This window comes from Urocitellus parryii, chromosome 3, assembly GCF_045843805.1.
Source record: "Urocitellus parryii isolate mUroPar1 chromosome 3, mUroPar1.hap1, whole genome shotgun sequence".
Lineage (NCBI taxonomy): Eukaryota > Metazoa > Chordata > Mammalia > Rodentia > Sciuridae > Urocitellus > Urocitellus parryii.
In genome coordinates this window covers 114608657-114856720 of record NC_135533.1, presented here as the reverse complement: position 1 = coordinate 114856720, position 248064 = coordinate 114608657, and the positions used below count along the sequence as shown (strand labels likewise).

Below are 248064 nucleotides of genomic sequence, written 5' to 3'. Positions count from 1 at the left end.
TCCTGGAGCACTCCTCCTGAGGGCGCTGCTCTCCCCAGATCAGGCACCCCAGGGCCTGCTGTCTTGGAAGTTTTGAGAGTGTAGATGAATTCCTAGATATTTGGTCCTTCCCACACTGGGACAAAAGTCAGCCCAGGTTTTCTCATTACTTTAGAAATTTAGATATCTATAGTTGCAATGTTTCGAACATTGTCAAGGAGAACAATCGAGGTTGCTATTATTTTTATAAAATTATGCTATAATAAGCCTCGATTTCATATTTCAAAAAAGAATCAGTAGCAAAGGCTAAAAATAACAGGTTGCTTTGAGCTGCTATGTAACACGTACAGAATAAATTAGAAACTTTTGCTATTCCAAGTTTATTCTTAACTTACCACATTCACGGGTACATGTGTCCCCTCACGTCCTTGTGGCTCACTGTGTTTCCTTCTCGATTGTGTTTAAGGAAGATTTTTCAGCAAAACTTCTTGAAATTGGTTTCTGTTTCCCCATGAATAGAAAGTATGTAGTCCCCTGTCAGTTCATCAACACTAGAGTTTCAAATTCTGTGCATTCAAAGAAGGGGCCAGGCAGGCACTGTGCCCACGCCTGTCATCCCAGCTGCTCAGGAGGCCGAGGCAGGAGGATTGTGAGTTCAAGGACAGCCTCAGCAACTTAGTGAGGGCCTAACAACTCAGCGAGACCCTGTCTCTAAATAAAAAAATTCAAAGGGCTGGGGATGGGGCTCAGTGGTAAAGCTCCCCTGGGTTCAATCCCTGGCACCAAAAAAAAGAAGGGGGCCCTGGGCAGGACGAGGCTCTCCCAGGAAGGAAGCACCCGGCTCAGGCAGGCCGCAAACAAGGCCTGTGGCCAGTTACCCAGAGTGAGCTTGGTGTGCAGTCTGACAGATGCCACGTGGCTGTTGGAAGCAATTGTGCTGAGGCCACCCGGCCATGAAACATGTTGTTGATCAGTAGCTGACCCTGCTACCAAAGAGCAAAGTGGGGTGCCCCCATTCAGATTTTTTTGTCTCAGAATCCGTAGCCGGGCCAGTTCAATACAACATTTGACACTTCTCAGTGGGGTAGATTTTTCAAATAATTATTTCAAAATGTTAACATGATGGAAAAGAAAACACAATTCTCTGAGCGTGGGCCTTTTGCCGTGATGTAAATCTACAAAAATGCTCTGAGACGTGGTGGTGTCCGTCAGCCTCGTAGGGTTTACTCCTAGGAATCCTTGGCTCAGTCACGTTCAGGGAAGCGTCTGTGTCCCTCCCAGACGCAGGATGAATTCAGTCGTCCTCGGGGCCTGTGGCAGGAGGATTCTGTGGGGAGGAGGCCACAGAGGGAGGTGGGCCACCGACACCACGGAGCACCAAGCGGGTGCCAGGTGGGTCCTCATACAGAACACAACGGTCACTTCGTTTCCGAGGCTGGAGCTGCTAACTGCAGCATGAGGCCACTTGCTGCCCAGCGAGACTTTCCGAGGACACCCACTTGCTGTCCTTGGCCCCAGACCCCGAGCAACACCAGCCGTCTCTGTCACCCCAACATTCCATGTGCAGTTTGCAACCCTGGGCAGTGGGGACGTGGTGTCCCCCTCACCGTGACTGCATTGGTCAGTTGGGGACATCATTACAGATCCAGTGACGTTCTGGTCAACCCGGGGACCGTTGGTGCCACACTCATTTCCCTATAAAGGGATCTTTAGTAGTTTAAGTTTTCCTGGAGATGGAGCGTGACTACCCCTTCTCACGGAAGGCCCACTTGCCAGCGCCATGGCTTACATTCATGTTATGGTGAATTTTCTTAATCCAGACCCCATATTTAAAAAAAAAAAAAAAAAAAAAGATTTGCTCTAGAAAGAGTGAAAGTGAGACTTTAAAATGGGACTCCCGGCTTCCCTCAGGTCCTGATGCACTTCAGATTTTCTTTGTCCTCAAAGACCTCTTCTTTTACAGTGACGGGGACGTCCCCTCCTTTGGGATCGTGCAGGCTCTAGAAGGAGGAGCTGTGTTCCTGACCCAGCTGTGGAATTGATAAAATCTTTAACATTAAATTACTATTATTATTATTACCAACAAACAGAAATCTACAGAAAGGGGTTAAAAGCATGTGCACCCATCAGGAATACACAGGGGGAAATCCTTCTTTTCCAAGGTAACTCAAGTTCATAGAGTAGAGCTGCCGCTCCACCATCCAACAGTCTCAAGGTCATCTCTGAAAACTGTCAACTCCGTCTCCATCTGTTTTGTTTGTTTGTTTGGGCACCAGGGATTGAACTCAGGGGCCCTCAACCTCTGAGCCCCATCCCCAGCCCTATTTTGTGTTTTATTTAGAGACAGGGCCTCACTGAGTTGCTCAGGGCCTCGCTGTGGCTGAGGCTGGCTTTGAACTCAAGATCGTCCTGCCTCAGCCTCCTGAGCTGCTGGGATGACAGGCGTGGGCCACCGTGCCAGGCTGCCTCCATCTTTAATTTTGTCCTAAATATAAAAGGTCTTTGACATCAGGGTAAAGAATAGCAAAATACTTCCAGTTGTGTATTCACAGGACAAAGGACCTGAGATTTCATTTCTCTTCTCTTCACTGACTATATTCTATGGTATGTCTATTATGTGGTTTATAGCTAAACACGGGGCATTTTTTAGTTGTATTGTTAAATTGTATTTTTCTATGTTTTAGCTAATTATAATTGGTTCAGCTTCTACTGGGTTAACAGTTCACTGAACTCCAAATATATATGAAACAAGAGTTCTATTGTAGCACAAGAGAATTTTATGTTATTTATTGAATCTATTAGTTTGTGTTCATCCATATCACTTCTTCCCTTTTTATCTGTATAGTTTGCTATTTAAAGAAATGGTGGTCTTTTCTGTTTTAATAAAAATCAAACCCATGCAAATAGCACCCTGGGTGGGCATCTCTTCAGAAGGCGTCTGCGTGTTCTTCTGGACTGACTGGTCCTACCATCAAGAACTGCAGCAGGAACAGGCATTGTCGAGGGCCCTGGTGAGCTGGGGTCCACCCTCCTTCCCCAGCTGCAGGAGCCGAGATGTGACCTTGGCCTTCCTCCCCCAGGTCCCCCCCCCCCCCGCCGCCACTCACTGACCTTGCCTGGGCATCAGGTTCTGCATCTGGGAGGCCAACTTCCATGGACAGTTCTTTGCTCTTCTAGATGCACAGCAAGTTGTGTTTTAAGAACTGTTTTTAGGGGAGGCAGATCTGAATGGGACTTATTCCCTCCTCATTGTTCAGAACAAGGTGGAAAACAGGATCCTAAAAGCAAATGTCCCCTTGTAGGATTAAAAGTTTGCAGGAGCCGGACATGGTGACACATGCTTATCACCCTAGTGGCTCAGGAGGCTGAGGCAGGAGGATCATGAGTTCAAGGCCAGCCTCAGCAATTTAGCAAGGACCTAAGCGATTTGACGAGACATTGTCTCTAAATAAAATGTGGAAAAAAGGCTGGGGATGTGGCTCAGTGGTTCAGCACCCCTGGGTTCAATCCCCAGGACCAAAAAGAAAAAAAAAACAGGATCTATGTGAAACAGAGTGAAGCACTGTCCCCATGAGAAAGGGTTCCTCCTTGTTCTTGGACGCTTCCCTCTGCCTGTGTTTATGACCCTGTGGCCATCAACGGAGTGACAGGTTGTCTGTGCTCTTGCCCTTGGAGAAATGAGCCTGTTTCCTATTGCCCTTGGCTACACCAAGTGGAGCTGGAGAACCAGATGGGCACTGTGAGTCTAGACACGGCACCTGGACCATGGCTCTCAAATCTCTTTTCATCTTACTGTGACAGTGAGACGGTGCTCCAGGTCCACGGTCACCTGTGCTGGGCGCAGACGCCCCCCACCTCCATGGTCAGGGTCGCCGTCTTTCAGTTATTCTGGAGCAGCCAGGTGGGTTTTCCGTGTTGGCAAGTGGCTCACGGGAATCTCAGCCAAAGGCCCTGTCTGCAGAAGTCGACTCCAATGTGCTGTCTCCCCACAAAGACCCCAGTGCTTCCCCAGCTGCCAGACGTCAGGCCGCTCACTGTCAGGAGCGCCGACTGGGGGCAGTTCACGCCAAGGATTTTGTTCTATCAAAAAAGGAAGGGGCAGCCCCCACCTTTGCGCTGATTGTGTGGATTTTCAGGGCACAGCCAGTTTCCCACAAGTGGCCCGAGCCCCTGTCACCAGCACCACAAGGACAGGGTTGGGGAAGCCCCGGAGGAAACTCGGGAGGTCTCCCTGGTCTCCAGTCTGTGAGGGGCCATGCCCTCTTCCAGCCGCTGCCAGGGCGACCTCAGATTTCCTCCTGGAAGACACAGCTGCTCCTCACACCCTGTCCCCGCTCCCCAGAGACGTGCTGAGAGACCCCACGGTGCCTATCGCGTTAAGTCAGAAGCCCAGAGGGGTGGTCCCCAAGCCACAGCCACCAGGACAACACTGCCTGCCTGTGGTCCCCAGGTGAGGGGTGGGCTGGGGACTTCCTCTCCTTGAGCCGGATAGGAAATGTCCCTGTCTCTTGCTAGATTGGGAAGGAGAAAGTCCCAATTGGCTCACGTAGCTGTCGAGTTTCCCTGGAGCATATTTGAGCTCGTGATTTGAAAACTCTTTAGCAGAAGAGCTGAGGAGACCCAGCTGTGGGGAGAGGCCAGCCTCGTGGGCAGAAGTGGCTGCTGACTCGAAGCCCTTGTCCTGACGAGTCTGCAGTCCAGAGCTTGAGGGCGGCGGAAATCCAGCCACCTCCTGGTTATGCAGAGGGAGGGAAATGGCACTGAGCACCAAGTCCCCGCAGGGTCCCTTTGGACAACCTCTGTGGTCCTCAGTCTTCTGATCCCTGGGTGAAGAGAGCTGACTTAGATGATCTTGAAGGATCCTTCTAGGCAAGAAGGAATGGGGGGTGCGGCCCTGCACCTTGGCCATCAGGGTGCAGTCACTGAGGAGGGATAACTGAAGTGGCCTCAAGGTTTAGGTGGATGCCAGTCAACCTGAGCCACGCCTGCCCTGGGGGCTGCCGGTTCAAACAGCCTCACCCTCTGGTTTCTGATGCAGATGGCGATCTCTGAGGACGCTGCTGTCCCATGGTCTCTCTTCTTGGGGGAGAAGCAGTGCAGTTGGTCACCTCTTTGTTTGCCCCCAGGTCTAATTCCTGAAGTCCCTCCGCCGTCTCTGCAGGGGTCCCCTGTCACACTCCTAGTGTTTTGAGCTCACTCCGGGCCAAGCCCAGAGGGGAGGTGAAGGCAGGACCTGGTGATGGCCCCTTCCTGCTCTCTCCCCTCCTTTCCTTCTGGTGCGGGGGTTGGGATCCAGGACCTTGCACAAGCTAAGCACTCGACCCCTGGACTCACACCCAGCCCCTAACTGCCTCCTTCGAGGTTCAACACAGAGGCCAAAACAGAAGGCTTAGCTCTTGGCCTCTCCACCCAAGATCAACACGGCAGGGAGCCCCAGGAGGGACGTGAGTTACAGTGTGGTGACCTGAACACGAGGACACGTTTCCAGATGCGTCTGGGTAAGGCTGCCTTGTATCTCTTTTCAAAATGTCAACCAAGTAAAATGTGGATCCATTTTAGACTTGAAGCTAAAATTGCATGTTGAAAATTCTAGGGCAACCACTGAAAGAACAAAAATATAACTTCCAAACTACTCGAAGTTAAAAAAAAAAAGATACTAGAGAAATGGAAAATTAGGCAAATGCTCAGTTCCCAAAAAGGGAAGGAAAGAGTAAAAACATTTAACTTTAGTTCAGTAGAAAATACACAGGGGTGGGGTGTAGCTCTGTGGCAGAACGCTTGCCTGGTAGGTATGAGGTCATGGGTTCAAGCCCCAGCACCAAACAAAGCAAGCCAGGCACAGTGGCCCACGCCTGTCATCCCAGGGGCTCGGGAGGCTGAGGCAGGAGGATCGCAGGTTCAAAGACAGCCTCAGCCACAGCGAGGCCCTAAGCAACTCAGGGAGACCCTGTCTCTAAATAAAATCCAAAATAGGGCTGGGGACGGGGCTCAGTGGTTGAGTGCCCCTGAGTTCAATCCCCAGTATCCCCCAAAATAATAAAAATAAAACAAAACAAAACTGAAAGGGAAGCCATGAACTTGGGGGAAGATGTTTGCAATATGAATGACCAAAGGAGTAGTAGATATAACATGTAAAGAACTCCTAGAAATCAATAAGAAGACAGATCAAGTAATAACAAATCAACAAGAAGACAGAAAGTAGACCAAAGGCACCTAGGAAACGTAGGTCCCCTAGAAACACAGAAAGACAAATGACGTTGTTAACCAGGGAACTGCAAGGTACTAGTTTCAATTTCAGAAAGACAAAATTTTGAATTAATATTCTGATAACGTTCAAGTGCTGCTGAAAACGAGGTTCTCTGTGCTCGAAGCTGCGCACGTGGCCACTGTCCTTGGACCGCAAGTAGATATTTTTCTAGAAAACCTGCACACACGCATGCCCCGTGGCCTGTGAGTTCCACGCCGGGTCGTGTGTGTTCTGCTAGAGGAGCTCTGACAGGGCACTCCAGGACGGGGCACGAGAACATTCCAACAAAGACCGCGAGCCAAGGGCAGGCCCATCCGCCGAAGGATGGACAGATGCAGGTCAGTCACAGACAGCATAATGGACAGCAGAGCAAGTCACGGAAATGTAGGGGTGGTGAGATGACATTCACGGGAAGTCCACTGAGGCGGACCGGCCAGAGGTCCTTGAGGGCCACTGGGTGGACACACCTCAAAGAAAAGGATGAGTTCCTTCAGGGGGAGGGAAGGCGCTGGGAAGGCACCGTCCTGTGTCTCTCGTCACCCCCACATGACTCCATGTGTGTGTCCCCGTGTGTCTGGGTGGCACATTGGACATCTTTATTTTCACTATGCAAGAAGTCAAATGTACTATTTTGAGCATGTTTTTAGCAGGTTATTTTAAGACACGTCACATAATCCTGGGCCAGGAATACGGGTGTGGAAGGATGTTCACAAGATGTCACTAAGGGGAGCGTGCCCACGGCCACAGGATCCCATTTTTGAAAAGTGTGTCTCTGGGTTGAAAAGCGTTTCTGGAAGGTGAGGTCATTGGCAGCAGTGGCTGCCCAGGGCCAGTGACCGTGGGTCGTCTCCTTTAGCTTGTCCGCAGTGGACGTGGGCTAGGCTTGCCACAGGTCCATCCCCGGGGCCTGGCCCCCGGCCCCCTTGGTGCCCGACTTGGGGCTAGGTTCAGAAGCCAGAGGCACCTCAGGGAACCAGAGGACAGCAGGGGACCTGAGGCTGGAGCACCACTCTTAGGTCCTCCCACTGGGTCACCTCGGGCCTGCAGGCCCCCAGCTACCAGTCACTGCACCCCGTGGGACCCCATGGGACACCACTGGGCGCCCTCCTCCTTCTCCCTTTAGGCTCCTGCTGTGAGGGAGCCCTGGGTCTCCACACTGCCCTGGTTTAGATGGCAGAAGTGACCAGTGTGCTGGGGACAGAGTCGGGTCAGCGACTCCTCAGGGGGTGAAGGCCGGGGCTGGGTTTGGTGACCAGGGCTCTAAGTCCTGGGAGAGACCTACTGTGTGGCTGCTGTGGCCCAGAGCCTTGTCACACCAGGAAGTGCACTTGTCACTGTGGGAGGTCCCACGAGCCCCGCCCCAGCCCCAGAAGACAGGGTGGCCCCCCCCGTGCCCCGGGCCACTCTCACACCTGCTTCACCGCCATCTTGACGTTGGTGCGTCTGGATGGCCCACCAGACCCACGGTGGGGTCGGGGACAGGAAGTGCCATCCCCACAAGCTTCCTGTTCAGCTTGAGGGTGACTTTGCCCACAGCCTTGGCAGGGCCATCGGACACCAGATGTGGCCACCAAGCCACAGTCTGCAGGGGCCATCCTCCGCCTCAGGGCAGCGTGACAGAGCAGACCGGGGACACATCGAGTCCCCCACCTGCCAGAATCCTCCCAGGTGACCTTGGTGGGGAGTCCCTCATGGTGTCTGGATCCTCTTTCCTGGAAGGACTTGGCGCAGTCACGGGTGGCGCTGTCGTCAGATAGCGCAGGTGTCCCCCCCAGGATGCCTCTGCACAGAGCCTCCTCCCAGTGCCTCGCCCTCCCCAGGCCCCTCCTGCAGTGGGGGTGATGAGGGTCCATAGGCCAGGCCCTGTTGTCACAGCTGGAACAACCTGGTCCAGAGGTTGGGTGGGGTGGCTCCAGGTGGTCCCTGGCTTGTCCCCAGGGCCGCCATCGCCGTTTGCCCAATCCTGAACCTTCCCATTTGTCACTAGATGTGGGTCCCCAGGGCACCCCAGTCGGTGACGCTGTTCACTGAGTCCCACCTCAGAGTCACCTCTCCTGGAACCCGACCTGCAGCTATGCCACCAGGAGCGGTCAGAGAAGATGCAGCATGGGGCTGGCTCCCCCTGGCCGGGCATGGTCACCGTGGGGAAATGTGCTGGGGGAGGGATGAACCGCTGCTGGTCACGGGGGTGTCCACACGTTCCGGACGGGGTGGAGCGGGAGGGAGTGCAGTGGCCGGAGGGTCAGGTGAGCATTTGAGAAAAATGGGGGGACTGTAAATGTGGGGCAGGGGGATCCGGAGTCGCTTGGCCCAGCTCCCTCGGCGCTTCAGGAAACACTCAGAAGCAGAGGGGGACGGTGGCCGGCCGAACCCTCTGTGAAGGCCAGAGGACCTCCTGGAGCGGGTGACGCCCAGTAGGGGACAAAGAGCTCCAAGGGCCAGAGCAGGACCTCATGGTCAGGTCAGATGGACCACAGGGACCGAGGGGCCCCCATCCAGGGCCAGTTTGCAGTGGGAGAGATGGAGACCTTGTCACAGGAGGTGGCACATCAGCGCTGAGATCTCGGAGCACCGTGGCTCTCCAGAGTCCTGAGAACCTTCCGGGGCCGTGGCCGTGGCCTCTCCTTCCAGTGGAGAGCAGCCCCGCCTCCGAGGCAGACGCAGTGGCCACTTGGCCCCTCGGGATCTGCCCCAGCCCACGCCTGCCCGGTGCCCAGGCCCGTAGCTCAGGTGAAGTGACACACAGCACAGCAGGCGGCTGGGCCTGATCAAGGAGGATGGGACCAAGACGGCCACCAAGACGCCAGGTGGCGCAGCAGGGACCTGCGGCCGGCCTGAGAGAGCGCAGGCCGAGTGCTGGGCGGCTGGAGCGGGACGCAGGCTGGATAAGGGAGGGCTGAACTTGGGGTGGTCTCGAGCCACGAGGCTTTACCCCAGCAAGGACACCAGGAAATGCCACGCGCCTCAGGCCGACCCCAGCAGCATGGAAAGCCTGCGCTCAGGGAGGCTGAGATGTGGGAAGGCCTCAGTAGACGGGAAAGCCAGGACCAAAGAGCTCAGGGTCCCGGGCACGCTGGAGGGCCCTGTCACCTCACACCCTCCAGGGCTGTCAGGTGAGAGGGCCCCTCGCTGCTAAGAGCTCAGTGGTGGCTCTCCCTCGCAGAAAGCGCCAGTGACGGGGGAGGCTTTTACAGACCTACCTTGGTGTCATTCAGTCTTTCAACAAACACCCATGGAGCATCTACCCCGGGTCGTGTGGACTCAAAGAGTCCGAGGGGTAAGGATCCCATTTTAGAGGGAACTGGGAGGCCCAGCCAGGCAAATCCACTTCCCCAAGTGCACACAGCAAAAAAGTGGCCAGGTCTGGGTCAAAACCCGACCCTTTCCCCACGCCCCAGCTCTGTGCAGGCCTGCAGGCCTCCTGGGTAGAGGACGGGCCTTCTGGGGGCTTCTGTGAAGATGCCTCTACCTCCACTCTCCGGGTCATGGGCTTTTATTCACCCCAAATTCCATGAGCGTCTACTTAGCGCTGGGAGGGAACCAAGAGACCGCCAAATGGCAGAGGAGGGACAGGTAGACAGACTGGTAGACAGACAGACATCTAGAAAAAGCCTGATGTGGGTCAGGTTCTCAGATACCTGCTCCAGCCTGGCTTCCATGCATTTGGTTTCATCCCATAAGCATTTATTGAGCACTTACTGTGTACCAGCCACCTGAGGAGACAGACTCAGACACGCAGCACCCTGTATGGCCGAAGGAGTGGCGCACCCGGGCCGGTGCAGGCCGTGGTCACGTGGGGGGTTCTGGCGACTGTGCATAGGCCGACACCCTGACGACAAGCGCAGGCGCACACGCTTACCCACGCCCAGCTCTCTGACCACAGCGGGAATGACGGACTCCAAGATGACAGGCAGATGGGGGCCGCATCCTAGGGAGTGGCGAGAGGGGCGGGGCTTGCAGGAGCGTGGAAATGACGAACAGAAGGTAGCACCCCAAGGAGCAGACACGGGCCACCAAGAGTCCCTCTGTGTGTCCCATCAGAAAGCATGAGGATGACCAGGAGACTGAGGTCAGTTGTCCCAGTGAAATGCCACAGTCCTTTGGCCATTCTGGGGACCTTGAACTCACCACTGAAAAGGTCGAGTGTCCAGGGCAAGCGCCAGGAGCCCCACAGCAGGTGGGCGACGGCCAGGTGATTGCCCAGAGGGACGCATGGCCACCTGCACTGTCCAGAGGCCCCCAAATAGCACCGTGAGCCCCTCTCTTGGTGACCCCCTGCTGATGGGACTGATGGGCCCTAGTGGCCAGTTCTCCCGAGGCCCTGGTGAGAAGCTGTCACTTTCTCTTCCTCTGCTCCTTCCTGGGGACAAAGCCTGGAGAAGGGAAGGGAAATGCTTAGTTGGAGAAGTGTCACCCCTTTCTCCACAGAAAGCCTACCTGGGCCTCTCCAGAAATCTTCACCATGGCTGACTAGGACTCTCAGCCAACGGGTCTCTGCAATGTAGATAAACTTCCTATTTTCGTGTCGCCCTGTTTTACTTGGCCACTGGCCGGGAAGATATCAGCACTCCAGGTGCTGGACACCCCCTTATCAGTTCTTTATAAACGTATTCAGTATAGTAATTTGTAGAAATGAGCAAACCAGGCCTCTGGCCTTGAGCTGGGCTTCACAGAGGTGTCTACATTTTTAAGATAAGTGACCAATTGGGCTCCATGGTCACAGCTGGCAGGGGGAGGGAAGAAAGGGGAGAAGAAGCTCTCCCCTTCTCAGGTGTTGTCCTTGAAGAGTTAACTTGCCCAGAGCAGTGAAAGAAAAAGCTGCTGTTATGTGAACTTTTGCAGACTGTGAACTTCTGAGCCCCTCCCCTTACATGCTGGGGATAAAACTCTGAAACTCCCTGAACTCGGGGTTCAGGGGATTGGTTGATTACAGCAAAAGCTGTGCCCTCTGAACTTGGCTGCAGCCAAATAAAACTGTTTCCTGCTGTCTTGGGTGCCTTGCCTTGTCTGTCCCTACAACACTGGGTGACATCTTGCATGCAAGGGCCACCCTAAATCACAGCATGGCCCACGTATGTCATTCCTGGCTGTGCTGGGGGACAAAAACCCACCCACTTCTGGTACCAGGAGAAAAAACTCGAGACACGCCACGGGACTCCCTCAGAACAGATGGTTCCCTCCGGGTGAGCAGAACCCACCGGAGGTCACGGCTCACGGGGACCCACCCCTGGGCCCCAGAATCGTCTCTGAATGTCAGCTCCCCCAGTTCAGACCAACAGCCAGGAAAGAAGCAAGGACAGAGAAGCCCCAGGGGACGATGTTGCATGGCATGGGTGGCGTTCCAATGTCTGGAGAAAATGCCAGGGACCTGTTGTCTCCAATGTCCCTGGAGCAGCCTAAGATGCCCCATGTCACTGTCCCCTGGGGCCCAGGACCCTTCTGCCATCCCTTGGGCACTGCATGGAGGGCCATTTCCAGACACTTCTCCTAGGGTTTCATTGAACTTCCAACTCTGGAGAGCACACACCTGGGAAATTATTGCTCGATTGCTTTATCTATTGACATCCCCTGCGGGGCATAGTGGCCATGACTGTCATCCCATGGCTCGGGAGGCTGAGGCAGGAGGATGGCAAGTTCAAAGCCAGCCTCAGCCACAGCGAGGCCCTAAGCAGCTCAGGGAGACCCTGTCTCTAAATAAAACACAGAATAGGGCTGGGGACGGGGCTCATTGGTTGAGTGCAATCCCGTACCCAACCCAAAAAATAGAGAGGAAGAATCCCTGCCTCTCTCCCTCCAGGCAGCGGGTGAAGCCCTTCTGGTTTCAAGTGCTGGGGCTTGAGCACAGAACCAGGCTTCTGCTGAGCTCTGGTTCTACCCCTGAGCTTCTCCTCCAGCCCCAGGGCAAAGCACGTCTCATAGCACCTAATGTTCAGGGTCAGCACAGCCTTCGTGCCTCAGTTTCCCCACCTATAACATGGGGGCCGTTGTCTGGAATAGGCCTGCCACCTGGGGAGCTCTCCCTACCCACAGACATGTTTTCCTGCTTTGGCTGCATACCAGGGGGTGCCAGCATTCCCTCCAGAAACTTCCTTCCAGCCTCTGGTCGGAATGTGGAGCTGCTTCCTCCCTCACCCCTTCTGCAGCTCTGGTTCTCCCCAAGGGCAGGGGCAGGAGCAGGTGGGTGTGGCCCGTCCTGGGACACACATGACGGCTGGGAATGTGCTTGCGTCCCCAGCTGTCCCCTCCCTGCTCCATGCCACCATATATGTCCATGCTCTCTGCGGCCTGGTCAACGGCCACCCCTGGCCAGACCTGGAGCTCATGGGCTAATTTTAGAAATGACTTGGGAGCCGAGGCGCCGGGGGAGGGCAGCGTGTGAGGAGCCAGCGGGCTGCTCCTGACCCTTCTCCTGCCCTGCTCCCTGTGCCTGGGCCCTGGGCGGCAGCTACCTGGGGAGACCTCGTGCGGAGCGGTGCCTGCGTCCCATCCCGTGGTGGCTACAAGGTACTGAGGGGCTGGGTTTGGTGCTGGGGCCTTTTAAGTTTCTGGAATGTGCTTGGGGGCCGCCTTGGGAGGCCTGGTCCTTTTGCTCTATTTGAGGCCTTTCTGCTGTCGGCATCCTGAGGTCTTTGTTCCTTGGTTGGTGACCTCTGTCACTCACTTCCAAGACAAGACTATTCAATGGAAGAACTGTACGGCCCACGCTGGGCCGAGGGGACACTCTTTAAGTGGATCGTGGAAACCTGGTTATTTCAAAATCCTTTTAAAGAATGTGCTCAGTGTCCCCAGTGAGCAGCCTCCGCTGCGGAACCCCAGCCAGCTGAGGTCAGCATCTCTGTCCGCCTCAGCTGCTGGTGACTCGGGCTCCACCGATTGTCCATGTGTGGTCAGAGAGCCGCGCTCTGGCCCTTCACGCTTCCAACCCTGCTGAGTGTCCGTTTTAATTTTAATCTTAATGGTTTTTAATTTCAAATTTCAGATGTGTACATGGTGGGGGAGGGGCTGGTGGTTCATAGCCAGAGTTTTAAGGTCACTTGTGCTTCCCTGAGAGGGGCTGTTGGATGTGGCCCACCCGATTCCAAGCTCTTCTATGAAAGAAGAAGATCCGCAGGTCTCAGTGGCCTGGGTGGTGGCATGGGTGTGGGGCGGGGGGGGGGGGCTGTGCTTCAGGGTAAAGCTGCCTCTCAAGAGTCTGAAGGTTCTCAGCTGCAGGCCTCGGGCTGCTGCCTCCGTACCACTGCCCCATGGAGAAGGCTGAGGGCCAGACCACTTGGCCCTCCGTGGGCTCCAGGCTGCCCAGCCTGGCCATGACCCACAGGTGCAGGGCCTGGGCTCCCACCCTGCCGAGTCTGGAAAGCTAGGGGGTTACTTTCAGTTTGTGGCCATCCAAGAAGAGGCCTGACCTGCTCAGTGCCCCAGTTTACAAAGCTGAGTGTCCCCTCAGGCCTCTGTGCCCAACAGGGATGGCGGTTCCTGGGGATGCTAACGGAAAGGTGTTCTCCTGTCCCAGGTGATGAGCCCTGAGTGTTGGGGGAGCAGGCGAGGGCTGTGTGGCTTCAGTGTGGGGGAATCCCAAGAAGGAGCAGAGGCCGGGGGAGAGAGGGAGAGAGAAAGAGAGGAGGGGGAGGAGGGGAGGGGGAGGGGGAGGAGAGGGAGGGGGAGGAGGAGGGAGAGGGGAGGGGGAAGAGGAGGGAGAGGAGGAGGAAGAGGAGGATGAGGGAGAGGAGGAGGGAGAGGAGGGGGGAGGGGAGGGGGGAGGGGAGGGAGAGGAGGGGGAGGGGAAGGAGAGGAAGAGGGAGAGGAGGAGGGGGAGGGGAGGGGGAAGAGGAGGGAGAGGAGGAGGAAGAGGAGGATGAGGGAGAGGAGGAGGGAGAGGAGGGGGAGGGGAGGGGGGAGGGGAGGGAGAGGAGGGGGAGGGGAAGGAGAGGAAAAGAGGGAGAGGAGGAGGGGGAGGAGGAGGGAGAGAAGGAGGAAGAGAAGGACAACAGAGAAGAGAAGGGAGAGGAGGAGAAGAGGAGGAGGGAAAGGAGGACGAGGGAGAGAAGAGGGGGAGGGAGATGGGGAGGGAGACTAGTAGGGAGAGGAGGAAGGAGAAGAGGAGGAGGGAGAGGAGGGGGAGGGGAGGAAGGAGAGGAGGACAAGGGATTGAAGGAGGGGGAAGGGGAAGGGGAGGGGGAGGGAGACTAGAAGGGAGAGGGGGAAGGAGAAGAGGAGGAGGGAGAGGAGGGGGATGGGGAGGGAGAGGAGGAGGTAGAGGAGGAAGGAGAAGAGGAGGAGGGAGAGGAGGGGGGATGGGGAGGGAGAGGAGGATGAGGGAGAGGAGGAATGAGAGGAGGGGGAGAGGAGGAGGGAGAGGAGAGGGGAAGGGAGGGGGAGGGGAGGGAGAGGAGGAGGGGGAGGAGGAGGAGAAGAGGGGGGAGAGGAGGGGGAGAGGAAGGGGGAGAGGAGGGGGGAGCGGAAGGGGGAGAGGAGGGGGGAGAGGAGGGGGGAGAGGAGGGGGGAGAGGAGGGGGGAAGAGGAGGGGGGAGAGGGGAGGGAGTGGGGGGAGGGGACACTCCTGGAAGATGAGGACAAGGAAGGGGAGGAGTGGGGTCTCCTGGTCCCCTGCTTTGGAGGGACCCTGTGTCACTAATTACCAGATGTGAAGTCCACTCCCACACAGGTCTGGTCACCTTGAGTAGCAGGGCTTGGGCTTCGCTGACCGTGACCTTGGGCACATCCCTGGCCTCTTCAGAGCTTGGTTTCCCTCCCAGCCCCCGCCAGGGAAGTGCAAACCCGCGTGGGCCGTCCACTCCCACACTGGACGCACCTGGGGGGCCCACATCCCCGGGCTCCTGGCTCCTCCCCCCCACTGACTGATCGTGGGGAGCGGGCCCAGGTGCCCAGCTCCCCTGGTGTGAGGCCACTCGCTGCCTGGTACGTGGCACGTGGCTCATCAAGTTTGTCACGAGTGGGGGACACATTACCAGGGTGGGGTCCTTCAAGGATCTGATTAGGCCACTGGCACTTTCCCGCATCGTCTAAGGTGAGAGCAGAGGTCTCCAAGCCAGAGAGACCCCCCTCCCCCTGCCCCCAGCTGCCGCAAGCCAGGCCTCTGGCTGTCTCTGCGCGGCCATTACAAGACAGCCCTCTGGGTGCTGGGGGGCCTGGCCCTCGGTGGAGGGGAACAGGACATGGCCCACCTTAAGCGGATGGCTAGCTGCGGTGGTGATGACGTGTCTCATATTTAGAAATAGTGGCATCGAATGCTTTGAAAGATGGTGGAAGGTTTTAGACAAGCCCAGGGCTTCCTGAGTGCTGCCCAATTTAACCCCCTCTGTTTACCCATGGTTCATTCAAAACATAGAGAGGGAAGGCAACTTGCTCAAGGACACACAGCTTTGTAGTAACCGCTTAGACCAGTCCCTGCCTTGGAGACTGGCATTCAGGGAGCAGCCTGGGGCTCCCCAAGGTAGAGCTAATGACCCAATCTCCATCCCCAAAAGCTTTTCCAAGCTCCGAGACTTGAAAGGAAGGATTCGATCTCAGTTCTTGTTTGAACAGATGCAATAAAAATGAATCATAGGACACAAGCACAGACCTTGGACCTCAGGGCAGGTCTCACTCTCAGGAGTTTATCCCCACCCATGACGCCCGAGCGCTCTCAGCTGCTCCTGGGGTGCTGATGGGGCTGAGGGTCCTCGCCATGGCGGACAGCCAGCCGGGCCAGCTGCTGAGACGGACACACGTGCTCCGCCGTGGATCCTTAGTCCCATTTTACAGATCAGGACGTGGGATTTGGAGGCTTCAGGAACCCGAGTTTGTGTGGAAAGAAATGAAAGTGGGACTCAGAGGTGTCTGCTGGGACGGAACTTTCCATCCGCTTAGGAGTGGCGCAGGCGAGGGTAAGGAGGGACAGTGTCGCTGCGGAGGAGGAGAGCAGAGCTGGTCACGCTGTGCACTGGTCATGGAGAAGGGGGTCCTGCCCCTGCTGTACGGGGCAGGAAGAGGATCAGAGGGGGCTACGGCTTGCTTTTCCTCTTTTCTGTTCACAGTGACTCGCTTTTTCTCACGTCTTTCTATGTCACACTCATTTGTCACTCAAAGCAAAGATGATGTTGTCCCCTTTCCCATAATGCTCCCCTGCCCTGGACAAGACCACTCTAGAGCACCTTGGCACCAGAGGGATTTGGGGCTGGATGCGTTCTCTGGGGCCGTGTCTGTGTACAGGGTGTTCAGAGGCATCCTGGGTCTTGACCCATGAGGGGCCAAACACTTCTGTCCACTTGGGACAACCAGGAATGTCTCTGGGGACTGCCAGATGTCCACTGGCACAATCCACTTGGTGAAAACCACTGGTCCAGTCCAGTTCTGCCCAATAGCATTTTCTAGAAACCTCTGTGCCTGTGCTAACACGGTATCCACTCATCCTAATTGGCTATTGGAAACTTGAAATGTGGCTCACACAGCAGAGAAGCTGATTCTTGAATCTAATTTAAATTAATATAAACATAACTAGTCTCTCATGGGCTAGTGGCTACCATGTCAGTACAAATGAAAACATCAGATCTTCCCTGGAAACCCAAATCCTAAAAGCAGCCAGGGCAGCCTTCCAGCCAAAGTCCGACCAGCTTCTCACTTCCTTGTGGCGGGAGAAACACCAGCCTGGAAATAGCAGACACTGCGCACAGGTGCCCCCTGACCATTGCCACGCCCAGGGCAGACATCACTAGTCGATCACAGCACGCTTCCCTGCTGGATCCAGACATAGCTTAGGATCCTCTCTGATACTGCAGACAGCTCCGACTACCAGTCAGTCAAGCTGGTGTGCATGGGAAGCCCTAGTGGCCATCAGCACCATCCAGCAAGGAGCATGAGGCCATCCGAGGTCAGCAACTACAGATAAGGAGAGGCGAGAGCCAACGTGCTGGGGGAGGCTGTTTTCTGTGTGATTTTCTTAAGAAACATCTACTCTACAATTTTGGATTGGGAGCTATCGGCTTTGCCACAGGTGTACAAAGCATTTGGAAGTTTAATCAACCTGGGACCTAATCAACCTGCTGCCAAAGGACACTCTAATGAAGTCCTAATGGCCCCAGGCCTGAGGAGCGCCAGCCCTCAGGCCACCTGGTGAAGTGCTCACAGACCCTTTTCGTCATGCTCTGGCTCTTTGGCCATCAGGCCAGGCCTGAGTGAGCTGGGTGGAGTCACTTTGTCCACGTGACTGGAGCGTGGCAAACAGGCCTTGCGCCTCCCCCCCAGGCCCGCCCAGGGCAGACGCTGACAATCAGCCCCAGCTCTCTACCGCCATGGGGTGGGACAAGGGCTTAGAGTGGGTCCCAAAGTACCCTGCAGGTGCCACTGCGCGTCTACCCGTGCTGATGTGGGACTTGAGGTCTCCTTGCCCCTGGCTGTGTCCAGCTGGGTCCTCCCAGAAAACAGCACCTTCAGTGCGATGGGAGCCAGTGTCATGGGAGCTCCTGGGGACGCGTGTTGGGAAGAGAACAGCAGAGCCCCTTGGGCGCCCAGAGGCTGGCGGTGGTGGGAAGGAAGAGAGGGACCTCATGGAGAGACCTCAGGGGCCTCGCGGTGGGGGATGGAGGAGCACAGCTTGGCTCAGACTGGAGCCCACGGGGAGGGAGCGGGTGGAGGTGGCGCCTCTCCTGGCCTCCTCCTCCTGGGCGCGGGGCTCCTGCAGGGTGCAGAGGGATCGCTCCAGTGGGGTGTCGGAGGAGCGCACAGGAGGGCATCTAGTGGTATCCACGTGGAAGCAGGCTGTGATGTAGCCATTGAGGCCAGGGCCAGCAAGGGACAGCCCGCCGGCCCATGCCACTCTCCCCCTGGTGTAAAAGGTTGGGCCCGTTCACAAGCCCGCTCATTCCCACACCCTGCAGAGCTGCTCTTGAGCTACCAGGGCCGACAGAGCACTTGTGGCCCACGCGCTCCCAGCCCTCGGTGCTCCAGAGGGCCACCATCTGGCTCTTTGCACAAAAAAATTGCTGAGCCTCCCTTAAGGGACAGGGCAGCACCCTGGGGTCCTACTAGGAGGAGCTGCTGGGAGGGACGGGGAGGGGGGAGGGCTGCCCGGAGTGGCCTTTGGTAGAGGGGGCTGTCCACCCGTGGCCGCCTGCCAGGGGAGAGCTGGGCTACGTCCCTGTGGTCCCCTGTGATGCAGGGTTCCATTAGTTGAACCAGTCAGGGGACAGCCAGGATGGTGCAGGGAGGACCCACGTGGGCCAACCCTGCAGGCGCAGGGCAGGACGGGAGGACGGACAGTGCATCCCGCAAAGCGAAGGGCCAGGGGCTCAGGGGGGCGCCTGCAAGCCCCCGGCATCCTCTCTGCTCGGCGTGCCTGGCCTAGTCCCATGGGACCTCCAGAGAGAGCAGGGCTCAGGCAGCTCCCTCATCTGGGTGGAGCATCTCCCCCTGTGCCCGAGGCCCCCGTGGGCAGGACGGGATTCCAAGCCGAGATGGAAAGGACAGAGGATGCACAGTGACCTCCCCTAAGTGTCTGACAGTGGCGTGCAGGGACCTGGGCAGATGGTGGAGGAGGGTGGTGTGGGCTGCTGCGTGCAGGGACAAGTGGAAGGTGAGCCGGGAGACCAGCCTGCTGCGGTGGCCTAGGCGCAGCCTCTGAAGTCAGACCATCTGTGTCCCAGAAGTAGCCCACCTTCTCCTGGTTATGTCCCCTCCCTCTACCTGAGTGTCCTGGGATGGGGTAACTTGCAACATCATCCCCTCCTGTTCCCAGCACACAGAATGCCTGGGGGCCACTGTGATCCCTGGCTCTTCTTTCCTTACCTCCTCCCTTTCACGTGTTGGGGGGGACAAGGACCTCAGAGTGGTGGCCAAGGAACAGGGATTGAAGCTTCTGGGTCCTCTCCCCTCCTCCTTGTGGCCTTGAGTGAGTTGACCTCACTGATCCCCAGTCAACCCACCTGCAGTACCAGTGCGGCCCTCAAAAACCAAACAGGTGCAAAGTAAGTGCCCACAGTGCCTCCCGGCATCCCGCCCCCTCCATGCGTTACCCCCTTGAGCCACCTCTCAGCATCCCACTTCTTGCCACTGGATAGAGGGCTCCTGTGAGCCCTCAGCTGGCCCCACCAGCTTGGTGGTCTCTTAGATGGCTGATGTGGAGCTGTGACAGGGACTTGGCCTCCACCCAGGGAGTCAGATGCATCTGGAGGCAGCTCTCTCCTCAACCTTCTTGCTGGGTGACCCAGGCAAGGGCCTTAGCCTCTCTGAGCTGCTGTGTGCTCTAAGGGAATAATGCCGACCTTGTGGCACCGTGGTGAGGATAAATGGCCAAGAGAGCTGCATACAGTTAGATTCTAGGTTCAGTGGGAACTTCAGGGTTCTGGGGCGGGTTAGGGGTCAGGAGGTATCTTGGTTCTCCCTACGTGTCAGAGAGTCCCCGGGTGCTGGGGCCTGGGCTGGGGTCTCTGGGTCACATTCATCCTAAGTGGAAATGAAAAGATGATGGAGAGAAGTTACCAGGGACTCCTGCTTCAAATGTGTGTGTCCCCATTTCACAGCTGAACAAACCAAGGCTCCAAGACTTCCCAGGGTCTCCCAGGAGGTAAACCAGGGCCATGATCCTGTGTCCTCTGTGTGAACTCAGCACTGCGGGATGTCAGAAACCCCTCCCAGCATGGCCCTAGTCATTCATTCATCCACTCACTCATCCATTTAACAAGTATTTTATCAAGTAAAAAAAGTGAAGACAGAAATTCTGACTCTGAAGGGGAGAGGAGTGGGATGGGAGGCTATGCTCCAATTTAAATGGAGGGTTATAGGTTTATGAGATGTGCAGAATGAAAAGCATTTAAGGCAGAAGAAACAGCGTATGCAAAGGCCCTGAGGTGCAAATCTACCTGGAAGGGTGTACTCAGAGGGTTCCATCCTGGAGGATGGAAGAGGATGGTTGTTTGGACAGGGGGGTTTCTTTTTCCTTTGGGAGGGGTTGTACTGGGGATTGAGCTCAGGGGTACTCCACCACTGAGCCACACCCCCAGCCCTATTTTGTATTTTATTAGAGTCAGGGTCTCACTGAGTTGCTTATCTCCTCACTTTTGTTGAGGCTGGCTTTGAACTCACCATCCTCCTACCTCAGCCTCCTGAGCAGCTGGGATGACAGGTGTTTGCCACCCTGCCAGGCAGAACAGGTGGTCTTAAGGGGCCCTATGGGTCACCACAAAGACTTGGGTACTTATTTATGGGACAGGTGCAGACAGTGGCCTTGTCGGGCTGGAGTTGGGGGCACCAGGTCTGCCTGGAGGGCCGCCCAGAGGTTCAGATCGGCATGGACACATGGAGAATGGTCTCCAGCCATCTCTAGCCTCGGGGCAGTGCCAGCCTCCCTCACCCCCACGGGAGGCTGAGACCTTCAGTGAGAATTCCACGTCCCCGGCCTCCTCCTGGCCTTGAGACGGCAGCTGGTGAGGCCGGCGGGGGCTGCAGGCTGGAAGGGCCCGTGGTGATAAGGCCACTTGCTTAAATTACAGCTGGGCGAAGCCTGTGCGCGCTGGCTCCGGGCCCCGGGTCAGTGGGGCTGGCGTGGAGCCGGGGGCGGCCCAGGGAGCCTGGTGCCCTATGGGAACCGGCTTAGTGACCCGTGCAGGGGCGGCCGCAGCCTCCACCAGGGCAGGACTCCCCCTGGAGCCTCCCCTGGGGGTGACTCTTGGCGGCCTGTGGGCCTGGCAGCCGGGGAGGGGACGGAGCCAGCACAGCCACGTCACCCACACGTCAGGCCTATTCATAACCTGGCTCCGGCTGGCGGTGGCCTGTGAGTCACTGGGGGCTTCTCCAGTGTCCCCGGAGGGACGGGGGGGGGGGGGGGGACACGCCTTTTGCCTCCTCCTCCCACCCTGCGGCCTCATCCTGCATCTTCCCACTGGGGGCTCGGCTGTGTCCCCTGAGCTGTCTGCGCTCCGACGTGTCCGGGTCTCGCCCTCGGGCATGGCCCTGGTCACCGCTGAGATGTCCCCGCGAGGCGGAGGCCGGCTGGACTCTGCCAGGGACGGGGGCTGGCGGCTCGTGGGCAGCCGCTCCTCGGGGTCAAAGCCCCGTTTTGTGAGAGGTGCCAACTTCACGGGTGTCAACTGCTCCCGTGAGCGACGTCGAGCTACCAAAGGGCACCGCTGACCTCAGGGCCAGAGAGAGCCGCTGGGAGCTCTCGCGAGAGGACGCGGCGCTCGCGGGGCAGCTGGGCGGGGCCCCGGGCTCCGCCCCCACCTGCTGCAGCCCCTGAGCTGTCAGTCAGCGCTGCCTGGGAGAGGTGGGTCAGTGTGGCTGTGACCGCTGGGGACGGCAGGGCATCTTCCAGGAGGAGCAGCGAGGGGTCCAAGGGGACTCAAGGCACCGCCACGAAGACCGTGGGGCACTTCTTCCGGCTGATCTTCTCTGTGGAGGGCTTGGTTATTTGCCCATTGTGGACGGTTTTTTGTTTTTTGGTACCAGGGACTGAAACTAGGGGGGCTTTTCCACTGAGCCACACCCCCAGCCCCCTTTAAAACAAACAAACAAACAAAAATTTTGAGAAAGGGTCCTGCTCCGTTGCTTAGGGCCTCTGTAAGTTGCTGAGGCTGGCTTTAAACTTGAGATCCTCCTGCCTCAGCCTCCCAAGCCGCTGGGATGACAGGCGTGAGCCACTGTGTCCTGCCATTTTGGACAGTTTTCATGTACATAATGTTATACTCTGATATTGCAGTCCATTTTTCATTACTATAATTTAAAAAATCTGAGGCTGGTTAACGTAGGAAGGAAAGAGGCTTATTTAGTCAAAGTTTGGGATGCTCCAGGGCATGAGGCTGGCACTAGCTTGACTCTGCTGTCGACCACCTGGTGAATGGTATCACATGTGGGAGGGGAGCCAGAGAAAGGGGAGAGGCCAGGCTTGCAATCAACCCTCTGGCAAGAACTACCCAGGTCCTAGGAGAACTACCTGATCCTTTCCAAGGGCACGCCTCCCATGACCCAACCACCTCCCTCCAAGCTCCGCCTCTTAAAGGTCCCCTCTCTCAATACAGTCAGGACCCAAACACAGGAACCCGTGGGGGACACACTTAAACCTACCCAACCAGGGCATCTGCCTTCTTCACTGTACCAGCTAAGGTGAGCACCCCTCACTGTGACACCACAAAGCTTCCCCCCCACACACACGGGGAGGTCAGTAGGAAACCAGATACCACTTTGGAAAAGAGCTCGAGGACAACTTGGAAAAAATCGATCACAAATTCGCCATGGAATTCATGGAATTCCACTCCTAGGAATCTCCAAGAGAAATGAAAACACACGTGTGGAACTGTTGGTCGCGAGGTGATTTAAGACACCCCAAAGTGAAAACAGCCCAAATAAGTGCCCAGCAACTGGGGGTCGTCGCCTGAATGGAGCCGCCTCCCAGCAGAGAGGAAGGGAGCCCCGAGGGCAGGGTAAGGCAGGGTAAGGCGCGGGAGTTGGGAACTGCAAAGCCAGATGAGGGGGAGCCAGTGCTGTGTCCTTCCACTGAGGCAAATACAGGACACAAGGAGATGGAGGGTCGCCGGGGCTCCGTGTAAACAGCTAGTGACTGTAAGTGGGCATGAGCGTTGTTTATGGCGTGCTGAGAATGTTCTAGAGCTAGGTGGTGGTGAGAGCTGCAGAACCGTAGATTTATTACAGATCATCTAAATTCCCCGGGGACGTGGCTCAGTGGTAGAGCAAGTGCAGGGCCCAGGGTTCACCTCCACCCCACCTCCATCGCAATAAAGGGGGAAAAAAAAATCACTGAATTGTACATTGTGAATATGGCAGATAAAGTAAGTCTAATAAAGCTGCTTTAAATCCCATGTTATGTATAATCAGAATGAAGCAATTAATAAAATTGAAAAACACACGTCAAAAAGAACACCTGCTGGGTGTGGTGGCGCACACCTGTCATCCCAGCAGCTGGAGAGGCTGAGGCAGGAGCATCGCAATCATGAGGTCAAAGCCAGCCTCAGCAATGGTGAGGTGCTGAGCAACTCCGTGAGACCCTGTCTCTAAATAAAACACAAAACAGGGCTGGGACGTGGCTCAGTGGTTAAACGCCCCTGGTTCAATCAATCCCCAGTACAAAAAAAAAAAAAAATGGGGGATGTCCTTGATGGTATTTGACACCCTCTGGCTGCCACACTGTCATCTTTCTCAATGACGTAAACGTCACAGTGACGAACATTCCTGGTTTCAGATGACTTCCTCAAGTTCTTTGGAGAATAGAGCTTTTGGGGACCAAACAATGAATATTTTTAAGGGTCTCAATTGGATGATTAAATCCTTTCCCAAAGCCAGGGGCCAGCTGGGAGCTATGGATCCTGCCCTAATTGTGTGATCAAAGGACACAACCAGACACCCCTTCAAAAGAGAAGCCCCGTCCATGGTGCCAGGAGTTAGCCGCTCCCTTGAGGGACAGTGGGCGTGTGGAAGGGGCGGGCCCTCGTGGTGTTTTATTGTCTTTGGAAATTGAGATAATTTACATAGAAGATGTCCAGTCTGTGAGGAGTGTGTGTGGTGTGGTGTGTGTGTGGTGTGTGTGCGGTGTGTGTGGTGTGTGTGGTGTGTGTGTGGTGTGTGTGGTGTGTGTGTGGTGTGTGTGGTGTGTGTGTGGTGTGTGTGTGGTGTGTGGTGTGGTGTGTGTGGTGTGTGTGATGTGTGTGTGGTGTGTGTGGTGTGTGTGTGTGGTGTGTGGTGTGGTGTGTGTGGTGTGTGTGATATGTGGTGTATGTGTGGTGTGTGTGTGGTGTGTGTGGTGTGTGTGTGTGGTGTGTGGTGTGGTGTGTGTGGTGTGTGTGATGTGTGGTGTGTGTGTGGTGTGTGTGTGGTGTGATGTGTGGTGTGTGGTGTGTGTGATGTGTGGTGTATGTGTGGTGTGTGTGGTGTATGTGTGGTGTGTGTGTGGTGTGTGGTGTGTGTGTGGTGTGTGTGTGGTGTGTGTGTGGTGTGTGTGGTGTGTGTGTGGTGTGTGGTGTGATGTGTGGTGTGTGGTGTGTGTGTGGTGTGTGGTGTGTGTGTGATGTGTGGTGTGTGTGTGGTGTGTGTGTGGTGTGTGTGTGGTGTGTGTGGTGTGTGTGTGGTGTGTGTGTGGTGTGTGGTGTGTGTGTGGTGTGGTGTGTGTGATGTGTGGTGTGTGTGTGGTGTGTGGTGTGTGTGTGGTGTGTGTGTGGTGTGTGTGTGGTGTGTGTGGTGTGTGTGTGGTGTGTGTGTGGTGTGTGTGGTGTGTGTGTGGTGTGTGTGTGTGTGTGTGGTGTGTGTGTGGTGTGGTGTGTGTGATGTGTGGTGTGTGTGTGGTGTGTGGTGTGTGTGTGGTGTGTGTGTGATGTGTGGTGTGTGTGTGGTGTGTGTGTGGTGTGTGTGGTGTATGTGTGGCTGGGACCAGACCCAGGGCCTCACTCAGGTTAGGCAAGGGCTGTTCCACTGAGCCCAGTCCTCAGCCTACGGGGCCAATCTTGGTGGCAGGGTGACATGAGCTTCACCTATGAGGTGATTCAGAAATCATTACTCAGACTTCCAGCACCTGGAAAGTCCCCTGGAGCCCGGCTCCTGAAGTTTTATCAATAAAATTGTCCTTGGAAACATTCAGAGGGGACTCAGTCCTGCAGGTCTTCTCTCAAAAGCTGCTGAGATTCCTGTGGAGAATTGTGTATTTTTCCTGACTGTGTAAAGTTCAAGTGTGGAGCCGAGAGGAAGAGGGTGCGGGGTGCTGTGCACTCCATGGCCAGTGGCCTCCTTGCTGACAATACTCCTGGCAGGAGTGAAGGGCAGTAGCTGTCCCTGCTTGTCCCATCCCCATCTGGTCATGATTTATGGCATTGGTGGCAGTGGGATGGGACTGTGCCCAGGTCTAACCATCTCTCTCTTCTCTCCCGCTGTGTCTCTGTGCCAGGCCTGTGTCCACCCATCTCATGTGCTACGTGTGTCCCTAGAGCCTCATTCCGTGCTATCTGGCGGGAGCGCCATCTCGGCTCACCAGCTCATCGCCTCACCACCCCAGCAGGGCTGCCTCAGCATGGCCATCTCATCACGCCTCGCCTTGTGGGAGCAGAAGGAAAGTGGTGCCTGGGGCTGGGACTGGGGCTTCAGGGGCCAACTCTAGTCCTGGAGGACAAATCTGAGTGGCCCAAGCCAGCCCTTCCCTCCTCGGGTGGGGGGTCACATCCAGTTCTGCCTGTGACCTGTCATCCTGCTTCCCATCACCGCCCAGCCAGCTTGCTTAGCCAAGGCCTTCCTGACCCAGCGGGGCATTGGGCCCTGCCCTTGGCTCCTCCCACGGCTGCCTGTCCACCCTGTTCCTTGGGGGAGGCCGGGCAGCCAGGGTGACCAGCTGTCCACCTCACTCCCTTGTGTCCTGATGAGCCCTGGGGGAGGGGAGTGGAGGAGCGGGGTGTCGGGGGCAGAGACAGACCGTGGCCCCCGCCTCGTCACCATGGAGAACAGGACACGACCCCCTTCCAGTTGGTTCTTTCTTCCCTGTAGCTGCTTCCCAGGTCTCAGGAAGGGCCCTCCCGCGCTTGGGATCTGACCACTGGGGGCAGACGGCAGGTGGGGCAGAGGCTTCCTCTGGCTGCCTGCTGGCTGTCCCCTGCCCCACAGTCTGACCTGGGCATAGTTCTAGGAGCGAGTGGGGGACAGCAGAGGTGGACGCTAGGATTGGGCTCACCTCCGCGCATCAGTGGGTCCTGGTTGCATCCGGAGGGACAGAGAAGAGTGGGGTGGGTGGGACCCCAGCTTGTCTGCCCTCGTTCTGGGGTCACCACCACCGTGTCCCCAGGCTCTGCTTTGCCTCTTTGTCTCCTACCCCTTTGGATCCCCTTATCAGCTGGGCTGCAGAGCCCCGCGCCACCAGGCGGGCACAGAGGACCTCGATGACGAGTTTATTTTAGGCCAGCCTGTGGCTCTTCCGTAGAAAGCGCTGCTGATTTTTTCTTTCTTGTGGGAGTGACAGTGAAGAGGGTAAAGACACACCCCAGCTGGCCACAGCGAGTTCCAGGTCTCAGCCCCTAAGGTCACTGTGGCCAGTAGGGAATCTCAGCTACAAGCACGTCCAGCCGGCTCTGGTCTGGCTCCATTTCTAGGGCAAAATTGCTGGTGTCCAGGTGACCCATTTTAGGATCCAGTGCTGGGGAGTCCCTGGCTGCCTGGGTCCTGGTTTAAGGACCACCAAGCAGACAGAGAGGTCAGTGCAGAGGGCTGCAGCCACGGGGTTGGGTCCTGCACAGGGGCTCCTGAGAGTCCACAGGAACTAGGTACAGGACCCTTGCAGTCAACAAAGTCTGCAGATAATCCGGTCCCTTATATAAAAGGGTGTCATATTTGCAGATAACGTCCTGCATAGTTAATGCAGATGTTGTTATATTGCTGGGTGCAGCTGCCCACGCCTGTTATCCTACCGGTTGGGGAGGCTGAGGCAGGAGGATCTCAAGTTCAAGGCCAGCTTCAGCAATTTAGAAAAGCCCTAAACAACTCAGTAAGACTATCTCAAAATTAAAAATAAAAAGGGGCTGGGAATGTACTCAGTGATTATGCGCCTGAGTTCACTCCCTGGTACCCCACTCCCCCAGTAGCTGTTAAGTCGTTGGTGAGTCGTAGCCTGCAGGGGTTTACCCCATGGTTTTCCTTGAACACTTTCCACCCACGGTGGGTCCCGTCTAGGGATGGGATGCAGGATCCAAGGACACAGGGGCTGACTGTGTACACCCAGGCAGCCGGGCCTCCCCACGCTGCCCTGTTCCCAGCACACAGGGAGTGATTACTAAGTGAGCAAGTACTATATTAACTCCAAGCGGTGGGCAGGAGAGCCCGGGTGCATCCTTGGGACCCATCCCCTTGGAAATCCCTAGAAGCTCCTTTCTGCGTGGTCCTCCCAGGGAAGGGTCTGTCCCCAGCCAAGGAAGAGAACCTGAGGTCTGTGGCCCAGAGTCATGTCTCAGGGCCACGGGAGCCAGGAGGAGACCCACTGACTGGTTCTACTGCTCCGTGTCCCCCAGCTCCCGCGGAGTGCCACCTACTTTGCCCGTCCCCTCGCTCTTGCGCTTGGTGGCACTTCTCCTCCTCGCCGGCCCAGGCGCCCTGGCGACCTCAGCCTGCCGGTGGGCTCACTGGGTCTTCCTTCCCTGCTTCTGCCACACAGATCCGGGAAGAGGACAAGAGTCCTCCGCCGTCCTCGCCCCCTCCCCTCTTCTCCGTCATCCCGGGGGGCTTCATCAGGCAACTGGTCCGCGAGACGGAGAAAGAGTCCAAGGAAGCCAGGCGGAGGAAGCAGGCGGCGCTGGCCTCCCCAGAGCGAGAGGTAAGTGGCCTTGGGGGGCACAGAGGCCGTGCCTACACACCCACCCTCTGGTCGTCGGCTGAGTCACTTGCCCGTCTGCCTTTGCTCTGGCCGCCCCGCACTTTGAGGAACGTCTTTTCTTGAACTTGGTGGGTCGAGCTCCTCTGCAGCCTGCACAACCCATCTCAGTTGGTGCATCTGGACCTTCTATCGCCCTCCTTGCTCTGATTTCCACTGTTCCCTGTGTCTGGTTTATTATGGAAACCACGGCCATGGTGGGATCTGGTGACTTATCTGGAACATGTCTCCAAGCGATTATTCAACAAATGGTTGTTGAATGAATGAAGGAACGGATGAGTGGTCGGTTGATCTATGATGGGGGGGGGATTATTTTATTCTGACTTTTGCAAATAGGAGGAACTAGACACGGACTAAGATGCACAGTGGGTTTAGTGTCAGCAGAAAAGAGAATTCGGTTGGTGCTCGCAGGTCTGGCTGTGTGGGTGTTAAAATAGGGTAGCAAGTGCGCATGACCCCAAGGCCCGCAGTGTCCTGTGGCTGCCATCCTCCCCCAAGTTCCTGGAAATAGCCACCACCGAATAATTAAGGGGTCAGTGCGTGGCCACGTTAGGACTTAGGACCCTGCCCTGGCGGGCGTCCGTTGTTATCGGCTGCCGTCCGCTCAGTCCTTTAGTTGTTCTGAGCAGGTGCTGGGGTGAAGCCACCGTGGAACCCCGTGTAGCTCAAAGGCCCCCTTGGGGGCAGGGCGTCTCTCCAGCGCCCCCTTGAGGCCAAGGCGAATGCTGCGGTGATCAGGTCGGGCAGTCCCGGGCCATCGGGGCTCCGCCTCCCACTCTGCTCCAGCCTGTTTGGCTGACCAGGCCTGTCACTCACCGTGGCTTTGCGGTGTCAGAGACATCCTGAACAGCAGCAGCTGTGGAGACGCCCCCGTCAAGACTTTGTGGGGGAGCATAGCAGGGAGGAGAGGCTCTGTCCCCACCCCTGCCTGACATAAGGCAGGGCAGTTGCGAGATCATGATAAGAGTCACTGTGTGCTGTTTGTCATGAAATGAGGCTCACTTGGCTGCTCACGGGTGCAGCAGGGACCCCACGTAGCAGTGGGGTGGATGGGATCAGACCCATTTATCAGAGGTGGAGACTGAGGCCTGGGCAGTTCACGTCACTTGCAGGGCATGAGTCTGTGTTCTCTGCTCTCAGGAGCCATCTGGGGAAAGGCTGGCCTGGTGAAGGGGGTGGCTAGTGTGGGGCCCTGAAAGTCCACAGGCCCTGGTGACATTCCTGGTGGCGTCCCTGGGAGCAAGTAAAGGAACAGAACTGAGCTGAGACAGGGGATTAGTTGCCCCTGCTGGGCTGGTGGAGACTGAGAGCCAAGACAGGAGATGGACAGCCTCAGGCCAGGACAGGTGGTGGCACCACGGGCCAAGATGGCCAAGCAGGGGCCTTGAGAACAGGTCCCAGCGAGGCTGCAAGCCCTGGCTGGCTCTGGCCAGTTCGATTTTTTTTTTGCCCGACCCGTAAATGATCCGCATCTGCTCCCCCTGACCTGGCCCAGCGGTCCCCCTGCTCCTCACACAGTCCTGCAGGGAGTCGGTCATTGGAACCCATCCCCACTTTGCAGGAAGGGAAAACAAGGCTTGAAGAAGTGACCTGATCCCCTCCAGTCACCCACCAGCGAGGGGCAAAGACAGGCCAGGAATCCCTGGAACAATGACAGACCTCGGTGGCATGTCACGGAGACCTGGGTTCAGGCTCCTGCCCCTTCATGTCATAAAGTCCTGGCCAAAGTCCTCCCATCCTCTGGCCTCGGTTTCCTCGTCTATAAAATAGATGTGTTGTGATGTTCCCCCTGGCCAGCAACGGCAGAGGTGCTGTTTCCTTCAAATGCTAAGTGGGGTGCAGGGGACTCGGAGCTTTCGTGACTATAAAATCCTAAGGAGGAGAATTCCCATGTGTGTGTGTGTGTGCAGGGGGCACAGCCAGGGCTGGCTCTCCCGTTTGGCACATCTCCATGTCCCTGTCCATGGTCACCCGTAGCAGCTGGTTAAGAATAAGGCAATGATTCACTTTTCAAAAACAGTGCAGACAGTGGTGTGGCCTGCCAAGTGCAGCCAGCCCCCATTCGGAGCTGATGTCCTGCTGGCCCCGGAAGGTCAGGCGGAGCCACTCCGTACCAGAGATATGGCCCTTGGCTCTGGTTACACATTGGGATCATCCTGGGAGCCAAAACCCTCACAGGCAACCTTGGGGTTTGTGGGCTTGGGGACAAATCATGTGCATTTCCTAAAGCTCCCAAGGAGATTCCCAAGAGCCTTAGAACAAAACAAGGAAGGTAATGTGTGTGTGGAGTTGGAGTCTGGAGACCTGGGTTTATAATGCCACTCTGCATCTGGGGCCACTGGATATCTTCATGTCTGCATCTTTGTCTGTATAATGGGGCAAAGTGCAGAACCTGTCAGTGGGTCCTTATGGGGATTCAGTAGGACATTGGGTCATGGCGATGGAGGGCCTGTGATGAAAGGGCTGCACATGCTGCTCCTAATCCTGTTATTATCACCACACAAAGATGGAGTCTGTGCTTTGGCAGCATGGACCTCGAAAACAGGAAAGACACATGGATAAACTAAAATGGGGTGCAGAACGTGGGCACTACTGTGACAGGCTCTGGGACTTTGTGGATGTGTGAGACAACTTCGAGTTGAGGGCTTCAGGCAATAGATTTCCCCAGGGGTGACATTTGAGCTGGGTATAAAAGCTCAAGGCTGGGGCCACGGTGGAGAGGAGCAGAGCTGCGGGGCCTGAGTGCAGCATGGGCACATGTGGAGGCAGGGAAGCCACTGGGTTGGTTAGAGGTGCCCAGAGCAGCCAAAGCTTGGACAGGGACAGTTGGGGGCATCTCACCGAGGATCATTGGATGTCTGATCACGGTTTGGACGATTCTCCTGTAGGCTGTGGGCAGCTGTCAAAATCTTTTGATCAGGTTTAAAATGATTGGTGGCCAATAGAAGAGAGCTCAGATCAGAGGCTGGGCAGTGGCCCATGAGAGAGACTGGGCCTGGGGAAGGAGACCCAGGGGAGGCTCTGAGGTGGGGTCAGCAGGATCCCAGCACGTGTGCAGGCCAGGGGAGGGTGACAGCCCCCGTGCCCAGGCTCAGGCATCTGCAAGACTGTGGTATAGACACAAGGGTGGAGCAGCCCCCAGGTCTCCGTGTGCAGAGGCAGGGCTCAGTGAGAACCCATGGTGCCATCTGTGGTCACCCAGCAGGAGAATATTGGAGCCAGGAATGAGAACAGATCCTTAATGACAGGACCCGAGTCCTTTCCCTGACCCCTTCTGGCCCAGCAGGAAGCACCAAGGCATAAATAACAATACCAATAACAATAGCCGCAGAGGTGCCTGCTATAGTCACTGAAGACATACTATGTGCTGGGCTCAGTTTCTGTGTGTTATCACAAATTGTCCCACCTGCCCTGCAAGGCAGGCCTTTAAGATCCTTGGTTTGTTGAAAAGTCAACAAGTTCAGAGAAGGGAAGCAATTTACCCAAGGCTTCATAGCTAGGGAGAGGCAGAGCCTGGGGCTGAACTTGGTTCTGTTGGGATCCTCTCTCCTCCCACTCTGTCTCTTGGCCTTGAGGCTGTGGGCCAAGCCTCACTGCCTGTCATGGTGCCCCTTGGGCCTTGGAGGTGCATGAGAAGCTCAGGGGGGATGAGTGGGTGGATGAAGGTGTAAAGGACAGACAAACTTTGGGAAGGGTGGGAGTCGGGAAGCACCCAGAGGAGGGTCAGTGAGCAGCTAAGCATGGTGGTGGTCTCTTCCTAGACCCCAGAAGTTTCCAGCAGTCCACCAAACAGCAAGACCAACAGGGGCACGAAATCTGGAAGCCAACAGATTCCCCAGGACAGCCAGTCTGCCCCTCCCCAGGGCACAAGCATTCCGGGCAAGGAGAGCCAGGGGGCCTGCGGCACTGCCCCTGCACTGATGACCAGCATCAATGGCGAGAAGCCCCAGGAGCCGGGCCCCACGGCGACCCCGGCCAAGAAGAGCCTGCCCTTCAGGAGGGGTGTGCTGGGGGGCGACGTGCTGCTGATGGTGGCCAGGCTGGACCCGGGAGCGGCCCAGCCAGAGCAGAGGACCCAGCCCCGTGATCCCCCCGCTTGCAAGACACCACCCGCAGTCACAGACCCCGGGGGCGAAAAGCCAGGGGAGACCCCAGGGAGTCCCTCTGGGTCCCAGGTCCCCACTGAGGACTTGGCTTTGAAGCCTGAGAAGATCCGGACTGGGGGTCTTGGGGACCCAGGCCAAGGATCAGAAGGCGAGAAGGGGGGCAGGGGACCCCAGACCAAAGGGCTGAAAGGGGGTGAGCCCCAGGGCAAAGAGGAGCAGAGGACCAGGCCCCAAACCCAAGGGGCAGGTGATGGGGGGCAGCCAGGGGCGGTGGAGAAGGAGGGAGGGGATCCCCCAAGCAAGAACGAGAAGGGGGGTCTGCCCACGGACGTGGAGACTGAAGGGAAGCCCTCTGGGCCTCGAGTCCAAGTGAGAAAATGGGGCGGTTCCCTGGGCAGAAAGAGTAAGTGGGGTGGTCCCCAGAGCAAGAAGGACAAAGGAGGTGACCTCAGGGCCGGCAGTGAGGAGCCGGAAGGAGGCACAGCGCAGGGCAGCCTGCGGCCGCCAGGGGGTGCCCCCGTGGAGCCGGAGGCGGCAGGCGCACCTGGGCGGACAAGTGAGCCCTGCGCCAGGCCGGAGGAGGCCCGGGGGGCAGGCGGAGCCCCAGAGGAGGTGGCTGCAGCGGGGCCGTCGCTGGCGGCAGCCGGAAAGGAGGTCGCACCGCAAGGCAGAGCGCAGGAGCCCTGCGCCACAGGAGCCCAGGACGAGGACAGGCCTGGGCTGCGGCAGCTGGACGGGCCTGCGGAGACCCCGGGGGTCGGGCAGACACAGCCTGAGGAGGGAACAGCCCTGCAGGAGGACAGCAGAGGAGGCCAGAGCGCAGACTCAGACCAGGTGCTGGGGCGCACCCCGGGTGGGAGGCGGCGGGAAGAAGCTGCCCTGGGGGAGTGCGGAGGTGGACAGGGGACAGCACAGGGAACCGGGGAGGGTGGGAGTCCTGGGGCACCCAGAGGAGGGGTGGCACTTCTTGGCTGGCAAGGGTCTTGAGGTTCCCCGGGCTGGAATTCTGCGCTGGGAGAGAAGGTTCTCAATCTGCAAATCTCCCTCCCTCCGGGCAGGGCTGGGTTTACTCACCTGTCACCCAGCAAGTCTGACAGCGTCTTGGGGGTTCCCGTTGTTCAAAAGGCCAAGGCCAGGGCCCCGGCGTCTGCATGGTGATTCTGATTCCCTTCATGGTCTCAGACCACACTGTGGGCAACTGTCCCTGACGGGTGTCTAGGCTTCGGAGGCAGGACTGCTGTCACTTTGTGGATTTAACTGGTGTGATCTTTTGCTCCCAGGCTCCTGAGGACAGATGGTACCAAGCAGAGAAAGTCTGGCTGGTTCAGAAGGACGGATTTACTCTTGGTAATGAGGGGTGTCGGTGCGGGGGGCGGGGGGAGGGGGCTCTAGTCCTCTCTTCTTGTGCCCTTTGCTGCTGGTGGTTGTCACTGTGGAGGCCCTGGTTATCCTTAGGGTGCAGCAGAGGCTGGCAAGGGCACACATGGCCTTTGAGGCAGTGGGAATAGCCGATGGTCACCTCACCCTGGGGAGCTGGCCTGCTGAGTGCTGTTATCAAAGACATCGGAGCCTTGATAATTAATTAATGGGTTTAATGCCACAAATCGGGCTGGTTCCTATGGTGTCCCACAGGAACTGAGGGTCTAGGAGCAGCTGGCAGAGATGAGCTGTGGCCCATGATGGTGCTCTACTAAGAAGTGGTTCCGAGTTGCTGTCAGGACGGGCCGGGGACAGTGATTGATTAGCAATGTCTGCCAGGGAACCCCCAGGGGAAGTTCCGGTCTCTGCCATCCCAGGTCTAGGGGTGAGATGTCCAGTTCACCCAACCCTCGGGGTGCCTGCTCTGTTCCTGGCACTGCTGCAAGTCAGCCTCAGCCCCTGTCTTTAGAGGGCTTGGGGTCACAGTTCAGTGCCCTCCATGCGGACAGACCCGAGGGGAGAGCAGGTCGCCCTTCCTGGCCTGGCCTGGCTCACGCATGCTCTCCTCCCCTCCCTCCCCCTCGTGTCCTCCCCTTCCTGTCCCTCCTGTCCTCCCTCTGGGCTCTCCACCAGCCACGGTGCTAAAGCCAGACGAGGGAACAGCCGACCTGCCCGCGGGAAGGGTACGACTTTGCCTCGACGCTGACCAAACCGTCACGGAGGTGGATGAGGAGCATGTGCACAGGGTGAGTCTCCTGTCCCCTCCTGGCCTGCTCTGCACCCTCACCCCCGTCCCTGCAGCAGATGTCCTTGTAGACGCCACTTTGGCTTGAGTCCCTGAGAAAGCTGTAGGATGGCCCCTACGGAACACACTGGTCTGCTGCTGGGACTAGAGCGCACGGGGTGAGTGACTCTGTCCCCTGGTGTCCCCTTTATGAGAAAACTTCAAGAAGCACCTCTGTCAGGCCTTGGCACTGAGAGTTCTGACTGACCCAAGAAACAGGTTGCTTTTCATTTTATGGACGTGGCAAGCCATGCTGCAGAGCCTCTTTCCTTTTGCACTCTGGCTGCCAGGGAGCTCAGTTAAATTTGAACTGTAGCCTAGGTTCCTTGGCCTATCTATATTGGGCATCAATATTTCTTCTAGGGATGTGGGTGTATCTGCAAGGGATCAAGGAACCATGGCCTATCAGGTAAAGGAGGTGTTTGGCCATGGATCTCCTTCCCTGGGCGCCACAGAGACACCCAGAGGTGTCCAGTAAGATCTAGAAAAGGAGGAAAGAGCAGTAGCCGCTCTGGACACCAAATGTGCTCTGAGCTTTGCGGGGTCTCTGGGAGCATCTGCTCTCCCAGAGCAGAGTGTGGGAAAGACAGACCTTGTATGACTCTATGTGTCCTGTAGCAGGGGTGGCCCTATTGTGCCACTGTCTCTCCATCATCCTCGTGTCCTGAGTTCTGGTCAGGCCTTGGCACGTGGCTCCCAAGGACAGGCCCACTGTGTGTGTGTGTGTGTGTGCGCGCGCGTGTGTGTGGGTGCTGCTGTGGCCGGGTCCCCGGAGGCCCAGGAGACCAGCCCTCGTGCCGGCTTGCAGGCTAACCCCCCCGAGCTGGACCAGGCCGAGGACCTGGCCTCTCTGGTCAGCGTCAACGAGTCCAGCGTCCTGAACACGCTTCTGCACCGCTACCGGGCCCAGCTGCCACACACCTGCTCTGGGCCTGATCTGATCGTCCTTCAGCCCCAGGGTCCCTGGGCGCCCCCTGCAGCCAAGGTGAGCGGGGACGGGGAGGGGCAGGGGACGAGGTGAGGGAGGAGGGGAGGACCCTTTGTGGCTGAGAGGAGAGCAGGACCAGGACCCCAGGACACCCTTCATTCCTGCCAAAGACAGTACTGGGGCATGGTCCCCTGCTCCTGGCGAAGAGAGCTGAGTCACGGGGGAGCCTCAGGGCCACTAGAGATGATGTCCAGCTGGCCAGACTCGGGCCTGGCCTGTGGAGTCCCACCTGCCCAGGAAGGCAGGTGTCCCCAGCCCGTCTTACAGATGAGAAGCTGGGGGTCAGAGGGGAGCAGGCTGCTGACCCTCAGGTTGAACCTGCAGAGGGGCCTGGATAAGACCCAGGCCGTAGGCTCACCCCTGGGTGCCACCGCACTGGGCTGGGATCCAGAAAGGGCAGCCTCAGGCCACCCTTATCCATCAGGCGGGGATCTGGCCAATGGAACCAAAGGCACAGGAGAGCTCTGGGCGCCACCTTGTGGGGGGATCTGGAACCACAGTGGCATCCCCCTCACTCGTTCCCACCTGAGCTGCTGTGGGTCCTGGAGATTCTTAGTGGGACAGGGGGACAGGGGTGAAGGGGTCCCCTGGGCTGTGGTGGAGACGTGGAAAGGGACAAAGTGGAGAGGAGGGGACAGAAGGCCAAGGCTCCCTCCTGGCGCTGTTCTGAGACCTTGGGGCAGGCACGGTTCCCTGGAACACCCGGGGCCTGGGAACGACCACGATGCTTCTCTGGCCTCAGTTTCTCCATCTGTCAACTGGGGTGAAAAGCCACATCTTGACCTCTGGATCCCCGTGTGACAAACCCATTCCTGATCCCTGCTTGAGGCCAGGTCCACACAGAGGAGATAGTGGCCCTGCACCCTTCCCAATATCTCCTTCTCTAGGGTGACTCACCTGTGCCCTCCAATGACTCCCAGGCCCCTCTGGGTGTGGGTGTCCATGGGCAGGGGCCTGGGAGGGCCTCAGGAGCCGAGGGGGCTAAGCTTGGCAGGTGCCTGTCCCCTCCCTGCTGTGAATGCTTGTGCCTCAGTTAATGCATCCCAGGTCTCTGAGCTCTCTGAATCCTTGAGCAACTCCTTCAGCTCTTTGGCCACCCTGGGAGGGGACGGTTTTATAGTCTGGACAGCGGGCTAGGTCCACATAGCTGTCCTGGATTTGGGGCATCAGAGCTTGCACAAAAGTGCCTAAGAGTACAGGCCCTGGGGTATCCCCTGATGGTGGCATTTGGGTGTCATGGTCCCCCAGACTCCTTCCCGGGGCTTCCCACATCCTTCCCTGAAGTCTCCGGGCCTCTGCAGCCAAACCACAGCCCCCCACTCTCCTGGGCCGGGTCCAGCTCTGTTTCTCCAAATGGCCACCAGGTGGCAGCACAGACCTGCAGTGATGCTGGGGCTGCCTGGGGCCACCCCAAGTTGGGCTGGGTGACTCTGGGGGACAGCTGCGGGAGTCGTGGTCCCCAGGAGCTGGGAGCTGGGAAACAGAGTCCCTGTGGGCGTCAGCATGCGTGGGACCAGGGCACCGTGGGGCACGGCTCTGTGCGCGGGCCTCCACCCCTTCGATGCCTATGCCTGTGTGGCGGGGTCCCCGTGCACAGACACGCCCTGGGTGCCACCGAGGGTCGAATCTGCGGAAACCCCTCCCCCCAGACCAGAGTCCCAGCATCCCACGAGTGGGCTGGCTTGTCCCTGGAACTCCAGAGCGAGGCTGGCCCGAGGGCTGACCTTGTGCCCTTCGGCCTGCCTGTGTCCCAGGCTGTGTCCAGCAGGGTGGGTGGTGTCCCTCCTGGGCTTTGTCCCCTGGTCCCACCAAGGCATGGGGCGGGGGCTTGCTGTGGTCACGACTTGGTGTCTGGGGCCTTGGACATTGTCCTCCATTGTCCTCCATGTCCCCTGGCCTCCAGGGCCAGGGCTCCGCGTCCCCACCTCCCCTGCGTCCTTGGTGACCCTGCGCAGGCTGTGCCGTGGGATGGCTCTGTCTCTTCCTCCGTGGGGCGGGAGGGCTGGTCACCAAGGTCAGGTTCACGTAGCTCTCAGGGGGTCCCCCGCCTCGGCCTGCGGTCAGGGGGCTTCGGACACAGCCTCAGAGGCCTCTGCAGCCAGCTCCAGGACAGTCCTTGTCACTCCAAAAGACCTGGGGGCCCCTCTGGGGTGCAGCCCACCCCGAGCCCCACCCCGGCAGCTGCGGATTTCATTTTCCTCCAAGACTTTCATGTTTTCCAAAAAGTCCCCGCCGGGCTAGCCCATCACGTCCTAGGACAGCTCTGACGTCGGCAGGTCCCATCCCGGGGCTCGTCCACGCACCTGCCATCGAGTCCTTGTGCTCTCTGCGGGTCTCCTTGTCTGTTTGTGGCGTGACCAGCTGGCCCGGTGCCCTCACCGGGACCTGCAGGGCACAGCTCGGTGGCTGCTCGCCTTGGCTCACTGGTTGAAGGACATCTGGGCTGTTCCCAGGTCTTGTGGCTTTGTCCAGGTGGTCACTGTGACCAGCGATGTGACTTCTGTGGACACACATTTTCATTTTGCTGGAATAACATCTGGACGGGTGTCGTGGGGCTGGGTGGGCAGCGTGTGTGTCACCAAGGAGGAAACCGCCACACTGCTCCAGGGTGACGCTGTCCTGTCCTGTCCCCGCCCCTCCCGTGCAGCCTGAGACTCCTTGCTCTGCAGATGCACTGGCACTTGACAGTGACTATTAAAAAAAAAAAAATCTTTTAGCCCTTCTAATAAATCATGCAAAGTCTCCTCCCTCGGGCGTCAGGGTTTAATGTGGTGCTGTGTCCCCGGTGCCCAGGACAGGGCCTCCCACACACAGGCGCCCTGTGGGTCTCCTTCCCGAGGGCAGAAGGGATGGATGGTGGAGGGATGGGGTTTGGGGTTTCTCCTAGGTCTGCCGTGGGGGACAGCACCAGCATCCTTCCCCACCTGACAGTCCCCTTGCCATGGCAGACATCACTAATCGATCATGCTATTTGATCCATGGCAGACATTACTAATCGATTGGACCATTTACTTTGGGGATCTCATGGCAGGCACCTCCTAGGTGTGCTCCGAGCCACGAGGGTGACGATGCCCGGGGCTCAGGCGACTCCGGGCGAAACCTCTGATAGCTGAAGGGCAGACTCGGACCCTTGTGGGTCTGGGTGGCCCAGGGTCTCACAGAGAGCCACTGGAAGGACTGGACTCACAGGCTGGGCCCTTCTCAGCCAGGTGCCAGGACCCCTTGTCAAGGTTGGAGAGGGACAGGAAGTGGCGCCGAGGACCGTCCCCATTATGAGCCCACTTTTCAGATGAGAAGGGCTGGGCAGGGCCCAGAGGTGCTGCTCGACTCTCAGGTTGAGCTGGGAGGAAACCCAGGCCGCGGGCTCCTCGGGGCTCCTGCCAGGGACACGGAGGGACACTCGCCGGGGTGGGTGCTGTCCCACAGTGCCCCGGGCAGGGGCCGAGGGAAAGGCTGACACCTGTCATCTCTGCAGGTGCCCAGGGGCCGCCGGGACGGCTTGCCTGCCCATGTCTGCTCCCTGGCCCAGCGGGCCTACTGGGAGCTGCTGAGCCAGCGGAGGGACCACAGCATCGTGGCCCTGGGCCGGAGTGGCGCGGGGAAGACCACCTGCTGCGAGCAGGTCCTGGAGCACCTGGTGGCCATGGCAGGCAGTGTGGACGGCAGGGTGTCAGGTACGGCGGGCTCCAGGCGACATGGCGGAGGTGGAGACAGGAAGGGGAGGGTCGGAGCAGGAGTGTGCGGGGCTTCCCTCCTCATAGCCATCCGACTAGATGTGCTGGCTCCTGGGGGCCCCCTCCGGACTGTTGGACACCATTGTGTGGCTTAGATAAAGATATTTGTTCCTCAAGATATCAATGGCCATTTGCAGAACGGCCTTCAACAGTGGGCATTGTTAGAACCAGACACTGGACTGCCTTCTGCTGGGAAGCCATCCTAATAGGTCTAAGAATCTGTGATGACATAATGTGAACGGTGTGGGCCTCAGAGGCCGTGCTGTTGTGCAGTGTACAACCTGCTGAACCTCACAGAGTGCCCCCCGAGTGGAGACAGGAAGGCAGAGCTGAGACCTGAGGGGAAATGCACCTGTGCCTATGGACACAGGCAAATGTCCAGCAAAAGGGCTGGCAGAGCTGGTCAGGCCCCTGGAGCACACAGGAGGGGCACCAGGAAGGTCCTGGAGGCAGTGAGATTTGAGCTGAGCCTTAAAGAAAGAGTGCCAATGAGTAATAATGATGATTACAATTTAATGACGATCAGAGTGCATGTGTGCCAGGGATGTGTGTGCCAGCCTTATTCCATGAATACGAACTTACGTATAATTCACAACAGGCCTGTGGTGGGCCATATGGTAGATGTGACTGTTTGAATTTTATAGGTGAAGGCCTTGAGAGTCAGAGAAGTCAAGTATTTTGCCCAAAGCCACACAGCCCATCTGTCCTGGAGCCGAATGCAAAACCAGGCAGCCTGGCTCCTGACCCCAACCTCCCGGCCAGGGTCTCAGGCTTTCCTTGTTGTCCCCAGGAGCTTAAGACACTTCCCCTCTGTCGTCTACCCTACAGTGGACATTTAGTACCACAGGGGAACCGTGTACCCACGTGTGGGAGCGTCTATCTGTGCTCTGTGATAAAAAGAGCAATTTTTTTTTTTTTTCTGGGAGCCGGGCACGGTGGTCCACGCCTGTCATCCCAGCAGCTGGGGAGGCTGAGGCAGGAGGATCACGAGTTCAAAGCCAGCCTCAGCCACAGCGAGGCCCTAAGCAGCTCAGTGAGACCCTGTCTCTAAATAAAATGCAAAACACGGCTGGGGGTGGGGCTCAGGGGTCGAGGGCCCCTGGGTTCAATCCCCAGCACCAAAAAAAGAGATTTTTTTTTTTTTTGCCACTTTCAGGAACCAGTTTCCGCCCCCATTGAGGGTGGTTTCTGTCCTCCTCACTGAGCCCACGCGACCCTGCTTTTCTATAGTGTAATATCAACTAAGAATGTTATATTATGTGTGACACTAACAATAAACTGCTTTTCTATAATATAATAACAACATCACCCCTTCAGGAACTTTTAAGTGCTTTGCATTATTAAATCATCCTGTCCTCATGACAACCGCGTGAGGTGGGTATGTCACTGCCCTCAGGTTGCCACCCGAGGCTCGGGACAGAGGGCTCCTTACTTCCCTCAGTCAGGTGGCCAGCCACGGCAGAGCCCACAGCTGAGCTGTCTTGGCCACTGTGCCCTGCTCCCTCCCCAGGGATGTTCCAGTGCTGCCCTGGGTCTCTACTCTGCACCAGGCCCCTGTTAGGAGCAGGGGATGTGGCAGAGGCACAGTCCCTGTCCTCCCATGGTGTAGCTCTGCTGGGAGTGTGTGTGTGTTTGAAGGTGGGAGTCAGGATGGGCTGTATCTAGGTGCCTAGAGGAGTGAGGGATGCATCTTGGGTACTCAGCGGACAGTTGTGGAGAGATGGCAGGACTTTCAGGCCTGCTGCTGGGCCTTCGGTTCTGCATTCAGGTGGGGGAATGTTTTGCCCTGGTCCTAGTTCCAGGAGGCCCTGGGCCAGCCGCCATTGGGGAGTTGTCCTGGCAGTTGGCTCCCCCTGGTGGACTGGGCCTTGCCTGTGCCCTGCTCCTGCTCAGGGCCTTGCAGGCGGTGCTCAGCGGGAGGGCGTGGTCTAGAGCTGAACGGGGGAGGCGGGGAGCCGCGGGGCGGGGCCAGCAAGGGGAGGGCGGTCCTGGGGGAGGCGTGATTGACAGCCTGCCCTGCACCCCACAGTGGAGAAGATCCGAGCCGCCTTTATGGTCCTCAGGGCCTTTGGCTCTGTGTCCACCAGCCACAGCCGCAGCGCCACCCGATTTAGCATGGTGATGTCACTGGACTTCAACGCCATGGGCCGCATCACAGCCGCTCAGCTCCAGGTGAGCCTCGGGGTGCACCCAGGCTGCTGTGTCTCCAGCTGCCCTCTAATGACTCTACCCTCCAGCTGGGACCTCAGTGGCCACGTTCAACGGCGCCCCTCTTGCTGGGTGCCCCAAGTGTTCCCTCCAGCGCCTGGCCATCTGCTCTGGGGACCATCACAGGGGGAAATCTCCAGGACCAAGTGGGTGGCCAGGCGCTTTTTAGCTGGGGCTTAAAACCAGAAGCTGAAGCTAAACAGCCGCGCAGCCGCACTGGGCCACCCATGGGTGACCACACATGGCCTGTCTGTCCCCATCTCCAAAATCACCCGCCCCCCTCCCCGCCCCCCTCAGACATGCTGTTTGCATAGAAAATGGGATCACAGCCCTGGTGGGGGGCAGGGAGTCCCCTGGGTGCCTGCTAGAAGGGACGTCGCTGTCCCGGCCTGGCCCCCACATGAGCACCATGGCCTTGGGGCTGTAGAGGCTCCTGTCCCTGGGACGGTGTCTGAGGTGGCCCTGCTGGGGACTTCCCTGAGGCTCACTGTAGCCGCTGTGTGCGGGGTGCCCTTCCCGGAGGACTCTGAACCCGAGACACTTGGACCAGGAGATGTGGCCTCAGGGGTGGGTGGGTGGCAGTGGGCAGACGGCCCCACAGTGACAGGGCCCACCTTTGCCCCACAGACGATGCTTTTGGAGAAGAGCCGCGTAGCTCGGCAGCCGGACGGGGAGGGCAACTTCAAGGTCTTCTCCCAGATGCTGGCTGGGCTGGACCTGGATCTCAGGTGAGTGCTGGGATGGGTGGGTGGGACAAGGGACCGCTGTCCCCAGAGCCCGGTCCAGCTTCTGCCTGGAGCTGAGAGGCCACGGACCCAGTTGTGAAGAAGGGCCCCTGACTTCAGTCCCCGAGGGACGCGGTGCTGGTGGGCTGGGGACCTTGCTCAGAGCCCATCCACTCGGAACCTCAGTTTCTTCCTCTGTAAGGTGGAGACGATGTCTTGAAGAGACCTCACTTGATTCCCATTCGGAGCTGGAGGGGCAGGGCTGTCCGCTGGGACGGTGACAAGTGGGTCCAGGGCCTGAGCGTGGGGGAAGAGACCCCATGTCTTCCAGAAGTCATGACCTTTGTGGCTGCCTTGAGTGCACATGGCCAGGTGCCCAGGTGGGGCGCCTTGGGACAGAGGGCGAGCTGGCAGGGCAGGGAGCAGGAGTCGGCCTGGCCTCCTCTGGAGGGCTTCCTGCAGGAGGGGGCCCGGGGTCCCCTCTCCCTCCTGGCTCTCTAGGGCTTCCTCAGGCTCTCTCTCTCTCTCTCTCTCTCTCTCTCTCTCTCTCTCTCTCTGGGCCGCAGTTTCTCATCTGGCAGACAGATCAGGAAGTTCTAGTGGACCCCCGGGTCTTTCCCCAGGTACATTAGCAGAAGGGCCCTGTGCCCCTCTCCGTCCTCCCTTGGAAGGACAAGCTCAGTCTGTCCTGAGCCTCTAGCTGAGGCCGGAGGGGAAACCATGCCCTGCAGAGAGTGGGCAGATGAGAGAAAGAACTCGGGGATTCCAGAACAGGGTACCTGAGCAGTAAGGAAACTTCTGGAAAGCCTAAAGGACCCACAGAAGAACTAGGCAGAGGGCAACACAGCATCGTGGCTAAGACCAGAGACTCTGGGCCAGGCTTCGTGGATTTGTATCTTGGCTCCCCCACTTGCTGGCTGTGTGACCTTTGACTAGTGATGCACCTCTCTGAACCCTACTTTCCTCATCTGTAAAATGAGTGTGACGATGGCTACCTCAGGATGCTATTGTGAGGGCCAAAGAGTGAACACAGTGAGAGCTTTGTGCTTGCTGGGATTTGGGGAGGATTTTTACTGGCCTGCAACCCTTCCCGCCCTGACCGGGTATGTGCTGGAAAGGGCTGGCTTTGGAGTCAGAGGATGGGTGTCTGCTCCTGGCTTGGCCCCAGGTGGGCCTTCCTGAACCTCGGTTTCTTCTTCTGTAGAATGGGCACTTACTAGGGTGTGGGTAATTAAACCATATCCTGTGGGCGGGCAGCGGTGTGTGGTGCCTAGGAAGGACGTACCAGGGCAGGGTGAAGAGGTGATTCCGACAGGGAGTTTCCAGTCCCCCATTCCAGCCCGCGGCCTCGGGAGAGGCTGTACCGTCTGTGTCTCCATTTCCTCATCTCTTGTAGCCCTGAAATACATGCACGGCTCCCCTCTTCCCTGGGGCCCTGCACTGGGTCTCCCCTGAGCCCCTGGAACTTCCAAAGGACGCAGCGCAGCTCCCCCTTCTGCAGACCTCACCTGTGGGAGACTCCTCCATCCTTCAAAACCCTTCTCCCCGTCTCCTTTAGGAGGGCGCTGCCTGGTCCCGCTCCTCACTCTCACTCCATTCCTTTCTGGGTCCGCCATGTGCTCTGGCTCCTCACCTGCGGTGCTGAGGGGTACAGGGCTCCCCTTCTCACAGAACCGACTGGGGTGTTGGGGTCGGGGGCTGCTTACTCCTTCTGCCTCCCCGTGCCCAGCAGAGGAGCTGAAACCCTTGAGGTGGATCCTTAATGATCGGTCAAACTGAGTTTCCATGGATTGGGGGAGGGTGTGAGGATCCACGGAGCAGGGCCCTGGAGATGTGTCCTTTAATCCGGAGTCAAGGGCACTGCGCCCATCACACAGATGAGGAAAAGTGAGGCTGGAAGAGAAAGGCCTGTCTGTCGGTGGGAGGCAGGAGCACAGGGAGGGGGCCGTGAACCAGTCTGAGCCGGCTATGCCTGAGGGCTGGCACCGTCCTGTGTGGGGGAGGCCGCCCTGCTGACCCCCAGAACCGCTCCATGGCCCTCTCTGCCTGGTTCCCTGGCTCTTAGGAGGGCCAAGGAAGGGCAGGCAGTGAGGAATCCTCGGGGCCAGGGGATGCCCTGGGCAACCTGGTGGGACCAAGGCCTGCAGGAGCCCCTGGGCCCTACCTGAGGGACCTTGCCCTCCACATCGGGCCACGCCCCCACACGACCACGCCCCTCACGGCCACGCCCCGCACGGCCACGCCCTCCACATATGGCCACGCCCCCCAAATCTGCCCTCTGTTCTTCCAGGACGGAGCTGAACCTGCACCAGACGGCAGAAAGCAGCACCTTTGGCATGGGCGTGTGGTCCAAGGTAAGGGGTTGTTTTTTGGGGGGAGGGTGAGTCCGTGGCCTGGAAGGGGGTGTGGAGTGGTCCCTGAGCCACATGTCTCCTTTGGCACTGCGGTCTCCATCCGGCTGTCGTGTGGGGGAGGCCTTCCAGGAGTCTGGGCTGACTGGGGACTTGGACATGCGGAGGAGGTAGTGTATGCAGGGTGAGAGCAGAGGGCCCGGGACCGTGTGGGCTGCACTTACCTCTGGTTCCAACACCAGATATGTGGCATCGGGCGTGGAATGCAACCTCTCTGAACGTCTGTATCTTCTTCTGTAAATTAATGATGGGACTAGTCTGCCTGATGGGTTGCTGCGAGGAGGAAGGGAAAGAACCCACAGGAGCGCTTAGCCCCGGGCATGACCTGCCCCAGTCCTTGGGGGACTCTGCCAGTACTGATGGTGCCCAAGGAGGGTAGGCGCCCCCCAGGCGTTTCCAGGGGGCCTTGAGGGAGGGTTACTTGATTGCCTAAGAAAATCCAATGTCCCCCTTGTTGTCCATTTTACTCCTTGGTTTGCATCTTGACAACTATATTCTCAGTCCCGCCTCCCTCTACACACCTCCCCCACTCGGTAGAAGTGCCGAGAAGATGCTAAATGAATTTTCACTGTAGCAGGAGAGACAGGTGTGGAAATTAGGGCAATCAGGTGAGATCACCTGAGATAAGGGTATGGGAGAGGGAGCATGAGATGCTGCTGACACGGGAGGAGGGTCGAAGGAGCTACTCAGCCTCACTCAGAAAAGACTTCTTAACCAAGGGGACATTTGAGCTGTGTTTTTAAGGATGAGTAGGAGTTCACCAGGTGAAGGGGAATAGATGGTTTCTTCTCCAAAGTCCCTTCCAATTGAACATGTCTGCAAATAAGCTGTCCTGGCATAATTGGATATCCCCATTGCAAAAAAGAAAAAAAAATTCGTTTCAAACTCTATGTATAAATTGACCAAAAATGGTCCATGAACCTAAATTTAAAACTTAAAACCATAAGATTTCTAGAAGAAAACAGGAGAAAAATGTCCATAACCTTAGGTTGAACAAAGACCAAATTCATGTAATGCCAAAGTCGCCGTTCCTAAGAGAGCAATCAACTCCATCAAAAGTAAGAACTTCTGCTTCTTGCGCCTAATGTACAAATTGAACTTTACCGCTGGTGTGTATGTGTAGGGAGACAAAGACATGGAATGTAGGGAAGGGGACCATCTGCGGTGGTCCCCATGTCGGGGACGGCAGATTGTGTTCTCCACGCAAAAAAGGCGGGGACTGTAGTGTCCACGTTTAGCAGACTGAACGTTTTAAAGATGAACTTTTATCTTGTATCAAATTCCCCTTAATAAAGCTGCGGCAGGCGCGCACACACACACACACACACACACACACACACACACACGGACATTGATGGGTTGGTCCTCAGGCATCCAGTTCAGCTCCGGGCAGGACTGGGAACCTCCACTCACCTCACCAGGGCCCAAAGGCTGCTGGTCCGGGGATCACACTTTGAGAACCACAGGGAGAGTCTCCCGCAGTGGCTGAGGCCACGGCTCTAGCTCTGAAGCCCAGGGCTCATCCTCTCCTGTCCTCTGCCCGCGTGACTGAGGGCCACCAGGAACCCAGACTCTGACCCTGAAGGCAGAACTGGAGAAGCTCAGCTGTTGCAGGGGCTTCGCATCTAGCTCACGAGTTCTGGCCCAGCCTCTCGCTCCATCCACACAGGCTGGTGGTTTTCCTATGGTTTCTGGGGAGAAAAAGGGTCCAGGCCAGGCCCCGGGAGCCCTCCTATCCGACGTGTCTGTTCAGAGGCTGCTGAAAGGACCCGTCCCGGCGGGAGGGAGTCCAGGCGTGTTGGAAGTACTTTCCTGTTCTCTTCCCCCTCCTGTGTGTTCTATGGGGTGTTTTTTAGACCAGTTGAATTGTGGGAAGTGCTGGGCGTTTCCCTGTCCTCTCCGGCTGCCCAGCAGGTATGGAGAGAAGGCTCCCTGTGTTCTCTGGAACAAGAACCAACTCTGAAGCTCCGCGGGGCTTTCAGACAAGCTTCAGCTGGTTACCGGAGTCGGCCGTTCAGGGACTGTGTCTTTAAGGGAATCTGAGGGTCAGCAAATGCCCCCCAAGAAGAGGACTTACTAGGCCTGAGTCCCCAAGGTGATTGGGTTAGCAGATATTGTAGGGAGACCTTCTTCATGCTAAGAAAACACCCCTTGAAGTTTAGCCAACACCTTGCATTCATTGTCTTCCTTTGTCCTTCTGACCACTCCCTTCCCCGCCAACTGGGATGGATTCTCTTGTGTTTCAACTGTAGCCGGGATTCCATCTTCCCCTGAGAATTCACAGACCACCGTGGAGCGTAGGGACAGCCGGGCTCACATCTGGGACCAGCACTTGATCAGGGTGGCCTTCACCAGGAGACTTACCTCCCTAGGCCTCAACTTCCTCATTCGTAAGGTGGGGCTTGTAACAGCCCCCCTTGAACCCAGGTTAAAGGAGATACAGCCCACAGCCCTGGGACGGTGCCTGGCCCTGAACCAAGGGCACCCTTAAGATTATTCAGTATTTTGGGTATGGTGGCGTGTGCCTGTAATCCCAGAGATTAGGGAGGCTGAGGCAGGAGGATCAAAAGTTAGAGGCCAGCCTTAGCCGCTTAGCAAGGACTTAAGCAACTTAGTAAGACCCTGTTTCAAAATAAAAAATAAACAGGGCTGGGGTGTGGCTCGGTGGTTAAGAGCCCCTGGGTTCAGTCCCTGGAACCAATTAAAAAAAAAAAAAGGTCATTCAGACCCTCATGGGTGGCACTGGAGCCGTGGCAGGGCAGGGCCTCCGGGGACCATTCCCTCCTCCTGGGCACACCGTTCCCAGCATGTCGGTTGGTGGCGTGGGCCATGTTTTCTCTCTTACTGGCTCTATCTCTGTTCCCCCCACTTTGTATTTTAATGAAATATCTGCTTCCAAGAGTTAGTTGATGACACACACCCTGTAGGACCATCAGGGCCAAGGGTCCCCAAAGACACTCTCACGCAAACCAGAGGGAAATCCAGAAACTTAGGCGTCACCTGGGAAAACCTAGCGGTGGTGTTTCTTGACTGTCTTCTAGTGTTTTTCTTGTGAATATCTGGCGTAGTTCGCGACATGCCATATGTCACCGGAGCTTTCACAAACAGTGTTTTGGTGGCCAGGCCTCATGGTGGAGCCGACTCCTGGGCTTTCCCTTCCTGTGTCCATGTGCAGCCACTGAAACCTTTTGTCTGTTGGCAGTGACGAGGCCCCAGGGGCCCAGTAGGGCAGTATCCCCTGTCTGGAGGCCACAGTGCCCTGGCTCTGGCTCTGGTCCTCTAAGGAGATGCCCCGTGTCACTGTCCGCCTGTCATCTCCCTGGTGACACTGGGTCACACTGTTGGCTGGATCCCCTGGCCCTAAGTGCCCAGACAGCGGGTGTCTTGAGCATCCCATCACTGCCCAGTGCCCCAGGCCTCACCCTCAACCAGGTAGACAGCGAGGGCAAAGTAAATGTTTGTTGAGTGAATAAAGGAACGGGCAATGTGCCACTCCTCTGCCGCGGTGCTTGGCAGGGAACTTGAATTCCACCTGTCTTCTTCCTGTATCCAGGGACCTCCTGGGGACCCACGACCTGGGGCCTGGGAGCTGTGGTCGTGGCTGGGAGCACAGGTGGGGCGAGGAGTTGAGGTGCTGAGCCCCCCAGTATGGTGCGGGCCGGCTCTTGGGGGCCCCCTCTGCTCACTGACGGCCAGCTCTGTCCCCTGGTCCTCGGCCTGCGCTGGCGCTGGGGGCCACATTTCAACTTTTAAATGAACCCCCTTTGCGGTGCGCTAGGCGCAGGCGGTCTGCGAGCACACAGCTTTCTTCCTGTTTTCTTCAGCCGTCAGCTGTGGAGGGCAGCTTTCCTGACCCTAGGACAGGGCGTCCGTTGCTCGTGCCAGAGGCTCTGCTGGGGCCTTCTCTAGCCTGATCCTCCCCAGGGCTCTCTGAGGCAAGGGATGATCCAGATCAGGTCAGATCCCTCTTTCAGGAGGAGCAGCCGGGCTCAGAGAGGCGCACTGACCTGCCAAGGGCACACAGCTTTCCGTGGCAGAGGCAGGACTGGGACTCGGGGGCCTGACCCCCATCCTGGCCCTCTTGCTCTTCCCATTCTGTCATCCCAGCCCCAGTCCTGACTGAAGGCCATGCTCTCTGGGGTCCGACCTACCGTGTGTCCTCGGGTCACTTCATCTTTCCCAGCCTCCGTGTTTCCACCTTTAAGAGTGGACGACATTGAACCCTGGGGCGGCTCCAAGAATCGGGAGCTCCCGGTGTCTGACTTATATTGACTCCGCCCTCTGCCCTCTGGGCCGCCTTGGAAGGTGCTTTCACCTCTGGGCCTCTGTTTCCTCCTGTGTCCGTGGGAGAGACCCACGCCTGCCTCCCTAGTGGAACACAGTAGGTGCTCAACGAACACCCTCTCTCATATCCACTCACTGAACTCCCGTGTGGACAGAAGGAGTGGGTTGATGGGACGTTGAGAGAGGGTCCCTGCTCCGTGCTTCTGTCTCTGGATCGGTACCTGCCCTACCATCCTCCAGGGCTCCCTGAGGCTCACGAATCTGTGCAGGCCCCAGGTGATGCTTCTCTTCAAATGAGTTGAGTCAGTGGTCTGCATTTCCTCTCAGAGCTGGCTCCCAAGCCCAGGAGACAGAGGGGTGGGGCCAGGCGGCAGAAGGGTGGGGCTAGGAGGCAGAAGGGTGGGGCTAGGAGGCAGGGGGTGGGGTCAGGTGGCAGGGGGTGGGGTCAGGAGGCAAAGGGGTGGGGCTGGGAGGTAGAAGAGTGGGCAGGGAGGCAGAGGGGTGGGGCCAGGAGGTAGGGGTGGAGCCAGGAGTCAGAGCAGCAAGGCTAGGAATCAGAGGGGTGGACCCAGAATGCAGAGGGGTGTGGCAAGGAGAAAGAGGGGGTGGGGCCAGGTGGCAGATGGGTGGGTCTAAGAGGCACAAGGGTGGAGCCAGGAGGCAGCAGGGTGGGGCTAGGAGGTCTGGGATGGGGCCAGGAGTCCGGGCAGAAGGGCTAGGAGTCAAAGGGGTGGATCCAGAAAGCACAGGGGTCGAACCAGGCAGAGGGGTGGGGCCAGGAGATAGGGATGGGGTTAGGAGACAGGGGCTGGGCAAGCAGGCAAAAGCATAGAGTCAGGGGATGGGGCTAGGTGAGAGAGGGGCGGGGCTAGGAGACAGAGGGGTGGGGCCAGGAGTCAGGGGGTGGGGCCAGGAGATAGGGATGTGGTTAGGAGACAAAGGGGCTGGGCCAGCAGGCAGAGGCGTGGTGTCAGAGGGTGGGGCCAGGAGGTAAGGGGTGGGGCCAGGAACCAGAGGGGCTGGGCCAGCAGGCAGAGGTGGGGCCAGGAGGTAGGGGGTGGGTCCAGGAGCCAGAGGGGCTGGGCCAGCAGGCAGAGCGTGGCGTCAGAGGGTGGGGCTAGGTGGAGAGGGGCGGGACCAGGAGGCGGAGGGCCGGGGTACCCTGGCTGGTAAGGTGTAGAGGTATAGGGGAGTCCACCTGGCCTGGAGGACAGGCATATCCATGAATCGCTCAGACTCAGGTGTGCCCGAGGATCCCGCCTTGCTTATGACCAGGTCCTGGTCACCTCAGCCAGGGACTTCATCAGAGAGCATCTCCCTGCTGCAAACAGTGGTGCCCACTACCCGTGGCCCTGCCAGAGCAGCCTGTACCACCCAAGGTGGGCCCAGAGTTCTCAGCGCCCAAGCCCACCTTTCTCTGCAGCCCCCTGACCTTGCGAGGGACACCCTCCTGCTTCCAGCACCCACCCTCCTCCCTCATGCCCTTTTCCCTTCGTGACTGGCTTCAGGTACCACTCCTTTCCGGAAGCCTGCCTTCACCCCATGCCGTCTTCCAGTCCTGGGCACACACTGTGTCCCATCTGCTGGCACATCTGTGTCCCTCCGTGGACGGGGAGTCCCTCGAGGGCAGGGTGGTGCTGGTGTGAACTTGGGTGGCAGTGGGGAAAGGCGTCACACAGATGCGTGGAGGCAGGGAAACAGAACTGGGTATAGACCACCATTTATTGAGCACCACTGGATGCCACCCCCTGTGCTGGGTGCTTTCTGACCCATTTGGTCCTGGTCGCAGCCCTAAGAGGAAGGTTGAATGTCATGTCCATTTTAAAGAAGCAGAAACCGAGTCTCCAAGCAAGGATGAGAGACCTGGGCACAGCTACCCTTTGGGAGGGCAGAATGGAGAGTGTGTCCGTTCTGTGTGTGACCCAGCCCCGTGCCTGCCTTGCAGGAGCCCCTGGGTCTGCAGACCTGCTCAATCTAAACAGAGGGCATTTGGATTTTATCTCCCCCCTAAATTACTTGCATTCTTGAGGGCTTCAATCGCATCAGACAAACCCTGAGTTTCTTGTGACTTGACTTTTTTCCTTGCACTGACTTTTAAAAAGTTGAATTAAACACATAAACTATGCTAATATTAAGTAAACGGCTCAATGATGTTTATATCTTTAAACACACCACAACCACCCTGCCAAACAGGACTTTGAACACCCCTCACTCATCCGAAGGCTCCTTAGAGCCCCCTCCCAGGCATTTTATTTAGAGACAGAGTCTCACTGAGTTGCTTAGGGCTTCACCATTGCAGAGGCTGGCCTTGAATTGTGATCCTCCTGCCTCAGCCTCCCGAGCCGCTGGGATGACAGGAATGTACCTGACAGTCTGCCCATTCTTGAACTTCACATAAATAGAAGCATGCAGGATGTGGTTGCTTTGGTTTGAATGTGTCACCCCAAGGCCTGTGTGTTGGACACTTAACCCCCAAATTCCTATGATGGATGGTAGTTGAGGTAATTAGGTAATTTAGGAGGTAATTAGAATTGGATGAGGCCATGACAGCAGGGGCCCCCGTGATGACATTAGTGGCATTTTAAGAAGAGACCAAGAGACCTGAGCTAGCACACTTGTTTTATCCCGCCATGGAACTCCCTCCACCATGTTGTGATGTAGCAAGAAGGCCCTCACCAGATGCAGCACCATGCTCTTGGATTTCCAGAGCTGAGAGTCCCCAGTCTCACCTATTTCCTTATAGGTGAAAAAAAGAGACAAAGACAGTGACCTTCTGGGTCTGACTTCTTTGGCACAACACTGGGTCTGTGGGGTTCACACTGGGTCTCTGTTTGCCTGTGTGGCTTCTTCTTTTTCATTGCTGCGTAGTTCTCTGTGGCTGTTGTCTGTGCCTAGGGTACTGCCTTGGCTTATCTCTTCTCCTCCTGATAAACATGTGAGTCAACTCTTTACCCTCTCTTGACTAGTATCTATTTTCGTGATTTTGATCCAAGGAGGGGCTTTGGTCAGGGCATTAAGTAGAAATGTGTAAAGAGCTAAGAAACTCTAGCCATCCTCCTGGTCCTAATCATTTGGGATCAGAAACAGATGTTTGTTGAGCTCGGTTTTCTGTTTCAAAGGGACCTGGGGGTGGGAGAGAGCGAAGCCAACGGGGTTCAGTGGAAGTTTCCCTCCTGTTCTCTTCCCCCGAGCTCCGCGGAGGATGATGGAGTCCCTGTGTAATTTAAAGTCAAAAGCTCAGGGCTGGCCGTGGGAGCATAATGAATGTGTTGTCGCTGTCCTCCCGATGTCCTTTCTCGGCTACTTTGAAATCTCATAAATAACCGGGAGCCGGGTGAGTCTTTCCTTCCCTCCCCACGCTCCCGCGGAGCAGCTGCGGTTGCTAGGCTGCGCTCCTGGTTGCTAGGGCTTCTGTGGTCCTGTGGCGGCCCAGACATATGACAGATCGGCGGAACATGCCTCTGCTATTCATTGAAACGTTGCCACAGCGAATCTCTCAATGTCACCGCACGCTTTGACGTCGTCCCCCTTGCCCGGTGATCCTTTGCAGGTTCCCAGTTAGACCAAGTGGCTTCAATGGAAGGGACTAGTGGCTTGGGTTGGAGTCAGGAAAGCCGGCCTCTTGTCTCAGATCTGATGTTAATTTTCTGTGGAAGATGGGGCAAGTGTCGTCCCCTCTCTGGGCAGGGGGACACTACGAGATTCAAAGACCTGTCAGCCTGAGTGGCCAACCCTCCATCACCGCGGTCTCTGAGGGGACCCGGTGCCCATCAGTTCCTCGTTATCTGCTGGTGGCTTCTTGACAAAAGGTTCCTCTTCCCGGCGGGCGGCGTCTGTTCCCCACCCAGCAGGCTCCTGGGCTGAGTCTCCGTGGCCAGATGGTGCGGGCACGAGGGTTTCAGACAGATTCTAATATTCAATCAGACATAATTGGGATCATAAATCAGAAAACAAAACACAACGGAACCAAACCCCTGCACCCCCCGACATCTCACGGTGCCCTTGTCTCTTGTGTCCTGCTCACACGTCCTCTGGCAGCCCCCGTGCTGGGCTGGGGGTGGCACTCCGGCTTTGGTGTAGTGGCTGCGGTAGCTGATGGTTGGAAGGGGTGATGTCCAGAAAGTGATCGGGGCCCCCCAGGGACGGTGATGGATTAGTGATGTCTGCCCTGGGCCTGGGCTGTGGGTGGGGGCTCGTCCAGCCCTTGCCCATGGTGGCTGGACCTGAAAGCGCCTGCTCTTTGATGTTGTGCCCGAGGCCTTCTGGCAGCCTGCTGGTGGCTCCCCAGGCTGGGTCCTCTCCCCTTCTCTCTGACCCACCTCCAAAAATAACCACTCTGTGTCCACGTTCAGTTGGGTCCCTGTGGTCTCCAACCATCTCCTTCCTTTGCTTATGTGGGTCCCTGTGCCTGTCCCTGTGACTCTCCCTGTGCCTGTCTGAGATGGCCTCCAAGGCCAGGCCAGGGCTTTGCCCATCTCCACGCCCCAGACCTGACAGAGCTCAGCACAAGGCGGACAGAAGCCGGCCTGCCTCCCAAAGCCAGAGAGGAACGTGCTTTTCTGGCTGTCCCAGCTGCCCGGGTTGGCTGTCACACTCCTTGGCTTCATCGTGATGACTTACTGACCGCACAGTCCCGGGACTGACCTTGGCTTGGGCTGTGAGTTGGCCCTTCCTGTTTGCGCTCACGGCCCCTCCCCCTCTCTCTTTGCCTGCAGCCTGAAGACAAGCAGAAGGCCGGGGCGGCCTTTGCCCAGCTCCGGGGTGCCATGGAGACGCTGGGCATCTCGGAGAGCGAGCAGCGGGCCATTTGGCGGGTGCTGGCGGCCATCTACCACCTCGGCGTGGCCGGGGCCTGCAAAGGTAGGTCCCTTCTGCGGCGCTCACCTGGGCACCTGGCCGTCCCCTTGGGCAGGTGTCCCACCAGGCCCTTCCCTAGGGGAGGTGGGGACAGCGTCGATCTGTCACCTTCCACGTGTCTGGGGCTGCCTGCGGATCCGCAGAGCAAGAAGGAAACAGGCTGGGATTTTCAAGGAACCTTCTGGAACAGGGTGTCCCAAAGAGCCTTCTGCCTCCTGGAGACGTCTGTCTATGCCATCGGCCTCTGTGGCTGTAGGACACTTGGAATGGAGTCCGTGCGACCCAGGGGTTGCATGACTGATTTCTTCCGTGGAGTTGATTTAAACCTCGGAGCTGTTTGCAGCCATCAGGGACGGGGCGCAGCAGCCGTGGAACACAGCCGAGTCCGGGGCTGGGCGGTGCAGGCCCCTCTCTCCCTGCTGAACCCACCAGGCCATCTCTGTCCGCTCTGAATCATCTGCTGATGTGGCTCCTCCCCCGGGGTCTCTCTAGTGGGTCCAGCGTTCCCTCTTGCCCCTCCCACTCCTGTCTGGCCATGTGTTGTGCCCTCTAGATCCCTTCGACGAGGTGTTCGCCTTCTGTAGGAGTCTGGCCTGGATTGCCTCTCGCTGGTTCTCTCGCTTCTTTGGTCACCAGCTCCGGGCTGCTTTCTGGCACCTCGACCCAGGTGCTGGCTGAGAAGCCCCCGCAGCTCCCTCACCTGCCAGACCAAGCAGACGGCCCTGGGTGGTGTGGGCCGCTCGCCTCGCCATCCAGGCTCTTGTTGTGTTTCGCTGGCGCTGTGCAGGGTTCTGGGGAGACAGAGGGGGTCAGAAGCCATGCGGTCCCTCCTCACGGAGCCCGGGGTGCCTCGGATCTCCCGGTGTCCCTGCTCACTCTTTCCAGTAGGGAGTGGCTTCCTTTGGACCCCAGCGTAGAGGTGGGACTGTTGAATGGACACCCCCGTGAAGAGGGGCCTGTCGGGGGCTCGGCTGACCTCTGGGCTATTCCTGGGGGGGGTGGATTCCTCGAGAAGGTGCCCACACATCTGTGGGCCTCAGGTCCCCTTCTTTCCATCCACAGATCCACACCTATTAGTCCACTGATCTTGGAAATTTCTAGAACTAATGCTGAGTCAGGGACAAGCAGGGCGGGGCTTCCACAAGGACGTGAGCAGGGACGTGGCCAGGCAAATGTCAAAGAAGCAGACATCCGACGCCCTCCAGAAACAGCCCTGGGCTTCTCGGTGCCCTGACTGTTTGGTGGCACTACTGGTTTGATGAGGGCCGTGACGTCTCTAGCTCAATGTCCCCGGCACCGAGGCCAACCTGGGCCAGGTGCACCACAGCGTAGGAATCTTGTCCCATCTCCAACCTGGGGTGTGTCCCTCTGCCTGCAAAGCTCGGGTCACAGTCAGAACCGGCCTCTGCATCTGCCTCCTTCTACACCGGGGGTCACCAGCTGCGGCTCGTGGGCCAAATCAGCCTGTCACTTGCTGGGGTGCAAACTAGGAATAGTTGGTACATTTCGGTTGTACAAAAAAATATGTGCATAGATGTGTGTGTGTGTGTGTGTGTGTGTGAATAATACGTCATCTTATTTCAATAATATGTCCTAAATTTCATAATATGAAAATTATACGGTATTCAAGTCACAGAGTCCTTAATTAAAGTTTTCTCGGAGCCCGATACATCCCTTCAGTCACCTGTCTGTGGTGGCTCTCTCTCTGTGATGGCAGAGCTGATGAGCAGAGATGCAGATTTTCTACAAAGTAGAATGGAATTATTAGTTGGCCCTTTACAGAAAAAGCCGGCTGAGCACTAGTCCACAGCAGCCCGCGGGGAGCACAGCACCTGTAGGTCCATGTGCCTCCTACCTTCCTAACTGCTTGGTTTTGCCCTGGGAAGTTCCTCCCCTCTCCTGGGATCCAGCCAAATCAAGGAGAAGATGTTAGAAATCCAGCTCTTATATTAATGATGGTCACGTCTGCCTAACAACCTTGATTTAGTCAACATTCAATGTATATATGTACAGAAACATCAAACTGTACTCCATAATTGGGTACAATTATAAAATATCATTTTTTTAAGAGAGATTCAACTGAAACCTCAATTTGCTGGGTGACCTTCGGCAAACTAGCTGCATCTCTGGTTTCAGTTTGCTTCTCTGTGAAATGCTGGAGTTGTGTCCATCTTAGTTTATTTTCTGTTGCTATAACAAAATACCCAAGACCAGGTGATTTATGAAGAACAGAAGTTTATTTAACTTCTGGTTCTGGAGGCTGGGTACTAGCAACTGGTGAAGGCCTCCTCACTGCATCATAACATGGTGGAGGGCAACCTGTGGAGAGAGAGGAAGAGGAAATGTGCTAGAGAGAGCTCACCTTTATAGCAAAACCTCTCCCTCTGTAACCCTTTAAGTCATTAACCTCCCAATGCTATTGCAACACGGAACGATTTGTGGACCTATTGAAACCACAGTAACCGCATCAGAAGTTCTTTTTTGGAGGGGCTCCTGGGGATTGAACCCAGGGGCACTCTGCCACTGAGCCACCTCCTTAGCCCTGTTTTTTAAAAATTTTATTTAGAGACAGGTTCTCACTGAGTTGCTTAGCGCCTTGCCATTGCTGAGGCTGGTTTTGAGCTCATGATCCTCCTGCCTCAGCCTCCCGAGTCCCTGGGATGACAGGCGTGGGCCACCGCGCCTGGCAGAAGTTCTTAATCAGGGGTCCACAGCCTGCACCCCAAGTGAGGGTTGCCTGGTGGATTTCAGGCATGCAGCTTCCAGGGGCCGCAGTGATGAATGAGCACAGCCCCGGTGGCTTGAACCAACAGGGGTCCATTCTTGCACAGTTCTGGGGCAGCGACTCTCTAGGGGAGGCCCCCCTCCCCCACTCCTGGAGGCTCTGGGCAGTGTGTGGCCCCTCCCACGGCTTCCCTTTTCTTTGCCCCTGGGCTGGCGTCCTCTTCTGTCTCTTCTGAGGACACTAGCCACTGGCTTGGGGCCACTGACTGTGCCACCTTGAGATCCGTAGGACCCTCTTTCCCAATCAGGTCAGATCCACAAGCACTTGGGCTCAGGACCTGGCTTTGGGGGCCACCACGGAAGTCACTGCAGGGGCAGATCCTGGGACGGCCTGCCGGGTAGGGTGGGGCTGTGCCTTTGTCCACAGAGAGATGGGATCTAAAGCGAGCACCAACTGCAGACCCTTGGCCCTCAGGTGCAGGAACTACCAGAACCAGTGGTATCTGGAGACCGGTCTAGGTCTATCTGCCTGTAGTGATTCTCCTTTTCACATCGTTATAGCATTTTATAATCCAGAAGGGACCTCAGAGAAGGGTCAGGTGTTACCTAAGTAGTAGTCATAACATTTCCTTCAGTAGCAGTCTTATTCTGGTGCCGTTCTACCTCTTGTATGTGTTTACTCTAGAAATCCTCACAGCAAGCTGAGAGCCGGGTAGTGGTGTTATCTCATTTCTTAGGGAAGAAAAGTGAGCACAGAAAGGTTGGACAATTTGCCTGAGGCTGCACAGCAAGGGAATGGAAGAGCTGGGATTCGAACCCTAGACCCCCAGGCTCTAGCCTCTGAGCTGTTGCTGCTGCACAGTGAGCAGAGGGGGGCCACTTGAGAACCTCCCTTCCTTTTCCCGTCTCCTCCTTATCATGAGCCTGTGAACGCGTCAGGCCAGAAGGTCCCCTCAAACGCTCTCCGCTTCGGGGATCTTCACTTCCACGTGGGGAAGCACAGACAGGTTTGTGGCGCTGAGTCTGCGGCCCTTCCCGAGGTACCGGAACGGGCGTGTGATGGGTTCAGTTTGTGTCACGTGATCATCTCCTGGGTCCTGATAGGACGGGCTCCTTGACGGACAGCTCCACCCACCGCCCTTGACCTGGGCCCTTGAGGGCCTGATGGCGTGGCTCTGGACGGGCACAGGAGTGCTCCGCGCTGGGGTGGGACATCAGGGCTTGGGGACCCGTGGAAAGACGCAGGCCCACTGTCCAGATGGGAGCATTGAGGCCCCGAGCGGCTCGCTGCCCTGCGTGCACCCAGCTCTTCCCCTGGGTTAGAGCAGGGTCCACGGAGCTGGAACCAGGATGAAGGGGAAGTGGACCTAGAGGCCCAGCAGAGCAGGGTGGGGCTGATTGGAAGAGGATCCCTGCTGGCCCCGGAAGAGGGTGGGCCCCGGAGGGGCCAGGGAAGGGCGGGTCAGGGTGCGCTGGGGAGCCGCTCACCCCTGTGCCATGGGGCTGAGTCCAAGGGGCAGGGTCGCCTGGACATTTGTCCACCTCCTCCTGCTGATCGTGATTCAGGGGGACACCACGGAGCCCCCTCTGTGAGCAGAGCACGCACCCGCAGCCAGCAGAGGAGCATCTGCACTGGGAGTCCCGGGACACCAAGGGGGTGGCAACCCACGGTGATCAGGGTCACAGGGAGGCCACCCATGCCTATGACTTCTCAGTAGAGGTGGCACAAGGATGGGTGTTGCTGAGCCTGGGGGAGGTGACCTCCTAGGGGACACAGGTCTTTGTCATCCACATGGAGCAGAACTGCTCCCTTCTAGAACTTGTTCCCCAAGGCCTGGGAAAGGCCCGCCTCCAGATGGCCTCCCAATTCTCCCACCTGCACTTGAGCCCGCTCTGCCTCCCTGGGACAAAACAGAGGCCCAGGGAGTCCCTGCAAAACAGGCCCAGGGAGTCCCCTGGACTAGTGTTCTGTCCCCAGAGAGGCGAGGGAGCTCTGTCTCATTGCTTTCTCCCCGCAGGACAGGGCCATCGGCCCCTCTGCCTGGACCTGCCCCGTACATATAAACGCCTGTGATGATGAAGGAGGAAGTCACATTTATAAATATTTTATTAACACATGATTATGGCCGTAATTTCTCCCAGCCCCGCCCCCGCCCTCCCACCTTCTAAATTATTTTAAGAAGAGCTTCTGCTGCGCTGCAGGCCCATGGACACCCTGCCCGGTGATTTACTCACTCTCTCGAGTGCTTTGGAAGATTTCATAATAGGGTGTTCTGAAATCAGCTATTAAGAATTTCACAGTCGTATATAAATGTCTTTGCTTTGTGTCATAACAGATCATTTTGAAATATATTAAGAATCATTTCCATTAATCAAGGTTTGCTTTATATATATATATTAAAATAATCCTCTCCTCCCAGTGAGCTCGACTTCCTTAGCTTCTTTCAAAAGCCCTGATCCTACTTGTTAGAAGCCGTATCAGTCCCTGAGTGATTTGGGGCCTTGCAAGACCAGACTCAGGGTTTGGGGCTGGTAAAGCAAAAACAGCTACCCCGGGGGCTGGCTGAGCTTCCTCCTGTCCCAGGGGCTGTCAGTCCCCCCGTAGATGTGGCCGTGGCCCCAGGTGCCCAGGAAGGAGGGACATACGATAATACTGATGCCCGAGCCCTGCCCTCTGCTGGGACCCCCACCACCAGCAGCAAGGGCCATCCATCAAGGGACAGGAAGTGGCCACACTCTGCAGTGGGCAAGACCCCGAGCGCAGAAGGCCGGTGACGATTGCTATAATGATGCTCTTTCCATAGAACAATGACCCGGGCGTCCAAAGGCTTTGTGGCTTATTTTACTGTTTCTGTTGTTCTCAAGCAACTGTGTGACTCAGGCTTTGATGTTGTCTTATTTAAAAAAAATAGAAACAGTAGCCAGACATGGTCACACCCGTAATTCCAGAGACTGGGGAGGCCAAGGCAGGAGGATTGCATGTTTGAGGCCAGCCTGGGCAATGCAGTGAAACCCTGTCTTGGAAAGAAAAAAAAAAGTGGGGGGAGCTGAGGATGTGACTCGGGGATAGAGTGTTCCTGGGTGCAATCCCCAGTGTCTCACCAAAATGGAAACAGTGCCAACGAGTATAGAGTAAGAACAAGGAAGCTTCTTCTTGCACTCCTCATCCCGCTGTTAACAGTCTGGGGTCTGCTCTTCCTTCAGGCTTTAAAAAAAGTAATAGACTTTAAAATTTGGAGTGGTTTTAGTTTGTCGGAAAAGTTGACCAGAAAGTACAGCTCCCCTATCCCCCTCCCTGACCCGCCCCTCTTGTCATTGTGGAGACATTTGTTACAGCAGACGAACTGATACTGATACGTTGTGATTATCAGAAGCCCTCGGTTTGCGTGAGGCGTCCTTCTTGGTTCTGTGGCTTTGGAATCCACCACTACAGAACCTCAGCCCAGTTCCTCGGCTCTCACAGGCTGTTTTATATTTTCTTATTTTATTTTTGCGGTGCCAGGGAAGGAACCTGATTCTGGAGGGCGTCTCCCTTCCTTCCCACCCTGCACCCCACTTCCTGCTTCCCCTTAGTAAGGGGAGCTGCGCCTTGTAACCAGGTGTGCAGAGCCCAGAGTGGCTGCACCTCCTCGTGTTTCCTTCCAGAGCGCTGACCCTCTGGTGGGCCCAGCCTTGACCATGTCTTCAAGGGCTGCATTGAAGAACATCGGAGCTCGAGAGGCAGCAGGAGTAGGAGGGCTGGTACCCAGACTAGGGGGCTTCCCTGTATCGGGGGCCCTGAGGGGCAAGTAGAGTCTCCCAAAGCTTGGGCTGGTCTGGAGCTCTGTCCCCATGGTGACCTTCCAGGTCCCCCCAGGCAAGAGTCACTCCCTCTGAAAGTACTTCTGATGCAGAGGAGGCTCCAAGTGCTGGAAGGAGCCCCTGTGTACAGGGCAGGAACCCGGCCCAGAGAGGGGGAGAGGATTTCTTGGGGCCACACAGCAAAGCTATGGAGATGGGGGGAACTAGAGTCTTTGTCTGCGGATTCCTGAGCCAGATCTCTTCTTCTTGCTTTGACTGCTCCCCTGTCCCTCTCTACCAAGTGGGTCCCCAAGGGGTCCCCCCCTCCTCAAGGTGAACCTGGAAGACAGAAGAAATCAGGGAAGGTTCTCTGGGCGCAGGCAGAGTCAGCGGGGCTGCGGGGACAGAGCCCGCACAGCGGGGCAGGGACTCCTTTCTCACATAAAGCCGCGTCTGCAGGTGGCCACCTGGATGGTATCAACCTAGGGGCCGGCGCTGGTGCTGGGCCTGACCAGGGCTCCGCTGAGAGCATTCGAGCCTGTGGCCTGGCGTCCTGGGACCTCCTTGATCTGTCCTTGGACCCAGCACCCTAAGGGCTGTCCCCTAGGGCCCCAGCCCGCTCCAGTGCCTTGGCGGCAGGCCACGCCTCCTCTGCCCAGCCCCAGCTGGCGGCTTGGCGCTCTGCCTGACAGCTGGCACAGCCGTGCCTATTCTGGGCCACCGCGAGGATTTATTCTGATTTTCGGAGCATATTGGATTCATTCATTAGGCGGGAACGGCTGCTCTGGGATGTAAACAATTATAGTTTTTTTTACAAAATGAACTCCCCTAAGTGGCCGAGGCTGGAAAGGCAGAGCTCACAAGCAGCTCAGTGCCTTGGAGGGTGGTGGGGGGACAGTTGGGGGTCTTGGGGGCTCAGAGCAGCCGAGCCACTCCCTTGCTAGGTGCCCCCTGAATCCCTTGCCTTCTTTGGTCTCTGTTTTCCATAAATACCAGTGGGAGGTGGCTTCCCTTCTGTACCTCCCGTGTGCCAGGTGCTTTGCTTTGGCCATTTCAAAGTTGCTGTGGCGTAGGGACAGTTACCCGCTATAGAAGAAGAGACTGAGGTTCAGAGAAGAACCTGCCTCATGGGGTGAGTGGGTGCTCTCCAGGGTTCCCTTGCCATCTAGGTCATCAGAGTCTCCATTCGCCTGTCATTGGAGGAATGAGGACAGCTCAGGGACCAGGCGCAATGGTGCTAGTAATCACCATACTGACCAGGGAATCCCAACTGCCGACGTTTACCAAGAACTCATTCTCTGCAGGGCGCAATGGGCGCGTTGTGCACAGACCCTTCCACGTGACCCCCATAACCCTGCGTGGCAGCTAGTCCCCTGGCTCGGATGAGCAGATAGAGACCTGGAGAAGTCGAGGAAGCTGGCTAAGGTCTCGGGGAGGGACGGAGGCCGATCTGGGCCCAGGGCTTCTGTCTGTGAAATCCGCAGCCTGGCTCCTCACTCACGGATAAGTGAGTCAGCTCTGGGCCCCTCGGGCCGTGGGTCACCTTGGAGAGGCCACCAGCTTAGCTCAGTGGTGGCTGGTGACGCCCCGCTTTCCCTGTGCCACGGGTTCTGCCTCAGAGGAACCTCTGAGAGCTGATGGCCCCCACCCAGGTGCCTCAGTGAGGAGAGCTGGGATGGGGCCTGGCCGGGCTGGTCGAGTCCTGCCCCCCGCCTTGCTGGCCGTGCGCCCTCAGCTTGCCACTCCTGGACCTGCTGCCTGTCCCACCTGGTGCCTTGGATCCTGTAGTCACCCATGTGACACCTGCCCACCGGGGTCCTCTGAACCCATCTGCTCCTCAGCTTGTCATGGGCTTGGGGACTCTCCCAGGCAGCTTCACGTCCTTGTCCGTCTTGTTCCATCCCCAGAGTGACCCCCTGGGAGAGGAGCTGCCCCATTTTACAGATAAAGAGACTGAGGTTCAGAGAGGTGACACTTCCTGTTTGAGGGACCACAGCCAGACGGAAATTCTGTGGGGACCTCTAGTTGAGCCGTGGCCCCTGGCTTCTTGACCAAATCAGTCTGGGAGACACCCCACCCCACTCCCTTCCTGTAGCCATCCAGGGCACCTGGGTAGGTCAGGGTTCTGAGAAGTCCTGCAGGTGGGAGCCGGGCTGGGCCCTTCCTTGCAGGACTTCGCAGCCTCCAGTTGCACCACTGGACCTGCCCCTGCCCTGGAATCTTCTTTTCCCAGGACACTTGCTCAGAGTCCCCAGAACATTTTCTGAACCTTTGATCAGTGGACCCTGGAAGCCTCCTAGTGGGACCACATTAGCATTCTGCACACATGACCTCCAGGAGTCTCCAGATGCACTCCTTGGGGGCAGATTCTGTCCATTGTTAATCTGATTTTGCAGAAGAGGAGACTGAGGCTCCAGGTGGATCCCACTTCCCCAACATCACAGGGCTTTCAGCAGAGGAAGTAGGGTTTAAACTAAGCAGTCAGCTCCTGAGTGCTGCCTTTCCTTGAGGCAGCCACTGCCTCTGTGGCTTATCTCTTCCCCGCAGGTGGTCTCTGTCTTCACAGGCCTGGGAATTGGAAATCTCTGTGTGAGCAAATGCGAACCAGATGCACCAACATTATAAATAAGTCACACAATGTTGAGTGATTCAGGGCCGCCCAGCTATTGTTGGGAGGAGAGGTAACTTGGTTATTAATAAATGCAGGAGCCCACGGTAATTGATAGCGATTGAACTCCCAGTGCCCAGCTAAAACAGCCAGTGTCTCTCCCTCTGTCTGTCTCTCCCTCTGTCTCTCCCTCTGTCTCCCCCTCTCTCTGTCTCTGCATTGATCATAAAAGGAGAAAACCTGCTTTTTAGGTGGATTTGACATCAGAACCACAGCTCCATGCCTTCCTGTGTTCCCCCATTTCCTTCTCTCACTCGCACAACTTTCTCCTTTATTCTCTCTGTTCAAATCCCACTGGGGCTCTTGGTGACAAAAGGCTGTGGGCAGGTGACTCTGAGGCGGTTTCCCTGGGTTGCCTGGTAGGTGGGGCTCTCTCAGCTCGGGTTCAGCTAGGCCAGAGCTTCCCCTCCCTGGAGATCACAGGATATGTTTTCAAGGCTCTGAGAAGTCCTGCGGCGTTGAGACCCCGCCACCCATGCCCGTGACCAGTGGAGGTGATGCAGGGACCATTCATTGTCCCCTCCAGACACTGGGAACATTCTGGAGGATGACCACTGTGGCACACGTTTTAATCTCTGGCCCCCTTCTGGGTGGCCATCCTGTCCAGCTCCACGTCTCCGTTCCTACCCAGGGGCCATTGACCTGGTCCTGCTCTTGAGAGGTCGACCCCTGAGCCCCACCCCCAGACCCTCTGGGTATTTTATTTAGAGACGGGGTCTCCCCAAGTTGCTTAGGGCCTCGCTGTTGCTGAGGCTGGCTTTAACCCATGATCCTCCTGCCTCAGCCTCCGGAGTTGCTAGGATGACAGGTGTGTGCCACTGTGCCTGGCTCTCTTTTCCAAATCTTGGAGGAGCCTGGAAGGGAAGTGACCTGGGCCATCCTTGGTGACAGCCACCCATTCATCCACAGATCCCTTCATTTCATTGCTCACTTTACAGAGGTTTGTTGAGCCTTCCTGATGTCAGGTTGATCCAGGATCTGGGGAGGCAGCCGGGACTGTTCCGTGGGTTTGAGGTGATTAAGCAACACGGGTCCGAGAAAGAACCACCAATCAGGCGCCGACACAACTCCTGTCAATCAGCAGGGTCTCCTGGCCACTCCTGGACCTTAGCCAGCCCCCCACCATCCCCAGGGGGCCTGTCCCAACCCTCTCTTCCTGCCCTGAGCCCAATGAAAATTCCAGTCCAGTGGAGCCCCACCTTCTCCTGAGACCCTCCCCCCTGCTGGGCTGTGCTGGCAGGACACATCTCAGACACACCTGGGAGGGTCCCCCTCCCGTCTGCAGGGGTCAGAGCCCTCTCCCTTGCTGGTCTTCTTTTTAGAAATAGCAATCGCGGATCTCCGTCATGACATCCTTCAGCTCTCTGTGGCCAGGAAGGCCACTGCTGTGGGACGTTGGGGACCCTATTTTAGGGAGCAGCGGTGGAGGGTGAGGGGACAGGAATACCCTAGAAAGTTCCTTCCTATTCACTTTGCTTTCAGTCCCCAACTGGGGACAAGAACATCTTGTTCGGTGGTAATGACCTGGGAGGCCTCTGGCGTTACCTGCTAATCTCCCTGACAGAGAGAACGGAAGGACGGCAGGCGCAGGTGACAGATCTAATTAGAATCTAATGACATTTTGGTGCTTTCGTTGTATTTATTTCTACATTCTCTTGCGACAGGTGATAATGGATTCTCATTTAAGATATCACAGTAACATTTCATTTTACAACGTATTCATTTAAGTGAAGGAGATAAGTGAGTCCCTATTTTAAAAAAATGTCTGTTGGGTCATCAGCTTAGGGCACCCCGCTTCAAGATGGCATTTGAAGGACTGGTTTGGTTAAAGGAGGTTAGTGGCTGTCTGCTATTCTGGTGACATCTCTGAGTCAGTTTTCACACTCTAGGACTCTTGGGAAGATTTAATAGTAACAATGTGTCAAAATGCATCCTACTGTCAGAGTGACTAATGAGAGCAGATTTAAAAACTGGAAAAAAAATGAAAAAAGATCTAATAGTAATAATAACTAATTGTGGCTGACACATGTCCAGCTTTCCCATGTGCTGCTCAGGACACTCTAGCACACGCTCTGCAGCTCCAAACGGGAGCTAAGTGGAGAGGCCATGTTAAATAGGAGACATAGGAACATAGCTCCTTCTTGCCCCCATCACCACCACCACCACCATCACCACCACCACCACCATCACCACCACCATCACCATCATCACCACCATCACCACCATCACCACCATCATCACCATCACCACCACCACCACCATCACCACCACCATCACCACCACCACCATCACCACCACCACCATCACCACCACCACCACCACCATCACCACCATCACCACCACCACCACCATCACCATCACCACCATCACCACCACCATCACCAACACCATCATCACCATCACCACCATCACCACCATCATCACCATCACCACCACCATCACCACCACCATCACCACCATCACCACCATCACCACCACCGTCATCACCATCACCATCACCACCACCATCACCACCACCACCACCATCACCACCACCATCACCATCATCACCACCATCACCACCATCACCACCATCACCATCACCACCACCACCACCATCACCACCACCACCACCACCACCACCACCACCATCACCACCACCACCACCATCACCACCATCACCACCACCACCATCACCACCATCACCACCATCACCACCATCACCACCATCACCATCACCACCACCACCACCATCACCATCACCACCACCATCACCATCACCACCATCACCACCATCACCACCATCACCATCACCATCACCATCACCACCACCATCACCACCACCACCACCACCACCATCACCACCACCATCACCATCATCACCACCACCACCACCACCATCACCACCACCACCACCACCACCACTACCACCACCGCCGCCATCATCACCACCACCACCATCACCACCATCACCACCACCACCATCACCACCACCACCACCATCACCATCACCACCATCACCACCATCACCACCATCACCACCATCACCATCACCATCTTCACCACCATCACCACCACCATCAACACCATCTTCACCACCATCACCACCACCATCACCACCACCACCACTACCACCACCGCCGCCATCATCACCACCACCACCATCACCACCACCACCATCACCACCATCACCACCATCACCATCACCACCATCACCACCACCACCATCACCACCATCACCACCATCACCACCATCACCACCATCACCACCATCACCATCACCACCATCACCACCACCACCACCACCACCATCACCATCAACATCACCATCAACATCACCACTGTTGGGAGTCGCCCTGGCTCCAAAGACTAACTTCCCCATCCCCCAAGAAGAGTCGTCCAATGGTGAGCCCTGCTGGCTCACCTGATCCTTTCCCACCAATCAGAAAGCACCCCATGCCTACTGTCAGACCACCCCTGACTCTATAAATATGCAGAGCTGTTCCTCAATAAAGGGGCATTTTCTCCGACAGCAAGCCTTGATGGTTCTTTCATTGGTGCCGAAACCCAGGAGGGGGAATGCCTTGCTGCTCGAGGGCCCTCTCTCAAGGCTTGCCATCCTGGTCCACTCTTTCAAGCGCTGCTCACAACACTGGCTCTTCAGTAGGTGACTTCCCCTATCAGGTATCCAACTTCAGACGGGCTACGCAGGGGCTTTGACCGTGATCGTCCGACAGACCTCTGACACCCAATCTGGAGGAGAGAACGCACCCCACTCGACCTTCACGGTCACGGTGGACTCTCTGGAACCCGGCTCATGAGTGGGAGGTCCTGAGGGGTGGAAGAACAGGTACCCCCCCCCTCCACTGTTTAACCACCCTTGTCCCTCTCCTGGCCTAAATAAACTGAGAAGCCTGGGGCCAGGTGGTGTGTGACTTCTGGCTGTTCTGGGCCTGCCGGCTGGACTCTCGGGTGACAACTCGACCGTCCTCCCGGCCCCGACTCTCCTGAGTCCTATTGGTCAAGCTCTCCTTGTGGGGACGCCTGTGAGGAGGCTCATCCAATTCTGTTCCGTTCCGGACCCTTCCCACCTTCCCACTTCCTTCTTAGGGACCATTATGGGGGCCTCTTCTTCCCTCCCTGCAGACTCCCCCATAAAATGCCTCCTGGCTAGTCTGGATCGGCGATCCCTCACTCCTGATGGAAATCCCAAGGCTCTCACGAAATTCTGCACACAAGATTGGCCTTTGATAAGGCCAATCAGAATCAGACAAAGTCAGTGGCCACCAGGAGGACCCCTAGATCCCGCAGTTCTCAGCTCTGTTTAACTCCTGTGAGCGCTTGTTAAAATGGAGGGAGATCCCCCATGTTGAGGCCTTTTCTCTTCTTCCTTCTCCCTGACCTATGCTCTTACCTCAGTGACCCTACTGACCCTCCTGTTGATCCTGCAGATGAACCCCCTCCCTACCGACCTCCCCCGTCGGCTCCCCCTGGCACCTTTTGTCCCCCCCAAACTAGGTCCCTCTCCCTAGTCCCACAAACCATGGCCCCTTTAAGAAAGGCTGCTGGACCTGAGGGCATTATCCGGTACATGTCCCGTTCTCTATGAATGACCTCACGCAACTCGAGCGAAGGTTGGGCTCATTCACCACAGAAGACAGTTTCCATGGGTCCTCCAGGCTTGTAGCCTCACTCACCATGAGATATACATGTTATTGGCTAAATACTCTCCTTCTTGAGGAATGTACCAGAGTCTAGGAACTTGCCAGAGCCCATGCGGATGAAACTCACCCAGTTAATCCCAGTCACCCTCCGGGGCCACTTGCTGCCCCAGATCAAACTCCCGACTGGGATTATAACACACAAGCTGGCACACAGAGTAGGGACCGATTCTCCGCATGTATTATGGCTGGGCTCAAAAAGGCGGCATGTAAGGCTGTCAATTTCCAAAAATTATAAGAGAGTCTTCAAAACCGAGAGGAGACCCATCAGAATTTCTGGATCAGCTTACGAAAGCCCTTCAGCAGTATACTAACCCAGATCCCGAAACCCCAGATGGCTGTCATGTCCCTATGACGTATTTCCTCTAGCAGAGCTACCCCAACATCCAGGCAAAAAAAAAGCTCGAACAAGGCCCTGCCACCCCCAGACTGAGATCTTGGCAGGAGCCTTTAAGGGTTTTCACAACCGAGATGAGGAAATCGAGCGCCGCAAGCACAGGGCCGAACACAATAAATTTCAAATGTTCGCCCAGGTGCTGCAGGGTGCTTCCTCGGGTCGCCGCCCATCACTGAAAACCCCCCCGGGTGCCTGCTTCAAGTGTGGCAAGGAGGGACATTGGGCCAAGGCATGCCCCACACCACGCACTCCACATAACCCATGCCCTAAATGTCAACAACAAGGTCATTGGGGCTGTGACTGTCTGAGATCCCATCACCATCACCACCATCACCACCATCACCACCACCACCACCACCACCACCACCACCATCACCACCATCACCACCATCACCACCACCACATCATCACCATCACCACCATCACCACCATCACCACCACCACATCATCACCATCACCACCATCACCACCATCACCACCACCACCATCACCACCACCACCACCACCACCATCACCACCACCACCATCACAATCACTATCACCACCACCACCATCACCACCACCATCACCACCACCAACACCACCACCATCACCACCATCATCATCATCACCATCACCACATCATCACCACCACCACCACCACCACCACCATCACCACCACCACCACCATCAGCACCACCACCCCACTATCATCATCTTCTTCATCATTTTGAAGTGGCAAGACTTCTTGATTTGCCACATTTTCCCTCTGAGTGTGAGTATCATCTTCTATCTAGTGGAGCTTAACTCCAAAATAAGGATCATAAAAATGACCCTTTTGTGGTGACCAGTGCTGAGTGACTGGCATGCTGGAGGACCCCGGACTCCGTGTTATCTGGGACACCTTCAGTGACGGGTGGTGCTGAAGTCTTTGACGAGACCTTCCTTCTAGATCCCCAGTCCCCAGGCTGTCTCCTCAGGACGTCCTTCTGAAGAACAGGTCCTCGGTGAGCCCTGGGTTGGACAGGGACCCTCTATGGGCACCTGCTATTCTTATTTCAAGGAAGGAGACACATTTGGGAGCAGATAGGAGCTGGGAGAGCATTTTTAAAGGATGGCACTGATATTGATTTTAGTAAATCATTTAATTTTATTTTGATTACAGAATTAGTCCACAGCCTGTCTAACAAACCTGGAAACCCTGAATCTCCTTAGCCAGTTATGATTTAATATGTGGCCACATTTCCTTTTTTATTATTGTGGCAGCAGCTTAGGATGATGGATAGCAGCGGTTTGGAGTGATTAACTTTGCCATCATCCTCAGGTAGTTCTCTACTCTGCTTTTCACTTAACATTCAACAGTGGACATTATTCACATTGTCTGTTGCCGATTCTGGATGGCCTCATTACCCCGTAGCATGGCTCGCCACTGCTTCTTCAGCTCCATCTAGTTTCCCCCTCCCTTGATGTACTCTAGACACACTGGCTTTCCTGGTGTCTCCCCAACACCATGCTCATTTCTACCCCAGGGCCTTTGTACCACCTGCACTACCTATAAAGCACTTCCCTGGTTCTGTATGTGGCAGCTCCTTCTTACCATTCACAGCCCAGTTCCATATGTCTCCCTGTGGCCATCCCAAATGGATAATGACTCCCTCAGTCTCTCTCTCTCTCACCACCCGTTTAGTTTCTTCCTTGCAGGATGTGTGTGTGATAATTTTATCATCTGAGGTCATCCTATCCGTGTGTCTGTCTTGTTTATCTAATTGTCTCCCTGCTCCTTGTCCGTTCCCTCCACAGACTGTGTGCTCTGTGAGGATGTCCCTATCTATTGTGTCTGTCATTGATCTCCCTGTGGACAACATAGGTCTGTCACATAGTAGGAGCTCAATAAATAAGCACTGGAGAGATGGATGGCTGGATCCAGTATGGCTGGGTGGAGGGTGGCAGGGGGCTGAGGCTGGGTGCATGGGTGGATGATGAGTGTGTGGGGGAGGGGACACATCATTGTTTACCTACCACAACCCAATTCCACACTCACAGTGCCTCCCCTTGATTTGTTTTTTGGTGGGGTGGACTGGGGATCACAATCACACCCAGGGACCCTCGACCACTGGGCCACATCCCCAGCCCTGTTCTGTGTTTAAGAGACAGGGTCTCACCGAGTTGCTTAGGGTCTTAAATCACTGAGGCTGGCTTTGAACTCTCGGTCCTCCTGCCTCAGCCTCTGGAGCCTTGAGGAGGTGAACGGGGCAATGGGGAGGAAATAGGCCGCGCCTGCCTTTGGGGAGAGCTGACCCTGATCTGGAGACGACACCCGGGGGGCCAGGTGGGGCCCTTGTTTGGGGTCCTCCCAGTGGGTTCCCGGAGGTGGAGAGGTGGCAAGGCTCTCTGCGGGCTCTGAGGTGTCCAGCCTCCTCGTGCCTGGACTCGGGCCATGGTGTCCCTCTTGTCCCCGTGCAGTGGGCCGGAAGCAGTTCATGCGTTTCGAGTGGGCGAACCACGCAGCCGCGGCCCTGGGCTGTGAGTTCGAGGAGCTGAACACGGCCACCTTCAAGCACCACCTGCGGCAGATCATCGAGCAAGTGACGTCCAGGCCCAGGCCACGGGGACTCGAGGAGGAGGAGGCCAGCCCAGGTACCTCGCCGTCACCTCTGTGGGTGGCCAGGGTGTCCTCTGGCCCACCACGGGGCATGCACAGCCTTCTTCCATTGGCTCATCAAGAAATATCGAAGCCCCCCTCTGTGTCCCTGGGCCGGGAGCAGGAGTGGCAGGCTCCCACCCGGGCAGTGCCTAGCTCTGCCCAGCGACCATGAGGCTGCCACATCCTGGGAGCGGCCTGGGCTGGGGCGGGGACACTGGGGGCAGTGCCAAGGGGCCAGGCATTCCTCTGGAGGTCACAGGAGTTGAGCCCTTGCCGTGAAGGGGGAAGTGGCCTTTCTCTGTGGAACAGAGGCCAGGCTGGCACTGCTGGGCCTGGGGTAGAGGAGAGGGCCTGGGGGTAGAGATGGCGCTCAGGGGACCTGCTCCCTGTGGCCTGGGAACTGGGGCTTTACTCTCAGCCACCAGCAGCTCGGAGCGGCGGGCAGGGCCGGTGTGCCGACTCCCTCTGTACAAAGCTCAGCCCGGGGAAGGTTGGGGGTGTGTGGGACAAGGGAGCTGGTGACAGACACGGGGCGAGAGGGGACACATGGTGGAGAGGGGACACAGCGCGGAGGCTGAGGCCAGTTTACTAGCTGGGGTGACAGCAGGAACCCTACGGGAAAGGGAGGGACCGAGGACGCCTTCCGCAATGGCCAGGTGGGCCGGTGCTTTTCCCTGGTGCAGGGAGAAGCGGAGGACAGTGCTCTGCAGCTGCAGGGCTGGGGCCGCGGAGCCCGGGGTCTGCAGCTCTGCCCACCAGATGCCCTCCTGCAGTCGGGGAGCGAGGGTGGCCTCGGGCTCTCGGTCCAGGGGCCCCTGAGGGCCCTCTAGAGGCAGCTCTCCTCGGGACAGTGGCAGTGTCTGAGCTGTGGCTTCCTCAGAAGTCCCCTGGATCCTTGCACAGATGCACAGCCCATAAAGGCACCTGGATGTGCAACACACACACACACACACACACACACACACACACACACACATGCTGCTTGGCCAGCCTGAGCTGACCTCTCAGGCCGTCTCCAGGGTGGACGCGGAGCAGGTGGGGGGAGGGGGGGCTGCGGCTTTGGAGAGATGCTGGGAGGCTGTGGGTTGCCTAGCAACTGCCCAGGGAGAGGTGGAGGGGAGGAGGGCGGACAGCGCTGGGGGCTGCTGGACGAGCAGAGCGCCCCGCCCCCGGCACCCACAAATGCAGATGGGGAAGCCGTGGCTTGAATTCTGCGGCGGGTGTGAGCACTCCAGGGTCAGGGCATGTCGTCCCCACGCCCAGCTCTGCCCTCTTCCCCACTCTGACCCAGGTGGCCGTTTTACCTGCGTGCCCAGGTGTGTGGGTTGAAGGGCCATCGAGCCCTCCCTTCCTCCTGAGGGTCGCAGGAGGAGTCTTCCCCCCTCCACCCATGTGCCTCCACACCTAGCCCCAAGCCGGGCTGGGCCTGAGCCCACTTCGGGCCTCACAGAGTCTGCGGGCGCCTAAGGTGTCTCCAGAAAGTGAATCTCAGCAGCAGGGGGAAGGACCCGCGCACCAAGACATCTTTGTTTCTCAGAATGTATCATTAGGAGAAAAAAGCCCAGGAGTGAAATGACTAAGTCCCCCAGTATATAACAGGTGACAGTTACTGAAATAAAAATTGCCCAATTTCCCTCCAGAAAATAGCAGACATTCATCACGTTTCTACTACATAAAAGGTATGGAGGATTTAAAGGCCAGAAAAACTCAAGAGACAGTCCCTGACTTCAGGGCACTACCTTTGCTGGGGCACGAGGGGGTCCTCTCATGGGAGAGACACAGGTTTAAAATCACCACATGAGTAAAGACTATGCCATAGGTTGTGTAGTAAAAGCAGGACAGAGCTGGTGGCAGTCAAGGAAGGCTTCCTTGAGGAGGTGACTGGGTTAGTCAGTTTTCTGTTACTGTAGCAAAATACCTGAGCTAATGGAAGTAAAAAGAGGAAAGGTTTATTTTGGCTTACAGTTCTGAAGGGCTTGATTTGTGGTCCTTTGATCTCATTGCGTTTGGGCCTGTGATGGGGCAGCAGGTCCACTATCTCTTTCAAGGGTATGTTTCTTAGTAGGGTGTGGCAGCCCATGCCTCCATCTCAGCAACTTGGGAGGTTGAGACAGAAGGATCATAAATTTGAGGCCAGTCTGGGCAACTTAGGGAGGTCCGGTCTGAAGATAAAAATCAGGAAGGACTGGGGATGTGGCTCAGTGGTAGAGTAACCAAAGTGCAGCAGTAAATAAAGCAAAAAGAAATAAAAGTGAGGCCCCCAAGCGCATGGCCTAGTGACCTGGAGCCTCCCAGTAGGCCGCCCTGAGAGCCCCGCCCCAAAGGCCCCGCCCCCAAAGGCCCCGCCCCAAAGGCCCCGCCCCCAAAGGCCACGCCCCAAAGGCCACGCCCCCAAAGGCCACGCCCCCAAAGGCCCCTCCTTCCCCCACGGGCACCATGGCTGGGACCCCGCCCCCTCCCACCATGGCTGGGAACCCACCTGTCACAGGTGGCCCTGGGGTGGTTCTGGGTCCCGTCCCCAGCAGTGCCGCCCACGTGGAGCACTGGGGTCACCTGGGGCAGCTTGGAGAGCGGGAGGGCAGGCGGCGCGAGACCCTGGAGGGCTCATAAATCACCTGGACCTTGTCCCAGGAGCTGGCGCTATTTCAACAGTGGCGCTGGGGAGGGGTATTTTCCAAGTCAAGCGACCCCTGCTGTCCGGTGGCAATGTCCTCGGCCCTGAAAGGTGGTGACAGTGGCCTGCCACCCCGTCCTCTTTCTGACTCCAGGGCTCAAGATGACGGGCGTGGAGTGCGTGGAGGGCATGGCCGGCGGCCTGTACCAGGAGCTCTTTGCTGCTGTCGTCTCGCTCATCAACAGGTACGTGGCCTTTGCTGGGGCACCAGGAGCTCCTGCACGAGGTTCGCCGAGGGGCATTTCTGAGCTGGGTTCGCATTCCACAGAGGCCCCCTGCAGGCTGTGTGACTTTGGCCAGTCCCCTTCCCTCTCTGGCTTCCCTTTTCACATCTGTAAAATAGGTCTATTCCCCAGGGGCATCAGAGGATTAAGGGAAACCAACAAGGAATTTTAGTTGTTGGCTGTAAAAATTCCAATAAGAAAAGCACATTGGCTGGGGGCAGTGGTGCACACCTGTCATCCCAGCAGCTTGGGAGGCTGAGGCAGGAGGATCGAGAGTTCAAAGCCAGCCTCAGCCACAGTGAGGCCCTAAGCAACTCAGGGAGACCCTGTCTCTAAATAAAATACAGAACAGGGCTGGGATGGGGCTCAGGAGTCAATGGCCTACCACAAAAGAAAAAAAACGCATGTTGGCGGCAGTGGACGGTGGACAGGGCCCCCAGCCTGTCCAGCAGGGCTGAGGGACAGCAGGTGAGGGGAGGAGGCCCAGAGAGCCTCGGGAATCCTGGTGCAGGGACGAGGCTATGTGTGGCAACAGAGTTACGGGGACCTCCGGGTTGTCATAGCCATGGTACCAACTTCCCCAGGCGCTGCGGCAGTCACTGCCATCTGGACCCCAGGCTCCAGTGGCTCGAGGTGCTTAGAGGATGGGAGGGGAGGTGACCACGGGCAGGGAAAGGCCCCAGCCAGCCAGGGCGAGGCTTGGCCTGGTTCTGGAGCTCACTCACTGTGAGGTGGGTGTCCTGAGCCTGCCCGCGCCTGGGAGGGCCGTCCCCGTCTCCACCCACGTCCATGGTGGCTGCTCTCGCTGGCCCCGCCTTGCAGGTGGAGAACCTCAGCAGGGAGAAGGGAGAGCTGAGGCGCAGGGTCCCCCAAGCCCATCCTGCTAATGGTGATAATAGCAAATGGCCCCCACCGAGCTCGGCACCCTGCAAAGGCCAGCTCCCAACTGTGGACGGGTGATCACAGTCCTCCCCGCAGCCCTCTCCTCATGAACCCTGTCACAGAGGAGCGGCTGAGGCTCAGAGAGGTTGGGCACCTGTCCCAGGACACACAGCCCATCCTTGCAGAGCGAGGGTGGACACCCGCGTGATGGCTCCCGTCTCTTCCTCCTGCATTTTGACGTGAGCAAACCCCACTCTGTCCGCCCTGGCAGACACACCAGGAGGTCCAAGGGGACAGCTTGAAAGAACCCTCACTAATGCCCTCACGGGGTGAGTTCTTCTGTTTCGGTGTGCCCCTGGGGAAAGAGAGGGTCTTGATGTTGTCACCCATTTTCTGGGTGGCCTCCAGCCAGTTGATTCTGTACCCAGGGCTGGTGGAGAAGTAAGTCACAGTCCCTGGAAACTCACTGTCCCTGTGCACCACCAGTTTTTTTTTTTTTTTTTTTTTTTTTTAATTTTGGCACCAGGGACTGAACCCACAGGAGCCTGACCACTGAGCCACCTCCCAGCCCGTTTTATTTTTTATTTAGAAACAGGTCTTGCTAAGTTGCATAAGGTCTCGCGGAGTTGCCGAGGCTGGCCTTGAACTTGCGATATGGGATATGCTTTCTACTCTCTCCTTTCATCCTTGTGCTCAACCTCCCTCCTCCCACCTTTAATGGTTGACTCTTTAATGGTTGAAGAAACCCATGCTCAGAGAGGTTAAGCCGCTCCCCAAGGTCACACAGCCTAGAAGTGGTGAGCTTGGTTTTGAAACCAGGTCTGCTGGATCTCCAAACCTGCCGAGCCTGCTGCTGCAGCCTCAGTTTCTCCGTCTCTGCGATGGGGCAGCAGGAAGCTTGGACCAGCAGGTTCTCAGAATCTTTGTAGTCTCAGGGCCTCCCTCTCCTCTCTCTAGATCCTTCTCCTCCCACCACCTCTCCATGGCGTCCATCATGGTGGTGGACTCCCCGGGCTTTCAGAACCCCCGGCATCAGGGCAAGGACCGGGCGGCCACCTTTGAGGAGCTGTGTCATAATTACGCCCAGGAGCGCCTGCAGCTGCTCTTCCACCAGCGCACCTTCCAGTCCACGCTGGAGCGACTCCGAGAGGTGGGACTCGGCAGGGGAGGGGGGCGGCCCCTGCAGCGCCTGCAGCCCTGTCTGTCTGTGGGGCCGGCCAGCGCCACAGCCCTTCCTCCCAGCCTGGCCTCGGGGCCTCCGCTGCTCCCTGTCCTCCTCAGCCCGGTCTCCACCCGGAGCCTCCACCCTCCAGCCCCCGCACCAGGAACGTGGGCTGCGCAGGCCTCATTCCCAAAGTTCTCCCCCCGCCCCCTCCGCTCCCCCCGGTCCTCACGTGCTGGCTCTGGCGCACCCCCACGGGCCCTGTGCGCCACTCTGCGCCACTAGGTGACGATTCCCAGCCCAGTGGGCGGTGCCCGTGCCCGTGGGCCGGCAGCTCCCCTCCTGGGGACTTGGCTGAATGGCACAGGTGTTGCCGGGTCCCCCAAGTCCTGCCACCGTGAAGAAAAAGGAGTGGAGACATTTACCCGCGTCCCTGAGACTGGCTCTGAACAAGGGGCCTGCGGTCATCTCCTCGCCTTCCCGGGGCCTGGAAGTCCAAGGTCCAGGGCAGGCGAGTCTGACACTCTGGCTAGGGCTGCCCTAGGCCTCCGGTGGCCGTGAAGTCTGTAAGGAGGGACCCTGTCCCCACATGGCGGGAGGCAGAGGGCAGAGAGCCAGATGCAGGGGACACCCCTTTTATAAGGTTTAGGCCCCAAAGGAGCCCTGCTGGCCTCATCCCCTCATAGAGGCCCACCTGTGGTACTGTCACCGTGTCACATTGGCCACGGCGTTTCAACACCTGTATTTTGGAGGGGGCGCCTTCAACACAGAAAAGCCCAGAAGGACACAGCGTCCAGCCGTGAATTCTTCCAGATGCACATTTTCCTGGGCCCCTCCCCCAGGGGACAATAGGAACATTGCAGGACCCCCGATGGCCATCTCTACTCCTTCCTTCTCTGAGGGTGACCAGTTTGTCTCCGCTATGTGGCTCACGGCAGGATATTAGAAACACCCGTCCAATGCCCTCATGGGATAATAGCCTTGGGAAGGATGGCCCTGTCTGAGGCTGGAGCCCGCAGGGCCACAGGAGAGCAAGCAGGAGTTTGGAGAAGTCTCGATAAAGGGTATTAACGGGGTCTGGTGGTAATTCTGTCACTTATTGGCTGTGTGGCCTTAGAAAAGTCGCTCACCCTTTCTGGTCCTTAATTCCTTCACATGGAAAAGTGAGATGATAACACTCCTCTGCCGTGACCCTTTGCCACAATAAGAGGCATAAGAACTGCTGCTGATGGCAGCAGCCTTTGGAGACCCAGAGGTCTCTGAGTTGAGTGGCTCTTCTGCTCTTGACTGGGTTATTATCATTCTTTGTTTTGGTGCCAGGAACATAGGGTTAAGAATCCAGGGGTGCTTAACCCCTGAGCCCCATACTTGGCCCTTTTAAATATTTTTATTTAGAGACAGCGTCTCCTTGAGTAGCTTAGGGTCTTGCTGAGTGTTGAGGCTGACTCTGAACTCACGATCCTCCTGCCTCAGCCTCCTAAGCCGCTGGGATGACAGGCGGGTGCCATTGCTCCCAGCTTGGGTTGGCTGTGAGCTGTGATCAGATGTAGTTGGTGGGTGCCCCCCCGGACGGTCTTCCCTGAGCCCTCTTGTGTGTCTGGGGGACTGTTGGCCATGAACTGAGACCTGTCCCTGCTCCCTGATGGCCTCACCCCCAGCAGGCCCGCCCAGCGAGGTCATGGTGCTGGAGAGAGGTCCCCGCCTGTGAGCCCATGGGCACGGAGCCCCCGGAGGCCAGCTTGGAGCTGACTCCGTCCGGGTCACGACGGCTGTATTTGGTGGGTTACACGGAGTCTAAGGAAGAACCCTGTTTCCAGGAGGAGGGACATGGACTCCTCTGGAGAAGGAAGCTGCACATCAGTCTGCAGAGACCTTGAACCAGGCAGGGACCCAGAAATCAAAACACAAAAGGCAGACCACTGTGGCCGCACCCCTTCAGTGGCTGTTTGGAATATCTGTTGAAGCAGCGTGGAGAGGGCCGGTCCGTGTTAGGCTTTCCATGTGTGGTGACCATGAGACTTCCCACACTGCTTCACTTATTTCTCATTATCAAAATCGTGCATGTGCCTTATTTTAAAGAACCCTAGGAAATGCATAGATCCATAAAGAAACAAGAAATACAGTTTCCTTTAGCTTCTCCACCCAGAGGTGACCCTTTACCGTGGGCTGTCGTTGAGACTCATCAGAGTCTAAGTTTTTTATACAGTTTTCTCTGCAAATTTCTGACCCTCCTGTGTGTGTGATCTTGCTGTCCACCGTCTTTCCCACGGCATTGCATTCTATTTCCTCACCCCATTTACAGATTTTTAGTAAATGTGCTTTTCAGTGGTCACGTCTGTTTCTTTATTAACATTCCTTTGGACACCTGGGTGATTTCGAGGTGAGGATACAAACAACACTGTGTTGGACATTTGTGCCCAGCCCTGTCTGAGTGTCTAGTTACTGCTTTGGGGTTTTTTTGTTTGTTTTATTTTTTTTTTTTTGGTACGAGGGATTGAACCCCGGGGGCCCTCGACCACTGAGCCCTGTCCCCAGCCCTATTCTGCATTTTATTTAGAGACAGGGTCTCACTGAGCTGCTTAGGGCCTCACTGTGGTTGAGGCTGCTTTGAACTCTTGATCCTCCTGCCTCAGCCTCCTGAGCCGCTGGATCATGCACCACTGCACCCAACAATACAATTTTTTAAAATAATTGTTTATATAAGAAGCTGAAGCAACGTCCTCACTTCTTTTTCTGAGAGCTTTCTGCCCCTAACTTCTGCCTCCTGTGGCCTGTAGGAAGGTGTTCCTGTGAAGTTCGACCTCCCAGAGTCTTCCCCAGCGACCACGGTGGCCGTGGTGGATCAGAAGCCCTCCCAGGTAACAAGGGACCCCGCCACCAAGGCGGTCAGAGGTGACCAGCAGGTTGGAGCCTTCAGGCTGCTGGTCCTCCACACGGCCTGCACCTGGCACCCCCCCCCCCCGGGGTGCTGGGACACTGAGGCCTGGGAGCCGCCCCAGCGTCTGTGCTGATGGCCCGGGTGTGGTTCAGGTGACAGAGATGGAAAGGTGCTGTGGCCGGGGACCCTGCTCAGCTGTGTGTCTGACCCTGGCCTGGAGGGGCTCAGAGGGGGATCTCGGAGTCCCTCAGCTCTCTGTTCAGACAGAGGAGCTGGCCCTGCAGAGACTGGGCCCTGGGGAGTGAAGAGTGGGTGGAGCAGCCTTAGGACACCTGGGTGCTCCACCTGCCTCCTCCCATCCAACCCGCTGTGCTCCCTGATCTGTGTTGGCCCGCCCCGTCCCGGCTCAGACCCTTTGATTGACGCCTTTCTCCTTTACCTTTGCATGGGACCCGGCTCAGGCTCGGGAACCTTCCTGCCTGGGTCCTGACCTTGGTGACCTTGGGCACACCATGCACCTCTCTGAGCCTCTGTTTTCTCGTCTCCAGAATGAGAACGGTTCCTTCTGCGTGTCACTGAGATATGGCACTGGAAGCACCAGGCACGGGGGACGTGTTGGGGACGTCCTGCCCGTGGCCCCTCTCCTGCCAGGGACACTGCAGGCTGCCCTTTTCCCCATGCCTGATCCCCCAGGTCCAGGGTGGTTTCCAAGCTGTCCTCGTAGGCCCAGGCCGTGGCCACCATGCTGCGCTGCTCAGTCCCCTCCCCACCCAGCTGCCTCACCTCGCCCTCTCCTTAGAGGGGCTGGGCCCGGGAGACGACTCAACAGTGCAGGATGGGAAGGGCAGTGTGTCCCCTGGGGCCACGGGCTGTGACTTAGAGTGGCTGCCCTCTGAGGATGGGCCAGCTGTCCATTTCAACCCCAAAGAAGGTGGCCAAAGGCTGGTGGCACACACCTGTCATCCCAGCAGCTCTGGAGGCCGTGTCAGGAGGATCCCGAATTCTCGAGGCCCTGAGCAAATCAGCGAGACCCTGCCTCTAAATAAAATATAGAAAGGGCCGGGGACGGGGCTCAGTGGTTAACTACCCTGGGCTCCATCCAGGTACCGTCCTCCCCACCAAAAGAAGAGGAAGGGGCCCAGGTGAAGGCCCGGGATCCCCGGGGTCCAGCTGTAGCTGCCCCTGGGACTCCCCGTGTGATCCTGGGGTGTGGCTCTGAGGGCTGTGGGCCAGGGTTTCCCAGCCAGGTGGCGCCCGTCCTGCTGGGCCTGTGCGCACCGTGCTCCCCAGCCGTAGCCCTGACAGCTTTGCATCCTGGAAGCCCCTGGGTCCTGGGCCCTCGGGGTGGCTGGCCACTGTCCGCAGCCCACACCGTTTTGGGTCATGGCCTCTCCTGTGGGCCTCGGCTAAGCCCATGAAACCCCCCGGACCTCTGTTCCCCCTCAGCAAAATGGCAGAGTGGCCTGTGGCTGAAGCTGGGGCCAAGTTCTGTGTCTGCGCTTTTGAATCAAGTTCACCTTCTCCTCGGAGATGTTCTTTGAGGGCGTGTGTGTGCGTGTGTGTGCGTGTGTGTGCGTGTGTGTGTGCGTGTGTGTTTAATTTATTCCCCAAACTTTAGTTTGGAAAAACACAAAGAGGAAGTGGCGTGGGTGGGATCAATCCTTTCCTGCTTGGCTGTGTAAAATAGTCTAGCTGCCTCCTCTGTCTAGAAAGACGCTGTTTACAGAACACTCACCCTGGTAGTGCCTCACTGCAGCTCTCTGAGGAGGATATTTCTGGTCTCCATTTTTCACAGGAGAAAATGAGGCCCAGAGAGGTACAGAAAGTTGCCCAAGGGTGCACAGGAGGGAAAGGCAGATTCCTCCTTGCAGTGTAGAGGTGTTACTGTTTTGTGGCTCCAACACTGAACGTTTGGGGACCCTTGGGAGCACAGAACAAAACAGGCTGTCCCTCAGTGTCCCCTGGGTCTCCCATCAGGTCCACTTACCAGCTGGAGGAGGTGCCGAGGATGCCAGGGGCCTTCTCTGGGTCCTGGATGAGGAGGTCCGGGTCGAGGGCTCCAGTGACAGCGTGGTGCTCGAGCGTCTGCGGGTGGCCTTTGAGAAGGGAGCTGGAGGTGAGGGTAAGGAGCTGGCGGGGCAGGGTGCAGCACGGGCGTTGGAATCCGTCAGTCAGGAGAAGCCCTGGCAGGGTGGGGCACTGCCGTGCGGAAGTGCAGACACACGTGCCAGGGTGAGCTGTTGTGCCCCTGGTGCTCATCCACTGGTGCATGTGACAAGCTCATCAGCAGCCGCCCTGGGCTGGGCACTGTTGCCCACGGCAGTGAACCAGTCTGACGTGGCCTGTCATCCCAGGGGCTCAGAGGCTGAGGCAGGAGGATCGTGAGTTCAAAGCCAGCCTCAGCAAAAGCGAGGCCCTAAGCAACTCAGTGAGGCCCTGTCTCTAAGTAATATATAAAAAGAGCCAGGGAGGTGGCTCAGGGGTTAAGCACCCTGGGTTCAACCCCTGGGACACAATGCAGGGAAGGATGGCGATGTCACCTGGGTCACCTGGGCTCGGGCTGCAGAGGCTCCTGTGGACCCTGCACAGACCTTGGTTTTGACCTAGAGCCATGAGAGGCCCCAGGGTTTCTGGGCTGGGGGAGGTGTGGAGGGTCACGTCCGCAGGTCCAGGCAGGCTGCAGGGGAAGGCTGCCAACCTGGGGGTGGGTGGAACTGGGGGCATCGGCAGGTAAAGCCCACAGCGTTTGGTGGTGGGTTGGATTGGAGGGAAGTGAGAGGGCGATGGAGGCACCAGGTGGGACCCTGGGACCGGACAGCTGTCAGTCCCAAGTTCAAGTTCAGCTGTTCCTGCTTCCTCCATGTGATTCTGAGCAAAGCTCCCGGCGTGAGTGGAGATGCTGGTAAAACAGGGGGAGCTCCCAGCGCCTCGCTCCCCAGAATCTCCTCATCGTGACTGAGTGTGTGACGTGCCAGGGAGCCACACCACAGGGGCAGCACAGGCAGGGGTCCCAGGGGTACTGCGGTCCTCCCTGGAGGTGGTGCACTGAGGGCTCGGTTTTGCCATCTGGTGTCATCCGCCTGCCTTTGGGGACAGATAGTCTTGTCTCCAAGACAAGGGAGCAGGTCTCTGGAGAGGAGAGGCTGGCCCACGGTCACCCAGAAGAGGAGGCCGGGAGGCCCATTGGAAGCCAGGCGTGTCTGGTGGAAGCTCTTGGGACCCGGAGGCACCAGGGCAGACACATTCGGAGGCCTTCCTGGTCCCAGCCGGCGGTGGCCACTGGGACGTGGGCTCCTCCGCTCGCGGCACCTGCTAACGTGGAAGGCGCGTTCCTTGCTGGGAGAGCCCCTCCTCCCCGGGGCTGGTCCTGTGGCAGGCGGGGTGTGACCCCCGAACTCTGCTGGGAGGGGCTGGAGGACCAGGGTCAGCAGAGAAGGTGCCCGAGGACGAGCCTCGGGACATCCCAGCGTCAAGAGGTCCAGGCCAGCACCCGCCCAGGGGCAGCGGCTCCGAGGGAGCGAGGCAGGGAGGAGGAGAGGAGCCGGGGGAGTGTGACACACTGGATGTCACAGGAGGGAGGGACTTGCTGTGGTGAATGCAGGTGTCAGGTCACGTGAGGCGCAGGCTGAGCGAATGTCCATCCGCTGGGAAGAGCCCTGCGAGCCCCTGACCTGGTGCCAGGAGAAGTCCCCGTCCCATGTGACCATCTTATAATGACCAGCCTGCAGTGACTGTCCCCTGGTGACCGGCTTAAGATGACCAGCCTGTGGTGACCAGCTGAGGTGACCAGCCTGTGGTGACTGGTGGAGGCCCCTGTGTGGGACATTCATGGCAGAGTCCTGTGCCTGTCCAAGGAGGATGTTTTCTAGGTAGCCGCCGCCGCCGCCGCCGCCGCAGCTGACAGTTCCAACCTCAAGGTCGCTCGGGGGCCCAGACCCAGACTGCTCCCAGAGAGCCCGGCTCTGCCACGTCGGGGGCACAGTGCCTGGGGCCCAGGAAGGTCACACCGTGGTTTTGAACTGTTCCTGCAGCGGTCCTGCCACTGGCTGTGGCTGTGACAGGGACCGACTCCCCTGTCGGCAGGGTCTGGGCTCTGCGGAGCGTCTGTCCCCTGCCAGCCGGGGCAGGAGGGCGAAGGGGTGGGAGCAGCGTCTCTCTGTAGAGCCCTAGTGTGGGCCCCAGGTCACGGGCCTCGCTGCGCCTCACCTGGGTCCCAGGCCTAGCCAGAGGCGGGTGGTTCCCTGCACCCATAGGTGCCTCCCCCAGGGCCAGGTAGACCGCCCCGCCCCCCGCAGTGTGGAGTTGTCCCGTCTCCACGTTGGATGTGCCCAGGGAGACAGGTTCAGAATCACCTGTGGCTTGGCCCCTCTCATGCAGTAATGATCGCTAGGGCCTCAGTTTTTCTCCAAGGCCAGGCCCATCGGTGCCTCTGACCCTGTCTCTGGCCACCCACTGTGTGCCTGTGTCGAGGCCGAGGCTCGTTTATTCAGTCGATGACATTCAACACCATCTTAGGTGACACTCAGATAGATATTTTAAAAATACACCATGACTCTTTATTTCCCTGGATATTAGAAAATCAATTGCACATCAAACCTGCCACAGAACGTGTCTTTATAGAATGTAGAGACTTATAAAGATGGGAGTTGATTTAGAGAAAGCATTCAGTCACTCACAGCCTAGGTGACAGGGGGTACACGTGGCAGAACGTTTGAAGATGGTGTGTGTCATGATGTTTGAGTGGACATAGGATCCCGGGTTGAAGAAGGCAGAGAGAGCTGGGCATGGTGGCCCCCGCCTGTCATCCCAGCGGCTTGGGAGGCTGAGGCAGGAGGATAGCGAGTTCAAAGCCAGCCTCAGCAAAAGGGACGTGCTAAGCAGCTCAGTGAGACCCTGTCTCTAAATAAAATACAGAATACAGCTGGGGATGGGGCTCGGTGGTCAGGTGCACCTGAGTTCAATCCTCAGTACCAAAAAATAAAATTAAATTAAAAGAAAATAACTAAAAAAGCAGAGGAGAAAAATACCCATCGCAAATAAGGTGCATCAGTTCCCCCATGCAGAGGAAGCGAGGTGCCCTGAACCCTCAGCCTCAGCTCTCTGGAAGCCTGCCAACAGGGAAAAAGGGTGTGCTTGGGGACGCCAGCTGATTGCAAAGTGTCCCCACGGGACCCCAACATTCAGGCCGCCATGTCTGTCTGCAGGGGCCTCCGCCCTGAGGACCTGTGAGCAGCCCCTTCAGTGCGAGATCGCCCACCAGCTGGGGCAGGACCCCGTGCGCTACGACCTCACGGGCTGGCTCCACAAGGCCAAGCCCAACCTCTCGGCCCTGGACGCCCCCCAGGTCCTTCAGCACTCAAAGAGGTGAGCCACCCGGGCTGGGGACGGGCGGGGGCATTGGGGGTGCTGGGAATCCTTCCCCAGTGGGACAGCAGAGCCACGCCAGCCCCGCGAGCGAGGGCCAGTCTCCCAGAGTGGAGCGGTGGGCTGTGTCCCCAGGGCCAGAGCGACTCCAGCAGAGGAGAGCAGAGGCCTCCTGGGACGTGGAGCAGAAGCTAACAGGCGGTGACTTCTTAGTTTGGCTCTTTGCCTTTGGTTAAGTGTCTGGGCGATGATGTGACTGGAACAGCTTTTATGGACATCCTAGAACTCGGGGGTCATAAAACCAAAATGACACGTTTTGTAGCATTAAAATAAAGAAGAGCTCTCTTGTCCCCTGGCTGCTCGTCCCAGACGGGCTGGCACAGCGCCCGGGTGATCCCGCTGTCATTTTGGAGTTAATGGAAAGTGCTTGTTCTGTGTGTGTGCCCTGAACACCTCCCAAGTTCCGTGTCGCAGTCCTGCAGGAAGGAAGGAAGGGCTGGGGCCTCGGGTGGACGTAGCGGAGAGGAGGGAACCTGCCCCGACTGCCCCCTGGGCACCTGGCATCGGCACCTGTACGTAGTAAACCCCTCGTTAATCCTTATCGAATGCACCGTATCCTTAGCCCATTTTACAGATGAGCTCACTGAGCCCCAAGTGGTGAGATGAACTGCACTTGATCCCATGGCTAGTATAAATGGCCAAACGAGGTCTCAGCGGTCCTTAGAGGACGCCTGGGGATGTCATGGTCAGAGGGAATCGGAAACCCCAGGTCCAGCAGGGCTCACAGGCCTCCAGATCCTGAAGACAGACCAAGGCAGGGGATGGGGCAACAGTAAGGTCAGCAGGTCCACTGAGGCCTGGACAGAGAGCCAGGGGACCTGGTCAAGTCCCTTCCTGCCCCTGGTCACCCCTCCTTTCTCTTCTCTGGGCTGGTTTGGTTTCCTCTGCCATAAAATAGCGCTGGGCTCACCCGCTGAGGAGACTTGGCAGCTGAGGCAGAGCTTCAGAGGCAGGTGGATGTTCTGCTTCTGTCTTTGGAGCTGCGTGACGGGGTGGCTTGGTCAGCTGGGAGATGGGACCGAGGGTAGCCATCCTGATGGCGAGGTCAGGCCGTGGCTGAGCGGATGGCTTGGGGAGAGGTGGCGCTTCCGCCCGCCTCGGTGGGCTCTGCCTCTCCTTCCTGCGCTAAAATCCCGCTGCTCCATCGCAGTGAGCACTGAGCGGGGGAGGGCAGACCTGATGGACAGATGACCTTCCCCGTGGCGCCGGGGGCATGGGAAGGAGGAAGGGCACGTGGATGTCTCGGCCCTTGCATGAGGGTGACAGAACGCGCACATGGAGAGGGACCCTCTTAGAGGGCCTTGAACACGTCCTGGTGACCCTTCTGTGCACTGGTGATGGGGGGGGTTGTGGGGCAGGCCGCTCACAAGACACACCACGTCCCAGTTCTGTCCAGAGTGAAGAGTCTTTATTTAGCTGGCCGGCCACTGTCCCCACGGGCCCCATGACTGTCTCTGCAAGGAACAGCCCTGAGCCTGAGCATTTTAGAACTTTTTAAAAAATTTTAAAAAATTTTTTCATTGTAGATGGACACAATGCCTTTATTTTCTTTGTTTATTTTTTATATGGTGCCAAGGAGCGAACCCAGTGCCTCATGCATGCGAGGCAAGCACTCGACCACAGCCCCAGTCCGCATTTTAGGATATTTAAAGGCAAAAACCACATCTGGGTTGATGAAGCCGCAAGCAGGCAGGAGCAGAAGCTGGACGGGGCAGTCAGCGAGACAGTGCAATGGGGACGTTGGTATGTCCCAGGGACTTTCCAGGTTGGCATAGCAACAACCAAGCAGAAGGGAAGGGGGTCAAAATGACCCTAGTTGAGTACACGCTAAACATGGTTACTAACATCTAGGCAGTCGGTCTCTGACAAGGTACATCGCCCAAGAAAAATGGAAACCAAAGAGAACACTTTTCCATTGCATCAGGATTGCCACTGTGAGCTGCCAAGTCTGCTCTGCCAGGTCCCTGTTGATGGGTCCGGAGGCGGCTTTCCCTGGAGAAGTGTTTCTTCCGTGGTGTGGAGCCTCGGGGTAAAATGGCTCTGTCACTGCCCAGTAGCCTGGCCCACAACAGAGGGCAGAGGGGCTTTGTGTTTCAGAGTGTGACTGCGGCCACGTGCCCTGGACCCCCGGGACCACTGTTCCACATTCAGATTCCAGCCCCCTGCAGTCTCTAGGGGAGGTCCCCAGCTGCTGTGTGGCTGGAGAGCTTTCTAGAAGGCCCTTACACATGCTCAAGTTTCAAGACCATTGGTTTGATAAAAGTCTTCGATAGCTGGGGGGTTGAGGTCCCCTGGAAACAGGTGATGTGGCCAAGGCCACGTGACAAAACCCAGAGGTTCATTTCAGTCCTGTAGACAGAGGAATCCACGCGCCGAGGTCCGGGCTCCTGTCCCTCAGCCAGCGGTGGCCCTCGCGCCTGAGCCCACCTCTCCCCGGCAGGCTGCTGGCCCTGGGGCCCCCCTCCACGTCCTGGTCAGACTTTCCTCCGAGCGTGGGCATCTTTGTGCATCTGCCAGCATTTCCCCTGCGCCTGTCACCTTTGGTGTCCTGGGCCACACTCAGGCCCTAAACGGTTAGCACCATCTGAGTGGACGCGGGTCTTCAGGGCTGAGAGTGGGAGCCGGACTTTTGGGGAGCACTGGGGGGGTGCTGAATGCTTCCATCGGAGGAGGGTGGGGCACCAGCCCTCCTCTGGCTGCCAGTCCCCTCCTAAGGGACAGCAGGATCTGTCTAGCTCTGTTTGTCCTTTAATGCCCACACCGGAGGGCAGGTCAGTTCAGGATGACCCGAGCGACACTTAGAGGCAGCATCACGGCCATGGCTCTGGGGAGGCGTCGTGGCAGGGTTGCAGAGGAAGGGTCAGCTGCCTCTCAGGCGCGAGGCCGGGCACGCCACTCACCTCCTCTAGCAGCTCCAGAAACTGCCCGCTCAGCAGTGTACCCTCATTCATGCAGGAAGCATAGAGTAAGCACCTGCTGTGTACTAGACCTGTTCTGGGGAGGACGGAGATGGCATGCCCTCTAGGACAGAGGTGGCTTGGTGGCTTGCTGAGGTGTACAGGTGGCAGAGGACCTGCAGGAGGACTGCTCACAGGGAGGGAGGAGGGCGCGTTTGCTGGTGGCAGGGAGGCAAAGGCTCGGTGGCGAAGGGACCGTGCAGGTGCAAGGTGAGCCCTTCCTTTTGTCCCCACCTGGGACAGGCTTCCCCGAGAGCCCCCTGAAGCCCCCTGTGTCATCCTTCTGCCCACCAGGGAGGAGCTGCAGAGCCTGTTCCAGGCGCGGGCCAAGCTGCCCCCCGTGTGCCGGGCAGTGGCGGGCCTGGAGGGCACCTCGGAGCAGGCGTCGCTGCGGAGCCGCGTGGTGAGGAGGACCTTCGCCAGCAGCCTGGGCGCCGTGCGGAGGAGAGCCCCGTGCTCCCACGTCAAGCTGCAGATGGTGAGTGGCCTCCAGGGACCCGGGTCCCCACCTTCTGTGGGAGGTGGCATCTGCTGACAGCATCCCCCACCTCCCCACCAAGCCTGGGGGCAGCAGCACCTGTGCCCTGCAGGGAGGAAAGGGAGGCTCTACCACAAGGAGACCTGGCCGAGGCCACTCACCTGGGAGGGGCCAGATCACGGCCTCGCGGCTTGGCACAGAGGGAGGCCTGGGAGAATGTCCGGATCCTCGAATTCCCCCCCGGGAGGTGACCCATCAAGCCAGCTCCACCTGCCCTTCCTGCCAGGAGGCTGTGGGGACGCCAGCTCTGGGTGACCACATTTACCTGGGCCACCGTGTCAACCTATTAACCCACCAGAAGATTTGACTGGGCAGCAGCGTGGCTGAGCCAGTCCAGCTCTTCTGCTGCTGTGATCCCTGGGGCCACTCGCTGGCCCTCTCTGCCTCCGTTTCCCCCACGGATCTCAATGGTGGCTGCTACGAAGTCCTCTTATGTCTCCTAAGTACCAGTTGGGATGGTGGTATAGGACCCAGGGCCCCCAAAGATGCCCAGGCTGCTGACTGTAGGCTGGGGACATGTCGGGACCTGCTGTCCACCTCCCCCGAGACCAGGCGTCCCTGACCCCTCCTGTGGGCTTGTCCTAGGACGCTCTGGTCAACCTGGTGAAGCGGTCCCGGCTGCACTTCATCCACTGCCTGACGCCGACCCCGACAATGGAGAGCAGGGGCGGGCAGGGCTCTCCCACACCACCGCAGCCCGGTGGGGACCAACCCGCGGCAGACCAGCCCCTGTCCCTGGACATCCCGGCACTCAGGGTGCAGCTGGCGGGATCACACATCCTGGAGGCCCTGCGTCTGCACAGAACAGGTGAGCGGAGCCTCTTCCCTGGTCCCTGTGGCTCCCCTGTCGGGGACAGCGAGTGCCCTTCCAGGCTGAGTAGGTGTATGGTGGGAGAGATCCGCACAACCACAGGGGACATCTGGGATGGTCACCCAGGGGTGCCTGCAGGAGAGAGCTGGGTGTTCTCCCCGGGAGACCAGGGGCCTCCTGATGGGGTCTCCAACATCCAGAGCGGCTCAGAGTCCTGGAGGCGGGGACAGGGAGCATCAGGGAGAGAATGAGCACGTTCGAGGTGGGGGAGAAAGAGCGGTGCTTCAGGAGTGGGGTTCACAGTGGACGGGCCGCGGGAGGAGGCTGGCAGTCGGCTTTCCCTGGTCCTGCTGGGGAGAGGATGGGGGTCCCGGGCGAGGCAGGGGTTCAGTCAAAGGGACCGAGTCCTCAGTTGGCCATTTAGCAAGCACGCCCCGTGGTTCCACCCTGGCTGATCCTGTGAGCTGAGCTTGGTCTCTAACTGTCCTCTTCTCCTGGGCCACTCAGTCCCCAGCCTCCAGGTGGGTTCCCCCCCCCCTTCCCCAAGACAGGTGGACATGGGCTGGGTGTGGCCATTTCCACTGCAGAGGGGGGTTCCTGGGGCTGGCAGGGGTCTCAGGCGGGCCCCGTTTGTTGACCCGCAATGTGGTCACCCACAGCGGCTGGGAGTCCGCCAGCACATCCCCACCCCCGCATCCTTCAGGGAAGCCTGGGCAGGGGAGCTGGGAGCAACTGGAAGCCAAGGAGCCTCTCCCTCCCCTGAGCGCGCCAAGCGCCATTGACTTTCCCTCCCACAGTGTAGCTGGAGGCGGAGGGAGGCAGATGATGTCACAGGGCAAGAACCAGACGGTCACAGCCCAGGACTGGCAGGAAGCACCGGCCTCTGCGAGTGCCCTGGGTCGTCCTAGGACCATTAGACTCTGTGCGTGTGCGCCTGGGCCAGTGTCCCTTCCCTAGGCCTTGCTCCTGCTGTCACCATGGGTCTGTCCCCTCCATCAGCACAGCCCAACCCAGACGGGGTGAGCTTTCCAACCAAGTGAAGGGCAGGTGGCTCATGCCAGGGCTTAACAATGTCTGCTTCCCCCTCCCTCCCTCCCTCCCTCCCTTACCTCTTTCAAACCCACACGAGTGACATCTGCATAGCTGCAGAGATGCGTGCATTAGCTACGTCTAACTGTGCACCGGGCCTGCGTGACGTGGCCACAGCTGTCTCTACATGTGACGAGGCACATACATGCTACTTCCTGAGCACTTCCTGTGTGCGTGGGACTTGTTACACACATTGGATGAACTGGTTCCCGCAGAGCCTGGGCACGGTGCCTGGAGTGTACCTGGCCCTCTGTGTCTGTGGGTTTCCCCTCTCCAGGGATTTGACAGCCTCAGGTTGGAAGTATCTGGGAAAAGACTGCACCTGTACTGAACATGTACGGATTTTTTTTTTTTTCTTGTCATTATCCCCTGAACAACAGAGTCTAACAGTTATTTTGACAGCATTGACATTTGTTGGGGATTATGTCATCTAGAGATGATTTAAAATAGATGGGAGGAGGGACAAATATGACAGCATTTGACATCAGGGCTCGAGCTGCATGGAGTTTGGTGTCCAAGGAGGGTCCCTGCACCAATCTCACTGCAGATACCAAGGGGTGACTGTGTAGTAAGTGCTCATTAAACATCCCCTAAGGTCCAGCCTGGTGAGTCCAGCTCAGGCTCTAGCATCATGTGGCCTTGGCCTGGGCCGCTTCTGCTGCCACCTCTCGGCAGCCATGTGACCCCAGGCAAAATCTGTCGACAAACTTCTCGTTCCTCTCTCAAGAGACTTACCACAAGAGCTGGTGACTGGTGAGGGGGGAAACTGAGAGGGGCCGGATATGGGGGAGCAGTGACACATGTCAGCCACCAGCTGCACCCAGCACACTCCGTCCCCACAGTGACCGTGAAGCCGGGTCAAGCTGTTCTCAGGCATCAAGTTCAGAAATGGCATCTCCCAGAGGTGGCGTCCTTTTTCCCAGTCTTGAGGCTCATGAGGGCAGACATGAGACAGGAGTCCAGCTAAGTCTGACCTAAAAGAGAAATGCAGCTGGGTGCAGTGGCGCACACCTGTAATCCCAGCGGCTGGGGAGGCTGGGGCAGGAGGATCACAAGTTCGAGGCCAGCCTCAGCAACTTTGCGAGGCTCTGTCTCAAAATAAAAAATAAAAAGGGCTGGGGATGTGGTTCAGTGGTTAAAAAAAAGGGAGAAGCAGAAGAAGAAAGAAAACTTAAAAAAAGAAGAATGCAGGCTATAACCCCCAGTTCCTTCTTCATGTCTTCTGTGTCCTTCAAAGCCCCCCAAGGCCCCTCCTCCTCCCCCAGAAGGCCTCCTGGATTGGCCGTGGGTGCTGTCCCTCCTGGCCTGTGCCTTTGTGTTATCATGAAGCCTCAGACGTGGAGTGGACCTCCCCAGACCTCTCCAATGCAAACGCTTTCCGGATCTTTCTGAAGCACCCGAGGCTCCGTAGTGTCCCTGGTACTCAGGGAGGAAAGTGTAACCCTGGAGACCTCAGATGCGAGGCCCTGCCCTGCTTGTCCCTGGGTCCTCTCCCTGAATTGCTGTCACGCCCAGGTTACTGTTTTGAGGATCTGGGTGACTTTCTCTGGGCCTCGTCTCCCCACTGATCCAATGGGGGAAAGGATAGAGATCTAAGTGTCAGTGACACAGGAGGCAGCCCTCAGGCAAGGCGGCGGTGGCAGTGAGCGTGGGGCTTGGCCACTCTGCCCACGCTGGGTGTTGGTGCCACTTCCTGCTGCGGGGAACCTGCGTCCACTGCAGCCCTGGGAAGCCCGCGGCTCCTCCGCAGCCTGACTCTAGGCCATGTTCTCTCCCGGTCCCTCCCCGGTATCCAGCCTGTGTGACAGACTTCAAGAGCCGCTGGCTGCTGCTCGGTGCCGTGTCCCCTGCATAGTCCCTGGAGTGGGAAAAAAGGAGGGGTCCAAGAACTCTCTGTGGTCCACGGGGTTGGGGAAAACCAGGCACAGGGCCCCTCCCCACAGGAGCCCCCTGCCCTTTGGCCTGGTGCTGACAAGGATGGGGACCCTCCAAGAGGCCCAGAGTTCAGGATTTAATAGGGGTTTGTGTTCTGGAAAAGTCCTTGAAACGAGCTGCCGAGGTCCCCGCCTGTGAGTCCCCACAGGACGGAGCAGCCGGGCTGGGCCCAGGGTGCTGGGCCTTGTCATTGGTGTTCTGTGACCTGTCCTGCCCGTGTCCCCCTCTGCCCCAGGCTACGCCGACCACATGGGGCTTGCTCAGTTCTGCCGGCGGTTCCAGGCGCTGGACCCTGCGCTGCTGAAGAAGCTCCCGTCGGCCTCGGAGGGAATGGACGAGCGGAAGGTGGGTCCAGCTGGGGGCCCGGGGGCCTTGGCTGGGGTGGGAGGCGCCCCCGTTCCCCAGGACTGCCCTGGGCGCACCTGGAGCAGGTGGGAACCGGGAGTGGCCTCGGGGGCCGTGCGGTGGGTGGCCTGGGGTTTGGCTCAAACTCCTGTCCCAACAGTGTCACTGGAGCCTGTCCCCACCCTAGGACGTCCCTCCTGAGACCTTGCGTTAGGAAGTGCGGGAGGACTGGCGTGTCAGGCTGTCCAGCTGAATGGGTCCCGGTGCCATGACAAGCCGTCATTTCTAAGGGGCACTCCCACCCTGCACCCCCAGATGGCCCACAGAAAGAGGCTTCCAGGTCCAGAAGGCTCAGGAAGTGCTTTGCACCATCTCCCTGCAGTCCACCTCCAGGGTCCATCTTCCTGCCCCCGCTTCCTCGTCTGTCACGCAGGAATGGCAATGACAATGACGCCTGCCTGGCAGGCTGTAGTAGAGGTGACGAGCTCCACCCAGGGCCTGGCCTGTAGTAAGGGGTCAGCATAAATCACTGCCATCAACACCAACAGCTTCTCCCAGGGCCAGGGTGAGGGCCACCAAGCCACACACTCCATTCAAAGCCAAGTGGAACTGTCACCTCCCCGCGAGTGTGCCCACGTGGGTCTGAGGTAGCCCGGCCATCCTCGAACAGGAGCTGTAAGGCCAGAGGGCCCCAGGGCCACTGCTGCTCGCGTCTGCAGTGGGGACAGGTGGCCTCCAGCAGGCAGGACGGCGCCCTCTGCTGGGGGCTGGGGTGTGGTTCAGGGTCCCGCTCACTGGGAGAGGCCTCAGCAGACGCAGCCTTTGGGGGCAGGACTGTCCCCTCTCATTTTGGAAGCCAGGAAATGCCAGTTGGCTTAGTGCCACCAGCCACCCACTATCAGTGATCTCTCGGGGCTCTTTGTCCTTGGGCCTGCCCCTCAAAACTTTGTCACCAGGCAGAGGGTCCCGAAAGGGGCCAGTGAAAGGTCCTGGTCTCGGGGCCGTGGAAAACGGGGCAGGGGCGGGCGCGGGGAGTGTCCGTGGGCCGTGGTGCAGCATATGGGAGCGTTTCTATTCTAGACGACTCGGCAGGTTCCAGTCACAGCCAAGCCGGAGCCACCTCCGTAGTCACCAGAGTCCTCGGAGAGTGGAAAGTTCCAGGCGGGATGAGCATGGCGGGGGTGGGGGGGTTCGCTTTATATATATATATTTGCTCCCAGATTTCATTTCTGCAGCAGAGAATTTTGGTAGCAAAAAAGGAGACGCCATCAACTTATGAAAAGGGGGATAAGCACTCATTTGTCGGGTGACGTGACCCACCGTCCCTTGTGCCCAAACGAGCTCGGTCGGTGGGCAAACCAGCAGCCCCCGGTGCAGAGCAGCTGACCTCGGGTGGACACGTCTGGCCACAAGAAGAGGTCAAGGCTGGCGGTAGGCACGGGGCGGCAGCAGAGGAGCTTCCTGTCAGGGTGGACAAGGGGGACGTCCCCCTGGGCCTGGCACGTGGCATCTTCTCATGTCACCACCGTTTCCCAGAGGGTTTTGTTGTGTGGGTGCCCACTGGGGATTCTGTGTTCCCGAGGAGTGGCCCGAGCCTCTTACCCCCAATGCACACGCTCCATCGCCAAGTGTCACGCAGGAATGACAATGACAATGACGCCTACCTAGCAGGCTGTAGTAGAGGTGATGAGCTCGACACAGGGCCTGGCCGTAGGAAGGGATCAGCATAAATCACTGCCATCAACACCACAGCCTCTTTCAGGGCCAGGGTGGGGGCCACCAAGCCCTCACCAAGCTTCATCGCCAAGTGTCACACGGTGCGAAAGGGCACAGTCCCCCACCCGAGCCAGTCCTTGGAAGAGTGAACCTCTCCACTCAGGGAATGGTCCCATGTCACAGCAGAGACAGCTGAGGCTGGGGCAGCCAGCAGGGTGGTAAGTGAGCTGGGATGTGAACGTCGGCTCCCAGAGTCCTTCACCAGGGACCAGCTATTGATTACCACTGTGGTCACAACCACACAGCGCAAACTGACCAGAATGCAGAGTGGTGGAGTTGTGAGGGTTCCTACTGGTGGGTGACCGTCACCACCGTCCATCTCCAGAACAACTTCATCCTGTGACTGAAGCCCTGAACCTGTGGCACTTTCCACTCCTTCCTCTCCCAGCCCCTGCTGCCTGCCATCTTACTTTCCATCTCTGTGGATGGACTACTCCAGGTACCTCGTGGAATCGTACAATATGGACCCTTTGTGACTGCTTTATTTTACTTAGTTTAATGTCCTCAAGGCTCATCCCTGAAGGATGGATCAGGTCTTCCTTCCTTTTTTAGGGCTGAATAATATCTCACCATGTGTGTACACCTCGTTTAACAGCCCATTTGTCTGTCAATAGCCACACTGGTCGTTTCCTTGGGTTAGCGGTTGTGAATAATGAGGCTGTGAACTTGGATGTGACCAAGACCTCTTTTAGATCCTACTTGCAGTTTTTTCAGGTATGTCCCCAGAAGCAGGATTTCCTGCATCAGATGCTAATTCTATTTTTAAGTGTTCGAGGAAATTCTAGTTTCCCACAGTGGCTGTACCATTTTGCATTCCCACCGATACCACACAAGGATCCCATTTTCTCTTCATCTTTGCCTCTGCCTCTCTCCCCCTTCTTTTTTTCATTTTTCATATTAGTCATCCTAATAGGCACGAGGCAGCATCTCATTCTGGTTTTGATACACATTTCCCTAGTGATAAAAGATGCCAAGCAACATGTCCTGCCCTTTGAGGGAGGCAGAGGTTTGGACACAGTTATGGATGGCACGGGCTGACCGTCAACACTGATGTAAAGTAGTTACTGTTGATTTCATCCAACTTTAACCAAGTTCCTGCTTTTCGCCCAGCCCTGTGCTAGAGATCCAGGGGTGATCTGAACACAGCCCTGAGGAGAAGCTCTTTCCATACGGAGGGCGGGCTTGGGACAGCCCAGCGATCCACTGAAGCTTTTGACGCTTCCAATGGAGATGAACGGAGTCCTGGGGACGGTGCCTCAGAACAGCTGATGCTTCCATTGAGCCTTGTGGGGTGATTCGGAGGAATGGAGTCAGAGAAAGACTTGGGGACGTTCCCAGCTCAGGTGTCACAAGTGCAAAGACAGAGTCGTGGAGGGTATGGATGGTTAGTGCAGCTGGGGCATGAAGGTTGCCAGGTGCCCAGGGAGGGGCCAAGGAGGCCATTGGTAGCAGATCCTTCTCCCTGGAAGAGTGTGAGCTTTGATTGACAGCTCGCTGAAGCCGTTATCCTTACTACTTGGGCTTGCAATGGAAGTGAAGTCCACTCTGCCCATCCCATGGTCCTCTCCAGGAAGCAGGGTCTGCATGCTGACCTCTAGCTGTTCAGGACACCATTGGCTCTTTTTTTTGGGGGGGGTCAGTACTGGGGATTAAACTCAGGACCTCGACCACTGAGCCCCGTCCCCAGCCCTATTTTGTATTTTATTTAGAGACAGGGTCTCACCGAGTTGCTTAGCATCTCACTTTTGCTGAGGCTGGCTTTGAACTCACGATCCTCCTGCCTCAGCTTCTTGAGCTGCTGGGATGACAGGCGAGCGCCACCCTGCCTGGCACCCTTGACTCAACCCTTGACTCTTCTAGACACCTAGGAACACTCTTCTAGACACCCAGACCCTCCCTCTCCTCTCCCCCTGGCTCCCACTCCTCCCTCCCAGGTGGTCCAGCTTGGACCTTCACCAACACTGACCCCCACTCCCATGGTGCCGTCTCACACGTGCCAGTTAAGGACCTCTTTCAGCTCCCCTGGGCCACGCCCCAGATTCTGTCTCTTCCCTCTCTGCTGCCAAAGCAGGAATTGAAATCTCTGATTGATTGAAGCAAACCCTGGGGCTCCCTTTCCCTGCAGGGTATCTGTAGCGTTGATTGATTTTTAGCCAACAAATTCTCTCTCTCTGGGCACTCGATCTGAGAAATATAGGTGAGGACTTTCAATTCATCCTCTCAAAGGCGCCCACATTCCCTTTCTCAAACCCTGGTGGCTGCTCCCAGTGTCCTCTGAGTTCATCTCAAGAGCCCCTGTGCCAGGCAGAGTCCTCCAGGAGTCCCAGGCTGGGGAGGGAGCTGTCCGCCCTCAGGTGCTGAATGGCGAATCGGCGCCTGCACAGACTTGGGAGGGGTCATTGGGCAGCCTCTGCTTGCGGTGCCCTCTGGTTTGAGTCTTCAGTGCTAAAGATTTTAGATGTTTCTAGTCAATGGGAACTAACTGTGTGTGTGTGTGTCTTCTGCTTCTTCTATTTATAGTCCAAACATATGAAATATTCCCCACCCTTAGGGAATGATTCTGCCATGTGTGGGAGGTTCATTAGTTACAATATGGTTTAGGTGAGACGCACTTGGGTTCAAATTGTGTCTTTTTCCGTATCTCTTTCCATGAATGCATGCCATTGACACTTGGTATTTATTATGCCTGAACATAGGCCAATGGAATTGCCACAGCAAAGTGGCCAGCACATAGTAGGTGCTCAATGGAAGGCCACCATTGGGCTGTGGCATGGATTTCATGGAGGCAGGCAATGAATGGAGCAGCCCATTCTGTGGACTTGGATCCACCAAATCCCGAGCTCACAGAGGAGGCCGGTTTGGGAGGCCGTGTCAGGAGGCTGGGTTGGGAGGTGGATTGGGAGGCAGGGTCTGGGCCACATTTCCTGGCGTCTCTCACTGTGTGCCTGGAATATACAGCCAGATATAAGATGTCAGCCCATGTACCTGGTGAGTGCGTACCTCCTGAACAGCAGAGAGAAAGCTCTGCAAAATTCCAGGATGCGATCCTGCTAATTTTCCTACCAATTCCTGAGTGTCAAGTATTCAAGCCTCCAGTTATTAATTAATCAATTAATTGCTTTTGTACCACATATTGAATCCAGGGACTCTTAACCATGGAGCCACATCCCCAGCCTCCTTTTAAAAATAATTCATTTAAAGACAGGGTCTTGCTGAGATTTTTAGGGCCTCGCTAAATTACTGAGACTGGCTTCCAACTCATGATCCTCCTGCCTTGGCCTCCTGAGTCACAAGGATTACAGGTGTAGGCCACCATGCTTGACCAAATTTTGAATCCCCTATCTATCCTTTAATTCTATCAGCTTTCCCGTCACATGCCTGAGTTTCTTAGGACCTCACTAAATTTCTGAGGCTGGCTTTGAACTCATGATCCTCCTACCTCAGCCTCCCGAGCCACTGGAATGGCAGGCGTGGGCACCACATCTGGCTCCCTTCCTCATTTTGAATGAACTAGGTATTGTTCCAATGGACCCTTTCCTTATCTTCTTGTGGTTGTTCTAGGGAGGACAGTATGCAATACGTGAGTGTGATAAATTCAGATGAACGCTAACTTAATTCTGGGGAGGTCTGAAATCTTGGTTCTAAGGTAGCACCCTTTCTCCTGCCGCGTTGGTGGTATTCTTGTGGTATACATCACAGCCCACGAACCCAACCATACGGCAGTGTGGTTGTCTTTTATCTCACCTTAGATCTTCTAAATTATTTAATGGGGGAGAAGAGGAGAATATCTTCATGTCATATTTCATATTTCCTATATTTCTATATTTTCTGCTGCTCTTTATTTCTCTGAGGATCTGAGTGATCTCTACCATTTCTTCCGTCTTTTAATACAGGTGAGGAAGCCGTTCAAGTCTGATACCAAGAGGTTCTCTGGCGCCTTTGTTTGCCGGGGAAGGTCTTCATTTTGCCTTGGTTTGTGAAGGCTGGTCTTCGCAGGTGTGGAGTTCTTGGTGGGCTGACTTGGGTTTTCTCTCTGGTGTTTCAGTGAGCAGTCCCACTGCGTTCTGGGCCAGCCTTCACCTGGGGACATTTCCTTCTGCTCCGAGAGTTGCAGATCATCCCTTTAGGTGTGGCTTTCCGCCCTCTGACGTCCCTCTGGGTGGCTCTCTTCCTGCTGATCCTATTCTGAATCCACAGCCCATTCTGGAAGGTGCAGACTGTCTGGGGAGCCGACATCAGGTCCCGTGGTCTGAAGTCTCCTGTCTCCTGTGCCCTCTGTTCCTCGCTCCCTCCTTCTGGGGCTCCCCGTGTGTGGTGTGCTCGGTGCTGCCTGCCTGCCTGGCTCTGAAGCTTGGTCTCTTTGTTCCTGCGTCTTTCTGTTCTTCAGATTGGATGATTTCCATTGCTCTGTCTCCAAATTCACTGCCTCATCTGCTCCCTCAGATGAGATGAGCCCCTCTGGTGAATTTACGATTTCAGTTACTGTGCTTTCTGAATGAAGAGTTTCCACTTGTTTTTTTTTTTTTTTTTTTTTTTAGCAACTTCTATCTCTCTATGGATATTTTATATCTGGTGAGTCGTGATTTTTTTTTTTTTTTTTTTTTTTTTTTGCAGGGGAAGCCTTGGACTGAACCCAGGGCCTTACATGTGCCAGCAGGTGCTCTGAGCTAGGCCCCCAGTCTGTGCTGTCCTTAAATTCATTAAACATTTTAGCTCTTTGAACATATTTTTAATAGCAGGTTGGAAGCCTTTGTCTGTTGAGTCCAAATTCTGAGTCCACTCAGATAGTTTCTACTGGCTGCCTCCCTGTCCCCCAAGTAGAGATCATCCTCATTTCTAGGTGATTTTTAAATTTTTGCATGTTTTAAAATTTTTGCTGAGAATAGACATCATTTTTTGGGAGGATGGGTTGGAGGTCCTGGGGATAGAACCCAGGGGCACTGGACCACTGAGCCCGTCCCCAGCCCTATTTTGTGTTTTATTGACAGACAGGGTCTCCCTGAGTTGCTTAGTGCACCGCTGTGGCTGAGGCTGGCTTTGCACTCAGGATCCTCCTGCCTCAGCCTCCCGAGCTGCTGGGACGACAGTCATGTGCCACTGTATCAGGCGAAAATGGACATCTTAGGTGACACGCTATAGTAATTGTAGATTCACGTATTCTTAAATATTGAGTAATTTTTCTTGTATAGACTTAAGGAGTCTGCCTTCCCTTGGTGTGGGACCACTGGCATCTCTTGCCAGTTTGTGTGTGTGTGTGTGTGTGTATTTTTTAATTTAAAGCGGGGCTTCCCCGCAGTCGCCCCATGTCAGCATATCTCAATAGCCAACAGTTTTCCCTGTGAGACATCTTGCGTCTGTGCAGTCTGTCATTCTTCGATGGCCCTCTGTGTGGGCTGGGGAGTGTCCTGGCAGTTGACAACTGTGTTCTAGCTTTCCACATCCTGCTGTGCCCTTGCCTCTGCCTGTGCTCCTGTCTCCTGCCCAAAGAGGGGAGACCCAGGTAGCTGGGGCCCTTCCCCTGGTCTCTCTTGTTCTTCTTTATCCTTGAGCCACAAATGCAAGGGTGTGTCCAGCCCGCTGCGGCCGCCCCTTCCCTTGTCACCCGGCTGACTCCTGGCTGGCCCGTGCTCTGCGGCCACCCCAGGCTGAGTCATGACTCGGGCCGACCCACTTATTTTCTGCTGAGATAATGACAGTTTCTAACTTGGCCCCGAGTGGGGTTTTCTGGGCTCTGAACCCTCCAGACCAGACAAGGACAGCAGTGTGTGTGGGGGTCCTCGGTTTGGGTCCCTTGCCATCACTTCCTGTGTCCTGACCTTTGCCAAGTCATTCCATGGTACTGGGCCTCAGTTTCTCTCCCTGTGAAATGGGGATGAAAGGCTGTCTATTGCAGAGGTCTGGAAACAGACTCGATTATTAAATGCAAGCTTTTGAAGCCGTCCTCAGACTTAGAAACAGACTGAAAACTGTGCTTTCGTAGAGCAAAATGGCCAGTGTTTTTCTCATGAAAGTAGCACTGCACACCAAGAGGAGACTCCTCAACTCTGTGGGCAGTTCTGATCCTTGAAAGTGCTGTTTCTGGCCAAGCACAGTGGCACAAAACTGCCATCCCAGGGGCTGGGGAGGCTGAGACAGGAGGATCACGAGTTCCAAGCCAGCCTCAGCCACAGTGAGGCCCTAAGCAGCTCAGTGAGACCCTGTCTCTAAATAAAGTACAGAATCGGGCTGTGGTGGGGCTCAGTGGTAGAGGGCCCCTGAGTTCAATCCCCAAGACCAGTAAAATAAAATAAAATAGTTAAAACAATAAAACAAAAACAGGAAGAAAGTGCTGGTTCCATCAAGAGGCAGGAAGAAAGTCACCTCTGTTCGTCTCCGGGGTCCTTGCCATGTCTTTTTCTGCTGTCTGTCTGTTGGACAGTGATGGCCTTGTGTCAGGCTGAATAAACAATTGATATTTGGCCTAAACAGAGCAACTTCATCAGGTTTATCTAATTGTCGTATTAACGAGGCTCACAAGAGCAATTAACTGCAAAGTCATGTACAGAGTCCTTCTCGTATGTTCTCAGTTGATCCTCCCAGTGCCTGTGGCCCAGGTAGAGGTGCGTGATCACCGTGCAGGTGAGGAATGGGGTACCTGCACCATGAACGGCTGTGTTCACCTGCTCCCCACCTCCATTATGCCTGTGCCTTCTTACCTTTAAAACACAGTCAAAGGGCTGCATATTCTTGTTCTCAGCTGCACAGACATCCATAGGAATTTTTTTATTTTTATTTATTTTTTGGCACCAGGGATTGAACCCAGGGGTACTTAACCATTGAGCCACATCCATAGCCCCACCCCTTTAAAAATATTTTTAGTTGTAGATGGACACAGTACCTTTATTTTGTTTATTTTTTTTAAATGTGGTGCTAAGGATGGAACCCAGTGTCTCACACATGCTGAGCCTCAACCCCAGCCCTGCCCCAGCCCTTTTTAATATTTTATTATATTTTATTTAGAGACAGGATCTCACTGAGCTGCTTAAGGTCTCACTAAATTGTGAGGCTGCTTTGAACTTGCGATCCTCCTGCCTCAGCCTCCATTGCCACTGGGATTATAGGGGTGCCCAACACATCTAAAGGAATCTAGGAAAACAAGGAGGTGGACAAGATGTCCTGGTCATTGTGGAGGCTAAATGTGTTCTTTGGCGGTGTTTAGGTTGATCCAACAGGTGAAAGACTTCCATGTTCTGCAGAAACCCTACCAAGATTTGGCCCAAGCATGAGGCTCTGGGTTGGAGTGACTCCTAGCTTTCATTGAGAGCTTACTGTACGTCAGACACTATGTGACTCTTCCCACGGCACAGCCTCAGAATCTCCTCAGACAGTGGCCATTATTTTCCCCACTTTCCTGAAAGAAGTTTGAGCCTCCCAGGAAAGTGTGTGTCTGAGGTCAGTTTATGAACGATCGAACCAAGCCCTGAGTCCGGGTAGGCCGACTCCTGATCTCTTCCTCTCACATCGACTCTGGACTTGCCTGCCAAGACAGACTAGGGACACCCACCCTCACGGATCTCCCTCGCTTACCCACCCATTTTATTCTCAGTCTATGTCAGTGTACTTTTTCCTTGTGCAGAGAGAAAGGTCGTCATGCATTTCTGCTCTCTGTGGCTCCCTGGAAATCTTTTTTTTTTTTTGGCTCAAATGTAATAAGTGAAACCATTGAGTTTTGGAGGAGCTTCATGCAGTGTTCTTTCAGGGTGGAGACGAGGCTGCCGCCCTCATTGTGATCTGGGAATCTCAATAAGCAACTTGGGGGTCTGTCTACCTTAGGGGCCTTTCCGAGCCGTGCTCACCCACGGAGTCGAAGCTCATCTACTTCGCGGCCCCAGCCTCGCCCACCCTTTCCCCTCCTGAGTGTTACAATCACTGTTTTTTTTTTTTTTGGACCTTTTATTCTGAAAATAGACTGTGGTTTTCCATGAACAGCAGACCATTGCAGGGTGGCTCGAGGGTGGAGTGGGGGGAATGCAGCCACCGAGGAGGCGGGCACGACCTGCATCCGTGGAAGGGAGCAGATCTCCCGTGGGCTGGTTTCAAACCTGCAGGACCCTCTGAAAGGAGGGCCGTTCCATGAACTCGCTGGTGGCCGGTTCTGTGCCGCCTCCAGAAACGTCTTCGAGTGAATTCTTCCACATGGCACTGGCTCTCCTTTCCTCCTGATTTCTCTTACTTGTTCATCCTGTGAATGGAGCGCCTACTGTTTATACAGAACGGCACTGGAGTGCAGAGGAGAGAATGCGAGGTGAATTAGGCACAGATTCTCCTTGCCATGATCTAGGTCGGGCGGGCAAGGTCACGGTGAGTGAGGCAGTAGCTGACGTGCTCAGTGAAGGATGCACGGAGAGCTGGGGAGGCTGTTGGGGGGGACTTGGTGACACAGGGGGTGGGTTTCCTGGTGCCCTCAGATCCTCTGGAGCCATCTGAAACCCAGGGAGCCATTCCAAGCAGAGATGTTGCGATGAGCCAGACAGACCTCACTGGAACCCGGCTCTGCCCTGGGTCACCTTGTGGCCCTAGAGAAATGGTTCATCTAGGGTCTTAAGAAAATTGTGTGTGCATGTGTACACACAATAAAATGCCATAGGGTGGCATTTATAACATAGTGTGACGTCTGTCATGTGTCTGGTGACATGAAGTAAATTTATAACATGATGCAAAAAGCACTACCATCTGGGTCCATAACTCCCTCATGCAAAAACCGAAACTCTGACCCTTTCAATGCTAACTCATTCTCCGTTCCCCCAGCGCCTGGCAACCACCAGTCTACTTTCTGTCTCTATGAATATGCCTAAAGTCGGGGCCTTGTATAAGTGGAACCATACAGTATTTGTCCCTTTGTGACTGGCTTCCTTCACTGTGCATAATGGCCTCAAAGCTCATCCCTGGGGTAGCATGTGTCAGAATTTCTTTCTTTTTTAATGACTGAATAATATTCCATCACATGGATATACCGTATCTTGTTTATGAGCGTCTTGTTTATTCATTTGTCTCTCATGGACACTTGGGTGGTTTTTACCTTATAGCTCTTGTGAATAATACTGCTATGAACATTGGAGTAAAGGTACCTCTTGGGGGCTCCGTTTTCCATTCTCTTGGGTATATGTATGGAAGTGGGATAGCTAGACCACAGGGAAATCCTAGGTTGAATTTCTCGAGAGCTGCTGTGCTGTTGTCCACACTCTTCATTTCATCTGGTGCCTTGTTTTTCTCTTCTGTAAACTGGGCGTGGTCCTAGGGCAGCCCACCCAAGGCTGTCATGAGGATGAAGCAAATTGGGTGTCATTGAAGTTTTTAGTGGAGTGGCTGGTATACAGTAGGTGCTCAGTACATGTTGCTTTCTGCTCTCGCCTATGTGGCCCAGGGCTCTGAAGGCCAAAACCCATAGATGGTGGGCTCCCCTCCCCTCGGGGGTGTCTGCCACCGGAGCCTCACCTCCCAGCAGGGTCCTCTGCCTCCTCCCTCCTCCCTGACTTCTCTCCTCTTGTCCCCAGGCTGTGGAGCAGCTCCTGATGACCTTGGATCTGGAGAAGACGGCAGTGGCCCTGGGACACAGCCAAGTAAGTGAAGCGTCTTTCTGATGGCCTCCGCCCATCCCATGGGATGAACCCCACAGCCGTCTGACCTCCGTGACCCCTGACCGCATGATCTCTCTGGGTCTCCCTTTTTTCCCAAACTAAAAACGGGCAAGTCATTTTCTGCCCTGCCCCTCTCCCAGGGCCGTGAAGAAACAATGTCACAATGAGGGCAGAAACTGCGTTGGGAAATGTCATTTGTTAGAGGTCACAAGTCCAGGGACCTCAGTGGTCTGGAAGAGTTAGCATTCTGGCCCTCACATGACCTTCTGAGTCTCAGGGGGAAAAAAAAAAAAAAGAACTGCTATAAAATCTGCAAAGGAGCGCTCTGGTCACTCAGAACCTTCTAACTCGTACTTTGCCACCCTCTGTGGCCCCACTGCTGCCCTAGCTCAGGGAGGCAGTGAGCAGGGGCTCCAGGAGGAGCCTGTGGGTTTCAAGTTGAGGGAGCTTTTCCCAAACAGATGCAAACCCAAAGCTGACCCAGGGTGCGCCAGTGTGTGAGAGGCACGTGATTCCTCCCCAGCACGCGGCGTAGCGCACATTTTCAAGGCGGGAAACATCCTTTTACGGGTTTCCAAACTCTCTGACCGTGGAAACTGCCTCAGCCTTCTGCTCCTGTGGCGTATTCGGTTTCCTGGCTTCTGGAACCCTGTTCCATGGGCTGTCGTTTGGGAAGAGAGACACACAGATTTCAAACTCGAGGACCAGGTGGTGGCAGGGGAAGGGATCACTTTTAGAAATACAGGCTGGAGGGGGCACAGACGTAAGGGAAATTGACTGCATCCATCTCCCCGGCTAGTTACCTACCGACGGATTAACAGCCTCCTCTGAGCTGTTTTGGTGGATCCCAGCCCTGGGTGCTAGGGGAGCTGCTGGGGAAGGGCCCTCATAGCACAAGCCCACCCTGGGCCATCTCTGACCTCGTAGCCTGCCCCAGCACCATCCCTGAAAGTGACGCTTTCCTTGGAGAGCTCCCTGTCACTCACACTGATGGCTGCTCCTCAGCTTGTCCTAAGCACACAGGGATCTCCCTACTGGCCCTGGGGCCTGCTGAGGGGCATGGTCCAAGCTACTTGTCCACTATGGTCCATGCTGTTGGTCCACTTTGGTCCCAGCCTGAGGTCTCCTGCTGGGAGTCGCAGCATCTGGGTCTTTGCAACTATTTCCCATAGAATAATCTCCCCAGTCCCTGAGCCAGGTGGTCTACCAGGAAACTTCACGCTCTGACCTTGGTCCCTCCCAGTCTCTCGGGTGACAACAGCTCAGGCCTGTTTTACACACAAGTAGCCTCTATCTTTTGGAAATAATCAGTTTTCCAAGGACAAATAGGGAGAAGACCCTGCTCAGTCCAAATTCCAGGCCCTTCTCAAATGCCCGGGCGAATGGCCAGGGTCCTGTATGTAGTTTATTGATGAAGAGATTCCACCCCTTTGCTCTGCTCCTGAGTCAAGGGGTAGTGATTCAGTCCCATGACCTTCATTCTTGCAGACCAGCGGTTCTCAAAGTGTGGTCCAAGGACCGGCCACATCAGTACCACCTGAGAAGGTGGTCAAAATGCCAGCCCTCAGCCTCCACCCCAGACCTAGTGATTCGGAGACTGCAGTGGGCCCCGGCAGTCTGCAGCACCAAGGCCCCGAGGTGATCCTAAGGCATGCTCCAGCCTGAGAACCACTGGACTGGATAATTAGTCAGCTATTTCATGAAGACAGAAATCAGTTCCCACGATCCCAGAAGCTCCCGCAGAGCATGGAGGGAAATAAAAGTCATTACACACTTTTTTTTTTTTTTTGCAGTGGCAGAAGCCAGAAGTCTATAAACCTAAATGTCCCCATAATAAAATGTTATTACTATTGAACAATCCTATTGGTGTTCACTAAGAAACTGCCAAGAGCAACTCAAGGTCAATGTATCTGGACAATAGACTGAGCCCTTAGAGCAGGTGCAGTATTTTATACTTTGTGGGCTGGTCCTTCGTAGCTGGGAAGTCCCTGAAGCCCCATGAAAAAAAACCTTTTGGGGCCAGACCCGGCCCATACCCAGGCTCCACCACTTCCTAACTGTGAATCTTGAGTGAGTGACTAAACCTCTCTGAGCCCCCAAGGACCTCACCTGTAAAATGGGGCCACAACTTTCTGCATCCCACGTGGGGGAACCAGTAGGTGGTCACTTAACAAGTCAGCTGTCATTAATTACAGAAGGAGGCGAGGATTGCACAGGGCGACATTCTAACGCTTAAAGAATCAAACTCCTCTCATCTCTGTAAGGACTAAGCAGAGAGGAGCTCATTCCTCTGTGAACCAGAAATGGGGGCAATCACCATATCAAGATTTTTCTGAAAATCTCGACTTTCAGCATTTTCAGAGAAAAAAAACGTCATGGCAGCTGCCACCCCCACGGGTTCCTCACAGACTGGGGTGTCGGGTGTGGGCTCTGCTCGGGCCTCATCGGCAGCTGGACTCGTGAAATGTGGATAGTTCAGAGTCTTCTTTGTGACCTCTCAGCCTTCTCCAGGGTTGTGCCTGGGCCATGGTGTCTTCTGAGAGAGGCATGATTCCATTCTCGGTCGACCTCTAAAAGGAGCAAACCCCAAAGAAATAATACGATAAGATTCTGCCGTGATGATGACCGATTCCCATTCTGTGTGTGGTCGTTTCCAATTATCTCTGTAATGAAAGCATCATACTTAATCAATAGTGGTCCCCGCGGCCCCTGTCACCTATGGAGAGACACAAGCTCATGTTGTCATCATTTCCATCATTGATTTTTTTTTAATAGCAGCTTGTGGGACTCACCCACTTGTGAAATCATAGGGTCATCATTAAGGCCGTCTGACGGGCCATGAGCCACTCAGGTCTTTATTTCAGTGAGACTCATCTCCCGTGGCCCTGGCTGGCAGCAGGCATCTTTCCCGCAAAGCAAACCAGCAGTTGCCACAAGGGGTTCTCGCCGGTGGCGTGGACCGATTTTCATCTCTCCGTTGAGAAGTGTCTTTCAGTGATGGGCAGAGCCATCTCCTTCACTGGAAATAGGTTTGGGGTAATGGAGAATCGACTGAGGCTCTTGGTTCCCCGTGGAATCGAACTGCAGTCGAACTTCACATTGCAGATGTCTGTATCCTCACAGGCGAGGAAACGAAGCTCGAGGTCGACATGAGGAGTGGGTGTGAGGGATGCACCTGAGGTCCCGGGTTCGAGTTTTAGCTCGTTCCCTCACCTCCTGGGTGGACTCGAGTCTGTTACAAGACCCCTTCCTCCTGGGGCTGTGGGGAGGGCTGAGGGGCTTTGTTAATGCAGAAGCCATGCAGGAGTCAGTCACATTCAGTGACAACGGTGGCCTGATCTGGAGTAAGGGAAGGATATAAATCCTGGCATTTCCCCTCACTGGTGGAGGATCGTGGGGGGTGCCCTGAGCCTTGGTTCCCCTCTGTGACATTGCAGAATCCCTGTAGCTAAGGTGCAGGGGATCAGGCATGTGAAGTCCCCTCCCCCATTCTGCTGCATGAATGTCAGGCACTAATTGACGAAGTCACCAGTCAAGACAGGGCTTTCCAGAGCCTCCTGAGAAATGGGTACTTTGAGGATTTCACGCCTCATCTGACCAAGAAACCTACTCGACTGTTCTTAGAGATAAACAGCATAGTTCATCTGAAGAGGCACTTGTCCCCTGCCGCTGACCCACACCCCAGGTCCACGGCATCTTTCTTTTGCCTGTGGGGAGCTGAGGAACCGGGCGCCCCGACTCTCCTGCCGTGCTGTCTTGAGTAGGTCTGTCCCCAGAGTTTCAGGTTTTCTCAGAAAAACCTTCAGCCTGGCCCCCAGCCCTCTGGGCCTGCACCTCTGGCCAACAGGGAGCCTGCGTTTCTGGGCTGCTCCCTGCTGCCCATCAGAGGGCAGCTCTGGGGGGAGCGGAGAAGCCATGGATCCAGGTGCTGTGGAGGCCACCGTCCATCACTGATGAGGGGCCCGTGGGCAAGCGCTGAGCCGTTTCCACTGGAAGCCTGAGGCACCACCTCCCCTCAGCTCTGCCCCTCCGCAAGGCTGGGTTGAAGTCCTTCTGGGGCATGGCTTCTCTCAGGTCACCAGCCAGTGGCACCTATAGAAAGGCATATCCCCAGGGTGACTCCAGATCCACTGACTGATCCTTACCTGGTGAGGCCCTGGGTGAGCCTGGTGCACGGAGAAGATGAAGCACATCTGTCCCACAGTGGTTCCCAAACTAAGATGCATGTAACCCCTGGGTCAGGGTGCAGACTCAGACTAGCAGGGTCAGAGATTCGGCACTTCTATTTTTGGGGGGGATGGGGGGAATAGCTGGGATTCAACTCAGGGGCACTCGACCACGGAGCCACGTCCCAGCCCCATTTTGTATTTTATTTAGAGACAGGGTCTCACTGAGCTGCTTAGGGCCTCGCTTTGGTTAAGAGTGGCTTTGACCTTGGGATCCTCCTGCCTCAGCCTCCTGAGTCACTGGGATGACAGGCGTGTGCCACTGCACCCAGCAGGGATTCTGCACTTCTCACAAGCTTGCAAGCCCTGCCCAGGCTGCTGGGGCCTGGGCCACACTGCGGATCTGGGGGCTAGGAGAGGGGAAAGTGGAGCCATGGGGAGACAAATGGATGCTACCAGCAAATACTGGGGCAGGAAGTAGGAGAGCTGGGGTCTGAGTTCCCAGCACCTCTCAGCCCAATCACCGGGACTGAGTCCGGGAGTCACCGCAGCCTCTCTCTGCCAGGTCTTCCTCAAGGCAGGGGTGGTCTCCAGGCTGGAGAGGCAGCGGGAGAAGCTGGCGTCCCAGAGCATCGTCCTCTTCCAGGCCGCCTGCAAGGGCTTCCTGTCGCGCCAGGAGTTCAAGAAGCTGAAGGTACCTTGCAGGGCTGACCCCAGGTCTGGGATGGGCAGGAAGGGCACCTACCTCCCTGGACGGCGCTGATGCTGCTGCTGGTCCAAGGGCCACCAAGCAGTGCGATGACGTTTTGCCAGGGATGTTCTGCAGGACGCTGTGATTGTCCCTGGGACATGTTCTAAGTGATAGCCTTGATTAGGTGTCCATGAGCTCGGCCAGGCCCTCCTGAGCCTATTCACAATTTCAGCTGTCCCCTGTCTGGAGCAGATCACTGTCCAGGGTGAGCAGACAGGATAGGCAGGTACCAGCCAGAGGTCGTGGGGACCCAGGGTTGAGGATGCCACAGTCCTGAGCCATCCTGGGTCGCCATCTCCAGAGCTCTCTGGAGCCTGGATTTCCCCTTACCACCTGCACAACGGAGAGGAGACAACCGGCTGAACTTTGAGGACAAACAAGGCCTACGTTCAAATCCCACCTCTGACTCTTAGTAACTGGGAAAGGGACACACTTATTAAGGCACTTAGTAAGGAGGGCGGCACGTAGCAGCTGTGACCTTGGCGTGGTTATTATGAATGCTACTACCAGAATGCAGGGTCCCATGACACGCACCTCCAGTTTCTATGAACTTGTGGATTCAACTGTACGCACATGGCAAAGGCAGGAAGGGGTGAAAACATCAGCAACTGAGATACTGTGGACACCCCCGCTGGCCCACAGCACTTCCACTGTCGGGTGCCTTGGGAGGATTTGGAAACGAGATTCGGATTGGGCCCACGGCCTCCGTTGCCAGGGCCACCCTCCTCCTCCTCTCCTCTCAACTGTGCAGGGAGGGACCTCCTCACGTCCTGTCCTCTCCACCCCGTGCAGATTCGCCACCTGGCTGCCCAGTGCATCCAGAAGAACGTGGCCGCGTTCCTGGCCGTCAAGGACTGGCCGTGGTGGCAGCTGTTTGGTGCCCTCCGGCCACTCCTGAGTGCCACCATTGGGACCGAGCAGCTTCGAGCCAAAGAGGTGAGTCCACGTGGGCAGCCGAAGGGCAGCTGCTTCCTCCTGCCCCCGACTGGCACCTAAACCCGGGGGCTCAGCCCTGAGCACTCTTCCCTGGGGACACTCCGCCCAGCTGCCCCTAATGTCCCCTTCTGTTGCCTCCATGGACCAGACCATCCTCCAGCTGCACCCTGCTCCTCTGGCGGGGGGTGCTGACTAACCGTCACACCCGCTGGGACCCAGGGACACCCACTGTCCTCCCAGAGACACGCTGTGGGGTTCTTTATTTCCCTACTTTTCAGAAAACACCCTCCTCCCTGTCCCTTCCCCTGTGTCACCAGCCACGGCTCCGAATGGCTTCTGGTTTATGTCCCCTGTCGCTTCTCTGTGCAGACATCAGCAAATCCGTGTAGACGAGGTTCCTTCTTTCTTAAGTAAAAGGGACCGTTGAGCATCCGCACTCCCCAATCCTCACCTGGTACAATCCCCGCGAGGACGCCCAGACCCGAGAACCTCGGACCCCAGGCTCTCTGGCCCCACGGGTCTCAGAGAAGGACGCTCAGCCTACGTGCTCCCCGGCTCCTTGCATTGGACACTTAAAAATATATTCTGAGTCCTTCCTTGTCCTCTTCCCTCTTTACGGCTGCCCGGTTCCCTGTGTGGGGGTAGTTCACGTCCCCTCGCCCGCAGGGAGCCCATGAGCTGCTCCCCATGGCGGCATCCCGGGCTGGGGCGGAGGCACTGGGAGGCGAACGGCTGAGCACACGTCCTCAGCTCGCGTGTCCCATCTCAGGCTGAGCCATGGTCCCCTCCTAGGGATTGGCACATGGTCCCCAGACTGGGATGCTGTGGGCCAGACTCACACGAGCACAGATGTGGACATCTGGAAGTGGGGAGAACATTCAAAACCTACTCTTTTAGCAGTTTTGAAGCATGGGGAACCTTGTTGTTTCCTAGAGCACCATTCTGTGCAGGAGACGGCTGGGTCCCATCCCCCTGGATTAACTGAGACCTTGGGCCCTTGGACTCCTGTGAACACGAGTCAGGTGTGAGTCTCTGGCCTGGACTGGTTTCTGGCAAGGTGTGTGTTTTTGCAGGAGGAGCTCACAATGCTGAGACAGAAGCTGGAAAAGTCAATAAAGTCCAGGACTGAGCTCCGGCAGAACACAGACCGCCTGGAGAGCCAGGTACCTCCCTCCCTCCTCACAGGTCCCTGTACGGGGCTCCATGGGTGCCAGGTCAGCAGAGGGGACGAGTGGCTGTCTGCCTCATGCTCTCAGACTTGCTGCACACACCCTGGGAATGACACGGGAGGCACCGGCCATTGTTATGCCCATTTTGCAGAGAAGGAAACTGAGGCCCCAGGAAATCAGGTAGAACTCATGTGACACTGAGATTCACGCCCACATCCTCTGCTCCAAAGGAAGAATTTCTTAAAATGACACAAAAGCACAAATCGCAGGGGAAAATGGCACTCTGACTACATTAAAGTCACAAACTGCCATTGATCAAAGCCTACAGGGAAGACACGATATGTATTCGGAGTCCAAATTGGCAGCTCATAAACCTGTCAAAGAAAACCCACAATAGGAAAGAACTTCCTCAGATCATCTGGAACACTAAGTTTCCAACAGAAAAAAAAAAAATGGGTCAAAAATATGAAGAAGCATCTCCTGATGGTTGGGGGGAGGCTCTCATTTCAAGAGTTGGTGTGTTCCAGACGTCACGGGCCGATAAAGTGGCCAATAAACTCAAGATGCTCAACCTAACTAGCAAGCAGGAAATGCAGACGAACACGCACTAGGTGCCAGGTCACACTTCAGACTGGCAAGACCAAGACATCCCATGTCGCCAAATGTCCCCCAAAGTGCACAGCAGCGGGGACTCTGCACTTCCCAGGGGAGCGGCACCCTGTCTCGCTGCTCTTTACCAACCTGGCATCGTCTGCAGGAGCCGAGGCTGTCCGTGGCCGACGCCCCGCCATCCCACTCTAAGGATCCGTGCTAGGGAATGTCACCATGTGTCTGCGAAACACCAGGGAGTTCGCAGCAGGAGCATGTGCAGTGGAAGGAGTGTGAGTGCCCCGGTGGGAGCCTGTTCATAGGGGACTGCGGGGACACAGTTACTTACCTTAGAAACCGAGCCCCCCAAGGGGAGAGTGCGTGGAGAGAGTGCAGGATACGGCCCCCGCTCTAAGCCAGTTCATCTCCTGCTCTTTGCAGATGGTTTTATTGGAGCCCGTTCATTGATGTGTAGGATAAGGCCACCTTCCTGCAACCAGGATCAGGCTGAGTGGCTGCACCTGGAAGCCATGTGGTCTGCAAAAGCTAAATAGTTACTAGGTGGATCTTTTTCTTTCTTTTTTTTTTTTTTTACAGTACAGGGGTTTAAGCCCAGGGTGCTCAACCCCTGAACCACATCCCCAGCTCTTGTAGTATTTTATTTAGAGACAGGGTCTCGCTGAGTTGCTTAGGACCTTGCTAAGTTGCTGAGGCTGGCTTTGAACTCTCAATCCTCCTGCCTCAGCCTCCAGAGCCGCTGGTATGACAGGCATGTGCCACTATGCCCAACTTGATGGGACACCTAGGATGCAGCTAGGGACAAGGTTAAGTCTCCATCCTCACAAGCTCCAGGTTAACAGACGGAGACAGAACACAAGTCAGTTACCATCAGATCCTGAATTGCTATGGAGATGAAGCAAGAGAGGTGACCGTAACGGGAGGGCGAATGACAGGCTTGTATAACAGGAAGGCGCCCTGGAAGGGGATATTCCATTACAGAGCGGCACGATTCCACGTGCCATTTATGCTCAGGTGTGCAGACAGAATGGAAATGGCGACTCAAGGTCCTGGGGCATCCCGGGATAGGATTTATAGCTTAGTGCAAACTAGGTCTCTGACCCCCCATGAGTCCCTGTTATTATTAGTGATACGATGGCTCCGTGTGGATGAGGGACAGTGGCCCCTGGAACTGGTTTATGGTAAAGCCAACAGAACTCCCTCATGGACAGCATGTGGTGGATCTGGAGTTGTGGCGTGAAGTTTGGGATGTGGGGACACTTGGAGAAGGAGCGGAGGAAGCCCGGGGTCTGAGACCTGCACTGAGCAGTTGTGTGTTGGTGACTGCAGATGGCTCTGCCCAGTTCTCTGCACCTTGGTGCCACAGATGGTTGCAAAAAGATGTGTGGGGCTTTAAGAAGTCAGGTGAACTTTCAAAGCCAAAAAATACCCAAGGGTCATAGGAGTTGAAGAATATACAAAGCCAGGGAAAGAGACCTTAGAACCTGCCATCCGCCTCCGTTTCCCTGCTCACACTGTGACCTCTGCGTGAGCTGGCCCTGGGGAAGCCTTAGCGGGATTCTCATGGCGGATTATGGCCCTGCTCTGGACCACTACCTGGTTTCCATTCAGACCATTGCTTCCCCATGTTAGTGTCCCAGCTACATGGGGAGACCCCAAAGGCCAGGATGCCTCTTGTCCATCCAATGGAGCCCCCCACTTGGCAGATAATAGACACAGAATGGTTGGAAGGATCCACTAAATGTGGGCTGGCAGTCTAACACTGAGCTTCCTAGCAGCAAGAGCCAAGAGGCAAACTAGATGTTCCATAGACATGTTCTGCCTAGATTGGAAAATACAAAACCACCTACGGATTAAGATCACAGTAACTTTCTCCAGTTTATTCTCACTCTTATCTGCACAAAAATGTGTGCACTGGCTTGTGTCTGCTCTGTTCATTTGACCTTGTGTTTGTGACATTCACCCACAAATTTGTGGGTTGTTCTGGGCCAGTCATTCTCATTGCTGTATAAGTTTCCAATTGTGTGAACACACCACTGTTTATCCATTCTACATTCTACTCCAAGTAGACATTTGGTTGTTTCCAGATTTTTTTTACAGTTGCTTATTTAGTTATTCATTTTAAATATTGAACTTTTATAAATACACCTACTATAACCATTGTTGCACATGTGTTTTGGTGCATGTGTGGTACACTTCTGTTAGGAAGATACCTAGAAATGGAATTGCTGGGGGTAAGGCATTTGTAGGTTCAGTTTTAATAGATGCTGCCCAAGAGTTTGCTAAAGCAATGAGTAAGAGTTCCAGTTGCTCCACATTCTTGTCAGCACTTGGTGTTGTCTGTTGTTTCATTTAGCAATTTTCACAGGTGAGCAGTTGTACCACACTGCCATTTTAATGTGAGCTTTTCTGCATGCTTTGAGCTCTTTGGTTATCCTCTGGCAAAGTGGCCTTCCAAGTCTTTTGCCCACTCTCTATTTTTTTCCTTATTGTTTTGCAGCAACTCTTTATATATCCTGTATATAAGTTCTATTGTTATGTGGTGTGTGCTGTAGACATTTCCTTCCACTCTGTGGCCCTCCTGTTGGGCTACCGTAGTATTAAGTTGTGTTTTCTAAACCCTGGAGTTTCTTCAGGACTGATATTGAGGTCAGAGGTCTCCAGGACTCCCCAAAACAGGTTTAATTGCCAGAGCGTCTCACTCTTGATTCTACCAACTCTCAAGTGCACACTGTTTTCCCGTCCTGTTACGTTTCTGAAATCGGGTTGCATCTTTACCATCAGTGCGTCTGACATATCTTAGAATCTGACAGTGGGATCTGCAGAGATGTGATCTATGGGGCGGGTAGGGCTTTATTGGAAGAAGAGGGTTCTCATCTCCCCGCCTGTCCCTGCTGAGAGCCACAGCCATCTCCCTAAGAAAGTTACTGCTGGTCTCTGGGGGTTGCTCCTCCACCTTTAAGAGCAGGCATCCACCCAAGGGGCCATGAACCCTGTGGCCTCTGCAGTCTCCTCTCTGGATGGTTTGTTCTAGAAGACCCCAGAGGAGGACGCCAGGATCCTTCATTGCTGCTTGAACAAGTCCTGGGGGATCCGAATGCAGGGAAAGGGGTCCTGGTCCTTCAGAGCAGCTGACCGTGTCCTTGACTGAACCTCAGAGTCCTCTGTAGGATGTAGCAGAGGTTTCTAGACCCCACCCTTAGCCCCTCTGACTCTGTAAATGGGGGTGGGACTTGAGAATCTATTTCTGGCATGTTCTCAGGTGAGGGGAAGCTGCTTGTGTGTGGCCTCACGTTAGAAGCGCCAGGTAGAGCCCAGGGAGAAGCTGCCCCCTTCCCTTCCGTGTGCTCCTAGATTCCTAGAAGGGAACCCCTGCTGACAGCCGGGGCTCAGACCCCCTTCAGGGCCTGCATCAGGAAGACCCCTGCGGCCACCCAGGGCTCTGAGCGCCTGCCCAGCAGGGGAGGCTCACACAGAGGCCTTGCCGACACATGTTGTCTCCTCGTGGAAGCGCGTTTGACTAGGCTTATTAAAAAGACAACATTATTGCAAAATGATTTAAGTGCTTCATTTGCGAAGAAGCAGAGGAGGCGTCGGGGGGGCCGGGGCTATAAATATTCCCCAAGCATGCAACCCCCCTGGGTGGAAGTGGGGGGGTTTATCTTCAGAAGAAAGCAGCGCCCACCCTCCTTAGGAAGTTCCAGTGAGGGCTCCAGAGCACGGGAGGCGCCCCCGAGTGGTCACACTTCCTCCCCCCTCCCGCATGTTCTGGGTTGTCCCCAAGACCTTACGGAGGGCTGAAGACCCAGGTTTGTGCACTGCAGGCTTCGGGTCTCATCAGCTGGGCAGGTTGTGCTTTTGCTCAGGGACGTGGAGAGAATCTTCCAGGATGCGATGCACCTGGGGATTAGGTCGGAAAGCCCATCTCCTGAAGCGCTGATGTGGTTAGGAGTGTGAACGGAGGCTTGTCCCTAGGAGGGGAAAGGAAGTGACTTGCTGGGTCATCAACAGGGGATAGAGCCGGCTGGTAGAAGTCCCTGTGCGCAAGAGGGTGCCGGACAGTTCTGGGTGCAGTGGATGGGTTGTGAGAGCCTCCCCCTCAGCATGAATTCAGCCCCCTAGGGATCAACGGGGCGTGGCCAGAGGAGGCAGGTCCGGGGGGCGTGGCCGGAAGAGGGGGGCAGGGCGTGGCCGGAAGGGGGGGCTGGGCGTGGCCGGAAGAGGCGGCCTGGGCGTGGCTGGAAGGGGGCAGGGCGTGGCCTAGGGAGATGGGTCTGGAGGGTGTGGCTGCAGGAGGTGGGTCCCCGAGGGTGTCCCTTGGGGTTTATAGTTTGTCCCTGGCAAGGGGAGCTCTCTCTCTCTCTGATTCCCGGTGGCCCTGTCCTGAGCCACTGTCCTCGCCACACTCTCCCCCTGATGTTCTGCCTCACCTTGGGCCCAGTGCTATGGAGCTGGCCGTCCGTGGCCTGAGTCCTCCGAAACAGTGACACCCAAACACACTTGTCCCCCTCTCATTGTTCTTGCCGGGGATTTTGGCCCCAGCAGCCCCCAAGCTGACTCGAGCAGCAGCCCACACCCAGGTCTCCCGAACCTGACTCTGGCCCCCGACGGGTCGCCTCTGTCCTGCTGGGGCCAGGTGTGGGGACTCTAATTCCTGGGAGAATACATGGCCTGGTGTCCCATCTGACTCTGGAGATTAGGGTCTCTGGGGCCTTTCCTGCTGGCGTGTGTCCCTGGGTGGAGAGCTGGCTGCAAAGCACCGTGGCCGCCACGTGGATGACCACAGTGGGTTAGCTAGGAGGACGCCGCTCTTGCTTTTGGCCTGTGTGCCTCGTCCCCAGGCAAACCCTGGGGCCACAGTCTCAGCCCTGGTCACCACCCAGCCCAGATGAAGGTGCCGTGGCCTGCCCAAGGGAAGAAGGAGAACAAGAAATCTGATTTTGACACCTGGCGTGGAGGAGCGGAGTCGGGGGCTTGGGGCTCTGATGTCTGGTTTAGTGCCCCATTTCTGTGGCGTTGTGGACAAATCCTTCAGATCTCTGGGACTTAGTCTCATTGTCAGTAAATTGCAAATGATAATAGTCATTCTCTCGTCAGAAGGACACTGTGAGGACGTGCACTTAAAGTAGTCCCTGTACCTCCTTGGTGTGGCAGGCCGCATCTCTGCTGTTATCCAGATAAGCATGTTTTCAAGGGCTGCCCTTCCCAGGCAGGCTGCAGCCCTCAAAGAGAACGACACACCTCAGACCTTCATACTGCCTTCCATGTCTGGCACAGAAGCAGTCACCACAAATTCAAGGAACCCATGGAGTCGGCCGAATTTAATTACAAAAGCAACACTAAAAGAGGGATCCATCTGCCAGCTGCTCCCATGAGCTCCTTATCTGCATTATCTAGTTTTCCCTTTACATCAAACTGTGAGGAACTTGTATGTGTCCTTTGGTCATGGATGAGGAAAGTGGAGCCCAGAGAGGGAAAGTGATTGATCCAATGTCACACAGCAGAGCTAGGATTCGAACCCAGGTCTGGCTGGCTCTGAACCAGCTGTGATGGGAGAGGAGCACCTCTGCACACTGGGATGGGGTCTGGGAGGGCTGCTCAGGGAGGTGTGTTGAAGGAAGAGCAGGAGCTAGTCCGGTGACAAGGTGTCGGGGCATTCCAGGTGGAGGGCCCAGTGAGAGGGGAGGCGCCCAGTGGGGCTGGTTGGAATGTTGGGGTGGGGAATGGTGGTGGGGTGGCCATTGGGATATAAGAATCAGGCGAGAGCTGGGCGTGGTCATGCACCCTATGATCCAAGTGGCTCTGGAGGCTGAGGCAGGAGGATCGTGAGTTCAAAGTCAACCTCAGCAACTGAGCGAGGCCCTGTTTCAAAATAAACAAATAAAAAGGGCCAGGGATGTGGCTCAGTGATTAAGCAAGGGCGGTCCTAACCTCTAGCATAGTTTTTTTGGAGGTAGAGACTGCCCTTGTGGGAGAGTGCAGGACCAAAGGACATCACCAAGGTGGGGCACGCAGGTGACAGATCCAAGCACTGGTTTCCTCTTCCTGGTGAAGCACCTGGTGGACCCTCAAAGCCCCCCTCTAGAGCTCCTGAAGGACCCTCTTCCCTGGCAGCACCCTAAGCCTGGTGGGCAATGTGTCCCCACCACGTGGCCTGCTTGGAGGATGTCCCTGTCCCAGCCTCCTTGCCAAGTGGGCCCCTTCCTACTGATGGGAGTGGGACAGAGGCCGGGGGCCTTGGCTCCTTGGCTCTCTCACATCTGTGTCGATTTGCTTCACCCCGTCTGCGGTCCCTCGGAGGTGGCTGGCTTGGGGAGTGGTGAAGAGGGTGTCCTTGGGTAAACGATGTCCTTCCTGCCTCAGTTTCCTCATCTGAACTCACAGCAGCAGTGCCTCTCGGCACCGCTGAACTAGGCTCAGTGTTAGTGTCACTAACCTGCGCCTGGCGCCCGGTGAGCACTGTCCATCTGCTTCGAGACTTTGACTCCTCTTGCAGTGACCATCCCTCAGGGCTACTTGGTGATGGGCGGTGGGTCCCTCTGGGATCCCTCCCCTGGAGGCCAGCTGCACAGAGAGTGGCAGTCTTTCCTGGTGCCCTGTGCAACTTGGGGGAACCCCGAGGTCACCACTAAGCTGGGGGTTTGTTCTGAATGTCCTCTGGTGGGCGTGGCAGCGTGGGGACAGAGCCCCGGCTCCCTGCCTTGGTAGACGGCACAGGAGCCTGCCTGCCTGGGCTGCAGCGGCCCCTCGGCTGTGCGTCCCCCCCCCCCCTCTTCTTGCTGATCAGGGTGATGGGGGTGGGGGCGTCCCTGCCCCCAGTGCCGCGCAGCCCAGCCAGAGTGGATTGAGTCCGTCTTACAAGGCCCTCGGTGGGTGCCCTCTGTCTTTTTACCCAGACCTCTTGGGGCCGCTGATTCCTGGTCTGTTCCAGGAGGGTCACCGTTCCTGGCCTGCAGCGCCCAGATCGGGGCGGGGGGCGGGGCGGAGACAGAGTCAGACAGTGGGTGAGGCTCTGAGGGCAGAGGGTGGTCATGAGGCAGGGCTGGAAGTCAGGCAGCCGCTCCTGGGAAGGTACCGGGTGGTGTGAAAAGGAAGTAGCCTTTGCAAAGTGCCGAACACAAGCTCTTGGTCATGTGCGGGGTCATCAAGAGCCGCTTTCTGTGCCTGCAGAGAAGTGCAAGCCAAGAAGGAAGGGCCACTGTCCACCGCTGTCTGCAGGGGAGGTGGTGTGTGGGTCTGAGAATTCTCTTTTAAATTTCCAAAACCTGTATTTGAGTCCTAATAACTGTGCGTATGGATGGGGACGGTGGGACCTGTCAGTACAGGTGTGCAGTGTGTGATGACCAGATCCAAGCCCTCAGCACAGCTGTCACCTCCAATGTCTGTCATTTCTCTGTGGGAGGCATGTCCACGCTTCTCTCCATGACCTATTTTGAAGTATAGAGTTAATGGCTGTCAATCATAGTTACCTTATTGTCCTAGGGAACATTAGGGGCTACTCCTCCTATCCCTCTGCACCCCGGTACACGTTAGTCCTCTCTCTGTCCCCGTGTCCCCACCCCCTCCCAGGCTGCAGTGTGGTTCAGGAATTCTTGAATATAAGAGTTGAGGACAGAGTCAAGTCAAGAGGTGGTACCCTGTGGCTGGCTCACCTGTCTCCCCAGCTCAACCACGAGATCCCCGGCACACAGTAGCTGGCCGCAGAATGTCCACCAGATCCATGAGTGACCAGCAGCGGTGACAGCGTCGGGACGACATTTGTGTCAGCATTTAACCTCCAACAAATCCCACTCACTGCGGCCATTCCAGGTTGCAAAAGAGACCCCCGTGCAGGATGCCTTCGATTCTGTACAAAATGGACAGCAAATTCCTTCCTTCCTGTCCCCCTCTCGCTCACAGGCCCTTAGAATTCATGGTCCCTAAGCAGGAAGAAGCTCCGGATCAAGGGATGTTTGCACAATGACATCCAGTGAGTTGGTCTTTGAGGAATGAGCAAGGACACCTGTGGATTTGAAACCAGCCTCGCCCCTCGTTCACTTGTCCTCATTCTGCATTCCCCTAACAATCCTGGGCACGGTGCCCACCCTCACCTCCATGGACAAAGACCCTGGCCCCACAGCGCGTGGAGGAGGAGGGATCAGTGGGGACCTGGGCACCTCAGGGGCCACCTTTCTCTCTGAGAGCTGTTCTGTCACTTCCTCAATTCAAAAGGACTGATTGTCCTCGGGGCTCCAGACTCTGGGTTCTGTGAAACTCAGAATTAATGCAGGAAACGAATCATGTATTTCCCTGGCTCAGGCCAATTAGCACAGATCAAATTTCACACTAATTGGCTTAGGTGGGAAGAGGACGGTCCCTGTGTGGGAGAGGAGGCTGATTCAGGGACCAGGTGGTGGAGGTCAGGGGCGTGTGTGATCCGGGGCCTTCCTGGGTTGCACTGGCCTGATGGGCGGCCACGGCTAGGCGGGCTCCCCCCAAGACCAGGTGCTTTCCCCCGGCCATCAGCACATCCGACACTCAGAGCCCAGTGTGCGCCCAGGTTGGGTGGCAGTGACTCCTGAACTAGTTGTGCACAAGATCGCCCTGGAGCAGGGTGAAATGCAGGTCCCGGACTCTGCCCCAGAGGCCGACTGGGGGGAATCTGAGGGTCCTGGAATTTGCATTTCACAAACACCTCACGTAATTGCAACCCAAGGACTTCCCCAGTGCATTTTATTTATTTAATTTCTGGCTACCAGGCATTGAACCCAGGGGTGCTTTACCACAGAGCCACACACCCAGAGTGTTGTGTTTTGTTTTTTTGAGATAGGGTCTCACTGAGTTGCCCAGGACCTCCAGTTTTGAAAGGTGCTGAGGCTGGCTTTGAACTTGCCATCCTCCTGCCTCAGCCTCCCAAGTCACGGGGATGACAGGTGTGCGTCAGCTCACACTAGTGCATTTAAAAGACAGTGTAAGAAAGGTCAAAGGGTGCTCCATCTCCCAGGCACACACTGGAGAACCCTCCTTCCTGAGCTGCCTGGTGGTCCTGACTTGGATCTGAGAGGCCTGGGTTCAGGTCTCGCCTCCTGTTCTATGAGTTTGCAATTCTTCCCCCGAGCCTCGCCTTTTCTCTGTTTCTCTTGAAATCTGCGTTTTGACTGAGCAGCTGCTGAGGTGCTGAACCAGGTGGGGGGTGAGGGGATGAGGGGGATGGAGATCACGGGGTGAATAGAGCAGCCCCTGATTTGGTGGCACAACTATTTTTTCCTCTTTTTGAAAAATAGTGTGTTTTGTTTGCTGATTATGAAAGTGGCTAAAAAATTGACAACCCAGAAACATCACAAATAAGTTGGAGTCCCCTGTGAGCCCATCCCTGTAAGAAAAAAACATCCCCACGGACAGTCTGGGAGCGCTTTGTTCTGTGCAAAAACAAGCAAGCGCCGGATCACTTCAAACAGCCTTGGGTCCTTGATCTTGATCTTGGGGATTTTTTCCAGGCAGAATATTCAGATGTACACCTTCCTTTTTTTTTTTTTTTTTTTTTTTTGTACTGGGGATTGAACTCAGGGGTACTCAGCCACTGAGCCCCATCCCCAGCCCTATTTTGTGTCTTATTTAGAGACAGGGTCTCACTGAGCTGCTTAGGGCCTCCCTTTGGCTGAGGCTGGCTTTGAACTCTCCATCCTCCTGCCTCAGCCTCCCGAGCCGTTGGGATGACAGGCGTGCACCACTGTGCCTGGTTTACATCTTCCTTCTTTTGGGGCAGAAGACTGATTTTGAGCCTGCCTGGCAGGTGACAGTATCGACAGGGACCAGCTCAGAAGGCAGACTTGTTCCATGATGGGGGACCATTTGGCTTCTGTCTGAACACAGCCCCAGTCGCCCCTGAGGACCAGGCATGACACAGGGGCTGACGGGAGGGGGGAGCTGGGACATTGCACGGCCACCCTAGGTGCAGCTTCAGCGTGTCGGGGGACAGGAGACCTCACCTAACTCAGTGCATTTTGCGGTTCGGGTGACCCAAGCCCCAGAGGGGAGACTGTCCAAGGTCACACACCACAGTGATCATAGCAACTGGACTTGAACCCCGTACCCTGCCTCTTCCATATTCGCTCTCTGCCTCTCGACTGTGGTTTTCGTGGACTGTATCATTTGAGTTGTGACGGGCTGTGTTGGTGGATCTATACTGAGGTACAGGCACGTCGATTCCTAACGTCAAGCCAGTTAATAGACTTGTCATCTCCTATAGTGACGTTTCTCCTCCTTTGGTGGTAAGAGTACCCACATCTGCCTTCTAGGTCCACGAGCTGCCCCTGGACACAAGCAGCTGCCCCCGGGCTGCTCAACCTCCCCTCCCCTGCAGCGCCACTGCTGAGCTCCTTGGTCTTCACTCTGCACCAATGTGCTTTCAGGGCATAAACTTGAAGGCTGCATTTCAGAACAGGAAGACCACAGAAGCCCCGACCCATTGGGCATTTATAGTCGGTCAGTGTATTGGAAAATAAGAATGAAAATAAAAGCAAAAATCAAGTCAGTAGAACTGGGAATTCATTTAAGATTGTTTTTAAACTTCAGACGCATGCAGTTTCACGCCCTGGGTTACCTGGTGGGAGCGCCTCCTTTGCATATGAACTTCTGACTCGAGTTCTGCTCTTTTTTCTCGTTAATCCATACCCTTAATATCCAACCACACGATTCTCAGTCTTGACATTTTTTTTTCTTATTTTTTGATACTGAGACTTGAACCCAGGGGCACTTAACCCCTGAATGGCATCACCAGCCCTCTTTATTTTTTATTTTGAGGCAGGGTCTCTTTAATTGCTTAAGGTCTCACTGAGTTTCGAAGACTGGCCTTGAACTTGTGATCCTCCTGCCTCAGCCTTCCAAGTCACTGGGATTACTACAGATATGTGCCATTGTACCTGGCTCAGTTTAGACTTCTTCCAAGTCATGTGAATAGAAAAATTTATTTTACACGTCTAGTTTTTGCAACTACATGGATTTGATGGCTTTTTATTAATTCCTTCCAAAACAGTCAACCTAATTGTCATGGAAAGTCTTGCATAGCCGTATTCTCCAGGTTCCTGTGCTAGTTGATAGGTGTTACAGTAAAACTGCAACTTACAAAAGCAGGTTGGAAATGCACCCAGTTGGTACTAAGTGTGCATGGCTATCACCTGGCAGGGGCAAGTGGCCCCCAGGGACACACAGAGGCCTCTAGGCTGAGAGCATCCACAGGCCGGGGCGATCTGTCCATCTGTGTGTGGACTTTCAGCTTCTGAAACCTGTCTTGGAGGTGCCATGGATGAGGTGACCAACTTTAGCTTCTATCCATCTTTGGTTTGGTCCATGGATTAGTCCTTTTCTGTTACTAAAATGAAATAACAGAGGCAGGATTCTTTACAAAGAAAATAGGTTCATTTACCTCACAGGTTTTCCCCATCATCCCTGGGGAGCCTACGATCAGTCCTGCAAGGAGCCTGGATAAGAAGAGCTTCCATTAAAATGCTGTTTTGATTGAGCATTTATTATGTGCCAGGCACCGGGATAAGTTTCCCATGGATCATTTCACTGAATCCCAAAGCCATCTGGTATGTTACTGCCCTCCTTTTTAAAAGAAGAAGACTGAGAATCATTTAAGCATTCTGCTTGCCTTAAAGTCACGCTCAGGTAGTGAGTACTGGACCAAGAATCCTGGCACATCAAGGCCAGCGGTATCCTGACGTCTGTCCTCTCCACAATTGCGCTACATGGCTTCCCCCTGACAGCCCGTGATGGGGCCAAGGGGGTTGCCGTGGAGGGTGTCTGGGGTGAGACAAATCAGTGGTTCCAGTGAGTGACCCTGCCCTGCCTCCCCACCTGTCCCCAGATTGCTGACTTGACCACAGAGCTGGCAGACGAGCGCTTCAAAGGGGACGCGGCCTGCCAGGCGCTGGAGAGCGAGCGGGCAGAGCGGCTGCAGGCCTTCCGGGAGGCCCAGGAGCTCAAGGTAAGTGTTAGGGTGCTGAGCAGGGTGACAGGGCACGGCTGCCTGCCTCCCAGTGCTCAGCCCTGGGATCATAAGCCTAAGCAAGGTGCACAGGTGGACCAACTCCAGGCTCAAGGATCTTGGGGACAGTGGGTCTTCCTAAGGCACGGCCGTGGAAAGTCCTTGGCTGTGGAGGCCCAAGGGTGAGGATGGTGCAGCAGGTGGGCATTCCTGGTCTCAGAGGTGCCATGGATGAGGTGACTGACTTTGGCTTCCGTCCACCTTTAGTTTGGACCTGTATTAGTCCTTTTCTGTTACTATCACCAAATACCTGAGGCAGGAATCTTTATAGAGAAAATAGTTTTATTGAACACATTTAGAGGCTGAAAGTCCAAGTTTGGGCATCACTATTGGTTTGGAGTCTGATGAGGGTCCACCGGCAGATGGCATCATGGCCAGAGCTCATGCGGAAGGCAGCAAGAGGGCCCAGTGCTAAACAGAAAGCTGAGCCAGGGCTGGGGGTCCAGGCTTGCTCCTTACAACAACCCTCTCGCAAGAACAAACTTGCGGTCCCACCAAAACTGAATCCGTTCCAAGGGGACAAGTTCTCCATGAACTGAGGACCCCCACCAGGCCCTACCTCTTCACATGCCACCAGGAGGACCTGTCCCCCTACACATGAGCTCAGGTGGACAAACTCCAGCCATCTCCAAATCATGGCTCGCCTTGGTCTCTTTCTTCCAGAGCAAGTACGAGCAAGTCCAGAAGAAGTTGGGAGAAGTAGAGAAGCAGTTGGAGGAAGCCCAGCAGAAAATTCAGCTGAATGACGTGGAGAGGAGCCACGCGGCGGGAGGTGAGCCACCCGGGACCCCGGGGGGTGGGTGCTGGAGGACATGGCTGTCTTCTGACTTAACTGGTTCATTGGTGCATGCTAAGCACCTGCCATGTCCTGCACAGCCCCGCAGAGTCCCACACAACAGTGGACAGGCACCGTGTAATGCAAAACTATATTTCCCACTTTTGGTTGGGATCATTCTTTAGTCCTTTTCTGTTACCATGGTGAAATCTGAGGCAGGATTCTTTACAAGGAAAACAGGTTTATTTAACAGGTTCTCCCCATACTCCTGGAGGAGAATGATGATCCATCCTGCAAGGAGGCTGGCTAAGAGGGGCTTCCATGAAAATACTGTTTTTTATTGAGCATTTATTATGTGCTCCATCAAAATAATAAATATCCGTGTGACAGGCGCTGGATGATGCAAAGAATAAAAGATGGCGGCTCGATGAACGAGACCCTCTTATGTTCCCAGGGATATTTGAAGTATGAATTTTGAAAAAGGTGAAACCTCTGCAGTTGGATTCCTGGATTCTGATCTGGGTTCCGTCTTAGCGGGTGTGTGGCTTTCAGCTTAAAACAAAATCGCTGTGCCTCAGTTTCCCCATCTTCAAATGGCGAGAGTTATGATCAGTACCAATCGCGGCCCCCCTCTGTGAGGTGCGGACGCTGAACGGGTGTTTGCTGCTTTATCAACAGAAATCGTGGGTCACTGCCTTTCTTCATACCAACCAACTCCATAGAAGCACCCCGTCCCCTATTAGAGATGACAAAGCTGGCTGCCAGGAGCTGAGGGTCTCTCCCTTCTCCAGTGACAGATGGGTTCAGTAGTGCCAGGATTTCCTGGGCGTGCCCTTTTGACCCAGGCACCTGGGGACGTCTCGTGGTTGGTGGCATGGTGTCGTGGTTGTCAGCTTGCCCCTGCCTCCTGGTTCTCCCCAGCCTGATGGAGTCAGGTGAGGAGGAGAGCCACTGGGTCAGCATCTCTAAAATGCCAGGATCCTGCCTCCAGTGTCCCCAGAGAGTTTATGCCCTTGAAATGTCAGGGACACTCCCAGGAACAGAAGTCAGGGGTCCACCGGGGGAGACGGGCTGGGTGTCTCCTGTGCTCCTGCCCCGCACGCATCCTGGACCGCCTGGGCAGGCACTTCCCAGGAGGTCAGCACAGCAGAGTCTGGTGTGGGAGGCCCTGCGAGGCAGGGTTCCCGGGGACTCTCCACCCCAGCTGCATCTGACCCAGGTCTCAGTGAGGTTCCCAGTTGGTGTCCTCTGGAAAGACCAGGGAGTCCCGCGCTGAGCTCCAGGGCACAGCAGTCCCCCACTAAACAGGCTCCCAGCCCTGGATGCCCATTCCCGGAAATCAACCCACAAATATTTTGTGTTTCATTATGAAAGTCATACATACTCATTAGAGAGTATTTCTAAAAGGGAGGAAAGTTGAAAGAAGCAATCAGACACTTTAATCATGCCACCGCCGCAGCCCCCCACCCGCCTCTGCAGATCCAGCTGGAGTATTAATTATCAAAAACAGACTCCTTCTTTATGCGTGGCTGCACCGTGAAAGAGAGTCTTTGATGCTGTGCACCTAGAACTGAGCTGCACACTGCGGGGTTGCAGGAGGATTTTGGTTGGGACTTACTTTCGAGAAATTTGCAGTATCAATGTGGAGATCAGATAAACCCAGGGAAAGAGTGACTTGATAAGGAGGGACTGAACTAGACACCCTGACCCACAGGGACACCCTGGGCAGGGGAGGCACAGGACGGGGTGATTCTTGAAGGACGGAGCACCGTCTCCTCACCCGTCCCTGAGCACCTTGTAGAGGGAGCCCCGGGGCAGGAGCGCTGCAGAAATGTCATGCTGCTGGTTACCCTCAGAATTTGTCCTGGTAGGTGACAGGATTCCTTTCCCACCATGATATCATGTCTCTTGGTGGAAAACTGAATGAATTTTAATTCCTTAATATCACGTCCTCCTCCTTTAACTTAGTGATGTAGAGTTCTGTAGTGGGGTTACCTCTTCAAAGACCGAGATCCCACCATCCATTCATCCATCCACACACCTGTCCACCTGTCCTGCTATCCATTTATCTTTCCATTATTACACACTTATGTATCTATTTTTCTATCCACTTGCCTATCCATTTATCAATCTATCTATTCACTTATCCATCCATCCATCATGTATGCCAAGGACTCACAGCTTCTCCAACCTAAAGGATTATGGAATTTCTTTGGAAAAAGAAAATATGAGTCCACTTACAAAGGCAACCGAACAGTATAAGGCAGTGGATCTTAGAACAACGGGTCATTAAGTACTTTAGACAGCTGGAGGCGGTCAGAGCAGGCTGTCCAGAGGAAGTAGTTCATCAACTTGGCTAGCCAGCATAGCTTCCTAACCTGAAGCCCAAGATCGAGGTCCCGGGGCTCCATGGATACTGTGAAATCGCATCCAAAGAGCCAAGAAAGTGGCAGAGAGGCCACCCTGGCCTCCTCCTCACCTGGCCTCCCATCCCGGCCTCCCTGACTCTGTTAAACAGCAGATGAGTGGCAGATGCGCTTCGACTGTGCTCAGATGGAGAATGAGTTTCTCAGAAAGCGGCTCCAGCAGTGTGAGGAGAGGCTGGACTCAGAGCTGACATCCAGGAAAGAGCTGGAACAGAAGGTAAGAGGGGAGCGCATGGTCTGGCCACAGGTGTCAGGGAGTGGGCCGGTGAGTGACCCATGGTTGGGGACGGAGGAGGAGAGAAACCACCAGCCGCTTCATGGCTTTCCACCTGGGCAGCGGTTACAAATTCTGGTCCCTGTGGGACTTGGAAACCATCCTCTCCCCCCGTGGGTCCCGGTCTGAGCACGGAGCACTGTGTGGTGTTGGGAGCACACACGCCCACTCAGGATGGTCCAGGGCCTGTTTCCGCCTCTGCCGGTCCTCGTGAAAGCCACCTTACCTTCTGGGCCCGAGGTCTCCCTCTAAGATCCTCACAATATACTTCTAAAGCAGTCACATGGACCGCTCCCGTTGCCCCGTGCTGATGTCACCTCCATGTCCCACCTAGACCAGCGCAACCCCTGCTAACCAGTCCCCTCCCTCCAGCCTCTGGCCTCCCCACCACAGCCCAGCCCTTCAGGAGCGTCATGCTGTGCGACTCTCTGGGCGGGTTTTCTTGTGAATTTTGTGAATTTTGATCCTGAGCTCATCTCCAGCGCCTCCCTCTGCTGCCCCCACAGTCCCAGGTGCTCTGCGCTGTGGATTTTTTACATCTTCTCTCATGTGATGTCTGTGTCTCTTTATTGTGAGTTGATCTTCAGCAGATTTTTTTCTTAAACTTTTTATTGATTTTACTGGAGTCTTTGGTAGCGGGGGGTGGGAGTTTCCCACTACAGGAAACACTGTTGTGTGTTCTTCTGCAGTGACCCCTCAGATGACACTGGGTTGTCGGCCTCAGATATGAAAAAGTGTCCATCTGTAAACCCACATGAGGCCTAGACCAATAATATTTTGTTTTGTTTTGGTTTTTTTGGGGGGTACCAGGGATTGAACTCAGGGCCCTTGACCACTGAGCCCCATCCCAGCCCTGTTTTGTGTTTTATTTAGAGACAGGGTCTCCCTGAGCTGCTGAGGGCCTCGCTGTGGCTGAGGCTGGCTTTGAACTCACGATCCTCCTGCCTCAGCCTCCTGATCCTCCTGTGTGTCACTGAGCCCACAGTTTTGATTTCTAATGGAAGTACTTTCTTCCCCACCCAGAGCCGGAGCAGAAGCAAGCCTTGGTACCACCTGCCAGGCCAGTGGTTCTGTAGAACTTTTCTTGTGCCTTCCCCATGAGGCACAGCTCTTTGCAGGCCCTACTGGGCCAGGGTCTCCATGTTGAATCCCTCCCTCCCCATGGTCCACGGCCTTCCCTCTATTCCTGGACAAGCAGAACTCCCAGTCCTTGGAGAACATTCCCGCTGCCATAATATCATTATCTCCCATTATCATTCTGACTTTGTGCCTTCTGTATTTCCCATATCCGGAAATCTCCCTCTTGAACACCAAATAGACACCACAGATGTCATGGAGTCTCGCTCCTCTACGACACGGTGCTGTCTAGCCTTTCGGGGTGTGCCCAGGGACAGCTGGACGCCTGTGCCTGTCTCCCATCGCCACTGTCAAGTGGCCACTGTGACGTCACTGGGCGGGAGTCTGGAAGACACGTGCAGAACTGGCTCTCGTCCACACCGGCACACCCCGCCACGCCTCTCGCCACCTGTTCTTACAGAGCTCCGCGACAATGCCTCTCTTTGAAAGTCTTTCCCGATGGAGATGGGAAGTCCCTCCATGATTTCCCTGAATCTGCACTGAGGGGTCCATTCATTTCCCCGTCTCCACCACTGGACGGACGGCCAGGGGGGCGGAGATTAAATTAGGGGCCTGTCTTACTGCTCTGTCCCCCGTGTGAGAGAAAGACACCACCCATCACCCGGCAGAGGCGGGTGGGTGAGGTCACAGGATCCCACCAACCACAGAAGTGAGGCTCGGTGTGGCCCCTGGCAGTGGTGATGGTCACGGTCATTTCTGAGATGGACACAGCACTGTGATCCTCAAGAGAGAGCCTGACTGCGGCCACACGAGGGCCAGGGCGGGCGAGAGTCCAGCTCTTTAATAACAAATCATGAAGCCGGTCCGTTTCCCTAAGGAAGGGGGCAATATCCATGCTACATTAAAAAGTAATAAAGCCGCCACCTTTTCTGAGCCACAGAATATAAGAAAACATCCCATTTGCCTCCAAATACTGAATTGAGAATTACAGGCTTCATTAACTCAGAGTTCTGCTTATTTAAAGCAACTCTTTAATGAGGCCATTTCTTCAAAGCGTGTGTGCTGGGCTGTGGCCTCCCCCAGCCCCAACTAGGACAGTGGACGGTGCGTCCCGGGGGAGGGCACGTGGCTGGGCTCCCGTGTGTCAAAAGCCAGGCGCACTCTGCGTGACGCAGCCCGTCCACAGCGCCATCCACTGCTCCACTCTCTGACCTCCCCCTCGGGCTTCCCCAGGCAAGTTTTGGCAGCGTCATGGCTGATTCTGACAAATGTCTCCCAATGAGGCCAGGTGACGGGGACAGGGACTCCCCGATACTCAAGGGACATCAGGTGGAGGCAGGGTAGAAATTCTGTGGGTGTTTTGGTGGGAGGTTTATTGAGGAAAAATGAAAACAACCCTATTTTTCCCCTGAGAAAACTGAGATCCACCAGAGAAGCTTCCGGAAGGTGACCCAGAAAGTGGACAAGATCGACTAGTGGACACAGAAGTGTTTCCCCAGTGTTATGCTCACTCAGAAGCCGTGTCTCCCGGGAGTGTTCAGCGCCCAGAGGGCACGTGCTTCCTCTGTCCCCCCACAGCTCGCCCAGCTGCAGAGCGCTTACGAGGAGGCCAGGAAGACAGCCCACCAACTGAAGAGGAAGTGCCACCACCTGACCTGGGACCTGGAGGACACCCGAGTCCTGCTGGAGAACCAGCAGGGCCGAAACCACGAGCTGGAGAAGAAGCAGAAGAAGTGAGTTGTGTCCCAGCTGTCCCCTGGACCGTGGGGTGGGCTGCATTGGTGCTGGGGTCCTCTGGGACCTCTGGGTTCTCTTCTGAAGGACAGGTTAAGGCCCTGGTTTGGCCCCAATTTTCCTTCCCCTCCTTCTCACCCGTTATTCCTGTAGGTACTACCCAAAAAATCCAGCAACAAACAAACAGACAAAAAGATTCTCTTCTCTTACCCAGCCCAGTGACCCTATGGCCATGTGACCTTGGGGAATTTTCTTGGCTGCTCTGAGCCTCAATCTCTTCATTTGTCAAACCAAAGGTCTGTGGGAGGAGATCGAGTCAGTTTAGGAAGGTGGTCAGGAGCCCCGGTGCTGCCTAAAACCATCTGGTTCAAGCCCCAGCTTGCCATCGCTAGCCCTGTGACCCTGACCTGGGCCTTCAACCCTTCCCCACCTCCGACTCCATACCTGTAGGTTGGAGATGAGGCGCCCCCTTGTGGTGAGAACTCCGTGATGTGGTTGGTACCTCCAAATGGACTGAATTTGGGTTTCCATCCTCAGTGTTGACAAAAGGATAAAGAAAAAAGAAAAAAAGAGTTCCTTCCTTTCTCATTTAGGGCTTAGAGGCTCAGATCCTGGGAGCAATCTGGCAGGGACTGGAACTTGAACATCAACAAAATGTCAAGTTCTTAATGTGTGCACACCGGTTCCCATGTCGGCTTTCCTGTGAACCAAGTGCACAAGGTTTTGCAGACAGGCCAGGCTCCCGGGGTGCCTGGATGCTGTCCCCTCCAGGCCTGGAGAGGAGGGGTCGGTGGCCTGAGCTTCCTCATGCAAATCCTCCCCATCTGGAGGTCCCTCCCCTGCACAGCTGGGCTCCGTCCAAGTCCTCAGCTCTCTGAGGCTTTAGAGCCTGGGAATCTCTAGCAGACACTTCATAGACTGCAAATGGGTATAATGCAGCCTCTCTTTTAGGATATTCAGGATAAAACAGAAAAACGTTCCTATGTGGACCAGGAGCAGTTTTGCCGGGGGTGCATCTTTTCCAAGACACAGCAGGCAGAATTGTATTTCCACGAGAGTGTTAGAGATTTCAAAATCCATTTGCATTAAATAATTTTTTTTCATTTATCCTTGAACCTTCCAGAGCTGGCTTCTGCATCTGGAAAAAATAATGACCCTTGAACACGGTTGGCGTGCTCCCCAAATAAGAGAGGTTTATTCTCACCCCTCTCCGCTCCCTCTCCCAACTCCCTCTCGGCACTCTGGCTAAGTCTCCCTTGCACTGGAGAAAATGGCGCAAGTCCCCCTTGGCCACTTGCTGGGTGGCCTTGCCAAGTGACAGGTCTCGGGGCCAGTGAAGGACTAACCACATTTCAGAGGAATCCCTGGACGTCACAGGCCACTGAAGAACGTCCTGAGAGACCCCAGCCCTAAAATGAGAGGTGCGCCTCCACTGTCCCCAGCGTCCTCCCAGCTGGGACTCTGCTCTGGCCTTGCTCCTCTTCTGAGGGTCTCCGCTCTCTGACCATGGAGATCCAGGCAGCCTGACGGTTGTGAGGGGGACCCAGATGCCAGGCACCAGCACACTGTAGACGCAGCGGCCTGCCCGGCTTGCTGGCCCGGGACGCTGTGCTGAGACAGGCTCCCTGAGTCTCATCCCCACTCTGCCTTCCAAGTTCAGAGGGCCCTGGAATGGTCCCACAGGAGAGTTGGGTTCCGGTTGCCATGGTTACGCAGGGTCACAAAGCTCCGCCAAGGCTGATGGGACTCTTAGAGAAGCCTGTTGCTAGGCTGGTGACTGCCCCACCTGGACCTCAGGCCTGCCCCTGGTGGGGTGAAGGGGGTGTGCAAGTCTGTCTGGCCTCAGGGTGGGGGTTCTCAGTGGGTTCTAGAAGCTGGGGTCTAGAGGAGCCTTTTGTTGGCATTAAGTGGCCTGTTTGCTCATGGACTCCTCTGGAACATCAGTCACTGGCTCCCTCTGGCTTCCTTCACCTGTCCCAGGGCATGGACAGGTAGATGGGAGGGGGTAGTTAGACACCGGGGAGCTGCCTTCAGCTCACTTCCACTACTTTGGGATTCAAGACTAAATCACTCTCTGAACCTCAGACTCCTCCTCTGTGAATGGGTATCCTAACATACATCTTCCTGCATGTTGTCAGGACTCTGGGGGCCCCAATGCAGAGCCTGGCGAATGGCACTCATGGAGCCTTACTATCCTGTTGTCACCCTGTTTCCATTCAGGGGCAGCAAAGAGCACTTCTTGAATGATGTCACCAATAGCCCATCAGAAAGTTCCCGGGGTGGTCCAACAGGAGGGCTCCCTTATGTGATGTGATTGGCTTTCTCAGGAGTCTCAGATTTTGAAGGACAGCTGATGTCCTGGGACATGGGATAGTCTTATATCAGGGGCACCATCTTGTCTCCAAGGCCCAAATCCCAGGAGCCACATCCAGTTCTCTGGAGCATTGGGACTTTCTCTTTGTGATTCACTGAGGCCTGGCAAAGGGTCTTCTGCTGCTGTCCTCATCTGTGACGGGGACGGGCTGAGACCAGGAGGGGATGATGGGAAGTCCAGGAGGTTCTTCTTACCCGCTGGTTCCCCCTCCTGGAGGGACAGATGTGCCTCAGGAGAGCCCCAGCGGCTCTCGGGAGCACTGTCTCATCTTTGTGTCTTTTGCTGGAGGAACGAGGACAAGATGTCCAGCATCTCGTCAAAAATTAGCAGACTTTAATTTGGCTAACGAGTGCATCAGCCAGATGGCATGAGTGAGGCTCTCCCTGTTGGCATAGAGACAGGACATCGTGTGTGAGTGTGTGTACATAGGTTTGTTCCTGGGTCAGTGAATTTTAGATGCCAAACCCGGTAGAATTAATGGGTCTTTTTTCTTGATGTGCTTTGGCGGATCAGAGGCGTGCTCTCTCTCTCCATGTATACATCATCATTTACTGTATATATTAATTTCTCTTCTACATCAGTGTCTACCCTAATTTTATTTTGTCTATGTACTTTTATCAGGTTTTTAATAAGTATTCGGTGTTTTCCACAAACACTGTGTAGGTGCTAAGAAATTCCTCTGTAGCCTCTCAGCTTCCTGCCACACTCACAACTGTCCCCTGGAACCCTGAGCCAATCCTCCCCAGCTTGGCCTCCTCCTCTCCAGCTCCGCCCAACCCTCCCCTGCTCCATCACCTCCCCAGCTCCATCACCTCCCCACAGGCCACGCCCAACCCTCCCCAGCTCCACCTTCTCCTCTCCTGCCCGGCCCAGCCTTCCCTGGCTCCTCCTCCTCCCCTCAGGCCCCTCCCAACCCTCCCTGGCTCCTCCTCCTCCCCTCAGGCCCCTCCCAAACCTCCCTGCCTCCACCTCCTCCCTTCAGGCCCTGCCCAACCCTCCCTGGCTCCACCTCCTCCCTTCAGGCCCCGCCCACCCTCCCTGGCTCCACCTCCTCCCTTCAGGCCCCGCCCCCCCCTCCGCCTCCTCCTCTCCAGCCCCACTTAACCCGACTTTAGTTTCCCCACCCCGTGCAGTGACATGTGTTCTGCCTTGGGCAGGTTTGACATGCAGCTGGCTCAGGCCCTGGGGGAGTCGGTGTTTGAAAAGAGTATGCGTGAGAAAGTGTCGCAGGAGAACAACAGCGTTCGGTGGGAGCTGGGGCAGCTCCAGCAGCAAGTCAAGGTAGGCACTGGGGACATGGAGGTGGCCGGATCTCCTGAAACCCCACCACACACCTGTGCAGATGGAAGAGAGCCCGTGCAGATGCCTGGGTCTGCCCGGCGCTGGAGTCAGGTCCCCAGCGTGTCTCATAAAACAAACCGTGGTTGGCCCATTGACAATCAGACCTCCAGAGTGTGAGGTCGTGGTCTTGCTCCAGTTACCTGCACAGAGTCCAGGGGTCTGCCTGGGAGGGACAGCGGGCCCAGCAGAAAGTGAGCTATCTATCACCTTGTCCAGGAGCCAGGCCTGTCCCGGGCAGACGCTCATGCAGAGGGGTTTTATTAACATATGACTTGGGTGCCTCTCCAGGCGCTGCTGTATCCTTCTGTGGCTCCCTGTTGCCCCCAGGACCTCATGCCCTTGAGCCTGGAGTTCAGCTCCCTGGTGGCCTAGCCAAATGTCCTCAGGCTGGAGCTGACCTCCCTACTCAGAAGGGCCATTTGGACATGGCCGCCCCTTGCTCCGATGTCTCCTCCCAGCCACAGTCTCCTCCCAGCCCCAGTGGGCACAGAGAGCGGGTTCAGTTCCAGGTCTGAGCTTCCCTTTCAAATGGGGCAGGCGCTTCCTTTAAGATCTAACTCTAGGGGCAGTGGCTGTCCTACCCGGGTTCTGCCTCCCTCCCTCCCTCCCTCAATGCCACCTGAGCTGTCCCAAAGAGCAGCCCTTGCTGGTGGCCCACAGGGGCTTGGTGAGGGGCCGGGGCCTCCAGGGAGGGCCAGTGGAACACCCCAGCCAGCAGGTCACAGAGGCCTCCCCAGGGGAGGAGGGCCCAACTGGGGGACTCAGGACGCTGTCCCCTTTGTCTCCCAGCAAAAGGAGCAGGAAACCATGAAGCTGAGGCAGGAGGTGGAGACGCTGCAGACTCAGAAACAGGAGCTGCTGGAGTCATCCTCCGTGGGGAAAGATGGCGTCGCCGGCTTGAAGGAGCGGCTCTGGAAGCTGGAATCCAGCAAGCTGGAGCAAGAGAAGATCCAGAACCAGCAGGAAAATACCATCAAGCAGCTGGAGCAGGTGGGAGAGCCCTATGGGGGCAACATCCCGTCCCTTGCTGGCTGAAATGTGCAGTGCTTTCGGAGGGCATCTCCTCTGCTGCTCCTCATTCTTCCATGGCTCCCTATTACCCCAGAAAACATCTTAACTCATAAGCCTGAAGTTCAGAGCTTTCATGGTCTAGACCTCCTCTGTCATCCTGCAAGGTCAAGGTCGTCTAGGACCTCTGTGTGGGGATGTGAGTTCTGTCTCCATTCTACAGAGGTGGGAGCTGAGGTCCAGAGATACAGAGAATGTGGCAGGGTGGGATTCGGAAGTGGAGTCTTCAGACCCCAGAGAGCCTTGGCTACTGACTGTGGGCACAGCCTCCAGGGAGATTGGCATGCCCATCTTGGAAAAATAGAAACTCACCAAGAGATAAGGAGCCAGTCAGGATGTCCGCTACCGTAGCACAGAATCTCAAGGAAGCCGAAGAATCCATTTTATTTGCTTGCTTGTGTGAACGTCTACCTCATTCCAAGGAGCATAGGAGGCAGCTTCTAAGACAGATGCAAAACAACAATAAGATTCTAAGTAAAACAGTCTGGGCCAGAAAAGTACCAACTAAAATAGACACTAAAGAGAGGGTGGGGACAGCGAGCCAATATGTGATAGGAGAAACATATGTTCTTACATACGTCCCAGTTTTTGCTCTAAAATTCCTGGTGGCCAGAGGGAAAAAGGAAATGTGAGGCCTATGCTTTTTTTTTCTTATGCCCAAGACAAAAACCAGAATCAAAACAAAACCAAAAAGTCAGATTTTCAAGAAGTGGCTTCTGAGGCTCAGCGCTAAAGGAATTTGTCATGTAGGATTTTGCAAAATCCTACATGACAAATGTTTAAAAAGGCTGGGAGCCTCTTATGCAAGAAAATGGGACTGAGTGACATAAACGTGTAAAGCAGTTGAACTCTAAGCACCTCAGTGGAAGCCGTGGCGCCAGCCCTTGCTTCTCGCCCACTCTCGTTGCATCCGGCAGGATGGAGCCTCCTGAGTAGGCGTTTGGGGTCTGGAGAGTCTTGAACGCTCATTAAGGAGAGTGAAGAAAGCAGAGCTCATGTTCAGTCAGCCAGATGCAGGGAGTTCTTCTTCTTTGTCAGGCACCGTGTAGATCTGAGGATGCAGAGTCAGAAAGGGTCTCTGCTTTCCCAAACTTTACAGTTCTGCTGGGTATCACAGGAATGTGGAACTTGCAGAACTAGTCTTGGCAGAAGGGTTGGGGGAGAGGTCAAGAAGACACCCTGGAGGAAGTGACATTTCTTGAAGCCGAAAGCTGAGGGATGAGTCTGAATTGGTTGAATATGAGAGTTCTGTGCAGGGCAGAGCCTGTGCAAAGGCCCGGTGGCCAGAAAATCATGTGACATTTAACAAGTCCTAATGATGCCACATCCAGATGGAGACTTTGAGGCAGCTCAGTGTCTGTATGACCTTACAGAAGAAGGTGCTGTAATCCCAAGGCCCGAGTCCCCTCCCATGTGCAGTGAAATATGGAACAACCCCCTAACTGCCTCCAACCCCGCTCTGAACCTGTGACCATCCCTGCAGAATGTGGAATGTTGGGGGAGGTATTTAGGGGACATGCAGGATGTCCCTTAAATGCAGCATCCTGTAGCAACCTGGTGTTCTCCAAATGAGCAGGATCCTTACAGAGGCAGTAAGACAAGCACTTCTGGAAATCGCATGGGCTCTTGGTGACACCAGCAGGTCTCCCTTCAGCTCTGGGAGCAGGAAAGCCCCACCAGGACTCAGGAGAGTGGAAGTCAATGCCCCTTAGCTTCCTGCCCTGGGCCACCGGGGGAGGCTGACTCACGCCCTCATCCGTCTTCAGCTTCTCACGGCCCGTGTCCTTGGAGACCTCTTGTAGATATTTATTGATTACCAGACAGCACTTTTTTCCAGGGAATTTTATGTTAACTCATATAAGCCTGACATAAATGGTACTGCAGATGTCAGAAGTGTCCAAGGGGCGAGGAAAAATGAAAGGGAAATATTCTATTAACTTGCTTAGGCTCCTCATTTTGGATTATCTTCCCATAAACTCTGTCATTTTAAAGGCGGGAAGGAAGGAGCCCGACAGTTAACAGTGAGCCTGCTCTATGCTGGGGACGATGATGGGGCTCTGGTCCTTTTTACTCTTCGCCACAGTCCTACGTAGCGAGGAACATTCTCAACATTTTGAGAAGCTGAGATTGTATTTTCTCAACCTAATTTCCATGCTAAAGGCAGCGGTTGTGAAATTCTGGAGCAGGCCTGAGCTTGGGTTCATCTCAAGCGTGTTCAGAAGGATTCTGAGGCTGCATCTAACCTCGGTGGAGAATGTGCTGGGTTCCGGGTGTGTCTGTTGTAACCACAGAAGGGGAGGAAGCCTTTGGGCTGTTTATCTACCATTTCCAGGGTGCTGAGGGAGAGAATGTGATTCTCCTCTGTGCAGTAAGAATGGAAAAATGTGGCTGGGTACAGTGGTGCAGGTCTGTCATCCCAGCAGCTCAGGAGGCTGAGGCAGGAGGATCCCGAGTTCAAAGCCAGCCTCAGCCACAGCGAGGCCCTGAGCAGCTCCATGAGACCCTGTCTCTAAACAAAATGCAGAATAGGGCTGGGGTGGGGCTCAGTGGTCGGGGGCCCCCGAATTCAATCTCCAGTACCCCCCCCACCCTCAATAAAATAGGGGATGCTGAGGGAGTGGCCCTGGGCCGCCCTCATGCCCATCCTTGCTTGCTGTCCCCAGCTCCGCCAGCGGTTTGAACTGGAAATAGAGAGGATGAAGCAGATGCATCAGAAGGACCGGGAGGACCAAGAGGAGGAGCTGGAGGACATCCGTCAGTCCTGCCAGAAGCGGGTATGTGACCGCCCCTCAGCTGTGCCCAGGTCCTGGCCGGTCCCCGCCGGCTGCCTCAGCCCTGCAGTGAAGGAGGAGGCCGGGCCTGGGGCTGGGGACAAGGGCCTTCCTGCAGCCACCTAGACCTGGGATCCCTAAGGACTTTCAAGCGTGCAGGACCGGAGCACCTACCTTCAGTAGGAGCTGGAACTTCCAGAAGCCTCTGGACCTTCCAGCAGCATCAGCCCAAGGTCTCTGTCGGGAGCCCGCCAGGCCTCGAGACTCTTGGGGAAGGAGCTCTGAATCCCTCAGATGCTCCTCCGACTAGTCCCCTTGCTGCTCAGATCCTTTCTTGATTCTTCCCCCTCTGGTGCTGGGACGACCCAGGGCCTTGTGCCTGTGGTGAAAGCACGCCACCTACTGAGCTGCACCCCAGCCCTCAGATCATGTCTTACATTTGATCCACTCTCGGTAGACGTGGCAGCCAGTGCGTAAGAGAGCACAAGCCCTTGACAGGTTGCCCCTAGAAACCACCAGGATGGCTATTGTAAACACCTTTTCGTCTCTCCCCTCACACTGCATGTGCATGTACGGATTTGCACAGATATGATCTTTACTACATGGGGTCAAGGTCTTTTGGAGTCCACTATCTTCACTCAGTAGTGGATGCTGCCTCTTAAACCATGGGCTCTATTTTATTTAATGAATCCCTTAGCATTGGACACTTCAGTTGTTCCTGGTTTTCTGCTATTAGAACTAAGGCTGGGACAAGCATCCTTAAGGGTGTATTGAGATGCAGATGGAAGCTAAATCCCTCAAGGGAGGTGGCCTGAACTGGCTCCCACAGTCCCCCTCTCCCCTACTCCATCCCCATCACACCTGTGAATACCAGGTGGACATGTTTTACGGATTTTATTATTCTATAGAATAATGTATGGTATAGATTTATTATTTTATATATTGTTTCAAGAAGAGCTTTAGCTTTTCTAGTCTTCTGATCGGAGTGCAGTTGCTTCTGTTTCTTACTCTGAAAAGGAAGTGTTGGAATGAGCCTGCTCTCTGCAGAAATGGCCCTCACTCCGCCCTGTCCTTCCTCCTGAGACAGATGCCCTTAGTCTTGCTCACGTTACGTCAGGTGGAGGATGTGCAGATTTCTGGTTTGTTCCAAGAGTACGCTGTGTGCCCTGAACCCAGTCTCAGATGAGCTAGGATGCAACCCGGACCCTCCCGATGCTCTTCCTTGGACACATTTATGAAGGGAGAGCGTGAGGTCAGAGAAAGGGGATTTTCTCTTTACGACAGCCCCTGACATTGGCTCCGCAGCCTCCTGGCGGCTCTGTGCAGACTATCCCTCACTGTGGCAGGAAATCAACCGTGAGCAACCCTGGCACTGCTGTGGCTGTCTGGGGTGGCACAAAGATCTGGGGCCGTGAGACAGGACGCTAATTCCGACTTCAGAATATGCACTTTGGCTTCTCCCTGGGACTTAGTTCGCCCATCTGTGAAACAGGGCCAGGAAAGGAATGAATTAATACACGTGAGAGAGGCCGGTGGGGGCTTTGCAGCCTACAGCTACTGGGAGATATTCACTCTGTGATCAGTGCCTGTGTTGGGCTGCTAATAGCTGAGAAATCAGAGCCAAGTATAAATTAAATGAGTTGCTATTAGTTGAACGTCTCGTTGGAGCAGAGCGCCGTGGACAGGAGGCTTCGGTGGCAGGCTGCTCCATGGTATATTTAATAAAAATGTCGGCTCTCACTGTGTGTGGAGGCTGCCGAGACCTGAGAATACCCAGGCAGGGCGAGGCCGCAGGAGGGAGACCTGCGTTCTGTTAGAACTTCACAGTCAGTTGCCGGGGCTCCCCATCGTCACCCGGGGCTCCCAAGCGTTTAGTCTCCCGACCGCCCTGACAGATGGGGCCCCTGGGCCTCCCTCCTCCCGAGGGGCCTGGCGCTGGGGGATGGTCCGCCTGGGGCTCGCTCACCTCTGCCTGGTCTGCCCTTGTGCCTGCAGCTCCACCAGCTGGAGATGCAGCTGGAGCAGGAACACGAGGAGAAGCAGATGGTGCTCCACGAGAAGCAGGACCTGGAAGGCTTGATCGGGACCCTGTGTGACCAGGTGAGGGCCACGGTGCAAGGTGCTCTGTCAGGAGGGCGGGGGCGGGGGGAGCCAGGTGGAGGGCAGACAGCTCCCGGGCTTCAGGAGGGGCCGGGGTGGGGCCTTCTGGGTGGCCTCCCTGTGCCCTCTTGTCGGCCCATTCCCTCCTGCACATCCCCTCCGGTCTCCAGGGGTGACTGCAGGGCTCAACAGAACTCGGGGGAATCTGCAGAGCGGGTCAACCAGCAGCCATTGGGGGTCGGGGGTCGCGTTGCCTTCAGCATCTGTTGGACAAGACTGTAGAGGGCTCGTGTGGAAACCGGGAGAATCTGAGTGGCCGCTGCGCTCATGGCTGGCCACATGAGACGGGGTCTGTGTGTGTGTCCTGTGTGAGGGGGGAGGGGGCACTAGAGGTTGAACCCAAGGCCTGGCATGTGCTAGGCAAGTGCCCCATCATGGAGCCACATCCCAGCTGAGTTTTATTTTGAGACACAGGGTCTTGCTGAGCTACTGAGGCTGGCCTTGAACTTTTGATCCTCCAGCCTCAGCCTCCCAAGTAGCTGGGATCACAGGTGCGCACCACCAGGCCTGGCTGAGCTGAGCCTTTTGCTAGAAGCAGCCAGACCCAGAGTCAGGCCCATGTCGCTTTAAGCCCCAGCTGGGCTTTCTGTCTCCGTGGCCTGGGGTGAACCAGTTCCCCACTCTGAGCTTCTGGGAAAGCAAACCGTGCGGGGCTGCTGCCTTCGCCGTGCGCTGGGGTGCTCAGCTGCATGCTGTGGACGGATGGAGTGGGCTCCTTTTCTGCGGTGGGGTGACCTGTGCATTGTAGGAAGTCGAGCAGCCTCCTTGGAGATGCCAGTAGCACACTCCTCAGTTGTGACAACTGGAAATGTCCGGCAGGCAGTGCTGAGTGTCCTGAGAATGAGCATCGACCTCTGCCACCATAAGGAACCACTGCTGCACCCAACGTCGCTGGGGGGGCTTCCGGCCTCAGGACAGGGAGGGCTCGTTCCTCTGCCCCCAGAGCGCGCCTTCCCCGCTCACTGTGCTGGGTGGAGTCTCAGCACGGCAGAGCTCGCATGACTTCTTTTAAACCATCCCACGAGTGTATCTTAATACGGGTGCTCCGCGGGCGTACTGTCTGTGCATAAGCAGCGTTCAGCACCCTTCCTTCCCCAAGCTCACTGACTTTGTTCACCAAAGGCCTGATGTGTCGCTCAGATGGTCACCCAGGGCAGCCAGGCCTGGAACAAAACAAATGCTCACTTTGCATTTTAAAAACCAAACCAATTCAGTGAGTGGACTCTGGAACAGGGCGCCATGGTGGCAGGAGTCAGGTGACCGGCCAAGGGGATTGACAGGCAGTGGTAGATCATCCTTCTTCAGGGTGTCCAGTTGTCCAGCAGGGCAGCTGGGATCACTGAGCACAGAGTCCCTGGAGTCACAGGGCACGGGGCAGCCTAGGACCTGATTCTAGAAGGACACTCAGTTCTGTCCACTAGAAAACACAATGTTGCCAATCTTGCTGGCCCAGAAAGAGAGGTTTGGGGGCTGGGCGTGTTGCTGGGGGTAGAGCGCTCGCCTAGCTTGTGTGGGGCCCAGTGTTCCACCCCAGCACTGCAAGAGAGAGAAACAGACAGACAGACACTCTCTTGGTGTCCCTTTCTCATTCCATCCCCTCTCCCTAGTTCTCGAGTCTGTCTATCTGAGCTCTGACTCTGTATAGGGATATGGTTCCATACTGTCATTTCCCCACCTCCATCCTGGTTTCCAGATCAGTCTGCGTGGTGCACATAGCTCTTATCCATTCAACGGTGACCCAGTCCTCCTTTAAAAAAAAAAAAAATCCTGTTCTTACACTGACGGATGTTTGGGTTTCACCGTGAGACCTACAGCCACAGTGCTCGTTCCCATCTGCCTTGCTGTGCCCCGAGGTGGAGGTGTGTCCGGGCTGTGTGACTAGGAGAGCAGTCGCTGGCTGCTAGAAATGCACAATTTTGGAATTCATAACTGTCACCCAAATGGTCCCCTCAGGTGGCTGCAGCACTTTCCCCTGTCACCAGCCGTATCTGAGGCTTTGCTTTCTCCACACCCCCCAACACGTGGCCGAGTCAGGCTTTCCAGATTTCCCCCAGGCGTGGGGTATGGAGTGTACCGCGTGTCTCTTGTCACCCCTAGAATCACCTGTTCCGCACACAATTATTGTGGCTTTCTCTGATAGGAATGGCCTCTCCACGGGCTTTGTTTTGATTTTTTTCCTGTTATTCATTCATGATCTTTATGCAACGTGTTAATTCACTTTGGGAATTATCTTTGGTGAACATCTCCTGTTCTGTGGAGAATCATTTCCCCCTTAGATCCTTCACGTAATAAAAAGTGTTTTTAATGCAGACATATGAATTAATATTTTTGAAAAATATTTTTTGCATTGGTAATCCATATTTTTTAAAAAATAGTTTTTACACCATCTAAAATTTTGTTCTTGAAATCATTCAGTCTCTGAGCCATCTGGACTTTATTGTGTAGGGTGAGGCCGGTGTCTTTGGTTTTACACTTTCCATGTGTGGGTGGGTGTTTCTTGGGCTCCCAGTTCAAGTTCACTGGCTCATTGGTCTATTCCTTCTCCTGCACCATGTGGTGCATTTTTGTTTCTGGTTTGTCTTTGTGCTGGGGACCCGGCCCCGGACCTCGTGCATGCTGAGCCACTGGTCTGCCACTAAGTGACACCCTCAGCCTGCACCATGTGGCTGGGTTTGGAGAACTTCTAGAACAGCTTACCTTGCTTGCCTTTAAATTGCCTGTGTCCTTGCTCTTTTACTCTTCTTAAGAGTTTATGTTCTGGCAATGTGGCTCATGATGACATACACAACTAGTATACGCCATGCCCTAGGTTTCTTCCCCAGCTATGCAAAAAAAAAAAAAAAAAAAAAGAATTTAATAATTTAATTTCATTCCATAAAAAAACCCACTGTAATTTTTATTGATTTATGTTAGCTGGGAACATGGACGTTATTTTTGTTGTTAAGCCATTCTCCATTATATTAATGCTCATGCCGTCTTTCTCTATTTACTGATGCCAATCGTTAATATTTTGTTATTTTTCCCCTTCCACATCTTAAGTTTTCATGTTAGATTTATTTCCAGGAAAGGGTAGTTTCCATAGTTGCTGTGACCAGCATTTTTTTCTGTATTCTAACTTTGATTTAATGCTGGTGGCACAAGGGAAAACTAATAATTATGTTGATCATAGTGATCTGGAATCCAACAAACATGCTAAACTCATTTCACATATTTCATCAGTAGATTCTTTGGGATTTTCTTCAACAACAATCTTACCATTTGAAAATGATGATGATTTTGCCTCTTGACCAAAAATTGGGGCTACAGAAAGATCTCAACAATTTCAGAGACAAATGATATGCATTTTTTCTCTTTTCTTGACTTATTGCATTGGCGTGTGCCTGTGGTATTGTAAAACTGAGTGGTGGAGGTGCTTGGCATCACTTCCTCACTCCTGGCCTTAATCAGAACACTTCCGAAGTTCTGATGGACCTGTTTGCAGTGTGTGTGTTTTTTTTTTTTAAATATTTATTTTTTAGTTCTCGGCGGACACAACATCTTTGTTGGTATGTGGTGCTGAGGATCGAATCCGGGCCGCACGCATGCCAGGCGAGCGCGCTACCGCTTGAGCCACGTCCCCAGCCCTGCAGTGTGTTTTTGATCAGTCTTCTTTGTCCAGCATTTCTAGTTTTCTAATAATTAAAAATAAGTTTATTGAATATTCTCATATACTTTTAATTTGCACCTGTGATTCATTCTATGGCCAGCTTCTTTCATCTACTAACATAGCATATTATATTTTAGGTATTACAATGTAATCTGGTGTGTTTTCAAGATAAATTTTACTTACTCATAGGTTTTTCAATACAGTGCTCTATTGAATGGCTAACAATTTTTTCCAGGATTGCAAGTAAGATTAACTCGCAGTTTTCTTTTCTTAGACTGCCTTTGTCCGGCATTGAACTAACCTCATAAAATGAGTTCATAACTATTTTCAAAATAATTTTATAAAGTTTTAACATGTAGTTCTTGACAATTTGAAGTAATTTCCCTGTAACTCACTTGGATCCGGTTGTTTTCAGAGAGCAGAATAAATATGTAATTACTGTTTCAAATTTGTCTAAGCATAACTGAACAGAAATACAGAGTTTTTTCTCCCTTAGTGAGTGAATTTTGGTAGCTAATTTTTTCTAGACATTTATTCTTTCATCTGAATTTTGACCTAGGTTAAATAAAGATTGTTTTCATAGCACTTTTTTATGATTTTAAGAAAATTAGGTTATCATATAATTTCCATCTAAAATCATAGTAATGTTAACTTGTGAGGTTTTGTTGTGTTGACCCCACTTGCTAGATATGTGTCTGTTAGTTTTGTCAAAGGACCAGCTTTTCTATCATTACCTTATTTTATATTTATTAATTCCTGCCTTTATCTTTCCTTTGCCTTCTTACCATTAGTTTAGTCTTCTGTTCTATTTTCAGCTTCAGTGTTGAAAATTTTAACACTTTCAATATTTTACTCCATTAATTATTTTGAGAATCACACAGATTTTAAATTTTTAAACATGTTTTGGTTTATTTAAGATGTTTACCTTGATAGGATGCGTTACTGCCACCCTTAGGGTTTTTTCCTGTTTCTTGTGTTTTCCTCATTTAACCTGCAAATTATTCATGAATTAAGTTTCAAGTTTATTAACAGGATTATTTGCAGTTAATTCCAACTTTTCACTGTTAATTTTTAATGCCGTGCCGTTTGGGAAGATCACATGGTACCACACCCAGTGTTTTTTCTTTGAAATTGATGAGACCTCCTAGTTATCCTGGTTCATGCTCAAGTCTCACAGATTATCAAATGGAAGAGAATTTATAGGTATTCAGGAGACAAAGGGTCCCATACCTGGCAAATGGACCGGTTGATTTTGAAATTTTGATATCACATTCAAATATTAAAGCATAAATAAAAAGTTCAGAAAGATATGACCATATTTTTTTTGAAACACGTCTCCTGTAAACATTTCTTCATTGTCTGTTAATCCAGTTCTATTTTTTCCATACTCTTATTGGTGCATTACGATTGCCTAATGGTGGGATCCATTGTTACGTATCTGTGTAAGCACACGATGTGACGGTGTGACACGGCCACTGTCATGCTTCACTGTTTCCTCCTTCCCTCCTCTTCCCCCCTCCCCAGTCCTCTTCCTCTTCCCTACTGATCTGCTTGGGTTTTCATGAGACTCCCCCCTCCTTTCCTTCCGTTTTCCTCGTTAGCTCCCACATGACAGGAGACCCGTGACCCTTGACTTTCTGGGTTTGGCTGGTTCATGCAATATAATGTTCTCAAGTTCCATCATTTTACTGGCAATGACAATGGCATTCTTCACGGCTGAGTAGAACTCCATTGCGAGGAGCCTCTGTCCCGATTTCCATAGTGACTGTATTAACATATAGTCCCACCGAGAGGGGGATTATACAGTATATATACACATCTTCTCCCGTGTGTGTTATTGCTGATCTTCCTGGTGGCTGGGATCCTAACTGGGGTGAGATCGCATATGATGTCGTTTTGATTTGCATTCCCATGATAGGTAATGACGTTGAACGTGTCTCCATGCATTTGTTGCCCCTTTGTATTTCTTCTTTGGGGAAATGTCTGCTTAGTTTACTTGCCTGTGTATTAATTGGGCTATTTGTTGTTTTTTGAGTTATTTATATATTCTGGATTTTAACCTTCTGTCAGAAGAATAGCTAGAAAAGATTTTGTCCCATTCTGTATGTTTTTTTTTTTATCTTCCTTTTTTTTCTTTTTTTCTTTCTTTCTTTCTTCTTTTTTTTTTTTTTTTTTTTTTTTTTTTTTTTTTTTTTTTTGCTGTGCAGAAGCTTTTTGAATTGATGTCATCCCATTTATTAACTTTTAGCATTATTTCCAGAGCTTTAAACTCCTGATGAGGAAGTTTTGGTCTGTTGCTCAAGTGTTAACCCTACATTTTTTTCTAGGAGTTGCAGATTTTCTGGTCTAATTCTGAGATCTTTGATCAATTTTGAGTTGACTTTTGTGTAGAGTGAGAGATAAGACTCTAGTCTCATTATTCTGCATATGGGTGACCAGTTTTCCCAGATCATTTGTGAAAAGGGCTATCTTTTTTCCAATGCATATATTTTGCACCTTTGTCAAGGATCTGATGAGTGTATTTGTGGGGGTTTATCTCTGTGTAAAACAGTCATGTTACATTGCTATATGATTTTCTTTTCTAAGTTTTACTAATAATTGTATTATAACTTATCTTCATATATTTTGTGGCTTATGTTTAGGTAATTCAAGTTTCATATTGCTTTATTTCCTTGGGTGACTTTTTGATTATTGTATAATGTCGCTCACTTTTTGCTACGAATGATTTTGCTTTATTTCATTTTTCTTTATTTCTTTCAGTTGGTGTGCTGCAATATAATTTTTTGTTTCTTTATTTTCAATGTCTTCAAGTGTGTGTGTGTGTGTGTGTGTGTTTCCTTTAAACAGCTGGATAATTTTAATTTATATTTTAGTCTCTAATTTTCATAGGAGAATTTAATTCATTTACGTTTGTTGTAATGACGGATCTATTTGGAATTATTTGTATTCTCTTGTTTTTTTGTTTTGTACTTGTTGGTTTTTCATTCCTATTCATTGCTCTTCCTCAGTGTCTTTCCCACGTTTAGATTGATTGATAATGTTTTCTGTTTCCTGTTGTTTTATTGCTGGTTCAGAAGCTGTGAACTACATTTCTGTTGTTTTAGTGGCTACCCATAAGAACTTGGTCATAATTCTTTCTAGTATTCATTTTCACAACAATGCTGTGGGATATATATTATTATTTCCTTCAGATAAATGAAAATGAGGTTCAGAAAGACAAAGCAACTTGCCTGGGATTGTACAGGTCATCAATACCCCAGGTAGATTTGAAATGAGGTCTGTATTATTTGGCAGTATATAATTGTAAAAATTGAACACCATGCTGTGCTCAAAGCTGATAGAGCTGAGTTAACTAGATCCACCTTTTGTGGGCCACTTTCCCCCACAGTCTACGGGCAGCGCCCTCAGTTGCTCAGTTGCTGGGCACCCTTCTGCAACACACATATTCCTTTCTCCCATCCCCCATTTCCCCATCCTCAAAGTGGCTGGATTATCCTGACAGTCTTTCTAAATCCCATTTGAGCCGTGCTTGGAGAGTTCTTTTGACAACAGACATTTAACAACCGCCCTGAACATCTTCCTTTATGATAAACAGGGTAACGATTGAGGTTTGCCTGTAGCTTCCCACAACAACACGAAACATCATTTAGATTTATTGGTTAATTATTCACATCTTTATCCAAATTTGAATCTGTGTGCTGCAGAATGGAAACTCTCCGAGTGGCATTTATCTCCCATTAACCTAATGGGTTTCCGCTGTCCCCTCCTCTCCTGTAGTGCGACTCATTAGGAAGGAGAGGGTGGCTGGCTCTGAGGTTCTGTTGTGAATTTCGTCTCTCTGTGGGAGATGGTGCCGGCCTTTTCAAGGGCTTTCTGACATTGAAGGCTGTAGAATCTGAGCTGTCCCTACCACAGGGTCAGTGCCAGCCTTGGGCCATTGCTGATCGCAACTCGTTCCACAGAAGAACCAAAGGCACCATAGGGTGTGCCTGGAGTCAAAGCAGATACAAAAACAGGGAGGGTGCGGGACCTCCTGCGTGAATGCAATCACTCCACCCCACGGGCGCAGTCCCACGTAAAATCAGGACTCTAGAGGGAGTGAATCCGGGCTTGGAGCGTGGCAGACACTGTGGTGCAGTGGTTAGAGACTGATGCTGGAAGGCCTGGGTTTGAATCCCTGCACAGCCACTTAGGAGCAGCTTGGCCTTAGCAGCTCACGCACCCCATCTTTACCAGCTTTGCCAGCTCTGCCTTGTTTCCCCCAGGATGGTGCACACGTAAGAGTGATTCCTTCTGCTTTGTGACCTGCCCCCATGGTGCCATGCCACCCATCAAGACATGCAGATACCACATAGAGTCTCACCTCCATCTTGCTCATTCAGGGGCTTCTGCCTGCAGCCCCCTTGCCACACCCACCCTGGTTGGGAGGAGCCGGTGCCCACCTCCAGGCTCCATCGCGGCCTCTGCTCCCTGGGGCCTCCGTGCCTCCACGCCACTTTGTTATATAAATCAAAGAGCAAAACAGGGCTCTCTCCTGGTTCCTCTTGCTAAAATGACCTCTTTGCAAAAACCGGGTTTGTATCTCAACACTGCCTCATACTAACTGTGATCTTGGGCAGGTGACTTCTGTGACCCTCAGTTCGCCCTCTGTTCAGTGGGAGTCACGAGACCAATGCCCCCAGGTCCATCTCATGGCTGAAGGTTGAACACCCACCAAGTGCTTTGAATAGGGCCTGACGCGTAGAAGGCTCTCTATGAACCTAAGCTGTCACTCTTTTAATAAAGGCAATAATCATAATAATAATGTTGATTTTTTAAGTGACTGTTGTCACAGGATAACACCGTGTGACAGAGAGCCCGGTGCATGCCCAGCCCTCAGCTCAGCTCACGGGGGAGGTAGGTAGGTAGGTAGACGGATGATGGATAGATCTCCTGGGCCAGCATTTTAAATTCACCAGAGCAAGCATCCAAGGAAAAGGAGCTTACATTCTAAGAACCAACTCATTTTTCAAAGAATTCAAAACAGGTGGTAGAGAAATAGCCATGTCAAGTGCACAGGAGAGGAGCACTGGCTGGGTCACCGGGCGGGCCTCCTAATCCGCTGTTTGTAAGGTGCCTGGCGGGGAAGAGTGCTTTGCCATCCATTATCACACATGATCCTCGTCTTATCTCGACACGGAGGACAGGGATTTGTATTTTCACCTCTCTCCTTATAGATAAGGAAGCTCAGATTCAGAGAGATTGTGTGACTCTGTGGCTGAGGTTCCTGCCGTCAGAACACAGAGAGCAGGGGTTCAAAGCCCCGGCCTCCTGATTCTCAATCCCACGTTCTTTCTAGAACATTGTGGGGCATTCTGTGAGTCCTGGCAGATGGTCAGCATTTGGCACAGAGGCACAGTTTCCTGCTGGGTAGACCCCATTCCCAGTAGGAGGCACCTGCACCGTTTTCTTTAAACCTCCCTCTGAGGGGTGTCTCCTGTCCTCTGCTGTCGTCTCCTGTGGAGCCCAGTAAGGGGCCAGTTCTTCTCCCAGGGCCCTGACAGAGGGCTCTGCTTCCGGAGGAGACCGAGTCGTGGAATGTCAGGGTGCCTCCCCTGCCACTTGCCCCCGGGGTTAGATGTCAGACACGTCAGGTCACCTCCTGGAGCTCCGTCCAGGGTGTGGCCGCTGCCCCTGCATGTTGGGATTCTGGGGGAGGGATGTGCTGCCCTCTGTGCAGTTCCTTCTGCAGGAGGTGATGGCCCTGCCTGTCCTTGGACAGGAAAAGGGACATAGAAAAGCTGCGCTTTGATCCTCAAAAAGAACGCAGCTCTTCTTTGCCGAGGGTGACACCCATGGGGAGAAGCGGAGTACCCCCAGGCACAGCCTGCAGTGCGACAGGCACACAGAGGAGCGCGCCACCCCACGGGCACGGTCCCACTTGCCGGGTGGCACCCGGGGCCATGATGTTAGTCCTCCCTCGGGCCAGGCTCCTCTGTCCTGCTCAGGGCTGTCCTGACTGCGGTCAGCAGAGCCTGGCCAGCAGCGGAGGCCTCACCCACCAGGGGAGTCTCTCAGGAGCTGAGGTGAGGTCATAGGGAGAGCTTGGTGACCACGATGGCCCCAAGGACTTGGGAGCCCACAGGCTGTTTGGCAGATGAGGAAACGGAGGCTGAAGGAGCCGTGGGAACCGCCCGGGATCCACGGTGGGAGGGAGGGCCGGGCGCTCGGCTCCGCCCTGGCCACGTCTCCAGCCAGGCTCACGGCCCTCTCCCTGGGTTCCAGATCGGCCACCGGGATTTCGACGTGGAGAAGCGTCTTCGGAGGGACCTGAAGAGGACGCACGCCCTTCTATCAGACGTCCAGCTTCTTCTGGCCACCATGGAGGACAGCAAGACCTCTGTCAGCAAGGAGGAGCTGGAGAAGGTGCACAGCCAGGTGGGCGTCACGGTCCCCTCCAGAGTGAGGCAGGGGACGCTGCGGCTGCCAGGGGAGGGTGGCATGAGCGGGGTCAGGGCACCAACTTCCAGCCTCCACAGACCCGCAGGGATGTGGGGACGTCACGGGCTGGGGAAGTCGCGTGGCAGTGGTCAGTGGGTGGGGGGTGGCTTATGAGGAACTGAGGGGTCCTGTTCCCTTCTGTGCCTGCACTGAGATTATGGCCGTGTGTGTGTGAGTGTGAGTGTGTGAGTGTGGGTGTCTGTGTGTGTGAGTGTGGGTGGGTGTCTGTGTGTGTGTTCGTGAATGAAAACCAACCCGGTGACGTCAATCACGTTATCTGTGGGACTGCTGGCTGCCATCACCTGGAGCCACCCGGGTGCTAGGCCCTCTCTCCTTGTCTAGTGGTGTTCTCAGGACAGCTAACTGTGGTGAGGCTCTTCAAGTGAGGTGACGGGTGACCAAGAGGTGAGACGACTCGCCCACAGTTACATAGCTAGAGAGTGGCTGGGCCAGGATTCGAACCCAGATCTCCAGGCTCCTCTTGTTCCTGGCTGCCTCAGAGCTGTGGCATTAGACCTGAGGGTGGATGGGAGGTGAGGCCAAGGCAGGAGTTGGTGACCTCGGCAGCCATGATGAGTGTGGCCCAAGGCGGGTGGCTGATGCTGAGAGGTGAGCAGATCCTGCAATGGGGTGTGAGCTTTGAGGGGGTCTCAGAGCCTAATGGTGTAGCACGCAGGGACTCAGGGCTTGTCACCAGTCCCCAGGGGGAGCTTTAAACCAGCAAGGCTCCGAGCCTTGCTGGAAATGTGTTTGTCTCTTGGTGACATCCCAGGAGCTCCGAGTCTCCCTTGGATAAGCCATCTGGTGGAGCCCTGGTAGGTTCACCTCCTTCCTCTCCTCCTCCTCCTCTGGATTCTATCATCTGGCCTTATCTGTCCACATGGCCAAGACCTTCTTCATAGTCACACAATGTCCCTGAGAACTCTGCACCGACTCCCCCAAAAAACTGTAAGCTTCCTGAGGGGCAGGAACTTTGTTCATCATCTCTGATGGAACCTGCCCAGTCCTTTGCACATCAAAAATGGGCTTCTCTCGTGATCTGTTGGCTATTCTCCTTGTTTTGTGGATGAGGAAACTGAGGGTCAGAGCGGCCCAAGGTCACACAGCCAGTCAGAGGCAGAGCATGTCTGGAGCCCACACCTCCTGACTCCAGGCCTAATGCTCCTCTCTCCTCTTTCTGGAAAACAAGCTCATGACAGTCGCGGGTCCCCTGATGGCAGCAGATGGCATCAGGAGGAGCAGAGTCGAGCACCAGTGGTGGAAACCGAGGTCCCAGAGCTTCTCCTGCTCCTTCTGCCCCCGTCTCTGTTTCTCTGTAGAGTGGACCATTGGGGGCAGAGCTTAGTCACGGAACTAGAGCTTTAAAAAATCCCTATTCGGGCTCCACTCAGATCTCACCAGTTTCTCCATGAACACCCTTCTCCTGCCCCGGGACCCAGGCCAGGGCGCAGCACGGCATTCAGTGGTCACCCCTGACGGTTCTGCTCTGGGACCGCGTCCCGGCCTTGCCTCGGTCTTCCTGCCCTGGGCAGCGAGGGGCAGCACTGCCCGGGTTCTGCGGTCTGGCCTTGCGCTCTGCTTCCTCAGGCTGCGATGGCGTGTGTGCCTCTGGGGAAAGAACATTCCGGGTCCTTCCATCCCCAGAGTCTGCGTCTTAGCTGTCCCCTCCTCCAGTGCTTCTGTCCTGGTGACCCACTGTCCTGGCTGGTCCAGGACTTTCCTGGCTTCAGAGCTGAACGTCCCGTGTCCTGAGCCAGCCCCAGCCCCTGGCACACGGGGCATCTGGCCGTTTCTGTCACCTGGGCCAGCCGTGGCCCCTCAGTTAACTGCCATGAGACCCCCGGGAAAGGGGAGTTCGGATCGTGTCCATTTTACAGTCGGGAACACTTGCCCCGAGGTGGCAGTGGCTGTGGGCAGGGTAACGGCAGGAGGGGGCAGAGCTGGGGTCAGACCCAGCCCGTGACATGAGGAGCAGGACCTGGGGTGGCCCTGCCTCTCGCCATCTTCCGTACTCGACCGACCAAGGGAGCCCCCCGGGGAGGCAGAGATGCCACAGCGGGGTCCCCGCAGCCCCTGGGGGAGAGGGCCCTGTGCCCAGTGGACCTGCCATCCAAGTGCTCCCGTCGCCGTGGCAACCCGCCTCCCCTCCCCCACAGGTGGCCGCTCTCTCAGGGGAACAGGGCGGTTCTGTTTCTTTTCCTTTCTTCCCCCCTTTTAAACGTATTCATGAGGACCCTCCCTCTGCGGGGCTGAAATGTGTGTTCTTGGGAAATAGTGGATTTCACGAAGGCGCCTGGAGCCCAATCAAAGGGCTTCATTCTTCTGAAAGTTCTTCTCGCCGTCCCCCCGCATCCGCTCCCATCAAAGGAAGCCCAGGGCTCTGGCTCGCCGTCACCGTTGTCATGGAGATCGTCTGAAGGATGGGATCGCGTGGACCAGAGGTCAGCCCGCAGTCCCTCTGGCTCCCAGCACACGTGTCCCCGAGGCCGGAGTCAGAGCTAATCAAATAAAGCGGCGATGACATTGGGCGTCGCTGCTTCTCTGCCCTGACTGACGGCTGGCGATTGTCCTGTGCCTGAGGCTGCCCCACCAGGGAGGAGCGCAGACCACGGGGGAAGGGACAGGCCGAGAAATGCTCATATCCATCCACGGGGTGTCGACTGGCGCCCCCTGGGGGTCACCTGATAGCTGGGTACAGGTCAGGTGGGTCCCGAGGCAGCTGTGGTGTCCAGCTTCATGAATGGACGTCTGACCACAGACCCTCCAGCACGGGGCGGGGGGAATGCATGGGCCAGTCCTGCACCATTACTGGGTGAGACAGGAAATGCTCAAGGTCCTGGGGTACAGAAGGGCGGGGTCTCCTTTACCTCTGGGGGTGGGGTCAGCCCACCACCTGGGGAGGAAGAACAGGCAGGGCCTGGAAGGGTTTGGCTTTTAACCCCGGATTGATGGAGCAGAGTATGATGGAATCCCATCCATATTTTAGGGGCTCTCTCTTCTGGGTGCAGAATAGGTTTAAGGGGGGAGAGTGGTACTCTTAAGAGGCCAATGCTCCCTCCCAGGCCAGAGGAAATGGTCACCTGGTTCAGGGGACTTTGGTGACATGGCAAAAAAGGAGACACTCAGGACTCATTCAGGTTGATGGAATTCCCAGGTCGAGTTTGGCTGACCACCTTAAGCGTGTTAATTCAGATGGTCCTGGCCATAGCCCTGGGAGGTGGACACTCCTCTGTTTGACCCTTTTTACTCTCAAGGGGGGCAGGCTCAGTGAGGCTGAGGACTTTACCCAAGGACACACAGCCAGATATGTCTGCAAACTCTGAATGCAGCAGCTCTTATCCTTGCAATTTGGTCTGCCTGCCCTGGGTCCTGTTAGCATTTATTGAGTTCCTACTGAGTTCTGGGCTTTACCTTGGTGTCTCAGGGGCTCTCAGTCTTGGCCACACATCAGAGAACTAAAGCACTAATTTGAAAACCACCAATTTCTGGATCCAATTACCTAGATCCCCTTTTTTTGCATGAAGTCCAGGTTGGGACCCAGGATCTACATTATCCAACAACCGTATAGGGAGACTCTGGTGCTGTTCTTAGGATGAACATTTGGGCCTCACCAGCTTCCTGTATCCACAAAACGCCCTTTGAGTCCGGCAGCAATAGGTCCATTTTGCAGATGAGAAACTTACTAGCAAGGTTATGTCTGTGTGACAGATCTGAGTTGTACTCAGGTTAAAATTAAGCAAATTTTGAGACAAGAGAGCTGCATCTGGCACTTTCTAACTCTGTGACTTTTGCCAAGCTGAGCGTTGGTGCTGCTCAGTGTCCTGGGTGGCGGGCCTGGTGGGGAACGCGGCAGGGGCGGCAGAAGCCTGGGTGGTGCAGAACCAGGGGAAGTTCTTAACTTTGCTTTGGAGAGGAGCTAGTAACTCGGGCTGTGCCTACGGATGCACTGCTGTTAGGGAAGGTGCACAGTCCAGAAGGGGCCTTGGTGCAGAGGGTAGCAGGGAAGCCCATTCCATCCGGCACAGCATTGCCGGGGCAGGAAGTCCTCAGGAGGCGTGGGGACTACTGGTGTCAGAGGTTACAGCCAGATCATGGATGGCTTAGTGAGCTGGGTAAGGAACTTGAACTTCATCTCCAAAATATTAGGAAGCCATAGGAAAGTATTGATCAGAGGAGGAAATGACTGGACCAACTTTAAAACACAAAACAATAACAACAAAAACATAAGACAACAACAACAACACAAAGAAACCCAAATGGCAGGATTCCAGACTCCAGCCAGCACCAGTGCCTGAACATGCAGAAGATCAGGCTCTATCAGTGTCACTAGAAGTTCCTGGTACAGCATCTTCTCTCCTTATGGACAGGTGCCCCTGAGCTACCATCCCCACACCTAGCACCCTAAGAGAATCCCTCAGCTCTTTCCACCCCATGTTCCTCCTTGGAAACCTCCAACATATTCCTATGAAGCCTCAGAACCTCCTGGTGGAGCTCAGAGGACCCCAGAAGGTTTGGAGCACAGTGGCCGACCTCCTGGGTTCAGAGCCTGTCTCTGCTTTTATGAACTCTGCCACCTTGGCATTTTGAAGAGCCAATTCCTTACCTAATAAGGGGGCACGATACTCCCAGCAGAGTGGATTGGTGTCGAGGACAGGAGGCCATGGATTTGAAAGACTGAGGTAAATGGAAAATTCCACGACAGCACTTTACATGGGATCAGCCTTCACTGCCTGCCTGGGCTGCTTCCTGTGTAGGCTGTTGCAAGACGTCGATTTCTGGGCGCACGATTTGATGTGGCCTCCTGCAATCCGTAGGCAAGGTGCGTGTGGGGGGCTCCAACGGCACCTGTTCTCTCCAAGCCAATTATTAATCAATTCCCACGGAACGTTGCCACTGGAAACAAACTAATCTAGAGACAGAAACAATCCCAGCAACCCAGATATATAATTGAGATAATCGCTGCGCATAAATAACATCTGTGAGCAGCAGGTGCCGGCACCTGGCTCCAAGGGAAAGGGGAAAACAGGGCAGGGCGGTGGCTGGTGGCTTGGGTATTTTCCTGTTGTTTTGTTCCCATTGATTCATGACATTGACCTTTGTCTCTTCCCCAAGAGGAACGTGTTATTTCCTTTTTGTTAAGTGGAGAAAGGTCTCACTGCTCCTGCATTATTGACTCAGTGTTGGTGCTGGGGACTGTGTGTGTCCCTTCCTGCTGAGAGCGGAGTGGTGGCTGCCAGACCTCAGTCACCGCAGCCCCTGAAGTGTTCTGAAATCCATCCACCATGGTTCTCCTGTCCTCGTTAGAGGCCCCCTGTGTGTGTCTGTCTCTCACTTGGATTGCTCTCAAGTCCTGCTGGCCTGGGATCCTGTCTGAGCCATCTCTCTTCCATGGGATCTTTGGAGACAGAATAGATTTCTTTGTTTGCTTTTGGCACCCACCAGGCATTGAACCCAGAGCCTCCCGCATGCTAGACAAGCGCCCCACCATTCAGTTACCTTCCCAGACCAAGAATTTTAAAATCTAAATACAAACTTGGCTCTTTGTGTTCAAGAAACAGAAGTAACCTGGGGCACACCTATGATCCCAGAGGCTTGGGAGGCTGAGGCAGGAGGATCCCATGTTAGAGGCCAGCCTCAGCAACTTGGGGAGGTCCTTGGGAACTTACTGAGCCCCTGGATCAAAATTAAAAAGGACTGGGGATCTGGGGATGTGGCTCGGTATGCCTCTTCCCCCAAAAAAAGAAAAAAAGAAAAAAAGAGAAAAAGAAACATAAATGACTCTCCATTGACTTCCCCAAAAGTCCAGGTGTTTTAACTTGAGCCTGCCAAGATGTGCGGCTCAGCCCCTACCCTTCTGGCCCCCGTCACTGGCTTTCAGTGGCTTCCCCTCTCCAAGCTGCATCCTCCGGCTCAGGTCTCTGTCCCCCTCTGAAGTCCAGTCTGGGCATCTGGTCTCGGGACCACCTCCGACCCCCAGGGCTGGCTGGGGAATCTGCACTCTGCTGCCGCACCCCAGGTTGCTCCTCAGCGTCTCCCACCGTCACCACTCCAAAGGCAGGGCCTGGACCAGCACATAGGGACAGACTTCTCACAGGGCATAAGGGTGGGGCTGGGACTTGAACCCAGGAGTGACCACACTGTGGGAGAGGCACCCAGTGCCTCCAGGCGGCCCGCTGCCGTCCCTGGCCCTGCACCCCTCCCAGAAGCCCTGGGGCCCCGGGGGACCCTCCACTTGGGGGCTCCTTCGGGCCTGTGCGTCTCCCGGGCTGGGAATTCCTGGCTGAGATCAGCCCACAGTCTGAGGCCACCGCCCACTCAGTGCCCAGAAGACGGATCACCCTGGATCCATCCCTGGCTCCCTAATGGAGACATTTGTCACCGCCTGTCACCCAAGCTTCCATGAGGCAGGGGAAGTAATTAATAAGCTCTGAATGATGCCCCTGGTGACGTCTTTTGTGGGACTGGGCACCTGGGGACCGTGACCCCCCAGCCAGTCTCCTCAGAACAGGTGGCCCTGCTCCGGGTTTTGTTGGAAGAGACTTTGGTCTTTGTGTTGGATTTTGAAAGACGATGTTGGGGTGGATCGATTCGATAGTAACATGACCCCCTGCCACGGCCGATAAAGACCAGTCGTAATTGGTCAAAGCGCAGCGGTTATCGGGCCTCGTCCGCCCCACAAATATTGACACTTTCAAGGCCGGGATGGATGCAGTGTGAAGAAGAGCGTTTCATGAAAGGGAAAAACACGGGCGTCTCAGAAGGACCTGACCCTCAGCCACGGAGGACCAGGCCTGCAGAGCCAGACCAGCACTGAGGTCTGCGGGAGGGACGTCCCAGGACAGTGTCCCAGAGGGAGATGGCCCAAGGCTATGATGGGAGCTCCCTCCTGCGTCCTTGACCCAAGTTATTTGGGCGTAAATGAAATATTCCAGGACGCTCCCTCCATTCTGCAGGGGGACAGCCGTTCACCAAATCAATCAATCAATCAATCAATCATTGATATGTGAAGACATCGGGGCTGGGGGTGGGCAGGGGCTGGGGCAGGGGCAGGCCCGTGGGTCTCCATGGGAGGCTGTGAGTTTGAGGCCACCTTGAGGAGGAGGCTGAGCAGGACGTTCCTGTGTACCTGTGTGACACCACAGGGAGTGTCCATGTCCCCACACCCCAGGACAGGGTCCCAGTTAGAATCAGGTACTCCACGTGGGTGTGAATTGTCCCAACAGCCTCCACTGTCAGGGAGAGCTGAGCAGGAGAATCTAGAAATCTCTATAGAGAAGGGAACACTGGGCTGACTCGGGGCTCTGTGTGCACACGTGTGTATACGTCTGTGTGTATTCCTTATCGACTCAGCATCACACGTCCCATTCTGTGCTCTCCATCTTGTCACGCATCCTCTCCATAAAGCCCTGGGTGTGGAAATCCCCCCATTCGTGTGCAGGACCCCATCTGCGAGTCGAGCTGTCCCCGGTGGTTCTGGGCCTGGACCCAGCCCGGCCCTTTTCTTCTCAAGTCGGAGCACTCCGCGGTTCGTAGCATCTGGGTTCAGTTTGACAGACCAGCCCCGTCCTGCCCGCCCCTTCCTCCCTCCTCCACGCGGGCTCTGCCCCTCACCCTTCATCTCTGCATTCTGATGGGTACAAACCGGGGCCCTGCTGGGTGGGGGGTGGCTTCTCCTCCTCCTGCCTCAGTTTCTTAGGTATTCATCTCTGTTCTGTGTGTGTGTCTGGTGGTGACGACGGAACCCAGGGCCTCAGCCGTGCTGGGCGACCCGAGCCACACCCCCAGCCCCAGAGTCGCCCACTGGTCACATTTGGCCGTGTTGGCCTCATGGTGACGCCTCAACTGACAGCCCTGGATCTTGGAGACCAGTTAAAGGCTGGGCGCCCTTTGTCCTCATCCGATCAGAACATGTGACCTGAAGGCAGGTGTGGTTTCTGATCCCAAGGCTGGCAGACTGGGGACACGGACCAGACCCAGCCCCCACGCAACTGATTCTGCCTGTTTGGGGTTCTGTCCTATCCCGTGGAGGAAGAAGGTTGGTTTACATTTGTCAATGGTCACACTTAAGTCGGTTTATGAATATCTGCCTACAGCTCCTCCGTGGGCTCCTGGGTTGGCCAGGCCTAAAATAATCACTGTCCATCCTGCAGGAGATGCCTGCCGACTCCTGTGGTGTCCACTGACAGGCCACATCCCCAGCCGCCCCTCCTGGGTCCCTCGCGGTTCTCCAAAGCCAGAATCCAACCCAGGACACCAACACCAACTCTCAGAGATGTTTATTTTTAAATCCTTTATAGCTGTAGGGGGACCCGTGCCTTTATTTATTTTGTGTGGTGCTGAGGATCCCACCCAGGGCCTCGCACATGCCAGGCCAGCGCTCTGCCCCCGAGCCCCGGCCCGGCCCCGGCCCTCGGTGCAGTGGCCTCTCCACCTTCCCCTGCGTCTGCAGCTTCGGACCCGTGGGAGGGTGCAGGCCGGCGGGTGGTGGGAGGCTCCTCCAGGTGGGTGCACCAGAGCTCAGAGGCCAGCTTCCCGGATGTGCCCCCGTCCGGGGTTCCCTGGGCACGTGCCAAGCTTTTCACTGTAAAACAGAAAAAAAGGAAGAAGTGGGGTCAGTGGAACCCTGCTAGCACCCGCCGTGTCCCCCGCTCTAACCACTCTGAGGAACACCGACCCCCACCTGCCCCCCCCATCCTTGGGGAAGTCTCTTTCTCACAAGGGACCTGGGCACACAGGAGGCGGTGACCAACCAGATGCCAGTTTAAGAGCCTGGAGTCTTTGAAATAAGCCTTTCTTTGTCCCCTGTCCAGGCCGGGGTGTGGCTCAGGGGTAGCACTCTCTGGCTTGGGTGAGGCCTTGTGCCCTCTGGGGCACTTTGTCCCCTGCCCCCAGTGACCACTAGATGAGGTGTCATCGCCCGAGCTGGCCCTAGCTCCTGGTCTCACCGTCCCTCCACACCCGCGATGCGTGGAGGTGGGTCTCACTGTGCGAGGAGCTTGGTCCACCTGCGTCCTCAGGGAGCCAGCCCGTCCTTGTAGAAGTCGGTGGCCCTGTGGCTCGTGTGTGGAGTTTGGTTTTGTGTCACTAGACCTGCTGGGAACATTTCTGACATGTGCATTTCCGAGGGTTGGGGGCATCCTGTGTGCCTTTCTGTAGGATGTGTGAGCACTGGACACCAGTTTACCTGGCCTCCGCTGATCCTGCCCAGCAGTTTTCCAAGGTGCTGGGGACACACTCTGGCCCCTGGTCCCCAGGGTCCCCTGCCCAGGGAGGCGAGCTCCGTCTCTGTGGTTCAGCCCACTCAGAAGGCGGTGGTGTGTCGGGGTTCTGGTGTGTGGCTTAGACGTGAAGTGTGCCCCCAGACTCACAGGGGGACCGTGTGGACTGAGCCACTGACGTGGGCCAGCAGGTGGTGACCGTCGGCAGGTGGGCCGTGCTGCTGATGCTAAGGGAGGTCTCGTCCCTGGGGAGCAGCACGCTCTCTGCTGCCGGGCGGCTGGGTCCTGGCTGCGTCCCTCCCCACACCCTCCGCCATGGTGTCCGGCCTCAGCTGGGCCCAGAGCTCTGGCCCTGATGGCCACGGACGGAGCCTCTGAAATGGAGCCCGAATGAGCGTTTCCTCCTCTACGCGGCTCTGGTCTCTCAGCCACAGCCAAGAGAAGCTGGCGGAAGAGGGAGCTGGCTCTGTTGCCCACACTCTCCCCGCTGACGGCATTTTAATACCTCAGTGCATGGTGGTTCCCTTGCAGGGTGGAAGGAAAGTTCCAGATAGTTCATTTATACCCAAATAGTTGGGGACAGATGCAGGAGGAGCCCCATGACAGCCTTGGGGGACTCTCCTCGGGGACCACTGTCCTTGGGGTCCCTCCCGCAGGCCTCCCGGGGACCCCGGCTGGTGTTGAAGATGTTGTTTTTACCGCTGTTGTTCCATAGGGTCAGGGCTGCCTGTCACTCAAGCCCTGGGAGATGCCACCAGGGAGAACCTGAGTGCTGACTGTCGACTCTCGCGGCCACCGCGTAAGGTCTAGGCCCCTCTCTCTGCGGGAGGCCTTCCCTGGTGGCGTTTGCCATGTGGTATTTTTAAATCCCCTGAGCAGTTCAAAGAGACCAGAGACCCGGGTGGAAGGGCCCCCTCACCTCTGCTGGAGTCTGGCCTCCCCCGCTGCGGCCAGCCAGCCCCGGGCACGTTTCACCAGGTCTTCACGGTGGGCAGATGGCCTCGCGGAGGAGAAAGATGCTATTCATCAGTTTGTGGTTGGCGTCGATGTGACGAGAATTTCAATGCCGGTGCTGAATGGGAAGGAGGCGGGTGTGGGGAGACGGTGACTGGGACCAGCGGGGGCACAGAGGCCTGTGTCACCGGGCTGAGGGACGGCCTGGGAACCGCAGGGGTTTGGAGTCTCACTTTCTCGAATCAGGACTTGGTCAAATCACAACCTTCTTGCTTACAGTTTTGTTGTTTATAAAAAGATGAGGCTGATTTCTTCCTGGCAGGGCTGTTGGGGGCCACAGCGAACAGGAGTATCAAGAAGCCCAGTGGCTGCAGCAGTCCACGCCTGTAACTCGGGAGATTGGGGAGGCTGAGGCTGGAGGACCGCAAGTTTGAGGCCAGGCTCAGCAACTCAGCGAGGCCCTGTCTCAAAAATAAGAATAAAAAGGGCTGGGGTTTTATCTCAGGGGTACAGCACCCTTGGGGACCAAAACACAAAAAACAAATAAAAATCCCCAACACAGAGTCTGACACAGTGAGGGTTGAAATCTCTGTCCCTCTTCCCGCCATGTAGAAATCGGGGAACCGGGACCATTTACCCCGCTATGGATAGGGATCTGTTCACAGAATAGGTAAACCACAGATGATCGCTTCTCTATCACCAAGTTTCAGATGGAATACTTTGATCTAACGTTTTGGCAGAGCAGCATCAACAGACACTGTCACCAGAGGATCTGAGCCCTTGCGTCAGACAGGGTGCAGACATTCCCTCCGGGGTGGGGCTCACCTTCCTCTGCCTGGATCCTGGGTTCTAGCAACCTCGTTCAGACCGGCTTGACTAGAAAAGGGGAAGGTATCAGCAGAAATATCTGAAAAGCTCAGAGGCTGCGTTGCCTTCAGGCTTGGCTGGATCCAGCTGTTCCAATCATGTCGTCAAAAATGTGTCTCCGGCCACCTCTTGGCTCAATCCCTCAATGCCAGTTTGTATTTGGAGGCAGGCTTCTTTTTTTTTTTATTGGTGGCAAGGGGATCCAGGGACTCCCCAGCCTTCCCTCCTGCTTTAGAAAGAGAAGGCTTTGCTTCCCAAGTCCCAGCAAACCCCACTGTGTTGGCCATGATGCTACCCCAGTTCCCACCACTAGGGGCACTCTGATTGGCTGGGCCAGCTCACACGCCCTTCTCTAGGCGTGGCCTGGGGTCAGCAGGACAGAAACACGTGGGTGTCTGGGAGATGGACATTCCTCACCAGGAAGGTGGGGTGCTGTGTCAAAAGAGGGGGGCTGGGCATCCAGAGCCCCCCTGAAGGGCATCAGTGTGGCCCTAGAGTTTCAGAGGGAGTGTGGTGCAAAGGCTCAGAGGGGAGCCTGGTGGCCATGTTGCCTGGGGTCATATCCCAGTTCTGCATCTTATTTGGGTCCAGATTAGTGCCTGGTGCAAAGTTAGAGCTCTTCCTCACCATCTGTGTGCTTGGCCTCCCCTAACGTGTGCAGTGCACAACTGGTACACCTGTCCTTGGCAGTTCTGCTCAATGATTATAAACCGTTTTCTCATCCATTTTGTGGATGGGAAAAACCTAAGCTCAGAGAGGCTGAGAAACTGACTTAGATAGGCTCATCAGGAGAGGGCTAGGGCTGGAACAGATTCTGCATGATCTCTGGGTTGTTCCTAACCTTCATGAAAAGACATCCAAAGTCTTTGCTTATCCAGAGTCCCCTTCATGGTAGAGGAGGAGGCCATGTTGAAAGACGCAGTGCGACCTCCTCTTCTCCCTTCTTCTGGTGCCAGATGATGCTCCTCTCTTCTTGCCCTGGGACTTCTGGCTTCCCCGGGACCTTGGCCTCTTCCCAGGAGTCCGGACCTCACCAAGTGTCTCCTGCCCTCGCTGAGCAAGGCTCGATGGCTGCGAGAAGATGGGAAGAATGTCCCAATCGCCGTGGTGTAGGGAGGCCTGGGAACGGGCACTGCGCCCACTTTCAGGAGGACAGCATCAAACCTTGTCCCCACGGCTGCCTCGGGATTCAGAGAAGACCTGGGAGGGACTCGCTGGTCCCATTAGTGGCCCTACAAGGACCCGATCGGCAAGAGGGACGTTCCCAGCTGATTTGGTGCTTCCCAGCCACGTGCTGGGCCGCGGTCCTGCCAACTTCACAAACGCAAAATTGGGAAGAGAAGGACAAAGCTGTGGCCCGCAGGCAGTCACACCAGCTGTGCTGCTGGGGTCCCCTGGGTCCTGCCCCCCACCAGGTGTGGGACGTGCCAGTCCTGGGGTCTTCCTCACCTGAGCCTCTGCACCGTGTCATGACTTTCAGTGAAGCCGGGCGGCCTGGCGGCAGGTTGTGCTGGGGACTTGGAGCTGACAGGGACTGGCCAGCTGTCACCTTGTCCACATGCCAGGCTGGCGGCCAGGACAGAGGGAGGGGAAGGTGGCCCTTCCCCGAGCCCCTTGACCACGCCTGCCTCTGTTCCTCGGCCCCCCGATGGCTCCCGCAGGGGCCCCCCAGGACCGGGCTTCAATGTCCAGCCAGCGTTGTGGCCGCCGGGCTGATGGTGGCCCTCCTGACCAGCTGGCTGCCCGGCTCCGTAAACCACACCCACAGCCCGCAGGAGGGGAGTCTCACCCAGGGCTGCTCTGGCCCCGCCATGGGGGTGACAGGAGCCAAGCGGCTGGGCTTCTTCCTGCTCCTGAGGTGTGACAGATGGGAGCCCTGAGAGGTGGCGTGAAGGTGGCCTGAGCGGAGCCCGGGAGGCCCCGCTGGGGAAGCTGTGGCGCTGCCCACGGGGATGGCGTGAAGTCCAGACCCCCAGACGCGCTGTCTCAGGGTCAGCGACCCCCTCCACTCATCCCAGGTGGGCAGGGCTTAGGACCACCTCAAGGTGGTCACTGTCCCAGCCATGGGACCCCGGCGCTGCATTTCTTCATCTCTAAAATGTTACTGAGTCCCCTCCCTTCTCTGGGGACTCAGTAACAGTAATGGCAATAGCTGTCACCAGGGTCTTCTTTGGGGGGGGTACAGGGATTGGAACTCAGGGGCACTCACCACGGAGCCCCGTCCCCAGCCCTATTCTGTGTCTTACTTAGAGACAGGGTCTCGCTGAGTGGCCTTAGGGCTCCCTGTTGTGGAGGCTGCTGTGAACTCGCCATCCTCCTGCCTCAGCCTCCTGAGCTCATGTGACGTGCCGGGACCTGGCAGGTCGGGCTCCAGAGCCCAAGCTTTAGTGGCACGTGGGACGGAACAGGGCACCCATCATGGCCTGTCTGTGGTGGCCTTCTTTCTCTCTCCTCTGCAATGTACTTGTGCATGTCTGGAAGGTTCCGGAAAAGCTGCAGGAGCTGGGCGAGAGGGGGGATCCAGGTCCAGACCCCGCCCAGCCCTGCCGCTCACCTGGAAACGGGGTGTTTGCAGGGCGGCCCTCACAGACCCCCCGAGGGTGGAGAGCGGGCGAGTGAGGCCTGTAGCACTCAGTCCCCTTGACATCTGGTCACTGCTGGACAGTCAGGAAGGTCCCTTTGGTTGGAAGGAGGTGAACGTTTTCCCGGGGGGGCTCCTCTCAGGGAAGGCCCCTCTGGCTCAGCCAGGTGTCTTTGCACAGCCTCTGTTGTGACATTCCCTTGGGTAGTTAACAGGGGCCCTCACCCAGTGGCCGCAGGGAAAGAGATAAGCATGCCACCTCACCAGGACTCTCCATATGGTCTTGCCTTCTTAACACCATCAATCCCCTTGGAGATGGTGGCCTGGTGTGTTAAGGGTGCTGCTCTGGGAAACATTTGTCTTGTCTCTGTTCCTTAGAGCTGTGTGGCTTTGGGCCAAGCAATGGCCCTCTCTGAGCCCCAAGTGTTTTCCTTAGGTAGTTCTCTAAGATTGTTTTCTGTTCAGAGAACCTGGAGTTCAGGAGTCAAGGAGTCAGTTGCAGAGTGGACGTAGTGTTTGTGTGCAGATCTGGGTTTCTCCATGGGAACACACCTGACTCATACCTGTCTTGAAGAACCTGCTTTGCCGTTGGGCACAGGGATGAGGAAGAAAAGGGCAAGAAGGAATGTCCACTTAGCCGATGGCTCTGAGCCTTGGGGAATCTAGTGTGGGCTGTGAACCTGGGAGAGAGCTCTCGTGCAGAACATTTTGTTTTTAAAAAGAAATTCACAGCCAGGTGCAGTGGTGCACACCTGTCATCCCAGTGGCTCAGGAGGCTGAGGCAGGAGGATCATGAGTTCAAGGCCAGCCTCAGCAACAGTGAGGCCCTAAGAAGCTCAGTGAGACCCTGTCTCTAAACAAAATGCAGAACAGGGCTGGGGACGGGGCTTCATGGTCGAGGGTCCCTGAGTTCAATCCCCAGTACCTCCCACCCAAAAACGAACTTGACAGACCCCCTTTTAATCCTGAACCTGGTGAAGAAACTGTCCTGGGCAGGTTCCCGCTGACCGCCAGGGCACCTCCTCCAGGACACTTCCCAGTACCCCAGTACCCTCATTCCCAGGACCCCGTGCTCGCTCCCTGTGGTCCCCAGGGGGTGGCCACTGCCCATCCCTGCCTGTGTCCCCACGGGAGGGCAGGGGCCTGCTGGTCGCACTCCTGGCCCTGAGTGTGTGTGGCAGACCCCTGCTGGGTGGGACTGAGTCCCAGCTCCTGTCACTGCAGGGGTCACACAGCTCCTTTCTCGGGCAGCCAGTGACCTTCTGGCTGCCTGGGTGCAGATACGTGTGTCCCCAGCTGCGTGATGAATGGCGTGGAGACGGGAGAGTGAACGTGCCACTGTCCGGGGGCTGGGCTGCGGGGCTGGGGCAGGACCTTTGACGGGCTCCTCCCCCCCCCCCCCCCCCCCCCCCCCGGTGCAGCTGGAGCAGAGTGAGGCCAAGTGCGAGGACGCCCTGAAGACCCAGAAGGCGCTGACCACGGACCTGGAGAACATGCACAGCGAGCTGGAGAACATGACCCGGAGCAAGAGCCTGGTACCGTCCCCCTGCAGCCTGAGGACATAGGAGGGGCAGGGGCCCTAGAGTGTACCTATTGGGTGGCTCCTGGGAGGGACGGGCATTCATTGTAGACCTACTGGGTGCTCAGCTCTGTAAGAGGGGCAGGGGAACTTAGTGTAGACCTACAAGGTGCTCGGCACTTTGACTGCAGGCATCCTACCGTGCGCAGAGATTCATTACGGCTTAAGGGCAGGCATCTAGGGGGTCAACTGTGCACTCCACCTGCGAAGGTGCGCAGGGAGACACGTGGGCCTACTGTGTGCTCATACTGTGACGGTGCATCCAATATGAGCCTGTGGTTCGCTCAGCACCCTGAGTGCGAGCTTTTATCATGAGCCCATGGGGTGCTCAGCACTGTGGGTGGTTCTCAGGCATCTGCTGCAGTCATACTGTGTGCTTGCCACCATGAGAGAACTCGGTCCTTATGGTGTGCTATTTCATGTGTTCCCCAATAAAGTAGAGACCAGGACATCTTTTTACTACTGTGAAGAGAGCCCTTTATTGTGCACCTACTGTGTGCTCACCACTGAATGGGGAGAAGTGAGCACACACTGTGGGTCTAGTCTGCTGGGATGGGGTGTGCTTTTCCACATCCCTGTCTGCACAGGGAGTGTTTGGTTCATTTAAATTTATATTCGGGGTGTAAAAACCTCCTGTTTGTGCAGAGCTGGGGATTTATAGGCAGAAGCTTATCTCTTGGTCCTGTTGGCTCTTTCACCCTATATATGTATTTTTTGCACTAAATTAAGAAGAACTTGCCCACAAACACATGTACGTACACACAGGGATGTGCTTACACACACACACACACACATACACATAGTCACTAGACACACATCTCAAATCAATGCCCCCACGGGTAAAATACACAATCATACCTGTCCATCTACCTAATAGGCATTTATTGAGCACCTACTATGTACATGAGGCTTGGTGCTCAGTGCTGGAGATGCACCTGTGAACGGAACCAAGTCCCGGTCCTGAGGGAGATCACAGGTGGCACTTACACACACAGCAATCACCTGGAAATGTGCCTGTGTAGACTCTGGGGGAGGGGCTGTCACAGGCCTCAGTCTATTTATGATGCAGACGACACACAGTCACCTGAATGCCCAATGTGTGTGCACCCCTCCACACACACCCACAGAGTGGCAGCACCAAGCCTTGGCACCCACTGTCAAGGGAGTGACCCTCGTGCACACCACAGGCAGGCACCCTCTGCCCCCCAGCTCTGCCCCCTCACCGCCCTGCGTGCCCCTCAGGTGGACGAGCAGCTGCACCGGCTGCAGCTGGAGAAGGCGGGCCTCCTGAAGCGCATCGACGAGGACCAGGACGACCTGAATGCGCTCGTGCAGAAGCACAAGGACCTCATCGCTCAGGTGCCAGGGCTCCGTGGGCAGGGTGGGGTGGGACACGTGCTGGGGGGGCCACTTCCTGGTCCTAGGATCTGGCAGGACAGAGAGGATCTGTAAGTGCCGTGTGCCCTGCGGGAGGGGGACGTCCCCTCTGTGCAGTGCATGCACCCCTGGAGGACCTCCACCAGGAGGCGTTCCGCTGGGTCACATCTGCCCACTCCCCCACCCCTCTGTCCACCCATCCGTCATGCACCTGGCCACCCAGTATCCACCCATCTGTCCATTTTCCCGTCCACCCTGTTGTAGTCACTGCTGTGACTAAAAGTCCCGACCAGAACAATGTAGAGGAGGAAAGGTTCATCGAGGGCTCGTGGTTCAGAGGTCTCAGTCCAGAGACAGCAGGTTCCACTCCTCGGCTCGAGGTGAGGCAGGACATGGTGGAGGGAGAGGGTGGCCGAGGAGAGCAGCTCACGTGGGGACCGGGAGGCAGAGAGACTCCACCCTCCAGATTCCAAATTCATACCCGAGAGTCACACCCCGAATGCCACCCCCTCCAGCCACCCACCTCCTCCAGTTACCACTCGGCCATCCCCTCAGGGACGGTTCCCTGGGTCAAGACTCCACACCCAATCATGTCTCCTCTGACCTTCTGGCAGTGGCTCACGTGAACTTTGGAGGGACACCTCACATAACACACCCATTCTGTCATCCACCTACCCACCTGTCCCTCCATCTGCCCACCCAGGCACCCATCCCTCCACCTGCCTGATCATCCCTCCATCCCTCCATCCCTCCATCCACCCTTCCCTCCCTCCATCCATTCTTCCTCCCACTTGCCTGTTCACCTACCTGTCTAACTATCAGCTGTTGTCTGTCTCTCTGTCTATCTGTCTGTCCACCTGCCTATCTAATATTCACTGAGGACTGGTTCTGGGTCAGGCACCGTGAGGCACACCCTGTGTGGTTCCCAGTTTCGTGGGCTGGACAGACTGTACCATATAATCACCCAGGGCTGAGGGGAGACTTTTAAACCAAGCAGAGAATCTAGAAAGGAAGTAAACATGGTTCTATGAATCCTGACCTAGGTGGGGCTCAGGGGGTCACCCTGAGGAGGTGGCACTTGGATGATGAGATTGGGATGGGACAGTGGGGTGTGGGCAATGTTCTAGGCAGAGTGAATAACGCATGCAAAGGGCCTGTGGTGAGCATTTGAGGAGATGTCAGGTGGCCCGCGAGTTCTGGAACGTGGCCCAGGTAAGCTCCACAGGCCAGGAGGGGAGGGCCAGTGAGGGTCTCAGAGGTGTGGTGTTTGGGCTTTATTTGGGGGGTGATGAAGATCATTGGCAAACATTTTAGGGGCAAGTGCAGTTGGAGAGAACCTGATAGGGTGTCACCGCAACTGTCAGCTCCACGGGGACAGGGCTGTGCTCTGCCTTGTCCAGCCCTGTATCCAGCTGAGCTCAGAACAGTGCCTGGCAGGGAATAGGTTAAGTAAGTAGCCACTGAATGAGTGAAAGCTGCTGTCCAGGGGAGAGGCCACTGTGGCTTGTACCAGGCAAGTGGGGTGGCCGGGAGCACTGGACTCGGGAGCCACTCAGGAGACACAGCGGCAGCAGAGAGCAACACAGGAGCTTGGGGTGGAGGGGTGTGGGGAGGAATCCCCTGCAGATTCTGATCTGCGCAACTGAGGAACAGTTCCTCCCACAGCAGTGGGCATCCTGCTCCCATGTCCCTCCAGAGGAGACCCGGGGAGAGCACCACCCAGGTTTTGCTCTAAGAAGCTCTCTGCTAAGCAGGAATAACAAAAATACTCAGTGGCCCACACCTGTCATCTCAGGGGCTCAGGAGGCTGAGGCAGGAGGATCATGAGTTCAAAGCCAGCCTCAGCCACAGGGAGGCCCTAAGCAACTCAGTGAGACCCTGTCTCTAAATAAAACACAGAATAGGGCTGGGGTGGGGCTCAGTGGTCGAGGGCCCCTGAGTTCAATCCCTGGTACCAAAGAAGAAAGAAAGAAAGAGAGAGAGAGAGAAAGAAAGAAAGAGAAAGAAAGAAAGAAAGAAAGAAAGAAAGAAAGAAAGAAAGAAAGAAAGAAAGAAAGAAAGAAAAGAAAGAAAGAAAAAATTCTGAGTGCTGTCACCAAGAGTTTAACAACCACAACATCCTCTGTGTCGATGAATCACTCACTTTTGTCTAAAATGGAAGTTTATTTGTTCAATTTAAATAGCAGCTCCTGCGAATTCCCACTACAGATCATTTAAACCTACATTATTTTCACGGCAGTGAAGAACTGTCTTGGCCTCAGGAGTCCCTCTCCTTGGAGGTCCACAGCTCAGTCACCGGCTGTCCTTTTAAAGGGTCTTTATTCTCCACCACCTCCTTTAACCTCCGAGGGCCCAACGAGACGCTATCACCCCATCTCACAGATGAGGAGACTGAGGTGCAGAGGGGCCCTGGCTTGCCAAGGCCATGTCCAGGTCCAGCTTCCCGTTACCTGGCCCTGTCCCTGGGGATCTGCTCCTCAGGCCGGGGCCAGCTCATTCCCGTCTGGGCTCCCTGGGGTGAATCACAACGTCCCGGACAGGCTGACACAGCTGGAGGACTCGGGGGACCCTGAGATGAAGGGTGGGGGAGGGTGTGAGAGGTAACTGCGGCAGTGACGATGGCGCCTCTGTGGATGGGAGAAGGGATTCTCGGGGCTGGGTGCCCAGGAAGCCCCAGGGCCTCACGGCCACATTTTATTTGTGTCTCACCAGTCGGCTGCGGACATTGGTCAGATCCAAGAGCTACAGCAGGAGCTGGAGGAAGCCAAGAAGGAGAAGCACAAGCTTCAGGAACAAGTGTGTGATGGGAGCCGCCATGTTGGGCAGGAGGGCAGGGTCCCCGGGCCCCGGGCTCCACTGGCCCCGGGCTCCACCCCTGGGCTGGCCACTCACTGATTCATGGACTGATTCGTTTCCTCACTCCCTCCAGTTGTGGGCCAGGGACTTGAGAACAATCCAGGAGACAGACAGACAGACACAGGCACACACTCATATCCCTTTTCCCAAGATGCCGCACACAATGAGGCGCATTCACCAGATTTTCCTACAGGATTCTGTCCTGCTGAGAAACGGCTCCACGGGGAAGGGGTTGGTCAGTGCAAGACAGGGCCACGGCCCTTCGTGGTCCCTCCAGAGTCCCCTGCTCTCTGTCGTTACCTGGTGGGTTGCTCTCTCCACGAGATTTTCAAAGTCCTTCCAGAACCATTGCATGTGCCTGCTTAGAGTGAGCGGCAGGGTGACCAGGTTTCAAGCAAATGTCCCTGGGCACTGAGTAGCAACAAGCACAACAAAACTGTAGCTGCACTAGCCACCGGCTGGTACTCACTGAACGAATGCTCAGTCCCCACAGTGAAGATGAAGAGACGGAGGTTCAAAGAAGGGCACTGGATGGCCGGGGGTTCACCCAGCTGGAAAATGGCGGGGCCAGGGCTGAATCTTGCTGCTTGTGGACTAGTTTCACTCCCTTATTACGCCAGGGGAGGAAGCATAAGAAAGACTGAACAAAAGTCTTGTTTGGGTTCTGAAGTCACAGAAAGCATCTCCTCCCAGCACCTGACACCCAGGGCTGTCACCAGGGGCCCTCTGACCGGGACCCAGGGGTTCTAACTCGTAGTCATTCCCCGTGTGGCACTTGAGTAAAGAAGGAGGTGGGCCCTGGGGCTGGGACCTGCGCGTACCTGTGTCCTGGGACTTGGGGCCAACAGGTGACCAGTGGACCCCTCTGTGCCTCAGCTGCAGGTGGCGGAGATGCGCGTCCAGTACCTGGAGCAGTCCACCGTGGACCGCGCGATCGTCAGCAGGCAGGAGGCAGCCATCTGCGACCTGGAGAACAAGACGGAGTTTCAGAAAGTGCAGATTAAGAGACTTGAGGTACTGGTGACATGTCAGCAGGGCTCGGGCCTGAGCCGTTGGGGCTTGGAGGGAGCCAGCCACCCCCACACCTGGCTAGCTGCTCAGGAGCCTCGGCTGGACAGACATGACAGATCCACCTCCTCTCCCCTCCCCTCCCTTTTCTTCTCTGTACATTCCCACCACCGACCTGGTCATCCACCCACCCATCTCCACCCATCATCATGGTCTGTCATCCACCTCCGGCTATTTTTATTTCCTCTGCTCGCTCTTTTATTCAGACCCCAACTCCTCTGCTGCCCACCTTTCTATTCACTGATTCGGTTCTTCTCATGCCCTCATCCACTTACCTGCCCAACACTCCCCCTGAACAGAAACTCATCTTGCACCCAAGGAGTGCCCGCTCCTGTGTTGGGTGCCCAGGGGATGGACATGGGGGGCCTAGGGCTCTGCAGGCGATGCCCAGGGTGACCTGTATTCTGGGGAGGAGGCTGTGAGGTTGAGAGAACAGGGATCTTTTCTAAAAAGAAAAGCTGGAGAATCAGGGAGACTTCCAGGAGGAGACGGCATTGATGCTGGACCTTGAAATGCAGGCAAAAACGTGATGGTCTGGGACGGGGTTCACTGATGACCTTCATGTTGACCTTGAGCCGAGAGCTCAGGTGTGTGTTTGCCTTCTAGAGTAAAAGGGAGGGGAGGAAAAATTAGAAGCGGGGATGGGTAGATGGACCAGTGATGGAGATGAAGATAAAGAGACACAGGAAGAGAGAGATGGAAATGGGTGGGGAAATGAATGGCACAGAGGGGTCCACTGGTCATCTGTTGGCCCCAAGTCCCAGGACACTTACAGAGGTCATACTCTCACTTTAGCCAGTCTGCTGGATGCTGCCCTGGGGGGCAGTCAGAATAGGCCTCGTCCAAAGAGGAAGAACAGGCCAGAAAGGGCGAGTGACCAGAGAGTCCGGGAGGGCATAGATTGACAGCTGACCTTCACCCCACCCTGGGCCGGCTCCCTGGGGTAGGACAGAGCATCATCCTCACAGAGCCCAGCTGCACTCCTCATCCTGAAACATTTTCCCAACTCCCCTACGGAATCCAGGCTCTAATAAGGCTGCCGAGGTGGAGACAGAGAGACATTTTTCTTGGCCTTGACCCTCAGTGGTTCTCCAAATGGCTCAAGGGATCCCTCAAGGCGCAGTTGTCTCTGCGGATCATCATGAAACTTGGATGGGCTGTGTGTTACATGATGACCCGCACCATGTTGCACTGTTATCTGTTTTGAAATTCAAATACAGTCCAGTAAGAGCCAAAAAACCAACACCCTGGTCCAGTGGTGTCCAAGCTCATCCCGGACCACGGCCATGGTTATTTGAATGGAGCAGAACCCCAGGTCCCTGCTGCAGAGAGACAGGGCGGACCCTGGGGACACATTTTGAGAACCACTGTTCCTCCGTACACCCCTTGCTGCTCTCTGAAATTGCTGCTAAACTCCCTTTGAAAGATGAAGGGAGCGGGAGGGCCAAGCTCCCCTTCAGGCTGTTATTCGGTGTCTGCGCTGAAGCCTGTTTCCCCCCATCTGTGGCTCTGGAGAAGGGGCTCAGAGCTCTCAGCAGGGGCTTGAAATATTCATGCGGGGCCCTGCTTATGTCAACACGGCGTGTTTGCCCATCAGGATCGATTGGTTCCAGGCTTGTTGGCCGCCTAATGAATTCTGCAGAACAGCTTTTGGATTTGTTTTCTGTAGCACTTTGATGCCCAAAGCACTTTTTTCTCTATTGTTTTATTTTGTCATCTTAGAGTTTTGTCCCCAGAAATGTAAAAATATCCATATTAGGGCTGAGGCTCATCAAAGACAACCCGATCAAAGGCACTTGTTTTATAAATCTAGAATCCAAAACCCACAATTCAGAAGGGATTTGGACCCCCCAGGATAGTTCTCTCTTCAAAGCACCAGTCCACCTCCCAGAACTTAGGATGAAGGAGGGCTGCCGTAAACATGGACCCTTCTCAACCTTTCCAACCCTTGTCCAGCACACCCTCTGTGCCAGGCATTGGCTAAGCCTTCTTCACTTTATGAGCTGGATCCCAGCAACACAGGGGGAAAATCATCATTATCTCTCAGAAAGGTTCAGTAATCTGCCCAAGGTCACACAGCCAGGAAGAGGTAGCAGAGGGATTCAAACCCAGAGCATCAAGGGCATCAGTGTTTCACTGCCTCTCAGAATAGCAGTTACCATTTTCTGTTTTCAAAGGAAATTCCTCATTTTTTATTCAGAAATCAGGATTCTCCTTATGACTCTAGGCAAACACTCAGACTCAGTAAAGGATTCTGGTTCCTGAAGCCTCTTGCTCTAAGACCCGCACCTCTGGCTCCAATCAGGGATGTGCTCTCTGCCCCTCCCTCCCAGGTCCTGGTGATCAGACTTCGGGACAGCCTGATCAAGATGGGCGAGGACCTGTCACAGGCCCAGGCCTCGGAGTCCAAGCAGCGGGAGAGCAGCCAGTACTACCTGCGGCGCCTGGAGGAGCTGAAGGCAGACATGGAGGAGCTGGTGCAGCGGGAGGCGGAGGCCAGCAGGAGGTGCATGGAGCTGGTGAGTCATGTCGCCATACTGGCGCTTCGATGACTGAGGGTTTGGGCTCCCGAGAGCCCTCCTTTGCTGGGACAGGGAAGGCCTTCCTCCAGGAGACCTAAGGGCTTGCCTCCTGGACCTTTGGGGCCCACTTGGAGAAACAGGAGGGGATGGGCTGGGAAAGGCGCTGCCATTGGCTACAAAACATGGGGGCGTGGCCAAAGCGGACCAATGGCATTTGTGCTGCTGGACGGCCCTAAAGCGCAGGCGCACTCAGACCAAAGCTTCCTGGGGGCAGGGGGGCCTGGCGCAAAGGGGAGGGAACCCGCGTTTTCAATGTCGGTCTTTTGCTGTGTCTTAGCGTCCTTTGTGTCTTGTACTCCTCCAACAACCCTGTGGGGTCAGAATTTCTACCCCCATTTTACAAATGCGGAAACTGATGCTTCAAAGAGGTGAGATAACAGTCTCAGGCCTCATCTGGTAAATGTGAAGTTATTTCTGAGCTATCAACAGTAATGACAGATATAAAATATAAGAATAATGATAAAAGTCACCATGTATCAATCATTTGCTGCATGCTGGGTGAAACGTTCCTTGTCTGAATCCTATCAGAACTGTTAACGTTGATGCCATTATGTTTTACGATACGAAGATGGGTAAACTGAGGCACAGGGACATCAACTTGCCAAATGGAAGCTCAGAGTGGCGCGTTCACTTTCCCAAGGTCACACGTGAACTTAGATTTGAATCCAAGTCAGCCCAACTCTGTAGTGTATGATTTTAGCCACTAGGTCGTGCTTTGACCCCAGTGTGATCCAAAGAACATTTTAAGATTTGTTCTCTGCCGGGTGGGATGGTTTCTGTGTCACTCAGTGTGTTTTGTTTTAAGAACAGGAATCGGAGACCATCTGAGTGTCTGCTCTGTCTTTTCCCGTTGAGGACAGACTTCTCTAAGCCACCTTATTTATGCTTCTTGTGATGGGCAGGGGAGGTGGGGAAGGAGTATCTGGCATCCCTTTGCCTAGCACCCCAGAGCCTTTGCCAATACCACCTATGACCTCCTCAGTGTTGGTCCCAGAGGTCTCTAAGTGCCATCATTGTGGCAGGAACTAGTCCTTCTACAGCAAATGTGTTTCCTGGGTCACTGTCCCCCACAGCCAGTTGTCCCCTTCAGCTTACCCTTCACAAGCCAGCTGCCTGGCTTTTGTTGGCTTGGGGGTGGGGCAGACAAGGTGCTGGACAGAGACTGAGTTCCCAGACACAGTGCAGGCCCATGACTGGCAGGTCCTCCACCGCCCTGGCCCTGGGAGACAGAAAGGCTCTTTCCTCCAATTGACAGGGTAACTTCCTCATTAACAGTCCTGCTTCTGATGCAGCCAGTCCCCCTCCTGCAAGCTGTGGCTGGAGGAGAGAACAGCCAGCCTTTCTCTTCTGATGTCTTCTTTAACTAGCCAGGCACACAGGCAAGGCAGATCAAATAGTGGTTTTCTTTCCCTGTCCCTGGAGGTCTTTTTCTCTTTCTCCCCTCCCTTCCCCCATCCCTTTCGCTGTCCTCCTCATCCCTATTTTCTTCCTCTCCTCCCTGTCCCCATGTCTGGGAACATATTCAGATATTCAAAACCCCTAAAATACTGAGATTCTGCAGATGTACCTCTCGCTGCTTGGTTCCAGATCATTGCAATAAATTCAATATTGCAATGAAGGCACATGAGCTTTTTGGTTTCTCAGTGCATCTAGGTTATGTTTATACTACATCACAGTAGATTAATATGCAGCCAGGTATGGTGGTGCAGGCCAGTAATCCCAGCGACTTGGGAGGCTGAGGCAGGAGGATCTTGAGTTCAAAGCCAGCCTCAGTAACTGAAAGGTGCTAAGCAACTCAGTGAGACCCTGTCTCTAAATAAAACCCAAAATAGGGCTGGGGATGGGACTCAGTGGTCGAGTACCCCTGAGCTCAATCCCTTCCCTGGTACCCACCCTAAAAAATATAATAGCATTGTATCTAAAAAAAGGTAGATGCCTTACTTAAAAATGCTTTATGACTAAAAAGTGCTCATGATCATCTGTACAATGGACTATGGTCCTTGTGGGGTGGACAGCAACCTTCACGGTGAATAAGGCCCCCTGCACAGTGTAGTAAACCAAGCTGAGCCAATGCACAGCCCCCACCTGTGATTCAAAACAGAAGCAAAACAAACTTAAGACACAAAGCGTTTGCACCTAGAACTGCTTCTTTCTCTGCTTTCTGATTGTAAGACTCTGGGTAAGCTGATGGAGGCTGGCTTCTCTATTTCTATGCGCCCGTGGTCAGGGGTTACGTTAGGTTCCCCTGAGTGTCCTAAGAGATGACCACAAACTGGCATAAAGTGACAGATGTACATTCTTGCGTAGTTCTGGAGGCCACAGTCTGAAACTGCGCGTTGGCAGGCGCTACCCTCACTCCACAGGCTCCAGAGGGGACTGTACCTTGCCCTCCCCGGGTTCTCTCAGCTCCAGGTAGCACGGCCCCACTCTCTGCCTTCACGCGACCTTCCCCTCTGAGTACATGAGTCTCAAATATCCTTCCACCATGCCCTTATAAGGGCAGCTGTAATTGGATTTAGGGTGCAACCTAAACTGAGGTTGCTCTCGTCTGGAGGTCCTTACTGGAATGATAGCTACAAAACAGCCCTTTTTGGAATAAACTCATATTCACAGATCCTGGGTGGACATATCTCATAGGAGATCGCCCTTGAACTTGCTCCAGGAGACGAAGGCGTGGACTGTTGGTACCCTAAAGGCACTAGCACGTGCTGTGGTTTCCCTGATGTGCTGGGGGAGAACAGGGGTCAAAGGGACGATGTCATGCTAGCAGCCTCTTCCTGACGGTGGATGTCACCAACTCACCAACCTATTTGCCTCAAGGATGTCCTTTAGGCCCTGGAAAATTACGGCTGGGAGGAAAGAAGGTCCTGCTTGCTTGTCTCGTTAGTGAGTCCATTCCACCTATGTCTACTGGGCACCAATTATGGGCGTGGCCTAGGATAGGCATTGGAGCCGGGTGGGAATCCTAAGGTGCTTGCAGTGTAGACGTGCACGTGCAATACGGACAGACAAGGTCTGGTGGAAGTTAAGTGCCCGATGTCATTTGAAGACCATTCTTGTCACTAAGGCCTCCCCCAGAGGCCTGGCATTCTCGATTCTTGGAAGTGCAGCCCCATCCATTCAGGTTCACGTGCACGTCCACGCCACCCACTGACCTTCCCTCATCCTCAGCAGCTTCTCGATGCCACATAGACTCTTACAAACCTCACCAAAACCCAGCTGGGAAGTCAGAGTTCTGGTTCTTTTCTTCATGCATATGAAACCCTAATTTTTACTATGGGTCAAGCCCTGTGGTGGATGTTGGGGACCCCACAAGGAGCAGCCTGTGTGTGGGTGATATGGAACTCCACGGGAAGATCAAATCCAGGCCATTGCTAGTGAACCTCATACCAATAAGAGCTTTCTCTGTAATGGGAACTCGGCTTTCGCAGGCAGAACTGGAAGCTGTGCACTGTGATTTGGGAAATTCTTGGAAAACCAGCTGGTGCGGAATCTCTCCCCCATGCCCACTGTCACCACCCCAAATCCATTCCTTTTTTTTTTTTTTTCTTTTTTTTGAGGGAAGTACTGAGGATTGAACTCAGGGGCCCTCGACCACTGAGCCTCACCCTCAGCCCTATTTCGTATTTTATTTAGAGACAGGGTCTCACTGAGTTGCTTAGGGCCTCACTGTTTCGGAGGCTGGCTTAGAACTCATGATCCTCCTGCCTCAGCCTCCTCAGCTGCTGGGATTATAGGCATGCACCACCACACCCTGCTCAGATCCATTTCTTAGGGTAAAGGGTTACCTTCTCTGCCTCCTCCTCCTCCTTTTTTTAATTCAAGTCTCCCTGGAAGGGGCGAAGACATTTCCTAGCTGTGCAGCCCAGATACGCGTTTATTCACTCCCTCAACAAACACTCATTGAGTTGCTCCTGCCCAGGCCCTGGGCGCACACTGTCTTTGACATTTTACATCAACTGTAGAAGGTAGAGAAGGAACCGAGGGCAGTGTAAAGTCACCCAGGGCTGCAGGGTCAGGGTGGCAAACCTGGGATCAGCCTCCCTGAGTGTCCATCACTAAACTGTCACCGTGCCCCCCACATTGGCCTTTCAACCCAGTCCTGCTGAAAAATGACTCTGCTGTGGGAGACCAAAAAGGGATCTGGGCCTCTGGGCCCTGGTGAGACCCAAGGAGGAAGTTGATGGATCTCCTGTCCACATCCTTTCCGCCTGTCCCCAGCCTGTGCCATTTGTCACTGTTGGTGTTGGCTTAAAGGGCTGTGCGTTGTGTCCTGTGGATGATGGATGCCCCCGGCCCGCTCACCGGCTCCTCCAGATCAGCATCAATTACCCCACGGATGGAACCTGGCTTCCCGGAAAAAAAAAAAAAAAAGAAAGAAAAATGAGGTTTCGCCATTAATTTTAGTAAATGTACTATTCCTGGCGACTCCAGGAGCCATTACAGAGGAAGGAATATTCTGACTCTAAATCACTCAAGTCTCTTTGTCCCTGGGGAAGGAGACGGCTCCTCCGTGTTGTCCCCAGCGGTGAGGAGCTCAGGGCAGCTGGATGGCCCCAGGACGGGGCGGGCAAGGGTGCATCCAGGGGAGGGGGAGGCTGGTGCAGGTGGAGGCCGGAGCCCGCGGGGAGGAGGCTGCACCTGTTGGTCCCCGTCTTGCTGGTTCTCTAGTTTCCACCTTCCCTGGAGCCGCTCACAAGTCCCCAGACAGGAGGGCTGATTTTACCCTGCGTAGGTGTCTTCCCCATCTGTCCCCTCCTGGCGTCCTGTCTACCCAGGCAGCTTCCCTTCTGATCTGCGCTTCCACGGTTACTTCTTAGAGTCTCCGCGCTTGCTCCCCCTCCGCGCTTGCTCCCCCTCCGCGCTTGCTCTCCACAGGCGCCCTGTTGCCTTTACAACAAAGCCCAGACTCCTTCCTGTGGCCTACGGAGCTACTGAAATTCAGTCTCCAGATTTTTCTACCCGTGGGTTCCCGCCTTGCGCGGCCCTGCATGTTCTGCGCATGCGTGAGGGCACCAGGGACCCAACGCCGTGTTCCTTGGCCTCGTTCCCTGCAGCCCCTGCCTGCCGCCTCCACCCCCCAGGCCCAGATCAGGGGTCGGTGAGCCCCTCCTGGTGTCCCTGCGCCCCCCGGTGCCCACGCCACCCTCGGGTCCTCACCGGTTCATTACCACTCCTGCCGCCTTGTCCTCCCCGACGGCCCCTGGGGAGGGTTTCATTAGCCTCTGGGCCTCCAGCCTCGTGTCTGGGTCAGGCATTGAGCTGAAGCTCAGCCAGTGACTGCTGAACAGTTCCCTCCGCGTTTTGAAAACTTATCTCTGAAGAGAACATCTCAAAAAAATGCATCTCCAGGACAGGACCTGTCAGACCGCGAACGTGGGTTTGCATCCTCCTGCGCCCGTGTCTGGGCCTGCGGGGACGGGACGGGAGCTGTGCCCTTGAAGAGGAGGACATGGTGCACATGTCTCTAAAACAGATGATATCAGGAGCAATGGTCAAGTCCAACCGAGAGGCCTGGGCAGGACTGCAGAGCATGTATCATTTGAGTTTCTTCCTTTCTTTCTTTTGAAAGCACCGTGATAAATTTGTTCTGATGATAATCAAACTAAATAGATTGATCAGAATTCCTGTGTTTAGAGGATACACCCTGTAACAGAAGCTCAAGTCCATTTTTGTTTCAGCTCTTCCTGAAATAAATTTGTTAGGCTTTTAAACCTTAATAACAAGCTTTGGGAGGAGGGGGAGTCCAATCGTTTTGCCAGGGGGAAGAATTTTCTTTTTGTTTTCTCAAAAGGAAATAATGTTACAAACTCATTGTCATATGGCATTGGAAAGATAATCATAGATTATGCAAATATTTTTTAAAGGGGTATTTTACAGGTATGTCGGGCCCCTTAAATGATGAAGCTAATGTAGCTTAGGGGGAGCAGTTCTTGAATCATGTTCTTCATTGTCACCTGCCATGGCTTGAGTGTGTGCCCCAAAGTTGACGTGCTGGAAACTTCCCCAATACAACAGTGTTGGGAGGTGACTAGTTCCAGAATGGATTTGTGTCATTATCATTAAAGTCAGTCAGTTATTGCCAGAATGGGTTGCCAAAATACAAGTGAATATATCCCCTCTCGTTCTCTCACTCTCTTGCCCTTCTGCCTTCCACCATGGGATGATGCAGCCTCTGTGGATGCTGGCCCCGTGATCTCAGTCAGATATCTCAACTTCTTAGAACAGGAACCACGTAAATTTCTGTACATTGTGAAGTACCCAGTCTCAGGGATTTTGCTTAGAGCAGCAGAAAACTAAGACACCTCAAGCTGACCTCGGGAGGTGTGTAGTGAATGTCTGCTGTGTGCTGGGCTGGCTGCTCTAGGGTAGATTCACATCTTCAGGAAGTCAGAGATAAACTGAATGTAGGGCTACAGACACAGATTCTTCACCCCACCCTTCCTCTCCTCTCTTCCTTCTTTCTCATCCCGGGTTCTTCACCTCCTGCAGGTTACTAATCACCTTCCTCCGCTCTGCCTTGCCCCCTTCCTTGCTTCACAGAACTAATTTTACAATTTGACTTGTCTTAGGAGAAGGTGGGTTTTGGTCTCCTAGGCCTGCTACAACAAATCACCGAAACCAGAAGTCTTAAAACAAGAGGGGTCGGTCATATCCCAGTTGGGGGCACTGGAAGTCTGAAACCAAGGTGTCCTCAGGGCCACGCCCCCTCTGAAGGCTCTAAGGGAGACTCCTCCCTTCTCTCCCAACTCCTAGTGGCTCCACGTGCTGCTTGGCTGGTGGCTGCATCTCTCCTGTCTCTGCCTCTGTCCTGATGTGTCCTTCTCCCCCACTCTGTGTCCCTGAGCGTCCCTCCTCTTTTTATGAGGCCTCTGGTCATTGGATTCAGGTTCCACCCTAGCCCTGTATGGCCTCATCTTAACTGATGGCTCCTGTTCCCAGAAACGTCCCGTTCTGTGGTTCCCAGGGAATATGGATTGTATGGGGACCCTACTGAACCCACTATGGGATGGTGGGAAAAACATGGAGCTTGGAGCCGGAGACCTCAGATAACGGCCTTGGTGTTGGAGAACGTCGTATTTTACATGATTCTCATCCTTGGAGGTGATTATCCCTGTTTTACCAATGAGATGACCAAAAGCCAGAAGGCAAAGCAGTATCTCCACAGTTGCATTCCCACTAAGTGTCAGAGTCAGAATCTGAACCCAGGTCTGACCTACTCAAATCCACTGACTCAGACATTTTAGGCATATGATCTTTACTCACTCAAGTACTTTAAAAAACTAACCATACCATCGATATCGCTTTTGATTCCGCAACCTAGATTTTCTTGGCCTCGGCTTTATTGATGTTTGGGATCAGATAATTCTCTGTTGTTGGACACTCTTCTGGGCACACTGAGATATTTATCAGCATCCCTGTCTCCTAGATGCAGATAGCTCTTCTGCCCCAGTCATCCACATCCAAAATGTCTCCAAATGGCATATGTCCCAAGGGGCAAAATCACCTCCTGCTAAGAACCACTGGCCTATAATCCTCATAGGAACTGTAAAGGTACAGCTATGGTATTGCTCATTTCACAGATGATCAAACTGAGGCTCAGGGAGGGGAAGCGATGAATCCAGGTTCACCCGACAGTCAGCGAGGGGGCTGAAAGTCCACGGTGGGAGAAGGAGGAGACTCCACCCCGACATACACAGCAATGACAGCAGCATTCCTAGCAAAGCCCAGCCCAGCCTTCCTGAGACCCAGGGCGACTTCACAGCGGATCTCATTCTGGGTGGAATTGAAGGCCTCTCTGCAGGCTGTGTACTTTTAATAATGTTTAAATAAAACATGGGAGCACGGGTGTGATCTCCTTGCCGAGCGTGGCTTGTCAGCCGCCCAGGCAAACTCATAAATAGTTAATAGACAACCACTTACGGCGCTCCTTCTGTTAAACCCGGCATCAATTATATATGGCCCATGAATTATTTATTTGCTGTTACTTTGGGGTATATTTTCCACCTTTAAAGGGGGAAAAATGAAAAAATGTGAGATCTGAATCAGACAAGGGGATAGTTCCGAGGGATCTCAGCCCCGCTCTGTAGCACTTGATTTCCTTTGAAAGAAAAATAGAACCCATCAGTGGGTTCAAAAGGTGAATGTGGACTGGAGAGAACTCCACCAGGCCACCGGAAAACAGCGGGGGCAGAGCTGCGCTGGTGCATTCCCAGCTACAGGCTCCCCAGGGCACGAGGACTCCTGGCTCCCGGTGTGTGCCGATGCCTGTGGTGTCAATCTCCCCACCAGGGCGGATTTCAGGCTGACCTAGATGACGTCACTGGATGCAAAGGCAGGAAGGCAGGTGCAGTGGCTCACCCACATAGACCGTTCCGGGTGTAAGGATAAAATTCACTCGGTGAACTCCAAAAACATAGGCAACAGTCAAATGCTGGTAAAATGATCAGGAAGCATGAGTACAGCGCTTTTTTAAAAATACGGTTCGTGCAATGGTCACTTTCTGCCATTTCATCTTTGATAATAGCTGTGTTTAACAACAAGCTTGCAAAATTCTTGAAAGTTGAATAATGAGCTCTCTCTGCTTCTATGACCTCCTCCAGCTTAGGGCTGGCTTGGAGTCTCCCTGGGGCAGGGTCCCCATGACCTCGTTCAGAGGCCACTGGTGGAGTGGACGGAGAGAAAGTTCAGTACCCTCAGGTTCTGGAATCAAGTCTTTTTGTTCATTGTGTTTTTTTTTTAATATCTTTTATTTTTTTTAATGTGCTGAGGATCAAACCCAGTGCCTCACGCATGCCAGGCGAGCGCACTACCACTTGAGCCACATCCCCAGCCCCTCATTGTCTTTTTTAAAAGCAAGTTTTTCTCATCAGAACTTAGCCCTGTGGAGCGGGTTCACTTACCCTGTCTGTGAAATGGGTACGATCATGTCTGATTGAAAAAACTCCAGGAAGTCACTCCAGCCGGGCTTCTCGCCTGCTCCATAAATAGCCCTGAAGCATGATCTCTCCTCTGTCTTCCCTTTTTCCTTCTTTCTCCTGGTTTCTTTTTGGTGGTGATGTCTTCTTTCTCCTATTTTCTGGGAATCCAGCTACATTTGATAAGAAGGGAATCCCAAGCCAGATTCTGTCCTTTCAATTTGTTTAAGTTTCTTTGTTTTTTTATTTTTATTTTTATTTTTTATTTTTTGCACCTAAAGACAGACGCACGCTTCTTCCCGCCCTGGATGGGCACCCGGCCCCCTCCTACGACTGGCCCCAGGACACTCCCCCACCCAGAGTCGCAGAGTTCATTTCCCAACATGCTCTCGGTGGATGTTTCCCTCCTGCTAACGACCATGAACTTGAGCACACAGAGATGAATGATATTGTCTGGGAAGTGAAGTACTTAAAAAGTCATTCCATATGGAGGGCATTTGGGGCCACAAGCTGGGTGTAAATAACACATTTTATGACTCTCCTGACATGAAGACAGTTCTCCTAATTACTGGCCCGTTATCTCAGTGTGATCCAACGTGGCCCCCACATTGGTCAACTTGGTGCTCACAGGCTATTCTAGCTCCCCAACCTTGACGGCCTCCCGCGTGCTCCAGGGCTGGCCAGGGAGCCCCTGGGTGTTCACATCACCCCACTTCCTCCAGGCCCCGTGGTCCCAGTGCTGCCAGCCCCAAGTGTTTCTGAATCTGAATCCCCCACCCCATCTTCATCCTGGTGAACCTGCTCGTCTCAATTCAAGAGGTGTCGCTGTCTAACGAAACAGGTCTCTGCGTCTGCCTCCGAGATGAGCTATCCCGATAATAAAAATCTATTACCCACCGCCTACCTAGGGTAATTGGGTCTATTACTTCTCCTCTGGTGGTTTTGTTTCTGCATTGGAAACAGGCACTTGAGCAATTAATCAGAATTTAAAGTTGCTAATACCAATTACAAATAATGCGGCAAGTCCCAAGACGGCAAACACAGGAGCAGATACTCATCACGTCCCCAGGGACAGCATGCATTGAACTTTTGTCACTTCAGACTGGCTGGAAATTAGAGCGACTTAACTCCACAATGTTAATTACTAAAATAAAAGAAAGGAGGGCGGGAGCCATTGACTGGGTTCTGCAGGTGTACATTAGATTATTCAAATATGGCCGATTCAGATTGTTCCGACGCGTTGATGCTCCGCTTAGTTGCCTGTCAGGGAGGCCCGGGAAGGAGGTCCAGGCTCACGGCTCGGCATCTGGAGAAGATGGTGGTCCAGGGGAAGGGTAGACTCGGGGTCTTGCAAACTGTGATTCGGTTTCAAAGGTCATTCCTCTCCTCTTGGTGCCGTGTGGTTTGGCTGAGCGTAAATGAGGAGGAGGCGGGAGGGGACCTCAGAACTGAGGACAGACCACCCATGGGAAAGCGACATGGCCTCACCAAGGGTGGTGTGGATTGGAAGTGCACGGGAAAGATGGCAGATGTGTCCACACTGTGACTCTTTTTGTCCTTAAGTGATCAAAAATTAAAATGGCTTCTACTGAAGGGAATCCACTGGTTCATGTCATGAATGAGCCTGGTGGCCCCTGGTGGCATTCTCAGTGGGACTGTTGTGATGTCAACAGGCTGAATCCCATGTGCCGGGGTCAACTTGTCCCAGCTCCTCCGAGCTGCTGTGCCCGATTCTTGCCCACTCTGTGCAGTGACATCATGTTGCCCATTGACGTCAGCCGATGTGAGGTCGTATCACGTAGAGAATGGCACACGGTCCCCTACCTGTCCCACAGAGCCAGCGTCCGACAGTTACCAGCCCATCACAGGAGGTGGACCAGAGAAAGGGAAAGGAGGAAGGGGCCCCACCCCTCACTGCTCCTCACCTAGTAGGAGCAGCTGCCCTTGACTGGGACCTCTGCACTCCTGCTGTCCCTCACTGCATGACTGTGGGCACGCCCCGTCCCTGCTGGACTCACCTCTGTCTGTAAAATGGACCAGGTGACCTCCGGCCTCTGACCTTCTTCCCATTGAGACCCTGGACCAGGCCAGAGCTAGCAGTCATGGTGCTGAGAGCTTGGGTTGTGTCTCAGAGGGTGACAGTCATCACCATCACATCATGAAAAGCATCACCACCCCACCACCAGGGCCACCAACACCATCACCATCACCGTCACCATCCCCACTGCCATCAGCCTCACCATCACATCACCACCCCCAGCTCCATCACCATTGCCATCACCACCCCATCAACATCACCAACACCAGGACCACCATCACCTTCACCACCCCATCACCATTGCCATCTCCATCACCATGACTGTCACCATGACCGTCACCACCCCCATCACCATCACCACCCCTGTCACCATCACTATCACCATCTCCACTGCCATCACCCTCACCATCACCACCCCCATCACCATCACCATGACCACCAACACCATCACCATTGCCATCTCCATCACTGTAATGTCACTGTCACCACCCCCAGCACCATCACCATTGCCATTGCCATCATCACTCCCATCACCATCACAATGACCATTGCCATCACCACCCCATCAACACCACCATCACCATGACCACCATCACCTTCTCCACTCCATCACCATGATCATTGTCATCATTACCATCACCTCACCATGACCACCATCACCTTCTCCACTCCATCACCATGATCATTGTCATCATTACCATCACCTCACCACCCCCATCACCACCCCATCACCATCGCCATCACCATCGTTAATGTCATCACACCATCGTTACCTCCCCCTCCCGTTCATCACCATCACTATCAATACCATCATAAAATCATCACTCCACCATCACGACCACCTTTATCACCATCGTCACTGTCATGCCGCCATCATCATCATCATCATCATCATCATCATCATCATCCCCTCAAGAGTGAGACCGACCAGAGAACACCCTAGAGCCCTTCAAGGGCAGGCAAACTCCGAGTGTCGGAACAGGCTGAACCAGATTGAGAATTCTGGGAATTACATCCCCAAACGCCACGTCCCCTGCCCTGTGGCCTGGGGCCTCGTAGGTGCCTCTTTCTTTGTGCTGGGCATCCTGAGCTTCATCTTCACTGGAATTCTGCCCTTTCCCCAGGCTTGCTTGGCTGAGTTCCAGGTAAGTGACTCGGAGCCCATCCTGCCACATGTCACCTCTTCTACCCACTTGGATAATTAGAACCAATACATTCATCTCCCCAACGGCACCCTTCCCTCGTCAGAGTTCTCAAATGGAAAAAAAAAAAAAAAAAAAAGGCCCAAACAAGCTACATCTGTCCTAGTTGAGGCAGTCTGCAGGGGCCGGCAGCTGACATCCACCCAGCTGGAGGGCAGAGCCCGGTTTCCTGTTTGCTTGGTGGCAGATGACGTGGCCGTGCTTTATTAAAGTTTGGCAGTGGTTTGGAGACAAAAAGCATCTTCTGGAGAGAGGCTTCCAAACAAACACTCAGGGACTCCTTGGGGCTCCTGCCTCTGTGAGCTAATTGCATGGTGAGTGAGGAGAAAAGGAACTGATGTCACTTCTCTGCAAACAAAAGAACAGGAGGTGGCTTTCCTTCTTCCCGAGAGCCTGTGTGGGTGGGTGCAGGTAGCAATTGGCTGTTCTGTTACAGGTACTTTCCATAAAGGGCTGGGTAGCAGGCGGTTTAGATTGTGAGATGGGAGAGAGAATCAGTCATAACTACTCTGCTCTGCTGTTGTAGCACAAAAGCCACCATTGACGGTCCATGGATGAATGAGCATGTCGTGTTCCAATAAAACTTTATCGACAATAACAGAACACAGACTGGATTTGGCCCAAAGACTATAGTTTGCCTGGTCCTGCTCTACCAAGAGAAATTGCAGTCCTGGACAAGTCGCCTGTCCTCTCTGAGTCTCGGTTACCTCATCTGTAAAATGGGCTGTTAGGTAGTCAGGAGATGAAAGCTGTGTCTGGCATATAAATGGTCAATTTATGATAACTCTCCCTGTCCCCACCCCCTCACCCTTGCCAAAAACCACAGGGAAGAAAAGCAGATCTAGAAGTCTGTGTGCTTCCTGCTGCCCAGCTATGGTTACAGTTCAGTGATGCAGATCTTTGGGGAGCTCATTTGAAAGTCAAGGAGCTGGGAGTTTCTCAAGGAAGGTCCTTGGTTGTCAGCTCCTGCCAGCACCTTCTCACACCAAGACGTCTTGACTGGTTCCGTCTATTGTATTTTCATTGCAAAGGTGGGGAGCTGGTTGCAAAACCCCGAGTGCTCACATTCAGACTTTATATGCACTCCCTCCCACGGCTAGTGATTGGTGGTTGTTAGAGAAAGTAGTTTCTGTGTAGTTTAATGCTGGGGACCAACTTCAAGACCTGTATCTGCAAGCCAAGGGCCCTGCACAGCCAATCTAAGAGTTAAGTGTGCATTTTAGCTGGATTCATTTAACCAGAGCAGGGGAAAATGACTATTGTTTTTCCTAAGTGCAAACAGGATCCTGATTTGTCAATCTGTGGTCTGTTTGCTTCTGTCATGGATCACCTTGAGGCTGACTTTAAACTGGGTTATGTGTAGCTTAGATTTATTTAGTTGTTGTTGTTTATAAAACAGCCTATCATTTATGCCGGGTCTAAGCATATTTTAGGCCTCAAGTCACTGAGTTCTCCCAGATCCCCTGTGGCTTGTGACTTTGCTTTTCCAAATGTATTCACAGGCTGGCCACCTGCTTTGGAAATGCAGAATCTCAGAACCCCCTCCCCACACCTTTGAGCCACAACCATCATTAGAACAAGACCCTCAGCTGCTTCGTAGGCACCTGATGCAGGTGTTTCATAATGACTGTGTCACAGGTGAAGAGGCCAGGGCTGAGGAAGGTGCGGCAGGCTCTCCTCCCAACCAGATCTTAAACACAGAGTTTGTTATGCCATTTGGTTGTGCCTCCTGTCTCTGGATGACTGATGTGACTGCGTGCTGCTGTGTGGTTCTCCTCAACGGCTCTAGTTCCCATGATGCCAGTTGTTGCTTTCTTCTGGACTCTTCCACTGCAGGGTCCCTAGGTGGACCCTATACCCAGTCAGTGTTCGAGTAGCCACTGCCTGTGGAGTGACTCCATGACACCTTTGCATATGTGACCCCGAAAACTTCCTCTCAAAAAGGAGGTGGGGACGTGACCACCGTCAGTATCAATTGGTACTTTTTCCTGGCCACATCTTTCCTTTGGGTCTTTAGAACATAGAATGGTGATCCCTTTTGGAATGGCTCTTGGCTTGGCGTTCTTCCAGTCTTCTCCCCTAGGGGCATGGTTGGAGCAGACAAGTTGGGCCAGACACCACGGTCCCCCTAGATTCTCTCACATGTCACTATTCCGTATGTGAATACCCGAGGCTGGTGTTTTCTGATGTGGTAGCCATTGTCCTCACAGGGCTTTTTAAAGTTGAAACAGAATAAAATGAAATAAAATTTGGAATTCAGTCTCTCATTGGCACTGACCACACACCAGGTGCTCCACAGCCACAGGTGGCCGCCATATTGGATTGCAAGCACAGTCTCCGGCAGGCACAGTCAGAGTCTGGTCCACATTCTTCCCCTTTGTTTCTGTCTTACTGACAGTTCCCTCCCGGACTTCTCCCCAGGGCGGAGCTCGCTACGCCACATGCCCCTCATTTCTGGTTCCTTCTTTGCTCCCGTATCATGGTATCAGGGACCTAAAGTGGGTAGCCTGTTTCTGGAGCAGCCAATACCTGCTCAACACAGCCTTATTTGGCCCCTCAGCTCCTTTGGGTCACATCCCACTTGTGCTTTAGTCTAGGGGTGGCAGGGATGGAAACATTGTCTCCTGTCTGTATTTCATTTTCCCATCGGGTTCCAACAATGTGCATTAAAAAAAAAATTCATGAGCTAAACTCATTTCCTTGTGCTAATTAACTTCCATGCCTCCCCTCCCGTCCCACAGCAGCATCTCCTGGTTGTCCACACGGCTGCTCAGGATTCAGACCATGGAGTCTTAGCAGTTGGGATGATCCCATCCCAGAATTTTGACCTATAAGGCCTTAGAATATCCAAACCAAGAAATATTAGGAAGGAGAGAATCTTAAATCACTTAGACACACAAAGTAGTAAACTCTTAAGCTGAGTGCTATGAATCTGATGTTTATGTAGGTCAAGTACAGTTGGATTTAGTTGATTTCCTGTGGCTCAACTGAAGAGAAGTATGGAATGTTGAAATCCATACTTCCTTTATTGCGGGACAGGGCAGTACTGGGGACTGAACCCAGGGGTACCCGACCACTGAGCCACATCCCCAGCCCTATTTTGTACTTATTTAGAGACAGGGTCTTGCTGAGTTGCTTAGCACCTCACTTTTGTTGAGGCTGACTTTGAACTCACGATCCTCCTGCCTCAGCCTCCTGAGCCACTGGGATTATAGGCATGGGTCACCGCACCCAGCTGAAATCTATACTTTTTAGAATGGTAAATGCTCATTGCTGCCGAATTTAGAACTTTAGAATTTTGGACCAGTAATTTTTTTCTACAAAGCACAAGATAGTCAATATTTCCAGTCTCATGGACCATGGAGTCTCTCTCAACCTCTGAATTCTGTTGTTAAAGCTTGAAAGTAGCCATAGGTAATGCATAAATCAGTAGTTGTGTTCCAATAAAACTTTATCAAAGCAGGCGGCAGGCCAGATCTGACCCATGGACTATGGTAGATCCTGTCGAAACATAAAACCAAAATGGTCCCCACCAAGCACTTGTGTTTGCATGGGAAATGCAAAGACCTGCCCCCAGCTGTTCCAAAGGGTCCTATTCAAACATGGGAATCAGCTGAAGGCCAGTTTTGCTGATTCAGACTCTGTCTCTCCCAGGATGGCCCCTGGCCTCCAGAGAGTACATCAGGGGAAAGGGGGTCCCATAAAGTCTTCCCTGGCACAGGGGGAGTAGAAGAGCCGTATCCCAGAGCTAAAGGAAAATAATCAGAGGCCGTGCGAATCCAGAGCGCTGGTCAGCCCCTGAGCCAGACCCTCCATCAGGCCTGGGAAGTGCTCCTGAGCATGGGGAGGGCGGGATTGATAAACCGCGTGAGCCGCCCCGCGGGCCCCAGCTGCAAGGCAAATCTGATGAGGCTGTTCATGGAAAAGGCACGCGCCCAGCCATAACCTTGAGATGCGGGGGAGGAGGGAGAGCGCGCACCGCGAGCAGTTGTTTTTCTTCCCCGCTGAGTCAATAAATGGATAAATGGACCGTGAGTGGCCAAGTGGCTGTTCTAATGTAAGACTCCATCAAGAAGAAGATCACAGAAGTGCATGGAGGTGGCTTCGACGTCTTTATGTCCCACTGCGTGAGCCCGGCTCCTAATGTCCTGGACCAGGAAGCCCCTGGAAGGAGGGGCGAGAGCCATGCGAGAGCTCACAGGGACTGCACGTGCCCTGAGCGCTCAGCCCTGCGCAGGCGCCCGCCAGCCACCCCCTGATTAAATCTGCACTTTCAACCTGGGGTCAAGGCGCTGTCTTCTGTCTGTCAGAAACAGAGGCTCCCGAGAGGTGGCCCAAGGCCAGGTGGCCCAGGACGATTACGGGCACCAGGGAGCGTGTTCCGTCCTTGGACTCCAGAGCCTCTGCTCTTAACCAGGAGGCTGCCGTAATTCTCCACCGTCACCTGCTCACAGATCACCTGGGTGTCATCTAGGTTCTGTCTCAGAGCTGCGGGCCAGGCCTGAGAGTCTGCATTTCTAACAGATGGCTAGGTGACGTGATGAGGCTAGTCCAGGGACCCCACTGAGCACAGTCAGTCCCCTATTGTCCTGTCTCCTTTTGGGTGGGGGGGTACTGGGGATTGAACCCAGGGTCACTCCACCACTGAGCCCCACCCCCAGCCCTGTTTTGAATTTTATTTAGAGACAGGGTCTCACTGAGCTGCTCAGGGCCTCGCTGTGGCTGAGGCTGGATTTGAACTCACGATCCTCCTGCCTCAGCCTCCCTAACCGCTGGGATAACAGGAGTGTGTCACCTCACCTGGCCCTCTCCTTATTGCAGACCCTCCTCCTCACGGAACGGGGAGGTTTATATTCTGCAGATGTGGTCACACAGCAGGAAGGGTTGGTCCAGGATTGGAATTCACATCTGTCTGACTCCAGAGTGTGTGTCGTTTCTAAAATAAAGTCCCCATCTACTCTTCCGCCTTTAGCCTGGCTCTCCTCTGGGGTGGTTTTGCCCCATGAGCATCTGGAGACATTGGGGGGTTAGCAGGGGAGGGGTGCTGCTGGGGTCTGGTGGCAGAGGTGAGGGATGCTTCTTGGCGTTCTGAGCTGCCCTGGGCGGGTCTCCCTGCCGCCCCCAGCACAGGGCAATCTGGTCCCTGGCGCCATCACATCAAGGTTGAGAAACCTCACTCTCCAGTTCAATATCATTGGGCCCAGGAAATAAAAATACCCCAAGCCTCTCTCTGGAGCCACTAAGTGTCCTTGAATGAGAGGAATCAGTGGGCATTTGAGCCAATCCCACTAAGATGTGTCCACGACTCGGTAAGAACCTCCGCTTCCAGAAACGTCCGCTCTGCGTCCAGTCTCGGGTGGGACTCCCAGGATGGGCAGAGGTGGCGGTGGAGCTGGGAACTCGGCAACACCCTCTCACTCCAGAAGCCACACTCATTCCCGGTCCTTGTGATGGCCGCGACTTCTGCAGTTCCTGCTGCTGTTTAGCAGCGGTGTCCCCTGAGGCGGCCACCTCCGCCCCATTCTCAGCCATAGAGCAGCATCTCTGGTCCAGGCCTGGGGAGGACCGGGGTCTGTCACTGAGGGCCAGAGCCAGCAGCTCCGTTCCGTGTGCTCCCCAATCTCCTCCTGGGGGACACGTCAGGATCCGAGACCGCAGAGGGGAGGTCTGCCTCAGCCCACCACCACCGTGAACGCTGCCTGGCTTGTCGCGAACACTGGTGACGCCTCTGTTGTGACGAAAAGAGGCAGGAGGCTGTGTGATACGTTGTCATGTGTCCCTTAACGAGGGACATACCATCTGAGGAGGACAGCCTCAGGCCATTTCTTCCTTGTCCAAACCTGGTGACGTGTACCTGCCAGACCTGGGTGGCCTAGCTGTCACTCCCCGTGACCTTGGAGCCAGGAAACACCAGCATCACCCCGGGCACGTGGGGGGATGCGACGCACCTCCATGCCCACGTGGCTCCGAGATCACGTCACGGGGGGCCTGGCTGTGACACACCTCATGCCATGAGGCGAGGAGTGGACCTGCTGTGGCGTCCGGGAGGAGGTCCTGGGTGCCGGGCCTCAGGGCGGATGGCGCTGGCTTCTAGACGGAGGTTCGGGTCTCCCCCAGGGGAGGCTTCCAGACCCCTGTGTGTGTGGCTGTGTCTGCCGGCCCTCAGCAGGTCCCCCGGGGGTGCGTCCAAGCCTTGGACAGTCCCCAGCTTACGACTGGACTTTCTGGTGCCCGTGCGATGCCCGAGGGCTCCGCACACCCAGCAGGAGCCGCGTCTGGGACTTTGAATCTGGACGCTTCCCGGGCGTCCTCCCCCTCCGCAGGGTCAGCTCCCAGGGGCCCCGGGATCCGGAGAGGACACAGGGGACACTGTGCACTGGGAAGCTGGGCTGTGATGTTCCTAGGTGAGGTGTCCCCAGGCGGTCCCAGCTTACGATATCTTCGACTTCAGGCAGGTTGGTTGGGACGAGACCCCCGCATGGGGGCTGCGGTGCCCACGGTGGCCGGGGCCTGGCGCATGGCAGGGTTGGTCGTACCGATTCTGGGGTGTGTCCTCCTGACAGCGAGGGAGCGGGACACCGTGTGGGTTTGTCTGGGGTGCCGAAGAGACAAGAAGGACTTTGGGACGGACTGTGTGGAGACATTAAAATAGTGTTGTCACTGGGGTGAGACAGAGTGCGCCAGGTGCCCGAGTGGAGAGTCCCCGGGGAGAGGGGTGACACCACCGAGGAGGCCCCCATACTTACCCATTCTGAAGCTGCCACCCAGGGGCTCCTGAACGGGAAGGAGGGCTGGTTTGGGGGCGCACTTGCTGTGTTCTGTGTGGCGCCTGGAGATCTTTCCACGCCGACTCCACCCTCCCCGGCCCAGGGTCACGGTCACTGCTCCCACCCACAGGAGAGAAAACCGAGGGCCAGGCAGGAAGCAGGACATGCCTGGGGTCCCTCGGGAAGCCGTGGAGCTGGGTGGCCAGCCCGCCTCTCTGTGAGCAGAGGCCACACTTGGAAGGCCAGATGTACGCTGCACACGTGTGGATTTAGAAGAATCTGGAAGAACTGAAAGCTGAAATGTCAAGTTCCAGCTATGGCTGAAGGCACATGAGATATATGGCTGAGTAGGGCCCTCTGCATAAGGACCTCGTGTGCACGGGACTGGAAATTGGACAGTAATTCCAACTGAATGGACAGACGATCATCCCCACGGCTCATACACATCTGGGGGCACAGAAGTAAAAGAGCCAAATTCTGTGCAAGGAGCCAGAGAGGGCGATTCTGGAGTGGGTCTTGTGGGATGGATAGGAGTTCACTAGTGAGACAGAGGGCAGGCAGGAGAGGGCATTCTGGATAACAGCTGCAGGACACGGAGCCCACGGCAGGCTAGGAACCGGCAGACAGGGGTTTACTGGTAGGTGGGGGACAGGGCGTGGGCAGTGGAAAGAGAAGAACCTTGGACGTCGGCTTCGGAGTGTGGACTGTGGGAAATGAGGAGCCACTAGGGGCTTTGAGCGGGGGGAGTGTCGTGGTCAGATGGGAAGTTGGTCCTCGGGTGCTTGTGCCCTAGGGATTGGAGGACAGGCTGGTGGGGGGCCTCTAGGGGTGTCAGGAAGGCCCAATTCATGAGGGGACAGAGACGAGCCCCATGTATTGATGCTAGGGAGTCCCCGAGGCCCCGGGAGGGGACCGGTCATCCGTGGTTCTCCTGCCCACGGTCTCTGGATCCCAGCCCAGTGTCCACTGGGGGAGTTTCAAGTCTCCTGCTCCTGCTCCTCCCGTCACAGGGGCGGCGAGAGCAAGTGCAAACTGAATTTCCATTTAGATTGGAATAAGCCGTGTCAAAGGTGGCCTGGTAATTACCCGCCGGAACCCTGGCCCCGGTGTGGGAAGTCCTGTCGGTGTGTGTAGGACAGATCATTCTTCCATTTGAGACTTGATTATATTGATGTAATTACTCCCGGCTCAGGAGAACTGGGTGGCGCAGACATGTCATCTCTGTGTCTCAGCAGGAAGATGAAAAGCCTTCTTTCTCTGTCACAGTCGGCGAGTGGGTGGGTGACTGTGGGCGCCCGGGGCTGAGGGGGCTGGAGTGCACCCCTGGTCAGGGTGTGTGGGCGCAGCGGGGGTTTCTGGAGGCCTCTGCCCGTGGTGGGTCACCTCTGGGGAGGGTGGGGGCCAGCAGCAGCGTCCCCTCTCCCCTTTCTGAAGATTCAAAGCAGAAATCATAGGCGGGAGGGGATTTTGAACTGGGAATACTTCGAGTCCTAAGGGAAGTGACAGAGGTGCTGGGTTGACTTTGTACACCCTGGGACTCAAAGGCCCAGGAGAGTCATTCACTAGTGTCTTGAAGTCCCCTCCTGTCCCCCATTAATGGCCTGAAAACCCTCAGCTACATTCCCCTTCCGGGTGACAGTCCTCAAGAGGCTGTGCCCTCCTTGCCTCCCCACCCAGCAGGGGAGACTTGAGACCCCAAGAATCAAGTACAAAGAGTCCTCCTCACCATCAGCCACTCAGGAGGCTGAGGCAGGAGGATCGCAAGTTCAAGGCCAGCCTCAGCCAGAGTGAGGTGCTGAGCAACTCAGGGAGCCCTGTCTCTAAATAAAATACAAAATAGGACTGGGACGTGGCTCAGTGGTCAAGTGCCCCTGAGCTCAATCCCCGGTACACCCCCCAAAAAAAAGTGGGTGAAAAGAGTGGGGTGCCATGGCACACACCTGTTACCCCATCTACTTGGGAGGCTGAGGCAGGAGGATCACAAGTTCAAGGCCAGCCTCAGCAATTTAATGAGACCCTGTTTCAAAATAAAAATAAAAAGGGCTGGGGTGGAGCTCGGTGGCTGAGCACCCCAGTCACGGTGGGGGGGGGGGCAGTTCTCGTTCTTGGCTGCCTGCCGTGAACCTCAGTTTGGGCCCCAGGTGCCTGGACGCCGTGGAGCGTGTGCGTGCCTGGAGGATGAGAGGACTGCTCTGACTGGTGTTGACAAGATGTCTGCCATCTGGATCTTAAAGAACTGCAGTCCCTCCCTGCTGACCATCCAGGAAGCCACGAAGGCCTTCAGGCAGCAGCTGGGGGCATTTTTAAATAATCAGCTTGAAATCTAAGAAGAGAGAGGAGAGATGGCCCGCAGATGCCCGCAGCCCCTAGCTCTTCCTTTTGCCTCAACCTAAGGAGGCAGGGAGTCGGGTGGTACAGGGTGCCTGCTTGTCTGCCCGGGTAACTCCATGCTGCCTTTAGTAGAAAACCATTGGCAGGAATGGACGCCAGATAGAAATACTCCAATATATACATCAAGAGTGGGTGTCCCCAGGTACCTGACTCTGGGGTGAATTTTAAGGTTTTTAATGTTTAATCCCACTTTGTGGACTCTATTAGGAAAAAACCAGAGTAAAATAATGGATTTTCAAAGATACAGAAAAGAGCGTGTGATATTGTGTTAGTTTTCTACAGGTGCTATAACAAAGTGCCACAAACTGGATGACTTAAAATAGCAGAAATGTATTGTCTTCCAGTTCTAGAGGCCTGAAGTCTAAAAAAATCAAGATGGCAGCCAGGTCAGCTCCGTTTGAAGGCTCAGGAGAAGAAACATCTCTGGCCATGGCTGACACCTGGCCTCTGGTGCTTTGCCAGCAGTCTCTGTGTGCCTCGGCTTGTAGATACAGCACGGGACGTTGTTTCTCACATGGTCCTCTCTCTACCTGTGCCTCAGTGTCAGAATCCCCCTTCCTCTGAGGATCACAGTCATCTTGGACTGGGGACTATTCTGTGACTCTGTTTTAACTTAATCACCTCTGTCAAGACTAAGTGCAGTTCTGTCCTGAGGTATGAAGGAGGGATGGGATTTTAACCTGTCTTATCTGAGAACATAGTGCAACCAGAAATGTGTTCCTGGAAAGGGAGAAACCTTCAGGGAACGATGGGGTTTTTCCTTTATGGGTGAGGGGTCCACAGCGAGGGTCTAAATGTGAAGAACGGATGTTTGACGGGGTTCCCAGTGATCTCTCAGGTACCCCCCAGGCTGGTCTGGGTGACCTGTCCATTATGTCAGCAGAATGGCATGTCCTTTCTGAGGTTGGCTTGTGGAACAGACATCTGACTTCTGCTGGGTTCTCTCTCGGATCCCTGGCTCTGGGGAAAACGATCGGCCATGTCACAAGTATGCTCAGGCAGCCCCATGGAGGTCCCCCGAGGCAGAACTGAGCCCTCCAGACAACAACCAGGGTCTCTCTAAAAAGGAGACTCCCCCAGCCTCACTCAATGTTTCAGAGGCCATAACCTGACATCATCACCAGGGATCCTGAATGAGTTTCCTGCTGCTGCTGTAACAAGTAATCACACAGGATCTTAAAATAACAGAAGTGTATTCTTCCACAGTTAGAGAGGTCAGAAGTCTCAAATGTGTCCTGGGGGTTCAGAATCAAGGTGTAAGCCTCTGGAGGTCCCAGGGGACTATCCTTTCCTTGCCTCTTCTAGGTTCCAGAGGCAGCAGGCCTATCTTGGCTCCTGGCTGTGTTTCTCCAGTCTCTGCTTCCAACACTCTAGGCCCTCCACCTCCCTCCTGTAAGGACCCTTGTGACTGCATTTAGGGCCCACCTGGATAACCCAGGATCATGACGCCTTTTGCCATGAGGGGTTCACACATTCCATGTTCCTGAGCTGACATCCTTGAGAGGCCTCTCTTCAACCAGAACCACCCAACTAAGAGACTACCGAATTCCCAACCCAGGAAACAGCGGGAGGCTGGGCGCGGGATGCGTGCCTGTCATCCCAGCAACTTGGGAGGCTGAGGCAGGGGGATGTGAGTTCAAAGCCAGCCTCAGCAAAAGCGAGGCCCTGAGCAACTCAGTGAGACCCTGACTCCATTAAATAAAATACAGAATCGGGCTGGGGATGGAGCTCTGTGGTGGAGGGCCCCTGAATTCAATCCCCTGTACCAAAAACTAGAAAAGAAAAGAAAACCATCAGAGAGAATAAATATTTGCGATCTCAAAGCTCTTGGTGTGGAAGTAATTTGTTAGGCAGGAATTGGTAATGAATACGGGGTAGGGATCGTTCAGTGCTTGAAAATCAAAATTCTGGAAGTCTCATGATTTTTTCTTTCAAATAACAATACATGGAAGGTGCGCTGATCTTCTCAGTGAACAGTGTGATGAACGCTTCCAAACTGAGATGTCACCTTGCAGCCTCCAGAAGGGACCTGGCTGGATTGTGGGTGCTCCGCGCTCTGTGCCCCTGGTTTACCTGTTCCTGCTCAGGTTCTTCTCATCCCTCCTCTGCTCTGCTGGACCTTGGCAGGAAGTGACATTGTGGGGGTGTCTGAGAGATCCTGCCCTGGAAGGCAGCGATGATGTAAAGGAGTCTCCTTGTGGGTCCAGCTGTCTGTGGATGGTGCAGGACAAGGACGGAGGCCCTCTGGGCACAGCTGTGGGATGCTGTAAAAAGCTGAGAGTTGAGGTCCCTGCAAGTGTTGTCTTGTCTTGAAGGGGGACGAGAGAGGCCAGGTCAGCTGGGGGCTCATAAACCCCGTGTTGCTAGAGCTGGGAGGGAGCTCCCTGAAGGACTAGCATGTCCACGTGGGGAGCTGGGCAGGCCTCAGGGTAAGATGATCACAGCCAGGGGCCAGGGGAAGGCAGAGACGCCAAGCCTCACCCGTGGTCCCCGGGGGCATCTGCAGGCCCCAGTGAAGAGGATCCACTGCTTTTGACAAAGGCGCTTCCTCAAGCCCTGTGTCTCCATCCGCTGGCAATGAAGCTCCTGCATTGAATCCCCTGGGTTGAAAGCCTGGAGCGGCCCCTGTTCTCCTGACCCATGGCTCTTGGGCAGGATGTAAGATCCTTTCAGCTCCGACGACCCAGTGTGAGATTCTCAGACTTCATTTTCTGGAGAAATGAGGTCGTCCTCATGAAGCGATTCCTGTTGGCGTCATAGTTTCCGATTTTGCTAAGGAGGAAGGACATGGGAACGTTCTCTGTGGACTGAGACGGGGCCGCTGAGTTGGGCACGCCGGCGGCGGCACCTGGCTCCCTCTGTTCCTGGCTGTGACCTGTTAGGGAATAATGCTGTCATCTTGACCGCAGAGGAACTGGGAATAGGAAAGGGTGGGTGGCCTTTGCGGTCCCCACGGGCTCATTCTAAAGCCAACCGTGCGCATCTCTCCCCACCCCCTTTCCTGCCAAGTTCAGGGTCAGCTTGTCAGTGTGATGACGTCACCTGGTTTCTCGGCGCCCTCATCAAACAACCAGCAAAGATGGGTGTTTCTTGACTTAATGTTGGGGTCCCTCCCGATTCTCCCACTGTCAGTCAGAAAGTCGCCAAGTACAGCCTCCCCTGACCCCGTCGCTCATCAGCTTGCCTGCTGGAGGGCGCGGGCCGTCCCCTTGTGACGGTGGGGCTCCCGGGAGCTGCGGTTCACGGGTGCTGGCCAGCGTCGGGAGAGAGCGTATTTTGGAGAAGATCCACATTCAGATGTGAAGCACAGCTCCCATGGCCTTGTGTGGGTGGGGCTCCGTCACAAGGTCAAAAAGTCCTGAGTGGGACCCTGGTAAGTGGGGGCCGTCTTGCTCTTCTTTGAGGGTTTGGAAGGGATTCCCCGGAGGATAGGGCTCATCCCAGGCCGGAGGGTGGGGGTTCCGGTGGAGGCTGGCACAGGGCACAGGGCTGCGCCGGTTCAGGTACCCACCTTGGCAGTTCAGAGAAGAGCCTCTGACCCGGGCGGCCTGGTCTGAGCAGGGACTGGCTCCACAGCGGCATGGGGAAGAGGGAAGGGGCTGTGGGAGTCGCCAAGCCTTGCCCTGACCCTGCCGCCCGCCCACTGCTGTGTGTCTTGGGCTCTGCCAAGGTTTCAATCTGGCTCGTCCCCCCCAAAACTCATATGGAGGGTGCGTGCCCAGGGTCTGGGAGAGGTGATGAGACCTGTCAGAGGCGATGGGTGATTGATGGCTTTTTTTGTGGGAATGAACTCATACCCTTGGGGGACCTTATTGGTTACCTTTAGGGTAGGTTGTCAGGCTGGGCGTGGTGGCACACACCTGTAATTCCAGTGACTCGGGAGGCTGAGGCAGGAGGATCGCAACTTAGAGGACAGCCTCAGCGATTTAGACAGGTGCTAAGCAACTTAGCAAGACCCTGTCAAAAAATAAGAAAAGGGCTGGGGATGTGGCTCAGGGGTGAAGCACTCCTGGGTTCCGTCCCTGGTACAAATAAATAAATAAATACATAGGGGGTTGTCACAAAGCACCTGGCCCCTGCCCTTGCTCCCTTGAACCTGGGCACTCTGCCACACATGTCCTCTCCCCTTCTGCTTTTCCATCTTTCTGCCACATGTCGAACAGCTCTTGGCATCACCAGAAGCCAAGTGGATGCTGTGCTGGGCTCGACGACTTCCAGACCCTGAGCCAAAGGAAACTTCTTTTCCATATAAATCATCCTGTCCCAGGTGTTCTATTATAGCAGCTGAAAACGGACTCCACCAGGATCTTTGCCGAGGCTCCGTGTCCATTATAAGATCATAAAAATAGAATAAAACAGTGAGTTGGCAGGACGATTATGGACAGAAGACCTCACACAGCGATGACCACGGGCCCCACCTTTGCTCCTGCCGGGAGTCGGGCTGTTCCTGTCCTTCTAAGAGGATCTGCGCAGACCTTGAGGGTTTTCTGAGCCCCCCCCCCCAGCTCCTCCCTTTCCCCAGGGGGACTGGACGCTGTGTCCTGGTTCTCATGCGTTCCACTGCAGGTGGCTTCGGGGCCCCCACCAGGACACCATCCATGGGCCCCCGATTTCCCCAACAGCCTCTTTTCTCCCAGGCAGGTGGCCCTGGGACAATTTGAAGGAAGAGTGACAGTTCCTTAGGGCCTTGCTTTCTGGCACGACTCCTGCACCTCCAGAGCCGCAGGCTTCCCCCGAGGGAGCAGGGGCAGCTAGAGGCAGTGGCCTAGCCCTGAGCCTCAGCCTGCTCCTCAGTGGACGGGGACAGTGAGGGACAGATGCCTCTCGACACGGAGCAGGTGGACGCCGGGATCGTGGACCCTGGTGTGAGAGGAACGAGGCTCCGTGGGTTTGACTCTGGTGATAAAGTGGATTCACATCCTGTGCAGAATTTCTGGAGAAATGAAGAAGGGGAAAGTGAGGATCTTGTGATCGAGAGAAGTCACCATTGCCACCGCTTCACTCTTTCTCTCCCTGGCACCTGGCTCCAAGGGCTCTCATGACCATGAAGTGAGATGAGATGTTCTCACCGAGTAGCAGAGCCCTGTGGATGGGAGGAGTGTGAACAGGCACGTTCATTTGTGAGCTCTACGACATGCGTTGTGCGCGTTCGCTCCTTTATTAAGCAAGAGGACAGACTCCATGTGTTGTCACCAAGGTGTGCGGGGGCGGGGAGCAGGTGGTCCTTTAGACGGTGCAGATCCAGGTCTGTGTTCTGAGGTGAAGGAGGGGGATGGCCGATGGCCAGTCACACACGCTGATCAGTAGATGCTTCCTGTTTATGAAGGCGGGTGCCGGACGCTGGTGCTTGCTGTCATAGTCTGTGAGCCCTGGCCACTGCCCGGGCGGGACCAGGAGGCTCTGCTCATCTTTAATGAATCAGAAAAAATAACAGTGCATTTCCCCCAGGGGCCGAGCGTCTCTGAGATCCACTGATCTGTGGGGTAAATATCGTGGCCTGGGTGACATGAACCTGGAGAGCCCGGCGGGGTGGGGGGCCAGGGCCACGGACACTGACCTGGGTGAGTGTCCTGCGCTTGCAGACGGCAGCGGGCCTCGGAGACAGACAGGCTCAGGGCGGAGAGACAAACAAACAACGGCTCTAAATGTTAACCTAATTGAACATCATGAGAGGAGACGGCTTAATTGCACTCATTAATTATCATACAAAACGCTTCCCGCGCGGCCACCTCGATGCCTGGCGCTTCTGGGGGAGCAGCCTGGGCTCAGGGAATGTGCGTTCCGGGTCACGCATCAGCGAGTGTCTGTCTGTCCGTCCATCCCCCGTCCTAGCCGGGTGCCTGCTGTGCACCAGACGCCGCAGGGTCAGGGTGGATCAGGTCCCTGCAGCAAAGGAAGCTCCATCCAGTCAGAAGGGGCAGTGGCTGGGCCTGGACCAGAGCCGGCACACAGTAGGTGCTCAGTAAACGTTCGTGGGACGGATGGATGTTTGATGAACAGTCGGCGGATCCGTGACCCACACCAGCCTGTACGGGGGCCGCGTGTCTGTGACAGCGTCCATACCACCTCGTGTCCCTCTGGGCACCTGTCCGTCTGTGGGCCTCTGCTGCGGGCCCTGGGCATCATGTTAGTGGTGGCCAGCCCTCGGGGTCCACGGCCCCTTGTGCGGGGGTGAAGAAGGAGGGGGTGTCCCACGTGGCCCCTCTCCTGTGTCCTCCTCCCTGGTCTCGGGGGTCTTGGTGGGGCCTGGTTCCATCTGCCCCAGGGAGGCCGCTGCGTCCTGTCCTTAGTGACTCAGTCTCTGCCCTCAGCAGCCTCTGCTGGGTGTCCAGGGAAGCCGGGGGGTCTGCTGGTTGCTGGCCACACAACGGCTGGGCTCTCAGGCCGCTCCTTGTGCATCCTGTGGAGTCTGATGCAGCCCCAGCAGATGGGGCCCATAGAGGGTGGGTGCTAGTGGCAGGTCCCGGGTCCTTGCCCCTGGTCTATGGATGGCTTCCCTGTTCCTGGCCTCCCCCTCCGTCCAGTGGATTCATGCCCCTGGCCACCCTTGCTTGTCACCCCTGTCTTCTCTCTGCGGGGCTCTGGAGCCGGAGTCCTGCCCTCCAGGCTCATGACTGCTGTGTGACCTTAGCAAGTCTCCTCCATGATGTAAGGACAGTATGTCCCCTTCCAGTCTCCTTACCCTCCTCTGAGAACAGAATGATACCAATGCCACCATTCACCGAGCTTCCCACTGGACCAAGTCCATTTACTCCCCAAAAAGCCCTTTGAAGGAGGGATGATTGCCGCCCTCCTTTTACCAATGAGACAACAGAGGGTCAGAGAGGTTGAGTCACTTGCTGAAGGTCACACAGCATTGAGCAACAGAGCACTTGTCTCTGTCCCTCTCGTCCACTTACCAGGAGGCTCCCTCAGGGTTGAATTTCAGACATTTGAGGCTACTGCGTGATGCCCACACGGGCCCGGTGCACCTGAGCAGGGCTGGGAAGACTCGGACGGCCCCTCCTCAGGCCGCCTCTGCTTCCCGCCGAACCCTGCTGTTCTCCGCAGCCCGGCCTGGCCCTGGGACTTTCTCAGCCTTTGCCAACAGCCTCTTCCTCTCTCTCCAGAATTAGAAAAGACCCACAGTCACTTGACGGTCACAATGACAAGGACGGAGCAGTCAACCTGCCAAGGAGGGCTGAGTGTGTCCCTGTAACAGGGAGCAGCCCCATCCTCCCAGCCTCCCCTGGGGCGTTGCAGAGCCAGAGAGCCAGGAGGGTGATGTACGATCTCAGCTCTGCTCCTCACCTGCCCCAGTGACCCTCTCTGGCCTCAGGTTCCAGAAAAAAAAAAATAGATTCCAGGCCCAGAGAGGGCAGCGAGCTGCTCCCAGTCACACAGCCAGTGGTTCCCGGGAGCTGGGATCTGACGGTGAACCCTCCCCCCTCATCAGGCGCGGGTCCCTTTAACACAGTGCAAATGAGCTTGGCACCTGGTCCCTGTGCGGCTGCCTGGTGGCCTGGGTCCGCGTGTGGTCCTCAGTTCTGTGGCTTCACCTGGTTTCCCAGAAGCCTTTCCCACCGCCACCATCCTCAGGGCTCGCGTTAAGGTCTGCCTCATGGCATCCAAGGGACCCGCGGTGACTTCCCTCACCGTGGCCAGTGCTGGGCACGGTGCCTCTCAGCCCCTCCCCGCGTCCACAGCACCGCTCCCTGCCTCCGGGGGCTCAGAGCGTGGCCTCCCTTTTGATTTGTCCCGTCGGGATTCGTTTCCAGAACCTGGATTCTGGGTCTAGCCCCGGGCAGGCCCAGCGCTGGGGACAGTTGGGCCACAAGGTTCCCTCTGCATTTTATTCACTCAATGCCAGCCGCACCCAAGTTGTGACATGGGCAAACGTCCCAGTGAGGGCAAGATCACCCTGCGCGGAGGGTCACGGCATTAAGGGAGCGGGAAGAAGCGGGCTGCCCGCGGCGGTCAGAGATTCTCCAGAGTCGGAACAGAATCTGATTAGGTCTGCGACGGGGAGCACTGAGCAGCAGAATGAGCACTAAGAGATGACCACGCTCAAATTAAGGCTTCACATCCTCAGGCCTGGGTTGCCGTCCGTGAAATGGGAGCCATCATCATGACCACATGCAGGTTGGGGGCGTGAGGGCAGGAGCACCGCACGCCGTGCTGGCCACAGGAGGCCCTCCATAAGTGCCAGCCCCGTGGGTCTGCTGCTGGGTTTTCCATCTTGGCTTTTGCTGCTGCTGAGGACAGAAAGGTGGGGGCGTCCAGGGGACAGAGTGGCAAGGAAACCGTCCCTGCTGCACCAGGTCCATCCCTAGGCTGTGCTGGAGGTCCCCAAACACCCACCCCCTCTGTCCGATGTGGAGCGTCCTGGGGTCCCACAGGCTCCTCTGCAGGCAGAGCCCCTGGTGGCCGGCTCCGGCAGGGGCTCCATGAGCACTCGGGGGTGGGTGGCTCAGCATGGGCTGTGCTCTGTGTCCCCAGGAGAAGTACGTGGAGGAGCTCGCCGCCGTGAGGCAGACCCTGCAGACGGACCTGGAGACGTCCATCCGGCGGATCGCCGACCTGCAGGCGGCCCTGGAGGAGGTGGCGTCCAGCGACAGCGATGCTGAGAGGTGATGGGCCGGGGACAGTGGGGGCTGGACACGGCAGGTGGGCGCCACCTCAGGAGCCTCAGGTCTGCAGTGGGCCTGGGGCCGTGGCTTCAGGGGGACCCACAGGCTGGAGGTGTGGCTGGCCCGCTGGGATGGGGACAGGCGGGAGCTACCCTGCGAGTCTCCTGGTCACCTGAGTCCATCTGGCACGGCTTGCCGAGCCCCGGGCCAGGGCACGTGGTGGACAGTGATCCAGGGGAAGCCCACCCGTGGGGTTGCGGGAGCTGAAGGACGTCGTGGACTAGCGTCAGGGGGGACAGTGCTGGGGACACAGTGTGAGCTGAGCTCCTGCAGCCAAGGGGGGCCGCTCCACAGAAGCAGCTCCAAGAGGCAGATGTAGAGGGCGAGGGTCGGGAGGCCACCCAAGGTCAAGGTCAGCGCCTGGGTCCTTCCTCAGAGGATGGCGTGCTTCCTGCTGCAGGCCGCGGGTCAGCACTCGGTGGAAGAGCCCGCCGTGCCCCAGGCCGTCCACCCTGCGGGTGGCCAAGCGTCGTCTTCCCAGGCGCTGCCCGGCCAGCTCAGCTGTCCTTACCACAGCTCCCATCTGGCTGCCCATCGTGGCCCCAGCCCACCCCCGGCAGCCCAGGGAGCAGGAGAGGCTTTCTGTGCCTGGCTTTGCACTAGGGGCCTGCAGATCGCCCACCACCCGCCAGCCACCGGCCACCATCCACCCACAGGCCACCCGCCGCCCGCAGGATGAGACGCTGCCTGAGTCTCACCCCTCATCTGCAAAGTGACAGTCCTTCCTGGTCTTTCCCTCGGCAAGGCTGGTTGTGCTGCACCCCGAGTGGCCAGACCTCAGACCTTGGGGTGCCACCTTCTGTCCCTGGGAGGACCCTGCTCTCAAGGCCAAGGGCACACGGCCCAGTAGCAGAGCCTGACCCAGGGCTGCCGTCGCCTCCTTCGCCTCCTCCTGGCAGGGGGTGCAGGGGCTGCTCTCCTGCCGCAGTGTGGTGGGGCCCGGGAAGGGAGGCCCAGAGCGCTGGCAGCCAGCTCTGGTTAGCCACCGGAGGGACCAGACACCTCTGTCAGGAAGACCTGTGTCACCAAAAAAGAAACACAACCCAACCCAACGCAAAGCACACTCCAACACCGGGGACTTGCTCTATTTCCCCCAAGTTTATTTGCATTTTCTAAAACTTGCAGGATGAACGGACGCACACACGCACCCCTGGCCGTGTTAGAGCCCACATCAGGAGATTTTGCTCCTACAAGTTACAGACTTTGAACCCCTTATTTTGATTAATTAATTAATTAATTTCTGGTACTGGGGATTGAACTCCAGGGACCTTGACCCCTGAGCCAGCCCTATTCTGTATTTTATTTAGAGACAGGGTCTCACTGAGTTGCTCAGCACCTCGTTGTTGCTGAGGCTGGTTTTGAACTTGCGATCCTCCTGCCTCAGCCTCCCGAGGTGCTGGATCATTTACCACTGTGCCGGGCTTCAGTGCCTAATTCTAGAAAGTCTTGCAGTCCTGGGCTGGTCCTGGCTACATGGAGAGCTGTCACCTCCAACTCTCCCAATAAAGATGCCTGTGCTGGGCAGCAGTGTAGCAGACGCCATGTGGATCTGAAGCCTCGTGTTCTGAAGACAGAGCGTGGCCTCAAGTCTTCACTTAATGCAAAAGGGACTTCCGAGCATATCACTGTCCCCTGCTAGTTTGCACAGCCGCCAAGCTGCAGGTGAAATCGCAACTAGTGACATTGCCGTGGCTCTCAGCTCAGGACTCCATTTAGGATCCCCCTCCACCACCCCCTGGGCCATTTTATCAGCATCGGACAGAGCCTGCACCTGCGATTACAAAGCCTTTGTCCACGGGACTTGCTGGGTGCCGGGCGGCTGTTCCGTGAATGGAAACTCCAGAGCATTTGGATTCACGATAAGGGGAAGGAATGGCTCTGGGTCCTGGGGTCTCTGGCCAGTGCAAGACATTTGAGCCATTTTCCAAATGCACAGCGGAGGTTTGCTTTTGTAACAATTGAAGGTGACAAGGACGAAGGATGGTGGGAGAGGCAGAGGGGCAGCCCAGTGTGGGGTCCCGGCAGAGGGCATGAAGGAGAGCAGGGCTGACTTCTCACCCAGGGTGAGGGTCACTTCAGAGTCTGCCTCTAGGCGAGCTCCTCGGGCCTGGGGGGACCTCCCTCACCTCGTCCTGTGGAGACCCCAGACCTGCCTCCCCTCCAGCGCACCCTCCACTCTGGTGCATCTCTGCTGGGTTCCAGCTCTGGGACCCAGGAAGCAGCCTCAACTCCAGATTCCTGTCGGCCTTTCGTGCTCTTCTGCCTCTGGGACCTCAGATCTCCCCCCTGCGGGGCTTCTGACTTACCTTCCTGGGTCTGGAACTTCCACACAGTTCCTCCAGCGGGAAGGGACCTCACGTGGGGCTCAGGGGCCGTAAGGCGTGGAGGGACTGTGCCCACCAGGCACTGTGCCTGGAAATGCCAGGGCAGCGGGCAGGACAGCGGCAGTCGGAGGTGGGGAAGAGCTGGGGAGGCTGTGACTCCATCTCTCTGACCCTCAGTCTCTTCATCTTTGAGACGGATGAGTAATAAGAAGTGAAAAAGTATAACTCCTTAGCAGGCACCTCGTGCACCGGGGAGGCTCGCCCCCAGCCATGTTCATTCATTCGTTTGATGAATCCTTGCCAAGCACCTGGTGCAGGCCAGACGCCCTCCTGGGCACTCGAGTTGTTCCACTGGCTTCTTGTCATCATTCCTGCAGATGAAGGGGCATCGGGCAGCTTCCCTAAACCCAGGCAGGAGCTCACGTTCAGCAGCTGTGGCTCAGCTGCTGAGGAACAGGGACGAGCTCAGGACGGATCTGCCTCTGTGGGGCCTGCATTCCGTGTGTGTGTGTGTGTGTGTGTGTGTGTACGAGCGTGCGCATGCATGTGTGCCCGTCTGTGGACACAGGAATGAATAAGTGGCTCAGGAGGCCAAGGCAGGAGGATCAGGAGTTCCAAGCCAGCCTCAGGAATAGCGAGGCCCTGAGCAGCTCAGTGAGACCCTGTCTCTAAATAAAACACAGAATAGGGCTGGGGTGGGGCTCAGGGGTGGAATGATCCTGAGTCCAATGCCCGGTACAAAAAAAAAAAGAAAAGGAAAAAGTCAGAAACAGGAAACCAAACAGGGCAGGAGTCCCAAGCCCCGCCCCAGGCTACTTCTCGGGGGCATTTCCCACTGTCCTTGAGCGGCCCGTGGCCCTGGCTCAAGGCCTCAGTGTGGGTTAGAGAGTGAAACCCAGCATGGATTTCAAATCACATCCCAGGAATGGGAACACCGGGCTGGGGAGCTGTCTGCGCAGGAGTCTCAATACATTTCAAAGAATCAACACTCACAAAGCTCGCTCTCCCTCCGCAGGCCAAGTCCGCGGATCAGCAACCACGAAAAGAAGTCCGAGTGGTTCCAGGTTGTAGATCCACCATCCAGTGCTGCCCCCAGCTTCTGCCCCTCAGTGCCAGCCAGGATGCTTCCCCACTTGGCATCTCCACAATGACCTGGGTCCCCCCTCCCTACCCGGGATTGAACTCAGGGCCCTCGACCACTGAGCCCCATCCCCAGCCCTGTTCTGTGTTTTATTTAGAGACAGGGTCTCCCTGAGTTGCTTAGGGCCTCCCTGTGGCTGAGGCTGGCTTTGAACTCGGATCCTCCTGCCTCAGCCTCCTGAGCTGCTGGGGTGACAGGCATGTGCCACCATGCCGATGATCTGGGTTTTTAATTGTCCCTTTCCTGGAGTAACAGGTTTGGATTGGGTCCGAGGGCTGGGTTTGTGATACTTCTCCAACTGAGCTCCGTGGGGATTCAGACCCACTCGAGGGGAGAGAGGGGAGCTCCAGCTCCAGGTGAGGTTCCCTGAGACACCTGTTCACGTTAGGAACCGTCACCCTGGGCCGTGTTGGGAATCGGGCCTGAGTGCAGCGGGCCTTCCCGCCTGGACACGTGGCCTCGTGCTCGGAAGGCCAGGTGGCGGTCCGTGCTGCCTGCAGCCAGGGGTGGTTGTGACTTGGACTGCGGCTCCAGCCTCCTTAGATGAATGGAGGGGTGCTTTAAGTGGGTCCCCCAGGCCTGGAGCGAGCGCATTATCCGCGGGGGGCGCTGTGCTGGCTGACACACTGGCCCCCTCTATTCCTGGCTCAGAGTCTGCGGCCGCCCTGTGTTGCTCCAGGTGGGAGTTGGGTGGTTGTAGAGGGTGAGTGCCCTCTGACCTCTGGGTCCGCTCACAGCACACAGTTCTAGCTGGGTCAATGGGAGATGAAGGTTCTGGAAAAGCGTCCTCTATTGCCGGATCGAGTGTGAGCGGGACCTTTCCCAGCACACATTCTCTTCTAACCTGGCTAAAATGGGGAGCACGCGTAGAGAGGTCTGGGCCTAACTGGAGCTGGTGGCTGCACCTGGGGACACACTTCTAAGTTACCGTATTCACAGATGGACCCACACAGAACGGTCCCCTGCTTCGTGGCGGGGTGGCCCTGGGAACGCCGAAGGCCCCTTGTGACAACTCTTACTGCTGGTTCCCCCCCAGGAGAGTGGGCATGCCCAGGCTGGGAGCAGAGCGTGAAAGGCTTGTGCGTGGACCCAAGAAGGTGTTGACCTGGTCCAGGGAGCCCCGCAGGACCCTGGTGCAGAGACACGCGTTTAGACGCTGCCACCCGGGGACCTGGCCTTCTGAGCTGGTCCCCAGCCAGACGCCAGCTGATGGGATGCACAGGGCTGGAGCTGCAGGACAACAGGCATCAGTGCTGCGGCATCCCAGGGAGGGACATAAGCTGAATGATGGGCACTTCTCGGGTGGCCTTCCCAGGTGCCAGGTCCTAGGCTGCCTGTTGAGCGTATCCAGCACCCACCACGACTCTCTGAGGTTCCTGTCACTGTCAGATGACAGATGAGGAAACTGGGGCTGGAGGAGTCAGGAGCCTTGTCACCAGGGTCACGGAAATGAGGGAGCCAACTTGGGTTTTGAGGCCGACCTTGTCACCCAGCTTCTAAGAGGAAGCTCCTCTGTCCTGTGAAACAGACCCTGTTTGCCCCCTTCCCTTGTCCAGGTCTGAGCACTGGGCCCGGTCCTGGCCTGTGTGTCTGTCACCAGGAAACAGGGGCCAGTGGATCCCTGGGCTCCTGCCGAGGCCACATTTGCATTCAGACTGCAGGCCCCTGGCGAAGGCTCGCCCCCAGGAGACCTTTAGTCAGTCAGTCCTCTGTTTACAGACTCTTGGCCCAAGGACCTTGTTATTATTTCTTTTAAGCCATGTGCTCTCAGAGAGAAGGAAACACTGCTCACCAGTCAGGAGAGGAGAGGTCCAGTCCCAGGTGCCACCAAATGGGTCAGTGCCACGGACAGGTCAGCTGCCCTTTCTGGCCTTGCTGGCCCACTTGACAGATAGCAATCAAGGGACGCCTCTGTGTTAGGACTTAGGGAGACAAGGAGACTCCACCTGCCCCACTGAGCTGGTACCCGAGAGACTCTTCACATAATGAAGGGGTCGATAGGTTTCTAACACCTTCTTTTTTGCAGGGGGTGTACCAGGAATTGAACTCAGGGGCACTCCACCACTGAGCCCCATCCCCAGCCCTATTTTGTGTTTTATTTAGAGACAGGGCCTCATTGAGTTGCTTAGGGCCTCACTATTGCTGAGGCTGGCTTTGAACTCATGATCCTCCTGCCTCAGCCTCCCCAGCTGCTGGGATGACAGGCGCGTGCCAGCCTCCATGCCTGGCTTTAACACCCTCTTTTAAAAAGAAACCACTTGGCTTTTTACACCAAAGCAAACTCTTACAGAATGTTCCAGCCTAGGCTAAGATACAGCTAAGGATAAGATTGTAACAGGGAGGAAACCCGGGCTGATTTCTCCTCCCTGGTTCTTCCCCCGCCCCCTCAGGCCCAGTGGTGAGTCCCAGCACCTGGGGACACTGCTGTGCCCCATGTGGTACAAGCCCAGTACCTGCTGGGACCAGTGACCCATGACTTGTCCCAAGTCAGCGTGGTGGCTGTTTCTGCCCCACGCCTTTTAATGCTTCTCAGGAGCAGACAGCAAACCTCCCTGGCTTCAGCCTCCCTCCCGCCCAGGCCCCCACTCCAGACCTCCCCATGAAGGTGTCAGGTGGCTTCCACACTGACTAACTCACCCAGTGAATGGGGACACGGTTCCCAGGGGCTCACGTAGCTCCCGGCCGTGCTCAGTGCAGCCTCCTTATTTCAAACATGACCCTGTTTGGTTGGAGACTTCTCACCTGCGGATCACCTGGGGTCCAGGCTGGGCGCCACCTTGGCTCTGGGCGACGTTTCCTCTGCGTGGGTAGACAGACCACCTGGCAGCCCTTGGCCTCTGCCCAGAGCCTCTGCCCCGAGTCAGTGATGCAAGTTCACAGGCAGATGGAAGAGGGGTGCGGGCCCCCGGGAAATGTGGGTAGCCAGGCCGCTCCCCCAGCAGCTCCTTGAACTTGTCCTTATGGTGGCTCATTTCCAGAGGCAGAGCGTAGGAGGGGATGAGTGTGGGATGTTCCCCAGCTTTTCTTTTTTTATAAGATTGACACTTTAGAGATTTTGCCTTTTATGACTGACTGACTGACTGACTGATTGATTTTTGGATACTGGGGATTGTACCCACGGGTGCTTAGCCACTGAGCCCCATCCCCAGCCCTTTTTCATATTTGATTTAGAGACAGGGTCTCTCTAAGTTGCTTAGGGCCTCACCAAGTTGCTGAGGCTGGCTTGGAGCTGGCAATCCTCCTGCCTCAGCCTCCCGACCAGTGGGATTTCAGGTGAGGGCCACGCCCCTGGCTGGCTTTGCCGTTTTGTTTTCTTTTTTAACCATAGCTGAACAACGTGGTGATGGGTTGAGTGTGCTCCTGCTTGTTCACCATGCGGGACACTGGCCCGGCCAGCTCAGATCTGCCTGTTAAGATGGAAACCAGAACCAAGACGAGACCCTGTAGTGGAGTCCCCGGGAACCAGACGGCAGATCCCAAAGGAGCACTTACTAAGGGGACCCTTTGCAAGGCTGTGAGGTGGCCATGGAGGCCTGGGGATGGACCCGGCAGCACAGGGGTCAGCAGCAACTGCCACCAGGGCTGAAGGGGCAGGAGAGGGACCCAGGGAGAAGGGAAGGGGGAGGGGCGGGAGGGGGAAGGGGGAAGGGAAGGGGCAGCGAGGGACAGGGCTCCCTGGCAGGAGGGCTGTGGCCTTGGGTGGAAGGACACGGCCAGCACCAGGAGACGCCTGGAAGCCCATCCCCGAGAAGGAAGGCACCCTCTCCTCCTGCGATGCCCTCCGCCCCAGCCAGGTCCTCCGCTGGTTGAGGCCCAGGGGAGGCCACGGGGGTGGGGAGGCCACAGACGAGGTTGCGGGGATCAGCACAGGCGCTTGGCAGAGCCGGGAGGGACCGTGAGGGACCCGGGAGGCCGCTCAGCAGGGTGGGCGGTCCCCAGCGCCGGGGAGGAGCCTGCGCAGGGTGGGGTCTGAGGCCTGCGCCACCCGCGGGCTCCCAGGGCTCTGCGCTCCTGGAGGGTGGACAGTGGCCAGGACTTGGCTCCAGAGCGCCTCGGTCAGCTGTGGGACGACAAAGCCTCCCGAGGAGGGTTGTGAGGAAGGTCCCCAGGGCCCACGACAGGACGCCCGTGGATTTGGCCGTCGCTGTCGTCACTGACCCCTTTTGTGCTGGACACGGGAGCCCTGCCTGACGGCGCCTGGTCCGGCCCCAGCTCTGGGCGGAGCCCGGGGGCTGGTAAGACCAATAAGACTCATGCTTGACCCTGAAGGGACATTGCAGTCCCGAGGGGACAGGGCATGTAAATAGAAGCAAGCCCTGCGGGTCACAGGTCTTGAGGGCGGGGACCAAAAAGCAGAGGAAATGGCCAGGACCTCCAAGGAGGGAAGCAGCCAAATTCCAGCAGAGGATGCAGCTCCACCGCCCAGGGTGGAGGTGGCCTCGGGGATTTGGGGCTTGGTGGTGTGAAGGGTCAGGACACCCCGCAGGACCTTAATAGGCCCCAGAGATCAGGGGTGACCTGAGACAAAGGTGCCCAGCTCCTGTCTCTACAGCAGAGACCCCAGGGCCGGGCTGAGACCCTGTGGGACGCGCATGTGCTGAATGGAAGGAGTCTCCCACCGGGGGCTGCGGGGGCACTGGTTCAGGACCCTCCCACAATGCCCCGGGAAGCTGTCCTGCCCCCTGTCTGATTTGCTGGCCTCACAAAGAACCTAAAACAAATGGCCTGCTGGCTGCAGTAAGGATGCTATTAATAACAGCTGTGCTGGTTGTGCTTTTAAAAAGTAGAGGGGATGGCTGCTACCATTTAATTAGCACCGTGTGTTTGCCAGGAACCACGCTGAGAGCTTTATATGGGCTATTTCACTTACTTGCTCCAGAACTCTGGAGGCAGAGCCCTGTTATTAGCTACATTTCACAAAGGAAGACAGGAGGCTCAGAGAGGGCAAGTGGCTTCCCCAAGATCACACAGCAACAAAGTTGGGAAGTGGGATTCCACCCCCAGCACATCTACTGTTAAAAACCAATTCCCTGGTCCCTGGCAACACAAGAATAACACGCCCTTTCTTGTGCTTCTTTCCAGTGTGCAGACAGCGGTGGATTGTAGCAACGGCGGCAGGAAAGAAATGTAAGTTGAACCCCAAGTAGAGCTGAGCAGCTTACAGAAGTGAGCCCCTGGCCGTCTGTGTGCAGTTCACTTGGGAAACAGCCCCACCCACTTGGAAAGGGATCACCAAAGCCAACAAGAGCTGGACTTCACAGTCGTCGCCTATAATATGGGGGATGTGTGACTGAACCCCCAGTTTCATATAGACCGAGAGCAGCCGGTGCCTTTTCACACCATGTCCCCAAGCACCTTCCGTGGCTCCCCATTGCCCAGAGCAGACTTTTGGGTGGATGTTTGTGTCCTGCACATTTTGACCCTACCTTTCCATGTCACCCATGCCTCCACCTTTAAGGACCCCCACACCTATGTGTATCGAAATGTCTTCCACTGAAAATTTCTCTCTGCAGTTTCTGTGTGGCCAGGTCCTGACCCTCACAGGACCCATGAGTCACAGGTCCTGACCTCCACTACCACCACTTGGGACCTTCCTCGTGTCCCCAAGAAGCAAATCAAGGCTCCCTACTGAGCCAATCCTAGCCTCTCTTCTCTGTCCCTCCCTACAGTGCGGTCATTTCTCCTTTATTCTGTAGTTACTTAATGAGGTGTGTTTCCACTCTGCTTGGCGAGAGTCTTGAGGGCAGGGTCAATGTTGAGTCCATGGGGACTGGTACAGAGTGTCCTTGACAACGCGCAAGCGCGCACCCACACACACACACACACACACACTCTCACGCAATTTCCTGGTTCACCAACCAGGACATAATTATTGAGCATCTCTGTAGACCTCTGCCTGGGCTGTTTTCAGAATCACAGAGCACAGAGTAAAATCCCCAGTTCACAACCACATTCCAGTTGAGAGAAGGGTTAAACCTGCCACATTTGCTATTTCACAGACATCTTATTTGGTATAAAATTCAATGCCAAGTCGAGTACAGTGGCCCACATCTGTCACCCCAGCAGCTCGGGAGGCTGAGGCAGGAGGATCGTGAGTTCAAGGCCAGCCTCAGCCACAGCGAGGCCCTGAGCAGCTCAGGGAGACCCTGTCTCTAAGTAAAACACAGAATAGGGCTGGGGTGGGGCTCAGTGGTGAGGGTCCCTGAGTTCAATCCTTGATACCCCCCCAAAAAAATCTGTTTTGGAGCATGTTTCTCCCCCAGGAAGAGTGCAGAGGTCAGTCACACGGGCCTTGGAAATGAAAGGAGCAGGGCTTAGACCTCGATGTCACCAACTAGCTGGACGACCTTGGCTGAGACCCAGTTTGGCCCCTGCAGACCCCACGACTCCCATGTGTACGCTGGGGACAGCCCTGACTCCTGCTCCTGAGGGACGAGGCACAAGGTCCTGCCCGGCTTGTGCTCTGGAGCAAAGGTCTAGTTATTGGGGGTTCCACGGTTGTCCTTGTGACGCAGAGTCCTGTGTTCTGATTGTAGAGACAGCTTCTCCGTCATCAGCTCCCAGCCAGAGGGCAGCCTGCAGTCCTGGCTGAGCTGCACTCTGTCCCTGGCCACAGACACGGCGAGGAGCCCCTCTCGACAGTCCGCCGCCAGCAGCTACACCCTCAGTGCCAGGTAAGAGCGCCACCTGTGCCGCGGCTTGGCTGACAGCCCCGAACCCCATGGGCAAGGTTGTCCTTCAGGTCTTCCGGCCTCAGCGAGGACAGCCTTGGTCCTCACGGTCTGAGCCATTCCCCTGTCCCTTCCTGACTGTGTGACTCTCTGGGTCTCCTCTTCCTTTACTTTCAACCATGAAATCAGGTCATATCCACTGACTCAAAGGGTCGAAATGAAGAGGGTCTCTTGCCAACCTCTCCAAAGCATGGTTTTCTGATTATTGTAAATAGCAGTGTGAACTTTAAGATGTCAATAGTTATGATTACAGTTGACTTCTACTTAAGACATGATAGTTTTCCATTTATAGATAGTTAGTTTTACAATTTTCCTTGTTAAAAAAAAAAAAACCTAGTTACTAAAGTGTTTCATTTTAGCCAGGCACGGTGGCAACGCCTGCAATCCCAGGGGCTCGGGAGGTTGAGGCAGGAGGATTGCAAGTTTGAGGCCAGCCTCAGCAACTTAGCGAGGTACTTAGCGACTCAGCAAGACTCTGTCTCTAAATAAAATATAAAGAAGGGTTGGGGATGAGGCTCAGTGGCTGAGCACCCTGGAGTCAATCCTCAGTACCAAACAAGCAAACAAATAACAACAAAAAAGTTTTGTTTTTGTTATTGTTTATGAGGGGGAGTGGCTAGAGAGAAAAGAAACTAAAGCCAGGTGCCGCCGTGGTGCACACCTGCAGTCCCAGGAGGCTGAGGCAGGAAGATTTCTTGAGTCTAGTTGAGACCAACCTGGGCAATATACTCAGAATTTTTTAAAAAATAAATAAATAAAAGAAGGAAGAAAAAAGAGAAAAGAGAAAGTTGAGCTGGACGGTGTTTCATTTTATTGGGAGACAGGACCACACCGGTTCCATGCCACCCATGCCGGTCCTCTTGGCCCTGGCCACGAGGAGATGCTCCTGGCCCACAGGATTGCCCGGAGCGGGCTCCCCGACAGACTGGCCCCGGGGTGCACCCTTCCTCCCATGAATTAAGTCCACCCTCCCTGGGCTTCCAGCTCCGTTTCTCCGAGTCCGCCTGGTTTTCCTCTCCAGGGCGACCCTCTTGTAACCAGGGCTTCGTGGCCATAGATCAGGAGTCACGGATGAAGCAGACGCATGATCAAGATGACATGCACAGGCCCCCAACCCAGGGCCCAAGAGACAGGCAGACAGAAGAGTCGGAGGCCAACGGGGCCCCGGCCTCCCTCCTGACTGGAGCCTCGTTGGCTCAGAAGCAGGGGCTCTCTCCACCAAGAGAGGGGGCAGGGGCTCACACTGCCCCCCGGGCATGTTCAGCAAATGGCAGATGCCTGGCCCACATCGGGCTGATCCTAGACGGAAATACTTGAGGTAGAAAATGTGAGTGTACCCCTTTAAGCACGGGGGGATCTGGGGATCATCTGATTTTGCTGTTAATTAAAAACAAAGGTCTGTGGAGGAAGGATCGTGTCCTCCACAAAAGTTAGGACTCTCCCCTTGACCTCGGTCTCCCCTGCCCACAGTACGTGAGGCAGCAGAGGCAGGAGTGGGGAGGCCAGAGGAGAACACCGATGCTCCGTCACACGAGGTGCAAGTTTCATAATCAAGTTATAGCAAATAGAGAGACGGCGGGGCATGGGGTGCTTTCCATGCACCGTCTAAAGTCAGAGCATCTGGAGTCCAATCTTTTATTTGCAGATCCACAGCTGTGTGATTTGGGGCAAATTGCTTAACCTCTCTGTTCGTGCCTCCTCATGGATCAGCCGGGGTTGTGGTCAGGGTAAATGTGGGGATGTGCATGGTGTTCTGCACCCAGAGCCTGGTGCCTAGGACAGGCTCAGCTAATTGGCTGCTTTAGGAGCATGAACACCTCCTGAATGCTCAGAGCAACGCCAGGAGGTGGATGTCATGGGTCACTGTTAGGAAGATGGTGAGACTCCGCAGGCCCCAGCAGCCTACTCTGCACTGGTCTGAGCCAGTCCTCTGCCGCCCCCCAGGGAGGGGGTCCTCAGCAGCCAACTCAGGCCTCCTCCCCCTGGCCCTGCGTTCTCCCTCCAGGTCCTGGGGCAGGCCCAGTGAGTGAAAGGGCCCGCACCTAGAACCACGGAGGGTCAGGGGGCAAACGAGCCACTTGGACACTTGTAAGAAGGAACTCCTTGTGTCTCCTGGGGACATGTCAGTGTCCCAGGGCTGGCTTACAGTCTGTGCTCAATAAAGGTTTGGTGAATGGATGATTATCATAGCAGTAAGGCTAGGGCAGAAATAGGAACCTTATTTAGCCATAGCTCGGTAGCCATTGTGGCTCAGAGAGGGTGGATGGTTGGCGCAATGTCACACAGCGAGTCAGTGGAAGAGTTAGGATCTGGACCCCTGCTGAAGCCTGTATTTGGATTTGCCCCACTACCATGGCTCTCTGATGTTGGACTGATCACCTGGCAGAGTGTGTGGGGGACAGTCTGTCCTGTTACTACAAGTGCTTAAGGAATGTCATTTAGCATTCAACATTCAGCAGAAGAGGTTGATCCAGGGCCTACTGTCTGCCAGGGCCCATGGCGAGAAGCCCTCATCACTGTGAACCTTTCCTTTGAATTAAAATTCAAACCAGAATTCGAGACACTCTGAGTTGGAAAGAAGCATCTGGCTTCTCTAGTCCAAAGTGCTCATCACAGAGACGGAGAGCGGAGTTCTGCGGAGGGCGGATCTCACCCGAATGACAGTGGTCGCTGGCCAGGGCCTCCCCTCCAGCTCTGTGAGTTGCACAGTCCTCTTGTGAGGACTTCCTCCCTCCAGAGCGTACAGTAAAGCGCAGGTAAATGTTGAAAATGGAGATGCGGATTGCCCTGGTTTGATCACTGCGTGTTACAGGCTGGACTGAATGATCTCACCAGACCCCAAAATGTGTAAAATCAAAATTAATTTCCTACAGATTTTTTCCTTCCTTTCCTTTTCCTTTATTAGTATTATTTTTTAATTTTTGCAGTACTGGGGATTGAACCTAGGGCCTCACACTTGCTAGGCAGGTACTCTACCACTGAGCCACATGCCCAGCCCTTTTTATTTTACTATGAGACAGACTCTCACTAAGTTGCTGAGGCTGGCCTCAAACCCATGATCCTCTTGCTTCAGCCTCCCAAATAGCTGGAATACAGGGGGGTGGGCTACCATGCCCAGTTCTTCAAATACATTTCTAGTGGGCTCTCATTTCAGGATTCCAACACTGTACAGAATTTCAACTCTTTTTTGTTCTGAATCCAAACCTATCATGCCCAGTTTCAGAGAAATATTTATAGCTAGATTCAAAATGTCTGAGCTTTAGAATGGAATCTCCACTGGGGTCAGGGATGGGGGGATTCAATAATATCCTAGGATAAATACCATTAGTATGATAATGAGAAGAATATTGGATTTCAGGAAAACTAATAGAGTTATCACTCTTCTTCTAAAAGAAAAGTGTTGGACGAGGTAAAGAAAGGATGATTACAAATCTGTATCTCAAGATAAAAGAATTAATTTCTTTCTTCATATAAATAAAATGATTTCCTGATTCCTAACATGACGTGAAGTTGAGGTACGATTCATTTTATGTTCCAGTCATGCCTGGGTAGGTGATCATTGCCCCCAGCACACTCAGTAGTATTACGAATAAAAAAGAAATTAAAATAGAAGACTAAAATCCTCTTGTCCAACTCTCCAATCCTAGCTCCCTTTCCACAGGGATCAGCCATCTTCTGTTTGGAGCGCACCCTTCCACACCTCTCTCTCTGTAATTATGTCATGTATATGCACTTGTAGCAAAGGGCATATCTGTTGGCTTTTAAAATCATAAATTATATGATGCTATTTTATGTATACTATTTCTGAATTCTGATGGTGTGTTTCTTTCCCTTCACAATGTATCTTGGAGATCTTTCCTTACCTGTACACTAAAGCCCATCTTATTCTTTTAAATCCCTGCAAAAGCCGGGCGCAGTGGCGCATGCCCATAATCCCAGCAGCTCAGGAGGCTGAGGCAGGAGGATCTTGAGTTCAGAGGCAGCCTCAGCAACTTAGTGAGGCCCTAAGCAACTCTGGAAGACGCTGTCTCTAAATAAAACATAAAAAGGGGCTGGGGACGTGGCTCTATGGTCAAGTGCCCCTGAGTTCAATCCCTGGTACCAAAACCAAAAGAAAAAAAGAAACTTAAATCCCTGCCAAAGATCTCAAGGTTGGTCCTGCTTTGCTGAACTGTGGGTCTTCATATTTCACTTTCAGGTGCTTTCCAGATCTTTCCTATAAATCTGTCAGGCTTCAGGAAACACGCGTCCCCAGGCACCTGGGCGAGTGGTTCTCCAGGTCACAGGGCGTTCGCGTGTTCAGTTGGCGCAGAGCTTGCCAAATGGGCCCAGCCTCCTCCCTGCTAGGAGACTCGGTGGAGGAGCAGAGCAAAGAACTGGGAGGTGTGAGTCCCTGTGTCACCTGGCGTATGGCCGGGCTCCATAGACGAGCCTCTAGGTTCTTTCCAGTTTGACTGAGAAAGAAGGTCACTTTAAAAACAGAAGAGAGTGGAAGGCAGTCTCCTGCCACGGCCTGAACTCACAGCCCGCACTATTCATCAGAAGATGTCAGCCCCAGAGAAATACACCCAGCCCCGTGATTGACCGCTCGGCCGCCGAGGTGCTGCTGAGAGATGCAGGTGCTTCTGGGGACGGAGACACTCAATCACCTCTGTGGCCCCTGGGGATGGCATTTATGGGCTTGGTGGTGGCAGCTAAAGTTTGTTCAGGGGGCTCTGTGCACCTGGTGGCAGGTGATACCAGGGCTGCCCAGGGTTGGCACGCCCCTGTCCTCCAGCCCCCTGAAGCCGTGGGCTCTCTAATCCCTCCCAGCCCCGAAGGTTTCCAAGGGGACACTGGGCCCGACTCGCTGAGACTCCCATCCGCTGCCCCAGCCGTGGTCCCACAGGGCGTCAGGGCCCGGGCGCTGATAGACGTTGCTTGGCCCGGCTCTGCAGGATGCTCCCTGGTCAGCCGCTGGCCGCATCTGATAGGACAGGGAACACTCCAGCCCACCCGGGACCTGCGCCTCCTGCAGCCTCAGTTTCTCCCGTCGCAGTTGTTCTTTCTGGATGCATCATGGATACCACGGGGTCCTCCCCATGTTTTGAGGTGGGGCGGGGGTACTGGGATGGAACTCAGGGGCCCTGGACCACTGAGCCCCACCCCCAGCCCTGTTCTGTGTTTTATTTAGAGACAGGGCCTCACGGAGCTGCTTAGGGCCTCAGCATTGCTGAGGCTGGCTTTGAACTCACGATCCTCCTGCCTCGGCCTCCCGAGCTGCTGGGGTGACGGGTGTGCGCTCCCGCGCCCAGCTCAAACTCTCCATCTTAAACTCCGTCCTCTGTACGGCTACGGCCTGGCTGAGTGGCTGCTTCTTCCCTTCACATCCAGACTTCTCCAAAGGGAGGGCCACAGTCACCGTGTCCCTGTCTCTCTCTGCCTCAGTTGACCACGCCCCAGAGCCCGCCCTCACCAGCGCATCCAAACTTTTTCCATGACATCAGAAGTCCCCGAGACACCAACCAGGGGGCGTTCTCCGTCCTTGGCTTTCTCTGACTTCTTCCCAGCGAGGCTGCCGTCAAACACTCTTAAAACTTTTTGCTTGACCTCAACATGTCCGTCCTTGGGCGCTCCTCAAACTTACTCCCAGGCTCTTCCCGCCCGACCCCCCAGAAGCGGGGGTGCACCGGACTCTGCCCTCGCTCACCTGGCTGCTCCTCTCTCCACCTGAGGGCGGGCAACTGTCTTTGATTTGCATCCCCAGATGTGAGCAAGTGACCCCCAAATCTAGGCCACTCGCTCTCGGCTTCTCCCGAGTCTTAAACGGCTCCACCTTAGCTGAAGGTGCTCACGGGTCGCCTGCGGGGTCCTGGCTGACACCTCCTGTCCTCTCTGATCTGCTGGGGAAGCTCGTCCCCCCGACCTGTGACCTGTGTCATCATATGATGGGAGGGGGCCTCTGTCACTCAGGAAGCCTCTCGAGCTGGGGATCTTGGGTCACCCCAGCCTCCCTCCCTCCCTGTCATTCCCAGAGTCAACGGGTCCCTCATCTGGAAGACTCTGCTCCCCTGGGGACCCTGGGATTCAGGAACTCAACGCCATCCTGGGGACGGGGCCTCTCACCAGCCTCTCTGCTCGGCTTCCCGTGAGCTTTCTGAGGCAGCCAGATGGTGGCCAACGACCCCAAGCTCAGGCCTGGGCCCTCTGGGTCCGATGGCATAGGAAATCTCTCTCTTCTCAACAGTTCCCCCAAACCCCAAGCCCAAGGAAGTCCGTGTCCTTCACAGAACCAGTCAGAAGGGACCCAGGGAGCAAAAGCACCTCTCGCCCCAGGACTCAAGTCACGGTTCTCACCTGTTCTGGGAGATGGGGAAAGTCCCAGGAGACCACCGGACGTGGGGGCAGGAGGGGCTCCCCAGAGGACTATGGGCACCTTGACTGAAGCAGAATATTACTAGGTGGGTAAAAATGGGAACTTAGCTCCTCCCCTCCCCCAAGGGGAAGAGGAACTGTGGGACCAGATGGTGAGGACAGTGAGACAGACCTGGCACAGGTTCTGAGTCCCTGTTGGGTAGCCTTGGGAAACCCAAACAAAAGCGAGGGTCTGGGTCAGAGACTTCATTTATGCCTTGATTTCAGTGGCCCGTCTGTCACCGCATCATTAGCGGGGCTGTGATTCGATTTGGCCGCCCAGCCCGGCTCTCGAGTGGCTCTTGGACTTGCCCCATCCTGCAGTGGGAGCATGGAGATTATTGTATAAATCATTCTCACTCACATAATCATCGTGATTTTAATTACTGTGTAATCTTCGCTAATTACTGTTGTATGTATCATTTGCTTTGGTGCCGATTTCACACAACTGCTCTCCGTCGGGCTAAAAGATGGTATAACAACTTTTTCTTTGCTGGGGAAAATTTGCTTTCCATAAACACGTTGAGCCTCTACTCCTGGCTTTGAGGTTCTTGGTTTAAGAGAGAAAGATTTAGATACCACCGCCAGGCCTGTTGGTTTTAATTTGGTGCAAGGCTGACTTGAATTCGTGAAAAGCTCCAAATTGCAGGTATTGTTGTTGTTGTTGTTGTTGTTGTTGTTGTTTTTCTTTTTTTTAAAGATAAAGTTGTATTGCTCTCAAGGAAATGCAGTTATTCTCGATCAAGCGTGAAGCCAGGCGTGGGTCATGTGAGGGCTGCTTAAATGATGAGATAGGACCACTTTGTAATTAGCTCATTAATTATGGGAATGTGAATGGTGGCACTTAGCCTTTGAAAACAGCTTGTTCTCAAAATAGGTTAAGCAGCCTCCGCTAATCTTCTTTCAATAGTACATTTATTTACGGGTCTCTGCATTCTTGGAACCGAAGCTCAGGATCCTCTTAATCCATCTTGAATATACTTCATGAACGGACCTCTCCTAACTATGGTGGTGTGTCTCCCTGGGACACAGGGCTGTTTTCAGGTTATCAGTGTCAGCAAGGTTAGAAGAAAAGGGGCTGAAATTGAAAGCAGAGAGATGTTCAGTGCAAACACATCGCCCAAGGAGCCTGGGCAGGTGCACCCGGGTGGAGCCTGGCAGAGACACGGGCTCATCCCTAGGACAGGCTTCTGTGGCCAGGAGGCTGTGTCCAGTGTGTGACTCTGGTCTTGGACCGCAGGTCTCGGGCCTTTCAGATAACCCAGGGTCACCGAAGGTGGCTGCAAACGCCTATAAAACCGTTGGAATGAATCGCTGAGCGTTCAGAACATTCTCTTGGAATCCATGCTTCTCTGCTTGGCCCAAAGTTTTGTTAAATAAACTCATGACTAAAATGTAGATTCAAAAAGGTGCGTCTGGATGGCATTTTCAAGAACGGATCACAGCTCTGTGGTCACCCCCCACATCCAGACCAGGGCATGGCAGCTGCTCCTCAAACCTCCTGGTGCCCATTCGAGCCCCAGCCTCTTCCTTCTCCAAAGGAGACCAGTCTTCCAGCACCTCCAACTAGATGTGCTTGGCCTTGAACCTGTGAACGGAAGCTTCCAGGACCTGCTCTTCTGGGCCTGGCTTTTGTTGGTGAGATCTGCCACGTGGGTGTCTGTAGCCCCTGACTGCGGTTCCCCTGCAGGTGACTGACGATCTCTAGAGACATTGTGGGTTGTCACAACTGGGGAGAGAGGTGCTTCTGCATCCGGCCCGTTAGAGCCCAGAGATGGCACTCGGTATCCCACAGCACACAGGGAGCCATCTGCCTGGGAATATCACTGGCAGCTCCGTGGGGCAATCCCGATCTGTAATGTCCCCTGTGCGGATGTGGAATGAGGAGACGCTCACTTTATTGTTAATGGTGCTGGGATCCTGCGTCCTCGTCGTAACTGCCATCCTTCCTGCCAGGTGATGGCGGCACTCATTCCAAACCCCACAGGACAAACAGAAGACCCCAAGATGGGCAGAGGGTCTCCCTCCGGGCACCAACTCCTGGACTGTTTCTTAGCTGACGTTGACATCTTAGTAGTTTTCAAGGAAGCCCAGGTCCCCTGAGTCTCTGTGGACTTGGTTCTTCTAAGACATTAGTGGGCAGTTTAGTTGTTTTTCAGTCCAACGACCTGCTTCCAAGACCCGGAGTCGTCGGCAGGACACAGCCTCCTGGGCATGGGAACCCGTCCAGGAGGGACGTGGGTCCTAAGAGTGAGCCCCGTATCCTCCGCCACGCTCCACCTGGGCGCACCTGTCCGGGGTGGCTCCTTGGACAACGTGTGGGCACTGGGCATCTCTCCACACCCAACTTCCACAGCCTAGGACTCTTATGACCCGTGCCACACTGAACACTAGGGAGCACACATCTGATCGCACAGATGCACCCATTTCTGCTGGGTGTGTATCCAGAAATCATAGGTACATCTCCAACTCTAGTATGTTTTCTTGTTTTCACTTTTGCGGTGCTGGGGATTGAACCCAGGGTCTTACATGCCCAGCAAGTGCCGCACCCCTGAACCACATCCCCGGCCCTTTTATAAATTTCATTTTGAGACAGGGTCTTGCTAAGTTGCCGAGGCTGACCTTGAACTTGGGATCCTCCCGCCCTGGCCTCTCGGCTGGCTGGGATTACAGGAGCGCACGGCTGAACTTCAGCTTTCCTGGATTCCAGCGATTTCCATTCCCGACACCGGCTCTCTACGTCCTTGCCAAAGCCTGTTTTCATTATTTGAAAAAATTAGTCATTCTAGCTGATATGAGCCGTATCAGATTTTGCTTTGAGCTTACATTTCCCTCATAAGTAAACTCTTCCACGTGCTCATGTCTTTATTGGGACATCCTCTTTGATGAAGTGTCTGATGAAGTCTTTGCCCTATATGTCTTTACCCCCCTTTGGTTGTCTGTCTTGGTTGATCGATTCATAGAAACTGGTAGGAGAGCTTCGTGAACTGTAGATATTCTCCACTGCATGGAGCCAGCCTAGCATTATAGCTAGACCGGGGTGGGCGTCTCAGCCCTGCTGCCCCTCAGCACACCCCTGCACCTGTCCAAGCCTCAGCTTCCTCGTCTCTAAAATGGGATCATAGAGGGCAGTGTAGCTGGGTGGTTAGGGGGAGTGGGTTGGGGCCCCTTGGTTTCCATCCTGTCTTCCGTTGTTTACATGATTTATCTTTTCTGAGCCTCATTTGTACTTGGGGAGAGGATCTAGGGGTTGCTTCAGAGGACCGTGGTGAAGATAAAATCCAGTGGTGTCCACAAAGCCAAAAGGAACAGTTCATGTGGGCTCATCACCTGGACTCACCGGTGTCAACCCAGAGCTTTACAATGGCTTCCGCTCTGCCTGGCACCTAGTGTGGGCCCGTGTCAGCTCCTCGTGTCATCTTGGACACGGTTGCTGTATCTTTGGGCCATCGTAAAAGGACATCTGCTGTCCCCTCCTGGGCTTTGCCAGGATTAAAGCCCATCAATACATTTTTAATTTCCTCCATAATTTCAGGGTGTGGATGAGGCCGTGGGGTGACAGCCCACCTTTGGGGACGATGCATGGTGTCATTAAATCTGCATTGGGTTTCCTGTGGCCGCGGCTGGCCCAGCCTCTGACCAGGCTCAGACCTGGGAATCGCTCTTTTGCTCTGTGATCATGTCTAATGCCTGTGAATCCAGCGTCGTCTTAGCTTGGACTTCACCGTGTTGTTCGGCGCATCTCGGTGGATCTTGAAAAACACATAAATGTTGAAGTAAATTCAACCAGGGTCGCTCCTCTCTGCCTTCCGCCTGGGCGAGTGGCTGCAGCAAAGGAGGGAGGGAGGCACTTCCTGTGGACTCACGGGCTCCACATCCAGGCTCTGCCACTCAGCAGCAGGTCCTGGAGCAAAGGGCTGCTGACCAGGGAGCTCCAGCTTCCTCGTGTGCAGGGTGGGCGGTGACCTTGACCAGTGACCTGTAAGAAACACACAGCCCCGGGCGACTTGTGTGGAGCACTGCAGACAAAAACCAAGCAGATGCTTCACAGGGTAACCTGGCAGGGACGGGTGGGCTCCAGGCAGGGGACACTGTCCCAGCAGCTGGCTGGCTTACAAGTGAAGCAGCCACTTCCGACTCCACTCTCTGGCCTTGATGGCAGGAGTCAGCAAAGGAAAACGAGTCTTCAGATTTTTAAAAATATGCCGGGCGTGGTGGCACACACCTGTCATCCCAGTGACTAGAGAGGCTGAGGCAGGAGGATCATGAGTTCAAAGCCAGCCTCAGCCACAGCGAGGAACTAAGCAACTCATGAAATCCTGTCTCTAAATTATATGCAAAATAGGCCTGGGGATGGGGCTCCGTGGTGGAGGGCCCCTGGTACCCCCCGCCAAAAAAACCCAAAACCCAGCATGGTGTCTATCATAAGCCACACTCATCGTCCGTGTGCCGTACATCACCTCTAGATCTCTTACAAAACCTCACACGATGTAAATGTGTGAACAGTCGAGACACCATGTTTTAGGACATGGTGACCATACAAAAGTCGGCCTGTGTTCAGATGCTGCGTTTCCAAACACTCCGAACACTCCGGTCTGTCGAACCCACAGATGCAGAACCAGCCTCAAGGGCCTGAGTCATGAGCACCTGGACGGCTGTGTCCTTTGCTTTGCTTGGGGACCTGGGGCAGATGGAGCAAGAACAGCCACACTCAGGATGCGGAATACGCCAGGGACACTTTCCTAATTCCTCACAGAGCCCTGTAAGCTAAGTCACCACCATGGCCACTCCAACCACGGAGCCAGGGGAGGCCTACGTGCTACCCGGCTGGGGAAGGAAAGACTGGGATTCACACCCAGCCTTCTCTGCAGCCAACCTCGTCCTCCTGGCCCTGCCTGTCACCTGGAGTGGCACTTCCAGTATCTGTTCCCATATCATCATCTCCTCTTTCTCTCCTCCTCCTCCTCCTCCTCCCCCTCCCCCTCCCCTGCTCCTCCTCCTCCCTTCTTCCTCCTGTTCATCCTCTTCCCCTCCCCCTCCTCCCCTCCTCCCCTCCCCTGCCCCTCCCCCTCCTCCCCCCTCCCCCTCCTCCCCCCCTCCCCTCCCTCCCTGCCTCCCCTGCTCCCCCTCCCCTGCTCCTCCCCCTCCCTGCCCCCTCCCCCTCCTCCCCCCTCCCCCTCCTCCCCCCTCCCCTGCCCCTCCCCCTCCTCCCCCCTCCCCTGCCCCTCCCCCTCCTCCCCCCTCCCCTGCTCCTCCCCCCTCCCTGCCCCTCCCCCTCCTCCCCCTCCCCTGCCCCTCCCCCTCCTCCCCCCTCCCCTGCCCCTCCCTCCCCCTCTCCCTCTCCCTCCTCCTTTCCCCCTCCCCCTCCCCTGCCCCTCCCCCTCCTCCCCCTCCCCTGCCCCTCCCCCTCATCCCCCCTCACCCTGCCCCTCCCTGCCCCTCCCCTCCCCCTCTCCCTCTCCCTCCTTCCCTTCCCCCTCCCCCTCCCCTCCCCCTCCTCCCCCCTCCTCCCCCTCCCTCTCCCCATCCCCTCCCCCTCCCCCTCCCCTCCCCTCCCCCTCCCTCTCCCCTCCCCTCCCCTCCCCTCTCCCCCTCCCCTCCCCTCCCCTCCCCTCCTCCAGCTTCTCTTGCCCCTCTCTCTCACGCCCTGTCCTGGCATCTGCAGCCAACAGTGGCAGTGGGACCTGAGACACACAGACAGCAGAGTCCCTGGAGACTCCGCGACAGGCAGCCTTGGTGCTGTCACCCCAGGTGGCAGGTGATGGATGGGAAGAGCACCCAAGACACCTCACATTCATCATGCCCACCTCTTTTCAGGAGGAGACAGGAGGAAATGTCTTTTGTTCAGCTCTGCAGCAGCCGGCCGGCAGCTCCAAGCTGTTTATTAAAAAAGAAAAAGAATCCAAATAAATAAAGGAGTGTGAATGGCACCTTGCTGGGGGGGGCGTTCAGAAGTGCTGACGGTGACAAACGCAGCCAGGGTAATTATGAAGGAAGGAGCCCTCTCTCAGCCCGCGTCCAGCTGTGATGGGGACAGAAAGTGACAGGAGGGCTTAGGAGAAGAGACAGAGGCTTCGGGCAAGTTGTGTGGCTCTGCTTTTAGCTGGTGGGGGAGGAAGTGATGGGAGGGACAGGCATGGTGGCCTACCTGTCCATCCTCCTGCGTGTCCCTCTGTGGACTTCCTGGGGCCCAGGGACGGGGCGGGCGCTGCAGATTCAGGGAGCAGCTGAGATGGTGGCCACCTTCAGTGTTGATGGTTGTGACCCATCACTGTTCCCCTGGGTTCTGAATTGCTCCTCGCAGCTGTTCACCCCTTGGACGGGCTGGGCGCTGCCTGAGGGCTTCTCACCACTCTGCATGCCCCACGGGGTGCATAAAGGTGGGGTGCATAAAGGTGGGGTGCATAAAGGTGGGGTGCATAAAGGTGGCAGAAGGGCTGTTCAGGCCAGGGGTCAGCCAGCGCAAAGCCCCGAGGCAGGAAGGACTTGAATTGTCCCCACACAGCTGGCAGAGTGCACAAGGGGGGTCACCAGATGGCTGGCCAGGAGGGGGAAGGAGCCTGACCACAGGGGAGAGGGACGGAGGAGGAGAGGAGGCAGCTCATCTGCTCCACCCAGGCCCGAGGGCTCCTCTCTGCCCGGGCTGTGGGATGGACCCTCCTCCACCACCTCCCCCGACCGCAGGAGCACACCAGCCCACCACCCGTCCTGTGGCACCTTCAACAGGACCCGCTGTGGCCTGGTGCCCTCCCACAGGTTCTAGGCCCAGGGAGCCCCCGCCCGCCCCAGAAGAGAGGGGCTTGTGGGATGGTGGCGTCTGGCCTCTGGATCCCAGGAAGGCAGTGGCCTGTGCCTGTCTTGGTCCCTGGGCCGGCGGCTGGTCAACAACAGAAAGTCATTTCCCCCCGTCCCAGAGGCTGAGAAATCCAAGGAGGAGGAGCCGCAGACTCGGTGCCCGGTGCCCACAGGAGGAGCGGGCAAGGGAGCTCTCTGGGGCGCTGACCATCATGAGAGCAGGACCCTGGCTTGGGGACCTGGTGTGGCACCCAGAGGCCCTACCTGCCAGCAGGACCACCTTGGGGACTGGGTCTCAACGTGAGAATTCAGGGAGTGAAAACATCCCTCCCCTGGAAAGACCCCCAGGATGTCTGGGCCCTTGGGTCCCCTCCAGGCCATGACCTCCAGGGGCCTTGGCTTGGCTTCCTCTCCAGATTCCAAAGCCATGGGCCACCTTCCTCCGAGCCTTGCCGAGATCCGAGCCACCCTTGGCGTGTCACGGGCTGGCCCTGCCCCCTGTCTGTTGCCACAGTTGGAGCCACGCAGCTCTGAGCCTCACGCCTGGTCCTTGGAGACGCTGCTCTAGGGACCCGTGCCCACAGCTTTCTCTGCGTTGGCAATGGCGACATTTGGTGTTCCCCTGTGCCTGACGGTGGTGGGCGGGGAGGAGGTGGTCTCTCTTAGAGGAGGACACAGATTTTATTTATTAAAGAAAAGGCCGATGGGTTCCGGTCTCTGTCCCGCTAAGTGGCTTAGGGCCCTCTCTAAATTACTGAGGCTAGCCTAAAACTCGCCATCCTCCTGCCTCAGCCTCCAGAGCTGCTGGGATGACAGGCCTGTGCCACCGCGCCCGGCCATGCCCTTCATGTAACAGTCTGCAGTCCCACCCTGCCGCCAGCTCCTACTTTTGGGGGGCAGTGTGTTTTGGACTCAGCTGGGGCTCTGTCCCTGTGCATAAAAGCCGAGGTTGCTGTGTCCCAGATTAGCACCCGCCTGTCCCTTGAGTGTAGAGTCGGTTTCAAGATGATTTCATGTGACTCAGTCCATGAAATAATCAGGGAACGTGCCCCTGAGACACACACTGGGGTCCCTGATGCTCCGAAGCCTCATTGGTGGGACTGTCCTGGGCTTGGCCCCCCGCCTGTCCCCCTCCACTCTTGCTGATTTCTCAGTCGGCTCTGGATGACGGGTCCCTTGGTGTCAGATAGGAGGCCTCATGAATCTAAGTCACCCGTCCCCGCCGCAGTTCCCATCGAATCCAATGTACTTAGCTGGGCTTAATTATAGTCAGAAATTGCATTTCAGAAAGCAACAAGAAATCATTGGCATGGCTTGAATTTGCACATTAAATCACACGGTTCATTTGAGAGTGAGGTGGAGACGGCTTTTGCCAAAGAAAAAATAATCTTAGTGCCCGCGCTTAGCGGCCCTCTCGGCAATTGCACAAATCGTATGAACCGCACAATTTCGACCGACGGCATTTTTCTTCTTGTCCCAGGGCGAACAAAGAGGCCAGAGATGCTGGGGGGACCCGGCCAGCGTCGGCGCTCGGCAGAGCCTGGGACAGCGGCAGGAAGACCTCCAGAGAAGGCGATGTGTCCCCGCGTTCCGCCCGCCCACAGAAGTCCTGCCACTTTGAGGATGGGGACAGGTTTGGTGTCCACAGAAAGCCCGCGGAGAGGTCGGGGGCTCTGCCTTTCCCCCTGGCTCCTCGGAGTCCAGATGCGTCCCCGCTGCCCCGGGAGAAGCTGCCCAGCCCGTCGGCGGCCCTCTCGGAGTTCGTGGAAGGGCTTCGCAAGAAAAGGGCCCAGAGGGGACAAGGGTCCCCTCTGGGCCTGGAGGACTGGCCCACCCTCCCCATTTACCAGACCACCGGCGCCTCCACGCTCAGGAGGGGCAGGGCCAGCAGCGACGAGGGAGAGCTGTTCCTGAGGTCACGGGCCAGGTCACCCCTGGAAGAAGAGGGGGCCGCGGGGACATCGGCTGGTCTGCTGCGCTCCACCAGCCTGAGATGCATCTCCTCCGAGGGCGCGGAGGGCACCACCCAGCTGCCCGAGAAGCTCAAGACCCGGTTCGGTTCGTGCGAGTCCCTCTTGGCATCGGGACCCACCCTGGGAGAAAACCGAGCCCCCCGACCCTGCCCAGGGACACGCTCTTGTCACCCACACTGCGACCTCGGAGGAGGTGTCTGGAGTCCTCGGTGGATGATGCGGGCTGCCCGGACCTGGGGAAGGAGCCGCTGGTCTTCCAGAACCGTCAGTTTGCCCACCTGATGGAGGAGCCCGTGGACAGCCACCCGTTCAGCTGGACGCGCCCCAGCCTGGACATCAGACGCAAGCCCAGCGTGGACTTCGATGACTTCCTCCCTGCCATCCGGAAGCCCGAGACCCCTCCATCCTTGGCCGGAACAGCCAGAGATGGGCACAAAGGTTCGAAGCTCTCGAGTGTCCACCTTGAGATGGAAGAGGCTGACCGCCCCTTTGTCTCGGGCATCAAGACCATTTTGAAAAAGAGCCCGGAGTCCAAGGAGGACCCTGCACACCTCTCCGACTCGTCTTCTTCCTCCAGTTCAATTGTGTCCTTCAAAAGTGCCGACAGCATCAAGAGTCGGCCAAGAGCCCCGCGACTGGAGGGCGACGGTGGAGAACAGCTGTCCCCCGAGAACAGAGAGCCAGGTGCAGAGAGGAAAGAAGACGTGGAGAGCATAATGAAGAAATACCTCCAGAAGTAGGGCCCTGCAGGTAAGGCGGCAGGTGGGGCGTGGAGCCGCGGGGGCCGCAGTGAGCCTTGCAGAAAGCCAGTGGTGTCTCTGCCTTTAATTCCCTGACCCACGCTCCCAGGATTGTGGTGGTTTTAGCCAAAATAATATCTTGCGGGTTGCAAAGCAGACGCCCTGTGCAGGGGCCACCTATGGTCCCCTTGCAAGATAAATGCAGATGCAGCAGGAGGCCAGGGGGTCCCGTGGGGGTATCCTGAAGGAGGAGCCCGAGGTTTCAAGGCTCCCCAGCTGAGGTCACTGAACTCTTTGCACCTGGGGGTGGGGAGGATCTAGGCCCCCTCTCCATCCCTGGGGACAAATGGTCCCCACCCTAGAGGGCCACTGAAGTCCAAGGTGGGGGTGGCAGGTGGACATTCGAGGGTCACAGAGGTTAGGTCACTGCTGCACCATCACCCGGGTGGACTCCTCTCCTGCGCCTAATATGTCCCCTTAGATGCGCCATCCAGGTGTCTGCATCCGTGAGCTGGGAGCTGGCCTAGAGCCACAGCCTCCGCCACCCCCGGTCCCCGAAGCTCAGGATATTCACAGGACTTCAGGGCTCACGTGTGCACCCTGCCCAGCCCCAGGCTGCCCTGAGCCCCACCAGGTGCCACCCCGCCCGTTTGCACACCTCGGCCCATCAAAAAGCCATTGTCCCTCCGCGGGGACACGCTCGGACTCCATCAGAGCAAATTAATTTGACTCCACATGGCCTCCTCTCTGCTCTCAATCACCAAGTGAAGATCTGAGATTCATTTACATTATCATGCTCCTGGGGACATAGGAAGCCGTTTCAAAGGCCAAGTAAAGGGCACGCGTCCATCCAGGGAATGGTCCTTGGCAGAAATGGCCCAAGAAGATCTTGTCTCTGCCGTTTTATGTGTTTTGTAAGATCCCGAGTCCCCTTCCTTCCCCCAAGCAAGGTGCTTTTCCAGAGGTGCTCACCCTAGGAGCAGAGCACCAGCCTAAGAATGCCCTTGATTCCCACACTGGAGTTCTGAACTCCACGGTGCGGCCCCTCTCCCCACGGCTGATGGACTTTGGAAGCAAACTGGAGCCCAGTCTTAGTTCTTCCTACAACTAGTCACAAGACCTTGGGCAAGGGGTGCCATCATGCCCTCGGCTGGAACATGGGGATAATAATGCTAATGACTTCAAGTGACATTGAAGGCTTAACAAGAATACAAGCGACCCCTAGCACAGAGCCTGGCACCCAGCAGATGCCATAATTGCCAGGTGACCTTGCACTTGGAAATGTGGTCCTGTATTTGTCAGCTTTCTGTTACTGTAACAAATACCGAATCATCTTATAAAGAGAAAAGGTTGGTTTGGGCTCACAGTTTGCAGATTCCAGTCCATGATGGGTGGGCTCTGTTGTTTTTGAGGCCTGTGGCGAGACAGTACTTCCTGCTGGGAACACATGGCAAAGCCTCTCACCATAATCTCTGCCAAGAGCCCCCCAAGGACCAGAGGACCCTCCCCGACACACAGTGCCCGCCTCTTGGAGTTTCCCCGCCCCCACTAGCATCTGGCTGGGAATGGAGGCCTGACCGTGGGCCTTCCCGGAGACCCGTGGATCTTGATCTTGAGCCAATCTAGAGCAGGTCCTTTAGAAAAACCTGCCAGGGCTATTTCCCCAGTTGATCCCCTCTGCGGCTCCTTCTCCACCCCACCCCACCCCGGGGCAGGCTCTAGAGTGACCCCCTGGGAACACAGAATGTCAGCCCCCCATCAAGCCCCCCTGCACCCTGTCACCTCTCACCAGGTCTGACCTGCGTTTGTCCCCAGCTTCTGGAAATGCGGTCCTCGAAGTCTCCCCAGCTCCACAGCCGCCTGGAGACAGAGACTGGCCAGGCCTCGCGGGGCCCGGGTCCGGAGCCGCCCACACAGCCACCCCCGAGAGGGAGAAGGACCCAGGAGGCAGTTCCCGCTGGGGGCCTGGGGGCCCGGGCGCCCGTGTGCTTGGTCTGTACAAAATAAAGCCGTCTTCCTTGGTATCTGGGCCTCTCTGTTCTGTGACCACGCCACCTGGGACTCCGGAGGGCTCTCGGGTGTACCTGGGGACATAAGGACTCCAAAGAATGGGACGGGCCCACAGTGTCCCCAGTGTCTCCCCTTCCTGTCCCCCTGCAGTGGCCTTCCTCCTCCTCCCTCCTGGCCACGTGGGCTTAAGTGTCCCCTCCTCCGGGAAGTCTTCCCTGATCACCAAGCTGAGATCCAGGCTGTTCTATGTTCCCTCCCCCTCCCCGCCGGCCGGCTCCGTCCCTTTGTCTGTCCCTCTGCTGGCTGTCTGTGAGAGAGCAAGGGCTCAAGGAGCTCCGATGGCAAATGACCCAGTGGTGAGCCCAGGCCCCGACACGCACCGTCCCTGCCCACGCACCCGCCATTGACCCCTGAGAGTGGGAGAAGGTCCACCCCCCGCCGTCCCCACAGCTGCACAGATGCACACCCTGCACACACACCCATGATGCACACGCAGACCGTGAAGCACACCCGGGCACGTCGTCCGGCCGTGTGACTCGGTGCCTGTGTCCAAGCATTGACCTCCTGGTGACCCTGAAGCTGTCCCTGGGTGGCTGGCCATCTCTGTGTCCACTGACACTTCCTGGGGTGTCTGCGGCAGTTCTACAGCGCCCTGGAGGACAGGCACTGCTGAGTCCTTCCTACAGAGGGGCCTGGGGAGGGCCATGCTGCTGCGTCTGGACAGTCGGCGCCACCTCTGTCCAAATTCCCCCAGCGTGGACGCCCCGTCCAGCCAGACGCACTCTACCCCAGGGCCCTGCTGACGTGGCCAGCCGCAGCCCCACTGTGGGAGGACGGCAGAACGAGTGGCCTCAACCACAGATGGTCGCCCCCAAGATCAAGGCGTTGGGCGGCCGGCTCCTCCACAGGTTCGGGCGGCCCCTGTCCTGGGCTGCAGGTGGCGTCCTCCCCCGAGTCCTTCTATACCGCCTCCCCTCCCTGGGGGTCTCGTGACAGCCAGTGGGAGCGCGTGTCCTGAAGGGCCTGGGGGGACGGGGGGTGCACGGGGACGGGGTGGACGTGTTTCGCCGTCGCTGGTGTGTCCCCCTGTCCATGGGTTCACAGGCCAGTGCCCTGGGACTGTCCGCCACCAGCCTGCCAGTCACAGGAGGCCCCAGCTGGCCGGAGACAGCTGGACCATGGGGGGATGGGAGACAGCCATCTGTGGAGGTCAGAGGCCTGGCGCCCCGCCCACTGACTCTCGGGTCAGCATGGGGAACTGGTGGCTCGTGCCCAGGGCCCAGGCTCCCACAGTGGGACCCCCGGGGCCTTGGAGCCTGGAGAGGTCACTGCCTTCGTGGGGCAGTTCCCCATCTTGGAGAAGAGGTTCCTGGGCTGCCTGGTCTTCAGGAGGGAGCAGAGGACGTCCATTAGTTCACCAGAAATCCCTGGGGACGCGGCGGCCTGGGGGGCAGGGTCTGTTCTCGGGTCTGAGGGTCCGAAAGGTGGGCGCTGGGCAAGTGGTTCCCTGGGGGCCCCTCTGCGTGGCTGGCAGACAGTGCCCTCTTGCTGTCCCCTCAGGGCCTCTCCTCCGTGTCCTCGTACCCCCAGTGGCCCTCTGTGTGTCCGTGTGTCCTCCTGTAGTCAGGCTGGACCAGGCCACCCAAGGGCCTCCTTTACATGGAGCCATTTCTGAAGGCCCTGTCCACGCGTCCCTCACGGTCTGCAGCCGTGGGGACTTGGACTCCAGCATCTGGACTTTAGGGGGGTGACAACTGAGTTCACGAGGCGTGCTACCCACAGGGAGGGTGGTGAGCTCTCCATGGTGACTGTCACTCGTGTGTGGTCAGTGAACAGGCCCGAGCTCCCGGCCTGGTCCACAGGGAAACGCTGTCGCGGTGTCGGGGACAGATGCACACGGCCTCCCTGGGCCTGGCACCCGTGCTCTTCGGGTGCCACCAGACATCTCCACGCAACCAGTATGTGCCCAACGCCTCCCAGGTGCTGTTCCCACAGGGATCGGGTGGGGACAGGCAGGGGACGCTGCTGCTTTTCAGTGGGGAATGTGCTAGCTGGGGACACAGACAATAAACGTGGACATAAATAGACGGTCAGCAGAAAATGTCTGTGGAGGAATAAAGCGGAAACTGCCTGGCGGGCGTCCTGTTGAAAATCTATAGAGCGTTGATGTCACAAAAAACCATTTTTATCAGGGAGGAGACCTGTCATGATTCTTCAGTGATGGACACAGAAAACCTCCAAATAGGTTTGAGTTAGGTTGTGGCAGCGAAGATCCCATCATTAGAGTAAACGGGAACCCTGAAGAGGGCGTGGGAAGTCACAGTGCCCCCGCCTGGCATCCCAGTGCCTTGGGAGGCTGAGGCAGGAGGATCGAGTTCAAGGCCAGCCTCTGCAAAAGTGAGGCCCTAAGCAGCTCAGGGAGACCCTGTCTCTAAATAAAGTACAAAATAGGGTGGGGAGGGTCCCTGAGTCCAACCCCCAGTGCCACACACCTTGTGTGGGGCACGTCCTGCCCCTCTCTCTGCAGCTGCTCCAAGTCTCAGTTCTCATCTGGGGAACATGGACAGTGACCCCTGTAAGCAGCGTCAGGACAGATAAAGGACACGGTGCGCGTGCAGGGTCTGAGCCCACCCGGGGCTGGGCGCGGTCTGTCCTCCATCCTGCCCATCAGTGCCCTGCCTTTCTCGGGACCCCTCCCCACCTCCCCCGGTGGGCGTGCTTTCCTGTGTAAGTAAAGTGATGCTTTTAAGGACTGATTCTGGGGGACCCAGTGGAGCCATTCTGTTCAGCAGCGCAGGGAATATTTATAACTTCTCTCCTGAAAGCAAATGATTTCTCGGAGATGCTGAATTCATCCTGAGCAGCCTCTGGGCTGTCTTGTAAATACATAGATAGGAGCGTTAACCAAGCCCCAGTTGTCCAGCAAACCAGAGCAGAGATGCCGGAGGCCGTAAGTACCAGGGCTGCGTCTCTCCCAACCCGGCTGTTTTGAAGCCAGGACTTTCTTTCACTCCTGCTCCTCTTCAAATACCCCTTTACCTCATCAGTTGAGAATTCATTCAACAAACATTTATTGAGGAACTATTATGTGCCAGGCATGGTGCTGCTCACCACGGAGCCAAGAAGGACCACAGTCCTGCCTCTGTGGCACTTTTAAGAGAAGACCTCAGTGCCTGGGGCACATAAACCAACAGTGGCAATATTAATACGAATGACCTGTACGTCTCTTTTTGTTGTTAAGGTCTATCTTATAGACAGTGAAATCCTTGGATCTCAAATGTGCCCATCAGTCTGTTTTGACAAAGTCATGTCAGGACAGATCATTTCTGATCATCCTAGGAGTTCTGGCTCATGTTCCTTTCCAGGAAAACCCTCCTCCCCTGCCCCTCACAAGCAAGCACTGCCCAGCTTTGTTCCATCCTCGGTGAATTTTGCCTCTTCTAAATTTTTCTACAAAGAGGATCATGCAAACTGTACTTTGAGGGTAGATTTCTTTTATTCAGCAAAGCTTACTTTTACATCAGGGATTGAACCCAGGGGCACTTAACCCCTGAGCCACATCCCCAGCCCTTTTTATATTTTATTTAGAGACAGGATCTCCCTGAGTTGCCTTGGACCTCACTAACTTACTGAGCCTGGCCTCAAACTTATGATCCTCCTGCCTCGGCCTCCCAAGCCACTGGGATGACAGGCATGTGTGACCATGCCCAGCTCAGCAAACCTTTTTGATACTCACCTATGTTATTGAATGAATCCCTTTTTAAAAATTCTGTGTTTGTTGATGCTGAAAAGTCTCCCATTATCTAAATGTAGCCCAGCCTTTTATCCATCTTCCTGTAGATAAATATTTGGACTCTTTCCAATTGGCGGTTTATTATAACATTTCTATTCAGAGCTTTTTATGGACATTGGTTTTCATTTCTCTTGGATAAATACCCAGGAGTCCAACATCGGGGACACCAGGAAGATAGATGGATATTGAACTTCTGGAGAAGTCACCAAACTGATTTCCAGTGACCAGTGACATTCCAGCATTTTCTATTTCCCCACGTGGGAGAGTCCCAGCCCCTCCCGTCCTGCCCTCGTGGCTGGGGGCGGTGTTTTGATTCTGGCTGCTACAGCGGGCGGGGAACACAGCCCACGGCCCTTTTAGTGGGCATTTCTCTAATGACTCACAGCGCGAGACCCTTGCCAGGTGTCGAGGGCCAGTTGTGCATGTTCTCAAATGAAGTGTCCCTGCAAGTCTCTTTTTATTGGATGGTTGATCCTTTTATGACCCAGTTGTAAGAATTCTTTCTATGTTCTGGACGCAGATATGTCCTCGGGCAGATATATGCTTTGCAACATTTCCCACCGGCCCGTGGCTTGCAGAATCATTTTCTTAAGGACGCATTTAGATGAAGCAGATGTTTTTAGTTTGAGTGAATCCAGTTTATTTTTCCCGTTCCTTTTATGACTCGTAGTTTATAAACCCTCTCGAAGAACGTTTTTCTATCCAAAAGGTCATCAAGAGGCCTCCGATCTGTCTCTCCTTCCGGCTTTCCGTGTGGGTCTTGGTGTTCAGATCCACCAGCGCTCAGTACCCTAGCCATGGACCAAGCGCTAGCCACGGAGCATCTTCTTTAATTAATGTTTTTATGTTTAAGTATTTAGACAATGGGGTGCTTGTCAGCATCAACAAAAACAGATTAATGTTTTAATTAAGGTCTACTTTAATTAATGAACGTCTGTGGACTTGTCAAAGAAGTACCAACAGATCTCCATTCGCACCTGGGAGGATTCTCATTTTGGATTTTGGTTTCTGTTTGTTTGTTTGGTGCCAGGGATTGACTCAGGGCACTTGACCACGGAGACGTCCCCAGCCCTGTTCTGTGCTTTATTTAGAGACAGGGTCTCACCGAGTTGCTTTGGGCCTCATCATGGCTGAGGCTGGCTTTGAATTCACGATCCTCCTGCCTCAGCCTCCTGAGCCGCTGGATGACAGGCATGCGCCATGCTCCACCTCATTCCGGCCTCCTATTGCATTTCAATGCTTGGTCCCCCTCTGTCCTCCGGGAATCTTTGTCCAGCACCCAGGTTGAACCAGGCAGATCTGCTGGGGGACCCGCCCCCTCTCTACCATGTTGAAGGCTCTGGGTCCTGGTGCTAGAGGGATCCAGAGGACATGGGAGAGGGAGCCGCTGTGGACCACAACAACTTCCCAGGGCTCGGGGCTTCAGATAGCCGTTGAGGTCAAGTAAGATGAGACTGAGCAAGTTCAAGCAGAGAGGACCTCGGGGGAGAGCCAGTACACAAGGCCAAGCGGCCACCGTGCCTCTCAGCGCTCCCATGCCCTTGCTTTGTCTTCCGACCTTGGAATTCACACTAGAAAAGCAGACGCTTCCTTCCCCATGTCCCCCCCCTGCCCCCGTCTGATAAGGAGCCGGTCTCAGGAGGTCTGGCGGCTTTCCACCTGCTCCCGTGCCTCTGTCCTGTTAGGAGGACGTGCCTGAGCTGACCAGGTGGCTCTGGAGAGTGACAGGCAGCTCAGCCAGCCCAGCCTCACGCCCATCATCAGAGCCGAGGACATGCCAGGCTGGCTGGTGGCCAGCCACCCACTCCCAGAGTGTCAGCCATGTCCCTTGGGAACCAGATGCCTGGGTGGCATCAGGAGCAGGAGGTGCTCACTGAGGGGTGCGCCTGGGAGAGAGAAAAGAAGGGAGAGGCAGAGTGAAGGGGTGAGGGGGCCTGACCTCAGTGCAGAGGGGACTCCTGTCATAGGAAGGGTGGGGCAGAGGGCCTCGGCTCACGGCCACCTCTGAACAAGCCGACCAAGCCCCAGCAGGAACACGGGAGCCTAGTGTGGGGCAGGCACAGCCGGGCCCTGTCCTGTCCATGTTCTGTCACTATCCGAGGTCTGAGCTCCAGGTGTGTAGTCTTGGTCGAAAGCCCAGGGAGAGCCCAAAGGCTCGGACAGCTGGAGTCTGTCAATGCAGCCCTCACAGCTGAACATGAAGTTCTTTCTGAAGCAGCAGATCAGGGCTGCGTCCCCAAGATTGTCATGCATAGGAGAGGGAGCCCAGCCAGACCAGCAGAGCAGAGCCAAGCACACCAACCAGTGACCCCGACAGCCACACATTTACTATCATATACCACTGGGCTTTGATGTTTGTTACACAGCATGACCGCAGCAGTAACTAACTGATACAATGAGATGGCTCCATCCTCAATAGGCAGGCAGCTTTCTGCTCACTGGGGGAAAGATGGAGGCTTGGCTCCAGCTGTATGCACACATACGTAAATAGTGCTAATTCTTCATAGATGTAACTGACTCTGTAACCCATGACTATTTAATAACGTCTATTCTTGGACTTCATTAAGTGTCAATTTGCAATGATCAGCACAATCGTGACACCCCAGCAGCTGACCGGCTGGCGCGGGGTGGGGGCTGAGGTATCCTATGATCACCAACATGCAGATACTGTCAGGGCATCTGAACACGCTTGCTATTTACCCATGTTTGCACGCTCGTGTGGTGGTGCCGTGAGGACAGAGGTTGGCCTGGTTGACCCATGCCCCATGAAACAGAGGAAATGCCATCCACAGTGGCCTCTGGAAAGAAGGGACACTTTCCAATTTTAGCTCCCACTAAGTCTCAGAGTTTTTGTGAACTGGGCCCCGTGACAGACAGAAAGGCCGCGGGGCTGGGGGGCTCTTCCCCGCCCTTTCCACCCAGTCTTCAGCCCCTCTCCATCCATCACCATGCGTCAGAACCAACTTTGGCCACTCCATCAGAGGGACGCTGAGTCTGCCACTAAAGTGTCCCAGCTGGGCCCATCCCCCTGGGCTTCCACCACGGCCACCTGGCTGGACCCACCAGCATCTCTGGCCTGGAGGCGGCCATCGTCTCTCACCCGGAGTCCACATTCGCACACCTGGGCCCGACAGTCTGCTCTCTGCCCACAGTTCAGAGTGACCTTGTTAAAACAGGCGGATGAGGCCGGCCAAGGCTGTGCTCAGAATTCTTGCATGGCGTCCCCTCTCCTCCAAGTAACAGTAAAATCTTCACCACAGCTTTCACAGATGGATGGCTATGGGACAAACCACTGCAAAACGTGTTTTCTGGGTTGCTGGTATGGTTTTTCTGTTTTGAATAAAATGGGCTGGGGACAGCAAGAAAGCCCACAATGACCTCACACACATGACCCATGGTTAGAGCTGGCTGCTGGCTGTTCTGCGAACCCGACTGGGGCCATGGACGGGGCATCTGCCATCTTCTCCATGGGGTCCTCTGCAGTTCTGCTTGCGCTTCCTCCCAGCATGGCGGCAGAGTGCAGGCACAAGCCCAAGAGGTGGAAGTGGAGGCCACAGAAGGCTGGAGGCCAAGCCTCAGAAAGAGCACAGCATTGCCTCTGTCCATTCACTTACTTGGTGCATTGTTAGTGTGCGAGGGACAGACAGACAGACGGACAGAGACCGAAGGGCATGACCACTGCGCGTCCTGCTTCATGGAGGCAGACATACCACAGTGTGACCGGCAGTGCCTGCCTCCACGTCTAGCCCTGGACCACCCCCAACAGCGGCCGCCAGCCATGGGGGCCGAGGCGCGGCTCAGACTGAGACCCTGTGAGCACACGATGCCTAGCAGGTCATGAGGTCACGGAGACGTGGACGTCTGGAGACTGCAGTGCCCCATTGATGACGTGATCATCTTGCAGTGACGATGTGGGGCTACATGGAACCTACTAGTGAAGCTGATGTCACCCGTTCCTTTCTGCTCTGCTGGATGTCTAGGGAGGCCACGCGCTCTGGCCTGCATCCCCTCTGTGTCTCGGACAGCTGCTCCATCCAGCCCCAGCCTGGCCTCCGACCCCCCACATCGCCCGTCATTCCTGACCCCGCCACGCTGGCCGCCACTCCACCCTCTGCCCATCTCCTCTCCTTGCTGTTCCTGGAGCCTGGACAGTTCTTCCCGTGGGAGCCGGCCTGGCCTCCGTCCTCTACCCTTCTCCTCTAGAGTCTGAAGTAGGTCCCTGGCCACTGGTCTCCTGTGCTCGGGGCCGGTGTCAACAGTGGCGCTTAGAGCGAGGTCCACCTGCTTCCCGTCCGCCTCGCTGGTCAGGAGAACCCACCCCACTGGCGGCCCTTCCCTGGCATGAAGGGGCAGCTCAAGGCACCGCTGCCCAAGGAAGGTCCTGCAAGACGCGGGTCCACCCAAGAGCTCCCGACCCCACACCAGTGAGATAGTGTGTGGGGACCCCGAGATCCTAAGACCACGTCTTAGATACATAAGTAGGGCTTCCATTTTTATCCTTGTCACCATGGTTACTGGCGGGGGGCAATGGGGGAATGATACTGGCCAAATGACCTGGTTTCATTGTGCACATGCACAAATAGGTGACAACAGTTCCCGCCAAGATGTACAATGATAATGCACCAGTAAAAAATAGGAAGAGAAAAATCATTAAAAGATAAAGACCCATGGGAGACTCTCAGGGAGCCAGTGAGCGTACAGAGCCCGGCTCCTGTTAGCCACCTATGGGGTCTTTCTCCACCAGCAGAAATGGAACCAGCCCAAAACTGCCAGACTCCCTCACAGCTGGGGTCTACCTTGCTGTTGCTCCCTATTACCCTGAGCTCAAAGCCAAAACAAACAACTCTCCACTCTATCACGCTCTACAAGGTTGTAAACATGTAACTGACAATCAACTGTTAGTGTATTGGCTTGTTACACACACACACACACACACACACACACACACAACAGATAGATGAGTTAGATGCAGAGAAGACTTCCAGGAGAAGGATCATCGACAGCTCAGGGGGCTTCCCCACCTGTCAAACTGCACCCCCAGCACGGGCAGACCTGCTTGTCATCTGAGACAGGATGACTGTGGAAAAGAGGGGTCACCAACCTGGAGACCCGAGACATATTTTAAAAGCAGCATAAAGCCAAGAGTGAAGGCAGGCGGGAAGGACAGGCATTTAATTCAGAGGCAATGGCTCCGAGTGTCGTAAACACAGCCTCTGGTTTGGGAAAGATTGAGTGGAAGAGGACGCACTTTCAATAACAGGCCGCTCCGGAGTCCCGGGTCTCGTTGGCCATTTATTTAAGCATCGGGGAGAGCAGTAAATCTCGTCACAATGAGGTAATGGGCGAGCGTGCATTTTTGTAAACTTTAAAGTGCTTGGCAAATCAGAGGCGATGGTTATTTTGCAAGCTTAATGTGCTCTTGGCCAGAGAGTGCTCAAGGTTCTATAAACGCAGAAGCCTGGCCGTCCTGCTCAGGGCGGAATCCCCGCCGCCCAGCCCAGGGAAACGCAGAGCACATTTCTTAAATAAATGAATGAATGAGAAACGAATGACCAGGGGTCTGGGATCGTTGATGTCTCAATCTTTCTTTTTTCTTTTTTTTTGGGGGGGGGCATCGGGGATTGAACTCAGGGGCCCTCGACCACTGAGCCCCACCCCAGCCCTATTTTGCATTTTATTTAGAGACAGGGTCTCACTGAGTTGCTCAGGGCCTCGCTGTAGCTGAGGCTGGCTGTGAACTGCTATCCTCCTGCCTCAGCCTCCCGAGCTGCAGGGATAACAGGCATGTGCCACCGTGCCCTGCCCCCTGATGTCTGAATTGATGTCCTGAGCATACCTCGAAGCAACCATGGGCAATTCACCTCACCTCTCTGAACCTCTGTTTCCTCATCTGTGACCACCGTACCTGCCACATTCAGTGGGGGAAATGCATATCAAACCCTGGCTACAGTGCCTAGGATACAGCAAGTGCAAAATAATGGCAGGATTTCTTTTGCATTGCCAAGTCCAAATCCAAACTAAAGAGCTAAATTTTAAGTACAGCTGTGCTGGAAAAAAAGAATGAGCTGGAGCCAATATTTGAATCAATTTCAATTCTTATAATGGCCTCCAAAAAATAGCCCTGTTTATCTCTGGTGGGAAATTAAATTATAAAACAAATAAACAAGGGGAACACCACCCACCAGGCCACAGCGACGGCTGCATGGAAATTGATGGACCATCCTTAAATCGCAGTTGCTCTTACAGAACCAGGGTGTGAATAGTGAGTGCGGACAGAGCGGGAGGTGAGGCCCGCAGCTGGACTGGACTCGCAGAGCCACCTGCGGGACCACAACTGCACCCTGCAGGGACCAAGGCAGACTCCGGCATCCAAGGAGCCCAGGGATAACAGGGCCAGGACGCTTCCCTGGGGACCTTGACGTGCTGCTGGGGGCTAGGAGGGTGCTCAGGGTTCAGACAGCCCCCTGGGCCAGGTTGGGGACATTTTTGGGGGGATTCCCTTCTGCAGCCACTTATGCTACAAATGTCGGTGGCGGGATGATGAGAAAGACAGCGCCCAATCCATGAGAACGGTGGGCAGGCATCTGGTGACGCTGGGTGTTAAGTAGTCATGACGGAATTGAGGGAAGACTCCATGCACCTCGGCGGAGGCTGCTTTGGGATGACGGCCATCATTTATTTCATGCACACTTCACCTCAGTTTGCCAAGCTGGTTACCAAGTAGAAGAGAAGGTCACCAACTCGTGATCGACAACATGTTCTACGGCGGTGTCAACAGGAACAGGGGGACAGACAGCTGAGTGGTGGCACCTGGTTCCTTACATCACCTCCTCAGGGAAGTGTTTGAGGAGGACAAGATGTGGGCGGCTTTCCCACCGCCTCATGCCCCCGGCCTGCGCTGCACTGAAGGTACCCTTCCCCAGAGCTGGGTCTGGTGGTGCCCAGGACCTCTGGGGTCATATTAGCCTTACTCTTCCCTATTACATACAGTTGGGTGAGAGATGCAGGATTCTGTGTTTTACCTAATTAAAAAAAATAACAAGGTAGGTAAGATTACTTTCCCTGCTTTACCAAGGAGAACAACGCAGGTGAGCTCAGTGCTTCCTAGGAGGCTTCATGGCCAGAGCAGGGCTGGAATCAACACCCCCCAGTGTCTCTTTCAAAAGCTCCTGCGTCCACTTGGATCTGGTTAGCATCTTATTAGCATAATCTATGCTAGTGCAAGGGCTTCTTAATTTGCATAATATGCTTTTGAGCCTCTTGGGAGTGAGCCCAAAATTCATGGTGACCTGAAACTCTTCTGGAGTGCTGGAGTGTGCCCCCTGAGGGAGAGGAGGCTGTAGCTCCTAGGAACTGCATTGAGGGTTCTGGGGTCGGAGCGCATTTGTGGTCATGGAAACGGCTCGTGCAGCACCAGGGACCAGGAAGTCACCAGGTGCAAAAGGAGGAGACCGAGGAGTTAGGCCCTTCATGAAGGACTGATGAAGGATCAGTGTACAGGATTCAGTTTTATGATAAAGACAGGAAGCAGGTGCACTGGCCCTTGTCTGTCATCCCAGTGGCTTGGGAGGCTGAGTCAGAAGGATCCTGAGTTCGAGGCCAGCCTCAGCAATTTAGTGAGGCCCTAAGCAACTTAGTGAGACCCTGTCTCTAAATGAAAAATAAAAAGGGCTGGGGATGGGGCTCAGTGGGTAAGCACCCCTGGGTACAATCCTCAGTACCAAATAAGAAGAAAGAGACAGGAAGAGAGAGAGAGAGAGAGAGAGAGAGAGAGAGAGAGAGAGAGAGAGAGAGAAAGGAAGGAAGGAAGAGGGGGTGGGAGGAAGGGAGGGAGGGAGGGGGGCTTTGAGGGGTTTTGAGTAGAATTCCCTTGTAAGGAAACTGTCTCTGCGAAGGAGATGACGCATCTGGCTGGAGGAAGTTGGTCACAAGGGGACATTACTGAAAAAGTCTAGCCAAGAGATGACAGTGAGTGAACTCATGCAGAGAGGTGATAAGAAAGGACCTAGGAAGGGACTGGATGAGGGGTCAGGACCAAGGGAAGACCCCTAGTGTCTGCTATTCTCGGGGTTCACTGCTCAGCATCAGCGGGAGCAGGCCGACCTTGGGCCAGGAGACACTTGGGTCTCATGGCCCGTTTTCTGGGGCTGTCCATTGGAATCTGCCGCAGTCTGGCTGGGCACAAATCAGGAGCCACTGAAGCAAGAACAGACTTTATTTTTTTACTGCAAGAAAAAAACCTCACACACGCTCCTGGGGAATCCTCCCGAAAGCCACAAGGCTCCTGCAGGAACTCCCTGCCGGAAATCTCTCCCTGGAAAATCCCTCCTCCTGCACTTCGCCAACCAATGGGAACTCCCGGGGAATCCCGTGAGAACTAAAAATAGCGCGAGAACTCAAAAATAGCGCTAGAACTCAAAAGTAGCGGCAGAGGCGGATATTAACGCCTTGCCTGTCAATCAATACTGTTGGCAAAATGCCAGGGGCCATACAGACTCGGCTGTGGCTCTCAGCAGGAATCAAAGCCATGAACCATGTGACCTCAACCAGATGTCCACAGCCGCACCTCGGGCCCTTCTTCTGTAATCCTGGCCCCGTGCAGGGAGGCCACAGCTCCTCCCGAGACTTGGGAAACTCAACCGCCCCACCTCCAAGCCCTGCGCACTGGCTCGGGTTCCCACCAGGAAACCCACCCAGGCAGGGAGCGGAGCCCCAGGCGGGGGACCCCTGGGACTGCACTGATCTGGATGAACACGCGCTGGAGGAACAGCAGAGGGTGGGTCCTCCATGGATCAGAGGGAGCTGCGCTGAGGTGATGCTGAGGCTGCAGTAGAGCGGGCCGCGCTGCGGGCTCCCAGGCCACCTGGGGGAATCTGCGCCCTCGCCTGCTCCTCCAGGTGGGCGAGAGCACCGCAGGAGACCTGGCCTGTGTGCTCCCCGGGGATTCAGGGGGAAAGCAACCGTTTGTCGAGACAGTTTAATAGAGTGGGTCCAGAGTTTTGGCACCAACGTCACCTGGAGTGGGGACCCAGCCTGGCAACGCCACTCACTGTGGAAGCTCCATCCAGAGACCTTGTCTCAGAGTCTCCTTGTTCTCCTGTGTGAAACACGGGATGCCAGGCACGATGGCGCACACCTGTCATCCCGGAGGCTCGGGAGGCTGAGGCAGGAGGATCGAAAGTTCAAAGCCAGCCTCAGCCACAACGAGGCCCTGAGCAACTCAGTGAGACCCTGTCTCCAAATAAAGTGCGAAATAGTGCTGGGGACGGGGCTCAGTGGTCAGGGTCACTGAGTTCAACCCCTGGTACCTCGCTCCCCAACAAAAAAGATGGGGGATGATGATGGTAACTAGCTCCCCGTGTCCCGGGCTCCGACTGTGAGCTGTCAGGTCATCCTGGAGACGGTGTTGGAAAGGGGAGCAGTTTGCGACCCCCCTTTTTCTCCATTATTATGATCATGGACCTCACTGCGGGAGGGGGTCTCACTGGGCGTCGGTGCTGAACACAGAGGACGGCCCCTCTCAGAGCTGCAGTGGAGCAGCTGTGGATGCCCACGTCTCTGGGCAGCGTCTGCGACTCCTGGACACTTCGGGTACCGTCTCATTTACCACCCGGTGCCTCCTCAGAGCCAGAGAGGCAGACCTCCTACGAAGCCCAAGGTCTGTCTCTCTCAGGACACAGAGGACCACCCAAGGAGGGGACCCCAGGACGCTCCGCCCACCGTGCCCCAGACCCTGCCTCTCACCCAGCAGCTGTGGAGCGGAGGACCCTCGTCCCCCTGTGGGGAGCTGGCATACGACCTTTCTGTCCTCCTGATGTCCTGTCCCCGTGGGGAGCCGAGTTCCGTCCAGGCTGGGACCTCTGTAAACCGGAGCCCTGAAGGGGGGCTTGTCGTCGGACCCCAGGAGAGCCAGTGGCTAAGGAGACACTGTCCTGGTCATCATAAGCCCAGACGCTGGCGGCTCCAGCAACACGGGGAGCTCTGTCGTGGGGGAAGGGAGACCAGTCCCTTGGGGTTGGGGGAAATGCTCTCCTGGAGGCGGTGTTGGCCAAGGGGGCTGTTTGCCACCCCCCTTTCCTCATTATTATAATTATTAACCCATGAATGCACCACGGATGGCACTGGGTGTGGCATTTCCACACGTGTGTGTGCGGCACACCTAGGTCCACTCCGTCCTGAGGGTGGGGAGGGAGGGGGAGGATGGCTTTGACCTGATCAAGGAATCGAGGCTCCCTGCGGGAATCGGCACCTTACGCTTCAGAGCAGGTGATTTATTTAAGAGAGAGAAACAAAATCAGGAGAGACGCCCCAGGAGGATAAACAGCTGGGTACAAACAGCAGGCGCTCACTTGGGCAGGGACCTTTGCCCTCCAACAGGCTGTGGCCTGAGGTGAACCGTTCTGCTGGCTTAGGAAAAGCACGTGGAAGTGTGAATCCGAGCCCTGACGGAAAGAAGGGCCGGCCGCCGTGTGCGTCCCACGCCAAAATATCACATAATAATAATAATGAGAATAATAATAATAATAAATTGTCAAAGTGGTATTCCAGGTTGTGGGGGTTCTGCGTCCTGGACTCTGTGGCTATGGATTTTTCCAAGATACCCGAATCTTGGAAAACCTGATTTGGATGGTTGAGCTTCTAAGCCCTAAAACTGGGGTCCCTGCCAATAAGGCCAAGGTAGGAACAGACCCCAGACCCCAGCTTCCCAATCCGCTGCGCTTCATGGAATCGGAGGGTCACAGGTGTGGGATGGAAACGCGGCCAACCCCACGATCTCAACCACAGAAGAAAATGCCGGAAGCCAGGAAGGGACGACGAATCACCTGCTCAAGGTCAAAAAGCGAGAACCCAGGTACCCTGCTGCTCCCTTTGTCACAACAGCTGACCTGCTGGTTTAAGGGACGGTTTCAGGTTTATTCATTGGAGTGACCGAGCCCTGGGAATCGTGGGACCAGAAAACTGAGCTGCTCTGATCACCTGAGAAAGGACCGGTGCTCTGTGTGGCCACGCGGCCCCGCCCAGGCTGAGCAGCGGGGACGCTCACGGGATGCAGGAGTTCCTGCTGGGCTTTGAGTTCCTTCTCTCCCTCCCGCGGGACCCAGCATCTCTGTGGCCAGCCACACCGTCCCCTGCTCAGATTCCCCTTCCCTGCCTCCCGTCCCGACCGACCCCTGCAGAGCAGGAGAGCGTGATGGATGGGGCGCGAGAGGGCAGAGAGATGGCATCTGAGGGGGAGAGGGCTCTGGGTGACCTCACACACAAGGGACCAGGAAAGCATGGCCTTTCAAACAGCATCAATAGCAAACCACCGGGCCCCAGCGCTCGCGGCCCGTAATGAACACGCTTACCTTTGGCTGACAACACTGGAAGTCAGTAATTGGCCTGGCAGGGGACACGGACTGCAGGCCAAGGCACAGAATCCTACAGGAAATCCCAGACGGGCCCCGCCTCCCGCCGGGAGGGCCGCCATGTGCCCAGCCCCATGGAGGGGCTTTCCCGGCATGGGGAGGGGGGCACGACGTTTGAAACAAGAAGGGCTTTAGAGGACGTCCCTCCCTGGGGACCACAGCCTTTCCCACATCAGAGGGCTCTTTGATATGTTCCTCCTTCCCTTGGGTCCCCTGTTCTAAAGGACGCAGCCGGGAAACGAAATGGCTCTGATCATCTGAAAAAGGATGCGTTTTCCACAGGATGACCATGGATCTGTGGAACTAATGATCACTCCGCTGATTCAATGCCGTGAAAAGATCAGCAGCCTGTCTCACCCGAAATAATAATAACATCAATAAAAGGGTGATTTACGGAGTGCCTCCCGAGCCTCGCTACGGGATTTGTAAGCCTGACCTCACTTAATCCTTCCTGGACATGGAGTTGCCCTTGTCTCAGTTCAGGACACCGAGAAAGAGAAGAGCTTTGTAACTGCCCAGCCAGCGCCAAACGCAGGTGTATCTGGGCACACAGCTGCTCTGCACCGCTCCATGCTGCAGGCTTTCATTCATCTTTGTTTTTGAAAAATGGACATGCATTTGGGACTGGCCCGGTCCTGTCTTCTCAGTTTCTTTTGCAAGGTTGGAGACTCCAGGTTAGATATTTTTGGTTTGGCTTCAAGCATTTTCCCTTAATTGTTAAGACTACAGAAGCCCAGAAAGGGCTAGAAACTTGCTCAGTGTCAACCCAGCTAATTAGCAGCAATGCTGATATTAAACCTTAGCTGTGCTGAGTTCTGAGCTCTCTGCATCTCCCTCTGCTCCAGCAAGTTGTAGTTGAACACCTGCCATCAAAAAGAAGGTAGGAAGCAAGCCTGCCCTTGCTCTCCTAACCTACTTCCAGGGCAGACATTACCAATCAATCATGGAACTCTTTCCTGTGAGTTTGGATGCGGCTGCAGTCAGGCCCTCCCAGTGAACTTGATTTTGCAAGTGAGAATTAAGAAAAAACAAAACAAAACAAAACAAAAAACCTGTTAATTACTGGCACCATACACAGTGCTGTTGAAGGTCCCCGAGGTGACACAAAGCAAGTAGAACACGAGTGTCAGCTTTCAAAAATTGAAACACTTTCAGAAAAATATTTTTTCAGTCCAAAATAACTTCTTTTGAAATAAGCATTTCATCCCAAATCCAAAGGATTCCAGAATTGGAAACTTTTTGAGGCCCTGCAGGGCACTTGAAAAGGTTTAGATTTGGGAGCTTTTCAGATTTTAGATCTTCAGATTAGGGATGTTCAATCAACTATAAAGTCTATAGAAACGTTCCCAAATCCAGAAAGCTCTGGAATCTGAACTATTTCTGGTCCCAAGCATTTCAGAGAAGGGATGCTCCAACTGCCCTAGGGAGGACCGACTTCTAGTGCTGGTGCTTTGGGACAGATAGGAAAGGTTACACCTTGATGTCCACCAGGTCAAGACAAACCAGGCTGGGAGCAGGCTTGGGGACCACGGGGAGGGGGCTGGATGTGGGGGGAGAAGGTGGTCACTCGAGGGCCAGTCAGTAGGCGAGGACAACAGCCCGAGGGTCCCATGGGAGAGCATGAGGAGGAGGAGGGAAATGCAACTCCGTGAGAGGGAAGCTGAGATTGATTGACAGCTGAGCCACAAGTGGTAGACACGGGGCTCCGGGGACAGAGCTGGCACTGACAGAGCAGGAGAAAGTAGCGGCTCTGCGTGTCTCCAACACCTCTGGACCCGGTAACTCCTCTCTCTGCACCTCTGCCTCCTTCACATGCCTGGCCATGGTCGAGGGGAAGGTTCTAGAACTGGAAGAGAAGGATACTATAATATTGGTCCTCTCAAAGCCTCTAGGATGGTTTTCCTCTCTCAGGTGGACTCGGACCAGGACCTTCCCTGACTCCTGGGAATGGTGGACACCATCAGCCAATCCTGTCCAGATTCTTCCGTGCAAGCAAACTGATGTCATTGTAAAGCCCCATTTCAAGCCCCACTGCCCGCCCTGAAGGCCGGGTTCACTGGGATCCAAACAGAGATGCTTCAACACTAGCAGGGACTTCCTGTCACTGCTCTTCTGTGTCCGGAGCTTTCTGTTGCGGAGGCTGGAGGCTGGGGGCTGCCCCTTGTCTCCAGAGGGTGCAGGGAGACTGAGACAGCGACATGTTTAGGACCTGTACAGTCCAAGTCTCCATAAGTGTATTTTCTGCCTTTTCTCCCTGAGTCCCCTCTCCTTTTGGAACAGCTGTTCGTGCCTCTGAGGCCCCCAAGATGGAAATTTGATACAGAAAACATCTCTGTCCTCCTCAAAGCTGACATTTTTTTTTCTTTCTTTCATTTTTTTTTGGGGGGGGCAGGGATTGAACTCAGGGGCACTCAACCACTAAGCCATGTCCCCAGCCCTTTTTTGTATTTAATTTAGAGACAGGGTCTCGCTGACTTGCCTAGGGCAAGTTGCTGAGGCTGGCTTTGAACTTGCCATCCTCCTGCCTCAGCCTCCCCAGCCACTGGGATGACAGGCGTGGGCCACCACGTCCGGCTCAAACCTGGCTTTGAAGACACCTAATGTCTTCGCCACTCTTTGTCTCCTGAAATCCAGTGCAGCCAAGCCCTGGGCTGACAGGAACATTTGCAAAGAGAGCCCAAGAAAATAGGGGAGAGAACCAAAAGTGGACACGGGAGAAGGAGGCGGTGAAGGTGAGTCCAGACCAGCCCTCCCGGCGGCGGGGGAGAGAGGGCTCTGCCAATGTCCCAGTGGGAGACTGGACGCCCTCTGAATTCCAAGGAAGGAGCGTTCTCCAGAGAAGTCTGTCTCTAGCAGGAGACAATCATTTCATGGTTGTACAAAAGTCCCAACCAACCCCTGGGACAGGGAAGGGGACCTCTGACAGGTGTTGGCTCTGTCCTGAGTTTGGGGACTGGGACAGCATGTCCCTGAGGTAAGCCATCCCCTGCGCCACTTTGGACCAATTCCAACTTGAAAACCCTGCCCCCGTCTTCCCAGCTCGTCCTCAAACCCCCAGGGGACCTGTGACAGAATCCTTCCCACAGTTCCACAGTTCAACCAAGGAGGGGTCCGCCCTGACTGCGGCTCACTGTGCACAATTCCACATCCGCCCCCTGTGGCTCACTCCCTGTGCCCAGGGCTCTTGGAAGAGGAAGTCACAGGCGGTCCTGGAGAAGGCGGGAGGGGTGGGTGGGTGGAGGTTGCAGCATGTGGGCGCATCTTAAAGACGCGTGGTGGCAATAGAGCAGGCTGTTGGGACGACCCAGGGGGTGCTGGAGGCCAGAGTCTGGGAGAAACCATTTTAAGCATTAAAGTATTTTTTTGCTTCTTTTATTGGCCCGTGACCTGTGCGGCACAGGTCTATCCTGCAGGGAGAAGCAGACAGCCTTCGCCTCCTGAGGGTGAAGTGCAAGGGTGAGGTCCGTCTCAGACATCCAGGGACCCTCAGGGCCCTCAGGGTGCTCTGTGTCTGCAGAGCTTGGGAACTGCAGTCTGCGGGCCACATCACCCCATCCTAGTTTACGTGTCATTTCCTTAAACAAAGCCATGGGCTGGCATGGGGTCAGGCTGCATTAGGCCACC

At 55.4% G+C, this 248064-nt stretch overlaps 1 protein-coding gene across 1 annotated transcript; it reads left to right on the top strand.

Annotated features, from left to right (window-relative positions):
* Positions 1–12582: 12582 nt before the first annotated feature.
* Positions 12583–229245, top strand: Myo18b (myosin XVIIIB). The gene is given in 45 exon segments (XM_077796031.1): positions 12583–12730; positions 25104–25265; positions 27348–27506; positions 31325–32503; positions 32950–33016; positions 33722–33834; positions 34681–34857; positions 38336–38534; positions 40624–40766; positions 41430–41530; positions 43818–43881; positions 52938–53082; positions 69791–69964; positions 72740–72830; positions 74709–74901; positions 77691–77771; positions 79769–79913; positions 82996–83155; positions 86467–86650; positions 87296–87518; positions 90781–90890; positions 102200–102265; positions 107015–107143; positions 107993–108136; positions 109210–109299; positions 121760–121879; positions 122603–122711; positions 125233–125357; positions 128070–128224; positions 131757–131880; positions 132730–132930; positions 135672–135782; positions 137775–137879; positions 147850–148002; positions 163107–163220; positions 164507–164623; positions 167354–167437; positions 168374–168511; positions 170899–171084; positions 200942–201072; positions 209680–209724; positions 211134–211271; positions 225997–226610; positions 226613–227239; positions 229045–229245. Coding segments are annotated over 43 exon segments (7563 nt in total). The 5' UTR covers positions 12583–12730; positions 25104–25226; the 3' UTR covers positions 227230–227239; positions 229045–229245.
* The last annotated feature ends 18819 nt before the right edge of the window (positions 229246–248064 follow it).